The sequence below is a fragment of the Colias croceus genome, chromosome 1, assembly GCF_905220415.1.
Source record: "Colias croceus chromosome 1, ilColCroc2.1".
NCBI lineage: Eukaryota > Metazoa > Arthropoda > Insecta > Lepidoptera > Pieridae > Colias > Colias croceus.
Genome location: NC_059537.1, coordinates 12,823,249 through 13,111,606, shown reverse-complemented (window position 1 = coordinate 13,111,606; position 288,358 = coordinate 12,823,249). Strand labels below are relative to the sequence as shown.

Below are 288,358 nucleotides of genomic sequence, written 5' to 3'. Positions count from 1 at the left end.
AAGTAACTCTGTCTGCCTGTTACTCAATCACGCCTAAACTACTGAACCAATATGCATGAAATTTGGTATGGAGATATTTTGATACCCGAGAAAGGACATAGGCTACTTTTTATCCCGGGAAAATGACGCAATCCCGGAAATCCCACGGGAACGGGAACTATGCGGGTTTTTCTTTGACTGCGAAGGCGAAGCCGCGGTCGGAAACCTAGTATTCTATAAAATTATTCACAATTCATTAATTATTTAAAATTATTGAAATTTTTTACGAAGTATGAATAAGTACATAATTTTCAAACAAACATATTAAGAATAACGCGTTCTAACATTCACACGTATAAGTTCTAACAAGTAAATGATTCCAAATAACAAAGGTCAATAACACCACGCTGAACGATCAATCTTGTCTAAGAAACATTATTATCTAAACGCTAACTCGTGTCATAGTATAAAGAGAAAAGTAAGTTAACTTCGAACAAAATCGCGCCGTTTGTTTTTCGGAGCGCTTGGCCGCGGCCGCGCCCCCGTTCATGTACGTACGCAAGCTTGACGCACGCACACAACGCCACTCGGTTCCTACTCATGGACCTCGAGAGGGCCGCACCATTGCTGTGAGCGGTCGGTGTTTGTTTATACTTTATACAATTATTTAAAATATCAATGTGATAAGTGACAACACTGCGCCTCGCGAGTTTTGGTACTGCTCCTAAACGCCGGGAGTCGGGCTACGTCTCTCTTTATACTATGGTCGTATTAAAAGGAAATGGCCCCTAGCTAGTTTTGATACAAAGGGAACGTAACTTTTAAACAGGTTTTTCGATTCTTTTATTATGTTCTTAGTTAATTTGTTTGCTGTTTATGTTATGTAACGTTGGGAATGATTAGTAGGTATTATTAGCTTATGGCTTATTATGTTGATGAGGGTTTTTTGAAGATTCTGCGAAAGAATTTAACGCTCTAAGAGCAAAAATATATTAAATCATCACTACATAGTATAAAACAAAGTCGATTTCTCTGTCCCTATGTCCCTTTGTATGCTTAAATCTTTAAAACTATGCAACGGATTTTGATGCGTTTTTTTTTTAATTGATAGGATTATTCTCGAGGAAGGTTTTAGTACCTATCTAATTTATTAGGTTTTAGACAAAGCGGGCGAAGCCGTGGGCGGAAAGCTAGTATCTCTTAAATGTTTACAAATTGAATGTTTAACACGCGATTGATATATGACGGCATACCTACAATTATTCTTTAAGTAAGATGAAAGTGACCTTCTTTGTTCAAAGTTTTTTATCTTCGTCAAAAAATTATTAATGATTTAACAGAAAGTAGGATTATATTTGAAACCTCGTAATTAATTATGTATCTTTTTCATTTCAATTAAATTATTTAGACAACTTTTTAGGGTGATACAACTTTTTAGCCGGCTTCAAAAATGAGGAGGTTCTCAATTCGAGAGTATTCTTTTATTAATAAAGTTTTAGTTAAGCGACACAGGATCACTAAATTATCAGTAAATAAGTACTCAGAGTCTAGATAGAAAATGCATATTCTCCTTACAAGGCAAAATATGCCATTTTACTTTGATAAAATGCCGATTTATGAATATAAATTCTTTTAGCTACTAGCAGGATTGGGTTATAAGTCTACCGTGATTGGCAGACAGATGAATGATAAGAGAAATATTACGTTACGCCCAGGTGGATACCATGACGTCTTGTAGCAGTACTATTTCCAGTTTGCGAACGTGATGGCGCTAGACGACCTATATAGCGCTGTCATTTTTCCACACTGGAAGTAACACTGCTTTAAGATATCATAGTACGGGGGCAAGTCTCGCGTGTTATTTAGCCATTTAACTTTGTTTAATGCTAATTCAAGAAATATACTAGTTAGTTTTAAGGTATGATTGGTAACGACAAATTTATGTGAAGTGTATTAGTTTATCGACTGCATATCTGTGTTATGATTAAGATAGTTGCATGGATTTGACATGGTATTCCATCTTTGAATCTTAGATTGGGCGAAGTCATACCAAGTTTGTAATAGTTGCATAAACTATATACGAAATAATGCATACATTTGGAATATGAACAAGCTTTGCTTTGCAGTTAGTCTCGACAAATAAAGTCTATATCCCTCTCTAAGGTCACATCTATTTCTTCCTAAAAACATCTAGATGTTTCCTAAATTAATTTAACAGGTATATCAACGTATATTCTTAGATATTCCAATTCTATAGATGTACATTTTCTGGGTAGAATAATTTTCATACTTTAATATCCTATCTGTTATATATTTAATTCACGAGAAACTTTTAACTATTATTAATAAATATTAATATTGTTTCATTTCAGGCAGCTTGACGTTCTTTTTTTAAATTTAATGTGAAAATCCCTATAGCTACATAGTCAGAAATATCACGTAACCATTGAACTGTTACGAGAATAAATACATCGTACGATACCCAAAATTCGAGTCTGCGAAAGCCAGTTCAAGACTATTGTCGCATTCCGTACCTTATTTGGTGAAAACTGGCTGGCAAGTTTCGTTGCACGAATATGCACGCGCCGAAAGAAACGCTTTGCACAGTGGGCAATTTTTAAAAATAATGGACATTTACTTTTTGTTGAGTGATTGGAAGATTTTGTGGTACGTTGGTTTGAAATACACAAAAATGCAAGTAGTTATATGGGGAATCGTTATTCTGTCTACTTACATTTAAATAACCTAAACAATTTAAAAAGCAAATCGAATCCCACATGTTACATTTACTTACACTCTACACACGCATTATCGAAATTTAGTGCTTCAGATTACTGTAAATGGAAGAAAATATATCTTTTCCGTTTGGCCATAAAATTGACAAACGTACACCAGTGTGCACGAAGGCTCTGAGATAAAGCTTGTTGCTACGTGGATTTGCATGCCCCGATATAGGCTTCAGATTGTAGTATTAATTGTCTAACTTGATGCCTATTTTACATAGTCTGTGTGCTTTTGTGTATTCATGAATTCTGCATACCGAATGTTTACTGCATTTCTTTTTCGGGGATAAAAGATGTTATAAAAGAATTAATTAGTCCTAGAGTAATTTTCCACAGTTAGTCAACAATAGTACAACTACTATATAGATATATTAATATAGGTACCTATTTAGTAGGTGCTCTTATATACTACAGACTACCTCTAATCTGAACTTCTTAAATTACTCGAAGCATGAAATTTGAAATAAACGCTGGATTACTACCGTTAAGGAATTCCATTTAAGGAAATCCATACTAATTTTGCGACCCCGTGTGAAAAGATAACAGACAACAACACATAAAGAATTGATGTGTTTATTTTAGCAATAAAAAGGTAAAAATGCCGAGGATTTCATAACAAACCAATCCGTGTGCAACCAAGCAAGACTACGTTCGCGCTACGTCTCGCCTTTCCTATAAAAAGCTGTTAAAGAAATTTGGTCAGAAATTAGTATGCCGATTTAATCACGATAGTAAATAAACCTTGGGCTTGTAATTTTTATTATTGTCACTAAAAGGATACATAGGTATATGTTCTTTAAAATTACTTTATACAACAAACTTATTCAATACAAACAGTCGAAAGCCTCTGATACTGAAATAAGTACATTAATTCTTGAATCTCAATAGTGTAGAGGTTTTAATAAACAAAACTAGGTACAGTCGCTATCGGTGTCTATCCGTCCCTGTGTAATGGGGCCCTTAGTAGGTGAACACGGCAACATGGACTGTTTTCTATGAGCTATAATTGAAAATATTGAAGATTTTTAGCTCTGAAATTTCGAATATGTATTACAGAACGTATGTGTGATGGGATGACTGTTTCCAAAACACGATTGGAAAAATTTTGCTCGATAAAACAAAATCCTGAAGTTACCTCTAAAATATCATATAAATGCTCATTACAACCGTATTTTACAATAATAATTCGTATAAAATCACAAGTATATAGGCATTTACCTTCTCGATTTCGTGACTGTTTTAGATTTAGAAAATACTAAATATTTTCATTCACTTTTTGATAAAAATGTGAATGGCGCTTACGTTTTTTAGTTTCGAGCACGTTGATTCCATACTAAACGCGGACCCCCTCACCGCTTACCTCAGGCCCGAATAGCTGAATTTTTGCTCACCGCCTAACCCCCCTTAAATCTTTAAAGCTACACCATAGATTTTGATGCGTTTTTTTAAATTGACAGAGTGAGTCAAGAAGAAGGTTTTAGACTTTAATATACCTATTATGTTGTAAAGTTTTAGACAAAGCAGTCTGTGGGCGGAAAGCTTATTTATTAATAAGAATTAGTTTGAAATGCCAGTTCTGTGAGAAGTGATGATAATTCTATGATATCGTCTTGGGGCCGTGTACCATCACGTGTTGAGCCCCATTATAGCCCATTATAGGACCGCTTAAGCACAGTTACAGAGTATCTATTTTTATAGAGCAGGCAAATGAGCTTATTAAATTGCAGACTAGATGACCACCCGGAATGTTGCGTAAAAGTCGTACAGTCGTACTTTAATAGGTACCTAGCTTTCGCCAGGTAAATTTGGATGTTATTAATATTCTAATTTAAATTAGTCAGACATATGCCTATTTCATGATATATTTTTTTTTATTTAGACCTTTTTCTGTAGAAATATAATTTATAGCATTCTACTCAATACTGTCCTTCATTTTGATTATTTTTATTCAATGGATATTCATTGTTATTCCTGTGGAAACCAAATAAAATAGTGTCATCTTTTATTTATTTATTTATTTTATTTGATACACTAATAATCTTGTTGCGAAAATAATATATTTATTTTAATGCATGACTTTTTATTATTCTTTACTAGCTTACCGCCCGCGGCTTCGCCAGCTTTGTCTAAAACCAACAATATATACAACCTTCCTCCAACAACTAATAAATTATATATAAAACCTTCCTCTTGAATAACTCTATCTAATAAAAAAAACCGCATCATAATCTGTTGCGTAGTTTTAAAGATTTAAGCATACAAAGGGACATAGGGACAGAGAAAGCGACTTTGTTTTATACTATGTAGTGATTCGTTTTTGCAATAATTAAGAAACATATATCCAGTCGTTCCTTGAAAATATCTATATTAAACCCTTTAAATTTTAAGGTAATGTCGAGCAGACTAATATCAAGTCCTTAAACTTGAAGTACGTTTTATTCTGGCTCTTGGGAAATTCATTTCTTTATGTTCACAGCGAACTCATACAAAATTTACTGTTTGTGCTTTGTTAGAGAAAACGTTAGAATTTTGTACTTGTTATTATATTTAATAATTAAACGTAATTTTGAAATTATACTTATTTAACCTAAATGAAAATACATATTCGTAAAAATTCAGCTTTATATAAATATTTCGCTCATTCTAGTAATGAATACAAGAATCTTATCAATTCTTTTAATCTTTGTTATCTGAAAATAAAAGATAAGTCGCAACCAAAAAATCGTACGCATTTGTAAAACAGCCTACCACATGCAATTATGCAAAATGCATGTTCGTTAGCCAATAGATACGCATGCCTATATTTCTGCAGATAAAGCCTCAAAGTTAAATGAACATTTTCGACGTTAATTAAACTTAAGCTAATGATCGTCGTGCACTGTAATCAGGATCACATCGCCTGTAGCCTCAGCTTCGTTTGTTTAATACGAGATTATTAATTGTAGAAGTTAAATTAAAATGATGTTTGATCGCTCAGTAATTTTCTTCAGCGGTTGAGTCGAAGCTTCCAATCGGATAATTAAAGCTGGGATAAAGTTGGCGCAAATTTATTTTCTGGTATTTGAATTTGTCTGTTTTAATAATAATTACTACAATATTAGATAAACTGGAGCGGTGCAGTGAAGGGGTCATGAATTTGATACTGTATGGTGAAAAGTTTCAAACCTTTGACAGAACTTACTTGACTGTTAAAAACGAGTGAGTGAAAAATACACCTGTATGTAATATAAGTATGTCTTCTTACTAGACCTCTAATTCTCTGGTGAGCCATAAAAAAACTATAAGAACCAGATACAAAATTGATCGTTGATACGAAAGTGTTCCTAAACCTACTACAAGTTTCTAGAACATTTCTAAAATATCCTTTCTATATTTTTTATCAGAGCGAGTCTCTTCCAAAATGTTCGCAAGTCGTACTTAACGTTATAAAGCGTTTTTCCAGAAAGCAGCTTTCCCTCAATCTTGTATTGATTAAAATCTCAAGACTCCAGGATTATTTTTCGAAGCGACAGATGGAGATTAAAGTCAAACCTGGTATTATTCAAAGTCCAATTTTTATAAAGTCCCATTCGTTACATAGTGTAGTTTGTGGCACCACTCCAGACTTTATCGTCCAGTAAAATGTTAGTGAAGAAAATTATTCTTTTTGTAGCAAAAAAAAGAACAATTATAATAATAAAAATTAAAAACGAAAACCAGATTACATGAATTTATTACTTTGTACATTTAATTTTTTATTAAACTTTTTATTCATCATCATCATCATCATCAGCCCATATACGTTCCCACTGCTGGGACACGGGCCTCCTATGAGGGTACAGGCCATAATCCACCGCGCTGGCCAAGTGCGTGTTGGCGGATGACACATGTCGTCGAACTTTTTAATTCTTCGACATGTCGGTTTCCTCACGATGTTTTCCTTCACCGTTTGAGTAGTGGTGATGTTACAACATGCGCAGATAAATTGAAAAATCAATTTAATTCCTGCGCGCTCGCCTGGTCTCGAACCCCGGACTTATCGATTCGAAGTCCGAGGTCTCACCACTGAGCCACCACTGCTCGACTCAACTTTTTATTATGTCTGTAAAAATAATTAAAATACTGCTCTACCTTGAAAGGCTTTGAGCTTTTTCCAATTAAAATATAACATTATGTCGCTTGTCTGCTCCAGCAACTACAAGTTTTACTACAACACTTCCAATAATTAAAGATCTTACGTTCTACGGACGAACAAGACCTAAGAAGTAATGAAACAAGGTAGTAATTAGATTAAATAACTAAGTCTTACAAATTAGAAGTTGTAACTCGACGTGGAATTCAAAACGTACGAAACTAACCTTGAAAATCGTAACGTACAAACGAAAATATAAAATAAAACAAACATGTCTGAGATTCAAATTGAAACGTTGGCCAGGTATTTCGGTTAGCGAAACTTACGTCACGGTCTCACAGTGGTAATCTGAGGGTCGACGACCTGGCCGATGCAGATGCGTTGGTCGCCGGTTCGTATGTAGTGGTACAACCTCCCACGTGAATGTGGTGCGAGATATAAGTGGTAGCGGGAGCGGAGGCTTTTTTTGTGTTGTCTCTTGATATTAGCTAGAAGGGCTAATAGATGAATAATGAGATGTACATCTTAACACGGACGCGTGGGTGAACAGAAGGTTCACCCTTTAGCATCATGCGCTTGAAGGGGTCCACACTTGACGGGGATCACGAACCTCAGCTGAAGGCTTTTTTATGTGAAAAGCAGGCAAACGAGCATACGAGTCACCTGGTGTTAAGTGAACAATGTCGCTTTCACCCACATCACCAGGAATATGGCGAGTGTGTTGTACGCTCTTTTCTTGATGGTCCCCAAAACGTATCTATGTTGTAGCGATTTTCGAAAAAACTCGTTTGAATTGTGGAATTTTTATCGGTTTGCATATTACTGTGGAAAGATTTGGAAAGATCTGTGGAAAGTTGTTTAAAACAATACTAGACATGGTTATACAATTTGTTCATTGTATGGCCACTTGTAATGGCTTGTATAATAAATAATTATGATATTATATACATATTTTTCTTTATTATATACCTACTGATATTTTTTAACCTATTTGTGATCAACGATCATTATTTGGGTGAGTTTAGAATCGCCTTTTACATAAACTCAATGGACAATTTTGTTTCATTTGTTAATAATTATCATTAAAAAAGATTAGTTGGAGGGAATCGTACCAATTATGAAAAAAAATATTTGTTATAGGTATTTAATATGAACGACAGCATTAATTCAACACTAAATTAATTAAAAAACTGGAAAAAATACAGCCCAAAATATAAATACCTTGTTCAACTTTTTAATATCTACTAAATAAAAGTGATAAATAAATTGTCTTAGGTATAATTTAATATTTTCTAGTATCACAATTTTATAACACTAACCGATGACATCATGTTTGTGAATATTATTATAGTATTTACGCGAAACTAACAGCCATGTTGATGTAGAATTGATTGACGTAACTATATGTGTTAGTCATAAAATATCCGCAATATTAATGTTTTAATATTTGTATGTGTATATTTAGATGTCCTATAAATATAATTCATACTAATAGGACATTTAATTACAAAAAAAAATAGTCGACCGAATCATTTAAATAAATGGTCGAAAGTTGAAGGATAGACTAGGTTCTCGAATTTTACACTTTATACTCATTTCTGAGAAGGCAAACATCATGAGGAAAGTGGTATATGTTGTGGTGATAGGTATTCCAAAATAAAAAGGCTGGCGCGATAGTTTGTCGAAGCCTCACAAGACTTCTGTTTTGGCAGTAGTGAGGTGAAACATATTTTTTTATATTTTATTTTTTGTTTCACGAAATGTGCAAATCGTACATAGGAAAAAATATAAATTATACATACTAGTACAACCGCCATACTTCTCATGACTCACACCATCCCCTATTAAGAAGTCCGCCTACACAATGACTTCTCGATTTAAATCCGACTTGATTTCGTATTTTTTGTTGGTATTTAAATCGGACGCTCGTTATAAGTCAAGTAACGTCGATGGATCAAACGAATTTGTGCAAAGCGTGTACAGTCAATCAAAAAAGGTATTATAGATTAAGCGTACCTATTAGTTAGAGAAAAAAAAACAATATATTTTATTATCTAGTAGTTTTTGAATCAGTCTTTTTTATGTTCTATTTTCTCCAGTAATGAAGCGATAATATTTAGCAATGAGAGGAGGAATGATGTTTCAAGTCACGTGCAAGAAATATAGGTTTTCTCCTTTTATGTCCCATAGATTATTTATAGAACGTATATATGTATAGTTTAAGGTAATTTTTAATTAATTTTAACTGAGAATAATACTGCAGTGCTAGATTAGCTATTTAGATTTTACGATATTTAAAGTAATGAACTTAAATTACCCATCACACACGTTTCTAAAGTAAATACTTGACACAGTGATTGCCATATGAAAAGAAAATGTAAATAAAAATTAAATCTTGAAGTTGCTCTTAACACTCGAGAGCAAGCATTCTTCAACAAAGATTTATTTTGCAGCACGACTTTTATCAAAGACGTAAAATGTTACTACATTTACACTATAAATATTTATTTTATACTATTGAAGTGCTGTAAAGGGCTGGAGCGAAATCTCTTGAATTTTGTTTTCTGTATGTTACGTTGAATTTGAAGAAAGTTTTGAGTTTTGTGTATTCAAAAATTGTGGTATGAATTTGTTTTTTGAAGAGATTTTGTTTTTGAAGAGATTATCAGTTTTTCAGATTATCATCTGCCAAACAAGACTGGAAATCTGGGCTTTATATAAAGGTATAAATAAATATGTATTTTAATAAGTTTATTTTATATTATTATACGCCAATATTTTTGTATCTGACTGTACTTTCAAAGAATTAAAACTGGAGTGTCTTTCACGTTTTTGCATTGAATAAAAAATGACGTAGTACGTCTAGTAATGTTGCGATATGGATCAAAGATCAAAGTATTATATTTATCTCGACCACTGAATAAACTTAAGGTACCATGAAAAGTACTAAAATTTTTATTTTGCTCTCAAAACGAGGTTTATGTGTTCTATGAAAGTACGATACAGCTTAGAGATCCTAGGATTATCTTTACGTGAAGGATTGCAACTATGCTATGTCACGAATACGTTTTTTATAGACTACTAGCGGTCCGCCCCGGCTTCGCCCGTGGTACATGTTTACGTTTTCGAATACGTTTTTTATAGACTACTAGCGGTCCGCCCCGGCTTCGCCCGTGGTACATGTTTACGTTTTCTCTACATAAGATCCATCCACGTACTTCAAGAAATATAATAAAAAAAGATTTATCGAAATCGGTTCAGCCGCGTTCTCGAGTTATGCGCTTACCAACACATTTTGCAATTCATTTTTATATATAAGATTAGCTGGAGCTTGATATCTAGACTCTGTACAATATTTTCCTTACTTTTAGGCTGTGTATAGGTTCACAGTATCTACGAATATGTTCAACATTTTTATGATTATTATTTATCGGGTATTCGTTCTCCAGACGCTATAGTTAAATATTTCGTATTATATATTTTCATGTTTTTGGTTCGGTTAAAGCATTTAAATTCTTTCTTACCTTCGATTTTTATTATTTTAGACCATAGTAAAAGCTTTCTTTTACTTTTTATCTTGCACAAAGTTAAACAGAAGCGGACGTTCCCATGCTCTCCCTATTCCTATTTTCCTGGAATTTGCCCATAATTATTGAGAAAAAAGATGGCGGAAATTCCACTCCTTATCGATCCTTATGGGATCGATTGAGGAAAGATGACACATGTCACTTAGCTACATGAGCACCTAGTGAATGTAACTTGTATATGATTGGTCTTTTTTTTAGTTTTTCCTTAATACTAATTAGGTCCTAGATCTACGGGTTACTCATCAGGGATGATGTTTAGCTCATTAAAACTCAGGCGAAATTGACATTGTAGTAAAACTTGATATAAAAATATAAAAAGTTGTTTTCATTTCTTTAATATTCAATAGGTACCTCAAAGACTTTATAGAAAACACAGTAAACACATTATAACTGATCGCTGCCAAAATTCAAATGTATTCAATTCCCAAGCAACAATGTATAAAATAGACGGAATACGTTTAAGTGAACAACAGGGAAATAGTTGAAATACCAAAGTTTTGCATAACGAATCCGTCTAGACTCGGCCATCGCAACCTTAAGCTTAGTCATGTACAATATGACCTAAGGTTAATAACCGCTTGTAACTCATCTCGATACTGCAAGAGAGATGGAACAAGTTCACGATTCAGCACACGCCATTATGACCCTTATTATAATTTATAGTGTAACGGTGTGTCTAATTTATAATTTTGTGTTAGACGAAAATTGTTTAGATATAATTATATTAGTAATAGTGGGTTGCTGCGGTTAAATTGGTTAAAGAATTTTGAATGGTAGAAAAAACGCCAAGAAAAGTAATAGATACAGAATTTAGATTAAATTATCTCCAACGACTCGTAAGTATAATGTTTAAAAAGAACAGAAGTTAATTTAACTTTGTTTCTATCGAAAGCAAATTAGCATACGTAATTTTTGTTAGGATTTTTTATTATAATTATATACAACGTGCTACCAGTCCCGGTTCCAGTAAAGTTTAAAAGTATCAGCTTAATTATCAAAGAGAGTTACTTCTCTTCCCATTCCATCTACCTGTACTAGGTAGATGGAATAAATATATAGGGTAAAAAGATGATGGTAATATGATTAATTCAAACAATTCTAAAAACTGTCAATTTGTTCCATTCAAAACAGTTGTAAAAACGTATATGAGTAACTAGCGGTCCGCCCCGGCTTCGCCCGTGGTACATATTAACGTTTTCTCTACATAAGAACCATCCTCGTACTTCAAGGAATATAATAAAAAAAGAATTATCGAAATCGGTTCAGCCGTTCTCGAGTTATGGAATTACAACGAAAAGTGGCATTGATTTTTATATATTAGATGAGTATAAAACATACCATACGATTAACTTTATGAGTGAAAGGTCTACAATAATGTAGATCGTAGATTTAACAAGAATCCAGAACAAACAGAAAAAAATACGTTTAACTCGCAGAGACGTCACCAGTACATGATAAAGATAACGGTTGTGGTGAATTAAATAATCACTTTATACGAGTATCTCATTACCATTCATATAATATATTTCTGAGTAAATGACGAATAAAGATCTGGAAAATTCTTATGCGACATCCGCGATGCAATAAGGTCGCATGACTCAGTTAGGGAGGGCCAGAGTCACTACAGCGACGCCCTGTATTGTGCTAGAAAGTTTGATAGATATTGTATACTATGAGTCTATAAACAGGTCCATACAGAGCGAGCATCCTCACGAAGAAATGCCCGAGCAAACGTCCATGCCATGTACACAGTGTGGACGCTGCATGGACTGAGACTGACCGCAATGTGGACGTGGCTTGGATGAGGATAGGACACACGCGCTTTTCTCGGTCGAGCCACGTCTACAATAAACTAGCTGCAATTGCTTCGCGAGGATGCTCGCTATGTGGATACCCACCTTATGAATGGCTCCACAGGTTTAGTTTAACTGCCTCTATTGTCTCTTTTGAGTGGGAGTAGGTGCCGTTACAACAGATAAATGTCAGTCTAGGTCAAATAAAATTTCGGTCTAAAATACGACAGGTGCTGATATTTGGCTACAATGGATGTTGTATGTGCATATTTTTCTTATAATAAAAGGCAAAAGTCCGTCTCTTAACACTCCACCGAATAATTCACCTCCTATTATGGCGACTGCAGATTTTCTTTACTTAAGGAAGATCGATTTTTCGAGAAGAGGATTTTTCTACTACGAGCTACGAGCTCATCTTTGTAGGTTGTTTAAGTGATGCAACTCCTACAAAGGTAAACAACATTCAACTTGTGGTTGATTATGTTGATTATAGTAATTATTATGTAACGGTATTGTAATGTCACGTTAGAGGTAACGTGTAGTTATATTATTATTAGTCATATAGTAGTTACCGACTACGTAAAAATTTTATAGCAAATTATGAACAGGAAAAGTGTGAAATGTTTAGGGGAACTTTTCATACTTTCTTGGTCCTAAATTTCTGATGTGCGTTGATTTTTTTAAAGTGACGCATTTTCCCGTAGTTTTTAGTAGTTAAGCTATTGCATAGCTTCTATAGCGTGCATTGAGCGCGGAGACCGAATCGAGAAATTCCGTAACGAAAAAACCTCACGCTCCCCACTCACACGGGCGGAGGTGTTCCACACGTCGTTTTTTATTTTATAACCATTTAACTGATAGTCATAGTCATTTTATAGACAAAATTGTAGCATTACCCGGTACCCTTGTCGTTACTCGTTACAATGTTGATAATAAATTAATGATTTGATTGAACTTGAAGCGAGATTTCAATGTATTTGTTGCAGAGGCTTATACTATAATAAGGCTGTATGAGTCAGCCGGGGAGGGCCTGAGTCACGACTACGCCGCCCTATATTGTGTTAGAAAGTTTGATAGATATTTTATATAAAGGGATACGGTTAGATGTGTAAGGCACTGGAGTAGTGTGTGCGAAGCTATAGAGAACAACTATTTAGGATGTGATGTAGGACATGGACGTAACTCAGCTGAGGAAAATGGAATAGCTATGGCGTTTTCTTCGGCTAAGCCACGTCCACATAGATCGAACTTGCTGCGCAAATGCTTCACGAGGCTGCTCGCTCTGTGTGGACCCGCCTATTGGGTATCAAGAGAACCAGTGAAATATACTTAAATTTGTCTTAATGTTGCAGTAACACAATTTACATTATACCGAGAAGATGCATTTTCATTATAAAACCGACTTTTTTTCTATTAGGAAACATAGCATAACATTATTGTACATTTATTTCCATGCTTAAGTATAATGTTTACAATTTATATCATTTATGGTAGATAGAATATCTCTCGATGGATCACAGGCGTATAGTAAGTATGCATACAAAATGCGCAAATCATGATTGTCGGTTGATCTCAGCTTAACGGTTTGTCTTGTGTTAAGTAAAGGTGACTGTATTACTTTGTATGCTTTAATGTTTTAGTAATTTCAGTATTGCCCTGAGGGTCTAGACGGTAAATCTCGAGGATTTTTCTTTATCTGTTGAGATGAAAATATTAAGTTAAAATTGATGCTATTTTATTAACATTAAAAGCTATTGGGGGCATTTTGCAATATGTTTACTGTATTTATTTATAATTAAAGCCCTTATTTAGAATTATAAGTACCTAATTGTATATTTTACGTTTTCATTATTTTTGGGCTGAATTGGATGATTTTTTTTTGTTAATTATAATTAAACCCTTTAGTGGTCTATGAGGAAGAATTGTTTATTGTGGAACATACAATTATTGCGTTAATGGACATTTTATTAATTCTATAAAAAGAACTCTGGCTTTTGACAGAGTTGTGTGTTGTCTAGTTTAAGAGTCAGTGTAGTTTTGTAAGGTTTAATGTTTTGGCTAAATAAAGATTTTATTTATTTTTATTTATTTATATTATTTAATGACGTAAAGAAAAAGACCTATTTAATAACTCAGCCCCCGGAATCACAGACACAATAGAAAATCTATTGTGTCGTGGTCAGATCGGGCCGCTCGGGGCTCATTGGGTTAAATAATAAGTCCCATGACGTCTACGATATCATGAAGAAACAACCTCAAAACTCAACATTACTTCTCACATTCCAAAAATAATTCGTAAATGAAAAAAATACCAGTGAATCAATCAAGTACCTTTCTCCCGAGTCTCGTTAAATAAGTGTAGAACAAAAAATGTAGACCGCACATTAGCGGTGCGGTCGAATACATGTTATTGTGTCTCCGTATGGTATCCTGTTACTTGGTCGACCAGATATGTATAAATTCTTTTTAATTCCGCTATATTTTTTAGCTCTATACGTGGTTTTGAACTGTCTTGGATAAGGTCTATAAGCTACTTAAGTCTACGTTCGAATTTATTTAACTGATGCATGTAGTTTAAAGAACACTAAAAATTTCATTAATTCTTGGTAGGTAGGTACCAATGTCACGTAATTATAAACTTGAAAAACTTTTATTATAACATATTACAAAATAAAAAAAAATGATTGTTATATACTCTCAAAATCATTTTAAATTGTGAATGGAATGGAATGCCGTATATTACTCAAGTTTGATGCTGGCTGCTTAAAAAAATAAAAAAAAAGTTGATATCATTAAAAAATTAAGTTTCAACGGTGTAGGTAATTGTTGTGTATGGTGAAATGCACTTTAGTTTATTATTTTCAATCAATCATCACAACTTAAACATAATTATATTCATCAGAGTACAATGTAATGTATATAATTTAAAATTTTCCAATGGGACTGTCTTGTCACTGACTTATTCATCTTGAAGAATCGGTGTGAATTTTTATCATAACTGCGGTTTCATATCTTAATTCTTTGAAATAAAAAGTGGGAATTTATATCGAACAAATTAATTAGATAATATAGTAAAAAATACTGTTTTATAAAAATATAAATTATTATTAATATTTTAATACAGTAATAATTAATAACTAAAAAAAAATATTCAGCAAAAATCCCTCACAAAAATAATAATCTATGAAATAGTATCACCTATGTTGCGTGTTTTCATTTTCATGTCGCGTTAAATTAATTTTAAATTAGTTTAAGCAATCGAAAATCTTGGGGAAATTAATGAAAAGTTTTAATACAAAAAAAGTGTATGAATTGTATTGACCAGAGGGCTTAAAATTAGTAAAATGAGACTGATTATTCATGTAAAGGGAACTGGGAAGCCCAGATGTTTACACAATTCAAGGAAGAGGCCAAGAGGGTTTCCGGTTTCCCTTGATTTAAGAAAAATGCCATATAGTCTTCTTTCTATTTATATCAAAGTTGTCTGGTGCATAATGCCACTTTATACAAACATAACGTGGAAACAATATGAAATAAATAAGGTGCAATGTAACGACAGAAACTTCTCTAAGCAAAATGCTACCTACTCACACGCATTCGTTTGAAATAAATGAAAAAAAAAGGACCAAATAAGTACCATGCCGTAGATGCTGTATTTATTATACAAACTACCTATTAATTTAAAATTACATGGCGATTGAATGTAAATAATTCGTTTGTCGACATCAAATTCGGAGCGACGGACTAATCCAAAAGCCGGCTCATTCCATCTCAAACCAGTGTAACCACTCCATATTCATAAGTAATTACACTTAAATAAGCCAACGGTTCGACTATTTGAATAAACCGTCAAGCCAATATTACGATAACCGGTTATTTCAGTACCGCGATATCTCCTGAATTGGGAGGACGTATTATCAAATGTACGATTCAAATTTGGAAGGTTCGCGAATCGGTGCCACCGCCGGCCGCCATCATGGAATTTCGGCCATGTTTTGCTTAAACGTAACCGTCGTATGAGCAATTAAAATTTGAATTTCGAATCGTTGGGATGGTTTGTCTGTGGTCATCGAGGATTGTGACGTGTTGGTGGGGCGGGGTCGGCGCGCGGGCGGGGTGGAGGGAGCGACGCGGGCAGTCTGCGCCCGTCGCCGCCCGCGCAATGCCGCGCGCTCACTCGCCTGCGCGCGGCTCGAGCGCCACGGCACTACCAAAAGCGCAGTAACTACGAATTTTACAACGCAAACATATTATTTCCCTCGCGTGTATAGGGCCAATTTCGTGTTACTCGCGTTTTTGGTTTTCATTTCGCCACATTTAGTTCGGGTGACCGGTATCGTGTACCCGCCATGTTAAAATAATCGTGCGGCATCTTACAAGTTTTCCGAGCGTTGTACCTACGTCGGATACAGCCTCCTTGTGGTAAGCTATCTTTTATATTTCATTTAATTTAAATGTATTATTTTAATTATTGCTATTGATAGATATATTATATTACTTTAATTAAAGTTCTATAACCAGATCATAATTTAATCTCAATATTTATAATAAAAATTTTGAAATATTTAATGATAAGTCCGTATATATTTTATTTTAATATACATTAACATCATAATAAGCTATTTCAGTAGCAAAAAATAATTTACTTACCAAACCCTCATTACCCTGTTATTTCGTTAAATTGAATAAATATTCAAGTACCCTCCTATTTTTTAATCGTTACAACATCATTATATCAATGAGCGCACATCTCAAGTGTCACTCTGATAATTTAATTTAGAAATTTTATTAACACATTGGCGGGAAAATTTATCGACATCCGAAAAAAAATATTAACACATTGTATTGTTATTAAATTAGTATCTAAGTACGCAAAAAATACGAAGTCGGTCGATTAAATTTGCAAGGAAAAACTAAGATAAAATTTGTTCAAGATCGTTTTACAGATAGCAAGTTAGCCTTTGTTGCATTGTATGTGGTTATTAAGGCTATACAGTATCCGGGTTCGCAGGTTTGACTGCCCACGGGTGTCCTTGACCGCTGTGAACCCGCCAAAATCTTTGCTACGTATGACGCACGCACTTAGATTTAGCCGCTGAATAAAGCCTTTGTTCGCACAACACCTGCTTCGTTCAAAAACCTTTTTCGATACATAATAGAGCGTATTGTCAATTTTAATGGAACTATTGATTTGAGGCGAATTCAAACTTTCTTTTCATCGCTATTCACTAGACTATTGACTAGATTGTCCAGGTGGCGTATTATGTCAATTTTTTATCTGTCAGACCTCGTTCTATGCGCGCACACTTGACAGGTGGTATTTCGTGTATAGTTGCAACATAAAAAGCAATAGTCTGAAGGTCATTTTCTGGGCAACGTCAAAATATAAGCCGTAAAAGGTGCGTGTCATTCGGTTTCAATTTGGGTTGCTCAGTTCAGTATCTGTCACTTCCTTATTGAATGTCAGATGACGTAAAAACTACTTCATAGTTCGGTACTCATAAAATTGATATTTAATTCCTTGGAACCGTAGAACATAAAGAAATATCCAGATTTTCTTACAATCATTAACATATTATATAATTACTAGCTCACCGCCCGCGGCTTCGGCCGCTTTCTCTAAAACGATTTGAGATTTAAACTATCCTATCTCTCAAGTTGGATCGAACTGCACATGGTGTGCGAATTTTATTATAATCGGTTAAGATGTTTAGGAGTCTATTGAGGACAAACATTGTGACACGAGATTTATATATATTAAGATAGTGGGTGTATAATTTTGTAAGGATATAACGACGAATAAATACAATTTCAACCAATTTGACTAATTGGTTAGGATTATAAGGTATATTCAGATGTAAAGATACTGGCTTGACTTACACTAATTGAATGATATTTCTCTAATGAGTTCGCAACACCAATGATGTACATGATACATCTCATTAACATCTAACTATATATATATATATAACTTCATCTCGGTTAAAGTTAATTTGCAAGTAATTAATAAATGTTGGGGACTTATATTAGTAGTTAGAATACCGTATATTCGATTTAAAGTTATTAAGCGATTGGAAAAGTTGTATACTAAAGTTCGCGCGTATCATTAATGAAAATTGAGTGATCGATCTCGTAGTTGTATTCATTAGTTGGATGCTTGTTGGATGCGAACTATGTATGTATATATAGCGTATGTACTATGTATGTATGTATCTCGTATGTACTATGTATGTATGATGCTGTCATTTACCTCGCGTCAGTAAGAGCGACGGAAAAGTCCGGCTGAGCGATTGTAACACAAGCTAAGACATTTGATAGGTTGTCGGCCGGCGATATTAGAAAGTTGGAAATGAATTCCGGTCGACACTTTAATAAGTTGTGAAACTTGAGGCTGTACCCACTGAGCAGATATCACTTATTAATTACTAGCTTTTACACACGGCGTCGCTTCCGTTGGGTGGAGTTTTTGTGGATTAAGTTCTGGTTTAAAATCTCGCTTGTAAAGTGGAATATACACTATTTTTATGGGGATTCTTGTAGGTGCTAAGGCAGGGTACACTATTTGAATGTGCTAATACTGGGCTTAAAAATTGCCTTTAGATTTTCGCAAGTAGGCACGCTATTGCAGAATAGGTATTAATATCGAAGGTGTGTTGCTCATTCATACATTACATTAAGCCCATAAATAATTTATTCGTTTTTATCAGTGTTGTCAAAAAATTACGAAATGTGTCATGATATTTCTCACTTTATGTAAAACCTATCTAAAATCAAAACAATTTTATAACAAGATACGCTTTAAATGTCACTTGTTATTTTAATATTTTATCTTATGAAATTAAATTTTTGTAGTTACGATACTTTCAATAAGGGACGACATTTTGTTTCTCTTCCGTCATAATAAATTTTTCCGCAACTAAGGAATATGGTTTTTTTTGTACGTTTCATATTTTATTTAGGATAAATTTATATTATTAAATCAATACGAGGGATTTCCTATGTATTTAGAATGCATTTACATTTTTATGTGATTTATTCACATTCACTATAATTTATCATATCATTTTTATAACAATCTGTGCATATTTGTCTAATTGATAGGTTATACATAAACTACACTATGTTGTGGGGTTTCAAAGGGTTATCAATGCGCGCGTTGATGTCGTTTATACGGGGGATGTATCAGGAGATGCCTTTCCATGATCGTATTTTATTTTTTTTATTACAATCTATAGATAATTTTATATCAAATATTTTATAAATAATACCATAAATTATTTTAAATTGATCGATTTTTTGAATTATAAGTTTGTGTTTGATTTTAAGTTAAATACCTAAATTTTTATTCGTAGAAAACGAGTAGTTTTAAGTGGCGCTACTAGTACTAATATAATATGGATGTTATAAGGAAAATATAACGAAATATTCCGAGATATACGATCACGTCAATTATATGTAAATGAATAAATATACGTATGTAACAGTGCCATGGTACCTATAGCGATGAACATAGATTTTTGTTTAATACACACTTTGGCATTTTTTGAAGTCTATCTGATCACTTATACCATCTTATACTAAGTATAAGTTAAGTAACTAAAGTTGATATCAAGAAAATGTAATGTAGGTATTAAATAACTCGAAGCAAAGATTAACTACACTGATAGTTCTATTAGTAATCCTATAAAGTTTTTAATGAAGTCAAATAGCTCATTAAACATTTTAAAACCTTATTAGTCTGTAATGTATCATAAAAATATTTAATAATTTCAAACACAATGTTGCTAGCGAAGGAGAAGTTAAATTTGTATGAGATTAAACCTGAGTTTAATTTGAATTAGTTTATCATTTTTACTGCAGTTTATCGTTGCATATAATGCGTATTTGCGGAGTCGTTAAAGCAATTAGAATAACTAAGATATCATTTTGATTTTTGTTAAATTTAAAAGAATAACCACTACTGAAATGTACAAACAAATATACAATAGTTTTGAAATTGATATTTTAGTTTTATGGCATTCAAATGCTTTATAAATATAAATTTATAAAGAATAGAAAAAATTCGATCACGAGGCGGGACTCGAACCCACATCCTTTCGCGCCATTCCGGGGCAGATGCCTGACCAACTCAGCCACTCGAGTCCCGCCTCGTGATCGAATTTTTTCTATTCTTTATAATAGTTTTGCTTATATACTGTGCATAAGTCGAGTAGATCATATAAGTTTGTACCTAATATAAGTAGATAACTAGAGATGTTGAGTGAAAAGTGCCTTCATTTAAATAAAAATTGAACTAGTGTAACTTATTATTAGTAGGTAATAAAAAGTTTTAACTTATACGGAGGTAAATAAAACAAAATGGCTTCTTATTTTTTGTTTTTTTCACAAAAATGAATCAACAAAAGCAAGCAATATGAAAAACATTAAATATTCTAATCATTGTCCGTCAAGCTTGTGATTATCTAAATTTCTCGAGAAGGAAACGTCCCGTTACGCTATTGTTCGTATATTCTTAAGTTTGTGTGTGTATTTACATACTCAGTGACCGTGAACGTGTGTGGGTGTCCGTGTGAAACCGAAAGAATGTCTGGAGTCCGACTCGGTGTACAGTGTCCATCGCTTTGGGTAACTCGGGACGTTATTAATTTTTTTTTGTAAATCCAAAATGATGAGTGGCAAATTGTGGTTTTTAGATTTGGTATACATGTTTTATAGTTTAGGAACATAGTTTAATTGTGCTAAACGTGGTTCGTATTTTAACAAATTATAATACATAAAGTTTCTTTTTTGATTCATTCAATAGTTGTTGGATTTTTTACAAACATAATATGTATCCTCATCAATTTTATAGAAAGCATGATAATTTTGAATTTGATCGTATAATTAAAAACAAGGCACGCTTATTAGGTAAGTGTTCTCTACAGGATTTATAATTATTTTATACATAGAAACAATCCAAATTAAGGTGTTTGGACGAATACTATTTTAATTTTTATACTTTTAGATTGACTCATATTCTACTCGTCTCTGCTTTGTCTACAAACTCTAGGTCACATTAACAAAACACGTATCGTGGAAAACTTGAGAAACAACCTTCAGTCCATTGTCTAATGTCAATGTTCTTGTATTAACAGTATTTTCGTGAGGAATTAGTTCGTACACTCCATTTACATAGCCACGGACCGTGAACCAACATGTGAAAACTGTGCATTGTAACGAAATTCAATTCAAATTGCTTTATTCTTTCTCATTTACATACCTTTGATATTTAATTGCTTTGGATAGGAAAATTTTTATTAAAAATAACCTCATTGTTATGTGGGGTGAGTGGCTTTTAGCGAGTGCTAAAATCGTGTTTTCGTTTTGTTGTGTATCTTAACATTTAAATTTATAAAATGAGAATCATTTTTTTCTGTAGGTTGGGTTAGTCTATAATTCTATAGGTAGGTATATAAGGTTATCTACACTAATATTATAAAGAGGAAAACTTTGTTTGTTTGTTTGATTGTAATGAATAGGCCATAAACTACTGGACCGAATTTAAAAATTCTTTCACCATTCGAAAGCTTCATTATCCACGAGTAATATAGGCTATATATTATCACGCTAAGACCAACAGGAGCGGAGCCACGTGGGTGAAACCGCGCGGCACAGCTAGTGTTTAATAAAACTTATCGATCTTTCTGGGTATACCTTGACTATTATTTTTTCATGGCCAGTCTTTTGGACTTTATTATGAAATAAACAAGTCTACAAATGTATGAATACAAATAATCTACTTTTCATTCATATTTTTAATTTTAAACACAGGGTTACATTTATTTTAAATACGGCATGCAAATGTGTTTAAACTATATATTTTTTAAAGATAACATTTCTTTGACTTGTGACTTAACCTACAATGCTATTCTCTAATATATATAAATCTAGTGTCACAATGTTTGTCCTCAATGGACTCCTAAACCACTTAACCGATTATAATAAAATTCGCACACCATGTGCAGTTCGATCCAACTTGAGAGATAGGATAGTTTAAATCTCAAATCGTTTTAGAGAAAGCGGGCGAAGCCGCGGGCGGTAAGCTAGTATAGTATAAAAATTCAAATGAAAGCAGACAAAGAGCTTGCAATAGTCCGCAAACTTCATAAAAAATGGTTACCACGTTTGTTATACTGCATTAGAAGTATGATCACGATCTGTGGACGGGTACATTGGTATCTGCGACTGAATCAACGGTCGTTCGCACGGTGGAGGATGTAATCGTGACCTTTATTCTCTATGATATAAGGTCCAAATTGACCCCTACCATTTATTTGTAACATTATCGAAATTGCTATAATATAAACCTATAAAATCGTAGCGTGACTAACTAGCCTGTGTAGATTTAAATTTTGGAAATAATTAGTGGGGTGTTTTTTGTTAAAAGTGCGTTAAATTTGATTTACTTACATTAAATTTAAGTGAAATTTTATTATCCTACCAATATTATAATTGCGAAAGTTTGTGAGAATGTGTGTGTGTGTTTGTTACTCTTTCACGCAAATTCTACTGAACCGATTACAATGAAATTTATCACATATATAGAGGGTAACTTGGATTAACACATAGGATAGGTTTTATACCGGAAATCCCATGGGAACGGGAACTATGCGGGTTTTCCTTTGAAAACGCGGGCGAAGCCGCGGGCGGAAATCTAATCTACTATATTATATTAAACAAACAGCTGTAATTCCATTACCATTTAATAGGTAGGTGCTAAGGTTACCAAGTTTAGGGTATTGCAGATGTTAAATTGTCAAAACTGTTTGTTAATTAACGTTTTAATTCTTTTTCGAAATATTGAAATATATAAAATCTTTGAAATATCTTAATGAGGTCAAGCATATATTTTTTGAATTTTGCAATATTCATATAAATTTATTTGAATTTCCTAACATCTGCAAATACTGAGTGACAACATATTATCATGAATACTTTAATAATAATTATACATATAGGTAAATAATAGATACTGAACATAAAGTAACATGAACAAAAAGTATGTAATATATGGTGTGTATTTATTAATTCAAAACGATTGTATTTAAACAATTACCTATCGTAAAATAACAATAATTATTTCATGAAAAATTTACGAAATGTAGTAAAATTTCACTACATTCAATTATGATAACTACGTTAAAAGTGAGTGCTGTCATAACTTTACATTTTAATTGGAGTCAATGATTATTAATAACGAAACTTATCGTATTAAAATTAACAAAAAATACGTTAGTTTTAAAATGTCGGTATATTGCGATATGCAAACCGATGCAATATGAATATCGAAATATTCTTATATTTGCAAATTGCAATATAAATATAAGCAATTCGATCATCCACATACAGATTACATTTCATTTGTATTAAAAATTGAACAATTTTACATCGGGAAAATAATTAAAATTCATATTGACCAAAAGTGTCCTCGCGACGATACTTACAAGGAAACTTAAATTGTACATTTCTCGAGGAAGTCGATATATCCTTTTTAAGAGCCTTCGCAACTACCTGCTTTAACGCCCCATTGTCTTCCATTATTTAAAGAAACCCACTTGAAGTGTCTTGGTTAAATTGTAAGTTGCGAACAAAAGAGCACAATCAAAGCCTCCCTTCAGAGCCTCGAGTGGCCGTAAAATGGAAGAGTATTGTGATTTTTAACGCACAAAGGATTATTGACATGTAATAATATTTGTTTGCTTGTTAGTTGTAACAATGTTGCGTTCCTTCTTGGTATTTTTAATTTAAAGTTTTACGTTTTATACTGAATACTGATTTAGAAGCGTGTATATTTTCTTAGAAGTCTTTGCTTTATGCTTCTTTAATACGCTTTTCTTTAAAACATATAAAAGTAATTTTTTTAGGGGTCTCGAAAAATTATATTGTATTATCTGAAAATCTAAATCTCTCTTTCGTTACAAAAGCTCGATGTTTTGTATTAATATTAATAACTAGCTTTCCGCCTGCGGCCTCGCCCGCGTTTTCAAAGAAAAACCCGCATAGTTCCCGTTTCCGTGGGATTTCCAGGATAAATATATGCCTATGCCTATGTTGCTCAGTGAAGATGCAGCTTTTTAATGGTGAAGATTAGAATTTTTGAAATCGGTCCAGTAGTTTATGCGTGAAAACCATACATACATACATAATTACAAACCTTTCCTCTTTATAATGTTAGTATAGAAATATAGATAATAACATCTCTATTCGAAGCTTATGACTTTTTTGAAGCTTGCAGTTAATTTGTTATATTTTTGCTGGACATAATTTTGAAGATTTCTCAATTACAACGAAATCTCTCCTTTTATTCGAGGTCTAAAGTTATTACAGATTCGTAGAAACATATGCAATCTTGCAAAATCGCGATATACATTTATTTTAAAATATATGTTAATAGGGTCATTAAAATTTTGTCTCCAAACTCGTTCGCCTTGAATTTTAGGATAATGTTGACTGACTAGACTGTGCAACACGCATTTTATGTTTGCTTCGAATCGTATATTTTTAGCAGTATTTACCATTGTTAATATGGATATTGGTTTAGTTATTATAACATTGGAATCCTTTATTAGTATTAGGTATTGTTTATTTGCGTTAATTATTATCTATTTATTTTAGGCTTTAGGCTTTTTCCTGAGCTATAACATACTAATGGGTGATAGCATTTACATTCTCGATTTATAATTATAATGAATCTATTAATAAAGAATCTAAATAAAACCTGGTTTGTTTAGCTAGAAATAAAAAAAAATCTATAGAAGGCAATCCAAATTGAAACGAGCTCATACCCAGAATGTTAATTTAAGCAATCTAATGTCAAATTACAGGTCTCCAAGGCAAAAATCTCTTGAATTTAAATTTTATTTACTCCTTAATGTAAATGAGCTCTTTTGTGGGGTAATTCTGGCGTTTACCTCGTCTAATGACTTGTGACGATGTAAGGCTTCGTAGGCGGTGTAATGTGAGACATTTTGAGTAAGAATGTATGTAACGAAAGAAATTACAAATGTAATCATTAACGTTGCTGACAGTTACGAAGTTTTTTTATTAGATAATGATCGAAATTTGTGTGCCAAATTAGCTAAGAAGATTTAATTAGCAGAAAAGTTATTAACGAACCGTTTCATGTAATTCATAAGTTGGCAATACTTCATTCTTGCGAATTTATAATTCTTGGAATTAGGCACCTATAGCTTAACTTTCATTTGAATAAAATACCTACAATATCAAAAAGTTTTCTTCGACTTATTATAATTTAATATAATATTATTAACAATTTCGTTAACATCAAATTCGTGTAACGTTCCAGAAAATTCCACTGACCATTCGAAAATAACGTGAAATCCGGACCGCAGGTATCTTTATTTCGTCGCAGGTATACGCACCTGCCAAGGGAGCCATTTCGACCATTACAGGGTCCTTCCGAGCGTGTTATCTTTCCCCTCCGACGCCCTGGCGGCTACACCCCGCGGGGGGAGGGGTGGCCCACGCAAACCGGTCGCCAGTCTTTCTCAATCAACAGTGTGGTTTGCACCGCTGGTTTTTGTGTATAAGGTCTTACTAACCCTTTTAAGGTAATTCTCTTTTGGCCTTTTTACGTAGATTTATCGTGTTCAATTTTTAGTTTATTTTGTTTTTGTTCGTGTGTTTTTTGGAGCGATTTGGTTGGTTGGTACGTATATATAGTATATTGTATAATTATATGTTGTGCTTGTGAATACTGTCCGTATCGAAGTTTGTTAGCGATCGTTCAATTTGTTTCACTTTGTTTTTCATCGCATAATTCCACCATTACAAACACTCCCGCGCATCTTTGAGAGCCTTAAGGGCCCTTAGTAGGTGAACACGGCAAAATGGACTGTTTTCTATGAGCTATAATTGAAAATATTAAAGAATTTTCGCTCTGAAATTTCTAATATGTATTACAGAACGTATGTATGACTGTTTCCAAAACACGATAGGAAAAATTTTGCTCGATAAAAAAAAATCCTGAAGTTACCTCTAAAATATCATATAAATGCTCATTACAACCGTATTTTACGATAATAATTCGTATAAAATCACAAGTACATAGGCATTTACCTTCTCGATTTCGTGACTGTTTTAGATTTAGAAAATACTAAATATTTTCATTCACTTTTTGATAAAAATGTGAATGGCGCTTACGTTTTTTAGTTTCGAGCACGTTGATTCCATACTAAACGCGGAACCCCTCACCGCTTACCTCAGACCCGAAAAGCTGAATTTTTGCTCACCGCCTAACCCCCCTTAAGCGCGAATGAATTCAGCCCTATTTAAAAATACAGGTTCTAAAAACTAGTACGTTTGTAATTAATAAATTTTACAATCTTCATTCAGCTGTTTCCGTTGCGCATACACCTGGCAGCATAATGATGCGGACCATTGAAAAATGTTGTCAGAATGCATTAAAAAACAACTAGTCTATATAAAGAGTTGTCTCGACAATGGTATAAAGATATAAACGCTTGCAAAAACGTTAATTCTAGAGAGGAATTCGTTTTTCATAAGGCGATGTTCTGTTCTTCAGAGCGTGACTCGGTTTTTTATGCTCTGAGGCGCTTACTTTATACATAACTTTAGTTGACTATTACATTCGAATGGAAGAGAGGATTTGTGAATGTTTTGCATATTGTAATAATGTATTGTATAATTGTTGGGAAAAAAGATAGAATTGTTTAATAAATTAGTATTGAAGTTAATTTTAATTGACGTTTGAGATGCGTGTTGAATGAATCAATTATTGTTATAGCGCCAATGAATGAGCAGGCGAAGTAATTAAATGGAAAATTAATCTGTTCTGATTGTTACGACGTTTCTTAATTTATCGTTTTCAAGATAGTTTTTCTTCTGGCTTCATATGGATTGTAGTTTTGATTGATAGTCTATATTTTATTTCTTTGGTTAGTATTTACTTTTTATTCATACTTAGTCAGTTTTGTTGAAATCAATTCAATTTAGAATTTGAAAATTTATGATTATTTTGGGAACGAAGTTTTGCTTTCTGTGCAAAAAATTTCACAAGGTTGACCTTTTTGAACCCTAGAAAAATAAAACTGACTTATGGTGTTTCAAAGAAAAGCCGGTTACAATAATTATAACTAGGTTTTTATCCGTCTCTTCTTCTCGCGTCGACTTATATGGGTAAATTCGTTACGAAGACGCTTCATTTACATTTCAAATTCCTAAAGCAAATTTTGTTTAGTATTTGGTTCTTTGTAGTTCGATACGTCGAAAGGTATCAATACTGAATGCAAATAATATAGTGATTTAAATAAACGTGCTTTGATTTTTTGCCCACAGGTGTGTTCTAGCACCTTGTGGTTTAAATCTTTGAACAAAGGCAATATCATAGCAATCATAATTAAATAGTAGAGGCAGGAAGTACCCCTCCTTTTACTGTATATAAATTCTATAGAGAAATAGAAAAGAAAATCATTGATGCGCAGTTCAAAGATGGTTAAAACGCAGTATAGTGATAGAAATTACAAAAAGTTTTCAGGATTTTAATCATGTAGTATTCTCGCAAACTTTGTAGCTTCTAAGCAATAATAACAACCCCTTAATTGTAGGAAAAAATCTAAAGAAACTTCTACTTTATACTATCGTGTTTAAAAGATATATTAAAAAAGTTAAACGTATTTGTACCTACTTAATGTTTCACCGACGCCTGATAACTGGTCTATATTAAATAAGACGTTTCTACTTTCAACATCAATTGCTTTGCCTTTTAAGGCGCTTTCCAACAGACTGTTCTCATTCCTGTTTGTCTAGACTTGTAACTTGTGAAGTAATAGATACAAGTTTGTATTGGCTATTGTCCTGTCGAATACGTGGTTAGTTTCCATAGTTTGTAACACGGTGGACATGAAATTGGATAAATATAGTCTTTAGTTTATGTAATGGTTAAGCTGAGTCTTATGTTGTTTAGATAAATACTTTTCTTGATTTGCGCTTTGAAAAACTCTTTTCATGAACTAAAGAAACTTGTTTTGAAATGTTCGTAGTTCGCCGTATATAAACTATCTGTTTAATTAAATCTGAGTTTAAACTACAGGTGGCAGAACATCTGACGTACTACGTAATGTGTATGCAAATTTTGACTTTACACATAAGATCAGAGAATGCCTCACGATTAGCAATAAACCTACTTTAAAGACTTTAGTAGGTCCTTAAATGGCGCTGTTCGTCTCGTATTAAGTTTATATTGCATCGATCGAGTTGGCCAATTATTTGTTACAGCATCGGTGTGGAAACAGACTTGAATCTGGATTGCATGCACGTAATAAGCATGACTAATCCAAACTAGATAGTCGGATTTCAACGAGTTTTGATACGTGCTTTCGAAAATTGGAAGGTTTTTGGACTTCATATAAAACGTTTGAAATGAAAGGAATAATTTCCATGCGCTTGTCGTAGAATGGGTACCTACCTTGGTTAAATATAGAATTTTAAAAGCGGATCACAGATAAATGAGTAGGTAGGTAATTATTTCGCATGTTTTGGCTTCAAGTAATGTATAAGGTGTGAAAATTAACAGGAAAACTGATATGGTTACTTGTATTTTTAGCTCAAGGTATGGGTTCTTTAAATCTATATTCGGATCTTTGATGAATACAAAATTAAAGTGACTATACAGTAATAAAATACATATAAAGTCAAGTCATGCAAACCTAATGGCATTTTGAAACCTGTGTTATAAGATAATGACTAATTTTATACGCATTTGGAGAATCATCATTTGTAAAGATTTATAAGACGATTTACAATACATATGTATTACCTAGTATTTTATTGTACAATTTCTTAGTAAATTATTGTAAAAACCTGATAACGAATGTAATCAAGTAAAAAAATTGGTAGATTCTATATCTGTGTCAGGAATACAATAAGTATTATAATTAAGAAGTAAATTCGATTAGGAAATTATTATCATTGAAGATATTTATGTAATCATACTAATCCACTGAAATATTACCGAGAAATGTATTTTCCCGTTTGTCATTTATTAGCTTATTGTTATTATTTTGATGTCCAATGTCTTTGTCTCTTTATTTTTCTATAGAAATGATAGCAAGCTTTGTAAAATGTATATATAGTGTTTGTTTTTCTCAAGCATTATAGAGAATAGTTTAATTTTTTGGCTATAATAGAAGACATATTACTACAGGTATAGATAGTGATGCTTGAGTAGCAGTAACTAACTAACTACGTGTAACTAGGTACTATCTCATAGTACTTATTGAAGATAAAACGATAAATAATATCAATTACTAGCTGACTCTGCTAGTCGACCAGATCGTCCTTTATGACCTATTGTCAGACCTACCCAATAAACGAAATCCTTTTCAAATCGGCCAAGCCATTGCCTAGGAGTTTAGTTACAAAGGAAAGAATAATACATATAGATTATATTTAACAAAGGTCCCAGAATAACAGGATATCACGACATACGTTACGCATTTCGTCCTTCGACATGCGTGGAGTGTTTAAAAAAGATACAATTTGAATGCGTTTGTCACCACACAGTTTATTGATATTCAAAGTACGTCACATGAATATGGCGTTTTGTCGGAATTGCCTTGTGCAGACGTGATGCTATCGGTTTGGTTGATTTAATAGATCGTTTAATAATTAAATAATGGGTATGTGGTTAGGTATATCTTATAATACTATAGTAATAAATACGAAAGCTTGAGATGATGTGTGTATGTAATATGTTTTTTACTATTTCACGAAAAAAATACTAGTTGGATTTGGATGAAACTTAACTGTAATATAGGTTAAGTATACAATTATACAAACAGAATAAAAAATGCGCGGCACAGCCAGAGGCTTTATATATAACTAGCTTCCGCCCACGACTTTGTACGTGCATCCCCGTTTTTCCCCGTTCCCGCAAGAATTTCGGGAAATCCTTTCTTAGGGGACGCCTACGTTATGACATCTACCTGCATGCCAAATTTCAGCCCGATACGTGCAGTGGTTTGGGCTGTGCGTTGATAGATCACTATATCAGTCACCTTTGAGTTTTATATATATAGATGTGGGTATTATTATTATTTATTTATTTATCTATGTATAAGGTCGTAAAAGATTATTTTAAAACTTTACGCATAGAACTTTTAACACCATTCTAATTTAAACTTCATCAACATTAAAACAGTACCCACTATTAAAATAATGCAAATAGTACTTTAAATAATGAAGAAAAAGTGTAAAAGTATTATTTTAATATGTGTGTACCGGACCTTAACTCTAACACGCGTAGGTGTATTCCAAAGAGTCGGATGTAAATAACCTATTCATAATGCTTTGGATATTTTTAAGTTAGTAAATATTTAACAAACGTATTTTCATATTGTGTGTATGTGTCTTGGTCATTTTGTACATTATAGTATACATAAGAGGTTTTAATCAAATAACGAGTTATTAAATTTTAATCCTTTTCGTTTCTGTTTCTTTTCTCTGTATTATATTCATAATCTTATTATTTCTTGACTTTTACTTATAAATGCTTCTTAATCTTAAAGCTGATAAAATTAATTATGAAAATACAAGCCAGGAAAATAGAAAAGTGGAAAATTAATGTGATATACGCAAGCGTAACTCGGCTAAGTATAAGGTTCTTGAGGAAATCATGTAAATCTAGATAGAAATAACGGTCCAGCGGCGAACTGTAAAGTGCATAGATACACGTAAATATACGATTTTCTACTTACCTTTTATGTATGAGAATTTCTTAGAGAGGTCTTATATGTATAATGCGTGACGTCATCTTATGGTAATTTGATCTTGGAATTGCCGGAATGGGAACATTCGTGTATTAAGTATATTATAGTTTATTTTCTAATACTTTGCAACGTTATACAAATATATAAATGTATCTAAGTGTTAGTTTGTACTTCTTGAATGATAATATGAAACCAAAATAAGACAGAGGCAATTTTTATGTGGATATAAAAAAATCTATACTATCACAATTTAGTACATTAGCTATCTTTATCTTAGTCTATGGTCGTCTAACAGAACATTTAAAAACACAATTGTCCGAGAATCTAAAAACAACACAATCAATGTCAGAGAAAATTCAACTGTACTTGTGTCCATACTTTCCGGCCAGTCACGGTCATTTGTGAAAACCAAAGTAACAGGACCCCTCATGTTGATGATCTTCTCTTCATGAGTCTATATAATTAGCCGAATGAATGGGGGCTCAAAGTAAAATGGTCGGTAATGTTTGGTTAACAATGTTACCGCGAATGCTTGAGGAATCTTTGCACAACTAATTAACTGTTCGCGATGTCTTATTCAGTGTTATTTTTGAAGCGATGTTATTGTGGTTTGAGGGGTTTGGTTGTGTAGAAAGATAATTAAGGTTGAGTTTTTTTGCTCTTAGTGAAACGTGCTCAATAAGTTTGCTATAAAGTAGGAAACAATCTTTAGGGACTCTTTTGGTTAGGGAATTAATGAGATTAAAAATAAACTGTTTTCAATTTTATTTAAGTTGCTTGTTACGAAGAGTTTAACCATAAATAAAAGAAGTGTTTATTATTGTTTATTAGTTGATAATAGGTACAGGTATTCAAACGTGGGAGTGTAAGGATCGTTACACGCATTTCCAAGTAAAAACTGATATGTCATTTTGTTAAATTAGACTATACTTTAGAGACATCGAAGTTTAATGATCATTAGAATGGACGCGTCACGTTTGTGAACATGTTTCTTAACATTGAGTCATTTTACAATCACGATGAATTCGGTAATGTTGTGCTATGTTTAAAAAATATTATATTCTTTTCTGATACAATTAGTTAGTTTCATTTTAAATAGACACGCCTATATAGGTTCTAGATATCTGTGAACTTCGTATCAACCGCAACTTATTTTTTATTCTTCTCAATGTTAAACCTTCCTTAGACTAGGACACATAATATCTCAAATCAGGTAAATCAGACCAACCGTTCCCAAGTTTTAGCGAGACTAACGAATATTTCTTAAGTAGATTAAACTGCTTTTAACTTACTACTGAATTGCAAACCTTCCATCCTTTACGAAAAGCTTAGTTGAAAACTATCAATAATAGAACATATTCAAACTCCTCACCATATTGAACATAAGTACCTTTACTTATACTTCGATGGTACTTACATAACCTTTATTACAAGGTCTTTATCTCAATATCGGACCCCAAAAAGGATCGAGATCTATCTAATTGCGATCGAGTTCAACAAAAATAAATTACAATGCGCCAAAGCTCTTTTGTGAAGCACCCTTTAATCCTGTGATCTTGGCTCAGAATTAATACGCAAACGAAACTCGAGATTCTTACTGCGTTTTTAATTTGAATTCACGAAGAGTGCGACGTTTTTAATTCCTGAGAATTAGGGTTATTTTGTTATAGGAGCTTTGAGTAACTCTTTTTATGAATTATAATTTGTTAAACGTTGTTGTAGTAAATAGCGTGTTTGTTTTGGTATATTCCAAAATCTACTTGAACTATATGTAAATATGATATTTAAAACTTGTTATAACAAATGATCATTGTCGCATTTATTTCTTACTAGTGGTCCGCCCCGGCTTCGCCCGTGGTACATATTTCGCAATAAAAGGTAGCCTATGTCCTTTCTCGGGTATCAAAATATCTCCATACCAAATTTCATGCAAATTGGTTCAGTAGTTTAGGAGTGATTGAGTAACAGACAGACAGACAGAGTTACTTTCGCATTTATAATATTAGTATGGATTACACAGAAGAAATGTAATAAGAAATGGTGTTGTAATAATTTAACATTTAAGAAAAATATATTAACATCAAATTATCTCAATTTCAGGGTCGAGCTCACTCTGCAAGCTGAAGAAGGCGATCAACTTATAGGTATTGAAGTGTTTAAAATATTAAAATAAATAATATTATAAATATGTTGATATCACAATTGTAGTACAAGGAACAATTGTATTGTAACTTTATAGACATAACAATTTTTATGTAAACACATGTTATCAAACTAGAACTCTTTGTAAAGTATTTAGTTTGTTTAGTTTTTTGTAACGGACAAATTATCGAAATTTAATTTGACAGCATAAATTATAATTGTGTATTCATTTATTACTTCTCATCTTTATTATATGTGCCAATTAATAATAATTAATATCTATTATAATTGTATTTTTCCTTCAGTTTGTTGTTCTTTACATGTTTAAATAAAAATAATGTATAAACAACTATTTCAAGTATCATTTTGTATAAGATCATGAAGATTCTTCTGAATCACAACCATCGAAAAAAAAGAAGATTGAAGAAATAGAAGAGAAGAAAGAAGAAATGTCGTAGATTGGCTAATTGTCTTTGGTTATCTAGCTGTATGAGTATTTTGACATCATAAAGCTAGGTTACCGGAGTTAAGGGCCATCTACTAGCAACTGTTCAAGATATAATATTCTAGAAGAACCCAGAAGAATAGTCAAAGAAGAATACTAAAGGAATTTTACCTTTGGATAGATAGATAAGTGAAAATGTAATTGTATCTATCTATTAATGCAGATTAATTATTCTGTATACCTGTATGTTGTATAAATTCGTATTTCTATGTAATACAAAAAGGTTTATTACGTGTGTTATCGATGTAGGTAATATTGCTGCACCAGGCACCTTATTGTAATTATCAGTTGAATCAATTAGGTACATAAAAGCGTATGAATAGTTCATAAGATATAAAATTGAATTTATTTACTGATTTTCTGAATACAATTTACTATGAACAATGTTTTTGTTGATAATTTTTAATGAAGTGTACAAAAATACTAAGTACTTAGTACATAAAAATGCTTCATTAGCTAAAAAACTTCCAAACTTTTTTAAAACGAAAATAAAAATAGATTTATTTTTTGAAGCAACAATGTGAACTTTGATATTATAATTTATGTGGTCGTTAGTGTGATTCTATGTTAGTTGTAGTTTATTTAAAGTTTTAGCAGTAAAAAATAGACATGTTGCCTGCTTTTACTAGGAGCTTTTACTAATGTACCTACATATATTATGACTTTGTTAAAGTTCTCATAATTGTAGGTACTACTTTTATTTTATATTGTTGCTTAATTTTGCGTATTTCATAGCTTTTGTATCCGATTTTGTATCCGAAAAATGAATTATCAGTTTCGGATAAAAATTGTTGCAAATATTAATAAATTGTTGCAATAATATTGAAAACAACACTTATTTCTTTATTATAAACATTAAATAAAAAAACGTCATCAACAAACGAATACATTTGAACATCAGTTTCCACTACACTACGATTTATGTTTATAATAACTTACATTTGAATAAGAGAAGCTATCTCCCTCAGCACTCCGTGTAATTACTGAAATAATTTAAAACAGCAGTATTTTCTCATTATTCGCTATTATAATTAATTAGTTTTCACTCGGTCTCTGTTGTTAGTCTTATTTATTGTTTGTTTAACGTTACACTGGACAGACGCTTTTGCTGTTTATTTAAATAGATTTGTCTATTGCTTTCACATTTAAACATTTATAGCCTTCATTGATACCTAGGTACCTACCAACCACGGAAAAAAACTTTAAACGGACTAGAATAAAAATGTGGAGCGCCTGGTGGTAGTCGACGATCATCACCTATGAACATACGTAGAAGTAAGATTTCAGTAGATACGTAATGGGGTAAAGATAGTCTGAAGATCGTTGTTTTAGGAAAGCACGAGCAAAACTGAGGGCTGAAGCTACAAACAACTACTAACATTGTATATGTTATTGATGTTAAGTTAACTTTTACATGTCAGTTATTTATTGAGTCTGAAACTAATTTTGTATCTACCTACGCTAGAATAAAGTCAACAAACAAATCTCAATTACGTTACGCAATTCCTATCAAACAAGCTTTATTTTCGATACTATTATTAAATAAACACCAGCACCGTCTCAACGGGTCAAACTAATCATCGAAGTATTCGTTTCATTTCAGAGTACCTACGTAATTGCTATTTTTAATTCCCCAGCGATCCTTATGTAATTGAATTTGTTGGAGCAATCAAGGAGAGGAGAGTCACGGAAATTTTATGTGTTTTCTGACGTCTTGGTCTCTTGCAATGAAGATTTTTAATATGAAATGTTTGGTTTTAGTTATATTTTGTTAATATTTAATTAATTTTTAAAATTACTAGCTTGCCGCCCGCGGCTTCGCCCGCTTTGTCTAAAACCTAATAAATTATATATTCCGTTCGTTACTACAAGAACTATTGTATAACACAAAAGTAATGAACAGTGAATTAATTTTTCACCATACGCCGATGTGAATGTAGCGAAATGGCCAAGCCACATATTTTGACTAAGGTGTAGAGTTTGTGAAGTTAGGCCTTGTAGAGTTAGGGCGTGTAGTGTTAGAAGCTTGGCTCTACATGAGATCTGATAACTTTTTGACAGTGCGAGTCATATGGGCTCGTCTTGGCAACATTTTACATGAAAATGTTTTTGGTGGGATTGTATTTTACGTTAATAGATTAGTTTATTTAGCATTGATGTGGCACACCACATCAATATCACATATTGTAGTATTAGTTAATACTAATACTATGCATATATACTAATGTATATTCCTACTGGTACCTACCTATGACCCTATGTGCTATACTTCTTCATAAATTTGATACGCTCATTAAGTAAAATATAAAATTGTAAATTGTAATTAAGTTTGTGTGTGTTGTTTAGCTAAATAAATTATTTAAAATGACTAGAAATGGTTTTATTTCTATCTTATTTCACATTACCTTCATTTTATCATGAATCCTGTTTGCTACTGTCTTTTAAATTCGATATGTACGAGTCAAGACTTAAATTCATCACTTCAGTGTTAGCATTCTACTGTAAATCATCAAATAAATACTCTACTTTGTATTAGAAAAAAGCGATAAATATATTTAATGTTATTAAATTATTTCCAAGAGGTTTATCGCCTCGTGAAATTTGCAATACATTTCAATATCAAAAGTTAATCGTAGAAATTCACAAGTCGGTTTAACCTTAATCGCTTCTATTAAATAAATTAATACCTCAAGCGTAGCGTTCGCCAAAGATTTCATTCATAAGCATTTCAATCCCGAAAATTAATTTTCATATTAATACATTCTATATTTACATATACATAAAATTACGTTCCTTTGTACGTGGTTTCAGTAGCTATATAGGCATAGCCCGCGGCTTCACAGAATACTTTATGAAATAACTCAAGTTGTCTTTGCTTATCAAGTTATCATAACGAACTTATTAATTCTGCGTATTTCTTGTTACGTATAATTTGCAATGAAATATTTTATGAGTTTGTCTTATATATTGACAGTGTGCATACTTACTGTATTTATGGAGCTTCATGGAGAGGATTCATATATGGAGCGTTGATTCTATGACACGAGGACTCTATGATTTTTTTAAGTATTGTCACAGAATACATACAAAGCTAAACGCTAGTATTGTAGTAGTTATTATATTATCTACACTAATATTATAAAGAGGAACACTTTGTTTGTTTGATTGTAATGAATAGGCTCATAAACTACTGGACCGATTTTAATTTAAAATTCTTTCACCATTCGAAAGCTACATTATCCACGAGTAATATAGGCTATATATCATCATGCTAAGACCAACAGGAGCGGAGTAATGCGGGTGAAACCGCGCGGCACAGCTAGTGAACAATAATTTGACCAATACACTCTAACAAGACTGACCATGTCCATAACTGAAACACCATGTTCTTGTAATTATTGATATTTGAAGCTAAGGTTACAATACATAATTTTCAGTAAATCATATTTATTATCTACTAGATTTCCACACGTGGCTTCGCCCGCGTTTTCAAACCCGCATGGTTCCCGTTCCCGTGGGATTTCCGGGATAAAACCTATCCTATGTGTTAATCCAAGTTACCCTCTATATGTGGGCTAAATTTCAGTGTAATCGGTTCAGTACATTCGCGTGAAAGAGTAACAAACACACACACATCCTCACAAACTTTCGCATTTATAATATTAATAGTAGGATTTGTAAGAAGTAGGATGTCGATAGTCGATACTAGGTACTATCCATATAAGTTTTTACCGTGGTGACGCCCACACATGGCACAGTTAGTCTCAATTCTAGACAAAAATATTCAAAATAGAAGGAATCCCAATCCAACAATGTAATTATTGTGTAATTACGCAAAAAGCTCCAGTCCATTGTGGCTTTAAGGAGTAGATATTACTTACAAGTTTATACCTCTAGGCTCCGGGAGAGAAGAACCTTAACCAAATATTAGCAATTCGTTAAGAAATCCTACGAGTTAAGAGATTTAACTTATTTCTGCGTAAGACGTGGAATTATTCATTCTCAAAACTTTGTACAATTTAATAAAGTAATTCGTTATACACTTACAAATGTTTTTCACAAGCGCCTACTTTAAAAGTTTGAGCAAATATTGTGAAAAGATTATCAATCTCACAACTTCGTAGGCGTTATAAATTTTCTTTCAATCACAAAATAATAAACGATTATAGTTCCTTAAATTGTTAAGTTTTCACCGCAGCAAAGAAAAAGTATGTATTAGGTACGAAAATCTGCAACGTGATCCGTGATACACTTGCAGAGTCACTTACTAATGAAACTAGATTGCAGATGTTTCATTACAACACAGCTTGGAGTGCTCTAGACTGTTGCAAATTACAGTGAAGTTTATGGAGATATACGGCTTAGATTGTTCGCTACGTCGGATAAAATTTTTAATCAATTTGGTTATACTTGAAATGTGTCTGGATAAAAATGCCAAAACTTTAAACTTTAACGATTGAACGAAACATGTCATCATCATCATCATCATTTTATTACGTAATTAGAATATTCAGGTATGAAATTCGCACGATACAGAAGGGGCCGTATCTCCCTGTTTCAGCAAAATATATTAGATTTAGAAACTTTCCCAATTTATTTCACGGAAAGGACAAAAGAAAGAATTCGTTAGATGTTTTTTGGAAATTCAATAACTTATTGGTTGTCCCTTTTAGTATTTACGCCAATTAGGGTGGTCAACGGAAACTGTTCCTTTTGAGCGTTAATTTCAATAATTTTATATAATATATTTAGACTGTTACAAAGTATATTTAAAAAACATAGATAAGCCAGCTTAAGACTGCTTTGTATGATATTTTAACAATGATATTGTAAAACCTCAACGCAATATTGTGGCTATGCAACTTTGCTAATATATATATTTTATTTTAGGTGCAAGAAATATATAATATTGTCTATTTTTTAATTACGAAAGAATATAGGATATAATTATTAAGATGATACATTTTCTTCAGCGATTCTATCCTTCTTTTAAAAAAATAGATTTCGTTATTGGATTTCGTTCAGAAATCTATTCATACCTCTCATCGATTCCATCTAATTATCAAAACCACATTGTCATTTAACCGATTCAAAAGATAAATTCTAAGAAGGAAAAGGAATATAATATATTTTTGTCCCTTCTTAACAATAACAAGGACGAAGTACAAGATCATTCCGAATCTTCAGAGTATTTGAGTATTTGTTCTAATTGGAATATACAATATATGAAATATATGAAATGTGATTGTTATCGGTTCTTGACTTGACTTATGTTCCTGTGTCCCCTAGCTGGGGCAGAGGGCATCCACAGTGCTCCGCCAGGCGTTTTTGTCGAGGGCTTCCCTTTTGATTTCGCTCCAGGTTTTCCCGATTTTCTTGGCTTCGTCTATGACTGTCCGCCGCCAGGTTTGTTTAGGACGACCACGCTTACGCTTTCCTTGGGGGTTCCAGTCTAAGGCTTGCCTTGGAATATGATCACTTTCCCTTCGGAGCGTGTGGCCCATCCAGTTCCACTTGCGGCGTTTAATTTGCTGGTCAATCGCGATCTCACCACAGCGTACCCAAAGCTGGTCATTGGATAACGTCTCGGGCCAGTAGATACCGAGGATTTGACGAAGGCAACGGTTCAGGAAAACCTGGATTTGCGAAGAGATGTTCTTTGTCACCTTCCACGTCTCGCAGGCATACAGCAACACGGTCTTGATAGCAATATAATTTTACAACATGTGTTTATTTTTCCACAGAAAATTTTCTTGTTAAAAACTTAAAAAAGATCACAGTTTTTACTGCACTTCCTATCTCATCAACACAGTTGAACAACTGATCTGCTCATAAAATTTTGGTGTGTTCGAACAAAAATATAAAACGTTATTCGGAAGATTAATGAAAAATTCACTTCAGGTTTATTTGCTCAATCTCAGGCTCAATATCGTTCATGCATGATGCATGCAAGCCACCATAATGCAATTTCCACTATCTCCGGAGACGAGCTTACAAATTGCTATGCAGTATCTTTCATTTCTTATACGATACTATGATATTTTACAACTGAAACTGTCGGTAAGGATATCGGTAGTGATATGGAAAATTATTTATTTACGACTGAAAGGATTTTTCAAATGTTCTTTTCGATTTGAGATGGATTGGAATTTATCTAATTACTAGATTTCCACCCGCGGCTTCGCCCGCGTTTGCAAAGGAAAACCCGCATAGTTCCCGTTCCCGTGGGATTTCCGGGATAAAAACTATCCTATGTGTTAATCCAAGTTACCCTCTATATGTGTGCTAAATTTCATTGTAATCGGTTCAGTAGTTTTTACGTGAAAGAGTTACAAACATCCATACATCCATATATCCATACAAACTTTCGCCTTTATAATATATATTAGATATTAGATTTTGAAAATAGTATTGAACTAGTTTTTTACAATCGATTTCAAATTTATCTTGAACGAATCAACGGTACTGACACGATACATAGTGAACGTGTTAATCCTTAATGTGGATTGATGTGCTTAAAATGATAATAAAATATAATAATCAATTTCTTACTAATAAGCTTTCGTAATACATAGTAGGTTTGTGTTTATACAAATAAGATGTATCTCTCTCCATCCAACAATCTCACCATCATAAATAAAGAAACCCTGCAACTTGTGGTGTAGGTAAGTATTTGCTTTTTAAGGAATATAAGAAAAATCATCAAAACTATATTGATATTCTAAATTCTTATACAGTATAAGTACTGGTACATTCAGTTTTTATTTAAATTCATCAAACTCTTCCTTCCTATTTCCATTTTTTCCATTCTTCCTAATTTAAGCATTTAATTACACAAAACAAATAACATACACCCTATTAATGTCATTTGTTTCGTCATATCGGATAAAAAAAATAATTCCTGTAACGAAAAAACGAATTATTAATTACGTATCAGTCTTGGATGATTTATTAGCAGCTACTTAGAGATCGTTCCCCTATGAGGATAGAAGCAAGCAAATTGCATAGCATTAACATTTTAAAAGCGAATTTGCAATCCGCTTTTCTGCTTTCGTTAAAATGAAGTTCAGTATCGAATCTTGAATAATGTTGAATAGTAATGTTGAAATTTAATAATTTAATTATGGATGACTTTGTATTCCTTTTAAAATGATTGTGTTGACTGATACAGAACAACTGTTTCGGAAAGAAGCATGAACGGAGTGAAGTAAAATTTATAGAGTAGTTAATGTAAATCGATATTTAAATATAAAATAAAATTTTACTCAGCACTCTTTACCACTTTTAATAAGCAATAGCAAAATTTTTCAAAGTAAAAATTCTAAGGCGTTGCTAGTATAATTTTATAGGTGACGCAATTTTTCATATCCCATAAATTATTCATATTATTATCTTATCTTATAATATATATATAAATCTCGTGTCACAATGTTTGTCCTCAATGGACTCCTAAACCACTTAACCGATTATAATAAAATTCGCACACCATATGCAGTTCGATCCAACTTGAGAGATAGGATAGTTTAAATCTCAAATCGTTTTAGAGAAAGAAGGCGAAGCCGCGGGCGGTAAGCTAGTATACTTCGTTCGTTTCAGCCGTGGGACGTCCACTGCTGGACAAAGGCCTCCCTCAAGGATTTCCAGTACGACCGGTCACCGGCGGCCTGCATCCAGCGGCTCCCTGCCACTCGGACCAGGTCGTCCGTCCATCTTGTGGGAGGTCGTCCCACGCTTCGTCGTCCAGTTCGTGGCCTCCATTCCAGAACCTTTCTGCCCCAACGGCCATCGGTTCTACGGGCTATGTGCCCCGCCCATTGCCACTTCAACGTACTAATCCGGCGAGCTATGTCGGTGACTCCGGTTCTCCTACGGATTTCCTCATTTCTGATTCGATCTCGTAGGGAAACTCCGAGCATAGCCCTTTCCATAGCACGTTGGGCGACGCTGAGCTTGTGCACAAGGCCCAGGGTTAGAGGCCACGTCTCTGTTCCGTAGGTCATCACTGGTAACACACACTGCTCGAAGACTTTAGTCTTCAGGCACTGAGGGATTTTGGACGAAAAGATGTTCTTTAACTTCCCGAACGCTGCCCATCCGAGTCGGATTCGACGATTGACCTCCTTCCCGAAGTTGGACCTGCCTAATTGGACGGTTTGTCCTAGGTAGACATATTCGTCAACAACTTCGAGAGTAGAGTTTCCAACAGAGACTGGAGTGGGCACAACATGGACATTCGACATGATTTTCGTCTTGTCCATGTTCATGCTAAGGCCCACTTGTTGTGAAACTCTGTAGAGGTCATCGAGCATTGCATTAAGGTCTTCCATGGATTCTGCCATGACTACGATATCATCGGCAAATCGAAGATGAGAGATGTACTCGCCATTAATATTGATGCCAAGTCCTTTCCATTCCAACAGTTTGAAGGCATCTTCCAAAGCAGCGGTAAAAAGTTTGGGCGAGATCACATCGCCTTGTCTTACACCGCGCTGCAATGGGATTGCCTTTGTACACTGATCTTGTACTCGGACTGACATGGTGGCGTGTTCGTACAAGCTTCTCAATACTTCGATGTACCGATAGTCAATACGGCACCGCTGGAGAGACCTTAACACGGCCCAGGTCTCGATCGAATCGAAGGCTTTTTCATAGTCCACAAACGCTAAGCATAGTGGCAAATTATACTCCTCGGTTTTCTGTATAATTTGCCGCAGCGTGTGGATGTGGTCTATGGTGCTAAAGCCTTTACGGAAACCGGCTTGTTCGGGAGGCTGGAAGTCATCTAACCTGCGTTCGAGACGATTCGTGATAACCCTTGAGAATAGCTTATAAACATGGCTCAAGAGTGATATCGGTCTGTAGTTCTTCAATAGGGTCTTGTCTCCCTTTTTGAAGAACAGAACAACCACACTCCTGCTCCATGCTTCAGGCGTTGTGCCCTCGAGTAAGGCGGAATTAAATAGCCTCTGTAGCATTCTGAGGATTGGTTTTCCACCCGCTCTCAGAAGCTCAGAGGTGATTCCGTCCTCACCCGGCGCCTTGTTGTTCTTAAGCTGTTTCAGAGCTATCCTAATCTCGTACAGGCTGATGTCCGGGATATCTTCGGTGAAATGTCGGGTTAGTCGGGCTCTTGGGTCTTTCGCCGGACTAGAAACAGGCTTGGCAACTGAGGTGTAAAGTTGCCGATAGAACCTCTCGACCTCTCCTAATACCTCTGGCTTGGCCGACACTACTACGCCACGATCTGTCTTCAGCTTCGTCAGCTGGCTCTGCCCAATAGACATATCTCTTGCAAACACTTTCGAGCCTTGGTTTCGCTTAATCGCTTCCTCAATGCTTGAAGCATTAAAGGAGCGAATGTCGTGCCGCAGAGATTTAGATATCCGTCTATTGAGCTGCCTATATGACTTAGCATCTTCAGATGTGCGCAGTGGCATAGAGCGCCGGTCTGCCATTAGTTTCAGAGTTTGGTCCGAGAGTTTTTGCGGATTTACTTTACGGGTTTTAAAGTGGGACCCAACCGCGCGGATAGTTTCTACCAGCCTGTTATTTAGATCGTCCACAGAGACGCTACTGTCGAGGCAAGCGAAGCGATTTTGGAGCTCCAGTTGAAAGCTTTCGGGGTTTTGGATCTGGGCATGGCAAGGGCGGAGCGTAGACTTCATTAGACGTGATCTTTCACGTTTGACATTAATATTCAAGATGCCTCGTACCATTCGGTGATCGCTTCCGGTTTTCACCCTATGGATCACAGAGACATCTTTGAATATTTGTCTCTTCGTGGTCATAATGAAGTCTATCTCATTTTTCGTCCTTCCATCCGGGCTCAGCCAGGTCCACTTCCTGTGATTCGGTTTCTGGAAGAAGGAATTCATCATAAAGAGTCCTTCCTTCTCCAGAAAATCAGCAAGTTTCTGGCCCCTCGGATTACGTTGCCCAAACCCAAATTGCCCCACTCTCAACTCATCATCGCCTCTCTTCCCCAACTTTGCGTTGAAATCTCCCATCACAACATTGAAGTGTGTTTTCGAGGTATGTATGGTATGGAGCTAGTATACTGTATAAATTTAATTGTTAGTACTCAGATCTTTATTATTTACATATCATATTACTTAAGATTGCTAAGTTCTAAGAATGATATAGGCAATATAGGTAAGTAATAGAATATTTTTAATAAAAGGAACTTTATTTTCTAACTCAAAAGTAGCTGACTGAAATATTTTAATCAGCGAAATCTCTCTGGTTAATTCTAACTCTGCTGGAAATAACATGGAAACTCAAAGAGATTTCACTTCGGTTTCGTCACCAAATTTAAACGTGGCACATAACTACCTGCCTTGATAAATCCCAATTCCATGATTTTGAGGTTAGTTTCAAAGAGATATAATCTAAAAACAGATATTCCATGTATTAAGGAAATATATTTTTTAATTGAATAAAATGTGTTTACAATAAAAAAAAAAAAAAAAAATTATTAGCATCTTCAAATCTATATATATAAAAGAAAGTCGTGTTAGTTACTCCACTTATAACTCAAGAACGGCTGAACCGATTTAGCTGAAAATTAGCAGGGAGGTAGTTTAGAGCCAGGAGAAGGATATAGGATACTAAATACGTACCACGGGCGAAGCCGGGGCGGACCACTAGTATACAATAACAATATTGCTCTGCCTTCTGAACTAGGTAATTACCTGTATCTCAGAAGGCAGTGCCTTCTCTTACAAATTCCATATTAAAAAATTTGGCAAGTTAACAAAATAAATTTTAGTGACTAATGATGAAAGAATACAAAGTAAATGATTAATTTGTCTATTATATAAGTAATATCCATGTTAAAAATAGCTGTTCAATAAATAATTAGCCGTATTTTAATATAAAATACATAATATTTTCATTCAAAAAATAAAAAAAAATATCACGTAGTTTATTACAAAAAAAATACGCTCAATTTGGTATAACTACGACAAACTTATAAAAAAAACTGTTTAATAAAGTAGAGTATTATTATTAAGGAATGAGTCCTTGTTTGGATTATGATAGAGTTTGTCTTTAATTTGATATGGATTATATGGAGAATACAAATTTACATAACCCAAGCTAACGTAAACCTTTTCCCTACTTATCTTTCATTTTCCGAGCGTCTTTTATAGAACAAAGAGTTTTATAAAACCTAAGGAATTTCGTTCCTTGTTTATTCAGTTGGTAGATGAGCTAAGAGAATTGCGTGTGTGGAAAAATTAAATATAAAATAGATTATTAGCATTAATTAAATCCTTAAGGTAGTTTTCGCTATGGCATGACATTGATATTGATGACATATAGATAAGAAGGAAGTAATATTTTCATGTAAATGGGTTTGTATCATGAAAAAGTTATCAGGTATCACGTAGAGCAAAAACTCTACAAGCTTAATCTTATCTCTACATGCTCTAAATTAAGAAACTCTACTACCTTACTTACTCTAGTAATAAAAATATGCACTGCAAAAACTATTGTAATTAATTAAAAAACTTTTCACCTTCCCCCAACGTTGTAAAACGACCAAGACACGCGCGTATTTGAATTGAAAATATTCATAAAAGTTTTTTTTTTTTTATAGAATTGGAAAGCAAACGAGCAGACGCAATGGCCGATGTTGTTGGCAGAATGCGTTGCCCATAGACGTCCACAACATATGTTGTGGGTGTTGCCTACCATAGAGGGGAATGGGATGGGATAAAAACGGTCATATGGAAAAAGGTGGAGCTAACCGTGAATTAGGAAGCGGTGTGCTTTTGGCCTTTGAGAAACACGTATGCTTTTTTCTTAAAATTACTCAGGTCGTAGTTCCTCGGAAACACAGTTCATGGCAAATTATTCCAAATTTTACACGTCCGTGGAAGAAAGCTACGGTTGAAACGCACCGTTGTGCTGCGCCAACCATCCAGGTGGTGAGGATGGTATAGGCTTTTGTGGCGGGCTGTGCGATGATGGAATTGAGCGGCCGGAATAAGCTCAAATAGCTCTTCAGAACACTCACCGTGATACAATCGGTAAAATATGGAAAGACACCCTAAGTCCCTTCTTAGCGATAGAGGGTCAAGCCTTTCGGTCAATCTGTGGTCGTTGATGATTCGAGTCGCTCGACGTTGGATGCGGTCAAGTGGAAGAAGTTGGCAGTTCGGGGCTCCAGCCCATAGATGAGAGCAATACCTACTCCAAGTGGGGTCGCACCTGAGCTTTGTATAGTAACATAAGGTGACTTGGCTCGAAGTACTGCCTCGATCTATTGAGCACACCCAACTTTTTAGAAGCCAGTTTTGCTTTTTCTTCCAAATGACCGCGAAATTGGACGTCTTTCGAAACATCAACGCCAAGGATTCCGATGTAGGGTGATATACTTAGGGTAGTGCCCTGAAAGCGGGGTGCACTGCCAAAAGATTTAAAATTTAAAAGTTTCCTTGGAGGATTTTGCATGGCCGGAATAACTGGCATCTCCAGTGCTGTCATCTGCATAGCAATGAATGTTGCTGGTTTGCAACATATCATTGATATGCAGAAGGAACAGCGTAGGAGATAGCACGCAGCCTTGGGGCACACCAGCATTTATCGGCAGAAGTGCGGAGCATGAACCGTCTACAGCGACCTTGATGCTCCTGCCATTGAGAAAGCTAGCGACCCAATCGCACAATCCCCCAGGTAGTCCGTAAGATGGAAGTTTGGAGATAAGTGCCTTGTGCCAAACCCGATCGAAGGCCTTGGCGATAATCATAAAAGTTAAATTTATAATATCACTATAACACAAATTTATAGTAATACAGTAATACTATTTTCACATAAACCACACACTACTACATATACTATTCATAAAAAAATTGGTTGTCTGTAAAGTCGGTTTACTGACGATAGTTGAACGTGACAACGTCTGATTGTGCTTCTTTGTCGCTCGTTCCGCGTTCTCGCTTGCACTTCAAGGCCTTACGGAACGCCTCAGAGCGAGGTAACGCCGCATGAGTCATGTTTTTTCGTGCGTGCAGCCAGCTCTGTCGAATTATAAGACGTTGTCACGTCAAAAAATGTACAGACGTTCATATTCATTTTCAATAAAATGTTTTAATATAGTTTGCTGAACGTTTGCAATAAAAAAATAAAAGAGGCGAGTTGCATTAAACACGAATAAATAAAACAAACGATGTTTTTATTTCTGCCCAGTATTATCGAATGTTGGAACTATTAAATGATTGCTATTATTTTGTTTGCTTTTTCGTTTTTTCAATGTTTAGGACTATTATATTGGTCTATACTATAAACTTTATAGGCTTGTTTAAATGGTGACCACTAAATATAAAAGAAAGTTAATTTTAATTAAACAAATTATAATGAAAATTTACATTAAATGTAGAGTCACATTTCGTTGTAAACTAGGAAATTTTTAAAAAACCAATAACCATATGAGGAGGTTTTTGGGCATGAATTTATCCAAAGAAAGTATATTTATCGTAACGTGATACATAAATACACGATCTTGTAGTGTCTTTCTTAATATCGTGAGTTCCTTTTGTAGAGTTTTTCTGTATCAAGTATTCTAGTTCACTTGAAACATAAAAAATAATAATGTATAAGGATTATTTCAGGTATTAGTGTATATCCCCAATAAAATGAAAAAAAGTGACAAAAACATAGCTCCGCCGTAACAGCTATTCGCTGCCGTGACCAGGATTCGAACCTGGGTTACTACGGCCACAACGTAGGGTCCTAACCACTAGACGATCACGGCTACCGGAGCGGATACCTTTCACAGATAATAAATCGAATGCATTCAACATAAAAATAATGCGCCAAAAATGAATTTACCAACTACCCTATAATTTTATTCGTGGTTGGACTACATCTCAATTTTGCTGGTTAATACGTAAGCCAATAAAAGCAGTGAATGCCGTACTGGTCAGTCAGTAGTTGATGTAATTAGATATGCTCGACTTTTAGTACTTTCACCTACAGTTACTTCACTAAGGCAACGGCCGAGCGACGAAAAGTGCTTCAGTTTCGTTTAGTATTTATTTATTAGAACGGCCAGGATTGGACTAATTAAAGAAATAACCATTTTTTATTAGTGATTGCTTAGATTTTAAAGTTATATTTATGAGATAAACTAAAAAAAATATATCTTCAAAATCTTATTATAGAGCTAGGTAAATAAAATATATGAGTTTATTAAAGATATTTATTAGAGCGCCAGTATACATTATAAATATGTATGTACTTAATTAAATTACAAATTTTTACACATTAATATTACTTTACTTCATTGATTGATGTTTATAGCGAATATAAAATAATATTGTTTATTCAATAAACATAATTTGACATTAATTATCTCTTTGTTATTTTGTACATCGTGTAGATGCCACCAGAGACCACTTTGAAATCTGGACCCTTTTCAAAAATGTGACAACCTTTACAAATTCTATCCCAAATCTGAAATTTATTTCTACATCGAATGATAATTGAAATTGTTTAATTATATTTTGAGTGTATGACAGTATCAATAGCAGATATGCTTGAGTTTAATTAATTACACAAAATAACATTATGTTTGAATTTGTCAATTAAAATATGGAGTGCAAAAAAGGACTCGGGTCAGTTCTAATTTTTAAAACTATCTAACCTTACCATTACGTTACTAACCAGATTTTAGACCCAATAAAATACATAAGTCGCCCGTTTGGTCAAAGGAAATTCTCATGGGAATGAGATGTTTCACCACGATTAAATGTAGCCTTAAAATCGCTCAGTTGGAAGCAAACAAGAACACACACGCACACACACACACACTATCGCATTCATAATATCAGGCAAGATTAGTAAGAATGATTATGTGTATTGCAAGTTAATTCAGTGTAAATATTTACACATGCTCCTGTAAACATTTCTCGACTGCATCAGATGTAACTTTAGTTTATTACAAAGTTTCTCCTCACGGGAATAATGCAATTAATGCAAAGGTTAAACGTGGATCAATGTGTAGATTTATAGTTATAACTAGCTTCCGCCCGCGACTCCGTCCGCGCGGATGTCGGTCTTCGAGTAGATGGTTTATCCATTTTGACTAACTCTGACAATGACATCTTATAAATATTTATTGGACCCAAATACGGATATGCCTTTTTTTTTTTTTTTTTTTTTATAGTGGGGAAATCTTCCAAAGATACCCACGGCCCCCGGGGAAGGAGCCGTGGGTTATGTCGGATTCTATAATAATACGCAACGTTTGATCGCGGTTCTACAGAACAACGTCTATGGATAAAACTGAAAAATTAAGATTAATTTTTTTCTACGTATTTTTCCAGGATAAAAAGTATCCTATTTTACGCCCAGGATAATAAGGTATAATTATACTAAGTTTCATCGAAATCGAACCGTTAGTTTTCACGTGATGCCTTCACATACAGACAGACAGACAGACAGACAGACAGACAGACTGACAGACAGACAGACAAAAATTTTTTGGGTTTGGTATCGATCCAGTAACACCCCCTGGTATTTATTTTTTCAATATTTTCAATGTACAGAATTGACCCTTCTACAGATTTATTATATGTATAGATAACGTTGGTACTTTATGCTAGTTCGAGTGTTAAAATTATCTACTTACATATTATGAAATTATGTTTGCATGCCAGTGTAACTGGCGAATGTGCTGTACTTTCCTTATAGTAAGAACTTGTGAACCACATTTGAGCAAATAAAGATATTTTATTTATTTACTAGCGGTCCGCCCCGGCTTCGCCCGTTGTACATGTTTACGAATTACACATGCTCACACATACATTTAATAAGAAGCATCCTCGTACTTCAAGGAATATAATAAAAAAAGTATTATCGAAATCGGTCCACCCCTTCACGCGTGATGCTGTGACCAAGGAAAACGGGTTTCATTTTTATTATATAGATTTACCTTTTATACAACGTGAGTATAACGTAAAAATCTTGTTTAAAATATTTCTGAATGTATGCTCTACATATTATCACGGTAAAATCTATACTAATATTATAAATGCGAAAGTAACTCTGTCTGTCTGTCTGTTAATCAATCACGCCTTAACTACTGAACCAATTTGCATGAAATTTGATATATAGAGATATTTTGATATGATACCCGAGAAAGGACATGTAAACAGACCGAATGTAAATGCTTTATCAAACGATAACAGTTTTTTGGCTCAGATGTGTAAAACTCAAATCAACAGTTATACAATATAAATGTTTTGTGATCAATTAAAATACACCTTCCTATTTTTACCCCTTCTAAGAAACAAACATTTTGTACTCAAACGTTTTCATATTTAACAGGATTTCTAATTAAGAACACATACCGCAGAATATTATGGTTTCTAATTTATCAGATAAATAATTATTTCAACTAATCTTGGAACTAATTCAATCTATACATATAATAAAATCGTAGGAAAGTCAAAACTGTACATTGAATATTTTTTTAAAAGAATACATAATCCATGATCTATAATCGATATAGAAGCCAAAAACATAGTTTTTAGAATTTTTGTCTGTTTGTCTGTTTGTCGGTTTGTCTGTTTGTCTGTTTGTCTGTATGTTTGTCCGAGCTAATCTCGAAAAGTACCGCATAGATTGACTTCAAATTTTGCATGAATATTACTAACAGGTCGGGTGAGGCTTTTATATACACATTATCATGCTATCACCTCCGGGGGAGGAGCTGTGAACCTTTATTTTTCTAACGTATTCCGTGTATTACACAGCGTACAATCTAAAGACTCATGTTTAAATGTTGTTTTTGGGTAAGCCACGCTATTATCTAGCTTTACACTATAAAAACTACGTCATTTACGTAATTTTGGCAGAGAAACAGTTTAATGAATCTTAGTAGTATAAAGACAAATTTGAAACAGCGCCATCTATGAGACTTCATTAAAATCAAATCAATTTACATATTTAACGCTTCTTGCAAATTTATAATTAAGAATTAAATAATATGATGTTGGTGGGGTTTTTAATTGTACTTATTTATTTAACTTTTTAACCCATGTCTTCCCAGAGTCCACTTCAGGTGCTTATATTTTATGTGAATATACTAAATAAAATTTTACAAGTGAGGGTAGATGTTTATTATTTGATGTCAAACAAGACACCATTAACAGTTAATTGTGACATTTTAAAAAATCCTTCTTGCGTTCCCACAAAAGGTAAAATGTGGCTTTTATATTTATTCTTTATACATAATTAATTATATAGTTAGACTCATGTTTTTAATTAGAATTGAAGTTACGACAAAATAAGAAAATGATGAAATTTTATTTTTATGTATAACTTTTACAAGACTATATTATACGCCCAAAGAAGGTCACTTAAGTTCTTGATAGAATTTTATTTGTTAGTAGCTTTTTAATAAAATAAGGTAAAGTAATCTTTTCATTTTTTTTATTTACAGATTCATACATATAATAAAATCGTAGGAAAGTCAAAACTGTACATTGAATATTTTTTTAAAAGAATACATAATCCATGATCTATAATCGATATAGAAGCCAAAAACATAGTTTTTAGAATTTTTGTCTGTTTGTCTGTTTGTCGGTTTGTCTGTTTGTCTGTTTGTCTGTATGTTTGTCCGAGCTAATCTCGAAAAGTACCGCATAGATTGACTTCAAATTTTGCATGAATATTACTAACAGGTCGGGTGAGGCTTTTATATACACATTATCATGCTATCACCTCCGGGGGAGGAGCTGTGAACCTTTATTTTTCTAACGTATTCCGTGTATTACACAGCGTACAATCTAAAGACTCATGTTTAAATGTTGTTTTTGGGTAAGCCACGCTATTATCTAGCTTTACACTATAAAAACTACGTCATTTACGTAATTTTGGCAGAGAAACAGTTTAATGAATCTTAGTAGTATAAAGACAAATTTGAAACAGCGCCATCTATGAGACTTCATTAAAATCAAATCAATTTACATATTTAACGCTTCTTGCAAATTTATAATTAAGAATTAAATAATATGATGTTGGTGGGGTTTTTAATTGTACTTATTTATTTAACTTTTTAACCCATGTCTTCCCAGAGTCCACTTCAGGTGCTTATATTTTATGTGAATATACTAAATAAAATTTTACAAGTGAGGGTAGATGTTTATTATTTGATGTCAAACAAGACACCATTAACAGTTAATTGTGACATTTTAAAAAATCCTTCTTGCGTTCCCACAAAAGGTAAAATGTGGCTTTTATATTTATTCTTTATACATAATTAATTATATAGTTAGACTCATGTTTTTAATTAGAATTGAAGTTACGACAAAATAAGAAAATGATGAAATTTTATTTTTATGTATAACTTTTACAAGACTATATTATACGCCCAAAGAAGGTCACTTAAGTTCTTGATAGAATTTTATTTGTTAGTAGCTTTTTAATAAAATAAGGTAAAGTAATCTTTTCATTTTTTTTATTTACAGATTCAATGTTCATAAAAAATTAACGATTTGCATGAGGATGTAGTAGAAATAAGTATCCTGGCGCGTGGTCAATTGTTGACTAAAGTTAATTTCCAACGTATGGTACAATCATTGGAAGAATCTTGGGTAATTTTAGAGGATATTTTTCGGGAATGAGAAAAGGGGCAGCCAACCACGTATCAGCGTGCGTACGTGAGAATCTACGTTTTAATACCAAAAAAAATGTTATTTTGAAACGTAAATATTGCACTCACAACTACTGTACAAGTATGATTTTTATTCGTGCTTTACTGTTGTTTTATTATCGTTATGGCTTTCGCGGTACAGATAGTACTGGGATCAGAGTACATATTATTTATCAATTTAATATACGTACCACACCAAGTAAAATATTTACAATCATACCAAATGGATTAACACGGTATGTACATAAGGCGGTCTTATCGCTTACTAGCGATCTCTTCCAGACTGCCCAAGGTAAGAGATAAAGAATTATACTCATGATCCAGCAATTTTCAACTGAAAAAGAAGTTTTTCTGTAATTGGTAGTTGTTTCATTTATTTATTTTAAAAACCTAATTTTACTTTTACATTTGCCCATTTGCATTACATTCAGCTTCCATAAAACTTATAAAAATTTTATGTTTATTTCTGTCTAATATAACTACTCTTTTTTAGATATAAATAACAAAAACAACTTTTTTATTAAAATTTAGTACCTTGGGAAGATATTATCTATGTGTTAATAGAACAATACATAAAGGAAGTTATGTTACGATTTTATACAATGAAAATATGTAAAAAAATATTAGCAGGTGTAATTATTAAATTGATCCTGAACCCAAAACTGTAGTTAATTTTTTTGTCATTTAGTGTTTAATTCATGTCAATTGGTTCATTAATAAAAAAAATTATGATCATTTAAATAATCACGGCGAACATTTGCTAAGGCATTCATGTACAAGGTGTAATCGTTCAGTGTGCACAGGCGATTTTTATATGGCGATAACAATAAACTTTAAACTGATATCGAAAGTACTTAACCTAATAATGGCCGTAATCATTTTTTTTAAATAAATCGAGAAATATCAAAAAAAATATCTTTAAACCCTTACATTAAGTATATATGAAATATGAATATCCCATATACATTTAATATGAAAGATTTTAGCTTTCTTTTTCTTTTTTTGGTTGTCTGCTTTAATTACTTCGCAAATTTGAAGTGGCATTTTCCACGCTTTTCCCGGACATTTTCACGCATTTTCCGGATATTTTCCGGGCATTTTCCGGGCAATTCCTCACGCATTTTCCGGGGATTTTCCAGGCATTTTCCATGCCTTTTCCGGACCATTTCACGCATTTTCCGGATATTTTCACGCATTTTCCGGGGGTTTTCCAGGCATTTTCCACGCTTTTCCCGGATATTTTCCAGACATTTCCCAGACATTTTCCGGAGATTTTCCAGGCACTTTCCACGCTTTTCCCAGACATTTTTACGCATTTTCCGGATATTTTCCGGACATTTTCATGCATTTTCCGGATATTTTCCATATATTTCTCAGGCATTTCCCAGTCATTTTCCAGACATTTCCCTGACATTTCCCGGGAATTTTCCAGGCATTTTCCACGCCTTTTCCGGACATTTTCACGCATTTTTTGAATATTTTCCGGGCATTTTCTGGGCATCTCTCAGGCATTTTCCGGGGATTTTCCAGGCATTTTCCACGCTTTTTCCGGATATTTTCCAGACATTTCCCTGGCATTTTCCGGAGATTTTTCAGGCATTTTCCACGCTTTTCCCAAACATTTTCACGCATTTTCCGGATATTTTCCGCATATTTTCCGGGTATTTCCCGGACATTTTCACACATTTTCCGGGGGATTTCCCAGATATTTTACAGGCATTTTCCGGATATCCCCGGAAAATGCCCCAGATTTCCGGAAAGTACGTAAGTTTTTTAGCTTAGATTAGTAATAAATTCTATTAACAATTCTATGAATTGTTTATGGTAGTACGTGTTTACTAAATAATTGTATGTAAAGTAGTAACTACTATGCAGTCGCTATTCCACGCGGACGAAGTCGCGGGCACAGCTAGTAAATAAATAAATTGAAAGTTATAAACAATTAAACATGCCCAGTATTTTTTCCTATTTCGGAGTTATACCACCGTATTAGGATATTAATCTATAAAATTCGTATCGTATTACGGCGGTATTTTATTTCTTATTTTTTGGGTAAAAAATGACTTACAAATATGAAACAAGCTATTTAAATAGTAGGAAAATGCTATAAACAATACAACATACAAACTTGAACGGCTTATTAATACGAAAAACTTAGTTTATAAAATACTAGCTTATGAATAGTAAATGTTGTGTACTATGTATATTGTAAATGTAATGTAGGAAGAGTCATCTTTCAACATTAACCGTATTAAGCTAAGTCTCTACTACATGACCCATTCTGGAGACCTTAAGATGACTAAGCAAATAATTATAAGTTCTAGAGTGGGGAACAGTTAAGAAAACACCGATTTAGAAATTAATTTTATTCAACACGGACTATATTCTTGAGACCTGATGATGACTAGGGTGGAGAACATCTCACCTACAGAGATATAAAGGATTATTTGACGTAATTCTATAGAACGGCCTCTACCATGTCATGGTGTATCTAATGGTAATGGTGACCAGGCAAATGTACAAAATAGGGGAACGGACAAGAAATCACGTTTTTTTCGACTTGTTATGTATTTTGTGGTTTGTTCGAGGTTAATTTTTTAAATCCCATAGTGTATGGAAATGTTTTGGACCCTTAAAATATACGATAGAACAGCAATTGATCTTTTTTTTTTAAATATTCAAGGCACAGGGAAAGTCTGGTTACTGTTTTATTATAGGTATGTGTTTTCTGATAATATTTTACTGTCAAAAATTATCAACACTGGATATTATTCAATGACGCCTTTCAAAAACAAAACGAATTTACAAACAGATTTTTATTTATTTACATACCTCTTTTTAACTTTCATTTCATTATCTGCACATGTAAATACCTATTACAATCTGGTTTTATTTAACAAAACATTAAATTCGGTGAATTTTAGCGTTATTTTGCAAAAAAAACCGCACGTACAGTCCCCCGTCCGAGTCGAACTGACACCGTCAAATTTCGTCGAAAATATGCAATAGAGGTGAGGTTTTATGTGGGTTTTATTATAAATTCGAGTTTTTTCTTGATAATTTAACGATAATAATGAAAATTGATAAAACAAGCAATACAAATTGTTACAAATATCATAACATATTTTTTGGTATAAATTTCATGTATAAAATATGTATGTAATTTTATGTAGCCGTTTTCCTAACAAAATGCGTTTTATGTTCGAAAAGGGGTTGATTTGTATGTATTTTTTTTATGTTTAGGCCGTTCTAAAATGAAAAGTAAACAATACACTTTGTGAGTATCACATATATTTTTTAAGACGATCGTACCAACAGTTTCCTCAACAAAATTCAATATGTATAAGGTGTTTTTCGGTTTTGAGCATAGTGATCACCTTAAAATATAATATTATCATTATTATATATATATAGAGACTATAAAGAGATAGAAAAGAACAATAAATAAAATAAAATATGACGTTTTATTGATAGGTTCAGTAGAAAAATTCGTCCCAACATAACTATGGGACTTCATCATTGTTCAATATGAAAATATACTAACGTAGAATCTTAGATTACAAAATAAAAGACAGATGGAGCGTTGCCGAACTAAACCGAATAATTTATCGTCATTTTCAATAAAGCTATGTGTGCTGTCATTTCGCCGCTGCACTGTACGTACACGGTGCTTCTGTGTGCGTGTAATGTTGCCAGATATTGAAAAATTTCCCAAATTTTTCCCCGACTACGGAAAAAAGAGGGTTATGTTTTTCGAGTTTATGAATGTATGTATAATATTTCTTTGACACGCCCTGCAGTATAAACCGTTGGACCGATTTTGAGTTGTGAGGTTTCATTGCAATGATCTGAATTATTATGTTAGTGGCGGTAGTGACGTAGGCTATATACATAAATGAGAAGTCAAGTTTTAATTTTTATTTAAATTCTTTTATTACATAAAGTACCTGCCTACTAAAGTTATATATGGACAAAATAATTGTATTCAATTTTTTATTAAATAAATTACATAAAAAAAGTTTCAATATTAACTATAATAATTATATTTTATTTTTATTTTTCATAATATATGAATACGAATAGCGGTAGTTTTTAGTCGAGAATACGGGACATTTTATTTTCATCATATCCATCATGGAGTTCACATAAATTAAATCGCCAGCGAAAACGACTACGACGTTTTTAAGCTTTATAAAAGTAACAAAATAATGTATTATGCTTATTAAAATAATCTAATAATGATCATGAACCTTTAGTGCACTATACAAATAATCACATTCACGATCGAAAAATCCAACAGCATTTACCCTGAAGATCTTTTAACCATTTTACCGTTTTACCAATAAAAATGGCAAATTCATTTTCAAAATACTGGCAACATACGTTGAAGTTTTGTATTCCTTCATATCTGTAAAATTGTTATTCGTATTAAAGAAATAAATCAGCCAAATAATCTACAGAAAACCTGTGAAACGATGTTTTATCTTTTTTTTTGTTTTCGGGAACAAATTTTACAGCGTTTTATTATCACAAGACGGCATTTTTTTCTAAAATTGCAAACCCTTTTTGACGTATTGCATGACACTATATGCGCTATAGCACTGGTGCAGCGACGTATTTGTTTTTGATTTCGTATTTTCTTTGACAAGGGCGACGGGCGGTTGTCATGCTCCATCTGTACTTTATTTTGTAATCTAAGCGTAGAATCTAAAACTTTATTGTGCAGTAAACCAGTTACATAAAATAACCATTTACAAATTACAATACAATTACAATTATAACAATTACAATTACAATTATATGTGGTTCAGCTATCTTTCAAATGAATAATGAAGCTATTTTACCGTTTTTCTTGTTATTTTTGGATCTTTTTGTTATCCGCAGATTCCTACGTCCCAATTTAGGAATGTTCTCGAATATCCTCAGGCTGTATCTATGTTTTTCAAATTTTTATTCGTTAGATTAATTAACAAAACCATTTTAATTAGTATTTTATTAAAAGTTATTTAAAGTCACAACAAACAAATTTAATTACTAAAATTAATAAACCATTTTTTTATTTCTCATTTATATTTTTTATAATAACGTAGCCAACGAATTTAATTTATAAAGCTTTTTAAAATTGTTAATTTATTTGGAAACATGTCAATGATGTTAAACGTGTAATGTTAATTTTCCATTTCTTTAAATTACTTAAATAATATTTATCAGAGAGAACTAATTGAATATTTTGAATGTATCTTTTATAATAATTTATTTAATATGGTTGCTCTTTGATGTTGTTTTAGTCCATGTCTAGTCTTATTAATTTTACGTTCATATCAAATTACTGGCTGTAAATAATTGAATTATTAAATATATTTTTGAAGAAAAATAATGAACACAATTTTAATAAGCTTGCTCGAAAAAATACCTCCAACAAAATTTCTGTTTACATAATATTCTTAAAAACTTATAGGAACATTCGTACACTGGTTAATTTTTAATTTTAGTGGGATACATTTGCAAGTATTATATACTAAATTATTTCTTTTATTCCTCTTCTCTACTTAATTTGTTAGTTTTCAATTAGGAACGAGTTTTTAAAAATAAAAAATAAGCTCCGCCGTAACAGCTATTCGCTGCCGTGACCAGGATTCGAACCTGGGTTACTACGGCCACAACGTAGGGTCCTAACCACTAAAACCAAGTAAGTAATAAAACCAAGTCGTTTTGCGATGGTGTTTAAAAATGTATGTAATATTAGATAGAGTTAAACTCTACCATATAAACTATGATACTACAAATTAATAGCGGCTCTCTATCTATATCTCTATCTCTTTATCCAGGAAAATCCTGTGCACTCTTACAAAACACACCCCTTGAATCAGAAGCCTTCAGATTTACTCATCATGCCTATCATTTCCACCCTTGCGAAAGGTTGTGAACTTTGACTAATCTTGAGGCTTCAAGGGTTTGATCCTAGAGCCATCCATCCCAGGCGTATTATATTTTCCATCATATTTCAGATTCTTTAGGATATCATGTAAATATTTTATTTGGTAAACAAGTTCAGAGAGGAAAATAATGACATACAACATGTGATTTGTCTAAAACCAAATCGAATGAAATTGATTATTATAGGAACATGGGACGACAAATCTTTCGTTACAGTTTATAAATATAATTTATACCTTTTTGTAATTTGTTATGTATAGCAAATGTAAACAATCGAGCAATCGTTGGTTCGTACTTAAAATATTGCACAATTGTTTATACTTATTACTTTAGTAATTGGATTAGCTTTCAACATAATACATATAGATAAGGACTAAAAATGTATATAATTTATTTGTATGGAGTCGTATTGTTTACATTATTTATAAGTCGCCTGGAGTTCTATGTTGTTGCGGACATGCTAGTTTCTTTACTATGTTTTATTTTTCTTTGTCCGCGTAGACATTAAGATACCTATTGATTACTATGAAGAATTAATACGATAACCTTAATAGCTCTACAGATTGGGAAGAAATTTGGAATATAGAAAGAGACTAACCATGTATTAGTTTTAATTTGGCGTATTCTTATATCTGAAGTTAGTAACTAGAATAATCTATACTAATACTAATCTATACTAATATTATTAAGCTGAAGAGTTTGTTTGTTTGTTTGAACGTGCTCAACTCAGGAACTACTGGTCCGAAGTGCAAAATTCCTTCGGTGTTAAATAGCCCATTTATCGAGAAAGGCTATAAACTATATACCTAATATATATCATTACGCTAAGACCAACAGGAGCGGAGCCATGCGGGTGAAACCGCGAATCGCAGCTTGTCTTAATATAATGACGCAAGCGCAAGAGAAGTGAAAGTAATTTGCGATATCTAACACTTTATTTAAGCAAAATTACCACCAGCTCCGATAGCCGTGATCGTCTAGTGGTTAGGACCCTACGTTGTGGCCGTAGTAACCCAGGTTCGAATCCTGGTCACGGCAGCGAATAGCTGCTACGGCGGAGCTTATTTTTTTTAAATACCTAACAAAACAGTAGCTCTATATATTTTAACATTTAAGTAATAATAAAACTATTACGAATACTTAAATTCTTATGACTTACCTACGTCATAAGTAAGTATTCGTAATGGTTAACAATATTTTCCATGCTTTTAAGATAATAAAGATAATAAAGTCCTAAGGATATAAGGGAAGTTATAAGCGATTGTCTTTGAACGGTTAATTTGAATCCGTCTCATGTATCTACCTACAACTACATATATCCTACCTAAAACATGTTAAAAATATATATAACTAGGTTTCCGCCCGCGGCTTCGCCCGCGCAGTCAAAGAAAAACCCGCATAGTTCCCATTCCCGTGGGATTTCCGGGATTGCGTCATTTTCCCGGGATAAAAAGTAGCCTATGTCCTTTCTCGGGTATCAAAATATCTCCATACCAAATTTCATGAAAATTGGTTCAGTAGTTTAGGCGTGATTGAGTAACAGACAGACAGACAGAGTTACTTTCGCATTTATAATATTAGTATGGATTCTCATTACTTTAGCTATTATACTATTGAAGCGATTTTAAATGAAACTCTAGCTTTGCATAAAATTATGTTAAACAATATACCTATATTATTAAATGCTTCTAAATTCATAAGAAATCTATATATATTAAACTCAAAGGTGACTGATATAGTGATCTATCAACGCACAGCCCAAACCACTGGATGTATCGGGCTGAAATTTGGCATGCAGGTAGATGTAAGGACGTAGGCATCCGCTAAGAAAGGATTTCCCGAAATACTTGCGGGAACGGGGAAAACGAGGATGCACGTACAAAGACGTGGGCGGAAGCTAGTATATCATATAATATGTACCAGGTAAATTCTTTGTGCTTATTTAGAATAGGATAGAAATATTACTACTCTACTTATTTAACTCTTATTACTTGTATTATTTACTCACATTTGTCTAAAAGAAAACCTTCTTTTTTATTCTAGATACGGATGCGCTTGACCACAATCTGCCTAATGGAAAGCTAAGATGGTACGCGTTTCCCTAGTAGGTACCGGTTCACTCTTCGCCTCTTTTGTAAATGGTTAAAATCATTCTAATACTTACCTCATTATTAATTTCATAATCGGATAATGCCAAGATAAAGTGCGCATTACAGATAATCTTTAGATTACGTTTTAAATTACATTTCATGAGATATTAATTAAAAATGTAATCGGAAATAACGTTTGTATCAAAGCAGGGAATATTTAATTGATTTGATTATGCTTTTGTACAGGATGAAAATTCTGTCTTTGGCAAGTTTTATATTGGTTCTTTTTGATTGAGAGAATCTTTGAACTTAGTTCATGACATTTGACATCGACAAGATTCAATTGTAAAAACTTTTATTTTATTTATTTAACTAGCTTCCGCCCGCGACTCCGTCCGCGCGGATGTCGGTCTTCGCGTGGATGGTTTATTTCTCCATTTTGAGTAACTCTGACAATGATATCTTATAAATATCTATTGGACCCAAATACGGCTAGGCCTATAATAATACGCAACGTGTGTTCGCGGTTCTACAGAACAACGTCTATGGATAAAACTGAAAAATTAAGATTAATTTTTTTCTACGTATTTTTTCAGGATAAAAAGTATCCTATTTTACGCCCAGGATAATAAGGTATAATTATACCAAGTTTCATCGAAATCGAACCGTTAGTTTTCACGTGAGGCCTGAACATACAGACAGACAGACAAAATTTTTTTTAAACACATATTTGGGTTTGGTATCGATCCAGTAACACCCCCTAGTATTTATTTTTTCAATATTTTCAATGTACAGAATTGACCCTTCTACAGATTTATTATATGTATAGATACTAGGTTTTCGCCGCCCGCGCAGTCAAAGAAAAACCCGCATAGTTCCCGTTCCGGGATTGCGTCATTTTCCCGAGATAAAAAGTAGCCTATGTGTTTTCTCGGGTATCAAAATATCTCCATACCAAATTTCATGAAAATTGGTTCAGTAGTTTAGGCGTGATTGAGTAACAGATAGACAGACAGAGTTACTTTCGCATTTATTATATTAAGTATGGATTAATTGTACCACACCAAAAAAGTACTAGTATACAAGAGGAATAATACCGTGTATAAGGTGACCTAAGTGCTCAGCTATGGTCTCTTCCAGACTGCCAAAGGTTTACCGTAAAAAATGTTTAAGTATGCAATGAAAACTGAAAATATTTACATGTCTGTAACGACCAAGATGTTAAAAATATAACAAATTCTTATCTTTCACTTTATATTCTAACGAGGGTCATTAAAGAAATAAAATGGTTATCTTATTTTGCTGGCGTAGCCCGTAGGCTATGACATAAGTGGAGGGATTATGAAAAATAATATGAATTAAAAATAAATATTGAAGTATTTATTTCTAAAGTTGGCGTATAAACAAAATGATGATTTTTCTTGAGTTTCATTTTACGCGAGCATTATACGTTTAGAAATTAAAGATTTTAACTGGTTTTAAACGCGATTTATTCATTATATATATAAAATTCTTTAATTTCTAAATAAATATATTTTCATGATTGATACATAATATAAATCAAAACAACTTCTCAGTATTTATATTGAGACTATCAATTTATACCAGGATGACTCTACATTTTTTTAACCATGATTGGAAAGGAAAATGTGTTGCTCAAAAATAAAAAGACGTGTGGCACTCAGGGACTGCCGCAGTAAAGCTATTGCATAGCATGCCTTCAAGCCACACCTCCGAGCCCGTCGGAGTGGGGAGCGTGAGGTTTTTTCGTTACGAAATTTCTCGATTCAGTCCCCGCGCTCAAGGCTCGCGATAGAAGCTATGCAATAGCTTAAAAAAATACAAAAGATATGCTCCGCCGTAATAGCTATTAGCTGCCGTGACCAGGATTCGAACCTGGGTTACTACGGCCACAACGTAGGGTCCTAACCACTAGACGATCACGGCTATCGGAGCGGATACCTTTCATAGATAATAAATCAATTGCATTCAACATCATTTTAATCCGACAAAATTAAAATAACCAACTACCTGAATAAATTGTTCTAGATACTGATGAACATTTCTATATAGTCGGGTTATACTTGATGAAGTTGGTTGGCCAAAAAGAACATAAATTGGATCTATTGTGTAACGGCGCTTGCAGTGACCGCAACTAATTCAGATAAAAGTAAAAGGATAGAGCAATTTGGTAAATACAGCATCCGCTCCGGTAGCCGTGATCGTCTAGTGGTTAGGACCCTACGTTGTGGCCGTAGTAACCCAGGTTCGAATCCTGGTCACGGCAGCGAATAGCTGTTACGGCGGAGCATTTTTTTTTATGTGTCCTGACTTTTCTATGAAAATTCAATTCATATCAAACAAGAAGATATATTACTTTTTTCAGTGTGTATCTGTAAGATACAATCAATTGTTATTATTAATCAATCATAATATATTTTACGATTACTTAACTAGCTTTTGCTCGCAACTTCGCGCGCGCAATGAAAACCTGCATAGTTCCCTTTCCCGTGGGATTTTCGTCATCAAAACTATATGTGTACCAAATTTCATGAAAATCATTTCAGCAGTTTTTGCGTGAAGGAGTGTGAACAGACCAACAAAAAAAACATTCAAACTTTCGCATTTATAATATTAGTAGGAAAACGTCTTAGGATAATGTAATAAAATGTAATAAATAAATAAATACAAACACAAATAATGTAATAAACATTAGGGAGAAAACAAAGACTGTTCTCTACGATATATTCATGTAACTGCACTTATGAAATGTCAATGAAGATTAATATTGTTTTCATTACTTTCGTTGTTTGAAAGAGTATTGTAATTAATCGCCCACATATATTATTATTGAATTTTATCTCATGTGTTGAAGCAAAGTAATTATTGGAAAATACACAAAAGACTCCGAAGGGCGAAGGTCAGAAACAATTTGTGGGCCCACGCACGGGTATGTAAGGGATTCAATTTAAGTTATGAATTAGTTGCTTTAATCTTTTAATATATTTTTTTAATATATTTTAATATATGCTTCAATCCTTGGTGAGAACTTATCCCTACACAATAATTTTAAATATGTCATCTGTAAAATGTCATCAACTCCTTTTCCAAATGGTTTTTTAATTCAACAAATAATTTTAACTACGTATTGAAAAATCTAATCTTTATTTATTTTTATATTCAAAAATCAGTGGTTAGTCATTTAATTCAAATTAATACCTTCTATAATATTATCATGGTTGTCTTACTGTTCATTGATGGGATATGATTGATAGCTTCAGAGGTCAAAGGTCAATTCAGTAAACAGACGAGCCACGGCTTGAATCACGAAGCAATATTGTGTAACGTATATTGTATAGAGTAAAGGCTCTCGGAGCTATTGCTTTGAGGTCAATCTCAATATAGAAAGTGATTATTCTGACAGTATAATATATTTACCTATTCATACAATGTAGAATTTATATAAATACAATTTATTCTGAATGAAAAAAATATTTATTTAATACCACTACTCAATAAAAACAAGCACAAACATCTTAACTTGTACAGAGGAACATACTGTTTGCGCTTGTGAAAAAAAAACATTAATTAGTGTGGTCCTTAATTGCATGTGCGCACATATTGCACAGCGCTGATTTTCAGGAGATCGGTGTTACCATTCAAAAGAAGAATCGATTATAATTTACTAGGTTTCCGCCCGTCTAAGAAAAACCCGCATAGTTCCCGATCCCGTGGAATTTCCGGGATTGCGTCATTTTTCCGGGATAAAAAGTAGCCTATGTCCTTTCTCGGGTATCAAAATATCTCCATACCAAATTTCATGAAAATTGGTTTAGTTTAGGCGTGATTGAGTAACAGACAGACAGACAGAGTTACTTTCGCATTTATTACTATTTGGAATATTTACCACTACATATTTAACACTACAAGTATCTGAAAAATGAGTTATTATATCCAAGAGTAACCCATTGTTGTTTCAAAATAAGGATCACGCATGATGCGTCTATTCCATATCTTTAATCCACACACATAGGTACTTTAAAAAGATGCCATGAATCGTCTTTAAATACATAATTCATGACTTTTACGGATTATGAGAGAAATAGGTTTATTTATTCAAGTTTAATACCAAATTGTCTTCCCGTACACGTAACATGTTCAACGTTGTGGGCTTTGGAACATGGCCAAAATTGTACTACATAGGGATATCAATAGGTATTGATTCCCATCGTGTTTATAATGGTACACGATAATAATTCTACATTGAGTAGGTACTTCAGAGTTCAGATAAATTGTTATATCCGAGGCACTGAATGTAAATCTATCTCAGTATAAAATGTATGTCAAAGAGGTATATATTTAATGAAACTACTAATCTACAAAGACTTTTCACTTACAAAAGCGAAGTCTTATTAATTTCGAATCTTTAATGCTCTTCATCTGTTATCATCATCATTTTCAGTCGACATTTGTCAGGCGGCAGGCCTCAGTATGCTCATATAAAACTAAAATAAGGAGAATCATTAACATAACTCTTATTATTAAAAAGAAGTAAATAATATATTTCGCGCATTAGTGTATAATATAGCCATCGCTATTATATTTTCAAGAGTTAGATTTCCTTTCTTTCCAATTACAGATGAAATACAATCCACTACAAAAACTTCTACAACTCTTTCATATCCTCATACAGATTCAAAAGGTAAATTCGAACACGAATAAGAATTAGGTACAAATCAGTATTCACGCAATATTCCAAACTAAATCCCCTGTTACGTATGAGGTGTCACAGAGAGCTCATGAAACCGCAGCAAAGCAGAGATTCAATCAATTTAATCTGTCACTACAACAAGCTTCACCTTTGGAATTAACACTCAGACCACAGATAATAAAATACCATACTAGACTCAGGAATAGAAAGTACGTGATTTCCGTAAAATTAATTAAAATGTTTTTTCGCTAGAGAAGACTGTTTGTTTAGCGTAGCAATTTATAAAAATTCTGTTACTGTAGTTAGAGACTAAAGTATAATATAAATATTCGTAAATAATATAAAAGATAATGATTGAAGGGGCTACTGGGTAGAGAGAATAATTTTGTTGTTAAAATGGTCCAAAACTAATATTTATATTGTAACATTAGAGTAGGGTCGACCTTTTGTTGCTTCATTAACGTTGCAAAACAAAGTGTTTTAGTGTTGTATAAATTAATGATTTAAACATTTTACCGTGTAGCGTTTGTGTAAAATTACTATTGTGTTACAAATTTGCCGACCCTTTTGACGTAGCTTGTATCCTCGGGCGTAGAACGTAGCAAGTCCGTAGCTCTCGTAGAGGGGCAGAAATTAAACACAAAACGTTTAAAGGTAATCTTAAATAGCGCATTAAATCAGAAAGAACACTTTTCCTTGTACTTTGAAGCAATTTTTTAGCAATAAAAGTAAAAATGCTGAAAATGTAGAAACTTTTAAGCTTACAATTCGTCAGTGAACACTTTATTTTTGAAGCGACGATTATAGCATTATCATCCGCTTTGTGGCGTCTTATAATGTAGATTTTCCATCTGAAAGAACTAAAGACTTTGTGACAGTGTGACGAAAATATAACCCGTTCAAATTGCATCATCATTATCTTCGTATTAGATCACACGTGAAAATCAGTCAAGCATTCCATGTCGGTTAATATCAACGCGTGAAAATCGAACGGCGACTCGGCAAGATACACGACTTTTATGAACACATAAAGCGACCCATATTCAAAGGGGTTTGTTTACGTGGAAATGTCCAATGTGAACATACCCTACAGGATTCCTCGCCAGTGTATCCACGACTCCCGAGCGGTGAGGACGTGTTCCAGGAGCAATTTTCTATTCTCAAACGGCGCGAAAACATGAATGTTAACGTATTTTGCTAAATTGTATCTTGTAAACATTTTCACAAATCTATCTATGTTTCGATGTATTTTCACCCTGTAATTATTATACTAAGATATATTTGTTCTTAAAGTGTTTTGAGGCAAAGTTTATTTTTCTTAATGCGTGTCCCAAGTGCTACGAATTACTAAGATGTAAGATTGTTTCCGACATGAACTTCCACAAGCACCCAGAGAGCGGATTATCATATTTTATAAGGTAAATGGTGATATATTTTTAGAAGTACATATATGTTAAATAATGTACGTTATACGTAACAATACTACTAAAATGTAGAGGTCCCTGAATCTCGATAACTCTACAAATGGCACTATAATTTTTATTCTTTAATCAACTAGCGGTCCGCCCCGGCTTCGCCCGTGGTACATATTTACGTTTTCTCTACATAAGAACTATCCTCGTACTTCAAGGAATATAATAAAAAAAGAATTATCGAAATCGGTCCACCCGTTCACGCGTGATGCCGTGACAACGCGGAACGGGTTTCATTTTTATATATTACTAGCGGTCCGCCCCGGCTTCGCCCGTGGTACATATTAACGTTTTCTCTACATAAGAACCATCCTCGTACTTCAAGGAATATAATAAAAAAAGAATTATCGAAATCGGTTCAGCCGTTCTCGAGTTATGGAATTACAACGAAAAGTGGCATTGATTTTTATATATTAGAGAAGAGATATGGATTACAAAATATATTTGTTTGTTTTTCTTCAGTATAAAAGTTCTGTGTTTATTCTAAAGACTACTAAAAGAAAGCTTATGATATAGGCTCTACATAACTGTAAATGATCTAAATAACGCGACGACGACGACGAATATGACTGATACAAAGTGTCATGTAGACAATAGTAATATATTTTAATTCTATATAATTTATGTGATATAAAAGTTTAGGGTCGAGACCCTCATACTCATTAAATTGAGTCTCACAAAATATTAAATTACACTCATAAACTTTATGGACACCTGTAGGATGTGAAGATATATTATGGAATTTTAAGCTTTGTGTTCTTGTTTTAGGTATTTAGGTAGGTATTATAGGTATTTATTTAATATAGTATTTTTACTTTTAATAAAATAATAGAATGCGTAATTAAAATATCAGACGACTATACGTTTATATTTTACGTTACAATTATTCATAAATCGAGTTTCATTTAGCTCTTAGAGCTCATTCTCTGTGATAAATTGTGAAATTGGTTTATGTATGTTAAAATATCTAAAATAACACACCTGTAGGTAATTATGTTCGTTTTGAAATGTAATTGCTTTGACCTAATTAGTGCCAATACAATAGCAGATAAGTAATTTATTCATTACATTCAAAATAGAAATAAAAAAGTTACGTTTCTATTTTAACCAAATTTTAACAAGTGGATAAGAAATTAATTAAAAGACCAGAATTAAGAACAGGATTAGAGCCTATTCTTATCAGTACGTAACACTAAGAATGATATAGAGTTAATATTTAGGTATATACCTAAATTAAAATGATATATTATTACTAGCTGTCCTAGCGAACATTGTTCTGCGTTACTCTTATCACTAAGGGATATGAAAAAAAACACACAAAAGCCTACAAAATTTCATGAGAATCTGTCCAGCCGTTTCGGAGGGGTGGTAACTAAAATTGTGCCACGAGAATTTTATATACTAGAGAAGGTATATCTAATATCTATGGACTTATCTTTGATTTGATTTGATTTGATTTTAATATAAATGCTGCGTTCATAACAATAATTCATCCAGAAAATATTTCAGCTGCGATTGCCATTTATATGTTTCTTCTGAGGCTTACCTACTTCATCTATTGTTGTAATTTACAGAATAATAAATTATTATATAAGTTTATTTATGAAGCCAAACGTTAATTCCTAAGCAAATAAATATCATATTTTACGCTTAAAGCATTGTAATATTCATTTATTTAATAAGGGATGTAGCGAATTTTAGGGATCAAAACAATGGTCTATAAAGCACTTTAATTGTTATGATAAAATGGTCTGAAATCGTTAGGATAACTCAAATTTATTAGCACGCTTTAATTATCTATCTTAATAAAAAGATATTTATTACAACTAGATAATAGTGATAAAAAATTTAATAAGATCCAACACGATGCTTACAATTGCAAATATTTTTGAAGTGAAACTTCTTTAGGCGCGTTGAGAGTAAAATTTCAAGGTCCCGTCATGGCGATACCGTTGCGAAGTCGCAATACCATCACGTCATGGAATAAGGCGACGATTATGGTATCTTTGAATCTTGCCAAAGAAGTTTAACTTCTGTCACGTGTGCTCGGCACATACGCTCTTTTTTGTTTTTGATTTTTTCAATATTTTCGTCAAGTATTCTACTAAATAGTATAAATATGATTTTAGAGATGCATTATTATAGATAAATAGATTAGTATCGTCGTGTGAGAGCAATCGAGCTATTGTTAAATATTAATATACTAGCTTTCCGTTCGCGGCTTCGCCCGCGTTTTCAAAGAAAAACCCGCACAGTTCCCGTTTCTGAGCGATTTTCAGGACACACCTTACACCTATCCTTTGTGTTAATCCAATTTACTCTTTGTGCGAGTTAAATTTCAATGTAATCGGTTCAGTAGTATTTGCGTGAAAGAGTATACATACACATATACTTACATACATCTATCCTCATAAACTTTCGCATTTATAATATTAGTAGGATTGTTTTGATAACATTGAATGAATTTTCAAATGTTTCAGAATCGCTTCAATAGCTCGATTTATTGTTTCAATTAGTTCGTTTCACATTGTTAGAATAAGGTTAAAAATATTTCCCGCTACATGCACTTTTATAGTTTTTATTTTCTAACGTACGTAACGTTAAATTAAATTGACTGTTTTTTTCTATTTATGTGGGTGTAGGTAGAGAAATTTAGTATTTTAAAATACAGTTTTAAGAAGCGACTAAGAAAGTTACTAACTATAAACTTTAAATTTAAATCATACAGAATAGGTAGGCAAATCAGATTATCATTTAATAAACATAGTCATGTACAGATTCAAATGGGATACCTATTGAATATTCAACAAAATATTTGTGACAGAACATTTACAGAATGCAATATATGAAAACCCAGTCTGGGTTCATAGGTTCTATCTCCAATAAACAGATTGTTAGTTACATTTAAATTTTCATCAATAAACATCGACTTAATTGGAACATCCCATATCTCTCAGTTATTAAATATGATAGTGTCAGAAAGCATTACACGACGCATTACCACGCTTTAATGCGGCAACATTGTAAATTGAATTTTAATTTCTGAAATTTATTGTCACATTGAGCTAATTTATTGTACATTCGTGTGAATTTATTTATATATGAAGGTTTCATAAACGGAATAATCGTAAACACAATGTTCTTCACATTGTATTTTAAGTGGTCGTTTTATGTTTAGTAGCATTTTGTTTCATTCTGTTCATCATGTGTCAGAAATTAAAGAGTTGAAATAGTGATCATATAGAATGAATTTGATAAAGTAGTGGTTTTTTACCACTTCAAAGGACCATCAAAGGACGAGTCGGGATTTCATACACGATATATTCGGGACAGTATTAATATAACAATTATTAAGGGTTTATACCGAAGATTAGTAGATACAACTAAAATCGGATAATATTTGCCAGTACACGTCATACTATTCAAATAGTCGGTTTAGTTTCAAACTAAATAATTAATCATATTAATATAAAGGAGCTTATGTACGAAACCCTCAAATTTGATGACCTTTAAAACATAATGTGCTAGATAAATATTATCAAAATAGGTTCTCGACGTATATATCGCATTATTATGATAATTTAATGTTAAGAAAGCCTAAATTATGGCTGTTAAAGGTATAAGATGTCGGTAAAAAATACAATGGTCTTTGATATATTTAATTTTTGTGCAGGACAAATACAATAAATTAAAAACTTGAAAACGAGATCAGTTTAAACATGGATTTAAAAATATTTAATTTCAATGAATACAGCAAAAAAAAAAATAACTGTTTAATAGTTAAACAATTTATCAATAGTTTTTATAATACTCGTACCTTAAACTTGCTACAAAAAATATGATGAAAAGAAAAAAAATACTAAATACATAGTAGAGTTTTAGTTTTTGATAAATACACAAATATAGCGGTCTATCTACCATCAAACATATAAATATTATTAATAGTGTGAAAGACAACAGCCGAAGTTATTTATAATTAAAGTTTACGTTGTTCAAGAAGGCATTAAAATGAATTGTTGCTGTTATTATTTAACTTGAGAGATACTAACTTTTAAACGCTAATACAAAGTGTATTTCTGTTTTATCTTATCTTTTCATATTTTGAAAATAAAGTCTCACTGTCTAGTACGCAAATGCATTACAAGTATGTGTAATTTACTTATTTTTGGGATTATAGCTTTTCATAAATTTTTTGGATAATAGAATAGCCTTCTTTTTTCGCATTTACTTAAACAAGACGTGATAACTGCGTTAAAAACAACCGACTTCAAACTTGCACTTGCAATATTTACAAATACAGACAAAAATGCTTATAAAATAAAAACTACTGGGTCTATCCGAATAAAATTTTTATGGGACCAATTCGACACCATTCCGCATCGAACAAAAAAAGAATCACGTAAATCGGTTCAGAAAACTCGGAGTAATCGGTGTACATACATAAAAAAAACATACCGGCCGAATTGATAACCTCCTCCTTTTTTTTGAAGTCGGTTAAAAATAATGTACTACAAAGCCAGTCGAAAAGAAATATTGCTTATATTTATATTAAAACTAGCTTTCCGACCGCGGCTTCGTCCGCGTTTTCAAAGAAAAATCCGCATATTTCCCGTTCCCGTATGATTTCCGGGATAAAACTTATCCCAAGACCTTAATTCATAGGTTCATTTCTATAGTAAGCTCTTCACGAGAACTCTTATATTATGTGTTAATCCAAGTTACCCTCTATAGGTAGGTATGTGTGCTAAATTTCATTGTAATCGGTTCTGTAGTATTTGCGTGAAAGAGTAACAAACACACATATACATATACAACCTCACAAACTTTCGCATTTATAATATAAGTAGGACATAATGAACTTGTAAAAGTGACAACAATAATAACGGCCAAGAAATCGTCTGATCTTTGTAAGATATCTCCAACTGATTTCGAGTTAGTCCTCCATTATACCATAAACAATAGAAAATGGCTCTTCATAAGAACTGCTTTCGCGAAAGGAGCCAAAGCGACGAAAAACTTCACAAAGACAAATGGTCTAGCGTCTAGAAATATTTATCTTACGTATTTAAGTAACTATATACTAAGTAAGTAGTCGTAGATGTATATGTATGCAATGATATTATTTGATTTTATTTGAGAAAGCAGCATAATAAATATAAATAATAGACAAAAAACAGAAAGGCAATGGCTATTTGCAAACTTTAAAATTTCAAGCTTTATATTTAAAAATTAAACATTTATTTCGTTAACTTAATCATTTACATTATAAGTTAAAGTCGATATACCTTAACTTTGTTTTAATTATCAACACAACATAATATTTTGATCTTCAAAGGCAGCACACTAGCGCACACACGGTTAAATGTCAAATTAAGGACACGATTCAACTATCAAGAGCGAAAAAGAGACAACTGAAATAATTTTCAAAAAATTGGCTAATTAGTCCCATTTTGACGTGCCACTCCCAAACCGCTCATAACCTATCCACACGTTTCACTTAAAATATCATAATACTAGCTGTTGCCCGCGACTTCGTCCGCGATTACGTCGTTTTAGGTCATTCGTCGTTTAAAAAAAATACGTGACACTTTATTTTTGAATGTTCTTAATTGTCTCTTATAAAATTTAACTACATTAAAATTGAAAACTCTGATAAGAAAATCTTAAAATCGGAGAAAATCGAAAATCTGAGGAAAACATGAATGAATGTGATTTAAATTCTACATTACTTAGTATTTCAAATAATAATCTAAATTAAATGTAGATTAACAGTTTGAGCGTACCGTTATAGAATACTAGCGGTCCGCCCCGGCTTCGCCCGTGGTACATATTCACGTTTTCTCTACATAAGAACCATCCTCGTACTTCAAGGAATATAATAAAAAAAGAATTATCGAAATCGGTTCAGCCGTTCTCGAGTTATGGAATTACAACGAAAAGTGGCATTGATTTTTATATATTAGAAGAGAGAAAGAGATATACCTAAGTATTAAATCGAATTTTTTCTATTCTTTATAAATTTATAAAACACGAAGATTTTAAAAATGTAACCAATGAACACAATCAATGTTAGATTAATTGTAATGGTGTCTAGTTTGACTTAAAATAATAAACATCTACTTACCCTCACTTTTAAAAATGCAGTATATTCACACGAAATATAAGCGCACCTTATAGGGAATGGAAGATATGGGTTAAAGAGATAAATAAATAATATGATTATATTTAAATTATTAATTTTCAACAGTGTATTCAGTAGTGTTAACATGTAAATTGATTTGATTTTTACGAAATCTTATAGATGGCGCTGTTTCAAATTTGTCTTTATACTACTAAATTCATTAAACTGTTTCTCTGCCCAAATTACGTAAATGACATAGTTTTTATTTTGTAAAGCTAGATAATAGTATGGCTTACTCGAAACCAACATTTAAACATGAGTCTTTAGATTGTACGCTGTCGTAGTACACGGAATATGTAAGAAAAATAAAGGTTCACAGCTCCTCCCCCGAAGGTGATATCATGATAATATGTTTAAACTATCCTCACCCGACCTCTAAGGAATATTCATGCAAAATTTGAAGTAAATCTATGCAGTACTTTCTGAGATTAGCTCGGTCAAACATACAGACAAACAGACAAACAGATAAACAGACAAACAGACAAACAGACAAAAATTCTAAAAACTGTGTTTTTGGCTTCTATATCGATTATAGATCATGGATTATGTATTCTTTAAAAAAAATATTCAATGTACAGTTTTGACTTTCCTACGATTTTATTATATGTGAAAATTTGAAGTAAATCTATGCAGTACTTTCTGAGATTAGCTCGGTCAAACATACAGACAAACAGACAAACAGATAAACAGACAAACAGACAAACAGACAAAAATTCTAAAAACTGTGTTTTTGGCTTCTATATCGATTATAGATCATGGATTATGTATTCTTTAAAAAAAATATTCAATGTACAGTTTTGACTTTCCTACGATTTTATTATATGTGATTGTATGTACTTACGATAATTTTGTCCCACGAGATCTAATACTGCCTTTATCTTATGAACATTTTCTCGAAGTTATGTTTTCACGATAAACATGGTGGTCGTTATTACAATATTATGAGAAGGTCGCGGGATAAAATTTTGTACATGTTATAAGTAAACAATAGACTTTATATTATTAAAATACTTTCTTTATAAATAAATTTTGAACGAAGATACATTTGTGACTGTTGTACATTACACATACATTGTTGACTTTGAATGTATTATCCATTTGAAAATAATACGTACAAATTAGAACTGCAAAATACTACGAAACAATTACAAAATTCGTAAAATTATTGTTGACTTATACAACGGACGTCAAGGTTGCACAAAATCAGTAATGTAGTGTTGACGAAACAAATAACGAAGCAACTTTCCGTGAGGCGAGATAAAGAGAAAATCCAACAACTTTTTGTGACAGTATGTGAAAATCAAGTGTTCATCCGCTCTGATTGTTTCGTGGAATCTTTATCTACTTTACCTTTAGGATGCTTTTCCACTAGATGTGCTACGTAACTATGCTACGAAAATGTATAACTATATTATGCTATGAAATATGCTATAATTAGATGCATGATCAAGCTGTATTTATGTTAATCATTTTGTATCCTTTTGTATTAGCTTCATAAATTTATGTTAACGCTTGTGTCAGCTACTATTCAGTATTCTGTGCTTTTGTGTTAGCTGTGGTCACCTGTAATTGGTTGTGCATACACCAACTGATATAATTATAAAACTGTATTTAGCTTAAGTACACATGTAACGACATTTTGTGATCCTTAAATAAATATTAAATAAAGAAAATAAAAAAAATAAAATGAAATATGCTATGAAACTATTTTTCCACAAATACTAAGCTATGTAGCGGTGCGAGTAAAATGTGCTATGAAGATACGCAGCTCGATATATGCGATGTATCAATAGTAGGTGCTCTGTACATAACTACACCGATAGCACACATCCATAGCACACACCTATAGCACAGAATACATAATAGTAGCTAAACGCTACAGAACGGACACTCTCCGCCTCCCGCCAAAATTAAACACTTACCTCACCCCGCACGATCAGACATGTTATGGTACCCATTTCCCCGCAAGGACGATACCAACGACGTCTTTAGACGAAACGCAACGAAGATTGACAACATTAATCAAATTGACTTAAAGCAATTTTATTATTTTGGATTTGTGATTATCGTTTTTCGTAGAAAATGGTTAGATATTGTGCTGTTTACGGATGTATTTCATCAGAAAAACGCGAATTTTTTTTTACGCTAGTCACAAATGTGCCAACCATAAAGAGTTTACACACACATTTGCAGTCTCTACAGTGTGACTGTCAAAACTATAATTTTGTATGGAGTGTCCGGGGTGTGCCTATAGCATAGAATACATAATAGTAGCTAAACGCTACAGAACGGACACTCTCCGCCTCCCTCCAAAATTAAACACTTACCTCACCCCGCACGATCAGACATAAAATGGTCCATATTTTTCTACAGGGACGATACGCAACGAAGATTGACAACATTAAGGCGTTAATAGGGGCTAGCGACCTTGGCGACGATTTACTAGGCGGAATCGGGGGACCGGCGCGAATCTATCGTAGTAAAAGTACGTATAAAAATTATTTAAAAAGATATTTGGATATTGAATCAAAATTTAAAACAACCATGCCCTGTGTTTCAATTTCATAAACACACTGTAAAAACACAACAATAATTGACATTATATTGACTTAGCGTTTTGGTTTAAAGTACAAAAATCGACCTCAGTTCATGATTTTTTTCCAAAAAACATGATTGTAAAATAAACAAATTAAAACAACCATGCCCTTTATCATATTCGAAACTTTAATATACATTTTTTTTAGATATGTACGTAAAGAATCTAAGAAGATAAACGGTTATAACTAGAGTTAATTTTCGGTATCAAAAGGAGATTCTACCCGATTCAGGCCTTAATCAAATTGACTTAAAGTAATTTTATTATTTTGGATTTGTGATTATCGTTTTTCGTAGAAAATGGTTAGATATTGTGCTGTTTACGGATGTATTTCATCAGAAAAACGCGAATTTTTTTTACGCTAGTCAAAAATGTGCCAACCATAAAGCGTTAACACACACATTTGCTTTCTCTACAGTGTGACTGTCAAAACGATAATTTTGTATGGAGTGTCCGGGGTGTGCCTATAGCACGCATCCTTCCACATAAAAAAAATCTCTTTTCGCTCTTAGCTATATGGTATGCTTTGTGCATCAATGATTGGTGGATATCAAACGCATCCAGAGCGACGTAGCATAGCACATATCTGGTGGAAAAGCACCCTTGTATTTTTCTCGGGATTTTTCGCAATAGATACGCTAGAAATTAATATTATTAGCTTCTTATAAAACTCTCTTCTTTTACTTGTAATTCCAAGTACTTTATAACTAATGGAAAACTTAAAAGTTTAAACGTTTTCAATAAAAGCTTCTTCGAAAGTTTTAAAGTTTTTAGTAAATACTTTCAGTTCTTGTTCATTGATATGCAACAGATTGATTTATTACAAAGGTATCTTCCTTGGTACTCGTATATTGATATATTTTCTCTTTATTTATTGCGTGTATGTAACTGATTATTATTTATTTTTAAGTTCTTTTAAGTACACTGCTATTAATTCATAGCCTGTAAAATATTATTTTACCGTTTTAATAAAATTCAGAGAATTCTCGTCTTAGCTTTTTCGCTTTTGGTAAACGGGTAAATGCATTAAATATTTTTTCAAGGGTTTTCTTTCCGCAAATAGTATCTGAAAGCTTGCAGCCAAGTAGTTCCTATAAGAAAATAGTGATCAATTCATGACCTACCGATACTTTATATAAATAATACACTTCATACCAATGTTAATAATTCGAAAGAAATTCTGTGTCTGTTACATTTTTATGGTTGAACGAACTTTTATATAAAGACCATTGAACTTAGAAGGGAGAAAAATAGTCATAATTCTTGTCTCGAAAAACAGAAACTATTTGCTTGAAGAGATATATTACGATAGCTTGATTTTGTAGGTAATAAGTAGGCAAGTAAAAGACACAATTGAATAATAGGTAAGAACACGACAGATCGTTCTATTCTGGCTGGTTTTTAATTACGTACACTAAAGCTTATGAAGCTTAAAGACAGTAATAATAAGAGATAAAACCCAGCAATACACACCACCATGTCGTGTAGCATTACTTCCAGCGTGGGAAAGAGATGGCGCTAGACGACATATATAGCGCTGTCATTTTTCCACATTGGATATAATACTGCTTTAAGACGTACGGGGGTAGGGCAATAATAAGAGGATATAATGAAACTGTTATACGGAAACTGTAACATTAATATTTTATGACTCGCAGACGTAAGCAGAATCAAGCTAACAACACCAATATATACAGATCATATTATATCGCCTATATTCTTTCTATGCGAGACAAATATTATTTCCATTAGGGCTGATTTTTCAATCGTTGGTTAAAACTTAAACATCGAATAACGTATTAAACTACCATTTCAAAAATGTATTCTATTTGTCCGTATTTGACAGTTTACAGGTGACATTTTAAAATGTTCGTGTAATATTTTATTGGACGGATAAATTTTAACCAAGGATTGAAAAATCGGCCCTTAATAAGGAATTTTTGTCCAAGAGGACATTGTAAGAGAAACAAATGTTTTTTGAACTAACTATACAATAAAGGGAGGATATGTTTCCTATATTTATCTTTAAATTAGAAGAAATACTTAAGCGAAAACAGATAAAAGGATTTTGTTCGAGGAAGTTATACGGTCGATCAGTCTTTGAGTTTTCTTTAGATGTGTTCTTCAAACCTGATTAAACAAATTGAGATAAGCTGACCGTTTATTGTGTATGGTAACGAAAATTGTGGATTTATTTGAGCAAATTGTATTGTTCATATCTAAATTATTTTATAAATGCTTTTTATCGCATATATTATATCATTTAAAAAATGCTACTTTTTTTTTCGTTTAAAATATTAAAATGAAATGTAAAAACATCGTTAAGCATCATTATTAGCTATTTTATAAAGTATTTCGAAAAAGGACAGCCATTATCTTTTTAAAGTTAAATATTTTATTTATATTTGTGTGAAATATGAACTGAAAACCTTTTCATTTATCGACTATCTAGTATAATTAGATCACTGGGCTTTTCAAAATATCCACGTTATTTTTGTAATAAATGTTTTTCTACACTAATAATATTATAAAGAGGAAAACTTGGTTTGTCTGTTTGTTTGTGTGATTGTAATGAATAGGCTCATAAACTACTGGACCAATTTTAAAAATTCTTTCACCATTCGAAAGCTACATTATCCACAAGTAATATAGGCTATATATTATCACGCTAAGACCAACAGGAGCGGAGCCACGCGGGTGAAACCGCGCGGCATAGCTAGTATTTTATAAAATAAAAATAATTGTTCAGGAAATTTGGAGGCTATTCGAACGGATGAGTTCCACTCGACACTCTTTTGCAATAGCGTTTCAGTTGGAAATACGTTTTTGTTATTGAGTTAACAAAAGCAATTAGTAAATCTGGATTTAATCGTTTAAATACCTTTATAAACGAACCTATAAAATAACAAGCATAATAGATTGTGTAACGTTTTTAATAGAGAAAAGAAACTAGCTCATTTGGAAAATCGTATTATTTTATTGTCGTACTTAATATATTATAATGTAGTATCGTAAACTAAAATATATTGCACGCCTCATAAGCGAAGCGTTGAGGTGGGTACTACTGTCACTTCGCGCAAAACATCTGATTTTTCAAACTTAAAATGTCTTTATGTATCATACATTGCACTTGTAAGATAATACATACACACACATATTAAGAAAAAACACTATTTTTAACATTCATGATATTTTTGATGTCATTTTTGTTATTTAAACTAGTTAAAAAACAGTTTAAAAAAGTTCTGTCTTGGACGTCCGTGTGTCTGTATGTGCGGATCCTTTTTCTTGTTAACACGATAGCGACCGAAATACTTTACTAATCGAGTCTTTTTTTTTCTCTTACGCTTGAGTATGCTCAGGAATAGAACCCTTTCATTTTTCAGGGTCTGATTCGATGTGGTTTAATTGTTATTAAATAAACAAAAAAAATATCGACTTTTTTTTTATAGTGTACTCAAAATTCACCATTATAAACTCGTATGTCGGGTCCCTAAGCATATTTATTATCTGTGCCACAAGGCATCCAGTTTGCCGGCTGAAGGTTTGGTTTCCGACTGAAATCAAACCACAATTGCCTAAGGGCGGCAATCGATGACGTCACAAATCACAATAGAGGCGTTTGCAATAACTGTCATATTTGGTAATGTCAAGTGGGTCATTTGTTTAGTATTGTTCTACCCTTTAGACTGTTTTGAATCTGCAGTTAAGAATGGATTGGGGTGTGGATTTTTCGTTTTAGAGCATTCTTAAATGCTTTACAAATATAATATAATAATTTGAGAACCCTCAAATCAAAAAATTGTATCCTTGTTATCTCTGTTAGCTACCACAATCGAGAGTTTCGTACACGAAATTATTCGGTGTCTCATCAAAATAAAGCTACAAACGGAAAATCAGCTTGATAGTAGTCACATGCAAAAATGGGCGATGTATCCTGAACTATTAGGTACCTACTGTTTAAGATAACGGATATTATTAACAGTATTTATATAATATTATTACTAACTAGCTTCCACCCGCGACTCCGTCCACGCGGAAAAATTAAGAAAAATTAAGATTTATTTTTTTCTACGTATTTTTTCGGGATAAAAAGTATCCTTTTTTATGCCCAGGATAATAAGGTATAATTATATCAAGTTTCATCGAAATCGAACCGTTAGTTTTCACGTGATGCCTGAACATACAGACAGACAGACAGACAGACAGACAAAAATTTTTTTAATCACATATTTGGGCTTGGTATCGATCCAGTAACACGCCGTGCTATTTATCCCACCAAAAACATAAATGTAAAAATTGGAGCCGAGTTCAATCGTTGACTTAATTTGCCAAAAAAAGAAATGAGATCTAAATGTGTGCCAAGTTCTGCAGACAGTCCAGAAATTTATTTACAAAGATGTATTAAGTTCTTAGGTTGACTGAAAACTCAATTGTTTTATTTTCCCTTAGAGAACAATGTTTATTCCAAAATATAACTTTTTTAATTTGAATAATATAATTATTTTCACAAAGCAAACAACTAATGACCTATTGAACCCCATAATTTGATGAGGCTAGTTTTTAGAACCTCACAAAATATAAACAGTATGTAAAACTAGCCTCATCAAATTATGGGGTTCAATAGGTCATTAGTTGTCCTCTTGATATGTACCAAATTTGGTTTATATAACTTAAATAGTTTTCGAGTTATAAGGGGGTGAAAAGTGGCTCGAAATGGTTCGTGTAAATATACACACGGCTGCTGCTCGCCAGTTCTCTTCGCTTGAACTCGGCTTGACACGCTGCCGCGTGTCTAGATAATATAATATATATTAAACGACTGATAAATACATATTCAATTTAAAAGCTTGTGAATTTTATCTAAATTCTGCTTTAATAAATTATACAGTCTACTGTCAGGGTTCTGTAGCTAATTTGCAAAACTATATAATATTCTTGTCGTCTGTCTGTCAATCTTTTAGGATGTTTACGCCTCTAGCTCTAAATAATAAGCAGATGTATTTATAAAATATTATATATAAATTTGAAAAATGTGAAGTGCAAGACACATGAAAATTCGTTCAATTAAAAAATTGATGTTTATTTTATTCTTTTGGCAAACACGAGTATGACAAATAAAAATTTTGCAAATATGGATAAGTAGAGAAAGAATTTCTCCTGCCAACCATCCATACCAAGTTTGTATCCTTACAGCCCATTTATTATTCATGAATGCACATACATAAAATAACAAAATTCTGAATATATTATGTTAAATTTAAAGAAAACCCACATGTAGTTTGCAAATATGCTAAATATTGAAAAAAAAATACCATAAGTGTGTATATTTTCGACTTGTTATTTTTTCTCACAATTTGCATACGAAATGTATAATTGTACTTATCGTAATATACATAGTTATTCGAAAGTTATTTTCTTCAAATTTAGTCATAACAATGACTAATAACAAACTATTAATATTACTACTGCTAATTTCAAAGAGAACTCCGTTCTAACTTCGAGCATGTCTCAAGTGTGAACCATATTATATTCTGTACTCCACTGCACACCAAAATAATTAGCAATGCAGATTAATTACTGAATATTCTCATGCAAGTTCTGTTATTACGTCTTGCGCACCCCTGAAGTTATTGAGTCATGGTGCATTTACACATTCATGTTCGCTATTCGCATCATGACTCGCCAATTTTTTCAGCGAAACATTCGTATAATATTATGTATTACCAACGCGAACAAATGTTCAAACATTCGTCTTCTATTTGTTTATGTCAGAAAAAAAGTGTGCCGAGCACACGTGTCAGAAGTGAAACTTCTTTGGAAAGATTCAAAGAAAAAATCGTGGTCTTACATGACGACATACAACAACATATAACATATAACATATACAACATGTTTTTCTTTCACACCAACTTGCCAAGTTAGGTGTGAAAGGGACAAAAAACAACCAGGCGTCATTCAAGGTCATACCTTCCCGTGACAAGTCAACGTTCATAGTGCAATCTCCAGTGTATTAGATATAAGCTTCTTGATTCACCATGTAATGCTCTGTCTTTAATGTCATTTGTAACTCGTATGTCAAATACAAATAGGTAGCTTTTGTTTTGTTCAAATTATTGCTTTTTTATTCGTGAGCAGTGGGGCGTGAGTGCAAATAAAACGTCAATGTTGAAGTGTCGCCAGTTAAAAAATGATGAATAAAAAAAAATGTGTGCGTGTACTAGAGTACACACGTAAGAAGTGAAACTTAGGGATAAGAAAAAGTTGGCGCGTAACGCAAAAATGTCACGCCTACGGCGTAACGCTAAAATGTCACGCCTACGGCGTAACGCAAAAATGTCACGTCTACGGCGTAACGCAAAAATGTCACGCCTACGGCCGGCGTAACGCAAAAATTACACGCCTACAGCGTAACGCAAAAATGTTACACTAAATTTTTGACCAACCCCGATAAAGAAGTTTCACTTCAAAAATATACCTACATTTTGTTTTTTTTGTGAAGCAGTTGTACGTTGTAAAATATATGTAACTATGTTTTATAATTAACAATGATCAGATTTGTAATGCGAAATGTAATTTAAATTTAATGCCTTTTTTAGTTTTGTAAAATGGCAACTTTCGGGCTTATGACATCAGTAAATTGCAGACAAAGGCTTAATAAAGTTAATTGTAATGTTTTTGATGTTTTAGATACATGGGGTTTAGTGTACAAATTGTTTTATATGCAATCACAGATAAGATCTTTCATTTAATTTTTAATTAAACGTGTAATTAGGATTCCAAACCACGCATAAATACAGTACCTATACAAATGTATAAATGATAAATATCATACACACACATACATAGCGTAAGCTACTATTAAGTATTCTGTGCTTACACTAACGACATTTTATTTTGAAACAATGTAAGGGGATGTCGCCTGTTAAGACATAAAACAGATTCCTGTTTTAACTTTGTACGATAATTATAAAAGTTAGGAAGATAATTCATAAGCTTGTCTTGGAGTTTAAAATATGACTCACAACCATCCGACTCACATGTAATTAGGGAGTAAAAATGTCAGTTATGTTTTAATTGCTTTTACGTAGCGTATAATATGTAGTGCACGTTGCAACATTTATAATTTCAAACTTATGATGGTAACAAGTTTTTATTTGATGTAAAAGTTGGTGATGTTACAACTAATATTGATGTTTTTTTTGTGTACTAAATTTTTTGTTAATAGAACTATTTGTATGAAATTATCGTGAAAGATTTTACTATAAACTTTTATAGTAATTTTAGGAAAACATTTGAATTTTACTCGATTCTATAAATATGATAAGATGTGTAATCTGGTGCTTTTTACACAGATATATTATGTAGTGGCATAAACTTGAAGGATCGAAAAAAATATGAATTGTTAGCATTTATATCCTCCATGTTTAATTCTTAACGTTGAATAGTGTATCCAAACAGCCCCCCTAGCCAAGTGGCTTTCTGTTAGCGTAGCGTTCAATAGAATATACTGCGAATGTATGAGATTGACGTAAGCTGTAGATAGTTTATCTACAGCTTACGTCAATCTCATACATTCGTAGTCTATTCTATTGAACGCTAACAGAAAGCCACTTGGCTAGAGGGGCAGAGCTATTAAATGAAGTTCATCAGAGACATACATTAAGTGGGCGGCTGTTCGCTCTATTTAACGTGGTATAACAGGAGACAGCAATAACAGAGTGAAACTGACAAAGTGCTCCAACTTATGTGTGAAATAGTTCTGTGACGTCACAGCGCACTGTCAAAGTTACGATGTTCAATTATAAAGTTTGAACGCGATGCCGTTAATTGATTTGATAGCTATTGCTTCGAGGCATAGCGTGTCTTAAGGCCCTGTGTCAAGATTGTTTAGGGGGCCTATAGAATACAAGTTTACACAATATATCGAAATATATTTGTGTGACTTTTTTACATTTAAAAGATGTCTTTTTCTGAGCTTTTTATGAAACTTACACGTTAGGGAACCCCTTTTACTGAAAATGCTGATACGTTCCTGCTTCTGTTATAACTACGTTCTTGGTGCTACTTACTTTTATTTTTTTATTGTGAGTATAATATATAAATCATATTTACTGTCACCTTTAAAATAAATATCCGTAACCTAATCAAGAGAAATCGGATGTATCAAAATACACTAGTTATATGCTTCTTCCAGCTTGTTAAAATAAATAAAAATCATACCTACATTTTTACCATATATTAACAACAGAATATGACACAAAACGCATTAAACCTTAATTAATTCATAATCCTACATTCCTAGCGCATTATGGCTTCATGTTTTCACATTAGTTACAAAAGAGCAGTCCGATTACTAAACCAAATTGCGCTCGCGTTCAGTAATCCGAGCAAATCCTGGAACGTTGCTCTGTGAAGAATTTTATTGAAGCATTATGCATTAGCTGTGGTATTAGGTTTTGCAATCCGGTTAGCTTTGCAACATAGGACAGGAATTTATTTTTAAAGTTTCGTGTCTGTTGTTGAAAAAGGACTAGCTGCATCGGTAGACGTTCTTCCATATTGCCTCTTTTTATTTCTCTCCATAAGAACCTTCTTTGTGTCTTAACAAAAACGTTAAAAAAGTTGAACACATTAATTGGCAAATCATTTTTATTATGTTATGAATATTGTCTGAGACATAATATAAGCTTCTTGTCTGAGACTATTCCAAGAGAGTTGGAATTAAAAGACTTGTGTTTGTATGCTAGTCTCGATCGAGATTGACCAACGTGACTGAAATTCTAGAAGAACTATCATTATTGTTGTATAAGTATTTGTTATTTCATTATATCTTCGTAGAGCGGCGAACGGCAGAGGTATTTCTAATATACTTTAGTTTGAAAAAACATTGTCAATCGATTTTTATTGGCATTCCATGCATACATATCGAAATGATATTCATATAGATAATACGAGAAAAATTTATAGTTATACAGTTGTATTATCATCCACAATAATCATCCATAATGCAAAACGTTTTTCTCTCATCTTTCCGAAAAATCTCATTTACGCTATTATTTATTGAAATTATGCGGAATTGTTATTTTCTTGTAAAAAGTTGTTACATCTGCAATAATTTGAGATAGCACAGCTGTAGATGGGACGATTATGAAAACAAACGACACTCTCAGACAATAATCCGACCAGAGATATTGCGTCTGGTTCCCAAATTGTTGCAAAAATATTAATTTTGACATGACTTATAGATTTTTTTAATAAAATTCGTCTTTTTTTTAATTTTAATATGTAAAGAGTCTGCTTTACATATTAAAATTAAAAAAAGACCAAGACGATAGGAGTCATATTTTTACGAGGTCCTGGTAAATTTCCTAAGTAGGTTATTGTAGAGAAGCTATCTTTGATGTTTTACGAAGAAAGGCCGTGTGAAAAAAAGAGACAAAATATTTGTTTTTATTTTTGATGTTTTACGAAGTAAAGGCCGTGTTGTATGTTTTACTTCATACGTGTTTATACCTACGTAGCTAGTTTAATCAAACCTTAGTTTCAGAACTTAATAAAAAAGTTATTTACGAAATTTCCTTTATAAAAAAGTTGTGTAGGTACGAAATCCATTTACCCAGAAGAACTGTCAATCAATGGCTCAAGTTGACCTAAACTTGCGCCACAGGCTTTGGTCAGTCAAATACAGGTATAAAACTAATACCAATTTAGAAAACCAATCCCTTTTATTGTGTACTGAACCATGATACGTTTAAAAAGGTTTAGTTTTTCTCAACGTAAAGAGGGGTAACGTAATATATTAAATTTCAATGTCAAGTCTAATTAAAACTGAATACAATGGTTGATTCTCATATATTATCTATTAGCTGTGCTCCGCGGTTTCTCCCGCGTGCCTCCGCTCTTGTTGGTCTTTGCGTGATGATGTATGAGCTTAGCCGAGCCTTTCTCGATAAATGGGCTATATAACACCGAAAAAATTTTGCATATGGGACCAGTCGATCCTAAGATTAGCGCGTTCAAAAAAAAAACAATCTCTTCAGCTTTAGGTATAATCTTAATATATATAAATCTCGTGTCACAATGTTTGTCCTCAATGGACTCCTAAACCACTTAACCGATTATAATAAAATTCGCACACCATGTGTAGTTCGATCCAACTTGAGAGATAGGATAGGTTTTATCCCGGAAATCCCTCGGGAACGGGAACTATGCGGGTTTTCCTTTGAAAACGCGGGCGAAGCCGCGGGCGGAAAGCTAGTAAGTATTAGTATAGATTTCTATGTCAAATCTAATTAAACTGAATACAATAGTTGTTTCTCATTTATGCGTTTACTATCAGATATTAAGGCTAATCGGCCTAGTATCTAAGCGTTGCGTTATTGTTAATATGCAAATATTTCTAATAAGAACATCATACATACACGTGTTCTAAGCAACTTAAGCCTGTTACCATGAGAAAATTAATTTAATGCTTTAATATACGGTAATCCTCTGACAAATTTAGCTGTCTTCTTGCTTGGTTTTACGCGATTATTATACGTTAAGAAATTAATAGATTTAATGGGTTTAAAACGCGATTTATACACGTAGAGATAACCAATTTATAACCAATTTAGCCGGGAAAAGTGGTTAGTTATTTCATAAACCTAAGTTTATATAATAACTAGCTTACCGCCCGTGGCTTCGCCCGCTTTGACTAAAACCTAATAAATTATATACTAAAACCTTCCTCTTGTATCACTTAACTCAGCCCATCTATTGTGTCGTGGACAGATCGGGCCGCTGGGGGCTCAATGGGTTAAAAAAAATCCGCATCAAAATCCGTTGCGTACAAAGGTACATAGGGACAGAGAAAGTGACTTTGTCTTATACTATGTAGTGATAAAGAAACATGTTTTTAAGTCTTTTAAACACCAATAAACTCGTCACATGCAATACGTAACTGAAAACCTTTTACACAAAAAAATATTCAATTTGAGCGTAAACAGTTACACTATATTCTGTTCAATTCACTGCACTTCGAGTTGGATTAATTAATGCTTTTTGAATGGAGTTTCAAATTAAATTTCACAACAAAGAGCGATTGTGGCGGTATTACGATGAATATGCCAATTTCAATTTGTTTTTGTTTTCAGCCCGTAATGTTGATTGAATAGTTTTAAAATAGATTTGACGTATACAATTAATGTATTGAAAACTAACCGCCCGTGTTTTGATAAAATAACAGCAACAGGTTAGAAAGAGCATTAAATTGTAGGTAATTATCTACACTAATATTTTAAAGAGGAAAACTTTGTTTGTTTGTTTGTTTGATTGTAATGAATAGGCTCATAAACTACTGGAAGGATTTTAAAAATTCTTTCACCATTCGAAAGCTACATTATCCACGAGTGATATAGGATAGGTTTTATCCCGGAAATTCCACGGGAAGCGGGAACGGGCGGAGCCGCCGGCGGAAAGCTAGTCATAAATATTTTTGGATTAGAACTTTCCGTATACAGTGGTTTTACTCGCGTAGTACCTGGATAAAAAATATTTATGGTTCTTGTCCAGATTAAAAACTGTATATGATTAAAATATAATCTAGATATACAATTTGCCGTTTGGAACAAAGATTCAGATAGTTAAGGTAACAATGCTTTTGTACCAAAAAACGAACAACATGAGATAGGGAAAAATAACAAAACAAGTAAATTTTCCCCTAAATTTAATATTTTATGGGAATGAGTAATATGAAGCTAGATAATTATGATTTAACTACTGACAGCTTCCTTAATTAAAGAAGGTACTTATTCATTAGAAGTGGAAATATCGCAATTAAAACTTTCTAACTTTGCCTTCTCTTATATTTTAGTTCTTTCGAAAAAACAAATTCTTGACGGCCATTTCTTAGATAACGAATCAATTATAAGTTTCAATAATTGTTGATTCTTTCCTTTCTTTTTAAAATTCTAGAAAAGAAATACGCCTCCAGTGGAAAATCTTTGACTTACGTCATATGGAAAGAGACACATGTAGATATTTTATACCTATACATTATTAATTTATTGTTACACTAGCTGTGCTCCGCGGTTTCACCCGCTTTGCTCAGCTCCTGTTGGTATTAGCGTGATGATATATAACCTACAGCCTTCCTCGATAAATCGGCCATCAAAAACCAAAATATTTTTTTTAAAATCGGACCATTAGTTCCTGAGATTAACGCGTCCAAACAAACAAACTCTTCAGCTTTATAATATTAACATAGATTGATCGATTGCGTCTTCTGTTTGTACTATACGGAAGAAGGAAGAAAGAAAAGTTAATTCCATCAGAAACACACTCAAAAAGTAACTTTTCGAAAATTTTCCTTGTGTAGATAAATAACATATAACTTTGAAATTTTTCACACAACGTTATTAACCTAATTCCAAACTTACAAAACAGGGAAAAATGGACATAATATTCCAATTTGCAAGTTCCAACCCACAGACTAACGGCTAATAATATACAGATAACAGTATTTTAATTCGGCAATTTCAATTAATAAAGAAATGTGATTGTTCCACTATTATTAAGATTTTAATAATTAATGAGATACAATGTTTGGAACATTGCCCGTGTTAGCAACCAAAATAATTAATGAATATCCCGACAGGCATCTATTGAAAATTAATTTGAAGCAGTTGTTAATATTAAACTCATTTTTAATGTAGTTTAAGGTGTTGGTTTTTAATATAGGTTAAGCATTATAAGGTGCTTGATGTCCTTTCATTGGTGCCCTGGCAGGTTCGTTCTGACTTATCTTCTCGATTTCCCTTGTAATTTTTATTTTTTTCTCTCGAAAGGAACCTGCTTAACAATAACATAAAAAATACGAATAGGTCGAGTAATTCTCGGATTTTACGCAGTAACACATTTGGCGATTAATTTTTTTTTCATTCAATAGATTAGCGGCAGATAGAAATTCATCGATATTTTAAATTTGACAATTTGTTATAATAATTGTGAAGGTTATATATTTTTATAGATAAAGCGATGCATTGAGAACAATATATCCATTCTCATACTTAGTGAAGAATTTGTCAAACTCAAGTTAAAGTTTCGAATCTTGACTTCTTTGTTCGTAAAAGCTAAACGACTTTTCAGTTTAACAAATAAATCAATTTAGTTTGGTGCTTTTTGTTTTATATGTGTAATCCAAGTAATCCCTAGACTCGGATTGATTTGACGGGAAACTGAAATAGTTTAATTTAAAGTTTTGGCGTAGTTCGGGAAAAGCAATTTAGAATATTTGTAGGTTAACCGAATAAACCTTAAGTTTATATTTTACTAGCTGCGCTCTGCGGTTTCACACGCATTACTCTGTTCCTATTGGTTTTAGCGTGATGATACATAGCCTGCCTTCCTCGATAAATGGGCTATCTAACAACGAAAAATTTTTCAAATCGGCCCCGTAGATCAGGATCTCAGGAGATTAGCACGTTCAAACAAACAAACAAACTCTTCAGCTTTATTAGTATAGATAAATAGATCAATAGATAAAAACGAAAATAAAGTATTTAAATAAGCCGAAGTCAAAGTAAACTCCCAATTATCCCTTGACAGGAAATTTCTGAACGTCACCAAAGCTATCAGTTATCAATTTTTATACGCAAAACGGTAAGGGCTGAATTCTCTCAAATTGTCCCTCATAAATACAGAAAATACTCCGTTTGAAGTGGAAATGAAATACGTGTGCTTTGTCAATAGCTTTTACTGAGACAACACGTTATATCTCAGTGGTTGAATTTACTGAGAAAATAGGATGTCACTTTTTGTTTTGTAAGTCGTGTGGATAAGAATGTTAGTGTCTTGGCTGTATTTATAATTGAATACTGAGATTTTATATTGTAAGGTAACATTTTAATATTTCACGGATATGCTGATGGTGTTTATATAGTTAATACTAGCTTTTCGCCCGCGTCTTCACCCGCGTTATCAAAGGAAAACCCGCATAGTTCCCGTTCTCGTGGGATTTCCGGGATAAAACCTATCCTATGTGTTAATCCAAGTTACTCTCTATATGTGTGCTAAATTTCATTATAATCGGTTCAGTAGTTTATGCGTGAAAACTATACATACAAACCTTTCCTCTTTATAATATTAGTTTATGTCGTTATTATTTGTCAATGTCGAATTAATTTTGATGTTTCGTTCCTTAGTTAAGTTATGAGATTCAATACCAATAAAATTATATTGGCTAGGTTTTTATTTTAACATTATTACTTACTATAGCAATATACACAGTCTCATCACATTTTTACCCCACATGGAATTGAAAATTCTCGTTCAGTTACCTAACCAGTCTTTTAACTTATTTATGTACAAAAAGCCAGCGAATTCACAAAGTACCCTGACATGTTCTTTAAGCTGCTTAGGGTTAGAAGGGTTGTTAAAGCCCTTTTATTAAAAAATGACATGTTCAAACTTGATTTTTAAGGAGAGATTTTAAGAAGCTTACATGTCCACGAATGGTTTCGCTCTCTACTTTTACGACGGCTTAGGAATGTCCTTCAGGCTTCATATTTTATTTGGGTATATTTATATGCTTGGGATTCAGGATTACAGTTGTTTCTTAAGTATTAGCAGTCCCGATTTTAAAGAGTTGAATTAAAATGTTTTTATGGAAGTTAGTGTAGCGATTTGAAGATCATAAACCCGATCATAATTTAAGTCACAGTTTTTTATTTCCATTTATTTATTAAACAGTCGCCCTATAACTTGTGAAAATGAAAAAATAACTACTTGTAACATACAAATAAACATATTTCCTCATCGTTCCTTTAGTGCTCAATATAATATGAAAACAGGATAATATCTCCATTGATCGAAAAAACTATTAAAGTGGTTTCATATATCATAAGAAAACAAACGAGCTAAATAAATCTGATGAAAAAAAGCACACATTTTTAAAGTAATCCAAGAACAAATGTATGTCTCTGTAACTTAAAGATTTCGAATCGAATTATTGAATCAGAACTGGAAAATAATATTCTTTATTATAATATTAGGGGTTTTTTTGTTTGTTTGTTTGAACGCACTAATCTAGGGAACTACTGGTCTGATTTGAATAATTCTTTCGGTGTTAAATAGCCCATTTATCGAGGAAGGCTATCATCTCGCTGATCAATAGGAGCGGAAAACCCAAATTTTATGTGTATTTATACATAATTAGGAGAATAGATATCTACCAGGTTGTCTATAGAAATTTGGCCACTAGTATTTTTAATAGTTTTTATCAATGTTATTTGAAAATTATACCTACTGTATTAAAGTTGATAAATAAACTGGCATTTGCCACATTTTATTAATTCTGCGGTGTGTGGTGAAAATAATTGGGCTACCGTTGCAAATTACACACGTGAATGCTTTAATTTCAATTATTATAATCTATTTTCGTTGTTTGAGATCACGTTTAGTTTGTATTGTCTTTTCTGCTTAGTATAAATTAAATGATTCGAATAAAATTGAAGTGTCTACGTGTCACCTATGAGTGTGTAATATAATAATAAAAGTGTTCCAAAAACTTACCGAAAATAACTTTTTGCTCCTTTTTTCTTGTCTGTTCATTTATTAATTCCTATTAGTTCATCAATCATTCATCTATACTAATATTATAAAACTGAAGAGTTTGTTTGTTTGAACGCGCGAACTCAGGAACTACTAGTCCGATTTGAGAAATCTTTCGGTATAGCGCATTTATCGAGGAAGGCTATAGGCCGGTATTATCATCACGCTATGACGAACAAGAGGGGAGCACTGCGGGTAAAACCGCGGGGCACAGCTGGTTATAGTCAGATAAGGCAATAGAGTTAACACATAGACTTGATTAGAAAAACAAAACTGTATTAACCACTTCTTCATAAACAAAGACGCTACAAAGACGCTGGCGCAACTAGTATGATTTCGTAATTTTACAAGTTTCCTGCTTTTAGGCGAGGATACAGGAATGTGCAGAATTCTTTAGAGGATACCTATGTTAGATCGGATGAGTTATCTCAAATCCTATCGAATCTCGTCTCACCAAGGTCTATTCGCTAAATGACAGGGTTTTGGCTCTCCTTTGGGACAGTGCCAACCTTCCTAGCTTAACCAATACAGGGCAATGATTCTGCTTGAAGTTTTAGATATTATATTTAAAGTTTGATTCATTTTCGTCGGATGTACTTTTAAACAAACTGAAATGAAATACCTATGTAGTAGTGGATGATATTTTAAAATAAAATATAAATATTATGACAAAAACTGAGATGTAAAGTTAATTGAAAATAAGTTTTACCTCCCATCCGAGTAATTTTTATTGCAACAACGTATTTTCGACGACACAAAATAAACTTATGGCCTGCGACATTATTTTTCCCACAATCTTTTCCTACCTTGTTTGTCCACACAATACATAAGAAAATTGTTGTTGGGCTTTAATTGCAAACAAACATACTCAAGTGTTTTCCAAACCAACAAGGTCAGCGTATAACGTCATAGAAAGATTTCTATTTACCTAGCCCTTTAACCCTATCCTTAACGAATATGCAAATATTGGAAGAACGTTTTGCGAACATATCATTTTCCGTACATTTTTTCTGAACATAAAAAAGGGAATTCTAAAACCTATCGCTGGTTACAATTCGACTTTTGTGTCCGCAGTTTTGGTTTTACGGAAATGCAGTTTCTAGTCGACGCTTTGTAATAGAATGACTCTCTGTATTTGTGAGGACAGGCTAAATAAAAAGGGGTTTTTAAAGCTGGTAACGACAGTTGATTATGCTCTTGGTTGACCTCGTGTGGTTTTAAATTTCAAAGTTAAATGTCGTGTGTACTGCAACCGAACTGCTCTTGAAAAATCTTCAAGAGTACGATACCTTATTTCGTTCTGTCAAATAAAATGTTCACTTTACTTCTTGTACTGTGTTGCAAGCTTATTGCAAGCATCCAATGGTATTTGTAATTGTATGTATGTATGGTCAATTTGGTAAAACAATACTCGTTTCGAACACTTTATAAGATGCGGGGTATATCAGTTCGTCTACCCTTTTTTTAAATTTCGAAATGCGTATGCTCGTATAATATCAAAAACCGGCCAAGTGCGAGTCGGGCTCGCGCACAAAGGGTTCCGTAGCAGCAAATATAATAAATTACAGTTAAATCAACCTATCTCAAAAACTATAAGAGATACTTTGATCAAACCAAAAATCGTTGAAAGAGTTAATTAGCATGCATCACCTCTATTTTTTTTAGAATTTTATACCCCGTAGTTATAAAAATAGAGGGGGGGGGACATACTTTTTACGACTTTGAGAGCTGATATCTCAAAAACCGTTCACTTTAAGAAAAATGTTTTTTAGAAAACTTTATATCATTTTAAAAGACCTTTCCATTGATACCCCACACGGGTATGTACATCGAAAAAAAAAATTTCATCCCTCAGTTACATGTATGGGGGGCCCCACCCCCAATTCTTTTTTTTTACTATTTAGTGTCATATTTTTGTAGCGGTTCATACAACACATATTCCCATCAAATTTCATCACTGTAGTACTTATAGTTTCCGAGTAAATCGGCTGTGACAGACGGACAGACGGACAGACGGACAGACGGACATGACGAAACTATAAGGGTTCCGTTTTTGCCATTTTGGCTACGGAACCCTAAAAACGATAGTAATTTTTCCAAATTCTTCCAATTTCAAGGGCTCGAATACTCTAAGACGACTTTGCAAAGAGTTTAAATTACAATAAATAATACAGATTAAGGTATTTGGCATATCCGTAGCGTGCGAGAAATATAAACAAGATTGAAAATAGCTTCATTGCATTGCGAGCGGATATTGAAAATAGTCAACTATTTTAACTAACTATTACAATAGATTCATCATTCTCTTATTAAAGTCTGCAGAGAAGGAACATTATTTTTATATCTTTTATGAAACCTAGTGCTCATAGTGTGCTTAGTCATTTGAAGTTTAATTATTTTTTATTGAGTTAATAGAATACGGAAAGAATTAAGGTACAAGTCCGAGACGGGCCGCAGACCGCAAACTGCAACAGCAAACTGCAAGCGACAACACTTGTTTCTATGAACATCTATGAATCGCTGTGCGTTGCGTCTGCAGGCAGCAGTGTCGCCGCGCTTAGAATCAATTTCATAGATGTTCATAGAAACAAGTGGTGTCGCTTGCAGTTTGCTGTTGCAGTTTGCGGTCTGCGGCCCGTCTCGGACTTGTACCTTTAAAAGCAAAGACAGTTCTGCAGACTGTGTTTAAAGAAAATAATAAAATGAAGATTGTCAAATGCTATGCAGTATGCAGCTACGGGTGCGTGCGTATAGGTACCTATTCTTCAATATATTCATATCTCCTTCTATAAAAACAATGTTTTATATTATTATCTATCTATTAGATATGTGTGTTAGAAGGAGCAACTAAAATAAATCATTGATATACAAAGTCAGCGATACAATATCTAAACGCTGTGACATTGGAAACCCTATAGTTAAGATGTATCCTTTCACCTCGATCTTCAGATAATATAAAAACGTTTTAGTTTCAAAGGACCCAAGCCAAATCCAAGTAAGTAGAGATAAACTACGATAACATGGCGCGCCCCTCCAAAATTCAAAACGTTTGAAAGTATTTGTGAAAGTATTTACAATGCACCACCAAGATTCACAAGATTTTGGGGCGCGCCATGTTATCGTAGTTTATCTCTTAATAAATAAATAAATTGCATTGTAAATACTTTCACAAATACTTTCAAACGTTTTGAATTTTGGAGGGGCGCGCCATGTTATCGTAGTTTATCTCTAATGCTCTATAGTGGTATCACTTTGATGTGTGAGATTTTTTACGGGTATCACTACATAGTATAAAACAAAGTCGCTTTCTCTGTCTATATCCCTTTGTATGCTATAATCTTTAAATAATAACCTATAAATAATAATAATAATCGCAACGGATTTTGATGGTTTTAGTATATACCTAATTTATTAAGTTTTAGACAAAGCAGGCGAAGCCGCGGTCGGTAAGCTAATATTATAATAAATGTAATTTATATTATGTAATATAAAAATATTGCTCTTTCTCGATTAGACTTTTGAATCATGACTCTACTGGGACTTTCATTATAAAATGAGATGAAATTTCAAGTAGAAACTTTACCTACTTTTATTTACGAAAAAGAATTGGATCAGGGGCTTGCAATAAGCAAACAGTCTATGTTGATCATTTTACATTAAAAAATCGTCAAATTAAAATTCATCCATTATCTTTTAAATTCATAATTAAAGAAAACGTATTTGACATCGACTCGACTTTTTTAATTTTAAAAAAGTACACCTTAATAGTTTTGCGGAGTTCATTCTGTATTTATAAAGGTAAGTAAATTTGCATTAAATTGAGCGAAATGAAACTCATTGGAAGCTCCGGGGTTTCTGTTTATCAACTTGGTAATTTAATATGTTTAGTTGGCGGTGACGTCATTTTCCTTACCTAATTTGGGCGTCTTAAAACGTTTTTGAATTTTTACACAAATGATAAATATTGTTCTATTTCATAATAATGTCTCTACAAAACTCCGTTTACTTTGGGGTGTAGTTTATGTTGTTAAAATGTTAAAATTTCAAACTTGTTAAAAATATGTTATAAATATATTTAGTGCTAGTGCTAGTAGTTTTTAGGTTAACGAGGTCCTAGAATCAATTAGTTAGAGGGTTAAAACAGACAGCATTTTAATTTCAACGGTAAGGTAGGTACGCTATAAACATTAGATTATTATAGTTAAGGTAATTAAATTAATAAGTTTTGTGAAGTATCAGTTAAACTAAATTATCGTTCTGATACTTATAAATGCTTTGATGAACCATTCTAGATAATATTTACCACTTATACCTCTTTATTTTAATAAAATATTTGAACCCAACCAAAACAACATGACTTTATTCAAAATTATTATTCAAAGACTTTCCATTATGAATGTATTACGTTTTATACAAATTATTGTGTTTAAATATTTATCATAAATACAAATGTTCAATATTAGGACAGCCTCGATGTTAAATTATTGTAATTAATTAGTAGAAAATGTATCTATTCAATTATAGATAAACTACAACTACTACTACTATAAAAACATTACTACTACTACCTACTCTTTGAACTTCAAACTCTTCAACTTTTTGTTGTAGTCAGCTATAATTACAGCTGAGCTTTGACAGTTCCTGTATTTTCCTATAACAGCCATTAATTAACCTTTGATATGATCATTCTTGCATGCATTTCACACTTGACCACACGGTAAAGGCGAACATCCTGTAGGATATTAGTATGCAGTAGAGAACCGCTATAACCTATATTTATATGCATGTCTAGGAAACTTGGCTATTACGCAAAGGGTCAAACATGATAAAATTTTATGGTAGCAAAGGGCACACTACTAAACTGTTTAGCTAGTAAGTTTAAAAGAGGCTCTCCAAATTTATAGGAGAAGGTTCACCAATGTTTTTGTCAACGTTGAATATAAAAAAGTATAAAATGAAGAAGGAGAAAAATATCCGATAAATACCAAATTTTTTTATTAAATGTATTAATTGATATCGAGATTGTCGTTTGAGTATAAGATTATTATAGTGAAGTTTTTGAAGTTGAGTTGATACTACTGAATAATTATTCCACAGAACTCAAAATCAAACATTTATTTATTTAACAAGTATTTGTTTAGAAGAGCTTTGAATTGTCGAAGTACAGAAAAATAAAAAAAAGACGTGTGGCACTCGGGGACTGCCGCGGTAAAGCTATTGCATAGCATTCTTTTAAGCCACACCTCCCGTGCCCGTCGGAGTGGGCAGCGTGAGGTTTTTTCGTTACGGAATTTCTGGCTCGGTCTCCGCGCTCAAGGCCCGCGATAGAAGCTATGTAATAGCTTAATAATTTACCTCCAGAGAAGGTAAAAACTAAAAAGTCAGCTTCTTAGTATTTTCTAGTGTTTGATTTTACGCGAGTATTATACAATTTGAAATTGAAGATTTATTAACGGATTTTAAAGTCTCCCCGTGACCACGCTCGCTGTAAAGTGTTCGAAACGTCGGGAAAATAATATAATGAACGAATCGCGTTTAAAAACCGTTAAAAAATCTTTAATTTCTAAGCTTTTAATAAAAATAATATCATCACTTTCTTTAATGGGATTAAAAATATATATCTTTCAATAGCAGACACAAACGGCGACTTTTACGTTAAGAAAATCGACCAGTGTAACAGGTGGGAAATTCACCTCCCTCTTGACGTAGGACTCAAGGATTACGTAAGAAGTCACGACACTTCACAATTTTCATAACCGCTTCATTGCGCGTTGCTTTGTCAGTTCTATCATTCTTATTCTTTGATCTTTTTAAATTGTGTGTATAATTTATAGACCGGACTCTCAGTGGAGTTTCGTTTGCAAAAATAGCGGACCTAAATCTGACTTCTGATATATATTGTATAGATCCCAGACATCCTATAGACAGATGTTGCCAACCAGTTTTGTGGTCCCCCTCCCCCCACCCCGGTAATTAAATATGGCATACAAAGAAAAAAATAAAAATTTCCAAAACATGCCGTGTGGGGTATCAAATGAAAGAGCTTATTGAGTAGATTGAATCGTAAACAATGGACTATTGTTAATTATTTAAAATAAGAATTTAAAAAATATATTCATGAGTTTTCAATCTAAAGTGGTTTAAAGTTAACTCAAAAATGGAGCATTTTCGTAAATTTTCTAAAAAATCTTAGAGAAGAGTAAGAAATGTTATAGTATGCTATATATTCGTGATCTACTCAATAAGCTCTTTCATTTGATACCACACACGACATGTTTTGGAAATTTTTATTTTTTTCTTTGTATGCCATATTTAATTACCGGGGTGGGGGGAGGGGGACCACAAAACTGGTTAGCAACATCTGTCTATAGGATGTCTGGGATCTATACAATATATATCAGAAGTCAGATTTAGGTCCGCTATTTTTGCAAACGAACATCTCCTTGGAGCCTGCTCTATTAGTGGTATCGATATGAATATACTGTTAATACGGTCTGGTTCCAGAAGGAAATTATATCACATGTTTCATCCAAATGGCAAGCACGTGATAGGAATACCTCAGCGTTTTTTAAATATAATAATGAATGTGGTTAATAAAAGGCGCATAAACTCATGACATTATTGTATTGTCACCGATCCTTGATAAGTGTACAAAGTTTGAATTAAACCAGTCCGTTTACAGTGGGTCAAAATAGAGTCAAAATCGATCGAATCTATAAGTCAAAGCATAGAAAATATTAACAATGAACTTAAATAAAGTAATAACCTAAATATTTGCATAATTTTAAAAGCACGTCCCATATTGCAATGCTTCACTAATAAAATTATTCTCCCAAACTTATGTTTGTAAATAAACAAGCCAACATCAGGGTCTAACTTTACCGAAAGTGAAGGTTTCCCAAACAATATGCGAACTGGCTGTGAGCTTGTAAACGAGCCCGTATTAAACTTTCCGATTTGCCTTTTACATGCGAATCGGTTTTAGTTATATTGTCATTGGTTAAATTGTATCTTATTACTACTACTACCTACTCTTACTATTTCCTACTATTAAAAATGCTAATGCTTTGATCGGTGTTTACTCTTTCACGAAAAAGACGACTGATCCGTTCTGGATACAATTAGCATAGACTTATTAAGAACTAGCTGTTGCCCGCAGCTTCGTCTGCGTGGAAAAGATAAATAAACATGATACAAATTTTCATCCCCTATTTTATCCCCTTGGGGGTAGAATTGATCAAAATCCTTTCTTAGGGGACGCCTCCGTTTTTTTTTTTTTTTTTTTTTTTTTTGTATGGTGTTTCTCAATGTTAGCCAGAAGGGCTTCTACATTTTAACGCGGACGCGGGGGTGAACTGAAGGTTCACCCTGGTAGCGACATGCACAAGGGCGTCCCCCCTTGACGGGGACCACGAACCTCGGCTTGAGCTGTCGCTTGAGTGGAGGAGGCCAGAAGGGCCCTAATCGGACGGGGGGACGCCTCCGTCCTAACATCTATCTGCATGGCAAATTTCAGCCCGATACGTCCAGTAGTTTGGGCTGTGCGTTGATAGATCACTATAACAGTCACCTTTGAGTTTTATATAATATATAGATAAGAATAAGAATAAAATAAATTTTATTAGGAACATCAAATTAAAAAAAAAACACAAACAAAAAAAACTATATAAAAATACACTCTTAAAGATAACAAACATAAAAATTAAAACTAAGAATATAATTTGTGTGGCGACTAGCGACCTAAAGATAAGGCCGCTCGCCCGCTCAGCATACGCTATGCCGATATGGTCAGCATAGCGCTGGTTTCAGGGAACAAAACGCTTAAGTATAAGTGTCTCTCTCTGCTATTAGTTAATTAAACAATTAATTTATAAAATAATTACTTACTATCGAGGAAATGTAGAGCCGTTGGCTGAAACTAGATCATAATAAAATAAGAATAGGGTTGTGTTTAAGTGTTGTGTGTAACATTCAACTCCCAACAGGGAAGTTACCAATCACTCACTAAATATCATGTCATTTTCATTTGCCAAAATCCATTCATATACATTTTGAACTTTTTTTAATTTTTTTTCATCAAATTTCCGATAATTAGTTGACGTACTTGCATTTTCATAAACGAAACTTATCTTTCTTACTTAATCCTGAATCACTTGATAAATGGCATTAGTTAAATCGTAAAAAAATATTTCGAAATTGATTTCCCTTAAAATACAAATGGAATTTATAAATATTTATCAGCCAACTTTTTTTAGAAAAGTTCTCGAAAGAATTGTATTCATCGTCCCATCTCTATTTACATTCCAATACGAAATAAAGTGGTTATCGGAGAAACCGAAAACATTTTCACTCTTATATTTTTAGCGGGTTAATTTTTGCGGCGAAATTGAAAGCAGTCTAATCATCGTATCTTGTTGGTTCAAGCTTCGAAGCCGTTTCTATACATTTTTGGGCGTTTTTTGAAAATAAATTCAACCTAGTTCAACGTTATAAAAAGGTTCTTGTGGAATTCTTTCAGAATAAAGATAGAGAAAAGAGAATAAAATACGAGATTAATCATCTCTTTTGAGTTTTAAATTTTTCAATGATGAAGTGTAGGTAGTCTAAGGTATCTAAGGTATAACTTATTAAGATCGGCTCAGTTTTTGTGTAATAACGGATTACACATTACACCAATACACATTCGCTTATTATGTAAATTTATACATAAATAATATACGCTATAGTTTGTACTTATGTGTATGTTATTTGTGTACGGAGAAGTCAAAGTAATTTGATTGATACTTAGTAAAGCAGAAGAAAAGAAAATTATAAACGAAGACAAAAATTTATACCAAAAATTGGCGGAATTTTTTCCCACATTTTGACATTATTTTAATCGTGTTTAATCACATACTGACGTCGACTTTAATAAATGAGGGTAGAGGCTCAAATTCCTCAGAGCTGGTTCATTTTGCATCGACCTTTGTCTTTGCAATATATTCTGAATTTAAATTGAGAGTCTTCGTATTTCTTATAATTTTGACGGAATAATAAAAAAAACCTTTTTTTGGAGATCGTTTCCAATGTAAATGGAAGAAAAAGTAAGTTATGGATGTTTATTCATTGATTCTCCTGATATTTATTTTATTCATATAGTTACTTACCTCATTTATCTAAAAAAACGCACATTAACTTTACCATAATGATCACGTCATATTATCATAACAAAGTGCGCTCTATACGAATAATAGCAATCAATTAAATTATAATAAAACACCAATTACCTACTTAACTTTTTACCCGAAGAAGTAAAGTCTATAAAACAATTTATTTCCATAAACAATTCCCGCTCAATTATCTGTGGTCCGATTAATGAATCACGCTTTACCATAAATCTTAGCGAAGAAAGCTTTAACAAATTCCAACCTATAATAACTACCGCTAACAATCAACGCTAAAGTAGGTAATTATACAATAGACATAATTGCCTAATGCCTTCCCAAAACCGCAATAATTATTCCTTATTCTAACTTATAAGTTCGCCGCAATATTTATTATAACCTCAAAAGTTTAATAAGAATTTAGTACTGTAGACGTCTCACAAAGGAAATTGAAATTAAGAGATCCACTGAAAAACTTGTTTCCATTTCGAAATTCACGAGTTTAACTTTTACTGGCTTCATCGTTTTGTCCAAGAATTGTAATGATATTTTAGATATTTTGTTAAACTTGTCGAGGAATTGGGTGCGATATTATGTAACATAATAAATATTGCCCGTAGCAATGTAACTTTAGTAAATACCTACTTATTCTTTTCGTATGATTGATAACATGTTCCTACATTTAATACTTTTCCGATATTGTTTGTCTACATTAAAAAAGTGATGCATAAAAAACTTGTAAGGCTCATTGGACTATGTTAAAAAAGTAAACATTTCTTTTGTAGGAACGATCTACATTTTTCACTCGAAAATCTCATAGGTGTTATCCCGTAGGAAACATTTCAAAGAACATAAAACGACATTTCATTTGCATTCTAAATTTGGGTAATTATAGATAAAAAACCCGAATTTTATTTGCATAAATTAACCCATTAAATTCAATTACCCTTTTTAAAAACTTTGTGACGCTGTTAAAAACTGGATGTGAACATTTTATCCCCTTGAGGTTATAAAACTTTTATTTAAACTCAATAATTAATCATTTGTTTTTCTTTGACTAATGATACTTTAAACTCACAATACAGGGTAATAATAATGAAACTGTTATTGCCATAATAAAACGAGTTATAACAGATGTAAGCGTTGGTTCAACAAATAACTGCAATTTGTTTGAGCAACTCAGAATTTATAATTTGTTTGAGCAACTCAGAATTTACAACATTATGTCAACATTTCCATATGAATGGATATAGCTTATCGCGACTTTATGCAAAACGTTGCTGATTAAATTTACAATGTGTTTCAGTAATGTATGAAATTAATACTTTACATGTGACAGTAAGTAATTAAAAGTGTGTTTCGAGCACATGTTTCAGAAGTGACACTTCCTTGGCAAGATTCTAAGTTACCAAAATCGTCGCCTTTATCCAGGACCTGGGGGTATTGCCATGACGCGACACTGAAATATTACTCTCAACGCACATCAATAAGTTTTACTTAAAAAATATTTGAATATACATCACGTCAAGAATGTGATCTTTGTCCAATTTTAAAGATAAAAATGAACATCTATCTTAGTAGAAGGTATTTCATAATTATGGTACATGCAACATACGTAGGTTTAATTTATTTAATGTTCACAGGAAAATGTGAAAAACTAGAGCTAGTGTATCATTAAAATTTAAAATGAAATAAAACATGGAACAACTTTCTCTTGTAAAAAGAAGAGCAAAAAACGCACACAACCGCTCGAAATTTCAAACATACAATTTTTAACTCGTATAAAAGCAATTATATTTCATAATAAAGTTTGAAACACGTTATTCGTACTTTAAAATAAACATATAAACCTGCAAACTTAACACTCTCTAGAGCACTTAATCAATCGCTCAATTCACAACATTACTCAGTTCTAATGAAAAATACACATTAATAGTACAAAAGCTAAAATAAACACTTAATAGTAAACAAAAGCAGTATTGAGATGCTCAATAACCTAGAGTTATGTACATGTTAAGCTGATAAAAATTCCGATTCATATTATATTATATTATATTAAGATGAATTGTCAATATAAAAATTTATAGTTAGCATTTTTCATTTATTTTAGTTATTTTATCATAGTAGGTATAATTTCCTATTGAGTAGTCCAAAATCCAATAGGTACCTACGTGTTGACCTTTATGGAATGTATAGGCTATAATATAGGCTAGGCTATAATATATCTTGTTTTATTTTCTCGAACATACATTTTCCATTCTATTTATATGCATTGCATTCTATTTATATGATTAAAATGCATGCAAATCTGTTCAGCGCTTCGGGCAAGAAAATTGAACAGACAGACAGGTAGTTATTTTCACATTTATAATATTATTATTGCGAATAAAGTGAACACTTAATCCATACTGTTTAAGTAGGTAAAAGTCAAACTTGTTTTGTATTTAATTTCTACAAAATAATATAAAATTACAAATATACTTATTACTGTTAATAAAAATTGCCTACAATAAAACCTACGCTAAAAAATAATTCAAGAAAGTACCAAAAATGGGCATAACTTTATTAAAACCCAAAATATTACCACCAGAGGTTTGTATTTATTCATAAACGAAAAATCTAATATTGTGGGCTTCTGATGGAGCGAGCCCACTCATCTCAATTAGGTACCTTTGACATACAGCCTCTAATAAAAATGTTGGATTAAATTCGCTTGTCACTGAATCCTGAAATATCCTTTGCTTGTTTTTAAGTCAAACGAGCACAAATTGGGCTAATATATAACGTGTGCTTATCTATACTAATATACCTACTAATAATATTAAAAAGCTGAAGAGTTAGTTTGTTTGAACGCGCTATTCTCAGGAACAGCTGGTCCTATTTGAAAAATTATTTCGGTGTTAGATTGCCCATTTATCGAAGAAGGCTATAGGCTATATATCATCTCGCTAAGATCAACAGGAGCGGAGCAATGTAGGTGAAACTGCGGAGCACAGCTAGTGGTTTAATAACGCTTGTAGGTTCGCCTTTTGATTCGGGAAAAGTATGTTGATAATATGTTGTAAAACGGCTTTTTGTGTGTCCAAAGCATTGAGAAAACGTTACAAAGATTATTAAGCAGACTCTATTTTATTTTCAAGCGATTTAAGGAAAAAAAAGACGATATTAATTCGATTCTATTTTGGTTTAGTTCTGACACAATATAATAAAGTTATGTGTAACGGTAACAACAATGTATAAAATGCTTTATATAGTCGTTTGTCTGTTAAAATAAAACAATTCTTTGTTAAAACCCTCTCGATAATTAATTAAAACATTGTTAGGCCCATCTTGTTTACTGTAAAACCGAACCGTTCCTTCTCTGCATATTAATCCAAAATGTTTAGTGTTCGAATAAAATGGGATTGGAATTTATTCAGCCGTTGATTGTTAGGGGTTTATGGAAGCAGCTGTTTTATTTAAATATTCTTATTTATCTGTTTCGATAAGTTAAGAGAAATGAATTTTATTATATTATTTTGTAGTGACAATGGCTTATGATTTAATTGCTTACTAGGAGTGTTCCAATCGCAAATTTGTTTAAGACCTGTAAATGAAAGAAAGAAAATGATTTTGAATTTTTGAATTTTTCGGTAATTTGTATATTTTCCTATTAGTCCCACGTCCACTGGCAGCTAATGTATAGATGCAGATTTCGAGGGTCATCACGCGGCTCGTTGTTTAAGTTTTCCAATGATTTTGAAGAGCTTTTCAGTTCTGTTAGAATATGCCCTGATAATGATTATAAATATTTAATTTGTCAAACTATTCGTAGATCTACTTTTATCATCTCTTACGTGTGAAATGTGTTTTTTCCGCAAGCTTATTTGAAATGTAATTTATTGTTACAATAACCTAGACGTGTGTACTGTGTACTGTGTAGGCTTGAGAGGCTTCACTCGTCATAATTGATCACGTATTTCTGTTGATTTACACGAAACAATGTTCTCGTTGATGTCTGAATAATTTTGAATTTAATTACTTAGGGCTGATTTTTCAATCCTTGGTTAAAACTTATCCGTCCAATAAGGTATTACACGATAATATTAAAATGTCACCTGTTAACTGTCAAATGCAAGTATATAGTTAATTAGAATATAATTTTGAAATGGTAGTTTAACCCGGCGAGAGTGTGGTGAAAAAATGTAACAAGTAGTATGTGGCAGGGTATTAAATACCCGTATATAAATTTGGCTGTAAAACTTGACTCTTATGGAAAATCATTGTCTGAATTATTTATTATTATAAAACGACTATATAATAAAACAGTGAAAATAAAATATTCCAGCCTTTTTAATAATTTTTATTTTTTATTCAACCTTAATCAAATATCTATGAATTTTAAACAAAAAAATTTACGCTTTCAAAAAATCTATGAAAAAAAGAAACTACACAAGTTTGATGAAAACTAACTTTAAATTATCATAGAACTTGAAACAAGTAATAATATAAACTAAAAATATAAAACAAATAATTTTAGGAACATCTTAGGAACTGGAGTCCAAATCAGTACAGTTTTTGCAAAAAAAAGTTGCATGCTCCATACAAATAGCCTTTCCACAGCTGACACATGCGTGTTTTGTCTTCCGGTCTTTTTTATTTGGATAATCTCCGCATCTAACGTATCGACCAGGAACATTTTGAGTTGATGAATGTGGTTCGTTGATCTGAGAAGAGATCCTCTGACGTAAATATGTTGGGATATTCGTTTTGTCTCTTCGCAGTTTGAGGTGTTCGTAAACTATAGCCAGGCAGGCCTAAGTTACGGATGAAATCTGTTCATTTTGGTGTTTTTGTCCGTATTTTCACGAAAAATTATGTTTGCATTGACATTTTTGACCATCCTTTGACTTGTAATGCGGTGCATTGACTTGATGTGTTGAACGGCGGCGTTTTCTCAAAACAGACAGCGGAATATTATCTTCAAGGTCTTCGGAATCGGCACTATTTTCATTTGTCTCAGCTTCATCGTGATCAGAAATTTCTTGTTCAGTGTTAGATTGTAGATCATGTTCACTGCAATGGACAGATTCTTCAGAGCTCGCCTCATCGGAAGTATTTGCTAATGCATCTTCCAACATGGACCAAAGTCGGCTTTCATCACGTTCAAAGTCTATTTTTAATTAAAATCTATATTTTGACTTAAAAAATAAGCTAAAATAGCAGGATAGTTTTTGTCATTAAATATATGCATTAACTATGTGGCAGGGTATCACATGCCCAAACGCAGTTTGCAGGCGTGTTACTCGACTGCACGCTGCCGCGTCACTGCGATCACGCCACTATCCCCACCCGCATCTCTTTCATTCCAGCTACTCAAGACGACAAGAACTTTGAAGGTCATAAACAAAAAATATAAGCAAATAAGTAACATGGTGGGTATGAGATACCCTGCCACACTCTCGCCGGGTTAATACGTTATTCAACGAATAAGTTTTAGCCAAGGATTGAAAAAACAGCCCTTAATCGTGTTTTATAAATAGGTAACTAGGTACGTTAAATTTTAAGCTACTAAATATTCATGAAATAATTGAAAAATATTATTTGTTATAATAAATAATTAATATTGTGAAATACAACATATTGTTATAATCCTGCCTTGTTAAATAAAGGAATTATTATTTATTATTTTGTTTTTTTACGATTAAATACATAATCAATAATTATTAATCATCGAATTAACATACGTAACTGGTGGCATATATGTACACATTTTTATTACCCTTGGTAAATTATGTAGAAGCACTATCATATAATAATTAATAAACAACAATATTAATGTTTTTTTGGCTTCAGGTATTCTATACATCTCAAGGTATTGTGTATAGTTCCTGAATAGAGGCACACTACGCAAATTTCTTGCTAATAGCCTAAAATAAATTGAAGCAATAGGTATGCTGCTATTACAATACGCGATGGAGTGATGACATTCACAGGGTTGCTGGCCACAACTTACTGGCGGCAAAGAGCTATCGACCAAGGTCAGTGGCGTGTATTGGGAGAGGCCAACGTCCAGCAGTGGACAACGAAAGGCTGATGATGTTGATGATGATGATGCCATTACAGTATTATATTATCTGTGGTCTGTTGTATTACTGAAATCATAAAAATGAGAGAATATGTTAATGTTACAAATTGTGAAAGTTATGCAATAAACTTTAATACCTACCGACTGTATTTATAAAAGGCACGTTTCCATACATTGAGTTAGAAATTAAACTTTTTTACGAAGGGAAAGTTTCTTGTTTCCAGTCTGTAAAGTACTTTTCAACCAATTTGTACTTACAAGGAGATCCCTTTTATATTTCGTTGGAGTACTTTTATTTACAATGGCAAACGGTAAAACACTTGTAGGTTTCTAAAGGCAAAAATATATATAATATATTAGTCTACCCCGGCTTCGCCCGTGGTACATATACAGGGTGGATATTTAAGATGGGCCCTGGAAGGGAAGTACTTGAAATACTAATTTGGCTGAAGGGAAACATTCCTTTTTCACCCTGTATAGCCTATAGCATGGATCACATACCATATCCTTTGGATTTGGATTGGAAAAATGCCCATATTCTCCCTCTCCCTAAAAATCCGAATCCTTCGACCTCGTCTGATTTCCGCCCCATTGCTATCCTCCCTTTCCTATCCAAGGTTCTCGAGCGGCTGGTTCAAGAACAACTGAGCATTTTCCTAAATCATCACCAACTCCTAAATCCTTTCCAGTCTGGCTTTCGACCAGGGCACAGCACGACCACTGCCTTAATCAAAATTACTGACGACATCCGACGAGGTTTCGACAACAAAAAGCTCACCATACTCACGCTGATCGATTTCAGTAACGCGTTCAATAGCGTCGATCATGACGTACTGCTGGCAGTGCTCCGCTATCTTAACTTATCCTCCTCGGCTACTGACTGGTTACAAAGCTACTTAGAGGGACGTCGGCAGCGTGTACTAATTGAGGAAGTTTCTTCAACATGGTGCAATGTTTCTGCTGGCGTTCCTCAAGGTGGCGTATTGTCACCCCTCCTTTTTTTCCATTTTTATAAACTCCATTTCCAAGGATGTTGTGTCATCTTACCATATGTATGCGGACGATTTCCAATTATATAATCACGCGTCACTTCTTGAACTGCCTGAAGCGATTTTCCAAGTTAACGCTGACCTCGCAGCAATAGTCAGATGGAACAAAAGTCATGGTTTAAGAGTTAATCCAATTAAAACCAAGGTTATCATATTTGGAAGTAGGCAATTAGTCTCAAAAATTGACTGGACCAATTTACCGAATGTTGTCGTTGATGGTGTTCTCATCCCTTATAGTACTCAGGTAAAAAATCTTGGTCTAACTCTGGATCAAACTTTTTCCTGGGATGAACAAATAAAGCAGGTACAAAAACGGGTTTTTTCTTCTGCCTTTTCCTTACGGCGCTTGCGCAACTTTCTTCCAGTCAAATCCAAAATTACTTTAGCTCAATCCCTTCTCCTTCCTCTCCTTGATTTTTCCGACTCCTGTTATCCTGATATTCGCCAATATCAACTTGACACCCTTGAGAAGCTCCAAAATTTCTGTATCAGATTCATATTCGGTCTTCGTAAATTTGACCATGTTTCTGAATACAGGAAAAGGCTTAAGTGGCTTCCTATCCGTTATCGCCGGGATACCCACCTGCTGCATCTTCTATACTGTATTCTGTTTAGCCCTAAGACGCCTTCTTACTTAAAGGATAATTTCGACTATTTAAGCTCTAGTAATACTCTCTCTCTTCGTTCTTCCAACTTGTTATTGCTTAGCACCCCTTTCCATCATTCTAAATTTTTTAACAATTCTTTCACAGTCCGGGCTATTCAACTATGGAATACTTTACCAGAAAGTATTAGACGTGCTCAAACGCTCAGCTCTTTTAAAGTGTTGCTAAAAGACCACTATTTTTCCTTGCTATAGATTTTATTATTATCATTCTTTTTTTTCCTTACTTTTATTTTGTTTGCTGACGTCATCAAACATTGTTTTTTTTTGTATAAATTTATTGTCTTTGTGCTATAATATATCGTCGCCGTAGAAGAGAAATCGAACAACTAGCATTTTTTCCAAAATCCACTTTTTTGCATTATATTAAAGTTTAAAGTTGGCCGCATCTTTTGACCTTACCCTCGCTTTGAAATCTCGTTTTGTCCGTAAGATATAAAAAAAAGTAGGGTTCTGTAACAAAAATGAACATTCAATAATGGAAGTATAAATTGAGAAGAAAAATTGAATAACTGACTAATAAATGATTAACTTTCAAGATAAACCCATAAGGTGTTAAATAAAATGCATAATGAGCGTTAATCATTTTCGCCTCGCCGCAAATTCTGAGAATGTAAAAAGAAAGATTTGGCAAAAACGAACAATGTACATTATTTAAAAAAAAAACACTATTTTTTACGATCGTACGATCGCTGAAACCACAGATTGTGAAACAGACTTTCAGGAACTAAGGGAGCATGGTGAATCGAAAGAAAACGAACAAGGTAGAGCAAATAAAGAAGGCAGAGTAACATTTTTGGATAATTCTCGTTTTATTTTTAAAAGTTATTTTTGTAATTTTACTCATTAGGTATAGTACTTTCTATGTCAGTATAAAGTTTTTTGATATCTGTAATAGTTATGGAATAATCGCCTGCGCACACTTTACGATTATACCTGATGGAATTCCAGCCATAGTTCTTAAAACCTGTGCGCTTGAACTTGCTCATGTTTTGACACGCCTCTTTCGCCTTTCGTTGACGACTGGAATATTACCGAAATCATGGAAACTTGCCAACGTGCAGCCTGTGCCCAAATAAGGCAGTCGTGCTCTGTAAGACTATGGAACGTGTACTGAACAACCGGCTCCTGGCACACCTAGAAGCGAACGACCTCATCAGTGACCGACAATACGGGTTCCGCCGAAACCGTAGACCGCGGACCTGGGGATCTTCTAGCGTACGCCACCTACATCTGGAGTGAGGCCATCGAGAATCATGGTGAAGCACTTGCTGTCTCCCTTGATATCTCGAAGGCCTTTGATAGGGTTTGGCAAGATAGTCTTATTGGCAAGCTTCCATCCTACGATCTGCCTGCTGATCTCTGCACCTGGATCTCAGATTTTTTAAGAGACCGGTCGCTTCGCTTCTACCCGGTCGTCGGCCGTCGACGGCTGCTCGTCCGACCAAATGGCTATAAATGCCGGAGTACCTCAGGGATCAGTTCTTTCCGCAACACTCTTCCTGCTACACATCAACGATCTGCTGAAACCCGGTATCTATGGGTACGCAAACGATAGCACTGTTGTGGAGAGATATGTATCCAACGCGCGAGCCAGTACGTCACAAACTCAGCCTCTACGGGAGGCGATGGTTGATCGCATGAACTTGTCCTTACAGGCGTTCTCCGACTGGGGCGATGCCAATCTGGTCAAGTTCAATGCGTCTAAGACCCAGGCGTGTCTATTCTCCGCTAAACGGAGTCCATTCCACCTGAGTCCGAATTTCCAAGGTGTGTCCGTGCCGATAACTAGCCACCTCGAGCTTCTTGGTGTCACCTTTTAACGCCTACTCTGAACTTTGGTTCCTTCATAGAAATCAAAAGCCCAAGTAGCCTCAAAAAAGCTTGGAACTCTGGCGAAGGTGAGACAGTATTTCAGCCCGGGACAGTTGCTCAACCTTTATCAAGCATAAGTCCGATCGTGCATGGAATACTGCTCTCATCTCTGGGACGGTTCCGCCAAGTACCAGCTGGAGGCGCTTAGGCGATAGAGAGGCGTGCCAAGAGGCTCATAAACGACGATGACCTAGTGGCAAAAAACTCCAGAGCCTCGGTCATCGCCGCAGAGTGGCCAGCTTATCGGTCTTCTATCGGATACACTTTGGAGAGTACGATGCGGTACCGCACGATCTGCTTCACGATGAATTATCACACTTTCATGTGTTCACTGTTATGTTTTTTTTTTAATTTTTTATTTAATGTATTTTTTTAGTAATTATCAGTCATTCATATACAAAGATTTATTCAATTTTTTACTTTAGATTATCCGAAAAAATTAGACAAATGTTCTTCATATATTTTATTTGCAGAAGAATAATTGAACAATGTTCATTATCATTTCGATTTAAAACTGATTGTCTTTAACTCACACGGACAAAACTGAACAACTAACTTAATAAAGTAGATAACTACATGTAAGTTCCGAAATCTCGTTGGAGCAAAATTAGATAACTTTTAAATTATTTCTTAAATATTAAGGTAACATGATATCGGGTTTACAATAAACTAAAAACATGCATAACTAACCCTTTAATAACATATAAAAAAACCTACAGTAAAAATGTTAACAGTAAAATATTTATTTCGGTTTTTGTGAAAAAAATACACTAAATCAGCTTTTTCTCGTAAAAACAGTTTTGTTAGTTATCTAATTTCTCTTCTACGGCGACGATATTTATGTTTATGTATTCTATTTAAATATAATAATATGTATGTATAGTTTATTACATTATCATATGTATACGTATATATTATGTATTTTATTTATTTGTATTATAATTTATGCATTTATATAGTAGGTAGTTAAACTTTGCGGGAGCGATTTGACTTTTTTAAAAAAGAAATAAAATAAAATTAAAATTAAACTTATTTAATTACTTAACTATAACAAGTGGACGATTTGGAGTCACAAATGTTAATGCCAGAATTACATGCAATGATACAAGCGATACCTTATTGCGAAACAAATGTTTTCCATTATGTGGAATGCTTATGTTAAATTGCAAGAACTTTCCGGTGGTCTTGCTGAGGCCAGCGGAAGGCTATTGCTCAACCTAATACAGAGGGTTGGGGTGGATGCGTAACTCCTCCCTCCTTAAGTGCGAAATTATCGGTTTGTTCATTTTTAATAACTATCCGATGATTTCGCAGACACATTACATTTAATATCTTATAACGAAGTAAGTAAAGTAAAAATAGAATTACAAGTACAAATATTAAAAATAGAGACGTATAGCCTAAAGTAGCACTGAATCTAAAATTTCTTTCACTGTTAACCATTTCACTATCACTGAACACTGATTGCTTTAATATCGTTGACATATATTTAACTTCGTCCAAGTTGATTCCTCGCATATTGAGTACACGTGTACTGGATAATGTTGGAGTTCTATTCACAGGTAATTGCGGCAAAACTATAATTTTTGTTGGTTCTACCGGATCATTCTCAGTGATTACTTGGTGAGGGCGAATCGTTATATTCTGGATCTCGATGCTACATGGTTCGTCGATGGTCATTATGTATGTGCCCACGACAGGATATTTGCTGACATCACCATTGCAAATTTGAGTCAGAGTATTTCTGTATTTTGAGAAAAGTATCCAACTTATAGATGTGATTCTTTGCATTCTCACATTCTCTATATTGATTAGCTGTTGTTCGCAGTGCATTGGGTTTCCTTCAAATTTAAGCAGTTGTTCTATGCAAGTAGTTTCAGGATAAGGCGTTTGATTTCGTTCATCGCATAGAAATTGTTCTCCAGCAGCGAGCGATCGGCACGGTTTTACGATCGGTAAGTATTTCATCCCCTTTGCCAACAGGTAAGGATATTTAGGAAAAATGGAAAGGGTTTTACTATCGGATGCACGGTACATAGGTATAGAGTATAATTTGTAATAGTTATAAGTATAATTATCTGTAATTGGAACCTCCATTATGAACGTAATCTGGTTTTGTTTAATATACGATTTAACATTAATAGTTTCTTCTAGTTTTACTAAGTTTGCCTCACTCGCTTTAAACACTAAATTTTCAGTTTGAGATATAAGAATTAAATGTTGCAACAACTCAGTAGAATTAATAATACTTTGATGTAGTATGGATACTTTACTAAATGCTAGAGCAGTCTCTATTTCTCCTAATTTTATAAAAATAGTACGAAAGTTACTTACAAATAAATTTAAAAGGCTTACAACATAAGTAGTATAAACCCAATGATTATCCTTAGATGCTAATTCCTTAATCATAGATTCTACAATTTTTAAACGCTTATCTAATATTTTAGAATTTTGATTTAAGACTTCAGTAGTATTAATAAAACTATCGAGCATTTTAGATATTAAAGTAATTTTATTTCTAACGATAGTTTGATCGTTTTCAAGTTTAGCTGTAAGTTTATCGTATCTCATTGCGTCACTATAGTCTAAATTTCCGGTTATAATTTTAATTAAGGAACCTAGAGGATTGAGGATTCCTCTCTTGACACGTTTCTGTGGGACTAACTGTTCGTATTTCTGAATCGTTATATCACGAATATATTCAGCGTGATATTTTGCCACTTGAAAATCGTGTAAGTATGAAATATTCTTATTAATTAAACTATCGAATTCACTGTATTTGCTAATAATAAAATTTAAGTCATCATTAATCTTATCTAAATTTAAAACCTTAATTATAGTCCAATAGTCTGTTTGAAGATATGCTTGCCCTTCTTTCACAGGATAAATTCCCGGGTTATGTTGAAGAGGTTGTAGTTGAAGGGCCAGCGCGGACCTCATCACTATCAGCCAACACCACCTGCGGAGGGCGTTTTACATTTATAATAGGGACCTTAGTCTTCCTTTTACCAATCTCTATCGGTACAACGTTCCTTGAACCTTGTCCTATAACCTTAGCTTTATGGAATCGCGGCTTATCCTTGCTTTTTCGCTTATTAACGTCTTTTGCAAATATAATTTTTCCTGATGGGAGACTGATTGGATCTTCACCACCTCTCCTATCCTTTACCTTTTGCTTAGTTTCGATCATTTTCTCTGTTAAATGTTTATATAGAACCTTTAAACGTTTTGCATGGTCCTTAACCAATTGCTGTATATAATGCTGCTCGAAATCAGCGTTAAATAAGCTACCTGAATCCGTGTGACCAAATACGACTTCAAAAGGGGTTAAGCCCGTAACTGAATGAATTGAACTATTATAGGCAATAATTGAATACATCATTACTGATGCTGCATCCATGCATTTCTCTTCGTATTTCGCACATCTATAAATTTCACTAATGGTCGAATGTAAACGCTCAATTAATCCCATTGAATTAGGATTATTAGGTGAGCCGATATGAAGCTCAGCTTATGTAAATTCAAAAATTCTTTCATTAGCTCATTATTAAATTCACTACCGGGATCTGAACTAATCTTTCTAGGAGTGCCGTAAAACGAAAAATACTTCATGAGTGCACGCACTACTTCTGCCGTTGATCTATTGTCTATTGGAATGGCTTGACCTAACTTACTAAATGCGTCGATAATAGTTAAGTAATAATTTCCTTCTATCTGAAAAATATCAATAAATATTTCTTGGAACGGCGCGTCTTGTGTTTGAGTTAATTGTAAAATAGGTTTAAAGGGATTACGATCATACTTCATTTTAGAACACGTTTCACAAGCATTAATAAGGGCTGAAATAGTTTCCTGCATATTGTGCCAAAAATAATTTCTACGTATACTTGCTAGAGTCTCTTTAATACCGCGGTGACACGTTTTACCTTGATGGTGTTTTATTATAATAGCCTTTTGTTCCTTCTCATCTTCTATAAAAACTACACGCTCCGTACATTCAAATAACAGTACTGTATCCTTTCTAAATAATTCTATGACAATGCTAGTAAACTGTTTGCGATGTTCATCATCTTCGAAATAAATGAAATACTTAACTTTCGGTTTAATATACTCTTTTAAAAATTGTTTTACTAGATCCGGGTTATTAGTAGGCAAGAAAACTTCTAAAACCTTTTGTTTTTCACGTGAAAGGTCGTGAACTTGTATTTCGTTCTTAAACCACGTATATACTAAAATTTGATTTGGTTTTGTGTCTATTGCTTCATGTAATATAGGTATACCGGACGATTCTACAATATTAGCTGAATGAACTGTATCCGATTTCGACGTTACAGATGGTGACCTGACTGGGTAGTCACATGTTCTAGGAGAACTCATCGCCGATAGAGTTTCAGAGTCGGGAATAGATATCGTTTCACTAGAATCGCGTTCTGATATAGTAATTGGACTAGAGTCGTTACGCGTTCTTTGCCTATTGTCTCTATCGCCTATATTAACAACCATAGATTCGTTTTCGTTATCGGAATGCGTAGCGTTAACCCTAATTTTAGATAAAGCATCCGCGTTTAAATTTTGCTTCCCATTATCAATCACAAATTTGGAATTAATTTCAGAAATATAAATATGTGGCAATTTCAGATTTGGATCGCAATTTGATTCTACGACTTTTTCTTGGTAGAGGCTTTCGTTTGAAAATTTTTTTTATCAGACGGAAGCACATTAATGTCTTGGGTATCGTCAGTGGGTGTATAAATCTCATTCTCATCGTATTCGTAATTCGTATCATAAGGATTACAGCCATAGTAATTCGTATAGTCGTAAGGATTATAGCTATAGTAATTCGTATAGTCGTAAGGATTGTAGTCATAGTAATAATTGTCATTATACAGTAAGTCGGTTTCGTTCACTCTAAAACCTGGCTGAGTTATATTTTGTGATCGAGGGGGTGCTGTCCTCATGGAAACGTCAGTAGTCTCAAAGTGGTTATTTTGAGGAGGTCTTTGACCAAAATTCTGTGGCGTTATACCAAAAGTTTGAGGAGGCCTAGAACCAAATTGTGGATTTTGATTGAATGAAGGCCTATACCCGAACTGTGGGTTTTTATTAAACGGTTGTTGAGGTGTAAATTTAAAACCAAATTTTGCCTGCTGTGCATTTTGAGGTACATTTGGTATCCCAAAATTAAATCTTTGTTGAGGATTATTTTGTAAAAATTGGGGCACCGTAACGTTAGGCGTTTGCCTCGGCAGCGTTGTATTATTGTGGATACGATTGCGCGATTGGTATTGCTCGTGAAAATTAACTTCTTCTAAAACGATTTCTAAAGCCTGTTCTAATGTACTAGGTGATTTCAGTCTTACAATACGCACCATGCTTTCGGGCAAATTATATAAGAAAACGTTCAGGGCTGTATGATTATAAATCGCAATTTTCGCGCGTTTAATTTCCATATCTACCGATAAATTTACCTTCGATATTAATAATGATCGAATATTCTGTATCCTATTACAAAATTCAAGGTAACTTTCGCCGGATTTAATTTTACAGGACTCGAGAGAGATTTTTATGCAATCCTCACTACGCGGATCACCAAAATGCTGTTCTAGTAATTCCTTTAAAGCGGGCCAAGTATTAATGTCTTCGCGCTCCGATAATAACGCGGCGGCATCGCCTATTAATCTACTAGTTATGGCATGTAAAACGTAAATATTCTGTTCTTCATGCCCTCTAAATTTATTAATTATATATTCACATTTTCGAAAGAATAAATTCAAAATTCTTTTGTCTCCACCAAAAAGAGGAATAAGCTTTAACATATCACTCGGAATTGTTATTACGTTTACGCTTTCCATGTTAAATAAGTACAGAGTAATTAAAGTTCTGAAGTCTTTAACCAATTACAATAATTTCGAATTATAAAAATCACACACACACAGAAATCAATTAAAACACAATATAAAAATTTAAATATAGCACAATAAAAAATTATATGTTATCAAATACTATAAAAATTAAAACTTGAAGTAAAGTGAATCACATATAAAATATAAAATTTATTAATTGAATTACGATCAATTTTGAGATCATTTAAATCAATTAATATTAATATTTCTTTATGCAAAAATTCATTTACTTTTCTTATGTAAGACTTTTATTTAAGTTACACTCTATAGCTAATTAGTCTGTGCAGAGTTTTATGCAAGACAATTCTTAGAATTAAATACGATATTCCTTATTGTATAAGTTATAACTAATTACTGATTTAATAGAATTTCATATTAAAACCAGATCCGTTATAGTGAGAGACGTTCAATCCCAAAATAACAGTTAAAAAATAATTAAAAGTCAAAATTACACTCTCGTGAAAAGGATATAGGAATATATGAGAAAGGATGGCAAAAAGTTTTACTCACCAACCGATCGTCGATCCCATGTCCTCGTCGTGGTCGTTTAACAAATTTATATTTCGGTTCTTTTAGGATAGCACGGCCTTTATAGCAATGTTCTAGGGCTAATTTTGAAGACCTCTAGACATGCAGACCTTATGTGGCTATCCTACCGGCTGCGCCAGTTAAACTTTGCGGGAGCGATTTGACTTTTTTAAAAAAGAAATAAAATAAAATTAAAATTAAACTTATTTAATTACTTAACTATAACAAGTGGACGATTTGGAGTCACAAATGTTAATGCCAGAATTACATGCAATGATACAAGCGATACCTTATTGCGAAACAAATGTTTTCCATTATGTGGAATGCTTATGTTAAATTGCAAGAACTTTCCGGTGGTCTTGCTGAGGCCAGCGGAAGGCTATTGCTCAACCTAATACAGAGGGTTGGGGTGGATGCGTAACTAGGTATTTGTTACTTAAATAATTTTATTTATTTATTAGGTATAATTATTATCATTATTTTTTTTTCTCTTCTTTTTGCACTATCCCATTAACTTCATACATTTCCTTTCCCATCAGGTTGCCTGGTAGAGATTGCTGCTCAGCAATAAGGCCGCCTCTTGTACAAACTATGCCTTTCTTTTGTATTTTAATGTTATTTTGTCCTAATTTTTGTTTGTGCAATAAAGTGTTATAAATAAATAAATAAATATCCAAAGGTGAAAGAATTATTGAAATCGGTCCATTGATCCAGAGATAAGCGTGTTCAAACAAACAAACTTTTAGATTTCTTATATTAGATATGGTAGAGATTTATTGGGACTTTAAGAGTTAAATAGTGTAATGGTTTAACATAATTACGTAATGCGTAAGCATATCGCAAAGAGCAAATAAATCTTCGTATCCCGTGTCTTGGCAGATGTAGGTTAAAGGTTTCTCAAGGACTTTCTTAGGTATAACTCCAGAATATTAACATGCGAATGGTAATTACTAATTATATTGTTTTTAGGTCAAAAGGTTTGGTAATTTTAGGTAATATTAAATTACGAATTGTCGTCTTAAAAATCTGTCCTAAATTCCAAATAAAACCAACGGCCTAATTCGGTCTAATTGCTATTGTTCACTCGAAAATATTCAAATCTTATTAAATTAAGAATACTATTATATATGCTACTAGCGGTCCGCCCCGGCTTCGCCCGTGGTACATATTAACGTTTTCTCTACATAAGAACCATCCTCGTACTTCAAGGAATATAATAAAAAAAGAATTATCGAAATCGGTTCAGCCGTTCTCGAGTTATGGAATTACAACGAAAAGTGGCATTGATTTTTATATATATGCTATATAGGATCGTCATTTGACTATTTAAACTTTTCCAAATTGTGTACATGATACTTTTCGCTCGCGGCTTCGTCCGCGAAGTCAAATATTAAATCCCACAAATGAGATGTACCTAAAACAAAAATCGATCTGTTGCGACGAAAAAAATACACATTCGAACAAACACGTAGTAAATAAGAATGCAAGAATACATGAACTACTTTTTTTTCTTCCTTCATGCCCAATATTTTATTTGTGATAGGTACTTACTGTGTATAACTTTTTATCTTTTTTTATTTTTATTTTAAGTTATTGTAGTCAAATAATTCAGTTAGACAAACATTATATACCGCTGGTCTTACAAAATAACCATTTGCATATTTCTATAACTTTCCGACATGAATAGAGAACATTAAGTATAATAAAATGGCGATTTACGGTCTGAGCTCATAAAAACCGAATTCCTTCAGTCTCAGTAGTGTCTCAAGATTAAGTGCTCGTGAATTTTTTGTGAATATATGTTTGTGTTTGTTTTTGAGAAAATATTATGCAAGAAACTTTGATTCGTTTAAAGTGCAGGTATATAGCTTGTGACTTATTGCTGAATCAATTTTGATGAGTTTTGAGATATGGATAGAGTCAATGCGATACACTTATTATGTTATTTTCTTTTTTTTTATTACAGCGCGCGCTCTCTCTATCTAACCGGCCTGTAAATTTACCCACAGAAATAGAGGAATTTACTCATTGAGATAATATTACTTCGTATGGAGAAGACACCACGAACAAAATCTGTGCGCCATTTTTTTGCTCTAACTAAGTTTTAAAAATTATTATTTAGTTAGGAACTTACCGATGAAAGTAATTCCTTTGCACTTTTCCGTATTATTTGTATTATTTGTGCAATATTAACACACACGAAGGCATATTTGATGCGTTTCACTTTAAAACAAATAAAAAATGAGCGTGCAGTTACGCCATATGGCGTATGTTGAGCGGAACATAAGTGATGTAGGCGGTGTCGTCTCCATATGTATATCTCAATGAATTTAACAGACTCTTTTTGTTCCCAGACGATTACTTTTTTTACGCAATCATTTTATTACTGGCCAGTAACTTTATTAGTCTAAAATAATATTTTTGGTCTGTTTTCAAAACCTGTAAGTGCTCTTTTAAAAAAGCGTGGTTATTCAAAAGAACTAGTGGAAAAATACTGTGCGTTTCATGACCTAATTTCCGAAATGATTAATGACTCTGACTATCTTGACAATTGATGTGGGTTCGATGACTAATTGAAAATATTGTGAGATAGACATTCTATTTTTTAGTATGACCACAGAATACTTAATAGTAGCTAACGCTAGTAATACTAATTCTTTTGTGGTCAACCATGGCATTTAGTTGTTTACTTTTCGATTTCGAACAATTATTAATAGCGTTGTATCTTTTTTGCCGTGACAACGTCTTATAATTCGATAAAGCCGGCTGCACGCACGAAAAAACATGACTCATGCGGCGTTACCTCGCTCTGACTCATCTGAGGCGTTCCATGTAAGGCATAGAGTAATATAATATATTGATGTAAGGCTTGAAGTGCGGCCGAGAGCGCGGAACGAGCGACAAAGAAGCACAATCGGACGTTGTCACGTTCAACTATCGTCAGTAAACTGACTTTACAGACAACCAATTTTTTTTATAGACATCACAGGGTGTTCGCGCCACCTCTGGAATATTGTCCAGAGACATTATTTACATTTTTTATTTATTTACAAAAACACAATTTACAGGCACATAACAAATGTGAAAAAAACGTCTTACTACTAATACGTAAATACGTCATACTTTCTCTACTTACTAATGAATAAATTAATTAATTTACAGATTGATCAATTGATTGAACTTCATAAAAAAAGAAACAGACCAAAAGCTCCGATTGCTTTCCCGCCAAAATGAATGTCCTATATTATGTGTATTTGGTAAACACCGTGGTCCGTGACCGACCAATTATACTCAATATTCAAACCGTGGAAACCTAGCTTAAGCAAACAAGGTAGGAGTATCCATATAATATCTCAAAATGAATCAAAATGTTGATTGGGGTCTAAAATTGAATTTAAACAGTGTCCATGTTTAATTTGGTTCGTATATTGTGGACAAATTAATTATTATACGGATCATGTGTGAAGTTGTGTCCCTATGTAATCACTACATAGTATAAAACAAAGTCGCTTTCTCTGTCCCTATGTCCCTTTGTATGCTTAAATCTTTAAAACTACGCAACGAATTTTGATGCGGTTTTTTTAAATAGATAGAGTGATTCAAGAGGAAGGTTTTAGTATATAATTTATTAGGTTTTAGACAAAGCGGGCGATGCCGCGGGCGGTAAGCTAGTAACTAATAATACATTCGTTTCTCTGATCGATTTTCTTTACCCTGATCATGAGGTCATGAGTGGATAAATTAGTGTCTTAGTATTTCTCCTGATTTAAGATTAATCAAAGTTATTTAGTAGGTCGGTTAAAATAATTTAATATTTGTTGGCTATCAAATAAAGACGACTCAATATTATTAAAAATAATAAATGCAAACGAAACGTTGTACAATATATGTTTTAAGTATAGTTAGTAAATAGTGTAATATTAAGTTCTTATTACATGAATGTTTTCCCCGTTTAAATATCCAAAAATAAAAGTTTAATTTATAACTCTATTTTTAAACTTTTCCAGAATTATTTCGTTGTAAAATAGGATGTCCAAACTTTAGAATTAAATTGGCATACCTCTTCAAGCATTTAATTGAATATTAACTTCGGGTGAAGTTATTTCAGGCTTTAATCTATTTGAATACCAAATTTAAATCAAACTCGTTCAGTAGTTTTTACGCGAAAGACCAAACCATGAACAGAGGTTAATCGTTATACCAATTTGTGAGGTTTAAATTAAATGAAGTAAATAAAAGTAAATAAAATATATAAATATTATAGAAGGAATTTTATGAACTAGTTACAGATTGTAAAGGGATATCTATACTTATATTATAAAGCTGAAGAGTTTGTTTGTTTGTTTGAACGCGCTTATCTCAGGAATTACTGGTCCGATTTGAAAAATTCATTCGGTATTCATATTATATCATCATGCTGAGAGCAATAGGAGTGGAGCAATGCGGGTAAAATCGCGGGGCACAACTAGTGAATTATAATCTGTAAATTGATTCTTGTAGAATTTATTCTACATCTAAGTATTATTTTGTTAAAGCATTTTTTGTTTTAATTTTATTATTGAATTTTCAGTACTTTCTTCAGGTTGTATGAAAGAGATTGCTGCTTTAGCGATTACATGTTTTTATGTTTAATCTGTTTAGGGCCGATTTTTCAATGCTTGGATAAAACTTATTCGTCGAATAATGTATAAAACTACCATTTTAAAAACGTATTCTCACTGTATTCTAATTGCCGGTATTTGACAGTTTACGTGACATTTTAATATTATCGTGTAATACTTTATTGGACGGATAAGTTTTATCCAAGCATTGAAAAATCGGTCCTTATTTAAAAATGTTATTCTTTCTTTTCTGTGTTTCTTATGCAATAGGTCCTACCTACTTAAATGTCACATGACTTGCTTTGATAAAAATATTTCTTCATAACATAATATCATACACTCGAATTCTTTTATACAAATGTCTTATTACTTGAGATTAATGCATGGGTATTTTAAATAAGAGCACATTCACATATAATAATATATGATAACGACAATGCTAACGTCCACACCATTTCGGTCTACTTCAATATCTTTGAGCTGTCTTTTTGAAATGCAAATGATGATTATTACACTATCATATAAAGTGCAAGATGGCTACCAAAGCACATTCATCAAAACGAAAGAATGGCACAAATAGCGTACAAAAATGGTATATTATATACCAAACTATTTTTCCGCCCGCGGCTTCGCCCACGCAGTCAAAGAAAAACCCGCATAGTTCCCGTTCCCGTGGGATTTCCGGGATTGCGTCATTTTCCAGGGATAAAAAGTAGCCTATGTCCTTTCTCGGGTATCAAAATATCTCCATACCAAATTTCATGAAAATTGGTTCAGTAGTTTAGGCGTGATTGAGTAACAGACAGACAGACAGAGTTACTTTCGCATTTATAATATTAAGTATGGATTAATATTATATTATACGAAGTATAATAAGAATATATTGACCGCCTCCTTGGTACAGTGGTTGACGCGTGAGCGTAGCACCGAGGGGTCCTGGAATCGATTCCCGGTGGAGACGAAGAAAAAAAATGTCTCGGTCTGGTAGGACACAGAAGGCTGATCACCTACTTTTCCCTTAAGAAAATCGATCAGTGAAACAGAAATGTATAATGCATCTGCCCCTTACCCCACTAGGGGACATGGGACTTCACTTATAATAAGAATATGTGTGTGCTTATTATTCAAGTTATTAATAATTCAAGTTGTTTTAGTACAGAAGAAATACTATGCTTTGTTTTCTCAGTCAATGTGGGCTTTATTTATAGAGTCAAGTGATGTCCTGAAGATGTTAAAAATTCAAGGAATGGATTTTCGACACGTATTAGGTGAATTAAGTAAACACTTAAGTGTAGGTAAATATTATGTATTGTAAATAAACCATTAAATAATAAAGGTCCAGTAAGCGAGCGACCTTATACCGATAGTCGCTTCTACCAGACAAAGCACAATAGTCATTTGTATTCTACAATGTTTCATTTCTTCACATATTTCCATTTAGAAAATTACATTTATTCACATTATTAATAGTTATCTAGTATTTCCTAGTATTTTATAAAGCTTTTTAGCCGTGCCAATTGGTCCCTGATACATACTTAAGTAGGTATTTGAGTTACATCCCGACTTTCCTAAAATACAATGTAACATTTACAATTAAAGATAAACTGGACACTCGCAGTAACTAGGTCATTAGAGAAAAAGACCCAATTAGTATTGGAAAAGGGACCGGAATTGCGTGACTCAGTCATACAATTAGGGCTGATGAGCTGAGCCTCTGATTACAAGATTATTGGGATAAGTGATAGCCATTAATTATATTGGAGCAATCAGAGAGATATGTAATGAATATTACTAAACTCGAATTGATATTGCGACTTCATTAATTTTATGGGTCAATGCAGAAAAAGACAAATGATAACAACGAACTTGTCTTTCGGTATTGCTATACTTTGTTCTCGTTAAGATGAATTAGACACAGTTAGAGTTTTTAAAGTATTTAATGATAAACTTGGCTAAGTTTCTAATTGTTATAATATATTATTTATGTATTTATTCCTCTATTGTATACCAAAGGTTGTCTGGAAGAAATCGCACTAAGCGGTAAGACCGCCAATTGTACTTAGTGTAAGTTATATTTAATTTTTTGTATTTCTTGTTTTTTATGTTTAAGTACAATAAAGTATTTATAAATAAATAAATACTTATGTATTTGCACTTTCAGCTATCTACACTCGACAGTTTTAATACTAAAATTAAAATATACGCACTCCTGATGCTTGTTTTTGTGTATTAGGAAATGCATCCATAATAACACACGTATGAAATAGCCGAGCGAGGAAATTAAATTCCATAAATAGAAAATAGGAAGTGGGTCTGAAAGCACTTAAGCTGCTGAAAAGCAGCAAATGCATCAATTTTATGTGGTGCGATGAGGCTATACGCAATAAAATATTGGTCAATAATATAGACATATTCCAGTTTTATATGAAAAATAATTTGGTTTTTATATCTCTTGTTAAATGTAAAATACTCCTGTCGCGGTGTTGACCGATTGACCGATTCTCGTGAAATTTTATGAGCATATAGGGAGTGTCTTAGATTCGGACTATTTTTCTTTCCCTTATAAGGGTAAGGCGGAGCAACATTTACCGGGTCTGCTAGTGTCATCTAAAATTATAATATGTATTGCAAACACTACTGCCTCTAATAACCACTTTAGAAATGGATTACGTTAAGGATACGTCAAACTCACTCGCCGATGACGTCATAATACATTACACTGCAGTTTATTTCCCACGGGAATTTGAACCTCAATGTTCTGAATTTAAAAACCAGATTCGTGCTCTGGAGGAATTTTTCTTAGCTTGGAATAGCAATATATATCAACGATGCGCGTCATTCCCAATTTATAATAGAAATTGTGGGGAACTTTATCTAATCGTTCAACGTCTTATAACCAATGATCGATATTAAACGACTTTCTTTAAAAGGTACACGGGATATAAGTAGTATTATGGCTCTTTGTATACCAATGCAAATTTCAAATACTTATAAAATATGTATTATCTTACAAGTGCAATGTATGATACATAAAGACATTTTAAGTTTGAAAAATCAGATGTTTTGCGCGAAGTGACAGTAGTACCCACCTCAACGCTTCGCTTATGAGGCGTGCAATAATTAAGTAATGAGTAAATTGAGTTAAACATCTTATGATATTCAGACTGCAAATACAAAAACAGTTTTTTTTTTAAATATGGTAGAGTTCGGCCGCTAATCTTGAGCAAGCAGGGACGATATCCCTAAGGAATGATCTCATCCAAAGAACCTTAAATCTAGGAATCTACAGCATAGGATAGATAGCGTTGAAATCTCAAATATAAATTTAAATAAGCATTTCAAATCTTGCATTATTTTAAAACTTGCAGTTTTACTCATAACTAAACCCATGGAAGGGTATTTCATGATTTTTGGGTTATTTAATTGGTCTCCGCTACATTAAGGATGCCGAAACTAGATGAATAGAGCCGGGACGAGTAGCTAGTCTAAAAATAACTTCAATAGCGATCCAAAATCACAGATATATTGAATATAAGAAGAATAATGGCAGAACTAAAGTAACTCAAATGGAGATATACGCCATACATCTTCATTAGTACAGCGAAATGCGGTTTTGGTATTTCACAGGCGTTTCGCTAACAAGAAACAATATATCTCATAGTTGTGTATTTAGATTTATATGACGGCGCTTATTAGGTACAATTATGAGCTTGGCTTGTTTTCATTATAATGTCTAATTTGTGCGTGTTTATTGTTTTCGGTAGCAATTAGTGAATTATAAACAAACTGAGTGTTCCGTTACGCGCCATCTTTTTATTAATCCTACCACGTGTGATTCGACGTACCTATATTTTCTCCAGCGGGGTAGGGATACCATTATCGTTTTAACAAGATATAAAATAAGGTCATAAAGACATTTTTGTTTATTAAGGCATAAAATGATTTTGTTGCCAAATATATTTAACTTTTAATTAAAGTATTTGTGTGCCAGATTAAAAGCACAGTTGACAGATATACGTATATTAAAAGCTTTGAAGACTCATAGACCAACAAGAAATAGTATTAAAATAAGCAATATTTCCTAAGTCACGATACATTTCAAGGGATATAGAGCTTCGAAATAGATCAACATTTCATAATTGTTTCCACCGCATAGTTTATACAAACTCCAATACGGTCGAAGTTAGTTAACATTCGACAAGATCCGATTACAGGCAAACTTGTAGTGGCCAGAAATAACAATCTCAATTCTGGACTAGTATTTATTGTATTTAATGCTAGCTAAAACTCCTGGCTTCGTCTTAGTCAATGAGAACAGATTTAGAATATGACGAAGAAAAATTAGTTTGTGTTACATTCCAAAACATGAGCTATCCGCTTGTGAGAGTCTGATTAAAATAGGTTCATGCGTTTGGAAGGAAGACGACACTAGGGGAGACCCTAGTAACATCGATATCAGAAAAAAAGAATTAAGTTTCAAATTAACTATTTGGCGTATTTTACGCAAAATACTGAATGAATGAATGAATTTAAATAGAAACACGATAAAGCAAGTGAGAAATCACTCAATACATTAAATAAAAGCGTTTATTCCAGCTTCTAAAGTGCGAATGTGTATATAGGCAATCTCCTAAAGCGAAGTAATAGAATTTGCTGTAGGCGACCAAATGTACGAGTTAAGCTTTGACTTGGTGTAGGGCGACTGAGATTTACGTTTTATATGGTTTTTGTAGAAAATTATAATATGATTTTTATTGTTATAAGTAAGTGATTTTTGTTTAATTTGGCCATGACATGGAAGGATGTAAGCGGTAGAGCCATAAGGCATATAAAGGTTTATTATAATATTATGTTAGGTACATGCCGTAGATATTATTCTTAATCATATAGAGTTTCTTAGGACGTTCTTCTCTATTGATTAGAACAATGGTGATTCTGTCAATATACTTACATTGAAAACTAAATTAAACTTTTGCACGTGTAGAATAAACTTTTGTAGGAGTGGCACAGATATAATTATCTACAGTTGTTACATAAATTAGTTTTCCTCATTTTTTTTATTTCTTCCTCATAAACAATTTTTGTGACATATTATAAGGAAATTTAGTTTTGACGAACGCAATTTAAAATTAAAGTACGCATTTTCACTCAAAAAATATAATAGAAAAATATAAAAATAAATAGTCCGTCAAAGTACACAAAACATGGACATCCAATTCCCCACTGAACAGGGCGACGCGACGCACCAATACGAAACTATTGATCTCATTGTTGAACTCATAATCGTGTTATTTACTTCGGCGTGACTCGATCTTTACCTCCTTTGGGAAAAAGTAGGGATGGCAAAAAAATATTTTTCAAAAAAAGTAAAATCTGTGTCATTACTATTTTGAATGCTATTTTAAGCGTGATTACTGATGATTGAGTGGTTTTTGATGTAAATTTAATCAAAGTTTTTAATAAAATTAATTATAGGTACTAGGTACATAATAGTATAAACCACCTAACTGTTAAATTCAATTTCTGTTCCCAAGTATTAAAATTTAATTTGAATTTAATAAAATCAACTCAAAGGTTATATTTTAATTTCACTATTAAAATAATTCATTATCTTGAACCAATTCACTTGAAGCAAACAGCGCAGCAAAGAAACGAGCAAATGGACTCACAGGGGATTCATATTACCCATTTAGCAACTTAGTCCCGCTGAATATTTCAAAAACAACAATATAGCTGATTAATTAAGTTCGACGCAGAGCCTAAGACGAATTATTTTAATCCATCCTAAGGTAACATTAAGCCACTCTGCATAACAGTACCCTTGGGTCCAACAAATTAAGAGACCTCCACTTAATCCCATCACTTGTAAATGTCTCTAACCTAATAGATCATTCGAATGTTAACCTTAATACCATATGATAGAGCATATATTGCAATATCACGAGGAAATTCCACCTTAAATTCGCGTGAAATCACGCCTCTCTGTCCCGAGGTGAAAATTTGGTGGTTCATTTGTCTCAATCCCTGGAGATGGGATCGACCTATGGGATAAGGATGGGATTCGATTTTCTCCCGCTATTAGCTTAATAGAAAATCGAGACGAGATTATGAACGAGTTTCTTACTCTTGTGTTGAGAAAATGATTACATATAAGAGTTTTAATTTTGATAAATAATTTACTTATCGAAGAATTTCAGTGTAATTTTGTTGTGAATACTTTGTTTTGACAACGCTTAATGTATTTGAAATGTTTTAATGAAAACTGTTGTCTCTAACAGAGACTCATTTTATCAGTAATAAATTATATTGCGGTTAATTCTACGTTCATAAATGTATTGTTAGGAAACATTTACATTAGAAAATAATATAGTTCTACAATTGAATTTGGACGTAATTATGTGAAGAAGAAGAAAACACTTATACTTGTGAAAAATATAAAACACAAATATATTTTGTTGTTTATGATTATATTGCGCTTGTGTTATTTATATCATATTTAATATTTTCCTTTAAATGTCTTTATATTTTATACTAGCTTTCCTCCCGCTGCTTTGCCCTCGTTTTCAAAGAAGAACCCACATAGTTCCCGTTCCCGCAGGATTTCCGGGATAAAACCTATCCTATGTGTTAATCAAAGGTACCCTCTACATGTGTGCTGAATGTCATTGTAATCAGTCCAGTAGTTTATGCGTAAAAACTATACATACATACATAATTACATACCTTTCCTCTTTATAATATTAGTATAGATTACAACAGCTGTTGTAATCTATACTAAGTACTATATACAGCAATTTATCTAAAACCATTTCTAGAACTGGTAATCGTATTAGGGCCGATTTTTCCATGCTTGGATAAAACTTATTCGTCGAATAATGTATAAAACTACCATTTTAAAAACGTATTTTAATTGCCCGTACTTGACAGTTAACGTGGCATTTTAATATTCTCGTGTAATACTTTATTGGACAGATAAGTTTTATTCAAGCATTGAAAAATCGGCCCTTAAGAGAATTCACTAATCTATAGATCTTCATTAATTCCTATTGTCTCAGAAACTTATTAAGTTCTTAAGCTTTTAAAGTACTTAAAGCAATAATCTTATCAAACGCTATTAGGGTATTGTAAATGGCACTTTTGGATAATTTATTCAGAAGGTATTAAATAGTAATTACTTTTGAAATAAGCAATTAATTAATGAATGTAGGCAACTGAAACACTTAAAAATATTAGCCAACTAGCTGCGCCCCGCGCATTCACCCGCGTGGCTAAGCGACGTGTCTGATTCAATCTCATAATCAATAAACGTTTAAATTTCTCAATATCAGCCAATATTCCGATCACACCCTCCAGGCCGAAAACTAACAATATTACTTGTCTATCATTGCTAAGAAATTGAAAGCAAATCGGGGGACCTAACTCCTAAGTCACGTATCGTTCAATACTTTTACATATGAAATTTGCCCAAAAAGGGACGTCATTTAGGCTTTCCAATCACGTATTCCTTTAGAAAACTTTCTTTAGATTTTAATAAAACGACTGGATTCTCATGTAAATGTATTTGATACAAATAAGAATGCGCAGCATTCAAGAAAGATCGACTGAATTGCTCTTGAAAAATAGTAGAGCCTTCCAGAAATATTTGTTTAGCGGAATTGATATTTTCGTCTTTATTTTGTTGACAGTACCAACTTATTTATGTGTGGCATTTATTACTGACTATGAGATCGATGGCATTAGTTTCTACTTGAATCTTTGGGGAACAATTCAATTCAATGGTAAAGAAAGAACATTGTTATTGTGAAAATTTTTGACATTCGAAAATAATCTTTACTACATTCGCTCGAGGGTCAAAATTCGACCTTCTCTTTTTAACGGCTTTCACCAGAACTTCAAGTACCTTTTGGAATGCAACAAGCATTGGAAAAATCTGCATTGTTATTTGTTATTATAATTTGAATGAATCAATCCAAATCCAATTGTATAGGATGTCTAGTTATTGTAATTTTCATACTATTAGATTTAGGAAAGGTTATATATGGTGCAGGGTAAACTTATTAGAATGTATATTGTACATAAGTGTAAAGAAATATGTAAAGGATAGAGCAATGTTAAAATGTGATTGTTTAATTTTTTCTGACAAAACAAGTTTTCTTTTAAAGTAAAAGTATAATTTATTGTGATAAAAGCATAAATATTATTATTAACACCGTATTCTGAAATCTATTCAAGCGCCTTTTTATAGAGAAAGGAACCTACAAAAAGAAGAAAGCTCTTAATTCATAACGACTGAATAATTTGGCTAACTGTGACATGTCTATGTCTGTGTGTCTACACCAAGAAGCTTATATCTAATACACTGGAGATTTCGGTATGAACATTGACGTGTAACAAGAAAATATTGCCCAGTTCATGTTTTTTATCACTTTCACACCTAACTTGGTATTGCCACTGTTAATACGAAGTTTTCCCAAGGCTACTATGTATGCTGTAATATTCTGTGCAAAAGGTTAGTTTTTGTACATGAGTTTGTTGATAAATTGCCAACAACGTCATTCAGAAGCATTGTTGGATGAGACAATTATTATTTATGCTAAATAAAATAAGTATCTGAACCAATTATTAAAAAGCGATACTCCCTGATTATGGGTAGTCACCATAATAAAATTGTAGCAACTCTCACTTTGTCAATATGGCATGTGTGTCAAAAAAATTGCGTCGCTTCGAATATTTAAGTTAATATTGTTGCTTATTTGATGAATATTTTCCGAATATAAAGAATGCATTGTATTGTGCAAAATTGCAGAAGTGTTTGGACACCAAATTCTGGCATAGAATTTCACAGGCAAGTGTATATTTACGTTGTTTACAATATTCCTCAATACTCCTGCATTTACCTGTTTAGAATCATTTCAATGGCAAAAATTGTCTAATTTAGCATTATTTTAGTAAGCAGTCATGTTAAATTCGTTATTTCCCTAATACTTTATCATTTTTCAACAAGTTTTCAATAAACAGATTTAACAAGTAAGGTAACCATGGTGACGAGTTTTTATGGATAGCGAAGAGAATATATTGTAATAACAATATTATGATGAAAATTTAGAACACCATTTTAAAGATTGTTACTAGTAATGAAACAACACATGACATCGGTATTGCACTCACATGTAGTTATAAGATTGTTCGTTTTTACATTGAAATTTATACTTTTTTAACTTACCTCTTATTTTTTTGTTTTACGTATTTCAGCTTTCCAAAAAGTAAAATAAAAAGAAATATATGTGCCCATCAAGGTTACTGAGGATTACGACCCAGAAAAAAATACCTTTTTAAAAATAAACTTTGTAAAGTTAGCTGAAATTTGTGCAAGGCTGCTATAAACAGTTTTTCTTTGATGATTCTGGCTTGAAATTGACCCGTCGAAGCAACGCGTTTAAAAAGAAGATCTGAGTAGCTAACAATTTGGTAAACAGCATCTGATGCAAAACACAACTTTCCTCTATTTAAAAAGGATGTTAATGCTATATATCGGTTCATATCCAAGCTTTGTAGCCAAAAATTATTTATAACTATCATTCTATACCAATTAAAATTGTATGTACCTACCTATAAAGTATGACCATAATATTATAATATAAATACTGTTAAAATATATGTCGTTATTATTTATAGACCATGATTTTTAGTTTTTTCTATTTTGAAAAATCCTGAATTTACAAACCAGCGTGGTCACTCGACAGAAAGAGACAAAAAACATGACTGACGTCATTGAATGTCATAGTTTCTTGTTTCAAGTTAATGGTCATAGTGCAATCTCCAGTGTATTAGAGGATATAAGCTTCTTGGTCTACACATAGACATAAAATTTGACAATCATCACTTACCTAAGTTTAAATATAAAAATTTCTTAAAAAATACGTAGGTAATACTTTGACCTTTCCGAGCGGACAACGGAAAATTCTGGAAAATGTATAAAGAACGACCAGAATAATGACTGTGAATGCCTTATCGTAATTTAAATTGTACAGAGGTTTTTTTTTATAATCTTTATTTTTTAAAAAGAGGATTTGTTCATAATCTGAACATAATTGTACAGAAGTTATTTAGCATTAAATATTTTCCATTTTAAGTACACTTGGAACATCCCCGCAATGAGATGTCATTTCAGAGTGTACTTATAATTTTTTAAATTTAATTGTACGATGGCTGTTATGAACCGTTCTTGTATAATTTCTATGCAAATGAATTTCAAATGAGCTATTTTATTACTGGTTAAATTAAAGCAGACGTTGTTGAAACATTTATATTATAGTACTTTCAAACGCGTCTTTGCTCGTGGTAGTTGCACGTTCGTTTGTTTTTCTGATAAAATATATACCATACTAGCTTACCACCCGCGGCTTCGCCCGCTTTGTCTAAAACCTAATAAATTATATACCTACTAAAACCTTCCTCTTGAATCACTCTATCTATTAAAAAAACCGTATCAAAATCCCTTGCGTAGTTTTAAAGATTAAAGCATACGATTAAGATTGAAGGGACATAGATAGGGACATAGGGACGGATAAAGCGACTCTTAATTTTATACTATGTAGTGAAGTTCAAATTCGTAAGAGAGTTGGCTGAAAACCCTTTTTTTTTTGTTAAAACAAACATAAATTTCATTAAATCTGATCAACTATTGGAGATATTCTAAGAAGGATATTTCAAACCAAAGCACAAAAAAAATGCTCCACCGTAACAGCTATTCGCTGCCGTGACCAGGATTCGAACCTGGGTTACTACGGCCACAACGTAGGGTCCTAACCACTAGACGATCACGGCTATTGGAGCTTGTGATACTGCGAATAAAAATTGTATTACATTTTTAACAACTAAATAGCGACAAAATGAAATACCCCACTTTCGTAAACACTTACTTTCTAATTGTTAACATTACAATTTCGTCGGGTTATAAATCTTATAACAAAACTGGAGCAATAACGGTTGCATAAGCGATACTTGCCATATAATTGACAATTTAAGCTGTTTATATACCATGCAACAAACGATTTTACTCTCATTAATTATCAATTGTTTTAAGTTATTCATAAAAGAATATTGTGAAAGCTTCGAATTTTTTTCCACGCAGTCTAATATTGATATTTACGTGATAAACTTTGTAGTAACGAATTATTGTCCAGGGATTTTAAATGTATTAGTTGAGCTACAAAGTGGTGATACATTTTGAAATATAATGTAGAGTTTTTATTGTTACTCCACTTTATGAAGAAATCTTTTCATATTATATAAGCTTAGCTGTAATTATTTGTAAGATGTGTATTAAATATTTATTTATTTATTTATTAAAAAGGTTCATCACCAGTTGTTACATATGTATCATTCTCGTTAAATAACAAATTTAACATACGTTATTATTACAAATTTGTTATACTTATGTCTTAAACTTATTACAAAAGCTGCAGAATCATGTTAGTCAAACGAGAAATATATGGGACTCATAATACTACCCTACCACGTACGCCCATTAGTTTTCCCAGTAAAACTTTTCAACTTCACATTAAATTTGCGAACGATACATCAATATCCCAACCGCTTAAACTTTTAGTGCAAGTTTGGACAAAAAACTCGAAATGTGCTCGTGATCGTAAAATCGTTTGAGGGTGGAACTTTACGCGAGGACAGCTATTTAGGTTTTACTTGCCGTTCATGAAGTTTTACAAAGAAATAAATCAATACTTTATGCGAGGACAGGGTTAAATTGATGCTCTTATATTTTGAAGTGATTTTTTTAAGGTATTTTTGATACAGAAGTTTATGAGAAATTGTTATAGTTTCTTTTTGATATCTATATCTCCAGCTTTGGAGCTGACGAGTATAATAATTATGAAATCGTGGAGATGAAAATCTTATACAATTAAAAAAATGTTGTGTGGTATTATGAAACCACGGTAAAAGTGAAACTTTTTTTCACACTATAGACATTTAACTAAAAATTATCGTATGTGTACGATAATTATCGTACGTATCGTGCGTCACGCGAACATGCGCTACACAGACCAAAAAGTTTGAGACGATGAAAACCCTAAAGTAAAATATAAAATATAGAGTCCGAATTTATCAGCACTTCATTCCGTGGCTATATTACTTACGATGTAGCGGCATAGGAATGAATTATAATAAATGTTAAGGAAAAGAAACATTACTAAGATAAAGAAAAAAAAGGTAGGCTTTAGTAATTATCTTTTCGCTCACTGCATCTGTAATTGCGCAGTATACAAGCGCCCTAAATGTTATGGTTCATTGAGTGAACAAAATATTTTTCCAAGCAGTAAACATTTTGCAGCCACCAGTATCTGCTCCGATAGCCGTGATCGTCTAGTGGTTAGGACCCTACGTTGTGGCCGTAGTAACCCAGGTTCGAATCCTGGTCACGGCAGCGAATAGCTGTTACGGCGGAGCATTTTATTTTTGTTATTGCTAACTTATTAGCCTATGTTTCACTTATATTATTACATTCATTATACCCAACTATTATGAAATGTACACTGTACAGTCTAGTCCTGAAATAAAAATAAAAAGTAAAAAATACTCATTTAAAAATTAAACGTGCTTGAGAAAATAATTCTTGTGCAAACATTGATAAACTTATTTACAAGCAACATCATAACTTTCGACCATATTTTTCTACTCCTACTGAACGTGAAACAATTTTGACAAATCTTAAAATTATAAACTTGACCTTGTAAAGACTAGATAATCCAAGAAGATCTCAACTAAACTGTATTATCTTACGCAATAATTACTTACGTGAGCTTAAAGCAAAAGTACATTTTCTTATTCCCAGGTAGGTGATAAATCAAACATAATGATCGTTCCTTCACCTAGAACTTACTGTGAATCCATTACATGCCCTTGCCACTTTGATAAATTGATGTGTATCACAAAAATGGCATTATTACAATGAACTATAAATGGTATGCCAGCAAAAACAGGCGTGGCACTTAATGAAAAGTGACGTATAAAGTGAAAAGTGAAAGATCACATTTCATGCAGGAATATTCGTAAAATGGTAGAGACATATATATTAAAGTCATATTAAAGTTGGTGACGGTTGCTATACCATTAGTGAGACAGGATCTGGTGTACAGCTGTTCTTTCTCTTCACAATCATATCTCCAACTTCATGAAATTCACGTAACAATATTAGAAAAAGGGCTTTCTTCAGGGTTTTTTTCTTGGCACATTTCACGGATTTTTTGTCTGATAAAGTTCATTGAGTCAGTTAGATTTTTTTTCATCTTAAGATTTATAAGTTTTTATCCTTTTCGTTACAAATTCATTTGCATCTACACTTCTATAATATAATAAGAACATAAATGTTTTACTGTGAACTTTGCTGAATTGGGAAAAGTAAGGAAAGTTTCCATTGAATTGTGTCGTAATTTCCAGTTTCCAGACGTGATACAAAAAAGGGACGTTACAAATTATGACAAAAAAATTATATAAGCATGGCGGAACTTAAGCAATTTAAATAAACATTGACTGTAAAGTCTTCTATAAAATTACCGGTCGACGGGTGAGAAATCCGCAAAAAAACACAAGTGCAGCAAAATGTTGTCTAGACAAAGCGATTCCTTCGTAATATCTCGTTATATCTTTGTTCCTTTTCTCCAGAGAATACCCGATTAGAAAACCTTTTAGATACAATAATACGACTATCTTTTAGAATACGCTTTTCGAATTTTATATTCGCTGTTGTTGGTGTGCTTAATATTGCAGTATTGAGTGTATAAATTTCAGATTCTCTCTGTGCAGTGTGGTGGAATAAAATAGGATCTGTTCTTGTTATTCGTTGAAACAAATGTCCTCCAATAGGAGATATTTTTGCTGCCATTGTTTTGGAACGAGTGTCGTAACTCGAACGAATGTATGTAACCTTTTGTATACGAGTTTATATTGTATAATTTATTATGTAAATATTGTATAAGTAGTAATATTAAATGAAAATTATGTTAATATTGTCTTCATTTAATTTATTTTATTAAATGGTACAGATAAATAAAAAAAATCTTAGAAACTAAACGAAATGCATTTTCTCATTCTTTCGCTGGCAGAAAGTTTCATGATTTTAGGTTATTTATTTATTCGACATATCTATACTTTTAACATAAAAATACTGAATGTATTCTATACAGATGCAGGTGTACTTAAATGTTCAAGTCTTTGTTCAGATTTTTTGTTCGTCTCTCAACTCGTTACCACTCTTTAGAAATTGCAGTGATTTACGTGTAATGAGGAATTGATGATTCAGCGCTTTTATAAAACTTTTTGTGCCATATGCAGTGACGCGAATAGTATAGGTCTAAAAGCGACTAATGTCGGTCATTTGTTAACTACATAGTTCTGAGTTTACAAATTCCTGTAAAAAAATATTATATTTTCTTTTATTAATATTAAATATGAATATATAACAAATTTAGCATAACTAATTGTTAGTTCAAACATTGTTTTATTTTATAAGTTTACAAGACTTTGATATTTACGAAGAAACTTTAATAGCCTTTTTCTGAAGACTTAGTTACTTCAGAGCCTTTATAAATATACGCTAAACTAATATCTTTAGAAGCTTCTAGATTTATTGTAATTTTCTTCCAATTATCTTGCCCAATGAAACACAATTATTATAGTCCCTAGAGTTCTGAAGATTGATAGATTAGCCTAGACGGTTTGACATGTAGCACTTATTGTAATTAATAAGTATAATAAAATTAGTGCCATACGTTACCCGTCGGTACGGTACCTACCGCCTGAGTACCTACTTAGGCACCTCTTTGTTAACTATTATCGGTTAAACATATTTAATTGGCCAACCCTATTGTTCTAATATACTCATTTTTGTCAAGATAGACGCCAAAAAATAGATATCGACTTTCGAATTACGCAGTTGATTCGAGAAGATATCCATCATATGCATAAGATACAAAAATACTATATATAATATTATAATTAATAACATATATTTGAGAAATTTTAAGGAATAGACAAAATTCGATCACGAGGCCGGGATTGGAACGCGCGTTTTCGCCATGCCGGGGCAACGCCTAGCCTCTTGGCCACCCTTCCCTTTCTAACTTTAAACAAATTCTAATTTATAAAGCATTGAAATGCTATATTTTAATTAATTAATATAAAATTTCTACTTATTTCAGGTTACAGTGATGCATCGCAATGTACGGTAACTGGAGCGAGGAGGGGGCGGTGGAAGATCGAACTCCAGGGCATCTGGCAGTGCTCATAGCGCTCTATGTGCTAGTTTCTGTTGTTGGTATTATAGGTGAGTTATTGTAATACCTATATAGGGAATATTTTAAGACCTGATGACCGAAGTCCAGCTAAAACTGCTCAACTAATACCTTCAGTACTTACTACAATACTGATAAACTCTAAGGGTATTCGTGTTTCTGGACTTGTGGATCATGTGTCTTCTGAGAAAAAAATATTCTTAATATTATAGTTGCGTTCGTTCACTGATGTAGAGTCAATTACGTTATTTTTTTTGTGACATTTTTTTAAGAATTCATTTTCAAATCGACAAATTAACGTCAATTAAAATCGTAACCAAAGCATTATTTGTAATGGGCAGATGAATGTCTCGTATTAAAAGCTCTTAAGATAAAAATGTTTATCAGACGACTCGTATAACCAAGAAATAAAACAAAAATTTAATTTATTACCCATTTAATTCAAATTCATCACAGAAACTGCCACACAACAGTATATATATCCGAATTTCATATTTTTTTGTTCTATTACATGCCATATTTATTATTCTCTTTTTCGTAGGCAATGTAAGCCTCATGGCAGCCCTAGCGTCAAACGGAGCGAGTCGCCTGCGCACGCCGCAGCTGCTCAGCGCATGCGCGGCAGACCTCCTCGTGTGCGCTGCCAGTGCGCCGCTGGCTGCCACGCGGGCTGCTCACATACAGCACCTGCCGTGCCATGTCACTTATTATATTGAGGTGATTTGAAGTAATAGAAAATTAAATGGAGTAAATGAAAAGAAATAAAGAAAATGTTCGTAATTTCGAGAATTGAAACACCACATTGATTCCCTGGCAGTGGAAAAGTAGGCGGTTGCTTTAATTTTGTCATTTGAAATAAGAAGTCAAATAAATTATAAATAAAAATTTTAATATATCCCAAGGGCTCTACGTGGTGGATCTATGACCCCATGTAAATCTTCCAAATTAGGTACCGGGTAGCTTCTTACAATAATAATAAACTGCTAAATCCCACTTCTGAAACATTACAATATAGCCAGTGTCTATAAAATTAAACCAACTACATATAGCGCTATTTGTTCATAGCAAACTTACTTATAAGTTATATCATAATATGCGCATTACCTTGAGAACTATATGAACATTTCAGCAAAGTGCAAATATATTTCACTTAAAATCACAAACAGACGCTCCCATTATATGAAAATTAACAGTTACCACGAACTTTCAACTTTCTTCAGACAGTATTATAGTTATAAGTTTCAACATATTATAAAATAAGCATAAAGCCAGCTGGAATATAAAGTTTTAAGATTCACTTTACAGTTCTGAGTCCAGAGCGTTTATGTTCCGACGTAATTTCAATGAAATTGAATTAATTTCGCTGAGTAAGGTTAGAAGGATAAAATCTCATTTTAGTAAATAAATGGGACTTTATCATCCATTGTAACATGAAGCTTTCTTTGTTGGTTTGGGTAATTTTTAGCGTAGGTTAGGTATTAGATTTTATGAAGATACTAAAACCTAAAATCTTGTAACACAATATAAAGCACGAGGTTTATGTTCGTTTTTCGTTTATTGTCATCATATTTTATGAGTACCCTCAAATTTATTATCATTTCAAATCTTAATAAATTACTTTACACGAAATGTTCATCAGAGAAGTATTAATATCCGCTGATAATAATTATTGCGAACAATACCATAATAAGGTTTATATAATTCATTGTTAATTAAAGATTACCTACAATTTCCTTGACAGTATTTTCGGAATAAACGCTTACCAGCCTTCTCTATTAAATGTGACTTTGATAATTCAACACAGTATTTTCAGTAAACTTTTGTTACATTATATTGTTTGAAAACTACCTATTACAGCTTATTATTTCTACAGTCATTCCCGGTCGCAGCCAGCACGTTGTCCCTGGTTGCCATGGCAGCGGACCGCTGCGGCGTCGTGCGGCGCGGTCGTGGCACGCTCTGCTCTCGACCATTCCTAGCTGTAGTCTTAGTGTGGATATCTGCGCTCTTATTGGGTAAATACTTTTGTAATATTATATTGGATTATTGATTAGAGATACTATTTTAAAGAAATTATAATAATTATGTTATGACTACAAATTAGCTTAAGGACCTAATGAATTTGTGTATATTTGCAGAATTGACTTCTTTTCTCTGTTGCTACTGATCACAAAGAATAATACAAAAGAATAGTGTCATCATATTTTTTTTCTTTTTGTTCCCAGGTGGAGTTACAGTGATAGCAATATGTCTATCCTGTCCGCCACTAGCTGCAGCGCATGCGGTCATCACATACTGCGTCCCAGTGATCGCCGTCACAAAATGCCACTGGGCAGTGCGGGTCAAACTCACTGCTCTATCGCTGACGGCGCGGGCAGCTCACGGGGAACTGCCCCTTCCTGTACCTCTAATTCGAAGACCGACACATGTCATTATAGTAGCTGGTGTCGGACCTAGAGAACGCCGCGACGCCGTAGATGTCGGCGATGTAAGAGCAAAGAAACTGCAGCCCAGCCTTCTTGGCCCACAACCGCAAACATCGACGTTACGCTCACGACGGCGACTCGGAAACGTGCTGATAGGCATCGCCGCGATATTCGCCGCATGTTGGTGTCCGCACGCAGCGATAGTGATATGCAGTGCGTTCGGGCTGAACGCGCCAATAGTTGTGTGTCAGTATGCGCTGCTGCTCGGTCACGCGCATTCAGCGCTGAACGCAGCGGCGTACTGGGTGCTGAACAGACACGCGCTGACCGCTGCCTGCGCTGCGTGGAGGATGCCGCAGCTGCGGGTCAGGGAGGAGCGTCCATCGTCCACGAACGAGGCAGCCCTGGGCGCATTCCACCCGCGCCTCGCCCGCCCCGCGCCCTCGCCCCGCCCGCCCCCTTCTAGCTTCCTATATTGATATACATTTATCTTCTAAGCTCTTTCGATCTGTGATTCCTGTCTCTCAGTGCCTCGTATAGTCTACGCGCAGGAGCGCCGCTCGTTTCGTCGTTATAAACATGGTTGTTTATGATTTTATGGAGAATAATATCCGTGAAGCAATAAAGTGTATGAAACACTTAAGTTTGTTTTATTGTTCGAATTATAATAGCAATGTAAATGGAGGTAATAATATCGTCCATATAATAGATACATTTGCAGGCGTGAACAACATTATATGTGCAATATTGCCAATATTGACGACAGTATGAGACATATTCCTTTATAGTACATATCAATAGTTTATTGGATATAGATTCAAAGTAACGTCTTTGTAGCAATATGACGAATTTCGTTGAATATAATCAATTACTTGCTTGTTAATTAACGAATTATTTTGGAAATTATATTTATGAAGTGCTCATACTTTTTACATTCAATATGCAAGAAAATTTCAAATATATAATTTTAAAGAGAGCCAAATTCATTTTTATGCAAAGTTTACACAAAACTTTCAGTAAAAAAATATATATTGCTCAAAAACAAAAAGGTTGACATTCAAATAAATCGTAGCAGTTTTAATGAAATTCTGGTTGCAATGTCACCAGCTGTTTCTTAGACAGGATCGGATGCAGGCTGTCACGTAAAGGGCAAGATAAATTTCACTGAAAAGGGTCTAAGGTTACATTAAAAGAACGATTACGGAGGGTCATTGTACCCTCAGTTAGTTACATTTTTGTCCAAGTGCTGAATGAGAAGAAATTTAACGAGGGCCTTTTGTAAAAGCCAATGCTGAAATAAACTTATAAAGAATTGATTTGTAAGGTTAGGTTTGATTAAACGCTTGCCAATAAAGGTTATTTTCTTTAAATCTTCAAGGTTCATAACCTTTTAAAAATTGTATTCACATTTCATAGAATTCTATTTACCTCTTAAAATACAATAATTTTCAACTGGACTACTTGGAAATGTGAAAGAACACTAGCTACGTGCCGGAACTACGTTTTCTACTTAAAAATTACACTTGGTACTCAAATGAAACTATTATCTACATTTATTAACATTTCTAACAATTTCTCATGATTATGAGACACCGATTGGTATAACAATTTAGGCAGATTTATAATTAGATATTTTATTAACTGACAAATAATACAGTTGAATTTAAATTTTAGGTACATAAAACATTATCTATTATTTAATGCATTTTATAAAGTACCTAAGTAACTTCAATATTTTGAAATGACATCAGACAAAAGTGAAGTTGATACCGTTCATTATGGCTTTTGAGCGCGGATCAACAAATGATGGATTTCCGTAATCTATCGCGATGGAAATTTTTGAAAGGATATTTATCACTCGGCGGAAATTTGATGCCACTAAAGGAAACCGATAGGAGATTGGCTTGGCGAACATCGCTGGGAACACGATACTGTATAAATACACAAATATGTTTTTAGCAACGCGGTTATTGGTATAAATGGGTACTTGTTAAATGGAATTGGGCTTATGAAAATACTAGATGTGTCACGCGGTTCCACTCGCGGACATACCCACAAGATCAATTTTTCTATAGCTCATTTGCTTTGCTGTTACGTGCTACCTAAGTACCTATATTACTGTAAAATTTCATCCCAATCCATCTAGTAATACATTGTACTTGTTTGGTTTATAAAAAACTTCTGATCTATGACAGTTGCTTGTTTTATTGTCGAATGACTTTAACATATTATATGAATTCCAAACATATGCATGGTTATTCAAAAATTTTACTACAAATTTAATGCAAGATATATGAAAATTAAATAAATAAGAAAATTAAATATTAGGAGAGTAGCTCCTAGCCAGAATGAACTTAAAGACGAAGTATTAAATAATTTCAAAAAAATGGAAAGGAAAATTATTAATTATTAATTAATTTCAGGAAATTTACCGGATTGAGGAAATAAACATAAACATACATTAGAGATGTAGTAATGTCTAGTAGTCTTATATTATCTATGCGGCTAAAATATAATACCGCTATTCACTAACAGACTTTGCAATAGTTTAATATAAAAAATGTTGCCTAACAGTCCAACGTCAAGCTGAGTGAAAGTACTCCAGTTACCATTACACGACCAAATTTAAACGACCACAGAGCTACTAAAACTGTATGAAATAAACTACCTTCATATTTTATTCTCTTAATACTAAAATAAGATTGCTTTGCTGAATTTTATATCCATAGTATCTGCTCCGGTAGCCGTGATCGTCTAGTGGTTAGGACCCTACGTTGTGGCCGTAGTAACCCAGGTTCGAATCCTGGTCACGGCAGCGAATAGCTGTTACGGCGGAGCATATTTTTTTGCTTTGGTTATTTTTTTCTGATATATTAACATAAATAAAGTAATAAAAGAAATAATTTAAGAAGTGTTTGTAGCATTCAACAGTAAACAATTCCAAAACATTTTATTTATTCTAAGTATATATTTTTTTTAATAAAAAAATGTTTTACTTTAAAAATCTTCGCGAGAATGTAAACAATCTAAATCCAAACAAAGGAGCTTCGTTTTAATTTTAAGGCGCATAATTATAAGCTCTTAAGTTTCACGTTCAAAAGGAAAATTTATAAAGAAATGCACTGTTTAGTTGCAAAATAAACAAGCTACGTATTTTAAAGGCCCCGTTTCCACACAATGGAATTCATAAAAAATGTTATTTTCAAAAGACTTTTACAAAAAGCGCGGAATAGAAATGTTTTGTAACGGGATACCGTTGTTATAACATGGTTTTTGTACGGTATTTTTTATTATTTTCATTAAACAAATACTTACTCAAAAAATAATTTACATTCTATTATCTGATATGATATACAAAAACAAGAAAACACACACACAACCACAAACAAGAGAACTCCCGTTTTAAACAGTCATTTGTTTTTCAGTCAAAAATTTATTTACATTAATTGATTAAACGAATATAATATACATATTATTTTAAATAAAGAAGATTGGGAAATAATTTATTTTTTAATTGTATAAGGAACAATTAAAAAAAATATTATTTCCTGCCAGTGATAATCACGTGCTTAAAGCTTATCCAAGGAGTATTATTATGTCATCAGTCTAATTTATTATCTATATAAATAAATTCTACATAATGACTAATTTCAAACTTTGCACACGCGCTCGTGTTTGTAAACGCTCCTATTGTATTATATTTAATTTATATAATATTGTAGTTAATGATAATTTTGATAAACTTTAACTTGTTCAAAATGTTCACCTCTGTTATCTTAGTTTTATTCGTTTGGACCTATCCAATAAACGCATGTAAGTATTTATCTAAATTAATAACAATTTGGTTTGTAAATAATTTAATTCGAAAATTATAAATGACGTTTTTTAATTGAGGTGTAATATTTATCGCAAAATTTTGTGCCTATTCGCCAATAATATTGTTGTCATAAATTTTATTTAGTAAAATTTTAAAAATTGATTTTAACAGGAAAATCATAATATGATTTTCCTGTGAAAATCGGAAAAGTGATCTATATTATAGAAATAAGAGCAATAATAACACATCACTTTTCCTCATTAATTAATCCTAATTTATTAATGAAGATATCACAAATAAATGATACATTATTAATTAAAATTATGATACAGCAGATGATGCTTTTACAATACATAATATTATTCAACAAGCTCTCCTTAAAAATTATTCAATAAACTTATCTAGTATTAACCTCAAATGTGGAAAATCGATTGGTCAGGAAATAAAAGTTTTGTTAACAACTTTTAAATATTTACATCATTTCTATAAAAAAATAAAGTGAGTAGTAAAATAACGTGTACTAGTGTACACACGTAAGAAGTGAAACTTCTTTATAACCTTACCTATTTAAAAAAAAAATACTTTAAGCAACTTTACAGAAATACGTCGAATCACGCGTGGTAGGGATAAGAAAAAGATGGCGCGTAACAGAAAATTGTCACGCGTAACGAAAAAATGTTACACTAAATTTTTTTCCAACCCCGATAAAGAAGTTTCAATTCAATAATAGTCTGTCTAACCAATACTGGAACTCAGTGTTTATAATTAAAAATTCGTCAGCACAAAGCTTCTCGTACTATTTCAATATAATATTATCTGTTTAAAGTCTTAAATCTTCAATTGTTATTCAATCGAAACCATAAATTTTCCTATATCCCAATTTTAGTGGCACCTGAAAAATGTGAAAAGTTACCGGCACAGAGGTATTGTATCATAGAATGGATGTCGAGAGAGAGGTGGGCTCACACGGAAAGGTAATCTTATAAACAACTAGCGGTCCGCCCCGGCTTCGCCCGTGGTACATTTTTACGTTTTCTCTCCATAAGAACCATCCTCGTACTTCAAGAAATGTAATAAAAAAAGAATTAACGAAATCGGTTCAGTTGTTCTCGAGTTATGCGCTTACCGACACATTTTGCGATTCATTTTTATGTTATATGTAGAATATAGAAGATTGTAGTTTATTATTTCAGTATAAAGTACCGATTTCAAAGAGATCCTTCTATGATAAGTTCATCGTATGTTGTTTGTGGATTCAATAAAAACAATCCCTACTTCTATATAGCAATTTGTATTGATTTGCAATACAAATTGCTATATCCTATAGACAATAAGTAATAATTAGGTTGTATGATAAATGATAATGTCTATCACATGCACAACAATGTTAATAGATACTAATAATTCTTAATATGTTTTCCAAAGAAAACCCCAAAAAACTCCGAAAAGAGACAAGAATTAGGTACCATTAAAACTTACTTTCGCGCGAAAATAATTCTAATGAACTCAATCGAATACCTTAATTCGCTACATTAATAATAATCAGTTCTATAATTTCCAGGTACACCTACAAATGGGACCGCCGAAAATGCTTACTCATCCGCTGGGCGGAGTACTGCGGCCCTCCGCCACCTCTCACTAATAACTTCGAATCGGAACATATTTGCTACTCAGAGTGTGGGGGCTGGGCTTAATCTATACTAATATTATAAGGCTGAAGAGTTTGTTTGTTCGAACGCGCTAATCTCGGGAAATACAGATCCGATTTGAAAAATTCATTCGGTGTTAGATAGCCCATATATCGGAAGGTTTTTATCATTACGCTAAGACTAACAGGAGCGGAGCCACGTGGGTGAAACCACGAAGCGCAGCTAGTAGTTAATATGTTTTAGCTAAAATAAAAAGGCCTCCTTATTATTATGTATTTTCTGACACAAATGTTAAAGCGTAGACGGTAATAGATATTAATATTCTAATTAAATTTATTAAGAATTTAATATTATGTTCCTTGATAATTATATTAATTATTTTTCATAATAAAATGCAGACAATTGTCCGTTATCTTTAATTGTTCATATTAAAACCTTCCTTTTCTCCGCCTTATTGTGTTTTTTGTTTCATTATAAATTTAATTCGCTTAAGGTATTTTGTAAGTAGTCCTACCAAATGCAAAAATGTTAACCTACTTTTTTCTATCGCCTATTTTTTTATCAATAAGAGTGTATTTCAGTCTGAAAGACATTGACACAGATTTTTATTTAGAAAAAATAAATAAGTATACTGAATAATTAAGGAATCTAATAAACTTCGCCGAGCAAGGTGTGGCGGATACACCCCTATTCCACAGATCAATACAAATCAGAGACACCTGATGGTAAGCTTACCATAATATAACATGTACCTATATAATATTTTGCAGAGATAATCAATGTCTCTTGTAAATGTGTTTCTAAAAAAATTGAGGATGGAGGAGGAAGAAAATTCATGACAGGATGAAGAACTACAATAATGGAAAAACAGACTCCAATCAAATCAATATAATATTATGTTTTCATTCTGCATTCGAACTGCAAGGGACTGGAACATACTTCCTGAGTCTGTGTTCTCCGACGAGTACAATATCGGGGTCTTCAAGCATAGAGTGAAGCTCTACCTACCAGGGAAGCGCGTACCATCTTAGACCGCATCTTAGCTTTCCATCAGGCGTGATCTACAATAAAAAAAAATGTAGTGATTGATTCCGTTGACTTAATTGTAAATTCTTTACAGTCTGGTAAATAAAAATGCTACAAAATTATTCGTAGAAGAAAAATTATGTAACTATGTAATTATTAATATTATAAGAAAAATTATTCCAAGTTAGAATATGGATAGTTTCACACAACAAGAAATCCTTTCACAACCAGTTAATAAAAAGTAAAAATTAAAATCTTGACTAAAGCATCTAACGCAAAATGGGCTCTACTTTAATATTATTCGTTTCTTGCTCTATATTATTTTTTCCCTTAATACAAAAGGCTCTATAAACGGCTAATCTACCTGCGTCGCGCCCTAGCAAAACTACACGGCAGTGTCCATTTGACAGGGCGCCGGGACATCCGTTAGTTTTGTACAATGGGCAACAAAGTTGTGACGTTCACTGAACAACAACTAGAGGACTATCAGGTTTGAATTTATTTGTATACTGTTTATTTTATTTTACATACTTTAAATGGGAACTAGGCCTAAATGTTTTGTAAATGTTTGAGACAAACTTAAGTGAATGGATAGACACATCGAGACGTCAATAAATATGGAGAGAATTGAATATACCTATGTATGATGATTATTATTTTGCTATATAGATGACAATATTTATTAAGACAATCTCGACATTACCTATGTACTTAAAATAATATAAAAAATGGGAAATGAAATTTAAACAATTCGGCAAAGTTAGTATTAAAAGGACACTAAGCAGTTTATAGAGTACCTAACTGATGTCCTCCCAAACTGTTTAACAAAATAATAAATTTTGATAAAAATAAACTTAAAATAGAAAACAGATGCACATACAGACTGTCAGTTTCAACAACAAAGTCAAGTCACACCCACCAGTGAAAACTGCTATCAATACAAATAATTTAGTACAATGAAAACAAAGACTACAAATTCCTTTGCGGTGAAACTTTTTCTAAATCGCTTTATGAACTTGAAGTCACAATAATACTTTTTTATCTAGTTTTACACGCTACAAGACAGATATAAACTTTATGTTGCTTTAAGTTCCTTTTAATTCAACAGCATTTTTCTAGTTTTAAGATTAAAAAATTATTTTCAGTATAGCAGTGTTAAATATTAAAAAAAACAATTTGCTGCTAAAGAAAAATAAAGATAGAGTTGAATATTTAAAAACAATTTGCTTTAGGTAATATTTTCAATGCATCTTGAGTTCCCAAAACTAGTTTTTAATTAAAAAAGAGAAATTTTCAAACATATTCTATAAATAAATCAATTTATTTGAAACGAACCCGTTTCTGTTTTGAATGGCGTCTTAGTTACGTCTAAGACAGTCGTAATCTTGAAGCAAATGGGTCAATAGCAGTGACGTCATCGGTCCAACCTAGCCCTAGATATTCGTGATTAGACTGAATACTATTGCCTAATGTTATTTGGGATTTATTACTGTAATAAACACAAAGATATTTTTAGTTATTAGTTACGATGGAATAAAGAATAAAGATGTTAAGTAAAGCTTTGTGCTTCTTACTCAAGTAAGATGCACAAATAACAAAATAATATTATTGGTGTTTGATTTAAATTTGATTGTAAGGTGCAATGAATTGCGGTGTTCCCGAACAACTACGACATTGGGACATTGAAGAAAAGAGCTTATTCATCCAAAAAGGGCCAGCAAAGGGCTAGTGATACTAGTGTGTGTCTATGGGCGGTGGTGACCACTTAACATCAGGCGGCCCACGTGCTTCTTTCCTAGCTCTGACATAAAAAAATGAAATGATGATTACGAATATTATAAATAACTAGCTTCCGCCCGCGACTCCGTCCGCGCGGATGTCGGTCTTCGCGTGGATGGTTAATTTCTCCATTTTGAGTACCTAACTCTGACAATGACATCTTATAAATATCTATTGGACCCAAATACGGCTAGGCTTATAATAATACGCAACATGTGTTCGCGGTTCTACAGAACAACGTCTATGGATAAAACTGAAAAATTAAGATAAATTTTTTTCTACGAATTTTTCCAGGATAAAAAGTATCCTATTTTACGCCCAGGATAATAAGGTATAATTATACCAAGTTTCATCGAAATCGAACCGTTAGTTTTCACGTGATGCCTTCACATACAGACAGACAGACAGACAGACAGACAGACAGACAGACAAAAATTTTTTTAATCACATATTTGGGTTTGGTATCGATCCAGTAACACCCCCTGGTATTTATTTTTTTAATATTTTCAATGTACAGAATTGACCCTTCTACAGATTTATTATATGTATAGATTTATATTTTATATTGATGATTTGTCATGTAAGGACATAGAGTTTCAAGCATAATTTGCTAATGAGCCTTAATATAGAGGTAGTAAAGTTATATTATGTTTTACTTTACGTCAGTTTTATACAACTTTTAGGTACTTAAATATTTATGAAGAAATTATAAAACATTTAAACTTACACAGGACTGTACGTTCTTCACGAGAAAAGAAATACTGAGGTAAGTTGTCTCAACATTATTTTTAATAATCTTTGTGAAAGTTTAAGTCTCTCTAAGTGCAGCATAATTGAGGAACGAACATACCTACTGATATTTGGTCATAAAAAATGATTAGGTATCATAAATTAGTGTATTGTTTACTTTGGATCACACGTAGTTAGAAATAAGCATACTTATATTTATTTATTTTTATTAATTTATAACACTTCATTGTACAAAACAATGTAGGAAATGTGGTACAAATTAATGAGGTACAAAAATTTTGCACAATAGGCGGCCTTATTGCTACACAGCAATCTCTGCCAGGCAACCTGGTAGGAAAGGAAATGTGAGAAGATATATACCTATATTAGATTAATATATTATCTGTGCTTATAATATAATCTCCCTTCAATTAAAAGATTTGTGTATTTGCGTTGAAGTAAAACATTTGCACATCCATTAAATATTTTGGATTAAATAATATCAAATATTCATACACCATATTTAGTTAAAGGCTGCTATTTGCTTCTACAAACCCTCGAACTCCATTTATTTGTATAGATAAAGCTTTAACCAAATGTTTTCATAATTTCATCCATGAAAAACTTGTAGGTACATATATAAAATAATTTATACAATAGGTACGAATATTAAACAGCCTGTTTCAACATCAAAATAGCCTTTTCCATATGAAATAACAAAATGAATATGAACTTACTTTAAAAAGCTCTCAACCCATTTGTAGTATAACAACATGTTACGGAATTTTAGGATTTGGGGACTTACAACATTTTCATCACAATTACGCTTGTGTAATGTGAAAATGGAAAATTCTCGTGTATATAAAGTTATTTTATTTGTATTTATATGATGTACTTGTTATATTTCGTGGAATTGACGACGTCGTTTGCAAGATATGCAGCTCTCATTGATTTAGAATCTCAGACATTATTTTAGCTCCCGGTTTAGTGTTTAGGTTATATTATCGTTGGATATATTGGAGATAGTAGCATCTTTCGCGTTTCGTATTTTATATTTATAGATTCTTTTTACTTTGGCATACTATTTCAGTACGTAAAAACAAAAATACATAACTAATATATTATTTCTTCTAGATCCTTCATCTAACCAGTAAACATTTTATTATTTTCAACATTTTAACATTTGTCTTTTTTTTCCTAATATAATTAAGCAGTATATTATAGGAATAAATTACAAACACAGCACGCGCCACAGCATTATATCACAGTATTACAATATTAATTATATTATGTCTTTTATCAATTTCTACATAATTGGAGTAATCTTTTAAATTCTTGCACAATCTCTGAATATATATATATATATTTTTATTACATAGGTATGTAACTTGATAATATGCCTCCAGGGTATTCAAGAGGTTCAGAGAAGTGAACCCAGAGCTGGTGCCGAAGAGCATGACGGATAATGAAGCTCATACCATTGCTGTTCCAGTCGATCAGATAGAAAAGTTACCAGAATTAAAGGTACTAACCCACTAACTTTTAAAAATGGTTTAATATAGGTATATAAATATAGCATACCTATATCAGCATAAATGAAGTTATCAGCAACCTATACCTATCATAAATAGTTATCAGCATAAATGAAGGTTTAAGTAAATATTTATTTTGAGTAAACTACGCTTAAACTGAAATGATTATTTGATAATAATTTATTTAAATAATAATGTTCACAAACGAATTTGAAATCTTATTTAAATGTGTGTCTATAATTTCCGTAGTTAGTATTAACTTATATTATCTACTAGCGGTCCGCCCCGGCTTCGCCCGTGGTAGGTACATGTTTACGTTTTATTTTATTTTTATTTTTATTTTTTACATAAGATCCATCCTCGTACTTCAAGAAATATAATAAAAAAAGAATTATCGAAATCGGTTCAGCCGTTCTCGAGTTATGCACTTACCAACACATTTTGCGATTCATTTTTATATATAAGATAATCAAACTTACGCACTTACGACTCAAGTCACAAAGCAGTCACAGTGCGGAAAGGTCGCTAGCTATCAGACACAAACTCAAAGATATACCGCGCTTTTCAATAACCTTATTTCTTAGGAAAACCCGTTCAAGCGGCGCATCTGCCAGGTATTCTCTCACGACGGCTCCGGAAATCTTACTTTTGAGGATTTCTTGGATATGATGTCGGTGTTCAGTGAAGCCGCTCCACGGGATATCAAGGCTTGGTTTGTAAAATTGTTTACTTAATATAGAGATAGAGAGTTTTAACACGTTAGCTGCGAAACAGGGCTTGAAACACCCTGTCCGTGTCTCGTCGTTATAGCGGTAGGAAAAAACGTAAACTTCTCTGTCGTGCGGGAGGCATAACTTCCATCTGGTTCAGTGTAGGAAAGTGATATCTATATATCTGAGATGTGCTATTGATTCCTAGTTCAATGGTATACCGACCTTAATACCGGGTTTCTTAGACCTCGTGCCGCACTGAATAAATAAAAATTCTAACACAGTGCGGAACGAGGTTGCGAACACCTCGTACCACCGCGCACCTCGTACCGCACCCTAAGCTAGCTCACGCGGTTAGTGTTGTGCAACGCATTCGAGACTATTTGTGGAACAACTTATTGAAGCGTTTACAAAGAATGACTTGAATATAGATACAGGTAATTTACAAACATCCTAACTACTCGTTATAATAAATATCGTTAATAGAAACGTGAATGTGACATGTTGAGTAACTTTCTTCAAATAGGTTGATAATCATGATTACTATTAGTGTGTTTGTTCATTGAATCAACTAGCGGCAAATCCAAAACACCCGGCAATCGGTGTATGGCTCATCAAAATTTAACTCTTGCCCAAGTCAACAAGCCAACAAACAAGGCACATCATAACTTAAAGGGATCAAAGAAGAGGAGACGTGTAGGATGTTATTAAAAACTCCGCACCTTGTTAACAAGTCGTGAGGCTGACAAAAAAGTAAAGAAAATTCTCACAGAATGCACTGGTTGCAAACAATATTACCTATTGTTTGGCATTTTAATGAAAAACATCCATAAGTTTGATAAATAAATACAATTAAATAAAATCGATATTTCTTTTCCCATCACTAAATTATATGAAAAACTGCTATTGTTCAGTGCGGTATGGGGTACATCAGACCCCACATTTTATTTTACCCCTAGAATCTAAACTTACTAATCTAACCACGGGCGACGGTAGATTTAGGTTAATGAACTCATTGTTAATAATAATCACGACAAAAGCCGCACACTTTGTCTTATTTGGCGCCAAAAAAACGATTTTGGTCTCCTACGGGCGGTGGGGTTTAATATGCCTCGTGCCGCCACAATCTCTGGTATAGGACAAGGTTTAAAACGACCCGTAACGCAGTAATGGAAAGTACAGATATTTCTGTGCCGCAGTGAACGTGTTAAGGATAGTTTGTGGATTATGATGGCACAAGAAATATGTGATGTTGTTATGTTATGAATGTAGGTAAGATACAGATAGATCTATGAACGGAACATGTAATTTCGTTTTAATCGGAACTGCAAATTTTGAATTGCAAGATATACGTTTACAGAATACACACCTATAATTATTTCAATGTTATCGAAAATAAAGACTGTTACCTACAACTACGTGTTAACATGAAATTGACGAGTACCAACTTACGTCCAAATGTCTTTTAAATCTAATTTTAACATAATCTCAATCGCTATAATCATATGAATATTCGTAACTAATACAGTTCACTGATATCTTACCCATTTTACTAAAACTCCATCAGACAGCAATGGGATAATTACAGCAAATGATTTGCAGAAATAGGTACCATTTCTCTTACAATATAACGTCTCATTACGTAACAGGAATGTTATATTGATCACGATATGAGCAATTTCGTTTGCTTTATTGAGTTCGAAACTATATTGCTGTTAGCGTTCAATTTTGTGATGCTGTCAATTTTATCGAGACTCAATGGATGTGTGTGTATAATTCTGTGGAAATACATTTTTTGCTCCTTATTTAATTTTAAGAGATGGTACCTTTATGGCTGTATCATTGGACTGTAATGAATATTATGATGGTTTTTGTAGCGTAATTTTGTAGAAAAACATTTTTTGGTCCCTAATTTTAATACATTCTATGTATCGACTGTCCTTTATTAACCGACTTCAAAAAAAGGAGGAGGTTATCAATTCGGCCGGTATGTTTTTTTTATGTATGTACACCGATTACTCCGAGGTTTCTGAACCGATTTACGTGATTCTTTTTTTGTTCGATGCGGGATGGTGTCGAATTGGTCCCATAAAAATTTTATTCGGATAGGCCCAGTAGTTTTTATTTTATGAGCATTTTTGTCTGTAGGTATTTGTGAATTTTGCAAGTGCAAGTTTGAAGTCGGTTGTTTTTAACGCAGTTAATACTTGTTTTTACAACTATATATTATGTATATTAGACCATAATATGACATAGATACATTATCATTTAATAGTAGATATTAGTAAAAACGACATTTTAAATTACATCTTAACTAGCTATTAAAATAATTCATCATGTAAATCGATTTTACGATGTTCCCGGTACATTTTTCGCGTCTCCTATTTTTTTGTCTAAATTTGTGCACCCCAAAATACCCCTCAAATAGCATTACTTATCACTATTTTTACAATCAAATATCTTCTTTAACATTCCAGGTACGCGTTCCGTATCTATGACCTGGACGATGACACGTACATAGGACGGGAGGACCTTCTAGAAGCGACACAGTTACTTACAAAGGGAGAGCTTCAGCAGCACGAGCGGGAGGAGATCGTGGCTAGCGTGTTGGATGAAGCTGATGTGGACGGTGATGGGAGGCTGTCGTTTATGGACTTCGAACACGTGGTCGTTAGAGCACCGGACTTTCTGTCTACGTTCCATATTAGAGTATAGACTATAGAGGTGATTTTTGTTTGCTTTCTTTTGATGTGCCGTTTTGTTTACTTTCCATATTAGAGTATAGAGTACAGATATAATGGATTTATTGTTGTTGGTAATTGAAAAGTGCCGGTTAGGTATATATTTTTTGAATTTATATTTTTGGTTTTATGGCATTCAAATGCTTTATAAATATAAATTTATAAAGAATAGAAAAAATTCGATCACGAGGCGGGACTCGAACCCGCATCCTTCGCGCCATTCCGGGGCGGATGCCTCACCAACTCAGCCACTCGTGACCCGCCCGAGTGATCGAATTTATTCTATTCTTTCAGTTTTATGTGTCTTAAGGGACACACCGCGCGCCATCTATTGAGATGATGTAACAACGATCTCAACCAATATGAAGCACTTTTCAGTGAATACAATATTGTAACGATGGAACACGACCTTTTTTGTTGAATTTATATTTTTGGTTTTATGGCATTCAAATGCTTTATAAATATAAATTTATAAAGAATAGAAAAAATTCGATCACGAGGCGGGACTCGAACCCGCATCCTTCGCGCCATTCCGGGGCGGATGCCTCCGGGGCGCCTCCGGGGCGGGGCGCCATTAAGACACATAAAACTGAAAGAATGGAATAAATTCGATCACTCGGGCGGGTCACGAGTGGCTGAGTTGGTGAGGCATCCGCCCCGGAATGGCGCGAAGGATGCGGGTTCGAGTCCCGCCTCGTGATCGAATTTTTTCTATTCTTTATAAATTTATATATATTTTTTTTTCAAGCACGTGATATATCTATCTGTATAGTTAAGCGTTTTTTTAATAAATGATTTGTATATTGATATTTATAACTAACCTGAATTATATTATGTAAGTATACATATTTACGAAAAAGAAAAATATATCTACACAAGAATTTAAAACACTGTTTTTATTTTTCATGCTCATTCCTCATTTATTTCCAACAAACCGTAGTTCCTATCAGGGATGTTGCGAACATTCGCATCCGCATCCGCAAATGCGGAACTTCCGCATAAATTTGGACATCTGCATCTGCATCCGCATCCGCATTGATCAGTGCGGATGTTCATGCGGATGTGAAAATCATGCAAGTAGCGACAAGAAAGAAATTGAGCGGGCCCGACGTTTGGCACGTGCCGCTCGCACGTGACAATGACCAATGGGAGTGAAGGAATTAGTGACAAGTTTCGACACGTTTATTGTGGTGCATTTGTTTCTTGTGAATAAATCATTACGTGTTTGTTTGCGCTGTGTGTGGTCTACTTATCGTATAAATATATATTATGTTGTTGTGATACAGTGATCAATGTGTGTAGCGACCTTGCTGTGATATTAGATTCGTCAAGTGAAGACGAGAATACAGAAATGCCAGAATTAGGAAGCATTGAAGCTGTACTTAAAAAGGAATTACATACTTGCTTACCGCACTAAAAAAGAATAAATGTGGGTGAAAATCCTCTAAATTGGTGGAGTGTTCATCGAGAGGAATTTAAGGTACTTATTATCGCCGATAGTACGAAGATTTTAATCCTCTCCACCGGGCAGTGTTCCTAGCGGACAATTATTTAGTAGCGCGGGTTTAATTTACGAACCTTTGCGTAATTGCCTTGAATCAGAAAAGGCGGCAATACTACTGTTTATTGAGTATAATGCTCCTATTTTTAATTTTACTTACTAATATAAGTACCAGTAGGCGTTTAACATAAAAATAAGTACTTCTGTTTGATTTGATTACAATAAAAATTTTAATAATTAAGTTACCATTGTTTTAATTCTTCATTAATAGACTTTATTTACATAATATCTTGAACATCCGCATCCGCATCCGCATCCGCGGATGTCAGCGTACAAAACTCCGCATCCGCATTCGCATCCGCGGATGTGAAAAAATCAGCATCCGCAACATCCCTGGTTCCTATGTATAAACTAAAATGAAATATTACATTTAAGAACAAATTGGATTTATACAACGCTGGTAGACTTCAACACAAGTGTCTTGATGAACCTGATACAAAATAGCAAAGCAATTCCAGACCATCTTTCTGCATAGGTACCAAATTACCAAACTATATTAATATAATATAATAACTATACAACGGTAACTATAATATGCTTTATACACTAGTTATACAGTACAATCTGTGTGGGAGATAAAAAGGTTGCATCTATTATGTAGGTATGTAAAAAGTAAAAACATAAATAAATTGTCATGACGCAAACCTACTTTAGTAGATACACGAAATAGAAACCCACGACATTTACGATTTACGATTCGAGTGCCTAGTGTGTAAAATTAACCTATAATTTACCAAAGCTAATATCATTAAACAAAAACACAGATTTCCGGGACAAATTTGAAAACTAAGCAAAGAAACAGATTGTTATTTTTGCTTTTTGAACAGAATAATTTCTTAATTGCTAACCTACTTAAATTTTAATGATTCAATATTTTCTTAACTTAATAAGTATCGGCAATTCTGCTAGTAGGTAAGTAGGTATGTTGTAACGTACCTAATCTATACATATAATAAATCTGTAGAAGGGTCAATTCCGTACATTGAAAATATTGAAAAAATAAATACCAGGGGGTGTTACTGGATCGATACCAAGCCCAAATATGTGATTAAAAAAATTTTTGTCTGTCTGTCTGTATGTCTGTATGTTCAGGCATCACGTGAAAACTAACGGTTCGATTTCGATGAAACTTGGTATAATTATACCTTATTATCCTGGGCATAAAATAGGATACTTTTTATCCCGGAAAAATACGTAGAAAAAAAATAAATCTTAATTTTTCCGCGCGGACGGAGTCGGGGGCGGAAGCTAGTTATTATTAATGTTCCTAAGGCTAGAGTGACGTTTCAATAAAATATATCTGCATTGCCGTAACTATACTCTAGTATGCTGCTTATATTATGTAGCTTGCCACGCGTTAGCAACAATGTTTTGATAATATATTAATAAAACAATCTCGACTTATTGTTAACACATTAATTATGTAGGTAGGTACCTATAAAACATGAACATAATTAGAACGTTTGTGTAAGTAGGTAACGAGCCTATAGGCTGTTTGTTGTACAAAGTATACGTTCATTATTCTATAAATTGATATCATATTAGTATGTTGATACCCATCGGAAAAATCCTGAAAATTCCAAAAGAAACACATAGGCACAGAATAATAACTAGTAGCTAGATATAGGCTAAGGATATAGGTAACAAAAAACATAAAAAACTTCAGTATGAAATTCACCTTACGTTTTGACATGTGACTTGTGAGATAATGGGATAATAAAGTGTTAATCTTATTTGATTCATAAGAAAAATAGGCAATATTCTGCACAGATCTTTATATACCTACCTAATCTAATTGTATAATAGGTATCATATTATATTTTACGAAGTATTTTTTACGGCTTCGTCTTACAAAAATCGCTTCATAACTTTACGAGTGAGCGCTTGAGATTTAGGTGTAATGTCCACTTTACGGCTTAATATATATAAAAAGCTTAACGTAAATTTAATATCGTTGTAAAACCACAATACTTACCTACTTTATTACTGCATTCTCGTGAAACACTAAGAATTTTCATTACCATCTTAAATATCATCATCTTATATCTAAATAACTATAGACTCGCCAGTGGTAGGTAGGCATGGGCAAAATAAAATAAATTCTTTTCTGGGCCTTAATTTTCAACCTCTGCTCTAATTTATTTACAAAATACAAAAAATAAACAAACAATGGTTGTACATAAGTATGTTCTTGTCATTATAATTATTCATTTTTACATTATTTAATTATTCAATGTCATCCCAATTATTATTACCTATAGTACCTAATATACCCCGACTCAAGCTACCTAGGTAAGTATCACATTTTAATTTTTACGGATGAAGGAGTTAATTTCTGATCTTTCGGATTCTGAATCTGTTCCCCGGACCCCGTGTCTGTCCTGCCAGTGTTCGGCTTACGAGTTATAACTTTGACCCTAATTTTATTGTGAGTAAATCATATTAATATTTTTACGTAGTTAGTACGCAGTACATAATAATAATACTAATTATTGGTTTAATCTTCAATTATGCCACACCAAAGAGCAAATAACGAGTAAGTAACAAGAAACGAAAACATTTTCTTTGAAACTCAACATAAAAAAAATTACTTAAAAGGTAGAAAAGCAAATTGTGGAAGCTGTGAAAAGCTCTCCATCTTTGAAATCATTATTAGAAAACGACAAGTTATTATTGCTCAGATTGATAGTTTTACAAAAATGTGGTGTAGCAATCACGGCTGGTTCAGCCAAAAACATAGCTTTGTAGGTACCTAATTGTCATAGCATTGCCGCAGAAAGTGGAAAGGCCGCTGGCCGCTAGTGCTGACAAAGAAGCTGCACCTCTATACCCAGAAAAACTCAAAACATGAAAGTTTCACTAATTCTTGAGTCACATATTTTATTTGGTGGTAATATCCATTAATAACTCAACTCATTCTTACTGTGAATTAATAAATTTTTTTAACACTTACATTACCTACATTGTGTATTGTAATTTCGTTTTTTTTGTGATCAAATTTATAGATCAGTGCCATCTCGTGTGATTTTTTCAAATCAATTTAAAACGATTAATTGCCATATGAAAAAAAGGAAGAATTAAAAAAATGGCAGCACACATACCATAGACATTTGCTATATTTTAATGTTGGTATTTTAATGTCGGATACACAACAAATTGAGTTTTATCATAGTAACATCATCAATCAGACTATTATAAAAATAAGGAGTATAAAATTAAGAAAGATCTTACTTAGCGTTCTTGAATAAAACAAACCAGTCGATCGACCAAAAAAATTATTTTAAGTGATTAAGATTTCACAATCAACCGTTTACATGAGTGCTGATTTACACAGGGTCAGTAGACAAGTCAGTCGCGGCGCCGCGACTGACTTTAACTGTTTACATAGACTTCAAGCCTCTGTACTGACTTCAAATCTGAACACAGAGTTTTTTTTCGGGTCAGCACTGATTTGCCTCGAATTTGTAGTCAGTTACTGACCCTGTGTAAATCAGCACGAATACCATAAATTATTTTTATGAATTTCGCATGGTATATTGATAATTTGAAATTGAAATAATATTAATTGGACATAAAATTTATAACAGAAACCCACAGTAGAAACCAATTTGTATTTTCAGTGCTGACATTAAGATGCAATGAAATTATAAAGATTAATTGGAAACTCGATAAATTAATAAATATTATAGCAATTTTAATAACAAAATATTTCTAATAGCGTTGTAAAGATATATTTATGAACTTAATTTAAAAAATAAATAGATTCTATTTAATCTGTAATATGTAATATTCTAGTCATGAAAAACGCATGTGTTATCTATGGCATTTCATAGTTAAAAATTGAAGTGAGCTCTGTAACATCGCTTTTGTAATCTCGTTTTCAGCAATATCATGGATAAAATGCTGCTATAATTTAATTGTCTGGAATACGTGCCTCAGTGATATTTATACACACGTGCAGTGGAGAGACAGTTAGATACTTTTTGAAATTATATGATTACTTTGTTTCATTTGACAAATTGCGCTAGACCGCATATATAAAATGGCAGCCCTACCACGTAGAATAATCAAAGAGACACAGCGATTGATGCAAGAACCCGTGCCGGGAATAAGTGCGGTGCCTAGCGAGACTAATGCGCGTTATTTTCACGTAATCGTCACCGGCCCAGAGGACTCACCGTTCGAAGGAGGATTATTCAAATTAGAACTATTCCTGCCAGAAGACTATCCAATGTCAGCGCCTAAGGTTAGGTTTATAACGAAAATATACCACCCGAACATAGACCGGCTGGGTCGCATATGCCTGGATATATTGAAGGATAAGTGGAGCCCAGCACTGCAAATTCGTACCGTTCTCCTTTCCATTCAGGCGTTACTATCGGCGCCTAACCCCGACGACCCCCTCGCAAACGACGTAGCCGAACTTTGGAAAGTTAACGAAAGCGAAGCAATTCGAAACGCCAAGGATTGGACAAGGAGATATGCCATGGATAATTGAGCATACGCCGTCGCAACCAGTGCCTCCCCACACGCGAGAAAAGTGGAAGAAACTAACATAATTATATTATTATCATGATTTAAGAGTGCAAGTTATGTTTACAACCTAGACCAGTAACTTGTGAAGAGACAATTGTGAAAAAAATAAATCGGCTGAGGTAATCGCTGTGACACCGTGGTGTGCTCAGGTTAACCTTTTGCATCTGAACGTAGTCCTCCTCGTCTCGGCACGATTCGACAGCCCATTGTTTCCCCTCACTTGTAGCTTCATTATGATATTAGGTATGCATATTTTTTTACTGTAATGAAATAGCAAATTTAAAGAACATCGGGAGATTATTGTAATGTATATATTCATGGTTATGAAGTTTGGTTAATTTTATACAAAGGATAGTGTGTATCGTCACAAAGTTCATTGCCTTTGCCAGAATCTTATCAATATTAAGTGCTATATAAATGCAACATCATTTCCCTGATCTCTATTGATACTGAATAATTATTAGACAGAGGAAGGAAAATAATTAATTTATTTCAGTAATCAATAATGTTTTATGTTTTCTGTGAATCTTATGTGTACTATTTACTTGTATAAAAGTTATAATTGTATTTATGTAAATTTAATTTGGCTTTGTGAGCAACTTCAAAATACATAATATACAAATGCTAATCCTTATTTTATTTCTGTTATCTTTTATTTATACTGACAATAGTCATAGGTGAAGGTTAGATGAAGATTTGTATTTTATTCAGCGCTGCAGATGTGTCATTTGGTTATTTTTATCCTGAAGATACAAACTGGGTTATTCTATACTAAACAACAATGTAGGAAAAATGTAATGTAATTTAAAAATTCTATTATTAATATGTTAGAAATTGACTTGATTGTTTACAGCAGACAATATTTGATGTGAATTAATAGTAAAATTGAAATTATAATTTTTATTTGAAATTTAATACCAGGCTATTCCATAATAATTATTCACGCTACATCAATATGGTAAACCAATAAGAATTTCGCTTAATTTTTTATTGTACTAAAAACAGTGGTGTGCAATTTGACAGCTAGAAACTAGAAAATAGATTTGTGTTCCCGGAATAACAGAACCATGTAATTTTTCTTAACATTTTTGCCTTCAAGAACTCTGAACATAATATTAGTGTAACTGGATAGCTTAAACATCAAATTAAATGCAAGAAATACTGTTTGTTTTCAGTTTGTAGACATGGAAATGCCAAGCTAACCTACAGATTTATTCAAACTACCTATAAATTTAATCACAATAACATGATGCTGATTTGTGTATGTGTGAAACATTTATTTTAATATCCCTATGTGAATTACATGCATAGACAATAACACGCTCTATGACTTAGAGAAATCAAGTTAGGTTTATCCAATTTTATCATTTCAAAGGCTTCATTAACGCAGCGATTTGAGCTTTGGTTTTATAATAGGAATGGAATATGGTTATAATAACAAATATGAGTGGTAATGAATAGTAAAGGGATTATCTTCAATCAATTAACTTGTCTTTTTTTAGTTAAATAAACTTAACACTAATTGGATGAATGTAAGTAGCCGGTAAGTACTAAGAGAAGGAAATATGAATGCAGAAACAATAATTTCAAGTTATACCTATCTATATTTTGGAACCAATTTTGTCAAAATTGTGATCAACTTTTTGTAATAGGTATGTACTCTTTTCTAATATCCTTTTCAAGCTTTTTGTCTATGATTTATTCCAGATCCAGTTGCCAGACTTTGCCGAGTTATTACTTTTCATTATTTACTAGCATAAATAATTTATTTAAATTGGGGAATTTTATAGACATTTGTACTCAATAATTTTAGTTTATTTACCGGAAGACACTATAGGAAATTATGTGATATTAAATAATGTTGCTGTGAAATCAACTGTGTTGCCAACTTTAAATTGTTTCAATTTGATAAGTTAGGTATAAGAATAGACCTTCGATTCATATTGCTTTAAATAGAATGTTAATTATTAACATATTCACACGGCTATTTGTTTCATAATATAGTATCTAATTATATGGTATAGAATTTCTATCATAATGGCTACCATTGCATGGTTTGTAATCTATATATATAAAACTCAAAGGTGACTGATATAGTGATCTATCAACGCACAGCCCAAACCACTGGACGGATCGGGCTGAAATTTGGCATGCAGGTAGATGTTAGGACGGAGGCGTCCCCTAAGAAAGGATTTTGATCAATTCTACCCCCAAGGAGATAAAATAGAGGATGAACATTTGTATCATGTTTATTTATCTTTTCCACGCAGGCGAAGCTGCGGGCAACAGCTAGTCTGGTATAAAAGTTCTGTTAATGCAAAAATAGAGGTAGAACCGATGTCGAGTTACAGAGATAAGGCTACGTTTCATAGTCGGTGTTTGTAGTGTACGTCGATAATTTGCTAGTTATAAACACGCAACGAAAACATATTTGCCACGCGAACGCGACGTTCTCGCTACGCAGCCGCAGCGTTTTCGCTACGCAGCCGCAGCGTGATTGCGACGCATTTGTTGCGTTGCGCGCCCACCCCGCCCCGAATCAGCTGAAAACCGCTAGTATGATAAGGCCTTATGGTTTAGAAAAGCGTAACAGCAAATTCGTTATTTGATTTGTGATTTACAATTGTGTTAAGAGGAATAACGAAAGTAAGTATAAATGTAAAATTTTACCAAAGTTGAGACGTAAACAGAAATTTGGAAAGCCTTTATGTAAAAACTAAGTTTGAATCAATTTTTTTTAATGAGGGTGCTGATACCCTACCTACATCCTAGAGCAATTCAAGCAATCGCCGATTGTAAAATTTACGAATGAAATTACGAAACGCCATTCGAACTTGATGCTCAACTTTTTGTTAGTTTCCTGATTTAAAAGCGTATGTACAATTAGTCAATTAATGAGCGTATTTCGGTAAAATTTTTACTTATAAGAAATAGCGAATGCTTCTTCGATATATTTTCTAGCACAACAAAATGTTACAGGTAAATGCTCATTAATTGGTGTGAGCAATACACCGAACAAAACATCGAACATTGATAGATAGTGTACCTATATCGACCCATGGGTTTAAGTTATATTAATAGCTACCTAGTTAGATAAATGTACCACTTATTGCCTAAGTATTTATGTGAGAACTAGCTTTCCGCCCGCGTTTTCAAAGAAAAGCCGCATAGTTCCCGTTCCCGTGGGTTTTCCAGGATAAAACCTATCCTATGTGTTAATCCAAGTTACCCTCTACATTATGTGTGCTTAATTTCATTGTAATCGGTTCAGTAGTATTTGCGTGAAAGAGTAACAAACATGAAACACACACACATCCTCACAAACTTTCGCGTTTATAATATTAGTAGTAGGAAGTAGGGTAGTAGGTAGGATAATTTCCTTCATTTATCCATCATTAAACGCAATACTAGCTTACCGTTTTGAAGAATTATAACTAGTATATCTCAGTTTTATGTCATGTGAAATGTTCTGTATTGTAAAAATTTTATAATAGAAATTCAAAACATTTCATATTAACATAAACACAATGGCGGGAAAAAATAAAATACAACCTCAGTTTGTTCAATTTATTCTTAACTTTAATGCAGACTAGAATAATACTCTTAGAAATGAGAACAACAATAGTTTTTCACATGTTATAGTGTACCTACAATATACCAGCTTTTACAATAAAATGCTATTTATTATCTGTTTATTTCAATGTAAATAAATCTTATTCACAACAGCTAGCAATACAAAATTACATGTCAGACTGTATTGTCTATATACTTAGCGGGATTTTAGGTGGGAATAGAAGTGTTCAATTTAAATTATATCAAGTGGTAGGTATTCAATAGAAACAGTATTCTAAAATTAATAAAATAAAACTAAGATATTGGTCGTAAGGGCGAGACTACAATGTTCGACTAATCGGTGTTTTTAGAATGAAAAAAAATGTATCCAAGCATCAGAATATTGAGAATACAAGAAAGCAGGATTTATATTAGGGTTACTTCACGAATTACATCATACACTTTTGAAAATATCATTTCAATAATAATTTTATACATAAATAAACCTTGTCGCGCTAAGCTTAGCTATGAAACACATAGATTATAATATAGTAACGCTATAGCCACACTATAAAATTTACAAAATATGACATATCTTTTGAAACGCTACACGAAATAATGTATTATTAATACTATCCGCTAATCAATTCTTTATTTATCAATGATCACTTGAGATTCATGGTCTCGGTATAGTCGCGGATAACTTTGATACTTTACCATCAGCGAGTATCAAGACCCGTCCGTCCTACATCAGCTATACATTTAAAATCTGAACTTATTTGAACTATGGTGCACGGTGAGGGACTTTAAAAGATAAAATAGTAATGGAATGATGAAAATTTTAAATAACTTATATTAATATGGCAATCGTTTACTTAAATTAACATAAAAAACAACAAAATATTGTTACACAACCAATAATTTTAAATTAAAATTTAAAAAACATAAAAATTCGCGGCAAAAATGGCATCAAATTTGATTAGAGGGAAAACGTAATATAGCATAACTATGACACTTATATTAATAATATCTAAGCAGATATGAGTTTTTCACATTTTATACGTATTAATAAATTAGTAAATGGAATAATATGTATGTATACATTTGTTATGATAATTTTTATAGTTATATTTGCTACCAATAAAGAGATAACCAAGTCAAGAATTTTTACTTTAACTGGGTAATTAAAAAAATTTACCAAAAGAAATTATTTTATAAACAAGTATTTGGGCAAGTAAAAAACGGGCAAGTCCTAGATCAAAATTAACCAATGTGAAATAATTTAATACAATATTGATAGCAAATAATAACCGACTAAATATACAACTTAGATCTAGTCTTAACCACTTAAGCATAAGCGATCCGAAGTAAGACATCACATTGTATAGCCATTGATTTGAGTATTATAGCACAGCTTTAGGACACTAAATCGCTTGCTGGAAATTCACCAAAATGTGTGATTTTTTAAGTAAATATTGTCGAGTCCGTTATAGTCACGCTTTATCAAATACTAGCTGTTCCCCGCGGTTTCACCCGCATTGCTCCACTCCTGTTGGTTTTAGCGTGATGATAAGCTTTTCTCGATAAATGGGCTATCTAACACCGAAAGAATTTTTCGAATCGAACTAGTAGTTCCCGAGATTGGCGCGTTCAAACAAACAAACTCTTCAGCTTTATAATATTAGTATAGATATGATTATTTTTTAGGACTACGAATTGCAAGCCAGATTCAGGTGTCATATAAAATTACAAATGCTTCACCAGTGTTTAGTTTTAAAGCGTCCTCGAAGGACCAATTAGCTCCAGCATTAAATGTACTATGTTTCCGTGATTCGAGTATAGAAATAGCGATTTAATTCCAAATGTATGGATAAGGTGTATTGTGTAGTGTGAGGCACTTCGCGTTATATGAACACGGGGTTCTCTTGGCCGGTGAGCAGTCGGAACATTGATGTAGGCATCGTCTTCATTAGGATCTGGAAGTAGGAATGGTTTATTAAAAAGATTATACTTAAATATTCATTATTAAATTTTCTTTTCACTATACAATGTACCCAACTTTTTCTTAATTCCAGTATTTTTTTTAATTTTTGTATAGCTACCCAAGGTAACGGCACCAGTGGTGGACAAGCATCCAGTAATGGACAAAATAAATTTTAAATTTAAATAATAAGACCAAAATTAACGTTATGTAATTTGGCAATACTTAGAATAAAAGTTTAGTTCATAAGCTATCAAAATACGAAACTTTATCTTATTCGGCCAAAATGTTTGAAGATGGCATAACTTTATGTTTAGTTGCTACGACTCGTTTATCAGAAATCCGTTTTTACTAAGGAAATCCTTAAGGAAGTGAGGACACAATTTTGTTTATAAGAATTTTTGTATAAATCTTAGCAAAATTTGATATTACTTTTATTCATAGTAGTTAAGTGTACGAAATATTACATGATTTTGTATCAAGATAGGTTATGTTGTTTTAATAAAATTCTTCAGTGTCCATAACTGGATTTAATTCTATGGATATATCCATTTATGGACATATGTCGAAAATAAACTTTTTTTAAAGATATTAATTACATGCGCTTTTATGTATTTTCTTTTCTCTCTGATTAATAATATACCTATGACGACCATTTCAAACATAGGGTTCCATTATTGTACAACAATTGTCCATGACTGGATTTGCTTTGGTTCCAATAATGGACATTGATATTTTTTGTTAAAATTACACTCCGGGGCTAATTAGTGATGCAATATTGCAATCAATTCCCTTAATAATGGGGATAAAGTAACAAAAGCCGCTGAAGGATGTGAAGCGCCAAGAATAATTTTGCACAATAAACTATCAGTTAAAAGTCCTCAGGTCTGCTCAATGGGGGCAACAACATAATATCTAGATCTAAACATGAAGAATAATATGTAGCGACACCTCGCTCTGAATCCCGCAAGCGAAATGTTTTCGCTACAGAGCATATATGCAACTTTCTAACATCATTCATAGGGGTCTTAACGGCCGGCCAGTCGAGTAGACTGGTCAAGAATCCTCCCATTTTCGATGGAGGAATTCCACCTTCCTTCCTCCACAAATATATTTTAGAACAATGGGTCATTATGTGCTGTGCGACTCGTTTTCGGCTTCATTCTCTATCTCTGCGTAGAGAAGCGTCATACTTATGCGTGTTATAACGCATCTATCATAGAGAGTTCTCTGATGAACTGTTTGGATTGCTGTCTGCTGCTAAATTCCACCACCATACAGCACACGCGCTTAAATTTCATCCACACCATCTTGACAACAGTTTATAAGAAGCTCTTTGCCTCGTGCTACAATTTGGAATCAATTTATCCATATCGATGGACCGATCAGATTAAGGCTGCTGGCAGATTCAGATAGGCGATTCACTTCATGAGTGTAGCAGTATGCCAGGAAACAGAGAGATATGGCGGAACATCGTGAAGCGGGTAACATCTACCCCCCAAACCTCATGTTGACCACGTTCGCTCTGTCTAGAGTAATACGACGAAGAAGGAGAGGTCCCAAAATGGTGGCATTATGTGTGGCAGTACTTTTTTTAGTTATATTACTCAGCCCTGACGAAAATAGCCACTATTGTTTTTTCTTAACGGTCACAACTCGTATTTAACGATGCATTTATCCAATTTTTGCCTAGAAAATGGAAATTAAAATATTCTAAGTATGCAAAATAATTAATAAATATAATTTTTTATAAATACATCCCAGATTCATTGTATTCCAATCATCATTTTCAAGATTCTATTGATACATATAAGTCTTCTCCAAGTGTAAATAACTGGAAAAACAACATTAGGTACAGTCCATAAATGGGTGTTTATAACTGGATGTTGTCCAAAACTGGGTGTCCATCATTAGAATTTAACTGTCCAACACTGGTGCAAAAAAGTGTTTTTTTAATTTATAAATAACTTCATTATGTATGCATTGTAATCTTTTTTCTAACATTGGTTACGTTAAACTAACATTGAACTAAAGGTATAACTAAACAATATCCAATAAAGTTAAAAAACCTATGAGAAAATTGCAAAAAACTTCTTTTTTTTCCTTAATCTGTACAAGACTGGTGCCGTTACGTCACTTTTTTGTTATTTTTTCCACACTACATTTTTTTTCGTTTTTTTTTCGGCTATTATATCCCACCATACTCATACATCTGAATTATTTGATACTACCACTAGCACAAACTACACCATTTTTTTAAGTTTTCTCTACTACTTACTACATCTCTTTCTTTCATTTAAATTTCTCACCTACAGTTCAGTTATTTATTTATTTATTTAACAGTTTTATGTACTATTACAAATTTTACAAACTATAATATTAAAAGAAAAGGAAACATTCACAGCACATATTTGTATTTTTTTTTTCTATTTTTTAATGATATAAATCATTTATTTTTCCACCATAATTTGATACAAAAATTTAATGACCCAGGTTCCTAATATAGTTAATACTTATTATACGTTAATACTTAAGCATTTTTGCCCATACCTCCCCTACAGAAGTAGCGAGCAAGTTAACAATCCTCTCATGAGGTACGGCGACCACACTTTGTGAGTTGATCTCAATGATGCGGTGTCCGACGCGAACTCCACCACGCTCAGCTATACCGCCGCGGAGGAGACTGCATATCTGTGAATTTATTTATTTAATAAAATTAACTGCGTTAAAAATAATCGACTTCAAAAACGGAAAAGTAAAAAATAAAAAAGATTTGATATTATTGATTACTACATATTATTTACATGTGCCATTTATTAAAAAGGTTTGATGTCGGTGCACGGGCTTAATACTAAGTGCTTAGTGTTTGGCACTGACTTCAAACCTAAACGAACAAAAAAAGAATCACGTAAATCGGTTCAGAAACCTCGGAGTAATCGGTGTACATACAAAAATATACCGGCCGAATTGATAACCTCCTCCTTTTTTTGAAGTCGGTTAAAAATTGCACACTACAGCTAATAATTTTGACAAATTATACACAATTGTACATTAATTAAAACACATATTGCTATAAAAATTTTATAATTCTGGATTTTTGGGTAAAAAAATAGTTTATAGGATAAAAAATAAATGTTTGTAGTTACATTGTTATGTAGGCCTTCTAAGGAAGATTTAGTAAGGAGTGGAAAGTAATAAGAAAGTGTATGTAACTGTCAAGAAAAGTAGATATATAGACAGAGATAAAATAACGTCTATTTTAATTTTTAACTAAGTATACTGTTGATGCAGAAAATTCTGTAAGCACAAAATCAACAATTTGATTTATAGAATGAGCCTGGAATATAAGCCACGTTAGATTAGGCTAAGTTTTGACAAACACACAAAACAATTTGAAACATTATAATACAAATGTACCACTCACCACACCATTCTGAACACTAAAACCGAGCTGATATTTAGTGTCTGGTCGTTTGATCTTCACTTCCACAACAGGAGCACAAGGTACAACGGTCAGTTTCACAACGGTCTGGTTCTTGGAGTTCTTGATGTACGTCTGGCAGGTGGATAGCGGGAGACCGACCAGACTGACTCCATTGATGGCTATTATTTGGTCTCCTGTTGAAAGTTTATGTGTGTAATAAAATATTTATTCTCGTTTGTCGTGTGCGAAAATTTATTAGGTCTTCTGGAAGGTTTTTGTATGCTACTTCATGGATATATGTAAAAGAGCTTCAAATAGAACGTTACTCTTTTGAAGGAATAGTTTTTGAATTGATTAATATACATATTAAGTACTCTATAATTCTGATAAAATCCCAGAAAGTAATCCATAGCCATGAAGGTTTTTATACAACATTAATTCCATAAGCGCGAAAGATAAGAACAATAATTATAAACATAATCCTATCCTATCTTATGCTATCCATGATATTAGGCTTATGCGCTACAATGTCATGATTGGTCAAGTACAATAACAATTTCAAATCGTGATTTTTACTTTTCATATTAAAAGTAAAATTTCTAGGTCGCGTCATGGCAATACCGTCACATCACCGAGTAAGGCGACAATTTTGATATCTTTGAATCTTGCCAAAGAAGTACACACGATATTTTTCATTTTTATATTTAAACTACGTTTCCGCCCGCGGCTTCGCCCGCGCTTTCAAAGAAAAACCCGCATAGTTCCCGTTCCCGTGGGATTTCCAGGATTGCGTCATTTTCCGGGTAAAAAAGTAGCCTATGTCCTTTCTCGGGTATCAAAATATCTCCATACCAAATTTCATGAAAATTGGTTCAGTAGTTTAGGCGTGATTGAGTAACAGACAGACAGAAAGAGTTACTTTCGCATTTATAATATTAGTATGGATTTTGCATCGTTTTCTCTAGTGCATTTTAACTAAACAAACATTTTGACTAATCATTAAGGTTAAAAAAGCCATATTATTATTAATTCTAACCAAAACTCACCAATATTAAGCTGTCCACACCTAGCCGCAGCCCCCGCGGGCGCCAGGTTGGCGATCACAACGGTGGGCAGCATGGACCCCCAGCCCGACTCCACCACCACCACCCCCAGGATCTCCCCCTTGCTCTTCGGCACCACCACCTCTTTCTGTAACTCCTGATCATAAACATTCATGTTTGAGCCGCTATTTATGGTGGGGTGCAGATGAGACTAAGTTAGGCTAAGAACTCACGGAGCGATTTTGTACCCGACTGTCGTGTAGTGAACAACGCTCCGTGATTTCTTGTCTTTGTGCTATTATGAAAATTGAATTCGAAAGAATTGGATTTATTCTTTATCCGATATTAAGATGATTTCTTCGATATTTTTTTATGAAATTTATATTATTAGAATCCAATATTTTGAGCCTTAAGAAAAATTACTCAAGAAAAATATCGTGATAGTCTTCTAAATGTATGAATCTAAATAAAAATGGTACTAAACTGATCGCCATATCCCACTTTTGACGGCCAAAAGAATGATTGTACATACCTTCTTAGCGAACATTTGCAACTCATCTCCAAATATCTCCTGGCTGTTGAGCACTTCCTGATAATCCATTTCCTTGACGAAGCTGTGGTCTTCGATCCCATTGGCTTTAAGGAACTCCATATATGCCACTTGGAAAGCTTGGCCAATAGACTGGGCGATGAATTGAGCCTGAAACGCATTTTTTCCCATAGTAGCTTGTTTTTAGTGAAATGTTTAATCTAACACGTTGTTTCTGTTTTTGAACTGACAATATTTGTGATATTATCTAATGATAATTGCAATAAGCGACACTTAATGTTGTAATTAGGTTCATATCATCAATGTTCCTTAGTAATGTAACCAATTGCACATTATTTATATATCCTAAAATTGAAATTGTATTTATAAAACTAATGACACAAAAAAATTCTATGATATGGTGAGAAATAATACTATGTATATTGTTTTATGACCAAACTAAAAACACAATATTTCATAACACCCATAATAATATAATAATAATAATATATATAAATCTCGTGTCACAATGTTTGTCCTCAATGGACTCCTAAACCACTTAACCGATTATAATAAAATTCGCACACCATGTGCAGTTCGATCCAACTTGAGAGATAGGATAGGTTTTATCCCGGAAATCCCTCGGGAACGGGAACTATGCGGGTTTTTCTTTGAAAACGCGGGCGAAGCCGCGGGCGGAAAGCTAGTATTCTTATATGTCATATATCTGTCTACTATCTTACCTCCTCACTCTCAAAAACGTGGCATATCATTTTGGGCGTACGGTTCAGTTTCGGCTGATCAGAATCACTTTCATGCGGCACGAAGCGTCTCCTGGCCATCAGAACTACCAAGTCTCCAATATCTGCGATGTATGAGATCGTCCGTAGAGCGTGGTCCATCATGATCTCCTTTAGTTCCGTATTCAGGACCATTATCTTTTCCGTTGATATGAATAGATCCACCTCTGTGCTTGGCTGGTTTTCACCCTCGGGGGCCTGGATAGGACATTTTTGTGGTTATTTTCAAGAAATATTTAAGGTAAGATTTGTTATAAAACTTGTCAACTAAAATTTAAAACTTACCAAAGCCTATTTATCCATGGAAAGCAAGTGTAAGAAATAAAATGTTAATAATAGTTTATAGAGTTATAAAAATACACAATAATATTTTTAAAAATTAAATCTAATAAAATAAATATTACTATAAGAGGCTTTCAAGCAGTGTTTTGCTGGTATGCTATTGTATTGGTATTGATAAAACTAATCATGGTCCTATTAAATTAGGTACTTAAATTTATAGAACCCCGACAATTTGCACGTCTTGCACGTATAAATAATTTTTTTCACCACTGATCTGACTAACAACAATAAAAGCCTTAATTAAGCCTAAGTAATAAAAAGCATCGGTAACTTTAAAAAGGTCAAACCTGCCACTTCATCTTTAAAAATAAATTACTAAGAAACCTCATCCTTGCACCCATTATATTAGTAGATATTAATTATTCAGCTTGTGTAATTTCTTATCATACGAATTAAACTATAATAGAATAAGAATTTTATTTTCTTAGATCAATGACCGAAACAACGTATTATGTAATGATCATAAGGTCGTAATAACCTATCGATATCAAACCAAACTATCCCACCTAACCTACGAAACTAAGGGCCGGCGCAGATATGGCGGAGATATTTCCATTTTTCACTGTCAAACTATTATCGACATTGTCCTCATCAAAATACAATTCAAAATCAAATAATAACAATTTATTCGCGAGAAGCATTGAAGCATCACATGCGACAGGTAGCGCGCAGCGTTTTTGGATATTATTTTAACGAGGACAATGTCATTAATAGCTTGACAATTAAAAATGCTCTGCGCCAGCCCTAAAACCACGGACTAAAAACATGTAACCACAGAACCAAACAACCTTGATCTTAGTGACCGCCTCTTCCACCATGTTCTTTTTGGGGCGTCGTTTGCGTCGCCTCGAGTCCTCGTCCACCTCGACCGAGCCCAGGAAGGCGAGGCGGAACACCGCCGCGGGCGCCGCGTACACGCCGCTGTACGGGCCCTCGCACCACTGCGGGCACAAGCCGGCTAACCCCCTCCTCACATACCTTGCCGTGCTTGTCCAGTACGACCAGTGTATGCCAAATGGCAGTTTTTATGCCACGGGCTGTTTGCCACGCTTGGCTAGTAGAGCAATGTATGCCAAAATGGTCGTTTTGTATGCCAAACTTGGCTAGATAGAGCAATGTATGCCAAATAGGCTGATTTGCACGCTTGGATAGTAGAGCAATGTATGCCAAAATGGCCGTTTTGTATGCCAAACTTGGCTAGTAGATAGAGCAATGTATGCCAAAACGGGCTGTTTTGCCACGCTTGGCTAGTAGAGCAATGTGACAAATAGGCTGATTTGCACGCATGGCTAGTAGAGCAATGTATATCAAAGCTGACTGTTTAGTAAGCTTAACTGTTTTTGCCAAACTTGGCTAGAACGAGGAATGTACGCCAATGGCTGATTTTGTATGTTTGGTTTTGAAATAGTTTTGAGTGATAACTAGATTTTAGCCAGACATAATATAATTCAAGCCGGTTTAACCGCATTTCATATTTAGCCACTTTAACTGCGTTTAGGTGTTTATATTTGTTTGCGTGATAGTTGCGGGTGAGTAGCTTGAGAAGCAATGTAATCCAAAACTGGATTTTAGTGTAGATTGTTTTTTTTAGATGACCACTAGTTTTGTTATTCAACCAAAAGCAAACGCTTTTACGGAATGAAATTGGAGAGCAATGAAAAAAGCTCAAATTGCTCTTTTTGAAATTGCGCGTGAAAACTAAAGCTTGGCCAGCAATGTAATTATTTTGCCTCAGGTTTGCATTTATCTGAGTTTGGGCGAAAATATCGAATATATGTAAGTACCTAATCAAAAACTGTTTGCAATTTGGTGCATTGTACTGGAATTATAGCAACCAGTTTGGCATAGATTGCTTGAAGAGGTATATCTGAATCGTTTCTGGACAACACTTTTCCGGTTGCGTCGTTTTGCTTGAAGTTGGGTTTTGAATGGTTGATATATTTGCAGAATACGCGATGAAGAGAAAGCATTCTCAACTGGAAATACGAGAACTTGACTCGTATTTTTTATATTGTGCATTTTGAGTCTTTATTCCGACCAACCGAAAAAAATATTTCGATGTAGTAACATTCTGGATACTTTGCAAATAATGTCAAAAAGCCAATTGGTTCACACAAAAAATTTTGCGCATAAGCAAGCAAAACAACGCGAACACACACAGACAATGATATGTGAGAAGCCGTCGTCGTTATGAAAGCGGACCTCGGAAAATAAACCTTAACAGTATTGAGAGTAGGGTATTATATCGTGCGGCGGAAGCTAGACCGATGTTAGTGCGTCTCCCGTGTTAGATAGGCCACCTAAGCCGGTGTGAATCGGACTAGAACAAGCTACGCTGTGCTATGAAATGGGTGACGGGGACAAACATTCATGATCTTCCCAATCTTTAAGGTTAACCCGGTAAAACATTCCATGCATAATCACGATTGTACGAGCAAGTCTACGGTTTTAGGTCAAACAGCTTCGATGCATCACGGTCAAGCCATACCATACCTTACGGGATGCAAAGCGAGCTAAGCGAATAAGCGACAGTAAAGATATCCAGAGGAGGCTAGCCGGCCAATACGGGATCCGACATCTTCTTGGGTCAGGTCGAGGGGTGAGGAACACTGAAAAAATACTCTAGTGCCAAGTCAATAAGAGCGAAAATAGTTTGGCAGTGGGCTGGCCACACGTGATTTAGCGGTACCTTCTAGAATAATTCGGGGTATTTGGATTGAGGATATCCCACTAGCATTCTCAACACTAATTCTAATGAGCATAAAATTGCGTATAGATAGTAAAGAGATACTAAATATTTTATTGTCACGTCATATGCAATGCACATTATATAATCAGTTCGTTTTTGTTCTTAATATTCTCAAAATGCTGAAGGAAATGTTGTAAAAAAATGAATACTATGTTAGTATACGAATTTCATGCTCGTAACTACGAAAAAATAAGGTAATAAAATATTACCGATTCACACGGGCGTACGTGTACCTATGAGAATGCCAATTGTTACGGGAGTAACATCAGTTACTGCATTTTGTGTTTATTGACAATAATATATAAAATTGTATTTTCATGAAAGTTGTACACGCTCTATAATATTATTTAAGTTTGAATAGTAATGACTATAATCAATACATTTTCATGAATAGAACTTTAAAATGATGCATTTTTATTAAATTAATTACATTTAAATCTTTACTATTCACACTTATGAGTAACCTACTAGGTATTTATTAAATAGCAAACATGTAGTATTCATTATCATGTAAAAAATATTTTGAAAAACATACTCCATATTTTTTTTTTCAATTCCTCATTATAAACAAGGATCCTATGTATATTTATCATAGTTTCCTTAATCGTTATTCTCTACCATTGACGTACAATAAACAAATAGTCACTAGTTGTCCAAAGCAAAACTCTGCCTTGGCGTCTGTTAATCTATTTAGGCAGAGTTTTCTAACGCGCGATACAATAGACTTTGAACATTATTGCAATTAAATAAGTTTTAAATTTGAATGAATAAATGATAGAACGCTTTTTAGATGATAGAAGGCTTTTTGACGAACGTTTAATAGATATTGTGAGTAGTTGTTTCAAGTAAGTCAATGCTCTATACTCGATATCTTTTGATATCGGAACGTGTGTGATCAAATCCCTTTTTTTAAAACTGTTTTTGTAAAAATTTGTTGATTTTATTACCTCTTGTATCCCACTAACCTTAATCCTAGATACAGCTTCTTCAGCCTGCAGCATTCTAGTGGCTTTGGTTGGCTGTCCCTCGCAGGCCAGTTGTGTGGAACCGAGATACCGGGCCCGGAATAATACACCCTCTATGAGGACTGAAGCGATGTCTGGAAAGAGGGGTTGTATTGTTGATCCGCAGTATGTAAGATAGATTCAAGATGGTATATTCAATAATTAATAATTATTATATTCATTGAAGAATAGAATTTGATTCAAATTTGCCTCTTTCTTAATATAAGATTATTTGAATTTTTAGTGCTGTTAAACGAAAAATTAAAATAAAATGACGAATGACGAATCAAGGGACGATATGCTAGGATTTAGAAAAATGCTTAAAGAAATTTTATAATAGGGTAAAAGTAATGTTAGAAAAATTGGTCCCGTATTGAATTCAATATAAAAGGTAAGAATACCAAAATAATTGTATTATTCTGCATTTTGAGTTAGTTATGTATGAACTAACTTACTTATTTTATCAAATTAATCGTTATGCCTCCTCCACATTACTCGTGAAGTTGAACGAGGTTAGACGAATAGAATAATGTGGAGAGGCACTTCGGCTAACTTCGTCCAACTTTACCTCGCCTCGGCCGACTTCCGTTTGTTGTCGGTTTTTGCGCCCGAGTCAAAGGGCACGAAGTTACCTGAAGTTCGTTCTGAATATAAATGTATGCGCTCCTCGCGAAGTTGAACGAGTGTGTAGTGTAGCACCGCGGACTTCAGTCAACTTCGGCCGAGTACTTCGCCGAGGAACTTCGCGAGTAGTGTGGAGGAGGCATTACAGTAATTTTGCATAGTTTTAAGTATTTATAATAAATACTCACCGTTATTAATATATCCACAGATGCGTGTAAATTAGATAAAATGTTAATGAATCGTTCGAAATTGTATTATTAAATTATATAGAATAACTATTTGTTTCTATCGTACATTAATGTTAAAGGAAATTCCGACTCACCTTCTTTATTTTTACTCTTCTTCTTTGCATCTTTATCCTGGGAAATAGATAAAAAAAATTACTATCTAGATAAGATTTTATCGTTACTGTGACAATTTTCTTAAGTTGTAATGGATTTGGCTATTCAATTATGGGTCACATTAAATATGCAAATATATCTGTATGCTAAAATTCATGAAAATTCATATTCTTTCTCATTTATTACTTTAGTAGGGACTTTTTAATTTATTAGTATAATATAAATTAGGATTACCTTCCCATTATGAAGCGTATCTTCGTCTCTCGGATCATTGTTTTCATGCGCGTGCGACTCCCTGTTAGTTCCCGTCGAGCCCACAGATGGCATCACTGTCCGCGATTTTGGTTTGCGCCAGCCCTGGAAACAGGAAAAACATATTAAATTGTATGTTGTAATAAATTATTGTTTGTGACAACCCTGAAAGGTGAAAATTTTATCGATATCAAAATACACGTAACGTACATAATATTATGTTCGTAAAAATGTACAATATATTGTGATAAATATTGAAAATTGTAATTTTACATTTTGGCCCATATGTCTACGGCCCATCGATATAATGTGCGCAATAATAAGTGTTTTAACTTTCTGGGTATATTAGTACAGATTTTTTGACATACTATTACGATTTCTGAGAAAAATCGTTGTATTGTTATTTTTAACGCTTTGGTTACTTGTGATAATATTTAACTTATCTAAATTATATTGAAGACTTATACAGTTTAAAATTAGTGAAGAAAAAAATATAACAATTAGATATACGTGTTGAAAATTTTATTAATTTTAAGTCATTCCTTATTTGTGTCATAATAATGTTTAAAAAGATGTCCAAGGGTATTTATTACAACCCAGTGGCAATTGGTTTATCTTCAATTATACACGAAGTACATTGGTGACTCAGTGATTAGAGCCATGGTGTGTAAAATTAACTTGTTGTTCGCAATTCATATGTATTCAGTTTTTTTTTTTAAGAAAAACATTGTTATGGTTTTATTATGCACATAAATAATTCTTCCAAGCAACTTTAGAATAATATTCTTAAATAGCCGCTCGTACTGGATGGAAAAAAAAATATTAACATATTATGTGACTAATGGGAAACGTATTTTTGATATCGGTCCAGTACCTAGTTTTTGGGCGAAAACATTGTGAAAACATATAGAAGCATATAACTTTACATACCTATTATTTATCTATAATGTGGATTTATAGTTATTATAATGACTCGAAAAGCCATATTAACAATACCCATAAGTTTTCTGGGAACAGAGAAATTCATAACCATGAAAAGAATGACTACAATTGAGTAGGTACAACGCCAATTAGTATCATATTGCGTACTTCCATGATACGACTCAACTATAGGTACCTAGTTAATTGGCCTTTAAGATTTCCGTTAGTAGACCATGTTCTTCGTCTATATAGTTTAAAGTTAATTCATATAGTCAGTAGTTAAGTTTTAAGATATGTAAAATATTAGATGATGTTTTTCAAAAAGTTATACCTTATTTTTCATAAATAGTGGTAAATATTCATTGTATCATCTGCATATTGTATACAATTTTAAACCTTATAATCTTTGATTGTCGAATTAAATTGCTATTATCTTATGCAATCATATCGTTTTAAACCGTTGTCCATAATTAATGTTCGCATTCTAAGCGTGTATTTTTATTTAGGTATTTACTAGCTTTGTGTGGTCGATGCTTTATAACAACAGTTAGGTGTCTAATACAATTTGCGTCATAATTTAGAATAAGAAATATAATTAAAATCTGTCAAGCCGTTTCGGAGCAGTTTGGTGGAACATTGATAATGCTAATAAATATTCAAACAGGTATTAACGAGTTGATTCATCACGTTTTACCATATTATTATCATCTAATGACGGTAATAAACTAATTAATGATAAAGCGACCCTAAATTACCTACTTTTTATCCATATCGCAATTTAAAAAAAACATTGAAATATATTATTAAATCAAAAGGAAAATATAAAATCCTTGTGTCGTATAATAATATATTATATCTACTTAGATTTCACTAAATTTTTCAGTATTTCATTTTAATAATAATGCACAGAAAACTTTATAAATTATAATGCAACCCACATTATTTATTTTAATATGAAAACAATGTTTAACGACATATAAAAACATAAATTACTAATTTACCTTCTTTTTCTTAACACTCTCACTTTTACACGAACCACTATCACTATTCGCACATTCATTTAATTTCGAAGTTTCACATATTTCATTAGAACAATCATTATTAGAGCCAGTGTTTTCTTCAATGTTTACATTATCACTATAAACATTTTTATTTATATCCACTTGTAAATCGTTCATACAATCATTCGATTCACTCTCTAAATGACTTTCACTATCGGAATCTATAGAATGTTCTATACACAACGTCTTTTCTTCATCACTCATGTTTAATTACGCAGTTTTCGATTTTGAAAATGGAATTAGATTTATCGAATTATTGAATACAGACAATAAATATTGGAACACGTTATGATAATACAAGCGGTTCGGCACGGACTGAATGAGTTAACAGATGGCGGCCAAAGATTATGTTAATGTGGTGTGTAGGCGTGACATGCGGCAGGTTCTAGACTTAAATTAATTCAAAACAGTTTTGTAATTGGTTTGGTTTGCGTGTTTGGTGTTTGAATGTTTTTTTTTTTAATTACTATAATTGATAGTGTGATATTTTTTATTCTATTTAAAATTTGCTGAACGGAAAATATTCCAATATTAATAAAGAAGTTACGTATCTAACTTAAAATATACCTCAAAAAAATTTGTTAGTTTTTTTAACGATACAAAAAAATATTTGTAAAATGATTTTTAAATTTATGAGAAACATAAATTTATTTAATCATTATTAAATAAATACATTTAAATAAAACATAGCACCTCTGAGCGGCAACAACCATCAAGGCACATAAACAAAATCCTATGATACATATAATCTATGATGTTTTATTTGAGGGCAAGGTCGTCAGAACATTATCGTCATTGTACCGGACGAATGTGGACATTACTTCACGCGTTGATTCATCGCCTTATTCGATTTATTATTTTATATGCAAATTGAGAGGATTTAATTAACGAATTTGATGTGTTTTTAATTTAAATCGACACTGAGATGTTATATTTGTTTGAATTTGAATGGTAATGGACTATGGAACATAATATTACATTTCCTGTCTTATAAAGTTATAGCTCCAATAAAATATAATGATGTTGATAGAAATTTTTTATTACACCTATGTTTTTAATTAATTAGAAAAAACAATATTTTTAATCGGTTTTAAATTTGAAGTTTTATTGTGATTAAATATATAATTTTACTGCAATATATCTAATTACAAGACGTTTTTGCGAACAAAAATAATTATGTCATAAATAATTAACTCACTTTGTCATCAAAGAATCCTTGATCGTCAGTTCTCTGCTGTCCCAGTAGTCTATCTGTCTCCAAATCAGTGTCTGCTTCGTCTAGAATATATAATATTTTTTTTAATTATGTACTTAAAATGAATAATCAAATATTTGGTCTTTCCACAAAACAATTTAAACACAGTCTAACTTTAAACCAGGGATCTGTCACTTTAATAGTTGTCTATGTGAAATACGAAAAACCAGATTAAAGAGAACCCGTGCTTAAAGTTAACCTGTCTAAAGTTTTCTGTGGTCAGACAGATTATGTCTATATTTTTCCTTAAACGTTTATTTCTACTGTTCTGTAATGAAGCAAATTATAACAAAGACATTAATTTTACTATTTAAGATAAATATATTTCGATAAAAAATCGAGTGAATGACTGATAAAAATTAGACCAATTTCTCTGTACACATTTTAAAATTATATTTTATATGATTGAGATAAATAATGTAATTTGGTTAATCGTATGTGCATCAGAATATTTATTTAAATATAATGTCTAGTCATGTCAATAATTATATTACCTTCATCTCCACTCGCAGGTTTGATTTCTACCGATTCGTTGCTCTGAGCTGATGTTGGTCTTTTCCTGGAAACGCAAATTCGAATATAGAATTTAAAAAAAAGACGTATGGCACTCTGGGACTGCCGCGGTTGCGCTATTGCATGCTATGCCTTCAAGCCACACCTCCGCCCGTCGGAGTGGGGGAGCGTGAGGTTTTTTCGTTACGGGATGTCTCGATTCTGTCCCTGCGCTCAATGCCCGCGATAGAAGCTATGCAATAGCTTAATAAAATTCATATAAAAAGCCGGAAATATATTGCAAGAAAATATTTTAAAATTAGTATATTTACAAATTTAGTATTTTGAAGTGAACGATTAATTAAAATTTACTGTTATATTTTAGAACACACTAATTTTTGCTACTAAAATTTTATGTTACTACTACTTTGTATTGTTGCGTTTCACCGAAATCTCATGACTAGTAAAACACTATTCCTGATTGATTTATTCAATAGACTGACTTACTGACTGCTACGTTACATGTCCACTCACCTGGGATACACGTCATCATGGTGCTGCACGTGCGCATGGTGGTGGTGCGGCGTGTGCGCATGGGGCGACATGGCGTGCGGGCTGTGCGCATGCGGCGTGTGCTGCACGTGCGCATGCGCGTGCGGGGAGAGCGCATGCGCGTGTTCGAGTGGTCGGTGCGGAGCTGGGGCGGGGGGAGGCGGGGCTGAGCTGCACGCTGGAATGCAAAATTAACATTATGATCCGTTATCATAATAATTAATACAGGGTTTATGAAAATTATCGCATAATATCTTGCTGGCTGGTAGCTATAGAAATTACTACTTAAATTATTCCCCGCGGTTATACCCGCATGGCTCTACTCCTGTTGGTCTTAGCGTAATGATATTTGTAACACTAAGGGGGCATAGGCCTTCGGGCTTCCTCGATGAATGGGCTATCTAGCACCGAAAGAATTTTTCAAATCGGCCCAGTAGTTCCTGAGATTAGCGCGTTCACACAAACAAACAAAAAACTCTTCAGCTTTATAATATTAGTAAAGATTAGTATAAATATTTATTTCTATCGATCGCATTGCTGATCTGCACGTAATTTCTATTATATGTAATAGATATATACAGCTTTACTGTATATGTCTAATAGAATTGGATACATTGTACGTAACATAATAAAGGACATTGCCTTGGGAGCAGTCCATCAGTATCATAAACATCACATAAATAAAATGAACATATTGGAAATAGCGGGTTACCTATGAAGAAGCCAATATTTTCAATCATTTATTTATTTATTACAATAATACACTATCTTCAAATTCTTACTCCAAAAAGATTAAAACCGAAATTAAAAATAAATTACTGAACCCAATTGTTATTACTTACCCAATGGATCCAAAGAATGCAAGTCCGCATCAGACAATAAATGTGGGTCTGTGTTAGTCCCGCTATCTACGATTTCCTCTATCTTCATCGGTGAATGCGCCTAAAAAACCACAACACATTATATTAAGAACTTTTTTTATTATATTATTTTAAGTTTTAACACTTACTGGAGATCTTTCTTACAATACTTTTGAAGTATATTTATTAGATAGACTGAGTAAATATAAGGCTTTATCCACAAAATATTAACAGCCCGTTTCAAATCTCACTGATAATGTGTCTTATAGCCTATTTAACACTTTTGAACTCTATTTTCACACACTATTTGTAATTTTATCTGACAGATATACAAAACACGTCTAGAAGCTGTAAAACCGTGTATAAATATTTTTCGTGTGGTTTTGACCGGGCTGAATACGACACTCTTAATTTGTTATCACTTCACAATAATAGAATTGGATACGTCGACTTGGCAATATTTCAGGAGAAAAATAAAGAATGTTGAATGAATAGTTATGTAGCAATCAAAAACTTATACGTTATCAGATTTAGGAAATAAAACGCTAGTTTTTTTACCTTGCTTTCTCCAGGATAAATAAATATATTATCACTTAAATATTTGTAAAAGATAAAATAATTTTTAAATTCAGCCTAGTAGGTAGTTTTAAAAAAGACCTCTTTTACAATTTTTAATTTGGGCCTATAGAATTCAATAAAATTGACAATAAAAATTCTTTCCGATATTAGTTTAGTAAATAATTACCGGTATAGTAATAATCTGGTTATTATTATCACTGTCGGATACGTGTCCTGACGAGAGACCATCTTCAACCACCGGCATGTGCGCGCCCACTACGCGGTTCAGCTCCATTTGTACTGAAATTTTAAAAGATTTGGTAAGACATAAGTTAGTATAAGTATTCCCTTTCCCTGAGGTGATACGGATATAATATAATATTATTCGTCTTCACATATTGTTTTACCCAGTTATACCTTTTTTTTTAAGTTATAAGTATTTTCTGTTATTTAATGTACTGTATCATTTTTTGGGAATAAATGTGTTTCTATTCTATTCTATTCTATAAAATACGGTATTTACATGTTGCCTGTCATGTTTGGGATAGCAGTTTAAAAACATTTAACATGGAAATAAATTTCGGATAACCAATAACATCGATCTCGAATGACATGTGAAGGGATTCTAAATGTTTATGGGTACAGATAAATTGTTTTTATTTTTTATGCGGGTACCTACATCATAGAGCAGTAGCTAGGTCAGCGCACATATTCTAGCTCAGTGAAACCTGTAAAAGCCCGTCCAAAGTCAAGCTTGCTTGCTTATAAAATATTTTATAATGTCACCTTTCATTTCGCTCAGCTCGTTCTCCATAAGCGCAAGCGACAAGTCACTAGGCGTATCACTAGCAGACGACAACGCTAGCGCGTCCCTAACAGCAGGTGACGCACACACGCTGTCGGGCGCGTCGGGCTCGCACGCGTCCACCGCCGCGGAGTGCGACGCGCGGAGTGCCGACATGTCTGGGGCGTTGTAGCGTCCGCGCTGTTGCTGTCGATGTACCCTCAATTATTTAAATTTTTAACATCACCGATTTTTTTATAGAAATTAACAAGCACAAGTAGGGGGCATAGGCCTTTTAAATTTTAGTTGATATATTACATAACTATTGTTGACAAAATTTGTAACACTAATAAGATGCTAATCCAGCTATGTAAAAGTATTAAAATATGAAGCTACGCTAGCTGTACGCACACGGTACAACCGCGTACTGAATTGCTCATTGTTATTCTTCTTTATAACCTAAATTATTTCATTCAAATCCATCCAGTAGATTTTTTATGAAAATAACAAACATTCATCCTCACAAACATTCACCTTTATTAGTAGGATTATAACATACCTGTAGGCCAAGGAAGTTAGTATGGTTGTGCGCGGTGTGCGGTGAGTGCAGCGCGTCAGCGAGCGGCCATTCCACATCGCTGCCTTCTATACCGTTTTCTGAAGGACATTCTTGTGTCTGGCGACGGAGCTCGTAGTCTAGCTCCTGGAAAGTATTGAAAATTTTATAAGTAGTTAATAGAATTTCGTAAGTTGTTGAATGAAATAGAGTTGAAAAATACAAATAATTTTCTTAATTGTACATATTAAAAATGTATAAATTCTCTTTGAGATTTCCTTGGAAGCCTGAATTATGCTGCCCTAGCCTTAAGATATTATCAGTTAGTAGGTTTTATTTCGATTCCTAATTTTTGATGTAACTTATGTTTCCAAAAAATATCGTGCTGACATTAATGAACTACACACAATAAGACAGAAAGAATCAAACTGATATACAAAAGACACTAATAAACAATAATTAATAGTAACATTATGTATAATGAATTTATCACGGGAAGAACATACTTGAAAATTAACAATTTCATCATTGGAATTCTGTTGCTGTGGACATCTAAAGAATTCCTCGAGCACCTTCCTCGTCTCAGAGAACTCGTACAAATAGTCAAATGCTGTTGAGCTTGGTGGAGGGGTTTCATCTCTACTCTCTGTTATAATTCGCTGTAACAAAGGAGAAAATGTCTTTAAATGACTCGAAAAATGAAAAAGACGATTGTCGTAGTAAAATGCGAACCTGAGGAAATCCAGGCCTCGGCGATCTAACATGAGTTTTTTGGGTACCAATGCCATACCGTCTCGGTGATCCTTCATACTCCGCGATCGGCAATTCACCTATTACCCTAGTAACCCTGTTCTTGTCTTCATCCCCAGAAAGCCACACACCAGTGGGGCTGGCATCACTTAGTCTGACGTCATCTCTCGAAGGACTCGAGTCACTGCCATCACTTTCACTCCTATTGTTCATTTCACTATCACCATTTTTCAAATTGTCTAAAGTCCTTTTAACACTCATATCGATTTCGTCATCACTAGCGTCTGGTTCCGTCCTCAAACCTAGAGACACAGAATTCAATATAACTGAAAATAAAAGAAAGAGAAAAAACGATTGTATGAATATGGTTAACGGGAGGAAATAAATGACACAAATCGGTGAACGTGGAGGCTCGACGCAAAAGCTATGAATAAATACGTGAATACAGGAGAAAGTAAAGGTGTGAAGGCAACATAAAATAGTTATGGAAAAGGTTGAGCAGTTAATCGACACATTAAGTTTAATGCTAATTGAGTAAAGACAGCAAGTTTAATAAGCTCTTCGTTCGCAACAATTTTACAAACACAGTCAAAAGCAATATCAATATTACAGCATTTGAAATAATTTTTAAGATCACCTTTCCAGTCGTCATTGTCATCAAAGACCACGACTTCACCATCAGCTACAACTGCTATCGGACTACTCTTAGCGCTAACATCGGCAATCTTATGTGGGTCGAGTATGGGGGAACTGTTTTTGGGTATTCCCATAGTTTGTTCTAGAATTTGATCACCATTCGTGTATGTTGGTGACGTGTGTCTTGATATCATCTTTTTGGGTTCACTGTTTATCCTGTGTAAGGATATCTGGAAATGGGAAATGTGTGTGTTATAGAAAATCGGATATCATTGTTGTTTTAACTATAATGATCAAACAGCATTTATCAATAACTTCTATAACATTATGAAAACATTTAAAGCTGGTGTAAGAAAGACACAATACAAATGGATGGAATAAATTATAGTCCCATCTCCAAATCTCGGTATCTAATATTTTCGTGACACAATGAAAAGTTAGTTAAAAGGCATTCCCACACTGACATAACCCCAATCAAGCCAGTGAATGTTGTCTATTTGCTATTCAAATCTCTAATGACGGTCTGACCCTTATAATTAGGTAAACTTCCAGGCTTCTAATAAAGATAGTATACCTCGTTTGTGATGGTATCTCCGTAGTCGGCAGCATCTTTGCTGATGGATCTTATTTTATTCCTCAAGTTGTGCTTATGCGTGTTGTTGTGACGTAATTTTCTCGCCGCTTTTGTCCGACTCTGGGAGTAAACTTCCCTCCCTCCGGCGATTTCTATTATTCTGGTGTTGAGAGAATTTTTTTTATTAAAGCGAATTAATGAACGTGACATTTAAGGACTTATCGAAATTACGATTAACTATTTATATGAATTGTCTTAACAGGTGATAAGCATACAAAGGAAAAACTTTTTAATAACTGACTTGACCAATTATCATCGTCATCGTCAAAGAGTGGCTGTTTAGAAATTTTATAACTTTTACACTGGAACTGCACTACTAACTTGTCCTTTACTTTCAAACATTAAAATTTTATATCACCTAGAATCCCTAAGCTTGTAGGCACCCTTGGAGTTGACTATGACGGGCTGCACGTCATTTTCCCGATCCTCGTCTGATGACACGTTATTCATGTTGTTGAGCTCCCGACCCTCTATGGCAGTATTCAGTCTGAAATTAATATAAAGGCAAACCTATTAACGAACGGCATAAATGAGAACCATACAACAAACAAAAATAAACAAAGAGATAAACCTTAAATCGGGGTAATGAACAATTTTTTCTTAGTTAATACAACAACATAATGCAATGATAAACTCTATTCATTATGGAATATCTCGACTAGATTATAGAATAATCGAGCTTCTTCAGTATTTTGGACACTGAAATATTTGCCTTCAAATTACGAGTATAATGTAGGAAACTGTAATATAAAACCAGCAAAGTATCTACCGCTGTGCCAGTTTTATGCTAGTCGAAGTGACTGTTTTTATTTAGTAAAGAACAAAGGACAACAAAATTAAACAACCATTTCCTAGAGTTGTTTTTAATCTAAATAATTTTGATTCGGATTCAAACAATGCGTCAAAAAAAAGCAATACGATGAGGTTTTCCAGAATAGCTGATAAAAACCGAAAACCTGTTCATACATTTTCCAATTTCAAAGTAAAATAAAGTCCTAAAAAGCAAACAGTTCAATGTATTCCCGCACCCCAATCCGTTTTAAACAGTAGAGTTTAATCACCCTTTCGCGTGTTGGCTGCAAACCGCTCAGACTTGCCGCCTCACGTAACGACCTAGTTGCGTCTATGTTTCTTCGATTTACGTCTTCAACCTAACCACGAGCTTTACTTCCATCAGCCATGCTAATCTTGGTATTATGCGTCCATTTTACGATGGTTGAATAATATATTACGTCTCGTTAGTGAGGCTCGTCAAATTACATGGTGACGTACATTCCAACTTTGTAATAAATGAAAGGGCTGAATGTTGAAAGAATTGGCCAAATATGTAATGGCATTTGTCCTCTCTCTTAGGTACTCAGAAACTTTTCCTTAATTCATGAGTCCTGAGTAGTCGCGGTTATTTCTAGAACTATATGACATATTGACTTTGACAAATTGCTTCGTGTTAATGCTCTTATAATTGTAGTACTATCACGTACTATAGACATAATTGCAGGAGTGGAAAACGATAACTATTTTTTACAACAACGCAATTATGAAAATGTCACACTCAACTTATATTCTTCTGGTAGTCTCTACATAATATTCTAATTTCCCAGTTAAAGTTGCATTACACTACGTAATACGTAATACTGTCTATTAAGGAGACGCCTGCCTATCAAGACAAAGATCTGGTATTATGCGTTTCTGGCAAGTAAAAGTTATTGTTACATGATTTGTTGTCTATGCATGGGCATTCTCAAATATAAGAAGTAATATTACCTACCTATCGTGGTGGTGCTGCATGTTCTTCGGTCTGCACTTGGGAAAGAGGCGCGTGATGCGATCGCCGTCAGAGCCGGGCGTGGAGTCGCCCGCGGCGGTGCGCACGCCCGCGCTCATGGCGCCTCCGCCCTCACTCCACCGCCTGGAAAGTTTGAATATTATTATAAGCCCATATTTGTTTCTGTTACATTGGTTTCAAAAGTAACAGCAATTTGAATATCAGCTTATATTTGTTACTAATGCAGCGACATAGGTTTCAAAGGTCAGGCTATAAGCTACCACTACTAGCTGGGCTAGCAATACAACAAATTTTACACTATAAACTTTATTTATTTCAGACCCTAGAAAAATGTAGAATTTAATATAATTATAATGTTTTAATAGGATTGTGAAATAGGTTTAAAAAAACCGCATTAGTTAATTGCCATATAACTTTGATTATTTAAGGAGTATTAATAATAAATATTAATTTTATACTTCATATATATTATGAACAAGAAGCAAGAAAGGATTAATTTATTACAGAAATAACAATAACTCCAAATGTAGAGAACCCAAAAACGGACCAATTAAACATAATATGTGTTTGTTTACAAATGCTCTGTTTTTGTGTAAATTTCAGAGTACCAGTAAATTTAACTTACAGAAGCAGAAAAAGAATAGAATATCTATTATATAAATTTAAAAAAACTATCTATATTTGTTATACAAAGGCACGGAAATCTGGTAATAATTTACGTTGCTGATGCAAATCCAGATTATCGATTTAACGACATCCTGACATCGTAATGCGCTGCATTATCATGTGCAGTTATTTGTGTGCATTATAAAGCAGTGTTGCGGTGAATGAGTCATTTAACATAATATATTATTATTATTTTCAATAAGTTTTTAAGCTGAAATTTATATATCACTACATAGTATAAACCAAAGTCGCTTTCTCTGTCCCTATGTCCCTTTGTATGCTTAAATCTTTAAAACTAGGCAACGGATTTTGATGCGTTTTTTTAATAGATAGAGTAATTCAAGAGGAAGGTATTAGCATATAATTTATTAGGTTTTAGACAATGCGGGCGAAGCCGCGGGCGGTAAGCTAGTTTACTATAAGTCAGTAGGTAAGCGCAGTCAATTCACTGCATTAGGATTGTAACGATAATCTCTATAAATTAGTGTTTCATACGTAATGTAACTTTATATTATAGTATGTATAGTCGTAAATTCCTACTTACTCAAAATAGATGTAAAAGTGAAAAGAACAAACGCATATAAATACCTAAGCCGTAAACTATTTTCTGAATCCTTGAGTTTCCACTGTCATGTATAATATTCACTTATTTACTTAAAATACGTACGTATTATAACCTCAGTATTTCCATCATAGAAAATTCTAGACTTATCGATATCCAAGACGCATACATAATTACAAGCAACGTAAGGTACCATTAGTGTCGAGGACGCAGCGCCGCATGGCACCGCTGGTTGCCAAATAGCAGATCGATACATCGGCTACTAGAATGTCTTTTGTGAATTTTATATGTGGAGAATGGAATAAGAATGGTAGCCGAAGATTAGTAAATATGTAGCTGAGAACGAAGTCAATGGCATTGTTGGCTATATATTTATACGAGAGGATTGTAAGCTGAGAACGAACATAAGTTTACTTTAAGGATAAGTTGACTATACCTTAAATATAAGGTTAAATATTGTAATGATAATGTTAGTCATGACGCCTATAGTCCACCAACTTCAGGTCAAATTCTAATACGTAACAATTATTACACATGTTTGTAAATTTTTTGTTGCAATAGGCATTGTAAGTTTCATCGGTAATTATTATTATATGTATTAGTTAGTAGGCTTAATATTAAGTTTAATACATTGTCATCTAACTTGTAACACTTTCTATTCTATTACTACAGTTTTAACCATTCTTAAGGCACTGTAAGCAGACAATGGTGATTGTCAATTCCCTTAAGAGCAAATTTTATCTTTCGTGAAATGCATCTGATGCATTGTCCTCTTGAGACTTTTTATTGCTGTTGAGACATGTAACACTGGCACTTTTTAAAGTATTACATTTTCAAGAACAGTACGGAATTTATATCGTACAATGTACAATATACTCATACCTACGTATAGAGACGAGTGCAGCTAGCTTTTATAAAAGGTTCATAAGTTTTGTTGTTCTCTAGTAGTAAAAATATCGAAACATTAAATGAATACGTAGATTACAATAGAAAATGAATGAAAATTTTATAACAACAAATACAGTCAACATGCTAACACTAACGCTAAATAAGATTTTATGTTAGTTTTCATTTTGAATTGTTTACTAGAGATACGATGGCTTTGGCATCATATAGACGCATGAAGTGCAATTATTACCATTACGCTTCAATAATTCCCGTCATATGGACATTTTAAAAATTAACTGAATAAGTAATTGATAATATTTCATATGTCTCACTCTACTTTTAGCTAAAGTCAACTTAGAGCATTATATTATATATTTTTTTATCTTTTTAGCATCCCCTAGCTAATTTCCTTTCCTACAAACGCGTATACAAAGCCTCAACTCAGACGGCATCTGCACTGAGTGTTATCTATTGAATTTCGCAAATATTTGCGATTCAACAATAAAGGAATATTGAGAATTCGCACCCGTCTCCGCAATACTCACGCTATAGAACCTACATCGGGTTGAATTTAAACAAACACTTATTGCCTGCGACATTACTGTTTCTGTATTTTTCTGTTATCTATGTGTTAAAATGCAAAATTTTATTTATTTCTAAATCTTAAGTGTCAATCTTAAGTGTCAAAGTTTTAATTAATACGTGAAGCAAATAATTATCTCCTTTTTAACTGCGCAGGCGTTCAATTTTGACAAAAACAAAAAAAAAACTGTATAGATAAGTGCAGTGCTGCTTATATTTGTTTTTAGGTTAGTTTTTAGCTTGGTTTTTAGTAATGCATGAAACATACACTACACACACTACCATGCATTTGACACGCACACAAGGATATGTCTCTTTTGTTTAAGGTTTTGTTTAAGGCTACCACTAGTTTAAATAATGCGTCGTCTTCCGCTTTTCTCTTTAATAATAATTAATACGATGGTTTGAGTTGTCAAATAAATCTTTGTGCAAGACGCTTAAAAGATTTATGCTAAGGAAATGTATGATTGTTTAAATTGTTTTCTTAGATCGTTTGTTTCCTTCACAGATTTTTGTGTAGCGTCTCGTAATGTATGCCTTGCTATAAAGTTAAATACAACTGTTGTGTAATTTATTAGAACAAAAAAAAAACATCGTACAATTCAAAATAACAAATTATTTGCTTTCTCAATCTTATAAACGTAAGACATGATGAAAATAATATCAGTAAATGAAAACTTGTTCATAGTAAATACAAATAATTCATTATTATTTCAATCGAATAGTTTATCTTTTAAAATTTTAGTTTACATCACATTTCGTACAATATTTTAACAGTTTCAAACCTAAGGTGATTAAACTTATTATGTAAACTTATTATCTTACCCCTCGAATTTAATAGTAACACAACCTTTCGTTCCAAGCGCCTAATTGACGTAACTTCAATAATTTCCACAGCATTACCTTATTAAAGAACATTACCTCATTATACACTCGTAAAAACCACAAGGATATTATTTTAGAAGCATTTCCATTCACATTAATCACAAACGAAAACAGTTTTATTGAATGGGTTTTCTTTGAAAGAACGCAATCTCAGGACTTATCCTGATTCCTGAAGCGTCCCTCAAAATTGAACTTTAATTTTATAGCAGGAGAAACGATTTTTCTATGAGAAGAGTTAATTGAGTGTCCGAGATGACAAAGCTTTTAAGACTGTCAATTACGAATTTCCCGTAAATTTAATAAGCGTATAAAACTATTCCATATGAAATGGGAAGCGCGAGTTATTCAGCAAATGGAGTCTTAATTATATCCCACCAAAAACATTTTCATGTAAAATGTTGCCAAGACGAGCCCATATGACTCGCACTGTCAAAAAGTTATCAGATCTCATGTAGAGCCAAGCTTCTAACACTACACGCCCTAACTCTACAAGGCCTAACTTCACAAACTCTACACCTTAGTCAAAATATGTGGCTTGGCCATTTCGCTACATTCACATCGGCGCAAGGTGAAAAATTAATTATTAATTCACTGTTCATACAATAGTTCTTGTAGTAACGAACGGCCAAGCCACATATTTTGACTAAGGAATAGAGTTTGTGAAGTTAGGCCTTGTAGAGTTAGGGCGTGTAGTGTTAGAAGCTTGGCTCTACATGAGATCTGATAACTTTTTGACAGTGCGAGTCATATGGGCTCGTCTTGGCAACATTTTACATGAAAATGTTTTTGGTGGGATTTCATTTCTTTTTGTAAGTTGTTTGTAATTTTATAAGTCGCTTAAATTTTTTTTTTTTTTAACAAGGAGTACCTATGCATATATATATCTAGGGGAACCAAGTTTTAGATAATTAGATTAGACCTCTAGCGTCATCAAAATTTAATTTAAAATTACAGGTCTCATACAAACTCCCATCCCCTAGTTTAAGGGGTTGGGGGATGAAAGTTACAAGTTTTATAATTTTTTTGTTGTTTGTGTGCTAATACTAGCTTACATACAAAATTTCAGCTTTCTAGGACATTAGGAAATACCTTAAGAATTTTGATGATCATCAGTGAGTCAGTGACGAAATTAGCGTTTTTTAGATATAAATAAAATCTGAAGTATAAAAGCTAATGTAATTAAAACTTAATATTTTCAATAAGTCCGCTATTGGCAATATATCCCGAAAATTTTGTTGATCTAGCATAATCCAAACCCAAGTTATGAGGGTTCAAAAAAACGTCGAAGCGCTTCGAGAAAAGGTAGGTAGTGCCCGTGCGCTTCGCTTGTTCGCTTGGCTCGTCTTGGCGGGGGCACTACCGTGCCCCCAGATCCGCTGCGAGCTTGATGTACATCCGTGGAATATAAAATATATCGTGGATATACCACGAGTATGAAAGTGACGTCATAATGAAAAATGTGATTGTGACCTGATTATCCAGTGGCATTATTCGAAAATTTGTTTTCTATATATGACTCTAGGTCTCTATATCTAGTAGGTTTAATTTAGAAGTAAGATCCGTATAATTGTGTCATTTGTATTTAGTATAAAAAACTACTATTACCTACAAAATATCTATGGTAGTTATCTTCTTGACAACAGTTGAGTTGAATCTAAACAAGTGAAAGTAACACTATAAAGTATAAAGTATCCGTAAAATCAGCACTTTGGGTTCACAAGTAATAAAACAAAGACATGTAAAAATAAAATATAAATTTTATGTGCTACTACTTCACATCGTAATTAAAACAGAATCGCTTTCTAACATTTGATCTGACACAAAGTCAGAAGCTACGTAGTTAACCTTTGTATACGAAACGCAAAGGTCAATAATAGCTTATTGCCATTTTCTGCCATTTAACTTTACAATATAGGTTAAGGGAAAGATCGCGGTAAATAGCAGTTCCCAAAAAAAAACAGAAAAAGTTCTCATGATTTTTCCATTAAGGTACCTTTATAATTAGGGTCCGCTAATGGTGACAGTTACAAAACGTTTATTCATTATGTTCCACCATAGTAACGGTAATATTGATTAGTATTAACCTTTGTCTAAACCTTGAAATACCAAGGTTACTAAACTAATTAATTCTACAAGTTCTAGTTTGGAACCGATTTTCCTAAAGAAGACATTTCTCGTAGCGATAGAGGTGATTATGAGATCGTCGTAGCAAGTTCTACGATAGTCTACGAAACTGTGCTTTTGAATTCAAGTCTTGGTACTTCAGTCGTAGCTGTTTTAGGTCAGTTGTCGATTTAGCTATAATTATATAAAGAATAAACAGTCTTATTCAAAGTGCAATTTCAATGCTTCTGTTCATAACATATATTATGTACATCAGAATTTTACATACGCGGTCTCAGAATGTCCCTGAGGAGACATTAGCTGTGTCATCTAATATGTGTAGGTATCCGTAATGTTTACGAGATGATTTAATATTGATATTTAATTTTCCTTATTGTCTTGTGATTTCATAGACATGAATGATATTCGATGTGTATTAAACGAACTCACGGATCAATCAACACCCTCCTATTTGAGATAAATGGATAAAATCTCCTCAAGAGGAACGAAATATGAGTAATGTCGGGTTACGAGTAGTCATAGGGATAAGAAAAGTCGAAGATTTTATATGATGCCTCACTTTACTTTCATATTTTATAAAATAAACGTTTATAATATAATATCTACTTCAGAATAGTTGTTCGTTTTAACCCATTGAGCCCCCAGCGGCCCGTTCGGTCCACGACATTTCTATTGTATCTGTGATTCAGGGGGCTGAGTTATGAAAGACACTCAGTGAGAGTCACATTTAAAATTAATTAAAATTGTATTTTCTCCTCCCTTTAACATCACATGTTTCAGGCATCGCCAAATCCAAAGCAATCACACGAACAAAATATTTCAAAGTGTTAAACGTCTGTAACAAATCCTTTTTTCCAAATTAGAAAACCGCTGTTCATGCTATTTCTATATAACCATTTTCTTTCGCCACGGAAACATTTTTCCGCTCCCAGCTGTAATGGGGGTCAGTGGAAGTCTGTCAAAGTTTAAACAAGGGAACCCTTCTAAGGAACTACGCAACATGAAAGCGAAGCACCGCAGTGAATTACAGAACACCACAAAGAATCTCAATTTCGTTAAACTTTTTACACTGTAAATTGTAAACTCCAGTGTTTAAAATTCGCTACTCGAGTAATAAAGCGCGTTTTCCGCTGGGTTTCTCGTGAAGAATTGTATAAAGTTATTTTTCGTGCGTTCATGAACGGAATATCGAAAATTTATAAAAAGGAGATTATAATTTGTGTCATATTTTAAGTACGAAAAATGGTATATATACAAATTACCTCAAGTTTAATGCCATTTTTAATTTTTGAGATACCAAAACTTAGTGCTTATATGTCTTGTTTTTCCTTGTGTTTGATAATTCATAATTATATTACTACTTTACAAATTATGTAATCGGTCTTATCTATTGTCTCCTCATTTAATATGGATACCTTTCTTTTATATCAAATGAAATCGCATTTAAATATATAAACCTAACTGATAATAAAATAAAAAGTTGTTCAAACGTTTACTGTATAAACATAAATGTGCAGTTTAATAAGAATTTTAAATTCAATCTTCTATCGCTATGAGGTATCAACCTTTGTCTGTAAATTTTAAGAATTCGAGCAATTATATTTTTATTCTGAAAGAACTCGGAGTTTTGCACAAGAACTGAAATTTAATATTAAACAACAAGAAAAGGAGACAAGTTAATAAAAAACCTCTTGTTATCTAGGAACACTTTTACATAAAAGGACAGAATATAGATATAATTATCTAGGAACACTTTTACATAAAAGGACAGAATATATACAAGACAAAGGCAGGGGGTTTGACATTTTTTAGTTTATTTAACCAAGATATTTTCAAGATTGCTATAGTTCATAGCTTCCAAAGTTGTGCCACATAAACCAAGACGCGGGCTCAACTGCTATTAAATATGTATGTGTGTTTTAAGATATTTTTTAAGTATGTTTTCATATCATATAGTAACTTCTCTTAGCGCTTTGGTAAGGTACTTTGACATGAACTACGTGACCAATGTCTTTATTATTATAATTGTAGTATAATTTAACTTTAGTTACTGACCTTCGGTTATCATCGTGTCCGATTTATGCCTGAAACAAAAACACAATACCAATTACAATTTTGTCCATCAACGCTTTTATCCAAATAGTTAACATTTTTAAGTCTATCGTAATTCAATTTTAACTATTTTTAAATTAACATGCGTTATTAATATAATAACTAAGTACATAGTTTAATTTTCATGTATTCCATAACTCCGTATGCTTAAATTGTTGAACCATTTGTGGCGAATTTTGGCAACAAAAAAGATTGGTCAACACATAATTTATTATACGACCTATATCTAGGTAGGTTATATAAGTTCTTCATGCGAAATAACACAAAAATTGTATAAAAAATAACAATGAAACGAGCGTATCCACGGGCGGAGTGCTAGTAAAAAACATAAAAGAAAAACAAATTTCGAACGATAAAGTTGATTACAATTCAATACAATGTACAAAAAGCTCTCCATCACAAAAACTATTAAAAACGGATGGCATTTTAAATAACGATTTATGGATTCTATTCAATATGAAAAGAGGGATATAACAATACTTCCAGAGGCTTCCATTCCAAACAACAATGGACAGCAAAGACAATAGGTTTATTCTCACGTACAAACATAGATAATATAAAACGCGCCAATCTCTGTGGTAGGAAAACTACGCTAAGTTATGTAAATATCACGTACGTAAGTTTCGCAAGAGCTTTCAGAACGTTAATGTGTTTTAAATTGGCGGGAATGGCATTTAAAATGGAACACAGAATATAGAAATATATTTTGGCGGGAATGGCATTTAAAAATGGAACACAGAATATAGAAATATAGCTAAAAATTTAAAGGTACTTTAGGTATGTATAGGATATTGCTCCTCTCTTCTTGCAAAGTAAAATTTATGTATTATTAATACTGTTGAAAGGAAAATTATAATAAACTACAAATAAACTATGTATAAAAAATAGTAATCCAAATAGCATAGTCTGAAATTTTGCCGCTGGGTTTTGTTTTCGCATTTCTCGCATGTCAACTATTTTGTATGTCAAAAAGAACCAAAAATAATACACAGGTTTCGAACATCGATTTAATTTCATTTGATGTTTCATACAAATAATATTATTTGAAATATTTCCTTCGCGATAAATCCTACTCGATTCTATTAACTTCCCCTCTTCACAATATACAAATTCGGTTATATATTCCAGTAGGTATAATATAAGCTTCTATAATGAGCTATTTGCGTTTTTTTTGGTTCACTGATCGATTTTAAATGTAGGTATTTATAAATCGCTTTATGCGTATCACTTGAGCAAAAATATTAGATGTAAATTATACATATATAACAAAAACTTTTCTTGGAAATTTAAAGACTCACAGGATTTAAATCGCATTGTACTCATTAGTTAACCAAACATCGGGTTAAATAATGCAATTGATAAAGATCTCATCCTCTTATTTACTGTGATTTTTGAACAATTTGCTTCATCTATGTATTATTTGTACCTTATATTTTCTGTCTAATTAGATTTTCTAAGAAAATAGAAATACAACAGAAGCCTGCTAGGAATAGGGGTCTGATTAAAAATAGGTTGTAGGTAATATTTTTTTTTTATTATACATCTCTGAGGGTGTTATTTCTAGACCAATGACCCTTAAATTAAATTAATACCTAGCACGTACGGATAATCTAATCTGGAATAAACTAGGGTAAGCCCAACAGCTTGTCACTCAAGTGTCGCTACAATGTATGAAATGTAAGGTTTGAAGCAAAATTTTATGTTTTATAACGTTTGCGCAAAAATATCAAGTTATAGTAGGAGTTACAAGTAACATAGTTGCGTACTAGTGATAGTATACCTACAACCTAAGTACACAGATATATAAACTACTAGCTTTCCGCCCGCGGCTTCGCCCGCGTTTTCAAAGAAAAACCCGCATAGTTCCCGTTCCCGAGGGATTTCCGGGATAAAACCTATCCTATCTCTCAAGTTGGATCGAACTGCATATGGTGTGCGAATTTTATTATAATCGGTTAAGTGGTTTAGGAGTTCATTCAGGACAAACATTGTGACATAAGATTTATATATATTAAGACTTATACATATAGTGTCAGTGAATGTTTCATTGCTATGCAGACGACAGTACGGGGGATGCTCTTTATCCCGGCCGTGCAAACACCTCAAAGGAAAGCCTCAATGAGAGTCGAAACAAACTTGTGTCTGAAGTCGTGTCTTCTCTCCAAGAAGTCTCGGATTGGGGCGAACTTAATCTTGTCGAGTTCAATCCCCTAAAGACACAGGTTTGCGCGTTCACCGCTAAAAAGACCCCATTTGTCGTAGAACCTCGGTTTAAGAGTACTCCCCTTAGTATATCGCCGAAAATCGGAATCCTCGGAGTTGAAATCTCGAGTGACGTTCAATTCCGCAGTCATTTGGAAGCGAAGGCTAAATTAGCCTCGAAAAAACTTGGTGTGCTCAGTAGATCGAGACAGTACTTCAAGCCGGCCCACCGACTTCAGCTGTACAAGGCTCAGGTGCGACCGCATATGGAGTACTGTTCTCATCTCTGGGCCGGAGCCCCACAGTATCAACTCCTTCCTCTTGACCGCATCCAACGTCGAGCAGATCGAATTGTCGATGACCGTAGGCTTTCCGATAGGCTCGATCCACTGTCAGTGCGGAGAGACGTTGCGTCTCTCTGTATACTGTACAGAATTTACTATGGGGAGTGCTCTGAGGAATTGTTCCACCTTTTACCAGCCGCACAGTTCCACCACCGGACCTCACGCCGTAAAAACCAGTTCCATCCGCACCATCTGGATGGTTGGCGCTCCACCACTGTCCGCTTCACCCGCAACTTCCTTCCGCGTACGGTGAAACTGTGGAACGATCTGCCACCTGCGGTGTTCCCGAACAACTACGACATTGGGGCCTTCAAGAAAAGAGCGTATTTGTCCATTAAAGGCCGGCAAAGCACCTGTAACACTCCCTGTGTTACAAGTGTTTATGGGCGGTGGTGACCACTTAACATCAGGTGGCCCACCTGCTCCTTTGCTTGCTCTGACATAAAAAAAAAAATAGTGGTTTATATATCTATACATATAATAAATCTGTAGAAGGGTCAATTCTGTACATTGAAAATATTGAAAAAATAAATAGCAGGGGGTGTTACTGGATCGATACCAAACCCAAATATGTGATTAAAAAAATTTTTGTCTGTCTGTCTGTCTGTCTGTATGTTCAGGCATCACGTGAAAACTAACGGTTCGATTTCGATGAAACTTGGTATAATTATACCTTATTATCCTGGGCATAAAATAGGATACTTTTTATCCCGGAAAATTACGTAGAAAAAAATAAATCTTCATTTTTCCGCGCGGACGGAGTCGCGGGCGGAAGCTAGTACGTACATATATCGCGGGTCTCAAACCATAGGGGCGTATCCACAAAACCCCTACTTTTCAGGAGAGACAAAAAACTTAATAACTTTTTTTGTGATTGAGCCACCTTGTTGTGTTTTTGCATGTAGCTATATATTTACACTGCAGTTAATATGGAATGCTTGGTTTTAAGATATTCCCTCTGTAACACTAGTTTTTAGCTGATACGTCTATTTGCCATGACGAATAGACGGCAAAACTCCGTCAAATTTTACCCATAAATGTATGGAATTTATGGACGTAAAACCCTTCTCCTTAAATTATTAATATTTATACTTATATTTATTTTTACCTAGTCGGTGACTCAAAATATTGTAATTTAGGAATGAGAACCCATCGAAATTAACGTTATTTACGCGGTTTTTAAAAATCTTACGCCTGTTTGGCTTGGCATTTATATTGAGAGGCGTTTGAATTCAAAGTAGAGGTATAAACCAGTTTTATTCTACAATCTAGACAAAAAAAACAAATGGACGTAATTACACAATATTTTCTGTGTGAAAATAAAAATAAGCATATAAAAAATTAAATTTATTTATAAATCTGAACATAGTTACTTACCTACTTTAAACGACTAAAGTCACAAACATTTATAACTACGTTAAAAACAACCGACTTCAATATGTAACGGAAGAGTAAAAAATAAAAAAAAGATTTGATGTTATTAATTATTACATACTAGTGGTCCGCCCCGGCTTCGCCCGTGGTAAATATTTCGCAATAAAAGGTAGCCTATGTCCTTTCTCGGGTATCAAAATATCTCCATACCAAATTTCATGCAAATTGGTTCAGTAGTTTAGTCGTGATTGAGTAACAGACAGACAGACAGACAGAGTTACTTTCGCATTTATAATATTAGTATGGATTATTTAGATGTACTATTTACTAAATAGGTTTGATACTAAGTGCTTAGTGCTTGGCACCGAATTCAAAGCTATTGAATAAATAGCACATCTAAATAATATGATGATGATAATTGAAGTCGGTTGTTTTTAACGTAGTTATTTTTAATACTTAATAGTGTTTTTATCAACACGAATCAAACGAGCCCAAACTCGATAAAATTGAGTCAATATATTACTGAGTTCCTATGGCCACCTTCCGATTCCATCATCAAATCAGCTCTATGTCATGATAATGTTTCATCGTTATCCAATTTACATACGTATACAAAATTTCAGCTTAATCGGTTAACGGGAAGTGTATCAAAGTTACTTGCTAGATTTCAATTAAGTCATCGAGATCAGACAAAAATGCTCATAAAATAAAAACTGCTAGGCCTATCCGAATAAATTTTTTATGAGACCAATTCGACACCATAACGCATCAAACAAAAAAGAATCACATAGATCGATCCAGAAGCCTCGGAGTAATCGGTGTACACTTAAAAAATATACCGGCCAAATTGATAACCTAATTTTTACATGATTTGCTGGAGACATTACATTGAAGCATTGAAGCCACCACTGAATTTCGATTTTGTCCTGGGCAGCAATCAGAATAAAGAATCAGGTGTTCCACATTGGTAAGCTTGATGATATAAGTATACAAACATGTTGAGACTTCATTCGCCCCTCTATTTCTCTCGTACTCTGGCCAAAAGTAACAGTAGCCCAGTTTGCTCACTGCATTATGTATTGTGAAATTCATAAAGCCCAATTTCCTTTTATAAAAGATAGGTTTACCCAAAATGTCCATTAGGGACAGTATAATACTGCTTCGATATCAAAGGTACAGAAAAGAAGAGTAGAGTCAACCATTGTCTTTAATTTGTCTTCTTCTTTTCTTCTTTGGCATATTCTTTCCTATTAACATGTTCTTCATTATACTCCTCCTGTTTTTCTTTCTGTTCTTCTTACTACGTAACTGCTCAAACTTATGACACCAACATTGGTCTATCCTCGGCTTGTGAAAATCTTAACCTTATTATTCTCCATGCAATGTTCTTTATAAAATAACTAGCTTACCACCCGCGGCTTCGCCCGTTTTCTCTAAAACGATTTGAAATTTAAACTATCCTGTCTCTCAAGTTGGATCGAACTGCACATGGTGTGCGAATTTTATTATAATCGGTTAAGTGGTTTAGGAGTCCATTGAAACATTGTGACACGAGATTTATATATATTAAAGATATATTTATAGTAAATTCACTAAAGTTATTCCACGCATTAGAATTACATCTACTCGCTTTGGCATCTCACTGCAGAATGATCGTGTTTCCGTGTTGTTGACATGACGATACGTCCACCAACTTGCTCTGTGTCGTCCTCCTAGTGACGAAATCTGGAGACAGCAATACCACAGAATACATAATAGTAGCTAAACGCTACAGAACGGACACTCTCCGCCTCCCGCCAAAATTAAACACTTACCTCACCCCGCACGATCAGACATGTTATGGTACCCATTTCTCCGCAAGGACGATACCAACGACGTCTTTAGACGAAACGCAACGAAGATTGACAACATTAATCAAATTGACTTAAAGCAATTTTATTATTTTGGATTTGTGATTATCGTTTTTCGTAGAAAATGGTTAGATATTGTGCTGTTTACGGATGTATTTCATCAGAAAAACGCGAATTTTTTTTTACGCTAGTCACAAATGTGCCAACCATAAAGAGTTTACACACACATTTGCAGTCTCTACAGTGTGACTGTCAAAACTATAATTTTGTATGGAGTGTCCGGGGTGTGGCAATACTAAAATATGTAGACGTATGTGCATACGTCCGCAGTGATGACTAAATATCCCCAGGAACATGTTGACATTGATGGTCGTATGTGCATACGTCTATATAGCTCGACACAATGATTTCAGGTTAAAATAAAACAAACAGTCGTATGTGCATACGTCTATAAGGCACGTCAAAACTGCCTCAATAAGCAATAATATTGCTCTTACGTCTATTATACGGCTATATGGCCTAACAATAATTGTAGATTGTCTAGCTTACGGCAAATAATATTTTGCATTTTATACAAAAAGTAATCGGTATTAAATTATAAGAAAAATTGAGGTTATGTATTGCTTAAAGTAGAATCCAATGGCATTAAAAACGAAAAATCACATTTTTGCATATACGCCCCTATGGTTTGAGACCCGCGATATATGTGAGTATAAAAGAATTGATCGTGCAGCGAAATTCGTATTCGAATCTTTCGTTCGCCCTTTTTAACGTCTCGATCTTTTTGTTAAAAGCATCGGTTCTTAAGTAAAGCACTATCGCCTTACAATTGAATTGTAGAAATGTTTACAAAGTATTTATTTAAGTCAGAATACCATAGTGCGCATAGTATATTATTTACTTTTTTTGTTAGGCATCGTAGTTTCTTTTCTAACTTTACAAATATAAGTAGGAATATTTGATATTTCTTTTTATAGCATTCAAATGCTTTATTAATAAGATTTTTTTAGAAAATAGAAAACATTCGATCAAGAGGCGAGATTCGAACCCGCGTCGCCCGGGCAAGGCGAAGAACGCGGATCCGAATCCCTTTCATGATCTAACTTTTTTCTATTCTTTACAAATTTATCATTTAAGTAGACATATTTTGTTTACACGAAAACAAAAGCTATACATAAATAGTACATCAACAAATACACATAGGTAATCACAATATCAACCGTCAATTCACGTTAATGTGACGTTATACATCTCATCAGACGTCTGCTCATTCCTTGCATACCCTACAAGTAACACTATAGTAACTCATAAGCTCTAACATCAACAGTCTTTGGCATCTCCATCGCTTTTATAGCCATCTACGTCGACTTCTTCCAACCTTCAGCGGAATTAGCGCTCTAAATAAACTTAACGTCTAGCGCAGGGACGTTATTACATCGCTTTCAGAGAACCAAAGCGTCTGGTTGTGACAGTTTTTCTTAGAGAAAATCAGTTTTCGTAAGTGTACTCGAGTCACTTATGTAACGTATGCTAAAAATGGTTTCATGTAAATAATTGGGTGCTATAATGGTGTGCGTTTAGTTAGGACGAATTTCGTGATACGAGATAGAGTAAATAAGGCTCATTTTGCTGTGATGTGTAACATAATATTTATATTGGTTTAAGTTATATAAGGTCCGAAATAACTGGACCGAATTAATCGTTTTTGGTTGAATGATGGAGAATAATTACTGACAAAAGAGTATCTTAATTGGAGTCGAAACTAGAGCTGTATAGCGTTACGTTATAAGCGTAGACAAACTCGCGAACATCAGTTAGTCAAAAAAAATAAGGTGTTATTAAAAAAATAAAAAATAAATTAATTACTTAGAAAACTTCAAAAGTAACTTGAAGGTTTCGCCTATTATTGTTTGTTGTATACTAGACTTCATATATAATTCATAATTTTATGTGATTGAAATTTTCCAAATCAGTAAATGGAAACGATTTCGATCACAAATACCCTCGAGTTTCCATTTATTCGAACCATTTGCTTTAATTCCCCACGAGAATTCGCTAAAATACCTGTGTCATAAAGATGGTTTAATAATTTTGATTAGTAGCGATTAACTTTGTGTTTCACGTGTTAGTATATATACTTATAGATTTTTTTAATTAAAATAATTTTATTGTAATTATAATAATAGAGTAGATCGTTATAATATAATAGGTAGACGAATTGTAATTCATGAGGAAATAAAAAAACCTATTCCGGTAATAATATAGCCATGATAACTTAAAGACAATATATAGGCTTAGTTCCTTAATTCCTAGTCATCTTTAGTAGATGAACCCGGTTTCTATTTCAGCATATAAAATTATGTATATGGGAATTTACAAATGATTTACTTTCTTCGAATTTTCTTTCGCGTACAAAGACACGAACTTTCGCTTCCACCATTCTTCGATGTTTCTATAAGTTATTTTCTTTGGCACCAGTTCAGTTCTTTTTACCATTAACAAGGATAGATGACTGTATCCTCGGGCCAGTCATTAAGGTCACAAGGTCACAGGTCTTACGTTATATGTCAGGTGAGGAAAGATATAGACGCAGAGAACAATGGTGTTCTTAGTTCTTTGATTGAATTATTTCTGCTATTTACCATCAAATATAATATGAGAAATTCAGCTGAAAGATAACCGATTTTTTTTTACAAAGCAAAACACTATATTCGATTGCATATTATTTATCATAATTAAAAAAATACGCCTAATTTCAGGGTCTAATATTATTAGGACTATCAAAAGGCCCAAGCTTTCAACAATGTTATGAAGTGACACACAAGACGAAATTGAGAACCTTTTCCATGATTTGTCATTTAAAATATGACCCAAAAAGCCACAATTTAAAGAGTTATTTCACTGTTGAATAATTTATAGATATTACATATTCTATATCCATACTAATATTATAAATGCGAAAGTAACTCTGTCTGTCTGTCTGTTACTCAATCACGCCTTAACTAGGTACTGAACCAATTTGCATGAAATTTGGTATAGAGATATTTTGATACCCGAGAAAGGACATAGGATAGGTTTTATCCCGGAAATCCTACGGGAACGGGTTTTTCTTTGGAAACGCAGGCGAAGCTGCGGGCGGAAAGCTAGTAGTTATACAATAAACATGAGAAACGTTATCTTCAACATCGGACATACCTATTTATGTTCTTATTAAATATGTAAGGAGACACATCAAAAGGCAATATTTTCAGAAACATCACAAAGGTACGAATAAACTTGTCAAATAGAAATATAAAGGATAATTGAACGCACAATTTTATGGAACATACGTAGAAATAATATCCCACCAAAAACATTTTCATGTAAAATGTTGCCAAGACGAGCCCATATGACTCGCACTGTCAAAAAGTTATCAGATCTCATGTAGAGCCAAGCTTCTAACACTACACGCCCTAACTCTACAAGGCCTAACTTCACAAACTCTACAACTTAGTCAAAATATGTGGCTTGGCCATTTCGCTACATTCACATCGGCGTAAGGTGAAAAATTAATTCACTGTGCATTACTTTTGTGTTATACAATAGTTCTTGTAGTAACGAACGGCCAAGCCACATATTTTGACTAAGGTGTAGAGTTTGTGAAGTTAGGCCTTGTAGAGTTAGGGCGTGTAGTGTTAGAAACTTCGCTCTACATGAGATCTGATAACTTTTTGACAGTGCGAGTCATATGGGCTCGTCTTGGCAACATTTTACATGAAAATGTTTTTGGTGGGATTTCATTTCTTTTTGTAAGTTGTTTGTAACAAAATTTTATAAGTATGTCGATTAAAGTTTTAATTTTTTTTAACAAGGAGTACCTATACATATATATATCTAGGGGAACCAAGTTTTAGATTATTAGATTAGACCTCTAGCGTCATCAAAATTTAATTTAAAATTACAGGTCTCATACAAACTCCCATCCCCTAGTTTAAGGGGTTGGGGGATGAAAGTTACAAGTTTTATAATTTTTTTGTTGTTTGTGTGCTAATACTAGCTTACATACAAAATTTCAGCTTTCTAGGACATTAGGAAATACCTTAAGAATTTTGATGATCATCAGTGAGTCAGTGACGAAATTAGCGTTTTTTAGATATAAATAAAATCTGAAGTATAAAAGCTAATGTAATTAAAACTTAATATGTTCAATAAGTCCGCTATTGACAATATATCCCGAAAATTTTGTTAATCTAGCATAATCCAAACCCAAGTTATGAGGGTTCAAAAAAACGTCGAAGCGCTTCGAGAAAAGGTAGGTAGTGCCCGTGCTTGTTCGCTTGGCTCGTCTTGGCGGGGGCACTACCGTGCCCCCAGATATTATCTTGACACTATTTTTATATTGCTTGTTATCAAAGTAACTGTATATGAGCAATAACTAGAATGGTTCAGTTTATTTTAATATTGTTTATTACTTGAGCAACTGTAGGTATATTCATAAAAATAAAATAAGTATGTTACATACTCATTATTGTTATCTAATAAGCATGTAACCGTATGTATAGTTAAGTAACTAAACTGTACATAAGTACTGCATGTCCTTATAGTTTAGTTATTTTCTAACGAAATAAATATAAGTAAACTGTTCGATGAACATTGCTTAGATTTTAAACACGCAGACAGAACGAATATTTTGATTACCTAAGCTTTACATTAATCAGCCAAAACTTTTACAATAAACAGACTACAATAATACAATGCACAAAACGAGTTTAAAACGATAACACATTAACAAAGTCCTACACAAATAAACACGTTTAAAACCACCCTTATGTACACCCTAATAACACCAAAGCACTTTTAAACCTCGAAATGTAGCAATAAAAACAATTCCCGATGCATTTTGTACGTGTTAAAAGGTTGTGTTAAGCGTATACATTTTATGTTTATTACATCTGTGACTTTTTAATCTGTGACTTGTAATTATCGAAGCTTTAAGCTTGATTATTTCAAAGGATAATGATTGTTTCGTTTGTTTCTTTACGTAACGTATTTTTTATGACAAAAATTCGAGTTTTCATTAAACAGACTTTTCCTCTACTGTGTGTTTATATATTATTGTTATTGCTCTATTTAGGAAAGACAATTATTTCTGTAAAAACCTTATGGAGTAATTCAAAATAGATTTTCTGCTTCGTGTCCAAAGCGGTGAGCCTATTTTATAAACTATAATAACTCAATATACTACATACAATTATGTATATCCAAATTCTAGATCGAATTCACCCAATAATTCCTTACATCAATTAGCAATAACTACACCATCACGGTCACTACTAAATACCTTTTGAAACGATCCATAATATATTCACATAGGTTTACTTAACCCAAGCTAAGGGGCAATATTTTGATAAAGGCCATATTATGTTAATTGGCCGCCTCCACGCGTTTGCTGAATAAACATTTTAGCGGGAGCTCATGAAGTCATAATTAAAACTAACGATGACATAGCCATTAGTGCACTCTATCTTGGATACCTTGTTAAAATCATATAGTGTAGTAGAATTGAGGAATATCCTACTAGTATTATATACGGGAAAGTTTTTGAGTATGGATGGACGTTACTCTTTCGTGAAAAAACTATTAGACGAAATTGACTGAAACTTTATAGTAGATAATATAGGTTATACATGTACATCGGTTGGACGTTTGTTACTGTTTTGTTAAAAACTACTACGGATTTGACTTTATAGTATAGGTTATTTATCATAATAACACATGAGCTATAAAATTACTTGATTTTGCTCGTGGGTTCGTCCGTGGGTGAAACAGCCTGGCACAGCTATTAGCTAAAAAATAGAATGTGTCATTTAATGTGCAAATACATAAATATATCTTTCCTATACCTTGTGAAGTTCAATCAGTGATAAAATTCTGGGAATAAGTCTGTAAATAGACTGTATGATTATGCGTATTATTATTACACAAAGAACATATCGATTCCCACCAAACATTATATTTAGAACCAAAGGTCAAATAAAATTGCCGTTGAAAAAACAATTTATTTTATTTCATAAAGGCAACTTAACTTTTGAAGAAATTGCTTGTACCTAAGTAAAATTGTTTATTTAATCGAGTTTATAACTTATGTGTTTATAATAAACGTGTCTCAGTCAACAAGTTAATATAAGTTCTCACTATAAACAGGTAAATCTTAATAATTCTACGCATACATTACCAAATTGAATTAATTCAAAGAAAATCATTTAAGCGTTTAATCATAACACACAAACAGGAGAACAAACACTATTTAATTAGAGTAAACATTTCAAACTAACAGCAGAATTCGTTTGAAATGTCAATCTCACCAAACATCTTTAATTAGGCAACTCAAACGATAAACTGTCAGCAATCGAGAACTACTTTAATCAATGTTATATTCAACAGTATTTAGTATCAACAAGAGTATCAAGCAATCAAGATATTAAATTCATACGAAAATCAGTCAGGCATTGGAAACTTTGAAATCTATCGCATTATGAATTCAAAAGCTGTCTCTTACATACGTAATTTCCTTTTTGCTTTGAACAAACGTAAATATTCGATTCCCGAATTTGTTGTTTCGATAGCTGAAGGAAACAGAATTAAGTTTATCTCCGCTTTGACTCAAAGTGGAACAAAACTAGATGGAGAAATGTTATTGGGAATTTTATAACATTTGATTACTGTATTCTCTTTTATTTGCATGATTTCAATGTAAAAGCATATCGTTGTACTAATGTTCGTAAGAAATAGAAATAATTGGTACCAATACGATCGTTATGTCTGAAACGAGACGAACATTTAAACATTTCATGCAAAAATAACAACTGTGAGGGAAGTTCCTTTGTTCTTTTCTTTATTATTTAGATCACATTTATTATTTGAACATTCAACAACGCAACCGTTGTTCACCATTCATTTTTATATTTTATGATAATTTATGTAGCTTATTGTCAATTACAATATTTGTTTTAAATTTCTCAGAAATAGCTACATTATTTGAGACCAAAAGAAACAAATAAAACCCTAATTTTAGTATTTTTCGTCAATGATAATGTACATAGGCATATTTTTTACAATTAATTTTTTGTCTCTATACATATATATATATATGGCATTAATACATGCTCCATAAACACATTGTCTCATAATGAACGAACGCTAATATAACCGTAATTCAATTTTCATGGAACTAACGTCACAAATACCTGAAGCTAAATGCACCGGCAAAAGTAATTGCTGCTCTACTTCCCTTACATAAATCTCGTTAAAAACGTTCCTTGACACTATTTTTCATATTCGTTTAGTGTGTGCTAAAGATTAATATATCTCGGCACTGGGTCGAGTACCCTTATGCCAAGGACGGTGGCGTTCATGCCATTCCGATTTATTAGTTGCCTTGGTTGCAACTACAAAACCCATGTTATCTCCTGACGTTTATTAAATGTTCTTAGAATTTAGTTATGTGGAATACAAGGTCTCATCTCACATTTCAATATGAAGGAGCTTGAATTCGTATGCTCAAACCATGTTGTGGTAGTTATTATTGACATAGCCGTGAGACTTCAATGGTAAATGGGTTTCGATCGATATTAAAGTGGTAATAAGTAATGTGGAAAAATATCTATGCATATTAGAAGCTCTTGGCTCCAAGCTTTTAAAGCATACTGCGAAAGATCCAAGCCATAAATTTAGCGCTGAAAGTGCTATTTAATTTTTTATATTATAACAGGCTTTATGCCAAGCAAAGCTGTTTACAAACTTGTGCACCACCTATATATAAAATCTTGATTATCTATTATCTCCATTATTACAGATACCTATATCTAATAATATATTTGAGACTTTAAACGTAAATGCGAAGAATACTAGATTTCAAGAATTTTAACATTTGTTTTTATTTATTGCAACGATTGCTTATAAAGTATCAAAACCGTTACGTTAAGTTATATAACTTGGCAAGAAATCAACAGTAGGTACAAACTGAACAGTTTTGATGGTTGTAATGGCTGGTTATGAAACAGATAATGCATAATTTATTTATTACATTCTATAACAATATTTCAGACACTTAGAAATACAAACTGCAAACTGAAAATATTCTCATAAAATTATTAAGTTACACAAATACGACTAATACCCCTTACGCAGTCTTTTAACACAAAAATAATCATATAAAACCAATTACAAATAAAATACTTAATACTAAGCATAAGAACGTGAATGCACAAAAATATCGTCACTTACAGCATTTCTCTTTGACCCAAACCATAGAGTAAATAAACAACATATTATACTTTAAAGCAAGTTCTACTTCTCTATTTCCTTACCGCGAAACAAAATCAAACTTTAAATACATGTTAAACTTCGCGAAATTACATCGAAATGTTATTTTCTTACATCAACGATACTGAAATGTTATTTAGGGAAGGAAAATACACGTATTATGAAGTTAGTACATATATCCCCTTGCGCCTGAGGGATCGCGTAGAAGACAACCTTATAAAATATTATCGACTTAACTTCGGAGGCTTTTTCATCACCTAACCTTTCATTTATTAATACTAGTTTATCTTTGGATATATTCTGTGGTTGCTCTTTATGGGTAAATATATAAAGGGAATATTGACTTTTCTATCGTTAGCTATTTTTTTTTTTAGATAAGTTCCTATTTTCCTCTTTATTTTGTTTACAATATTTTCATCTTTAATGTTATCAGAATAGTTTAATGTTTTTCTTTCAAAAAAATGTTTGTATGTTCGACACTCCTTACATAACATATACAACCGCTTCTCACCAGATTCAAAATGGGATACACAATGTAAAAAGTTACATTAAACATGGTCAAGACCGGCCATCGACACTATCTATACATATAATAAATCTGTAGAAGGGTCAATTCTGTACTTTGAAAATATTGAAAAAATAAATAGCAGGGGGTGTTACTGGATCGATACAAAACCCAAATATGTGATTAAAAAATTGGTTGTCTGTAAAGTCGGTTTACTGACGATAATTGAACGTGACAACGTCCGATTGTGCTTCTTTGTCGCTCGTTCCGCGCTCTCGCTCGCACTTCAAGCCTTACATGGAACGCCTCAGATGAGTCAGAGCGAGGTAACGCCGCATGAGTCATGTTTTTTCGTGCGTGCAGCCGGCTTTATCGAATTATAAGACGTTGTCACGTCAAAAAATTTTTGTCTGTGTGTCTGTCTGTATGTGAAGGCATCACGGGAAAACTGACGGTTCGATTTCGATGAAACTTGGTATAATTATACCTTATTATACTGGGCATAAAATAGGATACTTTTATCCTGGGAAAATACGTAGAAAAAAAAATAAATCTTAATTTTTCAGTTTCCTCCATAGACGTTGTTCTGTACAACGGCGAACACACGGTCACATACGGGTCTAATATTAATTTACGCGAAGACCGACATCCGCGCGGACGGAGTCGCGGGCGGAAGCTAGCTTCTTGATACTTAGATTGTACTAAAAATGAAATAAATAAACATTTTACGCTTATTTCCTAACAAAGTAGAGACAAGAAGAATTTCCACACATTTATTTATTACCTTCCAGACATCTCAAAGGGTGAAATAAAAGCACGCGCGTAAATAATTCTCCTTTTATTTAAATAAGAATTCCTTGTCTCAAAATAAAAAGGGTCGCATCCAGCTATTTGCGAGGCGACATTTATTGCGCTAATAAAATACGCAATTTCTTCCGCTTAATTATAAAGACTTTAGATGTACACTTAATTTTTATTTACGACTAAGACGAGTTATGACTTTACGGCCTTTTAGGGTGTATAACCCCTCCGCTATATCTTACGTTTACAATATTCCTAAAAATAACGGTCCGTTCATACAAGCTTTTCGATTTTAGGAACCGTTTACTGATAAACTTCGGGAGGTATGGACAACCGAGTTTGAAGTATTCGTCAAAAAGAGTGTTTTTTTAAAGAACGGTAGGCTAATAATACTGCCTTTATAGTCAGTCTTAGAAATGATTATTTCAGATGGACATGGCTTCAGATTAAACCCCATCCCTTCCATAGGAGTATTATAGTATACATAGTCCACGCAATTATGTTAGTGTGATATATCATTAACTAACAGCCCTTTAAAATACAAAGCAAAAGACAATGAGCCCTATAAAACTGGAATACAGTACGTAATATATGACCTACATGAATCGTAGCGGTCCATACAGTGCAATTGACCTTTTTAAGTGTTAGGTTAGCCTGTGGTTAAATTCAGCTGCGTTGAATGTGCAGTCTGATGTAACTACCCTTTTTACGCCAATGAGAGAAGTTTAAAATGAAACGAAATTACATTATTTACTATGTTTCTGATTTATGATAGTTGTTTTCTATTGATTTTGTTGTAGAGTGAACTATCGCGAGTTTTTTAACGCGCTTAGCTTCACCTGTATGTTTGTACGTTACCGACATTTTAACCCACTTTAAGATTGCAATTATGGAAAAATTACCCCCATATCTACTGAACCTATTGTGAACATTATTTCATCAGGAGAAGGCATTTTCTTCATTAGTGACATGGAATATATTTTAGGATTTTTAGGATTAATGGAATACATTGTAGTTACGCTAGTATATCATGAAAACACAAGAAAACAATGCTATACAAGCACGAATACCAGCTCCTTATTAAGTGCAACTATTTCTTTACTCGTGAACTTCTTCCATATCCAAGTAAACTTGGCTAGCCAATTTCATTGGGAGATTCTTTATAGCTTGTACCATGTAGTTTGTGAAGTTTCCATAATATAGCACACTAGCATTCTGCTCCGGCTTCACCCGCGGTACATATAGAGTTCCTAAAATTAGCAACAAACAAACAAACTCTCAGCTTTAGATTATTATTATAGAAGTAGGTATAGATATTATGTTTATGTTATAATTATTGAGAACCACATTGTTATTTGGAAAATTAACACTGCGGTCACTGGTTTTGGTAACATCGTAAATTTATTGTAAAATATGTTTTACCTGTCGCGGTTCCGTCCGCTCTTTATGTAAAAAAAAAAGACGTGTGGCACTCGGGGACTGCCGCGGTAAAGCTATTGCATAGCATGCCTTCAAGCCACACCTCCGTGCCCGTCGGAGCGGGGGGCGTGAGGTTTTTCGTTACGCAATTTCTGGATTCGGTCCCCGCGCCCAAGGCCCGCGATAGAAGCTATGTAATAGCTTAAAAACCATTTTCTATACATTTATTTTAGCCTATGTTTTGTTTTCACATCATAAAAGCCTTTATCATTCAATGTTGCATTTATATCTATAAATGTTACTTATATACATACGTAATTGTGATATCTGCCTTTATTATTGTTTTATTCAAAGGTTTATTATATTAAAGTTTTCGAAATTACAGTCTTTTTATAATATTAATTTTTATTACAAACTCAAACAAATTTGTCGTCACACGTGAACGATGCAAATCTATACATATAATAAATCTGTAGAAGGGTCAATTCTGTACATTGAAAATATTGAAAAAATAAATAGCAGGGGGTGTTACTGGATCGATACCAAACCCAAATATGTGATTAAAAAAATTTTTGTCTGTCTGTCTGTCTGTATGTTCATGCATCACGTGAAAACTAACTGTTCGATTTCGATGAAACTTGGTATAATTATACCTTATTATCCTGGGCATAAAATAGGATACTTTTTATCCCGGAAAATACGTAGAAAAAAATAAATCTTCATTTTTCCGCGCGGACGGAGTCGCGGGCGGAAGCTAGTATTATAATAAATATGCAGAGGCACGCGTTTATCAGAAACTCGTTAAGAAAAATATTCTATCAAAGGGATTACGATGAGCGAAAATATAAAAGACGGGTCATAACGTAAGCTTGCAAATGTTAGATTAAGGATATACAATATACATATACACAGTTCTGACTAGTTAAGATAGACCTGTTAGTTGTATGAAATCGCATCTTTGTGGTACTCATTTTGTGATACTGTTAGTTTAAATTGAATAAAAAAAAATATAAATTTTAAGGACATGTACACAGTTCAAAGTCATCCATCATTTTCTATTTTACCATTTCCATGCGTTACATTTAACGGTTCGTAAAGGACTATCATGGATCTGTCATCTCGAAAATATAAAATGACAAAATCAATCCTGACATATCTGTATCCAAACACTGCTTTAATGTACCTATCCAATAACAATTATTACAACCAATATTAAAGCATAAACGATAAGCGCACAATTCCAACTCGCACGAGGTCAGACAGAGGACCCTCAAATTAAACTGAACTTATAGCTCCTTGTCACGGTTTAATTGCATCGCCGGAAAAGGCGGCAAATTGGATACTTCTATTGAGTGCTAAGTGGCTGTTGATTGATTATTATTTTGATTTGTTTAATTTTGTTTTAATTGTGTCATATTTCGGAAAGTGCAGTTTTTGGCTTTACAATTAGCTTGTTTCAGCTTGAATTAAGTAACAATTCGAACGACACAATTAATAGATCTGGCAAAAGCCCCATAAAATATAAAGGAAAAACTTAGGAAAAATGAATGAATATCTTTGAATGATGATGATGATGTATAAAAAACTGCGGAAAAATATTCGAGGCAAACGTTACTTGATTCAAAGTACTTGCAAAAAAGTTCCTCTGCATATACTCATCACACTCACAAATTCCCTCATTTACAAAACCTATTGTCCAAAACATAATCCATATTACTAAAACACCTCACAATACAAAGAACAAAAGCGAATCCCCATTAATATTCCCATAAATGTTCTCCAAAAGTTAGAAGAGTTTGCACGCAATCCAATACAGAAACACATATAAATCCACGTAAATAGGGCGTTTATAAATTGCATTCCTCTTCAGCAACTCCATTCCGATGGGGGTGATAAATAAAGCGTTTGAGCGGTTAAGGGTACTTGAAATTTTTACACTATTTCCCCTGGAATATAGATTGAAATTATCCGATGGGATCGTGATGTTTGACCAGGTGTGTATGGGAAAATTTTGCTTTATAAAACTGAATCTTGTAGGTTTTTACGTTTTGTTTTCCTGTAGTGTTTACCTGTAATGATGACCTGTTTGTTGCTCCCTCCACTGTACTACAAATAAGGTAGTATGATTTATTGAAAATTATGAACAGCAAACTCATCAGACCATGATTTCACATATTTATGATCAGAATCTTTGTGTCAATAGAATGTAATTTGATATTAAATAAATTTATGAAACCGGTATAGAAGCTTACTACGCAAATATATGTATTCATGATTGTTTATTTTTCTTTGTTTATCTCTTATTTCTAAAAGTATAGGTACTCTTTGCTGGGTAGTATACATCACAGATAATAAAAATCATAAATCATCTATTAGAAGCATCTAACCTACCCTGAAATCATCAAACATATCAATCACTGAACAGTTTCTGTCACAATCAATTAGAACTAATAACATTATTACCTGTACCTACCTAAACTTTGTTAATATTAATTACTTTTCCCAACATAATAAGGTACAATGGCACTCAAAATCACGGTAGGTACCTAACTATCATTACTTTGGACAACTTTGTCATTCCAACTTACGCAGAGTGAGTTATCCTTAGAGTTATCATTATAACTTTTTAATATTTCGTGAAATTGTTAGTCGAGTTTAATGTATTAAACAATAGAATAAAGATTTCTGCAGAGGGAAATGTCTTCGCCCATGTTTATCACAATAATTTGTAATTGAATGAACTAATAAAAGTATGGAAAGTTACGAGCCAGAATGTTTAAGAGTCTATGTAATATGTACCTACCTAACATCTTTGTAAATCTACATTCTGCAAATAAAGAAATTTGAATTTGAATTTAAATTTGAAATATGATCCTTCCGAAACATGATCGAAACCAATTTAAATTAGATTTATACCAACAAAATACATCCAAGTGGAAAATAAATAAATAATCAACGGAATCGAATTCCCCAATATCGAAATACATGTTAAATCGAGATTAGAGACTTTGTTTTGTAATATCAAAATCAATATTGTCATCCGCTGGGAAACAATCGTCGTGCAATCAGAAATTTAATCTTCCCTGATAGAGAAATCCCGGAAATCTTCAGGATTTAACGGGAGAAAATGAGGTCTTAATACCTTCTTTGGTTTTTATAAAAATTTTATCATTGGAATAAAAATCTTTTGAAGGATGTTTAGATTTTGGTTCTGGGAATTGTCGTTTTTCTATGTACAATAAGGGAAAGAATAAATTCAGGATTAGATAAAGTGGTTCTTTGGTTTTAAGTTTTGTTATTTGACTAGAAATTGTGAAAGTATATATTTAATTAATGTTTTGAGTTGAACACATAATCGTTGATACAATTATAAAATGTTTTGTTATCAATATAACAACTTACAAAGTCTTCACCACTCAAAGTTCAAACTGCCATTCGTATATGTATGCTCTACGCCACTAGTACCTATGTATTATCACAATGTAGATGTCAATGGAAAGCAAATTAATCTTAGCAATTTTAAACACATTATATTATCCATACTAATATTATAAATGCGAAAGTAACTCTGTCTGTCTGTCTGTTACTCAATCACGCCTAAACTACTGAACCAATTTGCATGAAACTTGGTATGGAGATATTTTGATACCTGAGAAAGGACATAGGCTACCTTTTATTGCGAAATATGTACCACGGGCGAAGCCGGGGCGGACCTCTAGTGAATTTATAATATAACAAGCTTGTTATACTAAACAAGAAGCACATTTCTCATATTTCTTAAAAAATGGAGAGATATTCTTTCATGAAGAAACATTTTCAGTTGCTTGTACGTATATGTGTATCCTAATTCCTAACTCAATAGAAAGCTTTTGTTATTTGGTATTCGTTTTTTATGAGCGTAATAAAATATACTATTTATTGCTCGAACCTACTTGTTTTATCCCGTTACGGATATATTGGAAGAGAGAATAGTAAATTGTCCTTTTTGTGGTTTGCAATAGGTAGAAGAATAAATGAATATAAAAGTATTTACTTTTTGATAGCATTACATCATAACTCAGGTTTATAAATCAAAGAAGCCTTTACTTATTTAAAATGTACCTAGTGAAATTGAACAAAATTTATAACCTTCATTTTCGAATTGATCTGCAGCTAGAATTCGTGTGTCATTGTTTGAGAGCATACTCCTCCGAAATGGCTTAACCGATTTTTAGGATATTTTGTAAGTTCGATAGGTCTAAACGGTGAACTATGTTTTGAGATTATTTTTGTGTATAATCAGTTAATCTGAGAATAACTAAACTATATTTAAAAGCGTTAATCCTACTGACAGAAGTCGGAACAACATTTGCCGCGTCAGCTAATTTATACAATAATCATCGTCAGGTACCTAAATACAAGACTATAATAATATACAACTAATTTATTCGAACTCTGACCCATTTCGAGCCATTTATTCCGAGGCATGACGTTTCTGTGGCTTCTAGTTTCCTACATCCATTAATCATATGAATAGCAAAGATGCAAGTAATCATGATTTGCTAAATATAACGGTACGGATAATTTGACTACAAAGTTGTGGGTCATATGGCTTATCAGAATTGAAATGAAAACAGTTTAGGTATTTTAAAAGCCTATATTTTAATGCATTTTGCTTTCTTAAATTAAGATTATAAGTAATTATTTAATTATTTGTTCATAATAGAGCTATCTAGCAGTTTGTGAAAAATCGTGAAACAAACAGTTTTTGCAATAATATTATTAAGCAAAGAAAATAACCTTTTTTAAGATAGACCGCTATGCTAGAACCAATATGTTACCTATATAACCTATTTGACAATAGGATACGTCCTAAACTCGTTGATATTTGCCCAATTTTACTATAATAATAATAAATAGTCTGCAAAATTAAACTCATCATAATTCTACCATGATCCAAATACACAAACATCTTAAACAGGATAAATAAATCCCGTATAGACTGGTTATAAGATATGACTTAGATCAAACGGGACTAAGGGATATCGCTTTGCATTCACCGGTTGAATGATCTTGAAATTTATTCAGGAACCAGTTACTCTACTATATCATGGTATAGTTTCAGATTAGTATTTATAATTTTTGATTTTGTTGGGAATGTTCTTTTGTGTTCTAATTCTACTTTCTTTCAAATTTTGACCAAAAATAAAAAACTTATTGGTCAAAAAGTGACATGTATGCATCCTAACGTATTCATATTGCGAATTTTTTTTTCGCTCCTACATATTTTAAATTGGATTCGATTTTAGCTCTTGGGAAATTACACATTCTTTTCACTATTTCAACACTATTTCACACACGATGGTTGCCATCCACAAAAAATATCAACTATAGGTAGGTACACTAATTTTAATCAGGTAGACTGTTTGTTAAAAAATGTGAATCGTTTTCTATATACGAGTCAGGATATTGAGTCTCCCTAATGAACGGTCTGATCGAAAAACTTCTATCACCGCAAAATCTTTTTGTATTACACTCCAGTATTAAGGGAGAGGGGGGTCTATCAAATCCCTTTCTTATCCCGGGACGCCCGACAATCCCGTTAAGGTAATTTTGTGTTATGCACCCGCAACCAACCGAGACGGGTTGTGAATAGCGCGCCTTAGATACCAATATTTTATAATCTGTACCAAATATTGTTGGTAGGTAGAGTCTCTATTTTCCATTTTTATGCTTGGTTTTTCTTGAATATTATTCTACTGGAAAACGTATTCTAGTTTATTGATATAAAACAATAATGTAATCGCGTTTTAAATTAATTAAACACAATTTCTAGATATTATATAAAACGGAAGGAGTTTAAACGTGAGATCGAGAATCTTTATATAAAATGAAACTATATTATAAACAAATTATTTTTTTCTAATTAAAGTATCAGGATGTGGTGCAGACGGACTTACATAAACGAAGACTAACATTCCTAAAATATATTGCAAGTTATTTCTTGTCCATTTTATTTATTTCGACTACGTAAAGTCTAGACAAATATTTAATCTCCATTTGAGAGCTATCATTTGCATTGCACAGCGAAAGCAAATTTCCAGACTTGACGCTACACGACCATGTGGCATGACTTGAATTATAATTTGAATTTTGAAAATTTGAATTTAATAGAAGAAATATTTAGGAAAAGCAATAATAAAATTAAAATTATGAATAAATATAATTTGTTAAAATTAATCATACTGAACCGATAAATAAAGGTTAATTTTAAATAATAATTTGGTAGAAGCTAAATCAGTTTTGCCATAAGTGCGTGGAATATAATGACTATGCAGTACATAATAAATTAATTATTAATAGATGAAATAATATGTAATTAAATATTTGATTGATTTTAATTATAAAACTGATTATTTTACAATAATTATAACCAAACATAAAGTCGGAGTTTATTCATTGACATTAATTTAGAACAACTATAAAGCAATTATAGTTCAATAATTATTTATATTGAAATAAATTACTTCAGTAATAGTGTACCAACCTACATATTTCATTAAACAAACATGAATTGGAATATTACTAAAATGTTAATTTTATACACGCGTTAGTAAATTTCATATCTCTTTCCTTGTAAATCGTCTAACTCTAACAGCTAAAAATAGGCTACAGATAAAATAATATTTTGGTTCAAGTATTATACTCAGTTACTACCTTCTACAATAAATCAGTATCTCGGTTCAGTACATACTAAATTACAAAATTCCCACAAAATGGATACTAAGATTCAAATAAACGTCATACAACATGGTCGTCTAAAATTATTAGGGAAATCCCTCTACGAGAGCACTAAGCGGCTTGAAATATTTTGGCGATCTTTGCAAGGAGAGCGGACAATTGTTACCTTGGTTACGAACAGCAAAACTCGGCTTAACTTACCTGAAAAGATAATAATTATTAATATAATATTTGTATAAGTTAAAATCAAAATACTAGTACTGTCATTAAAAATAAGAAGTTCAGTTTATAGGTGTATGGATGCTGTGGAATAGCATAAAAATAAGGATCATTCTCATTTGTAGGATATACAGCACACCAGTCGGAACATCACATCATCGTACACAATTAGTAGACCATTCTAGAACCATCGACGATATCTAGAATCCGTTTCTAGAATACCAGTCCAATACAATATGTCGATGTTATATAGAAATACGTCTCTATAACACCAGTCGGTGTCTACAATTTATTGAACTGATGTCTCTCAATTATAAAACCACTGAGCTATTCTTACTAAATAAATATAGCATGCCATTAAAACCAAATTCAAAATAATTTACGAACTAATTCATACCATTCATGAACTAAAATTGTGTAAAAACAAACAATTATTCTCGCATTCTAGGTCGGCAAACTATGAAAATACGCTGGCATGACTGCACATACAAAATGTAATATCAACTTTCAGCAGCTTGATAGTATTTATGATAATTACGTCTATTTAAAGGAACTTTACAATTTGCACAATTTTCATGCACGCGTAACTCGCTAACTACGTAATAGCATTAAAATAGGAATTTTGCGCGGGAATATAAGTTAGAACAAAGGCGGTTGCGACGTGATAACAAGTCGCTATTCATAGACTAGACATAGACTCATAGACATACAGAAAGCGGCTTAACTGTGAACTCTTTGTTGCTGTATTATCTATGGTTCTATTGACGGCTCATGCACTGAGCTATTTTCTATGCAGCCACGGATTAAAGTAATATCGTAGTTTTGTATGAACTTTTAGTTCGTGTAAAATGCAAATGTTAAAAAGTATCGATCGAGACGTGATATGAGACGGTAAAATCAAACAAGCTTATCATATGAGGAAATATTATCGTCAAACTTTTGGAGATTGTTTGAAATCTGTGATGTTTTTCATATAGATTTGTAACGTATCAATTCTAACACGTCTGCATTGAGTTATAAATAAAAGTCATATAACAGTTAAAAGCTGCAGTATATAAGATATACTGTATTTCCTAACCTTTGAACCGAAGCGAGAGCTTATTCTTGAAAAAACAACATAAAAGTTACCTCCAATTTCCATTGCATTATGAATCATGAAATATGTTACATATAAGATATATAAATCATTCTGTAGTGAGAAATATTATTTCATAATTGTGTAACTCAAATACGAATTTAACACACATGACAGTTCATGATAACGTCACTATTTAACGAACCTACCCGCATTTCGGCTACATTTCGTTCTTTATATTATATTACCTACAACCTGAGATAGCTTTGGGTTATAAAATTATTCTTTAAAATCCTTGGAATTGCTAATAACTCAAACTCAAACATTCATTTATTCAATTAGACTACTATTCAGTAGCACTTTCGAATCGTCATTACATAAGTATTTTTAACATTTACCAATAAAATATGCAATATTCGTTATAAAAATGAAACAAGCCATTTCACGGCAACTTTTACCTAATTCTATAATTCGTTTATATTAAAAAAGTTTGAAAATCATAATCAAGTAAAATTTCCTCTCCTGTACTTGTATACCGACTGGCTACTAAACCAATCCAAAATAATATTCTACATATTAGTTTTTAAATTAGATGTATGGAGACAAAGTAACTTATAAATCCCTTATGTTTCCTTCAATGTTAAATTTACGAAAATCCTGAAATACATCATTCTAAATTTCTCCAAGATAATTCTAAAATCCTCGCCCTATTTTTGGCACCTCAAAGAATGTCCAAATATTTATATTAAACCGTTTTCTTTACGTTATCAGTTACTGATCCTGCAAATATTCCTTCGTAGGCGAATAAGTATCAATTTGATACATGATACAACAGTTTGAAGACGGTCGATGTAAATAAGTACTATAGCTTCAATTTATTAAAGAACCAAGTCATGATTTTCTGAAACTTTGTGATAGAAAATTAGCCTTAATACGTTTGGAATACGTGCTATGTTACTATAAATACTTTTATTGACATGCGAAGGCAGATGAAACACAATTTTGGAGTTTCTTAGTGAAATGATTACACTAGAACCTCAGACTCATACAATATTGAAACTATATTATTTACACGGCGGGTATAATTTTGTGAATACAGTGAAAACTTATCACTACATAGTATAAAACAAAGTCGCTTTCTCTGTCCCTATGTCCCTTTGTATGCTTAAATCTTAGCTTAAATCTTTAAAACTACGCAACGGATTTTGATGCGGTTTCTTTAAATAGATAGAGAGATACTTTTTCATCATTCAGCGCAAATAATGTTATCAATACGAAAGGTTATTTAAATAGTACACTATTGGCTTTTTAGAATCTAGTTATCAGACATTGACTAGGTCTTATAGAGAGGTGAATGTCCTGCCACGATCGAGCGATACGCATGGACATTTAGCACGGCATTTGTATGGCTTTTGTCATTTATTCCAAGAAACAGCCAATGATAGTATTAAATTGATAAGTTCTTTACTCTATGGACGTGGGTTTTAAAATGTATTACCTTATTTTGTGAATACTTGGCGCTTGTATATAAAAATTTTTGCATTATAATAGTAATAACTAATAACTCGCCCGCGGCTTTGTTTAAAAACTTGTTTGTTCGCTTTGTCTAATCCCGATAAATGCTCTACTGAAGTCTGAAACCTTCCTAGAGAATCACTATCCATTAAAAAAGACTTTGTTTTATTCTAAGTAGTGATACCGCAAATATTATTGATTAATTGATAATAATTGAAATTTCCATTGATCTATAGTAAAAATAAACGATGAAAAAATATTTTAATAGGTACTTACCCAATTTTTTCACCGTCCATTGACCCATAATAAATCAAAATAAAGGGTTTAACTTGACCTTTTGTAACAAAAACATTCCAACTGTTTATCATCGTTTGTAAATGTGAATAATGTATATTAATTATGGTTTTGCTGGGAGAGTCTAAACGTTCTTAACTTCACGTCTAAATGATTAATGAAATAAACGCGACTGTAGCTGTCTCTTTTCCACCAGTTAATGGTTTCTTATTCATTGAATGATACAATTTCTTATCATTTGTACATAGTAAAATTACATGTACCTACATTTTAATAAATAATACATACACTTTTAATAAATATTTTGCCCTTTCTGCTTTCAAAAGATGTAAACATAAGAAAGAAATAGATAATTTTTTGCTGGTGTAGGTATTGTATGCTAACGGAACATAGTTCGCATAGACTCGATAAGTATCTAAGAGGAAGATTAATATTTACTTTTATCGTTTTGATAGAATACCCTCTAATTTACCTTTAAATAAAAATGTAAATACACCAAACCCCAACATCAAACAATTTCTACTTAAACATATAATGTATATCCAAATGAAATATCTCTAACAATATTTATGCTAAAATCTTTCCTCCAGTATAATTACATGGTACGGTTCAAGCAAGTTCAAGCCATTACCTAAGTAAGGTATTACAGCTTAGCGTAGACTAAGTACATTGCAAGTGGGGCAATTATTGAACCAAGAATAAACAACGTTAAGAAGACAATATTTAATCTGTTATACGCAAATGTTATGGACAATTTAATGATAATAATCACTACATACCTAGTATAATAGTCCCTATGTCCCAAAGTATCTATGCTTAAATTTTTAAAACTACGCAACGGATTTTGAAGTGAAACTTCTTTATCGGGGTTGGAAAAAAATTTAGTGTAAGTAACATTTTTTCGTTACGCGTGACATTTTTCCGTTACGCGCCATCTTTTTCTTATCCCTACTACGCGTGATACAGAAATTATACGTCGAGTATTTCTGTAAAGATGAAACGGTTATCGACCACGCCAACGTTTCGTTTCACTTTAGTTGTGGTAATTATACCATTATCATTGGGCGATCGACGCTGATACAGTGGGTAACCATCGTTGCCTGTGATGGTCTCTGCCATCAATTTTCGTGGATACCTTTTGGTACACTCGCTGTCAACCATGCATGGTGTTTGGTGGTTGATTGTTTCACACGGTCCATGATATCAACGTCACGTCGGTCTGGATCGGTTTCAGGATTAGCAATCCCCGCACACTCATATATTTTATCTGCCCGAATCCTTTCGACTAACCAAATTAAAATGTGTGCATGCTGCAAGCCAGATTGTTGTCATTCGATTGAAAACATCCATCATTGAATAATCCCAAAGATGTGTTCCATTAATGTAACTCATCAGTGATCGGATTTTTTGCTTGAAAACACGTGTGGTGATGTCGTGCCGATCACTTGATATTTGTCCGGGAAGCAACAGTTGAACAATTTCCATCCATTTCATGTAATCCACATATAAATGTAATGAATAAATCTGGCTGACCATAATGACGAACATATTATTATGTCATTGCATCTTGTGCATATTCACTTGGGCTACCTGTGTATGTCGTCGGTAAAATAATCAATAGACCAACATTTTCTGCATCTTCTTCTGTGCTAATTGCATTGCATAAATGGATGCAATCTTCAAAACGCAATTTAGCTTGTTTATATTGTTGACGCAGTCGACGAAATCGCAACAAATAATTGTCAGAATTTTTACATTTTTATAGAATTTTTTCAATAATTAATCGAACTAACCTTCTTGGTTAGTTTCCCCACCAAAAATACCTTATTAATTTCTGAAAACACGCGTAAACACAAACATTTAAGGAATTTTTATGTATCTGCTTTTATTGCACTTTTTAATAATTGATTTAAAAATAAATACAAACAATATTTATTCACCCTTTTTACTTTTTAATTATTTTACACATTTTTGAACGCATGAATTTCAAACATTATTTTCCGTATTTGACAGGATTGACAACTAATGATTGACATTGATACGAAAATCAAAATTTTGGAAAAATATTTATTCGTCTAGTTTTTGATGTTTTTATGATTTATTCTTCTATTCTGGGCGGTGACAAATCCAACGAATCCAAAACCATGAAAATTGGTTCAGCAGATCTCGAGTTATAAGTGTTGGAACATACAGACTTTCTTTTATATATATAGATTATGTTTCAGTCAAAGCAGGCGAAGCCGCGGGCGGAAAGCTTGTACTGTATAAAACATATTGCATCAATTTATTATAATTCTAAATACTAATACGTTAAGTAAGTCTATACGAACATTAATAGTCTACCTATCTAGTATCTATTCATAACGGCTGAACCGACTATAGTCTTACATACGGAGTCGTCTCTCGCCCAAGCGTGCCAGCAACTACGTGCTTATAAAAAAATAAATAAATAGTGCTCATAAATAATTAACAGTAATCTAATTTTATTGAAATATATAAAAAATAATCACAATCAATAAGTTCTATTGTTACATAAATTTGACGTCAAAATAATACATTTGAAAGCAAAACATACACGTACACCAACTTTGTACAGCAACAACTTTATACAAACAGAAATGCCGTAAATCCATACAATTGAGCAGCAAACTGTTTTGCTACAATTCATAAAACCTATTTGAAATAGCAACACTACGCACCCCACGATTCAAGATGCAAGGGTGTCTCCCTCCAGTTAATTATATTATTCGGATGACCCCATACATATGACTCATTCGGTTTTATTTCCTCGTATTATGACGTGTTTATAGATTGTGCTATTTATTCACAGTTTTGTCTAGATGTATCAAATTTTTCTTTGTTGTGAAAAATTAAAGACGGATACAAAGTTACTAAAATGCCTACACACACAATTTTTTTATTAATGGTGAAAAACATCTGTTAATAAAGTTTACAAAAATATGTTAAATGTACAATTTAAATATGCAAATAATGTTTAACATGCACTGAAAGTCGTTGTCTACACAGTTGACAGATATATACTTGTTGTCTATCTGCATGCAAATCAATTTAACATTTTCTGTGATAATTAATTACCTACTAAAAAAATAAATCAAACGCATAATAATTGCTTGTGTAAATAAGTAAAGAAGTCGTTAAACAAGACTATAATTTAAATAGTATTTTAAAGCCAAAGCAACAGAAAAGAACATTTATCGTAGTATACACTCAATAACTGTGATATGTATAAGTTACGTAAACGAACTACAATAAAATATGAGTACTATTCTAATATGCTATTTCGGCATTCGAGCGGTGCCATGCCGGTACATCGAGGTACAGAACATAAGCCCTTAGAGACAGTAATAACGATTCCCATTTCACTGTAAGTCTAGCAACTGTACTAACATTTCCTAGGGCATTGTTACGAAAGTACTGTACCGTGTTTAGCGTACGGTACGAACCGTACTTGATACCGTATTACAACAATAAAGCTCTGTATCTTTAATTGTAATTCATATCTAATCGAGACTTAAAGCAAATAAGACATATTATTAAACAAAAAAACTAATTTAGCATAATAAATTTGTCTTACAAAACAAAAGGTAACATTGTAATAAGAGCTTTCATACTTTCCGAGTTAAGTACCTCAAACAATTGAAGACGTTAAAATGAAGCGTTCATTTTTCTGTTTTACGAAATTAGCCTTCACATTTATAAATTCTGTAAAGCCTTATAAATAATTTCTTTATTTCTCTAACAAGAGTTCTCGATACGAACTTCTAGTAAGTTCCATCATGCTTGAAACAAGAGCTTTCACACTTCCTTATTGCAATATAATTTACTTTGAAATGCTTATACAAAGCAAAATCTGATAAAATATATGCCACCTCCATTATTGTACCTGTTGTAAGAAATCCTGTCCTTCTAACAGGCCAATCCTTTCACACTACACTGCCCTAATTAGAATAAGTTAAGCATAGACTGAGTCATACGTATGTAGTTTAAACTGTAATCTATATATATAAAAATCAATGCCACTTTTCGTTGTAATTCCATAACTCAAGAACGGGCTCACCTATCCAAACCAAATGCTTAGGATTTGGTCGGCATATTTAGTAGATGGTTTATGTGAAGTTTGCACAAAATCGTTCGATTGGTTCCTCATTTGTCACATTTTTTGTAATAAATGAATTCAATAGAAACTTTTTTCACAGAAACTTTTTTGAAGTTTTGTTGACAGGAGTGATTCAAGAGGAAAGTTTTAGTATATAATTTATTATATTTTTGACAAAGCGGGCGAAGCCGCGGGCGGAAAGCTAGTTCAATATATTAAACGATGTATTGCTTCTTTCTTCGCTATGCGTTGAATGAAAAGTATTATGTAATGGCAGAAGAATGGTCCTGTTGAAGTTGAAAAAAAGAAAAAAAACATTGACAAGATCTAATTTTCCACGAATTATAAAGATCATAATAATCCTCTATCTCTAAATCAAAGAATGTATAATACTGACGTCTTATAGTCTGTAACTAAAACTTCTTGAGTTCGAGTAAAGTTGAATAGATTCCAAATGTTAAACAGAGATAAGCCTTGTGAGGCTTAACTTGTCCAGACGAAACTATTGATTTCCCATCAATAAGAAAAACATCAATCTTTATGACCGGAGTTAATAAATAATAACCTTGCCAAGGTACTGGACTACGTGGCTGAAATATTGTTGAACGTCAGACAGGACACGTTTTTAAATTGCGTAACTATTGAGGTACGTAATACCAACTGTATTAATGAAGAAAAAATTTATTCTCAGCGTTTATTACATAGGAATATTTAATAAACGTATCTATTTTAAATATTCTATACACCAAAAGTTAAAACTAAAAGGAAATAAATTAAAGAAATCTAAATAAAAGTCATTCTACTATTACTTTATTTCTACTTGATAAGTTGAAAATAAATCGTGTTGTCACAGAACATCTGACTCATACAATCTCATATCCATAACCATAGTTTTCATGTCACGTGCTAATACCATAGAAACACTCACATGAATGTCCGCGTCGTAAAATTTCGACCCTCAATTTCCCAACCCTATTACCTTGTCTCCGAAATCGATAACGCACACCACAATCGAGATCACGCAAATCGATGCTACATTGCACTTCACTACACGAATTCGATTATTCGATATGGGACGTCACTGCGGTGCAAATTGCGGTCGAGACGTGTGTCCTTGTCAATGTTCCGAATGACACTGCGGGACGCGCCGGTTCCCGCACATGCGCAGAGCATTTGAGGGGATGGATTCGTGAAAAACCTTAGTACCCTACTGTTTTGAAACTATGGAGCTCGATATAACTGAGATTGTTTGCGTGATAAATGGTAAAGTTGTTTGCGAAACGCTGATGTTCGATGAAATAGGAGTATTATGGTTCGGTTGTGTAACTATACGAGCGACTGTTTTAGATACCCGTTCATCAGTCATCGCTCAGTGACACGAACGTACGTACAACCGACCACGCAGTGGGCTTTGGAAAAAGGAAGAAAATAGAGCAGAATTATGCGGCCTAAAATAGTGCGGGTATTTTTTAGAATATCAAAGCGTAGGTTGTCAAAAATATGAATTCTAGATGCTTTTACGGATCTTTTTAGAGGATCAAATATTGGAAGTTGTGAAGTTTTTTCTAAGTAGAATTTTTACATCATACTTTGAACTAAATATTTCAATACGTATCCGTCCTTCAATTCCTGTTACCATAATATAGGAATACACCCTTGGTATCATGCAAAACCCTCTAAGATCCAAACTATGATATCCTTACAATTTATCTTATAACCATAGAGGGTACTTCGCACGCGTGAGAGATGGGCCCTCGAACGCCTCTCGAGGACTCCGTGACGCGATGCCATAAATACTGTAGGTGTACTATATTCCTCTATGAGGAAAACAGTTAGTTTTAAAATTAAACAATCGCAATAAATACACATATACAACTTTGTTATAATATTTTGATGAAAAAAAAAAAGCAACTAAATGACATGACGGTGTATGCTAAAATCTTAGATTACAAGCTAAAATATTATATTATATTGTATACGGAAAATAAAAATAATTGCGCTCTACTCCTAATTTTAAAAGGCGGACCTCTATAATAAATAACTAAGCGTTCCGCGAACATTCTAGTCAAAACAACAAATCAAATCCAATCCATCCAATCAAAACATAGACACAACATCAGTATATTTCCATGGTACATTATACGTATGTATGCTTCAAATCGCACGTAACGAACCGTGATAAAAACCATAGATTATTCAAGCAAAATGAAACAAAGCATACGTAACAACGGAATTGTTAATATAAGCCATGTCAAACAAATCCGCGCGATATTATAACAGCTTAATGCGGGCGCGAACGGGGCAAGCCGTGTTACGTCACATGCGGTAAATATTACTTTTTAATTTGTTGTTTTATATTAAATGATAATTGGATGGAGTATAGAGAATGAAAAGTAACATATATGTTTAGGATTGAAGGCACGAAGTTAGCTTGTAATAATTTAGTAAGGCAACGGTTTAGGGTTAGTTTCGTAGTGTCGTATACTTCACTATAAATAGAGAGGCAGTAGAATGAATTCCAACTTCAACATATACATAATTGCTCTGCTCTATTTTAATTAAAATTAAAATAATATATTCTAGATACATTAATTACCATATACTTGTAAAACACCAGCAACCTCACAGGACAAGATAGATAGCTTACATCATAAGTAACAACATTTGTTCTACGACTTTTGATAATTTGTTAGATTTTATTTTCATACAAAAATAAATCGGCGTCGCGTCGTCCTTTCGATAATGAATAGAACATAGACTTACAAATGTTAGGAGATATTCTTACAAATGTTAGGAGATATTAATTATGGTACCATAAAGGCTTAAAAAATAATTTATTGCGTTATGCCAAAAGTCGTAGAACAAATGTTGTTACTTAACTATCTTGTCCTGCGAGGTTGCTGGTGTTTTACAAGTAACCCTGTATACATAGTAAAAAATGAAAGAAAGAACAAGAAAGAATAATTTTATTTAGTCCAACTCAATCTCACCCGAAACATATGTAAACAGCTTTTCACTCTTCATATTTCCTAATAGTAAATGAGGGATTTCCGAATATTACCCCTGTTTATTACTTTGTAAATGACACAGTCTTCCCAAGTTTTGGTAAAGGCCCGCCGGAAAATATCCTCTTACGTTATTCCTTTTCTAAGCATCCTGTTGTTCGAGCAAACAAACTGTATCAAGAGAATATAAGATACTATGTTTCTGAACAAATATCAGTTTTATGCCACCTCCATGAATCCCGGATAATCACTGTTATTTATTGAATTACTAGATTTCCGCCCGCGGCTTCGCCCGCGTTTGCAAAGGAAAACCCGCATAGTTCCCGTTCCCGTGGGATTTCCGGGATAAAAACTATCCTATGTGTCAATTCAAGTTACCCTTTATATGTGTGCTAAATTTCATTGTAATCGGTTCAGTAGTTTTTACGTGAAAGAGTAACAAACATCCATACATCCATACAAACTTTCGCATTTATAATATTAGTAGGATAAATTGTGTATTAAATTAAATTTCGGGGTATGATTTTATCATTATATAGTTCTGTGATTGAATACATTAATTTATAATATGCGTACAAGACAAATTTAGAAAACTTCCGGATATGTTCTGTTTAGCTTATCTGTCAGTTATTAATAATGTATAAAAATACAAGTGAAAAAGTAAGAGTAAGATAGACTTTATCTACTAATAGTAGTCGTGAAACTGGCCGTATTTACAATTATAATATTGAAATCCTACCACCTAAGTACTAAAGCTTTTTACTAAAAACCAGCGTAACAAAATCATAACTTCCGTTACTCCATTAGGGCTTAAAACGTGAAAACTATTTCGCATTTCCTTTGTAGCCAGGATAGGCGAAGTTACCGCGTTTATAGCGAATTAAACCGGCGCAAATTACTTTTGTATTATTAAACGTAATAAAATGTTTGATATTTACTTCGTAATTGTTGTTTGAGAAGTGTAGAACGGTACTGAAAAGCGTTGATTGGTGAGCGTTATGAATGTAAGATGTTATTCCAGGATATTTATAATTATCGGGTTTAGTTGTTAGTAAAGAAAGTCGTTCGAGATAATATAATGTGCAAGATATATTTCTCATTTTCATAAATCGGAAATAATTAGGTGCAAAGAAGGTGCAAAGTTTCTAAAGCTACCGACATCTATAAATTGTAATGTTTATTAAAATTCATAGATATTAGTTTTGTGATTTTTGTCTACTTACTAGGATAATAGCTACCTATAAGAAGAGCAAAACTGCATCTACCCGGACGTGTCCGGGATGGATTAAAAATAGCATTTTGTAATGAGTTGTGTAGTTGGTATTTACTATGTCACTTTTTTATATGTTTAGAAAGGTGTCCTTTGCATTGTTCCACGAAGATTCCCGTATCATCCAAACAAAACTTTATCACGAAATACTGATGTATTACACACTTTTGTAGGCCAACACACTTTCCTTTGTAAGTTTTCATGCATGTGCCTGGCTTTTAATTAAACTGTCATTTCTATTAGCTTTGTGGAACCGGCGGCGTCGCTCATAGCTTCCTTTGTCGAAGTACTTTTTAAATTAGAATCATTATATGCTGATGCCCGACATTGTCTTTGCGTTTCGAAGTTTCGTTAATGAAATTAGTTAATTATCACAGAATAAATAGCCAAGAATTTGGAATATAAAATTTTTAAACCGATTTGAATGATATTTTATCATGGAATAAAATATTTTGTATACAATTAGAGTGATATTTGAATTTAACATTTCGAAAATACACATACCTAAATAATTTTGATTGCCGAAAACCAGCCATCGAATCTAGCCAGTTTTCTTAATCAGACCTTTATTTTATTTATTTATTTTTATTTATTTATTATACTTCATTGTACAAACATGAATGGACAAAGCAGAAAAAAAGAACAAAATCACAAAAAGGCATCATTTGTACAAAAGGCGGCCTTATTGCTTAACAGCAATCTCTACCAGGCAACCTGGTAGGAAAGGAAATGTAAGAAGGTCGTGGGATAGCGCAAAATAAATGACTATAATTACAATTACACATAACAATTCATTGCAAATAATATAAAATAGACACATATACACACATACTAATGTAAATTTTCATTGATTGTTGTTCAAAAAGCTCTCTAAATTTATTATTACATACCTATAGACTATAGTGCCTATACACTAACTTCATTCGGAAGCTAAGTTGAATGTATTAAATTTGTATTTGTGTAATTTTAGCTTCACAATTAGGACAGGTGACTAATCACACATACAAGTCAATCAATACATTATTCACAAACAAGAACACACACCATTAACAAAAAATAATAATTATATTCAACATTTATATTATTACACGCTTAACCCGAAAGTCCAGCTCTAATCTAATATGTAATTCCCATGACACAGTTAAATCTAAGCCCACTGCAGAAAAGCATACGGAAATAAAGCACAGAATCGATTGTTTTAAGGTCACGCAACAGTTAACGAAACTACGTCACAAAAGCTCTGACTAGCTGGTTAGGAATATAATATTAGAATTGATACTGTTAGGTGAAGGTTGGTTTAAGTTTCCATATTTCTTTATGTTCGAAATATTTAAGGTTGGTTGTGTCGAACGTCAATATTATCAACAATTTTAACACGCTTTTATATATGTACATATTATATGTAACCGACTCCTTTAAGACTCGATTTTACCCACTTATCAAGGATCGATGGCGTTACAATAATTTCATGAGATTGTGTGTATTTTTAGTTTTTATAAACTGTATAAATTATTTTATCAGAATTTATTATTTAACGTTAACAACACGTTGTAGGAATAATTTCACGTAATAATTAATTAAAATTTATGTCACTGTGTAATGTTTACTTAACGTACGAGGCAAATCTATATATATAAAAATCAATGCCACTTTTCGTTGTAATTTCATAACTCAAGAACGGGCTCACCTATCCAAACCAAATGCTTAGGATTTGGTCGGCATATTTAGTAGATGGTTTATGTGAAGTTTGCACAAAATCGGTCGAGCGGTTCCTCATTTGTCACATTTTTTGTAATAAATGAATTCAATAGAAACTTTTTTGAAGTTTTGTTGACAGGACAAGCACGTTGTTATGTCATTCATGCCGTCAGTTCATTTTGGACGTGGTTCGATTAAAGCATATTATCAGCGATAAATTTCTTTGTGTAAGTGTGTTGTAAATAGCTAGCAATTGATTTCGATTTTAAATAAAATATTTTTTTGATTAAATAAATGAATTTGATGTTCCGATTTGTTTATTTTATTTCACTTTATACGTAGCGAAGCACGTACCGGGCCGCTAGTGTGTACATAATTATACATTCAATCACTTCAATTGCACACATTTATGAAAATAAACAATTCATTATATTGTTAAAATAAAATAAAGGAACAAATTTATGTCCTATATTGATTCTTCATTAGCCTAAGACTAAAGTCGCTAAAGGTTCGTATTTTCATAACTTAACTATCTACATAACTATCTAATATTATCTAAAATTCCAATATATAGGTATTGTAATTTACTACAATATTATACAATATACCATCAAAGTGAATCTATGTTATTTTAGCGGATCGGCTCTCAAAGCTCGTCCAGTGTCGCAATCGCTTTGAGCACTGATGATACATGACCGTATTCCGACAAACGGGATTAATGTGTTAAAGCATTTACAATATATATTAAGCATTTATAGTATACTAGTTCAATTTTATTGGTTTTTATTATTGATTATTAAACATCTTTAAATGTGTGTATACAAATTGAGTTTGGTATTGAATTTTACAATATATTTTATCGATCGTTACAATTCTTCCATTTTTATAATTCAAGCTAAAACTTTGGTAATATGAAACTTTAAGTTTGCAAGTTTTACGTATACTGTAGTTAAGTACCTATACTGTAGTGGTTACCATAACAACCATGTAACAACAATCGTACTAAATAGCTAGGCAATTTCTTATATAAGTAGATTATAATATATTCATCATTAGATTTTTTCTTATACATAAAATACTTGAGCGTCAATATCTAAGTATGATTAATTGATGCTCTATCGATTAAATAATTTAACTTAACCGTATAACAGAAGCAATTATGGACGCCTTGATTTACTAAATATATTAGTAGAGCCAAAGAGATTTTATTACAAATTCATAGTACACACTATAATGCGAAAAGACTTTCATCAACCTTTTACTTAGTTAATAAACAAATTTAACTCTACAAAAAAAAAACTATAAACAGTAACGTAAATTCCGCGCGATCACTGAAAATCCAAAAGTGCCGCAAATAATTAAAGTCACAAACACCGAGCACCGTTTAAATGGCTCGTACAAAAAGTTGAGAAATCGGACGCCAAATGAAATTGATTCTTCCGCTAGAAGTGTGATCGGGCCTTTATCGCTTTGAGTTCTTTCTGCAAAGTAAACTCAATCGTAACAATCGATACATTTTTTGTTAGCGCAATGATTTAAGCTACTCAATTGTTCCAAACAGGTGAATCCGAAGTACTTAAAAGGTTCAAAGCTAACGTGCAATTTAATTTCAGATTCTCGATTCTGCCATACACACGTTGCTACTGCTATTGGTAAAGGAAAACATTGTGATGAAAGTGCTACAAAGAATCAAAAACTTTGATAAAAGGCTGAAACGAAAATGTTATGTGGTTGGAGTAATAACGACTATAGCACAGATTACTTAATAGATACGTTAATTATAGTGTCAGTATGACTTACTTGACTTACTTATGTATAGTATAGACTCAGTATAATTGTGATAAATTTGATGATAGATGAATAATGTTTATCAACAAAAAATACCTTTCATTTTCCAGGAAAACGCTTGAAGAAATAACTATTGTTAAATTTTAATTACAAAGAGCTTTTCTTCTATAGGCGAGCAATTTCAACGTTTCTTACCTCGCTATTAAAAATAACCCACTACTTTGATCAAAAAGAAAAAAATCAAAACATTTTAAACACTACTCTTTTCTATCAGGCTCACAATGGCCGACTTCCGACGGTGAAGACCAAGCGCAATAATACTTAGAGAGTACAAAAGAAAATTGTGATTACCAACAGTACATCACAATGAACAGTGGGATTAGCTGTACGTACTGTAGTGCGTCTAACTCGAGGCATTGTTCTTTAATTCTTAAACACAAGTACATGTATAACTAGCCTTCATTAACTGCATTAGACTGGTACGCTTGCAAAGAACCTGAATGAGGGATTTTGAAGACGTAAAATGTTATGTTTACGTAAACAATACGATAAAATTATAGAGCTCTACAAACCTAAAGGTAGACCTCTAGTACCTCCTAGAAGATATATAACACCTTAATACACAAACGATCATAAGGAAAAAGTTACTATTGATAAAATATTAATACAGATTATGTCACCTTAAACAAAGTTTATTTGTTAAAGTGTAACAACTTACAATACAGAGAATGACTTACGTGATATGAACAAAGAACACCAACATAATACAAAAGCAATTCCGCGTTTACATAAAAACTAAATAATTCTTGCAACTACATTGTCTTAATAGTCTTCACTCTTCACATTTTGCAAAGTACCGCAAAATAATTCAGATACCTTCAAAATTCCAAGTAACCACCAGCCAATCACAAAACCGTAAAACTATCTCAGTCCATATTTTCCATCTACCGTCATTTTCAGTGCATAGCCTCGTCCTCGCTTTTAATTTACGAAATGCTTTGTCTGAATATTCTGCCATAATAATGAACGGTTAGAGGTCGGGAAGTCTTTTCAGACGCAGTATAAAGGACCTCAGTATTTTACTGGGATCGTAATGAAACAATTGCACGGCACTCAACAGACACTCATTACGTATTTAATTAGAAAATGTGCGCTGTCAATCCTTTTTTCGCAAGTTTCATTATTTTAAAAGCTTGGTTTCATTTTAATTATTGTTAATATTGAGAACATGTGGAGAAATAACAATAAGAATTGTGAAATATTATATGATTGATCTTCGATTGGGAAGATAAAATATGATTATAAGTATCATGATTTTTAAATACCTCTACAAATAATACGCAATCGTGAAACGTTCGTAATGAATATTGAAAGGAAGAATAATAGGTAAATACAGACTTTATAAAGAAAATAAATTCATCACTTTGAATATTGATTCACGTCATCTGTCGAACGGATTGCAGAGAGTAGTCATCGGTAGACAATCTGTTATGGTTAAATGTAACGAGTTTACACCGTAAAACCAGATTATCCTTAACTTTTATAAGTATCGATTTTTATAAAATCAATTAATAAAACAAGAGGTGAAATAAAAAATAACGTGGTATTTTTCTTCACAACCTCATTTCTACGTGATTTTTACTTTGAAACTTTCAAATATGGATAAAATCTAGATACAGTTTTAACCCACTTGTAAGTCCATGTTCACCGCATACGGTAGGGATAACTACGTGAATCCATACCCGAATAGACATTTATTTGACAGATGAAAATAAATGTTCGCAGAGTGAACATCGTCGGCGTATACCCGATTATGCTGACGTGATGTGAAATTCCAAAGCACATTAGACACTCAGCGTCAAAGAAACCGTAGATGTAGATATGCTTCCCGCGTTTTTCATTTCTGTAGCTTTATGCGTAGAATGCATTAATTTGAGCGAATTTTGTGAATAGAATTTAAGAATTATGCTGTATTTTTTGCGAATATTGAAAATATTTTTTAAAAAGGTACTTAATAAAAAAATTGTAATGTTCTTTTCGTGTTTATTTAGAAATTTTCTCAAGTAGATACTTAAGATACAGTTAACATAACGGTAAATATAATATAATTCATAAACTAAACAAAATCTACAAACCCTGTTTAAATAATACAACATTTGTTAACACAAAGCTCACACACACACATAAGCACACATAAGACTAAGTAGTTCGGTCGCTCCAGTCCTGAGTCAATAAATTTAACGACACGAGTGACCTAAGTTTAAACGACGGTTTAGCCACGTTCAGCCCTGTTACAAGCTTACGCGTGTTATAAATGCTATAAAGTTTTTTACTTTTAATTATTATTAGAGTAAAAGTGAGAATTAAAACATGTTACTGGCACTTTGCACTTGTAATTCACGAACGACTTTTAAATAAAATATTTTTATACTTATTCCATATATAGCAGAAATAGTGTAACACAGCCGTATATATTCTAGGCAGTATAGTCTACCCACATAAATCTAAAAACAGTGCTCTGTTATTTAGATTTCTATATATCTTTTCTTACTTATCTACCTAATATAGTAAAAAATAAGCTTTCTGTCCACCGTTGACAAATTTATATCTATGTGCCTAATTTCAAGCTTATTTCGCAACTAATTGTAGTTTATATTGCATAAATGAACACACAAACAACAATCTCCAAGATATCAATATCCTAGTACATCGTTTAAATTGCATTTTTAATTTGCAACACGAACACCTAGACTGTACAAAGCATGCGGCCAGACAACAAAAGGTATTTGAGGTTTTACAAATAAACGGTTTATGATATACCGACCATTGTTCTTATTGGAGTTTACACCGTACTTTGTGGAAATTTTAGGGCAATTGTTTATCTTGTATAGAAACGTTAATAAATAGAGTTATAAAAAAAACACGCTTTATTTATATTGCATTCTATTGTATTGCTGTGTCTATGCTGTGTATTGTCATCGATCATTGATTAGCGTAGAAAGTTTGAAATAAATCTGTCCATTCAAAGCGGAACAAAATCGAGTGTAGTCTGTTAGATACAAAGTTACAAACATGCAGATGAAACTAATAAAAGCATGTTTAAAATTAAAATCTATACATATAACAAATCTGTAGAAGGGTCAATTCTGTACATTGAAAATATTGAAAAAATGAATACCAGGGGGTGTTACTGGATCGATACCAAACCCAAATATGTGATTAAAAAAATTTTTGTCTGTCTGTCTGTCTGTCTGTCTGTATGTGAAGGCATCACGTGAAAACTAGCGGTTCGATTTCGATGAAACTTGGTATAATTATACCTTATTATCCTGGGCGTAAAATAGAATACTTTTTATCCTGGAAAAATACGTAGAAAAAAATTAATCTTAATTTTTCAGTTTTATCTATAGACGTTGTTCCGTAGAATCGCGAACACACGTTGCGTATTATTATAGGCCTAGCCGTATTTGGGAATTGGGTGCAATAGATATTTATAAGATGTTATTGTCAGAGGTACTCAAAATGGAGAAATAACCATCCACGCGAAGACCGACATCCGCGCGGACGGAGTCGCGGGCGGAAGCTAGTACATAATAACTCTACAATAGAGGAGCATGGAAATTCTTATCACTAAGGCAGATCTTTTCCAGACATCCTAAATAGATACCGTTGTGGTATAATAATTTCAAATTCAAATTCCAGCGCTTGAAACTATAGCATTTTCGTTCTACCAAGTTTATATTGAAAATTCAAACTTTACCTATAATCTGTAGCAGCACGGAAAAGTGTACTTTTGATATGAAATATTAGCCGGCTATTAGGGCTGTCCAAGGGGCTGTCTTATATAAATTTTATATTTAAGTATTTTGAATTTATTTTTTTTACTGTGTTTTGTTTTTTACTGTTTAATTTGCTGCAGTACAGAAGAATTGATCTTTAAACATCATACTGCAATACTATGAACATTGGGCATATTTTTTATGTACCGAATTTCATACTATACCACATGTAGAGTTTTTGAAGATTTCTCTACGTCAACATTCATTTTAAGATATGTTTTAAACTTACGAGTATATAATACAATCTGTCGGCTATTAATATATTTCATTCATAAGCTGTTTAATAACCCGTTGTTTAATAACCTACGTAATATAAGTATACCAAATCAACACTCCATAAACCAACATTTAAATGCAAACAAAATCGTACACCGATACTCAAAAACGAACAAAACAACCTCACACAATATCACAATCCAATCCATTTATACCAAAAACTAAATTTGCCTACAATTATCAGTAGCTAACTAAAAATCCATACATTAATGCAGTCAGCCCTGTAACGTCAGCGGTCTGGCCGGCGCCGCGTCGACATCGATTCACGCGACCTCACTTGTAACTACTAGACCTATGGCTTCGTCTGGATAGCGGGAAATAATGTGTGATCCTTGTTGGACAGTGAGAAACAGTATTTCTAAGATGTTTTACTGCTATAAACTATTAGGTTATTGTGAATGACGAACAAGTGTCGACATCGGTTCACGCGTTCCCGTTGTATCTGGCGGCTTTGTCTGGAAAGCGGAAAATAATGTGTGATTCTTGTTTGTCTTGTCTTGTTATAAGATATTGCTCATATATACTGTTATATGATTTAAACGCTTAAGGGCCATTGTTTCACCCCTTGCTGATGAAGTTGTGCAATCAGCATATATATAATTTTTTACTTTACATAAAGACGGACACGGAACCAGGGTATAATAATTAATATACAATATATTAAATCCGTTATGAGGTAGCTGAAAATACTCGTAAAACTACACTACTACTTGAAAACAACTGTTAGGTAAAGTATCATATTGAAGTGAGGAACTACTTGCTCGTCGATAAGTTATTGTTAAGTTAAGCGAGTAATATGTTAAAGTGTATGCTTCATTGGTTAAGCTGAAGTTAAATACTTGACAGCAGATGGCGTCCAGTGTTCGATAACACTGTGTTGATATTGCCACTTTAACTAAAGCTAACTGGGTTCATGGTGCTTTGAGCTTTTTTGTTATTTAATTATAATTTTTAAATGTTATATATTACGCAATATTGGTCGGAATTTTCGGAAAGTCGGCATTTGGTAATCCAACTACAACGTAAATCAAACCTAAGCCTTCTCTTAAGTGAATTTAAAAATCTTATTAATTTTTAGATATGTAGTTTTCACTATCTACATAATGCAATATTAAATTGCAAGTACAATGTACATTTCATTGTTTTGTGATCGACACCTGACATGTTTTTAATACGTGTGGTTCAGATTTTCTGTAAATTATTTTTGCACGTCGAGTATAGGTACTATAAAAATGAAAAACCTTTGTCACGTCAATCCTGATACATTGTTTTTTTTTAACATAATTTCCAGATTTATGTACCTTCAACATATTTTAAGATGTATTTGTTATAAAATATCATTGAACTGAATAATTATTGTGTTAAACTTTATTATTATTGCCTGAAAAGTGAATAAATATAACTTATTATCATGTCCATTGTCTAATAGTTTAACTGTTGTTTAACTGCTTACTCAATGAAAACAAAAGCCTACTATATTTATTAAAACGGCACACAGTGCGTCCGTATTTAGTTTTATTGCCATAACGGCTACCATATGGCTGGCTAGACAGAAAAGAACAAAGTAATATTCAGAACACAATAGAATACATAAATGGTATTGTAGCAGATTTGGGATATTTCATACATTTGATATGGATTAAGGACAGGCTGTATCTGTATAATCACGTCACAGGTAACTCCTCTGATACGGGTTGACTGATGGATATTTTTGATTAAATAATTTATATATTCAGTACCTAGGTCTGTCTGGTCATTAAATATCATTCATTTTGATGTCTGATTTATCTAAGTGAACTCTACATTTTTTTTTGAGTTGCGATTCAGAAACAAATATTTAATTAACTGACATTTAAACGAAGTATAAAGAACAATAAAAAGCACACAAATAATCATAACAATATAAATAAACAAATAAATACTAAAACAATAATTAGCCAGCTAAATAAATGATCATTAGCTACAACTGTCAATAATGAAACATGAGATTTCTAAACATCTAGGGCTGACCTACATACATACACAATAGCACTCATGTTTCAGTAATGGATAGCCTAAATCCCGAAGTTGGTTTTCAGTAAAATATTCATGTATTAAAAGACGTAAGTAAATATTAGCTAGATCCCAAACTATAAAGTATGCGTAACAAATTCAAACTTGATATTATATATTTAGGCTTCTTTCAAGAGCACTTTTGTATCGGTTTTTAGGCCATTTTTGTTAGTATAGTTTCCATAAATTGAACACTTGAGACCATACTTGAGACGTTCGACGGAATGATTGTAGATCGTAATACTTATTTGATCAACTGCTACTACAGACATTGTCCTTAAAAATTGGTTGGAAGTGGAATTTCTACGTACATAACTTGTTCTTAACAAAGTATTGGGGAACTTTATGAATAGATGTAAATGTCAGTAATCGCTGTCCTAATAATATTCAGAAGGTTGTTTCTTCGTACTATCTACCTTCCAACAAACTATAACCAAAACATAACTAACCAAATTATTCCTACACAGTACCACTCTCTATTGTATGTTTTTTTTATTACTTACCAATAAATCAAACATACGGAACCCGGAACACAAATCACACCTCATGTACTCAATCATCGTCATCAAACAAAGCGATATTTAGCTCAAACAGTGCCATTTAGCGAACGTTAATTAACACGATCGTTTACATAGAGCACGTTCGCAACTTCACGCGCGATTAAGCTGTGTGCTTTCAAACCATGACGTCAGAGCTTGGATGTGTTTATAACGTTTTTAGAGCGACGTGAAGTATAGCTACGTATGTATAACTATATAAGTATATAGGTTCCTTATATACAGGACACATACTGACCAGTATTTTATTAATAAGGATCAAAACCAAAAAATTATTAATAAGGAAGCTTTTTTGTCAATTGTTCACAGAACTTAAAAAAGCATTTTTGTCGCATATTATTAATCAAAATATCAAATTATTAATTAATAGATAACACATCTAATAGGTAAAAAACATTGATTAAAATTACAAAATAGATGTGAAAATAACCGAAAATATTTAACCAAAAATTAATACACACACCTATAACATTTTTGATCCTCTTTAACAATAGAAAATTAAATACAAATAATACAGCATTGAAATGGCGCATTATGTCAAATTATTCATTACTACAATAAAACGTTTAGATTTACGTTGTAACGCTAAATGTACCGTACACAGTCCTATATATAAATCTAGTCCGTCTGTACTCAGAAAGGTAGAAAGCTTTTCTAGGAACGAGGTTTTTAGGTAACGTATCCTTTTGTTTAATAAACATTTCTAAAGTTTTGACAAACGTTAGAAATTAAATAGTTTGTATATTTGCTATAATTATTACATATTTTAATTTAAGTCCCCCGTGGCATCTGTCTGTCTGTTAACGATAAACTCAAAAATTGCTGCAACTATTGAAATTCTGTTTTATATATATAGTGGTTATAGAAGAAGGGTTTAGTATATAATGTTTTGATAACGCCTAGATGTAGCATAAAATAAGTACTTTTAAAGGGATCTTGTTTCACAGTTGGTTGAGATTACTCGATATAGGAACAGCTCATGTCAAAAAAACTAAATAACATAGAAAGTAAATGGACCACTCAGTCCATGTTTGCTTAGATAAGCATTGTTCCCTATGCATTATGCAATGAAATAGGGAACGAGATTGTTAATGACGCGAGAGTTGAACCATTTAACCCTTAACACGGCAAGCCCTGAAATAATGTACCCAGATATGACTTGAATTGATTTTAGTGATAGTTATTGATTAAAAAATACTATAGTAGAGAAAAAAATAAAACAAATTTTCTGTAAGTAGGTTTTTCAGGATGTCCGTTAAAACGGCCTTTGCCAAGAACCCCATCTTCATTGCTGTCTCAAAAAACGGACAACGCTGTCATACAGGTTATAAAATAAGAATGAAAAAAAAATAAATATTCACTTAATATAACACAATTGAAATCAATTTCAAATAGCATTTTATTGTTTTATTGTATCACAGTATTTTCACTATCTTTTATAACAAAAAATTCTTCAATTTTAAATGATAATTGAGCCCTCTCGAGCTCAATCAAACTATTTAGTTGGGTGGAATGTTAAATAACATTTATTATTTTGTGTCAAGCAACCTTTGGTTTCATTTAATACAAATAATAATGGTTTTTTCTAAATGTGAAGTGATATTTGGCCGATGATTAGGACATTTAGTCGAAATGCATGTGGGGGTCGAGGAACTCCCGGTTCTATTGTAGACCCAACAGATTTAACTGATCTTAGATTATATTCGTCATTTTGAACTTAATTAAAAATAATTCTACATATAACTAAAGACTCTAAAGCAAAGAAATCCCATAAAAGTGATATTTTATTAAAGTACGAATCATGGCAACGTCCGTTTCTTGGGACATGCCAAATGGTTCTTAGTTACCTGTATCTACGGCACTGTCCCAAAAAACGGACCAGCTATATTTCGGATGTTTTGTCATAGAATTATTTGAATATTTCATAATCTTTCGAGCAAAAACAACAGTTTATCTCACCTGAAAGTTAAATCAATAGAAATCAAACACGGAAACTATTTCATAAAAGCTATTATTGACCAGAAACACAAACCATCACTAATTCCGGGAATCCCTAAATTCAACAGTCACCTAGCATACGAATCAAATGTTCTCTATAATTGGCATGTAGGAGAAAAATAAAGGATTGTTATTGTACTTTCTCCAACGTAGTCAATTTTCTAGATTTTTTGGAACGTTCAAGATTTACACGGCAATAAGTACATGTACTAAAAAAGTGACAGAAAAGCTTTAAGGGTTAAAGATAATAATAGAAAATAATAAATCAGATATCAAGACAGGACCATAATGTGAAAAATGACATTTCAAAACCAATATGATAATTATACAAGAAAAATTCACTAGAAAAACTAAATACGCGAAACGAAATGGCATTCACTTTACTAATGCGATCCTTATTTATCGAAATATATTATAACATCACAAAGTATCAACTCCCCAGTCACCTGTAAAAGCATAGTTAAAAGTTTCACTGTCGTTGAAGGTGCCACTACACAAACTGTAGATGTGCTGTAACAATTCAAAACAGACCAATATTTCGGAACGTCTTACATAATGAACGGAAAGTGGGACATCGCGACTGGCGCACCACCAGCCCCCACCCCACACTCACACTTGAAGATAGCTTTTGACTGCATTTAAATCTAGCTTTATTATCTTAAACAACTAGGTAGTCTTGGGCTATTTTACGGTACTCATTGCAATGCAATATCCAATACATTACACAATATATACCTTGTAATATCACAATGTAATAGGCAAGTAATCGATATGGACTGATATTTAGACCCGAAAGTGTACCGATACCAGGAATGTATAATTCACATCCGCATTGTCCTGTCTGTTCATTCGCTTTTCTTTACGATATTTTTTTAACGTTTTCAACTATTTATATCTAAATCAAGGATTGTTATGTTCATGAAATGATCAATCATTTCATATGAAATGAGCTAATCTACGATATGGCGACGACATATACAAAACGACAAAAAATGTGTTGCATGACAAAAAAACATTAATTTTAATCAGTTTTTACTTTTTAGTGTTTATTGTTATAGCAGCAACGGAAATACACCATTTGTATCCTTTCTGTACGGTGCCCTTTAAAGTAATCTTTTCCTACCTCACCCACCTACACTTTAATAATAAATACTTACCCATAAGAATCGACCCACATAATTTGATAGCATTATCGTATACACTAGGGGAAGTGGGCCCAAAGGGGGCACCTTACCGGAAAATTAAAAAAAATGAAGTTTGAAAAGAAGTTAAACCATTTATTTTTTTGCAAAAAGTTCCATTACTAAATACTTTTGAATGCTAAGAGGTTAAATTTGTCAAAAGTTAAAGTATATAATAATTATTAACAGATTACTAAAAGCCTACGATTGCCTGCTTTGCCCGAAGGGGTGGCCTAAAGCGGGCTTTCGTTTAGGGCAAAACGGGCAGTAGTTGGGTAAAGTGGGCAGGCCTGGATTTAAACAGCAGATTTCAAAATATACAGCCACAAATAATATATATATATATATATATATAATAAATACAGTAAAAGACAAAAATATTTTATAAGTTTATGTATTTCAAACAGTCACACAATTATTTTTAAATTTATATATGAAACAAAGGAACTTAAAAAAATAAAAGTCTCATATAGTCTCATTACAAAATTAAAAATAAATTTATAATTGTCATTAATGATGAAACAAATTATAAAGGTCGGCATAACATGTGAACGACAAGTATTTAAACAAAATAATTCCTAAAATAATGTACCTAATAGGTAAGTATACAAGTTCCATAAATTCTTGTTTAGACAGCCCGTAAAATAAAGAGTCCACGTATTCCAAAAGCTCCATATCTTGTTCCGTAGAAAAGACAGTAGTTAACCTACCAAGCTCATTACACGAACGATTTAAGATGTCTTTGCAATGTCGTTCTTGGAATCCCATATTTAGTTGCTACTTTTTTGACAGGTTTTCCTAACTCTTGCACTTCTCGCATTGCTTGCTGCATAGTTGAGCGTTGCCATGAGGCTTGTGAAGTTTTACGCTTATATTTACTAACCATATGAAAGGAAAAAGCAAATTAACAAAAGAATGTATGTGTGTGTTATGAATGAAAGAAAGAATGTAAGTGAATTTTAGCGGACGGGGCAAAGCGGGCGCGTGCCCGCTTTACCCTGCCCGCTTTGCCTTTTTCGACATATGAAAGGTTCAGACGAAATTCTAACATCAAAATTTTTAGACACGTGGATTTTTATGCAACTAAAATACGGCCAGATAGCCACTTAATAACTTACAAAATTTGGTTAAAGGATTGTAAACACCAAAATAAAAAGAACACATATTACATACCTTGCAATATTTTTCAAAAATCATCGAAAAACATTTATTTGTTGCAGCTTGTAAATGCGTGCTCGCAAGCGAATCGAACGACTGCCGCGAGGTGGGCTAGGGGTTTGGGGATCGTGCTCACGCGTCGCGCGCGTGCCATTATTTAAAATTCCGATACTATACTGAGTGCCCGCTTTAGGCTCTGTGCCCACTTTAGGCCTCCTTCCCCTATACATCACGATTCACGAGGCAATTTTAAGTTCAGGAGCCGTTCAATTACGTTCAGTTTATGTTAGGATATTGAGCGTGCGAGGGCACTGACCGATCTTGATATAATATCACTAATGAAATTATAATACTACAGCTTTTACACAAACTCCTCTGTTAAATTATTAATTTAACATCGTTTATCAGCGAGAGTCACGTATAACACGACCAAATAAAAATGTAATGAGATTTTTAAGATTTATGTATTTGGGGATTTCAGATTTAATCATTGCTTTTGACACTACTCGATACCCCACATTTGTAATTTTATAAAATTACTCGTCTCAACCCATTTATTATTTAACTAGCTATCCGCCTGCGGCCTCGCCCGCATAGTTCCCGTTCCCGTGGGATTTCCGGGATAAATAGCCTATGTTGCTCAGTGAAGATGCAGCTTTCTAATGGTGAAAGAATTTTTGAAACCGGTCCAGTAGTTTATGCGTGAAAACCATACATACATAATTACAAACCTTTCCTCTTTATAATATTAGTATAGATTAAATAAACAAACAACGACTTTGTTATTAAAATAACATAGCAGATACAAGTTAACTCATTACCGCAGGATTGTAACAAGTGGCGATAAAGAAGTTTTAACTGAAACCTCAAACTTTTTATCAACAAATTTCGTGTCGCTGCGGAACAAATTGGATTCGACTTTTTAAAGTCTCAAGTATGAATGGAATTATGAATAAGTACATTACCTTACATTGTATGTGGTTGTTGTGAGAAATAAGGTTTGTTTATGTTTGTTTGATTTTGATCGTCTCAAGTTGTTCTTATCCTTTTTAAAAATTTAACCATTATAACATCTGCAAGTCAGAACTGAGAAAGATCTATTTCCACGCTCTATGCCTCTATGGCATTCCTTTCAAGTTAGTTTTTTGCGAAAAAAATATGTGTCTGCTTTCATTATTCTTCAAGATCTAATCTATCAATAAAGTACATCAAAATTCGTTTTTTAACCAACTTCAAAAAAAAAGGAGGAGGTTATCAATTCGGCCGGTATGGCCGAAAATGAATTTTTATATAAATGTATATAATTTTTTTTTTATGTATGTACACCGATTACTCCGAGGTTTCTGAACCGATTTACGTGATTTCGATGCGGATCTTTTTTTGTTCGATGCGGGATGGTGTCGAATTGGTCCCATAAAAATTTTATTCGGATAGGCCCAGTAGTTTTTATTTTATGAGCATTTTTTTATATACATATTTGTAAATGTTGCAAGTGCAAGTTTGAAGTCGGTTGTTTTTAACGCAGTTATCACTTATTTTACAACAAAAACGTTCGTTTTGGCTCAAAAACGCAATATACACAATACATATACGTATTAGTAGAATATGATGTAGTCGATAGAAATCCGACATAACCTTTTGTCCCTATGCAACGTTTCCTCACAAAAAAGAGAACTTAAAGAAAATAGAGCAAAAGATTTGATAATAATTAATCAGAGCCTTAATTTTATAAAAAAATAGTCAATCGCTATCTGGAGTTAGTAGGGAAAATCCCTCCTTACAGCTTATATGAAAAATTATAATAAATCTTTATCCCAGTTGAGCTCTTATAAATACAACGTTCCCTTTATTTTTCATATCTTTTGTTTTATAATAAGCAACGTTAATTACATTTAGAAATTAATGACTTTCCAACGGAATTAAAAACTATTAATAATGTTGTTGTTTAACAAAACAATTTTTCACAACAGTTGCGAATATTAATGTTTTATAATTGAAATTCCATCTCTTTTAGTAAGATTGTATTTCCTTCGCAATTAGAAGATCGAGCTTTTAGTCATCAGAGTTAATTGTAACCGTATTTATAAACATATTTGCATGCAAAACCAAGGCAAAATTAAGTTGCATTTAAATTCAAATTTCATATACAATATTAAAACCTCTGAACAAGACAAATAAATTCATACCATAAAAATGCCAAGCAAGCACGGGGAACATTAATTATACGTCTGGACCATTTTGGGGGTACCAAGAAGTCAGGTCATTGAACCAGACGCGAAGTGTCTCATGGCACCCGTTAAGTACAATTAGTCTCGATTCCCCACCGGTTCCTTAAGGCGACTACACCACCGAAACTAGCGCCCCCCCAACATTTTATTTTTTTACTCCTAAACCAGATCAAATTTAAAAAATCTAGCTCGGTACTTTGCTAGTATATTACTTGTAGTATTTTTGGTATTACTTTTCATTATTTTGCATTCGGTAAATTAGGAGAACTTTTGATTACCGCCAAAAGTGGCCACTTTTGGCGGTAATCAAAAGTTCTCTAGAATAATGAACAGTTAGAATAGTGAAAAGTAATACCAAAAATACTACAAGTAATATACTAGCAAAGTACCGAGCTAGATTTTTTAAATTTGATCTGGTTAAGGAGTAAAAAAATAAAATGTTCGGTGGCGCTAGTTTCGGTGGTGTAGGCCTCTTAAAGGTTTTAGTTCTTTGGGAACTTGCAGGGACTTTTCGTAACGTTTTAATAAGTTAATGTTAGTATTTATAAAAGGGTGACTGAGTTGATTCATGAAGATTGTTAATTTAAACTTTTGCAGTAGGTACCTATTGATTTAAAAGATGTTGTATTTTCAAACAAATTGTTATAAATGGCGTACAGATTTCACGTATCGATTTCACTCTTCCTTTTTTAGATATTAAAATTCCTAATTTATAGGAAATAAAAAAAAACAGAAACGACAATTCCAATCTGAATTTTACCTTACAAATTCTAAACAAAACCAAGGAAAACCGCAAACGATTCATGAAAATTCCCGTAAGCCATTCACATCAAAACAACACGTATCCCTTCATCCGAAAAGATCCACGTCCATCAAATTGTTAGCGATAGAGTTGGCCGACATCTCCCAAAACTGGCCGACAACCCTCAAGCTGGCCGACATGTTGCCGACATATGATTTCCCCCGGGCGCTGTGGCCGACAAAAAATCAACGCTTGGCACGTAACGCCGTATTGATTGTACGCCTAAACGAGCTTTTGAACAATGCGGGGTTAACTGTAGGTTTAAATCATGCTGTCACATCTGTATTTGAACAATTGGATGTATGACTCTGAAAGATTCATGAAGGCAATAATGAAAAGCAAAAAATGCGGTGACGTAACAGTCAATACGGTAAATAAACTCTTCAAACAGCTTTATATGAAGTCTGTTTTAGATGAAAATGAAGTTTTTAAAATAAATACATAATACCCATTTGCAATTTTATATTATCTTATCGTTTCGTACGACTACCTACTTAATTTTGAAACACGAACAACAAAACACTTTTGATTTGATTATTTTCAAAGTATTACTTAATAAGATGTCTATATTTTTATTAAGACATACATATAAATAAGAAATTAACAAAACATCTAGCAATTATCCGATCCAATTGTTGTGCATACATTGAACAAGATATCAAAATAACATGCAAAACAGGAGACAAAGGGATACGAAATCTGCATAACTGATCAAATTTAATACCTATCTGGAGTCTGGAGAAATCTTAGTCTTTGAATAATGCTAGGATACCGTTGGTACATTTATTACGTCCAGAAACAGAAGGTAATCTAATAATAGATGCTTTAGATATCTTTTTGTTTGTTTTTTAATGTCTTGTAAATTCAAGTTTTATTGAAGTGAAACTTTTTATCGGGGTTGGAAAAAAATGAATGTAACATTTTTTCGTTACGTGTAACATTTTTCCGTTACGCGCCATCTTTTTCTTATCCCTACCACACATGATTCGACGTATTTCTGTAAAGTTGCATATAGTAAATTATTTTTTGAAAAATAAGGTCATAAAGAAGTTTCACTTGCGTGTGTACACTAGTACACGCACACATTTTTTTTTTACTACCGTTTGGTTTTGACTTACAGTTTTGTACATAGTCATTAAAAATAAACAGACTCTGCACTACTATAATTAATTTGAATCTATGATGTATCCATTATACTTAACAATAACTACAAAAATTTAGAACTTTCACCTATTTAAAACGTCGACTACTTTAGCACAAAACCCACCTAAATACGTCATTTAAATTTACCATCCCATGGCTAAAGCCGCAATAAATCCACATGAACATATCCAACACATCAATACGGATAATTTCAATCAATGTAATCCCTAAACCCTTAAGGAAATCGTTTACTGAGGACCGAGATTTGGCTCAATAAACCCGTGACGCGAATTGATAAGCGCAATTTCAAATTACCAACTTATCTTGTATGTTCTCATTTATTAATTAGAATAAGGCTTGAGGCATAACGATGTATTTATATTACATCGTAATGCCTCAAGCTTTATTTAGAGATCATAACAAATACCGACGGATAGACAAATCGATAGTAGATAGGAGATACTAAAAACTGTATGCACAATAGCGTTGTAATTTCAAATAAACATACCGTGCTCAAATCATTAAATTCAGAAATATCTTAGCTTAGTACGGTATCCTATGTTTACGATTTTACTAGTAAACATTTTATAAGATTAATCTGAATTAAGTGCAGTAAGTAGTAACTACGCCGCGAATTTAAAAGGCGTGAAACGGGATATGCACATTTGGAGCTACGTGCGTCGCAGTAATGCCTATTCCTTTTCCTATATTCCCATAATATGACTGTATAACACGCGAGAGAATAAAATATATTGAAAGCCTGATGATGAGCCTATGTATTTAAAGAGGTCGTTACACGTAATGTGATATAATATCTAGATGCAATACAATGACGCACATAAACACGTGTGAAAACTCTATTTAGCACGTGATAGATAGATGCCCCAAACCCCGCATCAACAGATATCATATAAATAGCTCAGGGCCAGTTCTCGCAATTAATCCCAAACACATACCTCATCTCCATAATTCTAAACAATGTAATATTCCTGGAATTCACTACGTTTGTGGGAAGGCTGTTATTTGATATTAAACCCGCTGATAGCGAGCCATTACGGCGCAAAATTAAATTTGGCAATAGAGCGTTGCAATGGGTTATGGATATGTCAGATAGAACGCGTTTTAGCTCGCGTTAGAGCTTTGTAGTTATGTATAACGGTATATTATCGCTCGGCAAACTTGAACAAAAAGTTGCGTAGTGCTAACTAAGTGTAAGCTTACGCTTGTAAAAAAAGTACTAAAACTTAATGCGCACACTTTTTATTCAAGCAACTTCTTGTCATATTACGTGCCCGCAACTAAAGACAATTCGGCGACATAATATTAGCGCTCTGACGCGCGCTATGTACCTACGCGTTCTATCAGATAAAGCCTTAACATTTGCTGACGAGTTACAATATCGGAGCGGAAAGATAAGACAAAAAGGTAATATGAATCAATTGGTATTGCTAAGCCTGTATTACGTAAATGAATATAAAAAGCTTACCTTATCTAGGAACTTAATGAGAGAACATAATATAGGATTATTTAGAATATACATTATTCTACACAGCTGCATTTAAAATTAGTTCAATTGTTTAGCAATAGTACAGAAAAATAATTGTAAAATATTATTTCACTAGCTTCCGCCCGCGACTCCGTCCGCGCGGAAAAATTAAGATTTTTTTTTCTACGTATTTTAACGGCATAAAAAGTATCCTATTTTACGCCCAGGATAATAAGGTATAATTATACCAAGTTTCATCGAAATCAGAACGTTAGTTTTCACGTGATGCCTTTACATACAGACAGACAGACAGACAAAAATTTTTTTAATCACAGATTTATTATATGTATATAGATTGTTTTTACTTCAAATGTCGTACTGTTATTTACATAACGAGAAAGGTTTTTCGAATAAAAATGTTTCAACCAAAAATATGAAAACATATAGAAGGTGTTGGCGAATACACAAATGTAAAAATAATTCTTCAAAAACGTGAAACACACGCTGATGGAAACTCCAACATTCGACACATTTAAATCAACAATATGCTGAGATTTTTGCTTTATGTACATTGCTTTTGTAAAACAATTCATTTAAATAACACGTATGCAGATAAATACAAACAAAAGCTAAACAAATATATGAACAGAACATGTGCAAATCAAACACTAAAATATAATAATTTAAGTAACTAAATATTTTTTTTATTATTTTTTTATATTGGTCGAAATTCAAGACACAACAATATAATTTTTATAAATTAATATCAGATGATATTTTACAAAAAAAATATATCTAAAATATACCTGACTAGCTGTGCCCTGCGGTTTTACCCGCATTTGAAGACCACACAGAAAGAATTTGCCTTTTTTTTTTGTAAGGTGTTTCTCAATGTTAGCCAGAAGGGCTTCTACATTTTAACGCGGACGCGGGGGTGAACTGAAGGTTCACCCTGGTAGCGACATGCACAAGGGCGTCAAGAATTTGTCAAATCGCACAAGTAGTTCCTGAGATTAGCCCGTTCAAACAAACAACTTTATAATATTAGTATATCTATACTAATATTATAAATTTAAAATTATATAAAAAAAATATAAATAAAATATAAAAATATAAATTATATAAATTTAAAACTTTATAATATTAGTATATCTATACTAATATTATAAAGTTGAACAGTTAGTTCCATCTAGAAGAAGCCCAACTTATATCTATACAATATTTCCCTCTATACAAAGTCAATTTAAAGCATCAAGAACGCAGCCGATCGAGCGGAAATCATACACAATACTTCGGGATAACAGCTTTTTGTTCAAAGTTTTATGAAGTGAACATTATAGAGTCTAATCTTACTTTTGTAATGAAAGAATGAAACTGAATCTTATTTCGCGCTCTGGAATACAATTTCTGATAAAATGATTTTCAGGTTTGTAGTCTAGAACAAGTGGATTATTTTTAAATGTGTTAAAATGTGTTAAAATGTTATTTGGACTTCTTTGTTCTTTTTCAAGAAATAAATTGATTCATATTGAACTATCTAGCTTATTTTAAAATTATATTGCTGAAGATTTGTTTGGTTTGTTGAACGCGGTAATCCAAGGAACACGGGCTGATTGGAAAAATTATTTCAGTGTTAGGTAGCCCATTCATCGAGGAAGGCTTTATATATCAGTAGATTTCCGCCCGCGGCTTCGCCCGCGTTTGCAAAGGAAAACCCGCATAGTTCCCGTTCCCGTGGGATTTCCGGGATAAAAACTATCCTATGTGTAATCCGAGTTACCCTCTATATGTGTGCTAAATTTCATTGTAATCGGTTCAGTAGTTTTTACGTGAAAGAGTAACAAACATCCATACATCCATACAAACTTTCGCATTTATAATATTAGAAGGATTACGCCCTGACCAACAGGAAGGAGAAATGCGGTTAAAAGCGCGGGGCACAACTAGTGTTTTTTTTTTTTACATGAATAAAATTATAATTATAATTCATACATGAATGGACGTTTTTCTTAAAAGAAATAAATAAATACGTTTTTGTGGAACAATTTGAAACACAGAATCCAAATTCGAAACTAACAAAAATGTGGGTAGCTATAAATTGCAGAGTAAGTTCGTCTGTCTGTTGGAAGCCACAGATTGGTTTCGTTTTAAAACGGCATACCCTCTCGAGACGGTTACTTTAACTTTAACTTACATTGTTACATAGACCTTTATGTTATGTTTATGTACATATAGAATTTCAGGTAGTTTTCATTTAAAGTACATAACAGTATTCAAAAACGAACTAAAATAATCAATAGTAAATATTAAAATAGTTTTGAAAATCCAAAAGTGCACGCCTCATAATCTCATCCTTTACAATAAAATTGATTATTTATAAAGAGTACGTGACTATAAATATAAAAATGAAATAAAATAAAACATTTGGAAAAGTAAAGAAAGCGGTACCGTAATAATTGAGCTATTTTTCTTGTGGCCCCACCTAGATGTGAAACTGCGCAGGTTTAAGGGACTGACTACCAACTTATTTTTTTAAACCTTGGCTTATAGTATAAAGAATCGAGTTTATAATGGTGAATTTTGAGTACACTATAAAAAAAAAAAATCGATATTTTTTTTGTTTCATCATCATCATCATCATCATCAGCCCATATACGTTCCCACTGCTGGGACACGGGCCTCCTATAAGGGTACAGGCCATAATCCACCACGCATTATTTTTGTTTATTTAATAACAATTAAACCACATCGAATCAGACCCTGAAAAATGAAAGGGTTCTATTCCTGAGCATACTCAAGCGTAAGAGAAAAAAAAAGACTCGATTAGTAAAGTATTTCGGTCGCTATCGTGTTAACAAGAAAAAGGATCCGCACATACAGACACACGGACGTCCAAGACAGAACTTTTTTAAACTGTTTTTTAACTAGTTTAAATAACAAAAATGACATCAAAAATATAATGAACGTTAAAAATAGTTATAGATTAATAAAGATTAAATATAGTAATATCGTGCAATAGATTTTATAACGATTTTATTATAAGTATGTATAGTAAGAATAATTATTTCCTGCACCAAGGATATTAAATTCATTTAAACACAGGTTTAGTGTAATAGCCGACATTTTCAATATAATTAATTGTTTTCATAGACCATATCGATACAATCTTCTTAACAGTTAGTAGGTGTCGCTATAGTTTAAAAGTTTGTTCAGATACATATTATAGATTTATCAACAGAAACTTTTATACCATGTCAAAGAAAGCGTGCGCTGAAACTAGCAACAAATAAATAGCAATTTAAAAGCGCTGCAATTTTTAATCATCACTTATAGTCACTATAAAATTAGCGTCTCAACATGCCACGGTATATTTCGTACAACATACCTAAGTAAAAGTGCCACACTATAATTTTGTATAAGTGTAATTATAAAAGTTCCACAATGTAGGTATTTTGTATAATATAAGTGTAATTTGTAAATATGTCACACTGTATTTTGTATAATATAAGTGAAATTGTAAAAGTTCCACACTATAATTTGTATTGTAAATTGTAAAGGTGCATTGTTTTGTGTACAATAAATTAAACACATGCCCTTATTGAGCACAGCTGAGGCATTAGTTCAATCGCGTGTGATAAAATGCAAATCCAGCTGATTCATTATGCAAGCCGGCTGTAACCCTTACATATAGTTGTCACTAGAGGTTAATGTATGATTGCTGTAATATTTGTTTCGGATAATTTACTTGTATAAATATCTAGGTCATTATATCTTTTCTTTTGTGTTTCAATTTCAAGTAATTTCTACAGATATTGATTAAAATAGCACCGTAATATTATGTCTACTATTTTACTACTAGATACTATAGTTATTCAAAGGGAACAGCTACGAATGAAAGTACTGTCGTAAATTCCCATTTTATGAAGCCTTCCCGTGGCTTATATTGCAATTTTAAAAATATTACATTACGTACATTTATTTAAATGAATTTAAGAATATTAAAACCATTTGATAGATTACTAAAATTGAACTATGGCATCGCTACGATACGATAAAAGGGCGCGGGGTCGAATCGCGCCCTTTACTCTATTTTTTAATTTAAATAACCAATAGGCATTTTAATCCTATAAAAATTAAAATTCGACGCGAAAACTGCGTATCACGTGTCGCATGACGGTGTGAGTGACAATCGATAAAGCAATAAAGTTAAAAGTGAAACAGACGAGCGGTTCAGCGGCCGGTAATGAGATTATCCACTGAATGAGTATTATCTAGCTGATATAATGGTGATAGGTATACTGTAAAGCTATTTTTTATGAGTAAAGGTAAAGTAGGAGTATGGAAGAATAGTTATACAGTGTGACGCAAAAGTATATAGCATAGTATATAGCATGATTACGTATAGACTTACGAGTGTAATATTATAAACGCTGTGTGAAAGACTGCTATAATAGTTGATGTGTAAAGGTAAGGAGTATGTAAGAATAGTTATACAGTGTAACGCAATCGTACATAGTAGATTACGTATAGACTTACGCGTGTAATAGTCTAAAGGCTGTATGAAAGACTTGATACGCGAACCTACGTCAGACTAAAGTAGCCTTCATAATAATAGCTGAAATCTATACTAATATGTATTACAAAGCTGAAGAGTTTGCTTGTTTGTTTGTTTCAACGCTCTAATCTCAGGAACTACTGGTCCGATTTGAAAAATTATTTCGGTGTTAGATAGCCCATTAACCTAGGAAGCTGGCTATAGGATATATATCATCACGCTACGGCTTACAGGAGTGGAGCCACGGGGGTGAAACCGCGCGGAGCAGCTAGTATATAATATCCATAGTGTATGGGAGACCTAGAATTCACATTGAAACAACAAAGCTTCAAATATAATTGCTCATTTATTATAATAAACATTGATTAAAGCTTATAGCTTATAAACGAAAATAGAATAACACAGGCATTGTTATTTTCAGTATACAAATTACAATCATACTTATAATATCGAAGCAAATCAATATTTAATTTTCCACGTCTATAAATAACGAAACGAGTCTTTTATTGATCCCTTATATTAAATTGGTCTTAGGTAGTTATATTTAAACATAATCTTCATAATATTTTGTAAGCTATTAATAATACTGAACATTAAGGTACACATTATATAAAAGTCTGAAAATTCATACATCGTTGTAATGTATAATAATTTTGATACAGTGAAAAGCGCAAAAATAGTATGTAGGTAATTGTAGAACATTTCATGTTGAAATGCTACATAAAAACTTCAACATAAAAATACTTTTCGTTCCTTTTAATTCCGAAGTCGTACATTTTTACTTACGTAGGTACTACTTTTTATGAAACGATCTCAACGATACAGATACATACGATGTTTAACCGCAATACGCTACTTTTTCTAATAGCTACTAATCCAGCAAATATATACTGAGTGCGGCGTCCTATTTAGGCCGTGTGAGACTACGACGATATACATGAGATAGCGAGTATTTTTTCATCTAAAATACAAAGGAACTTTTTTAGTTATTTCGCTAAAAAAGTAACGTTTGTTGTCGTAATCATATCACTTCTTCTTGTTATACTATATTATATATTCTACCTTTGAGGCATGTGAGGCCAATATGTATATGTATATTTTAAGAAATACATAAGTTACAATCGATTTTTCGATTTTATACAACCTTGTAACAATAATTCAGTTTGAACATACTTAAACCATTTCAAATACTTATTTTATTACTAGCAGGTGTGATCAAGCGCTTTCATATTGATACTAAAAGAAAATATTTACATTTTAAATTCCGCTACCGCTCCCGCTCATCCTATAGCCACACCCTTACTTCCGCATCCATTGCCTCACTCTCTCTGGTATCGACAAGACATCTACAACTTATCTATTCACGGCTCGTTTGCTTTATGTAACATGTATTTGTTTTGCTATATTATCATTCGATCTGAATTAGAGCTATTTACAAAGATTTAGAATATCTCTGCCATTGTAAGAAATAAAACGTACCTACATTTAGGACGGTTTTAAGAACGCATTTCACTTTATATATTGTATGTCCCATCTCATGTATATATGCATATTTATGTAATCCAGACTTTTCTCTTGATACTTTCATTCATATTTTTATTTTGAAAAATGTTTTATTTTTCGTTGAAAAAATAGCTGAAATAACCTTAATACAAGGCTACATCAATGGAATTCATTTCAATGTAAAAGTATTATAATTCCTAAACTTGCTAAAGCTTTTAAAAAGCTTGAATTTTGTAGCTTAAGAATTAATTTCGAACGTGAATGGACACATTATGAATAGTTTCATATTTCCATCTTTATTTTTGATGAAAATGAGGTATCAAAACAGGTGGTTGTGTCTCTCTGAAAAATTAGGTTATAAAGTTACTTCAAAACTACTTCATTAGTTCAAGGGATGATCATCTTCTGATGATAAACTTGTCAATTATTAAGGCTCATGAAGATTAGAAAGCTTTTTTTTTCAGTCTCATTTATTGAAAAAGGTTATGAAACCAATCTTACGATTGGTGGCAAGTTATAACAACATAAAATCAGAAAATTACCAGATTTCGTCTCGTAATTGTCATATTTTATCGAAAACATCGTTCCCATAAATATCATTAGCAATCTTTATTGCAATCTGATGCTTTCTTTACTTCCTTTAATGCCAACTCAACTTACGCAGTAGAAATATAATTTAAATAGCTGTGCCCCGCGGTTTTACCCACATTGCTCCTCTCCTGTTGGTGATATGATATGATGATATATAGCCTTCTTCGATAAATGGGCTATCTAACACCGAAAGAAATTTTCCAATCGGACCAGTAGTTCCTGAGATTAGCGCGTTCAAACAAACAAACTCTTAAGCTTTATAATATTAGTATAGATTTTCGGATGTCTTGGGGTCTATACAATTGTTGCAAAGTTAACTGCATATCAAAATCCGAGTCAACGAGTGAACACTTGCTTTTACATCAAATTAAACAGTGGAGAGTAGTTGCCAACCCAGATTCATTTGGGTTAATTGTTTGGAAGTTTGAGTACGGTTCTAAACGTGGCTTTTTCTATGAGACAATTTGGTTCAGACCGTAGGTAGCTGTCCTCGCGTGATACCCGCATAAAATGTACTCGATTATTTCGGGCACATGCTTTAGTACGACTATCCGGACTATCATGAGTATAATATGCTCCAAAACAGATGTTTGCCGTGAAAGAGTAACAAACAATCACACTCGTGTCAGGTTCTACAAATAAGATGATTGGTGCATAGAATACATAATACATACACAATACATAATATATTTTGTAAGTATAACAAAATTCCAATACAAGGATATCTAACTAATTCTGTCCCTTTGTCAATTTATCGCTTACAAACTTCATTCATGAATCCACAGACCAGGCAATAAACCCAGATAATACTTGAATGTTTAAATAAATTCACAATGAACATTAATTCACCTGAACGTTCGAGCAGTTTCATTAGAGGAGCTATTAGGGTCGCTAGTTTTCCTCGCAGTATCGACATGGCTGGATTTATGGCCAACAAAATTTATCGGGTCTTGGAGACGAAATGCGACGTGCCCGCGCCGCTTTATATTCGAATTGCTTGCTGGCTATTTTGGTTTGGTGTTTTTTGTTTCACGATTGAGGGACTTGAAGAAATATTTGGCAAGATACAAATCGTAAAAAAGGTATACAGGATCAAGAACATTTTTGGCACATTTTTTCTAGTGGCAATTTAAATTGTGAATCCTGATCAATGGTAAAAGAAAACAATTATTTAAGGAAGCAAGAAAGCTGCGTCATTTCACTTCCAGCTATTTAATTATAAAAACTTTGCACCTTTCTCCCCCAATCCTATTAAAAAGTTGAATGACGAAATTCAATTCTGTTACAGTGACTCGATTAATTTTAACTTGCGCGTGTTTTTATAACAGTCGAAGGTAAAATGCATTTTTCCCTTAATAAGACTACGTGTACAAATAATGTGCTGACTATAGTAGATATGTACTAAACAAAATTCTATACCAAACGAGGCATTCGCGTTGATATATCGTATATTATGACGTTTTTAATATGAGATAGCTTGGCGGATAATCTACCTATTGTACTGCAGTAGCCCTGTTGAAGCGTTTGCATTGTGGAAGTTTTAATTATGAAAGCGTTATCTCAATTTACTGGGTATTATAATAGTGTTAGTATTATCTCCCACCAATATTGTGTATTCACGTTTGTAATTTTGCTTTACTAAAATGTATCTTTTTTATTATCTTTTGTTTCTGTACGTTACAAAGGACCTTTATCCATATCCTGATAGATGGAAAACATTTTTGTTTATAATCTATCTGTACAAAGGAATTGATGCATATAAAAAATTACAGCAGGAATTATGAAGTTTCACAAAGAGAGACTCCATTAAAATATAATTATAGTTTGAAGATAGCTGCAGTTTTACCGTGAACCGGGTTTAATATTCATGACCAAGCTTAGAGGCAGGTGGGGTTTTTACAAGAGCACTAGATTCAGGAGCGCTTCCACTGAACTAAGATGAAACTGCTTATAAATAATGTCTATACGTTAACTTCTTCCATTTGCATAGTGTTTGTAGTTGGAGATTAGACTATGGGTGCTTTACGCGTATGTCAGAAGAGTGGTAGATATTAGCACAGACTAATAATAATATACTACGTATACAACAGACGGTTCACTCCATACAAAAAAAGTTGCACTATGAATTTGCGCAATTAAAGCGCCAGTGGGGAAAAAACGTACTACATGTTCGATTATATCTCTTGGTCTTTTGCTTTTAACACACTAGATGGCACGTTAAACACAGACTTGAAGTTCTTTTCCTTCCAGAGCCACTAGATGGCACTAATGTAAATATATGTACACGTACCTTTTATTTTCAAGTCTGTGGCGTCAAGTGTCAATCAACATAATAATAAAAATAAATACCTACCTACCTACTCGGATTTTTATATAAACAAAGTAAACTGACTTATTTAGTCACAGAGTACATTAATATGACTGGTATTTAGTTCAGTTTATTTACGAGATTCTGTCAAAACCAAAACGAGAAGCTTTGTTTGTTTTCGTTTTTAATTGTTGACTAATATTTTAAAAATAAGTGCTAAATATGGTTTATGGATGGACTGTGAGGTTATGTAGAATCTACAGGCAGAAAATAAGCTTTATATGGTAAACTGATATTTTCTCAGAACATAAATTTTTACAAACATGATTTTTAATGATTGGTTTATGGATTTGTAACCCAATATAAGATTGTTTTATTACAGACTTATTGCTTACGTTCGCAATAACAAATTTGTTCAAGAGAGGAGAAGAATTAATCCATCCCAAATGTAAATAATAATACGATTCTCCACAAAAACATTGTAGACACAAGAAAGGGATTTCTACATTTGCTACTAAGAAGGATATGGGATCATGAAGGATTTCATCTGTTTTAATACCAGTAAAATGGAATGAGCGCCGTGGCCGTGACTGTGTTTGGTACATAAAGAATGACAAACATTCAACTTGAAATTATGAGTGCATTACGGGCAAGGGCACAATAAGTTGCCCTTTGACTAAGATGTTCTTAATTTTAAGGAACACGAAAATGGATGGCTAGAATAGGTATAATCGCATACATAGTATTTATTTCTAGTCTGTTGTATAAATAATCAAAGACTACAAAAATATAATGAACTATGTCTTTAATATTAATTCTACAGTTTACAGTGTACTGTGTAGTGTGTAATCTATTGTATGTGTGCGTCTAGAATATATAGTCCTGTTGTTCTACAGTTTAAGCAGTTCAATACAAGCTTACAGTCGAGTCAAGTGTTTCACTAACCACCAACCATTGCATGGCAACCCTGCCAGTTTTGTAAATTGTAGTCTACCTAACCTGACTGTTGGTTTTGATTTGTATCACACAAAAAATACTATACCAAATTTCAAGAAATAAGAATTAAATATTTCATTAAATTTTACTACTATACAGGAGCTTATACATGAAACATGACCAAAGCAGGGCTTTGGAGAAAGTGTGTATGGACAAACACACTAACACACAAAAACCACAATACATATGGTGCGGACAACTGCATGAAAAGCATGCAGTAAGAGACATTAAATAAATAAATAAATAAAACACATTTATTGTCAAGATCACAACACGAGATACATTTATAAACAAAAAGAAATAAAAAGAAAAATAATTAAATAAAAATAATCTTATTCCTAAGAACTGTAATGTGGCAGTGAGTGACCTGATAAATGGAGCCAACTCAGTATATGATGGCAATGTGATTAATACCTTACCACCACTGATTTTCAGTGACCCCAAGTGACTATTGGAGTTTCAGTCTAGAATTGTATATAATGATAATTTAACATGAGTATATTATGTGAAAGATATATTTCTATTAATATGATAGATACTAATAAATAAATACATCAGTTAAAACATGTAATATAGGTAGCTGGTAGATATAATATCAGTATGTAATTATGTATATACTTAATGTAAATAAATAAAATGAAATTATGTATATACCGGAAATGTATGAAATCAAGGAATTGTATACAAATCCTAGTGGTTTAAGGACGCTGTCACAAATCTGCGTTACTCAAATTTAGGTATCTAACGTCGCCACGTGGTTCGCGGGAACATCACGCTCACGTAAACATAGCGCATTCCATTTTATAGACCATCTTCATACTTGATATTATTTTTAATTTATTACGAATTTTAAAAATTCATTTTTATACTTTTATTAGTAACTAGGTAGGTACAATTATTGTGATAAGTATGTTAGTAACTAACTTTAAAAAAGTGTGTGTTTTACAAAACCTCTAGGAATTGTATGCAATATCTAGAAGCTTTTTAAGAAATGTTTAAAATATGTACTTTTTTAAGAATTATCATACATATTATTATGTTACCGGCAATGTATTAAATCCGGCATTGTATACAATTCTTAGAAAATATGTATGTATGTTATATGTATGTTATTCCGAGTTACGGTCCGAATTAAATAAATTAGATTCGTCACATTACCTAGGAAATCTGAACTTTTCCTAAGGAGCAAACACATATTTTGCAAATGTGGATGGTTTTTGGGGAAGCTATTACCCGAGGTCAAAACTAAAATCCAAGATGGCGCCGACGAAAATTTTACATCTTTTCGTCATGGGTGTCATTTTCATGGTTTTTGGGGTAGCTATTAATCAATATGAGGTCAAAACTAAAATCCAAGATGGCTCCGACGAAAAATTTGACATTTTTTCGTCATGGGTGTCATTTTCATGGTTTTTGGGGTAGCTATTAACGAATATGAGGTCAAAACTATAATCCAAGATGGCGTTGATGAAAATTTGACTTTTTTTCGTGATGGGTGTCATTTTCATGGTTTTTGGGGTAGCTATTAACGAATATGAGGTCAAAACTAAAATCCAAGATGGCGCCGACTAAAAATTTACATCTTTTCGTCATGGGTGTCATTTTCATGGTTTTTGGGGTAGCTATTAAACAATATGAGGTCAAAATTAAAATCCAAGATGGCGCCGACGAAAATTTTACATGTTTTCGTCATGGGTGTCTTTTTCAAGGTTTTTGGGGTAGCTATTAAACAATATGAGGTCAAAATTAAAATCCAAGATGGCGCCGACGAAAATTTTACATGTTTTCGTCATGGGTGTCTTTTTCAAGGTTTTTGGGGTAGCTATTAACCAATATGAGGTCAGAACTAAAATCCAAGATGGCGCCAACGACGATTCCTAAACATTTATTTCAATGCTCTTTAAGATTATTTCTCTCTCTCTCTCTCGTAGTATATAAGAATTCGACTATACAGGGTGCCCCACTATCGGTATACTAAGTGCTAAGGGACTTGTAGTTTTGCAAACCCTAATCACGTAAAAATACCTAAACAACAAAATTACATCAAAAAAAATTTGCTAAATTTTTCCTGAAAATCCATGTTTTCTTCTCTAACTTCGTGCAGCCGGCATATACCGTTTCGCTAATGTGATTATTTTGTCTACGAAAACATAATTAAACGATAGCTCACGTGCGGGTGACAAAGTTGGGCGGGTTGCATTTACGGGGTGTACACAAAGAGTTTTATGAATTAATCTAATTGAAAAAAAAGATACACCTGGCATTTTATAAGTATTTTTTACGTACTTAGCGTATGCAAAGCTATAACCTATACAGAGTGTGAGTGGGACAGTCTTAAAAATAATTTTAAAGAGATACATCATTTAAAGAGACACACCTAAAACCACAAAAATGACACCCATGACGAAAATATGTCAAATTTTTCGTCGGCGCCATCTTGGATTTTAGTTTTGACCTCATATTGGTTAATAGCTACCCCAAAAACCATGAAAATGACACCCATGACGAAAAGATGTAAAATTTTCGTCAGCGCCATTTTGGATTTCAGTTTTGACCTCATATTCGTTAATAGCTACCCCAAAAACCATGAAAATGACACCCATGACGAAAAGATGTAAAAGTTTCGTCGGCGCCATCTTGGATTATAATGTTGACCTCATATTCGTTAATAGATACCCCAATAACCATGAAAATGACACCCATGACGAAAATATGTAAAATTTTCGTCGGCGCCATCTTGGATTTTAATTTTGACCTCATATTGTTTAATAGCTACCCCAAAAACCATGAAAATGACACCCATGACGAAAAGATGTAAATTTTTTGTCGGCGCCATTTTGGATTTAAGTTTTGTCAAATTGCTTTACCCCACCAATCCGTTCAACAACCCATAAAAAAGGGGATCTCAGTCAACGTAATTTTTAAAACATAATTTTAAATTACAAATAATTTGAATATGAAACTTATACAGTTTACTCTTACTTATAAAGTATCAAATATTTCAAATCACAAAAACGACAGTGCACGCACAATAATCTTTTTCTTATTCGTTTTTATTTTTGGGACGAGGAGCGATACACCCGTCCTTCCAAGAGCGCTTCTGAGCGCGGTCTGACGACCCGCGAGAGCAAAATGTATGAAGAAATCGACAAGTATTTTTAATTTAGCTAATAATTGAAATAAAATTTTGATTTAGATACAAAAAAATTATCATAATCTATAAAGGACTATATATCCCTCAATAATGTATAGGTAAGGAGATAGATTAGGCTTTTACTTTTCTTAAAATGGTACCGTTTTAGACCCCATTTTTTTGCATTTTATGCGATTATTGTGATTTGTGCTGGGAAAATCGTATTTCAGCGACAATTTTGTATAACGTCGTACAATTTTTATAAGATGAACGTAGAGCTGAATATATTATCTTTAAATTAAGATATTACTATGTTCTCACGTGTAATTGCTTTAAGTTAAAATGGTACCGAAAAACAGCGTGTTTTTGTAAAAATCCGTAATAGCACCCTTAAGATCCGAATATAAGTCGAAATGCAACGGCGTGATAATAGAATGAGACCAATTTTATAATAAACTAGCAGTCCGCCCCGGCTAATAACAATATGTTCATATTATCTTACTAATTAACATTTCTTAAATCAACTTATATTCAATCAAATCAAATTTTCATTTGGTAAGTAATCAGTCCCCTCGTCCTGCTGACCCCGTGTACATGTCGCAGTCGGATTGTATAATCCGCCGTATTACAAACGGCCGGCATTTTGTAATATGCCGAAATTCGTCTTTTTCAAAAATTCTACAAAAAGACGGTCGCGAGCCGACGGAGCCCCACGAAGTGGGGCTCCTATTTCTGTATAGTTTTAAAAAACACGAACCTAACCTAACCCACCCCCTTATCCAAACCAAAAAATTCTGATTACGAATTTTTGGCATATTACAAAATGCCGGCCGTTTGTAATTCGGCGGATTATACAATCCGATTGCGACATACATACCCCTCGTCCCGCGTACCTTCCAATATCTTAGATGTTTTACATTTCCGATTGTTAGTTAGGAAATGTATAGATTTCCTAGGAAATGTGTACTATAAAATGATTTATTTCACACATTTCCGTGCGATTTTAGGAATTACATACATTTCCTAGGAATTTTATACAATGACAGATTACATACATTTCCGTTAACATATACAATGTTTATAATAATTAAGTATAATGATAAATAGGCAGAAAATAAATGTCTATATAATGTTATGTTATATTATAACCAGTAAATAAAATAAATATTTAATTAAAGTTTATGTGTAAACTGTAATTCGATACAAATGCACTAAGGGTTAGAACAGGATTTTAAAATATGTTTCCGGTATTGGAAACGAAAATTATTAATATTTGTCAAACTGGTTAATGGTGGTGGAATGTTGTTCCAACACAGTGGCATTGTATCGAAAGCTACCCTTGAAAGCTGCTGAGTGGTGCTTGGGTATGGACAGCTGTTTACAGTTTGCAGACCTGGCTAGGTAGTTTAAGGCACTTCGTTCACCTACCCATAAGAAGCTACAGCAAATGTGATGCTTCCTTGTGGATTATGTATATCTACAGATCACCCATATTTGGCAATCTCGCTTCACCTAATGGCCTTGTCTGTTCAAGCCGAAATGAATTAATTACCTACTGCAAAAATTAAATAATTTAGATTACCTGGAAAGGACAAGGAAAATAAACTTTAAACAAGTGTTCGACCGATTATTACCAAGTAGGTAGGTAAATAAATTAATGACAAGACAAGGTAATCAATTAATGCTAATAATTTCCTAAAGAAAACATTTTTTTCAAAATTTTCACATAATAGGTACTTAACTAGGTACTAGACTCAAAAGTTTATGATAAGTCAATGAATGATAAATAGAATATGTTTAAGTAAAATGAAGTAGTTTATTTTACAATAAATTAATCTTATAAATTACCAACTTTCATTCTGCGGCTTCAACCGTGTGCCTTATTCAATCCCTGTTCCTACCCCTTGAATCCTATTTATGCAACAAAATTGAGATGTCCTTTTTCAACGTAGGTATGTACATATATCGAAATTTCCGTCAAAATCGGTTCAGACGCGTGCGGGAATACCTATTTTCTCGTGGTCCCACTATTTTTAACCGACTTCAAAAAAAAGGAGGAGGTTATCAATTCGGCCGGTATATTTTTTTTTTTTTTTTTTTATGTATGTACACCGATTACTCCGAGGTTCCTGAACCGATTTACGTGATTCTTTTTTTGTTCGATGCGGGATGGTGTCGAATTGGTCCCATAAAAATTTTATTCGGCTAGGCCTAGTAGTTTTTATTTTATGAGCATTTTTGTGTCCTACTATGACGGAGTAACTTTCGTATTTATCTACAAAACAGAAATTATTTGATTGTTTGTTTGTTTGTATTGGATAGGATCCGAAACTACTGGACTGATTTGAAAAATTCTTTCATCATTCGAAGCAAAAATTATACCTACCTGATGAACATAGGCTACTTTTTATAACGGGACAAGTGATAACTGCGTTAAAAACAACCGACTTCAAACTTGCACTTGCAAAATTTACAAATACCTACAGACAAAAATGCTCATAAAATAAAAACTACTGGGCCTATCCGAATAAAATTTTTATGGGACCAATTCGACACCATCCCGCATCGAACAAAAAAAGAATCACGTAAATCGGTTCAGAAACCTCGGAGTAATCGGTGTACATACATAAAAAAAAAAATATACCGGCCGAATTGATAACCTCCTCCTTTTTTTTGAAGTCGGTTAAAAATACTTCATTCTTATGGGAATCGATGTCGAAATATTTAATTTTAGGCGCATAAAGAAAAAAAACGCAAAGGATCATTCAAAACCTTTTCTACGGTTTGAATCTCAAAACTTTTTGGTTCATACTTCATATTATAAAGGTAATCTGATAGGATTATTTAGAAAATAAAACAAGATGACGTAGGTAGGTATTTAACTTTAGTTTCGATTTATTATCAATAATGATGATTTCTTGATATTCTTAACGACGCGGTTGGCGCAGTTGTAAAGTAACTGCCTACTGAGCCGACGGTCCCGGGTTCGATCCCCGGTCAGGGCAAATATTTGTGTGATGTACTTGATTATTTGTTTTTGGGTCTGGGTGTTATCTATATATGTATTTATAAAATATTATATTATTTGTATACGTAGTATATTATTATTAGTCTGTGATATTATATTTATCGTCGTCTAGTACCCACAACATAAGCCTTAATTGAGATTACTGTGGGACTAGGTCGATTTGTGTAATATTGTCCTTTAATATTTATTTATAATTTATATATAATTAAATGTGACTAGAAATAATATACTTACTACGGTTTAAGTATAGGTTGTATCGTAGTATATTATTATTAGTCTGTGGTTGTATATTATTTTGTAATGAGATCTTGCAATCAAATATTCACACAATCTCGCAAGTTTTCCGACAATTCATTTTTCGTATGAAAATTATCAATACACTAGGTACCTACCTAATATAGGCCGCTACAGGAACGCAGTTTGTAATAATTAATAACGGCTTTAGCCCATTTACAATATTTTTATAGGTGGCAAAGGCAATGAGACTATGTATTAAAAACGTAGTATATTATTATTAGTCTGTGGTCTGTGATAACATTATTATTAGTCTGTGTTAAAAACGTGAAAAGTAACGTAAAAAGTCTGTAGTGCCATCTATTATTCGTTTAGCATCGCCAAATCGGAGGAGAATAACTTGTTTATAGTAGTTTCATGAGATGGCGTTGTTTTGAATATAAACTTTTCTGTAAAATTAGTTAAAATCGAGCGAAAATGAAATTAAATAGGTAGGTTCCATTTACAAAAGTATGTAAAAAATTATAAAAAGCAATGAAATTGCAATTAAATCTAATTTTATTTTTTGCTGGTTAAAATGATACACTTAGCGGCATCTATTGGTAGTCGGATGGCATTAATCCAGTTTTGTATGTAATGAACCAGACATGATATTAGGGTTAAGTTCCTGCACTCGAATTAATGTGTGTCTCCGTATTATGTGGCTGTTACATTAGGTTATTTACGTATTGTGTTCTTTGAGTTCTGACTTATATTAGTTTCATCAAAATGAAAAGATAGATATTTATTTTTTTATCTATACATATAATAAATCTGTAGAAGGGTCAATTCTGTACATTGAAAATATTGAAAAAATAAATAGCAGGGAGTGTTACTGGATCGATACCAAACCCAAATATGTGATTAAAAAAATTTTTGTCTGTCTGTCTGTCTGTCTGTCTGTCTGTCTGTCTGTCTGTCTGTCTGTATGTGAAGGCATCACGTGAAAACTAGCGGTTCGATTTCGATGAAACTTGGTATAATTATACCTTATTATCCTGGGCGTAAAATAGGATACTTTTTATCCTGGAAAAATACGTAGAAAAAATTAATCTTAATTTTTCAGTTTTATCCATAGACGTTGTTCGGTAGAACCGCGAACACACGTTGCGTATTATTATAGGCCTAGCCGTATTTGGGAATTGGGTCCAATAGATATTTATAAGATGTTATTGACAGAGGTACTCAAAATGGAGAAATAACCATCCACGCGAAGACCGACATCCGCGCGGACGGAGTCGCGGGCGGAAGCTAGTAAAAAATAAAACTGCAACTATATCCGAAAAAACAGATTTCAAAATACTTTTAAGTTTTATGTCAACACAAAATTCATGCATGCCTGCCGTTATTTTTACTCCAGTGATTTATAAAAGCGTGATCCTTCTATACAGAGGACTTGTATATAAAAAATATTCCTCCCTCGAACATAATCCGGGTGTATGAAAGTTCTGTGATAATATGGACATTGAAATGTTTATATGTCACCGATGCTTGATATTTTCTTGAAAAGCAGACTGAAATTTAAATTTGGGAAATAGAAAATATCAATAAAAAAAAATACTAAGACCAAATATCGAAGAATGAACATTATGGTAAGATAAACAGAAGGTGTTTGTAATTTTGTGCTTAAACCTCCTGATAGATTGAAGGCGATTACTATGTGGTTTATGATAAAAGGTGAAAGATGACGCCACACATTTTAGTAAATAAAAATCAATTACATTTTTTTTATCATATAACTCTCGAATTTTAGGCTTAAATCGAACAAAGGAAATAATCAGAAAAAGAGAAACAAGGGCAAACCTACCCGCATACATACATTCTAACAAAATGGAAACCTATTGCCTTCGCTCAGTATCTACATTATGAAAAGGTATTAGCAGTTTTAGTCTTTCCGAAACTCACACTTCATGTCTAGACGAACTATAAAAGTCCGCCCATCCTTTCCCAACTTATTTAGTATAACCCTTTATTATCTAGGTCAAGCAAGGAAACCCGAAGCTTATCTAGACACCAGTCCCTTTATATTAACGGTCATATTATTGTTTCTTTACAACCCAATGACGCTCTTAGAGGCATTAGGAGATAAGAATTTCAAGTGAAAAGTCGCTTAGCTCAGAATGGTGTTTTAGCATAAATATTGCTTAATCTTTTTTATCACCTTCGAAGACAAGCATTTTGAGCAGAATGGGAAAACTTTCGATTAGAAAGTGAATAATGTATGCGGAAGATTGCAGAAATATATACAGGACAAGGTGTGTTCCCTATTGAACTCCTGGAATCGAAAATATATAATACACGTGTTATGTATACGTAGGGTAGGTAGGGTTCTTAACGCAATCGAAGTCTATGTAAATTCTTGAAAGTCTACCATCAATTTAATAAAAGGGGTTTGTCCGTCTTATTTATCAGGGAGTATATCTTTTTAAAAGTCAGTAAATCCGAGACCGGCATCGTATTTGCAAGGTCATCGGTTCTACCCTCACCAGAAATTTATGTGATACTTTAGTTCCGTTGTATTCATTTTGTTACTCTATAGAATTAATGATTACTTCTTCAAATAATAATTACAATAGGTTCAATTGTTAATGGGTAATGGGGCGATTACATGTCAAAAATTGTCAGTTCAGTTATCAGTTCATAATAATAAATCACAAAACTCTCCCCATTTTTAACCGACTTCAAAAAAAAGGAGGAGGTTATCAATTCGGCCGGTATATATTTTTTTTTTTTTTTTTTTGTGTTCCGTGTCAGGCAAATATAATAAATAAAAAATGTTCATTTAAAAATTGAAACCTGATAAGGCTGTTAACTTAATGACTGCGTGGTGCGCATCATTTTGTATTTTTATTAAAGGATTCATATTGAAAACACCATATCGTTAATGAAAAAAATATTTGAACAAGATTAAAAATTTGAAACGACGACGAATCCTTAACGAAAGTTACTTTTTAAGGATATAGAAGAACATTTCAAAAATCCTGTTTGAACACGTTAAAAGGTAGACGATCGGCAGCAGTCTAATCTGCTTGAAGTTATTTAGGAGAATGATAAGAACAATATAATTAATAATGATATTCAACAGCGCAATTAAAACGGTAGTATTGTTGCTCCTCAAAAGGGGAAACAATCGCGAACGTGACAATCTCATTCAACGCATGACGTATAAAATTATAATTCACAGAGCACCTTCTCAAGTGATTAAGAGTCAGTAAATAACTCGAACGCCGAAAAGTTGGCGAAGACGCGACTGATTTATTGCACGAGCTTCTTTAATGCTTAGTTATCCGATAACATGCTTTGTTCGAACCGATTCTGAATTTACGGTCTTGGCTTGAATATGTGAGAATACTTGGGGACCTCGCCTGTTGTTTTAAAGTAATCAACTTTTGTAACTTTAAATAAGTCTTGTAAGAAGAATGACATTGGAGACGCTCAAATCAAAATTTGGTAAAATTTCCAATTCAGAGTTCCTTTGTAACAAAGAAACTTCAATAGATACATAAATTAAGACAGATAACAGAATTAGTAAAAGCCACTTCCTCCCCTCCGAGCTATCGTTAGCAATATCGCAATTGACAGAGAAGTAAACGAACGGCTGAATAGAGTGAATACGACCATACAATTACAATTTTCTCGCTTTTCACAACCGTCGCTTTCATCGAAACAAATTAGCTGAAAATTCACTCCATTGAAGTGACTTTCAACGAGATGAAATTCCTAGCAAGCAAATTAAACCCGACCTTCACTAGATTTGAAACAAGCACTTGTGGAGCAAAAAACTGCTGAGAGGCCGATACAATCTCTTATTATTTAGGGCTCAAATCTCAAGTGTGGATCCATCGACTTGGAAAATTTTAAGGACGGCTTTAATTTTATCATTAAAGAAAACAAATGAGCAAACAAGTGATAACTGCGTTAAAAACAACCGACTTCAAACTTGCACTTGCAAAATTTACAAATACCTACAGACAAAAATGCTCATAAAATAAAAACTACTGGGCCTATCCGAATAAAATTTTTATGGGACCAATTCGACACCATCCCGCATCGAATAAAAAAAGAATCACGTAAATCGGTTCAGAAACCTCGGAGTAATCGGTGTACATACATAAAAAAAAAAAAATATACCGGCCGAATTGATAACCTCCTCCTTTTTTTTGAAGTCGGTTAACAAAGCTTTAATAAGTAGTAACGGCCTTGAAAGGCGCTTTCCATGTTTTAATTTTAGCTCTGGTAACTTTTCCCAGACCATTTAATTTATGAATGACATGTTTCTTTAAATTGCCAAACCACCGATACCCAAAAAATTTAGCCAAAACATAGCGACACAATTATGACAGACAGACAAATTAAAAACAATTATTCCCAAGTCAATAAACAGCATCGAGATCAAAATTGCGCAGTTGTCAACTCCGTGTTACCATGTACCTCTATAAGGTTTTATGGCCGTTCGACACAATATGAGTCTATGTGATTTACGTTCTTGGGGAAACAGGCGCTGAATACTTATGATTTTAATGAGTTTACAAATTACGGGGAATGAGAGCTCATGGCTGTCTTTATTGAGTTTCCTGACGTATTGTTTGTCATTTGGGTTACCTGTGTTTAATAGACTAGCTTGTATCAAATGAATTAAGTTTCACGATAATGTGATTTTCAAGAATTAAATTTAACAGAACATACTCTCTATTTGATAGTAATTATTAATAGGTTATTAGAAGCATATTCCAATGTTAGCATATTAATAAAATGAATAGAAATACTTTTGTTATAATTGCTCATTAAAAAAAACTGGAATATTAATTTAAAACCTCCATACAGTTGTCAAAATTATATGCAAATTGCACTTTTAAATAGGAATAAAGAATTAAAATGTTTGACTGAAAATGTTTATACACCGTACAATACTTGCCAGTCTAAATGGCCGCTATTTTAGGCATTCATAATTTATTAAACGCACCCAGTAGGGTACGGAGTGGCAAAAAATATAAAATTTTCTATTTAAAACTGGGTATGAAGCTATCTTGGGAAGGCAGCACGGGAATCCGATTTAACCTCACGCTCCGTGGGATTCGCAGCTAAACAATGTGCCAATCCGGGAATAGAGCTCAAAGAGCGGTTACTATGTGGGTTAAGGATTTTCTGGATTTTTGTATTAATTATATGCTGTTCTATGAGTAATAAAAGTCCTTATTTGTGTGTTGTATCTACTGATGAGTGGTGACTCGGTTGAATTTTGAGTTCGACTCAAATCAAAAACGAAAAAAACAATTTTAAATTAATCAAGCGAATACTCACGCGATTCTCCAATTAGTGAATATAAATAAACATCTGGAAACTTACCTGTGAACAAAAATAAATCACATAAGTAATTAGGTACATCAAATAATGTCACGGCACGGCATTACGACGTGCCTAGCATACTGGATTATGATTATAATTTTACAGGAAGAAGTCTAATTTGCTCAGGTGAAGTTTTTGAATAGAATAATGCGTAGGAGACAAAAAAAAAATTGTGTCAATTTACTACATGGCTAAGTTCGCCCTTTGGGAGATTGGAACCTCGACAAAAAGGTATAAAATCGACTCCTGGGACTAGTAAATGGAAAGTAAGGGTCATCATGTTTGACAATGAATGTGCTTTATTAGTATCCAGAGGGACATTAGTAATACCTTATTAAGATTAAGAATAACGACCTATTTTCCAGATATATAGATAAAACCATATGGTGTCATAATATAAAGTCGTGTATTAACTAAAAAATTGATAATAATTCACTTTTAGTTTGTATTGTATTTATTAAATTAAATATTTTAAACAATAAAGCTTAACTTTAATAATATCCTTGTACAGAACGTGTTATAACTTATTCAAACGCTACCTGAATTTATAATTCACAATGTTATGCAGTAATAAATGTATTAATAAACAGTGAATTTAACACTATTCTAATAAAGCTTTATTACTCGCCTCGCCTTACTTGATTGTTTATGGATTAGATTTCAAATCCAAGTGATTTTAAATTAAAGTAAATAATTTATTACAAAGAAGATTAGACAAATAAGATATGGTATTGTTAAATATAGTTGTAGTAAAAGTATTGTTTTAAATCACAAGCACAATGTTTATACCATATTTTCCTTACACAATGCAATAAATTACATAAACATGAATTTTTCATAGAGATTTTCTTTTAACAGCCGCCCAATAAAACGCTGAATAAAAACCGAAAAAAATACGGGCAATGAAACCAATATGCCATAAACAAAACAACGGAGAACACACCGGCATGGCAATTAAACGTAGGTACTGATACAATCAGCACGTGAAATGGCTTGCAAATGACAGCTGGGGTGACGAAGGAATTAGTGGACTGGATACCGCATTTAATAAAACGACTTCTTTCTTTCTTGTTCTCTATTAGTGTAATTTAACGTTTTTAAAAAATGCTGTCTTTTTCGCTTCAGCTAGAAGCCGCATTTTAGTAAAATTATACACACTCGTGATACTAATAGTATAATTAAAAGCCTTTTTAATGAATTAATCTATACATATAATAAATCTGTAGAAGGGTATATTCTGTACATTGAAAATATTGAAAAAATAACTAGCAGGGGGTGTTACTGGATCGATACCAAACCCAAATATGTGATTAAAAAAATTTTTGTCTGTCTGTCTGTCTGTCTGTCTGTCTGTCTGTCTGTATGTGAAGACATCACGTGAAAACTACCGGTTCGATTTCGATGAAACTTGGTATAATTATACCTTATTATCCTGGGCGTAAAATAGGATACTTTTTATCCTGGAAAAATACGTAGAAAAAAAATTAATCTCAATTTTTCAGTTATCCATAGACGTTGTTCTGTAGTAGGTACCGCGAACACACGTTGCGTATTATTATAGACCTAGCCGTATTTGGGTCCAATAGATATTTATAATATGTCATTGTCCGAGTTACTCAAAATGGAGAAATAAACCATCCACGCAAAGACCGACATCCGCGCGGATGGAGTCGCGGGCGGAAGCTAGTGGTTTATAATAAGGTCCAGGAAAGTCGATCGTACTAACCCTCTGACATGATTACACAAGCTCTATCTAGTTAACTAAATCTTTGTAAAACTGGTCAATACTTGCATATAACTTTTACCCACTCATTACATTATGTTCAGAAATAAAAAGTTTTACGCTCACCTTTCCGTTAGGAAATTGCTCATACATTGAGTTGTCAATCAGTATTGTAGTATTTAAAAACTATTATATAACTAACTAGATAATTAAATTCATGGCAATAACGATTTGGAACTTAACGAGTTATGTGTATTAAACATAAATACATAACAATAGCTATAATAGATTAAAAGAAATCATAAGACACGCTTCTATTGACTCCAATGAAGTAAAAAAAAAATATAAAACATAAACATTGATGCAGGTTGAAACGTTAATGGCCAGAGCTTCGAAATGGGGACTAATTAGCATAGGACAGCTACAAACGGAGATTGAACGATATCCTGCTACACCATATTGACCTGTGGTATGAATCCATGACTTCTTTTTAACCGACTTCAAAAAAGGAGGAGGTTATCAATTCGGCCGGTATGTTTTTTTTATGTATGTACAGCGATTACTCCGAGGTTTCTGAACCGATTTACGTGATTCTTTTTTTATTCGATGCGGGATGGTGTCGAATTGGTCCCATAAAAATTTTATTCGGATAGGCCCAGTAGTTTTTATTTTATGAGCATTTTTGTCCGTATTTGTAAATGTTGCAAGTGCAAGTTTGAAGTCGCTTGTTTTTAACGCAGTTATGACTTGTTAATATAGGTATAGATTTATCGTATAAATATTTTACAATATCAACTAGTGGTAAATGGAAACAATGTTGTCACGATTCAAAAAAGTTTCTAGAAGAAGCCTAATTAGTTTGCCTTCAGAAGACGAACTTAGATATTGTACTGACTTACTCAAGAATGTGTGAACAGTGGTTCGTGACGCCACATCTATATTAATGTTTCGACAAGAGACGAGGCGAATACCGAACACCAATGTGTTAATGCACCATGAAGCGAAACGCATAGCCAATGGTAGTGACGACAATACATCAGGACAATTACAACCGGAGATTGCGCCAGATCTTGTGTCCAGACCGCAGAGGTGCTAACCACATTCGACGTTTGGCTCGAACTACTCACTAATATGTGAACGGTGGTTCGAAACTCTACTATTAAGTTTTCATCGAGTGACGAGGCTATGGACGAGGCGAATAGTAAACACGAATGTGTAAATTCACCATGAAGCGAAAAGCATAGCCATAGGTAACGCTACTACAACTGGACGATTAGGTATAACCGGAGATTGCGCCAGATCCTGTGTCCAGGCATTGACCACATTCGACGTTTGGCTGACCTAATGAGATTCTATTTTGAGTTACAAGCTGGCTATCCAATCATGCGAAGACATTGTGTCATTTTGATTCAAAAGTCTGTAAGTACCAAGGTAAGTACATTCTTATATTACCTACCGAGTCTGATTTATATGACGAGAAAGTTACGGGCGGGCATGTTACGACTTACGGGTACTTATCTTATTAGATACAAAGGTAAATAATAACAAAAACAAAACTACGAAAGAAGAAGTATACGTCTCTACATTCTGTCATAATACGCTAATATTTTTAATTCGTTTACCTAAATATTCTCCAAGACGTGCAATATATGTAAGTAGAACAATACAATAGTCACTATGTACTCCATATACTAAGAGCCGATCATATTATCTATACGATAAAGCCCGCTAACGTGCTACATACCTAATACCTTAATATATACCTAACAAGTGTAGGATACAACTATTGCAGTTAACCAGTAAATACATAATTGCATATCCGAAGGTGTAACTTCGCCACAAAGTTGTTCAGCGCCTACAGCTTAAGTGGAGCTACGAATTCAAATTGGACAACAAGTTAGTCTTATAATTAGAGATGTGATTAATTATTTTCAAGGTATTACATAAATTATGTGTTCGTTACACTGTAATACTTTCAAATACACTTTAAAATTTGTATTAATTTAAGTTATTAAAAAAACTAAAACTGAAATAAGCTTGTCTATTTTTATGACGACGAACAACTGATGAATGCAGTCTTGCAATTATTAAAATGCCAACATTTGTATATAATTAGCAGCTCTTTTATTAGAACTTTGTACAAAATTCATAGAAACATTTTCTACAAAATGTTTTAAATATTACGATGTTATTAAATATTTCATCGTTTTAGAGCTGTATATACATAAATTATTTTTTTTAAGCTATTGCATAGCTTCTATCGCGGGCCTTGAGTGCGGGGACCGAATCGAGAAATTCCGTAACGAAAAAACCTCACGCTCCCCACTGCGACGGGCGGAGGTGTGGTTTGAAGGCATGCTATGCAATAGCTTTACCGCGGCAGTCCCCGAGTGCCACACGTCGTTTTTTTATTTGTGTCGTAATATTTTTCAGTACTCTTACGTTAAATACAATCATAAATGTATTCTCAACACGGAAGCATTAAAAATACACAAAAGGAATACATAAATAAGCCAAAAATAAAGCAAACAATGAAAATCTTAACAAATATCATCCTTAACAAACTCCATCTCCATCTAATTTAAAATTTGTCGATTGATTTAGAGACTGAGAGCTACAAAATAAGTGAGATTCAATATTGGATAGAAACAAAAGTAAATGATAAAGTAACGAAAATTAGATTCAAAGGCTCTTTGTTGATGGCTTTGACAAAATGAGCTCAGATTGTCTCTCGGCTCCTAGTACGAAAAGTTATCGACATTAACCTTTTTCTGGGACATTATATAGATTTGGTACATTACATAGATTGTGTAGGTGTACATTTTTGATTTCTTCTATTACGTTATCATTCTCTATAAACTATTTAATACTAAATCATTAGTGTAAGTACAAGGCATCATGTTCTTTTATTAACATGCTTGAATATTTATTGATAAGTACTAGAAACTATTAAAAATGCAGTCTACTATAAGAACCCAGTTTAAACATATTACCTACAACATTTTAAAAGTAATCACAACGTAATATTTTAAGTCCCGACTCTCAACTCTCAAGTCTACTTCAATTTAGTAAATCTCTGGAACAACAAACGTAATTTAATTGCTATTTTCTCCAAGCACGGATGTAATTAATTTTTAATCACAGTTGAATTAGAATACATTTTATTAACTTCAAGTTTATTTCATTGTATACCTATTATTAGGTATTATCTAAAACCTGATCAAAATATAAAATCAGCGCAAAAATAATGATGTTCCACGGACAGACCCTTCTCTAAAACGCAATCTTCGATCTTGTATTCTCCAGCTAAATTAACACCGGAGAATTTCAAGCATTCCGACCGTCCGCCCTACGCTTTTAGCATTCGCTTGAGAATAGAAATATTTCAATAAACCTCAACCTTTCCTCTAGTGCATTAGCAACCCTCGCTCATTACCGACACCTTCTATCAAAGATAGCTGTCATAAATGAATTTGGACGTCCCAGCTTCAACCATTTCTTGGAAATGCACTACGCAATTTTACTTTAAGTCTGAGAAATTGTGAAGAATTGCAATAGGTCGACATAATATCATTTTTGCCCTTTTACTTTGCATCAGATGCTACCCACATCTCTTACATTAATACGGTTTGTAAGGCATTCCGGACAAAATCAGGGCAAGTAATAGTCACTGAGTCATACGTCTCGTAGAAATTATATTAATGTTATTGTTTTCGAAATAATTGGAAGAACTCACAATTTAAAGAGCATCTTTATCTTTTTCCGTATTCAGTAGTTAAAAAGGACGAACCGAAAAGCATACTTATAAAGATATTGCTTCTAAGCGTCCTATCTGATTTATAAAATAAAAACTTTTGAAATACAGGTTTGAGTGAGTATTCCGTTTTAGGTATACATGTCTATGGATGATTAAAAGCTCTTTAAAAGCGTGGAAAGGCCTTCGTATATACATTATGCCGAAATGCCTGCAGGTACACAACAAAGGTGTGTTAATAAAGTGTTAAAATTTTCTCCTGCGTAATTGGATCAACGAAAAAGCTTTCCCAGCGTAAAAATGTGGAAAACATGTCAGCTGGGGTTTGTCTCAGGAATAATTTCATTCTCATTATTGACGTAGAATATTTCATTTGTTTTCATTTATTGTGATACTGTATTAGATATCTATTAAATTGTTGTTAAGTAAAAGCAGAGATGAATACATAACTGTATGGTTTAATACATATTATACTCATTGAAATATACAGATACTAGCGGTCCGCCCCGGCTTCGCCCGTGGTACATATTAACGTTTTCTCTACATAAGAACCATCCTCGTACTTCAAGGAATATAATAAAAAAAGAATTATCGAAATCGGTTCAGCCGTTCTCGAGTTATGGAATTACAACGAAAAGTGGCATTGATTTTTATATATTAGATATACAGAGAATAGAAACAGAGGAAAATAAATCAAAATTGAATTCTTTCCTCATGCTTTTATTGGCTTCCTATTCTAACCATTGTTTAGCAACATTTATGAAAAACGGAACATCATCCGTTATTTAAATTATATACTGGAAGTATTTACAAAGTAAATGTATATATAATGAAGCTAAAATAAATTCATCAGTTCTGGCTCTTAACCCTCAATAGATTTAATATCTAATAAAAATGAATGGCGAAAATGATTATTACAATTTTGCCAAAATGGCACTTAGACAAATTGCTCTCGAAAGATCTTTAAAATTGCTATGAAGCTGTAATGAAGGTCGCAGACCCTTTTAATAGCGTATAAGAACTGAGTGGGGCGTCCAAAGAAAATGCTCTAATTATGTAACAATAGCAAAAGATATTTAAAAATGTGTCAATATTTGCCTTGAAGGCAAAAAGGTACAAACTCAACAACATCAGACGTTCATTAGGACTAAATGCTCAACTGACCTAAATAGATTACCCAAAGATTACCCTAACAAAATTGTTCTGTTTGCCAAGGCCACCAATGTCTAAGGTCTAATGTATTAACTATGCATACATCTTATACTCTGTCGAGTCTATTGAACTATTTATTTATTTAAAGTCTTTATCTTTTAATGATTTGAAAGACCGTACACCTAATTTTTATTCCAAATATGAATACCTACTTAAAATTTTATGTGGATTAGTTTAATTATTACGAAGGAAGCTTATTCGTGTCGGTAAATCAATAATTTCTAAACAACAACAAATTACCAAAGTAAGTAATCAATTTAATTATTTATCTGACCAAAGATTATACGAACTTTGTAGAGAATTCTTCAGATATTTCGGTGTGGAATGTTTTCAGATAATACCCGAATTATTAGCAATATGTTAACATCTTTAGAAATGCTTATATAATTTAGATCTTGGGGCTTTTGTAAAGTTTACTACCGCCCAAATACGTCATGGACCATGGTATTTCGTTCGCCACTGATTTGGTTATTTTTAAATTTAGTACCAATTTTCTTTTGATTTTTTTATCATTTATTTTGATATGAAAGTAAATGATACGATTAGAAAGAAAAAAAAATATTGTCAGTTTTACATTAAAAATTTAAAAGTTTTTATTATAAAAAGGTCAACTAAAAATGTGTTTTTATTAAGCTTACTCCATCATAAGCAATGAGTTCGTCTAAATACCTACAAAACTCATTCCATCTTAAAGCTATATCTATTTTGAACGGTAGCCGAGCGTCCGCTTAATCATTCAAGAGAAATAGGTTCTTTCGACGCCCACCTAATTGCTGGCCAAATATTGTATCCACTGAACCTAAATTTGTTATTGCTCGGAAATAGAATTTCCTTTATTCACCAGTCAGCGTTTGTATTGAATCTAATCGATATTAGCGAGTGATTGCTTTCTTGGATAAGTTTCAATGTCGTTTATGTCTGCTAGAAAATTTCCAGCTTGAGGTGTGTAGTAGGCGCAAAAGTATTTATCACACGGCATCACGTGTGAACGGCTGAACCGATTTCGATAATTCTTTTTGTATTATATTCCTTGAAGTACGACGATGGTTCTTATGTAGAGAAAACATAAATATGTGCCACGAGCGAAGCCGTGGCGGACCGCTAGTAACTAATATATTATCATGTAAGTTTAATAATGAACATCTACATTAATCTATTATTAGAATTCAATCTTTTTTCCCTAACCAGAGTTTCATTCATTTATCATTTATGATTGAAGTAAAATCGTGTTATTTTCTTTAGAAAAACATGGTGTTTTTTATTTAATTATGATAAACACGAGGTGTCCGACCTTTACCTGGATTTGCATTGCGGTTCATACACTTTCGTGAAACCGACCTCACGTCATTTATAACCCTCAAAGGTACATTTATTATTTATTGATTTTTTTACATTATTTTATGCATGAACTTGACCGCGGTAATCAGTTTGGAGTAAAATACCTAAAAACATATAAGGCTCTAATTTTTCATCGTGTAACGTTAACACAACCGTCCGCGTCGTGCTTCTCAATTTTTGAGGATATTTTATGTATAAAATATACAGAAAAGCATTATTTTTATCTTTGATTATAATGAAAAATGAAATGTATTATTCTAGACATACAAAACAACAGTTTCAATAAAAGTTTTTTTGAATAACATCAAAATAATTAAGTATCTAGTAGTACAGAATCGTTTTTATACAAAAGAAATAGCTACAAACTTATCAAAATATCCATACACTAGATTTCTCGAGTAAATATTCACTAAGGTCAAGTAGCTTGTACTATGTATTCCAGGAAAAAGGGTTCAGAATGAACATCATTTTCTTTGAAATAATCGTAAAATAGTATAAATATCAGATTTCGCTCATGACATAAAATTTCACTCATATTTATTTTATTATCAACAACAAAAATTATACTTTGTAAATATTGAATAATTTAAAAAAATCACCTCAAAATAAACATATTTCCAAATTAAATAAATTCAACCTACTTAGGGATCCTTAAAAGAAAATTTCCTTTCAATAAGGGGTCTTAAATGTCCACTGGAATATGATTTGCAGCAAATGAAGCATGATTTTTCGCCCATTAGCTGTGTAAGTTGGCGAAATTTAGACCCAAAACATATTATACAAGGAATTTTGATACTTACATCAATCGTATTTATGTGTCAGAGGTAGTTACTAAACTGCTTCGAAAAACCTGAAATAAAATAAAATTCATTAATAATGAAACTGTAATGATAATAAAATAAAATGCTTGGTATTCATGAATTTAAAAGTTTGTATTATATTATTATGATATTTTACTTCATATACCTATGAATTAAAAAAAAGTCTTGCTACTATGTCTACTAAATCTATTTGATGACCCACTACTATCACAAGGATAGTTGGTATATATCTTTTCCTAGTGACATAACTTAATTAACCCATTGAGCCCCGAGCGGCCCGATCGGACCACGACACAATAGATTTTCTATTGTCTGTGATTCCGGGGGCTGAGTTATTAATCGTGAAAAACTGTTACTAATCTAAAATTAAATAAAACAAAAAGAAAACGCTGTTCTTGTTTCCAGAGAATGAACTTCTAGTAACAAATGACATTACATTCCCTGCACGTGTAACAATGTTAAGCGGTCAAGGATACTAGAATATTCTTGTACCAATTTCTAAACGCATTTTTCGTCAAATAAAATACAGTTAAGAATCTCTTACATGAACCTTTAATAGTATCTACACAAAACTGTTTTGTGTGGTTGAACGCTCTAATCTCAAGAACTACGGGTTCAATTTGAATAATTATTTGCAGTGTTAGCCTTCCTCGATAAATATAGCCAGGTCACATAAATGGGCTATATTTATCAGGAAGGCAAATTGTACATAAAACTGATAAATTAACAAGCAGTTTAATTCAACGCTACAGGATACAGTATTCAGAGACCACTGTAGTTTATTTCCAAAGCTAAGAAAAGATAGTGCTCATTGATTGGTTATGTAAATTCAGAGCTCTCTATGGATTTAAGTTTTATACGAATATCCAGCGGCATACGGTCAATTAGATCATTTCACAGAGAACAGGCATTTCTTGCGCTCATAGTTAATCGTTTTCTTTTGACATGTAATTGTACTAATTTATAAGTATATCACAAATTATAATATGAATAGATAGTTGTCCAAACAGTACGTAGCACTCTGCTACGCCACGTTTATCTTCGTTTATTAAAACTCATTTTGTATATATTGCACATTAAAATTTTACAACGCAGGTGAAATATTAAAACTGTAATAAACCGTTTGTACAGTACCTCTTGACGTTTGTTTATTGTCGCAATAAACCCTTTGGGCGTTGAGGAAAAATCACCAGCGCATTTTATTTTTCTCTTTAAACAAAACTTCGCTTTTGTTCAGGCTCTTTTAAATTACTTTTATTTTTATAACGCTTTGACCTAATTTACTGTAGCTACTCTGTGGTAGCTACTAAAGATACCTTTAAGAAAGATGAGGTACCTATGTACCTTTTTAGAGGATATCATGGCATATATTTTGAAGTTATATTACTGCATCAGAAACACTACTACTTACAACTTAATATATTGTAGCTATTATTCAAGGTAAATCATTATTTTTCGTATACACCAAAATCACGCAACATTTAACCAAAATTTTACCAACACGTCTAATATAAAATTTTACACAACTTTAATAACTTTTGTTTAACCGAAATTAAGTCACAAACAGTAATTGCAAAGACGAGACACGCCAGTGGACTACAAAATGTGAAAAATAGGTCTCTATCTAGGTCGCGATAATTTTTCCTCTTGACCTATTTGAGATGGACTGCCATTTTATCACTTGAAATCACTTGCATAATGCTTTGCAACAGATTTTAAACTCTGCTGTTGATTAAAAACTCGAAACAGTTATTATTTATTTATTTATTTACTCTTTATTGTACAACAGTCTTATATAATAAAAGTACAACAAAACCATTCAAAATGTACGGCGGCCTTATGGCTCTAAGCCACCTCTGCCAGGCAACCTTCAATTATTAGTAGAGTTTAACAGGTTTTAAACGAATCTGTTCAGTATATTATTTAAAATGTGTGAATTTCTTTACTCGCGTAAAAATAGGTAAGAACAAACAACAACAAATATAAATGTACCATTTTTATTGACTTTCCAGACTTATATTTGCCCATTTATCCATATTTATGAAGCAAATATGTAGGTATATGTAAGTAAATGTTTTCTGTATAACAGGTCTTGAGTATCTAACAAAAAATAAACATAAAAATATATTATGATTGGTGGAAAACTGTACAGCAAAATCTACAAGAGCCTTTTAAAGACAATTAATAACTTTAAAACAAGTAAAAAGCTCGAAGGCATAATTAAAAAAGACAAGATCAAATCAAAATAATGAGCATGGCGGAATCAAGCACCGTATCTAATAAAGAGCTCAATAGTGGATAATCCGTGACGGTGAGAGTAAAACTTCGGATATTAATCCATGGAGCGGCATTATACGATGCTATGGACAAAGCGAGTACAAGCCATAAGCGTTGTAAGCCTCTCCATGCCTCTCATAAAACTGCAGCTGGTAATGTGGGCTTAAGTCTTGATTATGAAACCTTTCAGCGGCTTATCGCTGCGGAATGGAGTTCTCTGTAATTGTAGCTGCGCTTTAGGATCATTTAACACCGAACAGGAATGAGTAATAACTAATAAGCGCGGATTTTAGTAGGTACTTGTTGCTTTGCTTTAATTTGCTTGTTTATGGAAAGTTGGATTACGCTACGCAGCTATTTGTTGTTACACTTCAAGTTCTGGAAGATGTTTATATTTATCGTATTTGATGTATATTGTTAAGAGAAAAAATGCAATTTTCGTTAATAAAGAAGACCAGTAATGTACGCAATAAAAATACTTACTTAGGAAACTTTTATTTTCCTTATTTCTGCAGTAATATAATCATATATCATATTTTTTGCCGCTAGAAATAGATACTGACAATATTCTTCCCACACAAGCGAGTGCCCATAGATAGAATTCTCGTCCCACCTAAGATAAAGTGGCTCCTTACCTAGATCCACGCAGTAACTTGAATGGTTCACCGATTCACATTTATACATTTTAAATTCCGCTGTTATTTCGTTCCGTGAAAGGAAAAGCGTAATCCTAAATACTTTAACCTTTTTATATTTGTTAACGTTGCGGGTCACATGAAAGGCTTGCTATTGTGCATTGCTTTAAATATTTTCAAGAAATACACGCGATATCGTCAAAGCTTACATATAATATCTTGGTTATCAAACAAACCTTCATCCTTTTATTTTTTTGCGACATTTAACATATTTGGTTCTAGTGCACGTGATAAATAGAAGCAATATTTTGGATCGTAATCATGACTGGTCGAAAATATCTAAAGTATCACGGTTGAAACAGGTTCAGACATCAGATTCGCCTGCTATATTTTCTGTACATAGCTATATTGTCATTTTTCTACTTAACTTTTAACGAAAAGAGCCGCATGGTCATACATTAGTTGCGGGTATTCGCGCCTATTTCAATGCCTAGCAGGGTCAGAATATCGTCGTAAAACGAGTTAACCAAGTCAAGTAACTCAATCCCAACGCACCGCTTGATACCAGCTATGATCGGATTAACCGCTACCGGCCCAGATTCGCTGCTAATACCCAGAATTATGAATATTCTCTTTATGAGGTCTTCATTAGGAAATAATTGGACAATTTTGTCACTAACTAATCAATATTCATAGAACAGCGAATATTACAGAAGATTATCCTTCGTTTAATCTTCCGATGGAACTTAATGGAACCCTTTTAAATCTGTGAGGGTTAGCCAAATTCGATCAAAATGGTGAAGTATAATTTGATCAATATAAAATCCGAGCCGAAACCCCTGATTCCTCTTAAAATTAATAATATCCCACTTGTGAATTTATACTATTTTTATGATTACTTTGGTTGTATAAATTTATAAAGAATAGAAAAAATTCGATCACGAGGCAGGACTCGAACCCGCATCCTTTCGCGCCAATCCGGGGCGGATGCCTGACCAACTCAGCCACTCGTGACCCGCCAGAGCAATCGAATTTATTCTATTCTTTCAGTTTTATGTGTCTAAGGGACACACCGAGCGCCATCTACTACTACTTTGATGTTTTATTTAAATTTAGGGCCAACAATTTAACAAGTTAAAACTCAAGTTCTTTCAGAAAGTTCAGACGCATTAGCAACAAACAATTCACAATAACTAAACTACAAGTGTTCTAGTTAATCCTGAATGCACTAAATCTAAAGCTAAATAAACATGTTAATACAATTTAGGCGTGAACTGAATGCAGTAAGACGAAGTTTCAGGTGCGAAGTTGGGAAGGCAGCGTGATCTCTGGAGCATACAAGTCTTAGTCAGTTGAAACAACTTGGTCGTGCAGTGTAATAAAACTTTCACATGGTACAGATAATATTGTCAATTTATTTCAGCTGTTTGTGTTCAGGATACCTATAGCCAATTTCACAATTTAATGTTCTGTTTAGTCAGTTGATACGACTAATAAATATGTCAAAGTACTACTTTATCAATATAACCATCTATTCATTATATTAAATATCTTAAATTATTAGCTTAATTAGAACTTCCATGTTAAGTAGTTACTTAAGTAAGTTTACTTGATCTACAAAACTTAGTTTAATACTTCTGCACCTAATCTCAAAGATAAAAGGTTTAAAAGCTTTGAACTCAGCAAACACTGCAGTGTAAACATTTTATACCAAAATAGGCAAAGTTTCCATACCATAGCGTATATTGTTATGGAAAACACAGCGAACTACTGAATACTAACTTCCAAGTTCCAACTTTCCCCCAGACAAAACTTTACTTATGCTAATATTCGCATTGTAGGTGCAAAAAAACGAGACAAGAAAAACTCCCAAAAATACCTACTAAGTACACACTTATCGTGCAAAAAACTATTTTCCCGACGTATTGAACAATATTTAGTTCACCTATATTGACTCAATATGAAAGTCGAAGTCATACAAACTTCAGTAAACTCCACTCTCTAAAACAATATGTTTTCTAATTGGATTCCAACAGTGTGGAACTTATATCTTAGGTGCACTGAGTTTCGAGTAAATTAGTCCATTAATCTGTTATTGCACGCTGCTTTTACTTGCTCTAGCTGGTGTTAGATTATTAAATGTGATGCACTAAATTGATTTAATTTAGTTGATTGCTTTCTTAGCATTGAACAAATATTATACTCAATGTTAACCAAAACTAAACGTCGATCATAGCACGAATGTTCCAGAATGGACACTATTTCCATTTCTTTAGGCTTATGTAATTCAAGTAATCAAAAAATGTATTCAATAATTTTAAAGATGTGATCTACATAAAGAAGCGTTCTACTTCATTATCACGGAAAACATATCCATAACAATAAAATAAACAGAATGCTTACGTTTATTTTATACCAACAATAAAAGGTACAATACTGTTTCTTTGCCTATAAAATGGACGTAATCGAATTGGTATTCCTGACTTCATTGGGGAGACTTATTACATTAATTATAAAAACCAATAGTACTGGAGGAAAGTTTACCCCAATCAGCAAGCGGGATATTGGTTTCTTGAGCAAATATTGCCCAGCATAAAGTATTGCACTGACCACGTTGCTTATCGTCTAGTCTAGACGGAACGTGAGTCAAATATTATATCGAGGTTGGAATTGAAAACTAATCGATTTTTTAGAGGAAAGGGCGTTCTAAGAACTGAGGGAATAAAAAATAAGAAGGGCGTTAGAGTTATTTTATTTGTTGTCGTAACACTCGCTCGCTCGCTAATTTTCTACATTTTAGATGATTGAAGTGGATATATTTCTATAATTTGGATATTTTGATATATCTCCACTTCAAATATTTAATTTGGATATACTGAGATAACTTTCGGAAAATACAGAAAAAAAATATCTACAATATCCACGGAGATATTAAATAGGTATCGAAAATGAATCGCATTTCGTGAATACAGCTCATAAACCTAAACTCAAATGATTGATTTACTTGTAAGTATCTGAATAGACAATTTCTTACAACTTTGCTTATCAAAAGAACAAAGTAAATACTAGCTGTAATAAACCAAACCGTATTTTTTAATTAATCATTAACTTTGGCGATGTACGTCGTGCTTTCGTTGAAATTTATTGGAGCTTGGAATTTTATAATTAAAAGAAATTAAGTGAACGCCTGCACGTCCAACTTTAACTTGTATTTACCCCTTTTAAAACCGATGACTACGTAATAACTTGGCTCGTACATTTTCTACTAAAACTTTATATAAGTAGGTTAACGTTAAATTATAGCGCTTTTATGTTTCGTTTATATGGAAAAGAAATGTTCATGTATTAACGTTAAAACTACGGCTTGTATTTTTGCAATACTGGAGTTGGGTCAGGTCAGTGTAAGGATGCATGCATACTTCATTCCATTAATCAACTGAGCTGCGTTCGTTCGTACATTTTTTACAATATTGTATTTCGCCGTATATGGTCTTATTATAGTATTAAATGATGCAATGTGGACAAGCAATATATCAATCGAATTGACCCTGTACCGAATTAACGAGCAAACGGAGCGTAAGTTGCTTTCTCCAAACCAGTCCTTCGGAGACGCAAGACAACTACGTAAGTTATAGGAATATCAACTCAGGCCCGGAATCACAGACACAATAGAAAATCTATTGTGTCGTGGACCGATCGGACCGCTCGGGGCTCAATGGGTTAAAGTATTGAAAAAAGCGGTAAAGCGGATTTAAGTTAGAAAAAATTCCGGAATATTTTTCGGCTGAATAAAAATCACATCGCCGAAGGAAATATTGACTGTTTCTGAGAAAGCCGACATATTTACAAGAATTGGTTTTGAGAATAATAAGTATTAATAAGTTGATCATCAGTTTTTTTTTTGCAGGTTATATTACAGTTTCCGTAGCTATATGTTTAGAATTTGATATTTGGCCTGCGGCATTTGTGGCTACCGTACGTGGTCTTGAATGCCAAGATACCTTGAAAAGCTGCGGCCACGTGACCTTAGCAATGTTATGATATACACTACTATCATGTCCAAAAGCAATTTCGAAAGTTTATAATTATTAATCTAGTTCTAATATAGTTTACGAACAATTCGCTCGCGGCATCGTCCCCTTTTTAAACTTAGCAAATTATATTATACTCTTCATCGAGATCGAGATGTAACTATGTAAGATCATATTAAAAAAAAACGGCATCAAAATCCGTTGGTGGTTAAGTATTTAATCATTCATAGGGAAAAACAGGCAGAGGACAGCGACTTTATTTTAAATGCTATGTAGTGAAGCTCAAATATGAAAAATATATCCGGATCCAAAACATGATGATGATGACATGATCCAAAAAGAAATGATTTCACATATTACGAAGTCAAATCAAATTTATTTCTTCATTAATCCTCAACAGGCTTTTAAACGGCAGTGCCAAAAATACCTCGATAAACACAAATAGTTTTCAATAAACGGATTGTATCGCGAACATATCTGTCGCGTCAATCATCTATAATCGATTCACACAACACTCAACGGCGAATATAATTCCATAATCGAATGCTCCAGAAGCGATCGCACTCGGATATACGTGAGCTGATACCTCTTGATGTTATATTTAAAATGGAATATATTTCATACAACTCGGCCCAATACATAAGCAGAATTGTATTCCGCCCTAACGTTAATAATTGTATAAATAGCAACAGCTTGGCCATTGTAACAAGTGCCTAGGTAACAACAGAAAGCTTTCTCTTATACCAAGTCGTTTTAATAGTCATCATAAACGGGAACCAATACTGCAACTACTTACCTATATGAACGGTTCTATTAATTAACATATTCTTTAAAAAACTATTTATTTGAATAACATTAATTGTTGTCCCTAAATTCAGTGATTGAATAATCCAAGCCTATTACTTCAATTCATACTACTACTTTTATATTTTTATTGGCATCATAAATCTAGACGGTAGTAGAACGCAACCGTAACATAGAACTACATTTGCCTGAAGCATTCATATACACTCGAGTACACACATTTGGCATAACTTGAACTAAAACCAAGAAACCAGACAATCATCTCGCCGCACCCGTTTCGCGAAAGTGGAGCTAAACTTATATGGAACATTTGAATGGAATCACCGAATACGTTGGTCTTAGCTAAGCTTTGCGGGAAACAAGTTTTTGCACTTGCGAAAGAATGATCAATAATCTCCGAGGTCAAATGAATACAAACCAGGAGGGTGCTTAATGTTTTATTTCAGTTTTCTGAGGATATTATTAAGGACAACGTTTTCTCAGGATTATGCAACTTCTGCGATTACGTTCTAATTAAACTATTAAATATCTCAGAGCTAACCAGTTCAAATGTTTCAAGATTCGCTTTGTTTTCTTTCCATTGCAATTTTGGACCTTACTATCTTTATTTTAGTGGCGATACTTCATCGATGTGATTCGTGACGTCCTAAGATTCAGTAGCATTTCCTCTGTGCAAAACAAAATTCCTGTTCTCTGATCCTGCAAAGTTTACGTACGTGCATACGCATTGCTGAAACCCAGATCCAAAGTTGGAGTTTATACCGTTGCCTGAATAAGTAACGTTAGAATTTTCTCCTTACGTAGTTTAAAGTTTTTTAGTACTTTTAAGAAGCGGGAAGTTGGTGTTTAGCGTTTCTATTAGGGCGAACATGTGAAAGTACCAAGACCAAGTAGAAAATACCAAGACCACATAATCTTGAATTATGTTTAA

General features: G+C 33.0%; 5 protein-coding genes, 1 long non-coding RNA gene and 7 other non-coding genes across 23 annotated transcripts; 8 read left to right on the top strand and 5 right to left on the bottom strand.

The window, feature by feature from the left end:
- Nucleotides 1–47,372: 47,372 nt before the first annotated feature.
- Trnah-gug lies at nucleotides 47,373–47,444 on the bottom strand. Its single transcript has one exon. It is a non-coding gene; the product is annotated as a tRNA-His (tRNA).
- Nucleotides 47,445–59,252: 11,808 nt separating this feature from the next.
- On the top strand, nucleotides 59,253–59,324 carry Trnah-gug. Its single transcript has one exon. It is a non-coding gene; the product is annotated as a tRNA-His (tRNA).
- A 2,927-nt stretch (nucleotides 59,325–62,251) lies between these two features.
- On the bottom strand, nucleotides 62,252–62,323 carry Trnah-gug. The gene has a single exon. It is a non-coding gene; the product is annotated as a tRNA-His (tRNA).
- Nucleotides 62,324–62,591: 268 nt separating this feature from the next.
- Trnah-gug lies at nucleotides 62,592–62,663 on the top strand. Its single transcript has one exon. It is a non-coding gene; the product is annotated as a tRNA-His (tRNA).
- A 3,395-nt stretch (nucleotides 62,664–66,058) lies between these two features.
- On the top strand, nucleotides 66,059–139,134 carry LOC123693758 (galanin receptor type 3). The gene is made up of 5 exons (XM_045638968.1): nucleotides 66,059–66,505; nucleotides 135,976–136,100; nucleotides 136,610–136,785; nucleotides 137,942–138,083; nucleotides 138,294–139,134. The coding sequence occupies exons 2-5, from the start codon at nucleotides 135,995–135,997 to the stop codon at nucleotides 138,971–138,973; spliced, it is 1,104 nt and encodes a 367-aa protein (XP_045494924.1). The 5' UTR covers nucleotides 66,059–66,505; nucleotides 135,976–135,994; the 3' UTR covers nucleotides 138,974–139,134.
- Nucleotides 114,387–115,661, bottom strand: LOC123705992. The gene has a single exon (XM_045655116.1). It carries the CDS (start codon nucleotides 115,578–115,580, stop codon nucleotides 114,387–114,389), a length of 1,194 nt encoding a protein of 397 aa, XP_045511072.1. The 5' UTR covers nucleotides 115,581–115,661.
- Trnah-gug lies at nucleotides 131,516–131,587 on the bottom strand. The gene has a single exon. It is a non-coding gene; the product is annotated as a tRNA-His (tRNA).
- Trnah-gug lies at nucleotides 133,131–133,202 on the top strand. Its single transcript has one exon. It is a non-coding gene; the product is annotated as a tRNA-His (tRNA).
- Nucleotides 139,135–141,237: 2,103 nt separating the features above from the next.
- Nucleotides 141,238–141,309, top strand: Trnah-gug. The gene has a single exon. It is a non-coding gene; the product is annotated as a tRNA-His (tRNA).
- Nucleotides 141,310–145,326: 4,017 nt separating this feature from the next.
- Nucleotides 145,327–152,566, top strand: LOC123696205 (calcium and integrin-binding family member 3-like). The gene is made up of 5 exons (XM_045642268.1): nucleotides 145,327–145,476; nucleotides 147,497–147,531; nucleotides 148,901–149,018; nucleotides 149,611–149,738; nucleotides 152,214–152,566. The coding sequence occupies exons 1-5, from the start codon at nucleotides 145,426–145,428 to the stop codon at nucleotides 152,449–152,451; spliced, it is 570 nt and encodes a 189-aa protein (XP_045498224.1). The 5' UTR covers nucleotides 145,327–145,425; the 3' UTR covers nucleotides 152,452–152,566.
- A 5,293-nt stretch (nucleotides 152,567–157,859) lies between these two features.
- Nucleotides 157,860–159,202, top strand: LOC123694732 (ubiquitin-conjugating enzyme E2 N). The gene has a single exon (XM_045640233.1). The coding sequence runs from the start codon at nucleotides 158,081–158,083 to the stop codon at nucleotides 158,534–158,536; it is 456 nt and encodes a 151-aa protein (XP_045496189.1). The 5' UTR covers nucleotides 157,860–158,080; the 3' UTR covers nucleotides 158,537–159,202.
- Nucleotides 159,203–162,127: 2,925 nt separating this feature from the next.
- LOC123696491 lies at nucleotides 162,128–225,732 on the bottom strand. Of its 11 annotated transcripts, none has more exons than XM_045642687.1 (27): nucleotides 225,547–225,732; nucleotides 193,823–193,851; nucleotides 186,043–186,183; nucleotides 184,633–184,761; nucleotides 184,215–184,374; nucleotides 183,642–183,870; nucleotides 182,987–183,330; nucleotides 182,761–182,913; nucleotides 182,258–182,401; nucleotides 181,701–181,905; nucleotides 181,102–181,214; nucleotides 180,339–180,438; nucleotides 179,479–179,674; nucleotides 178,947–179,011; nucleotides 178,396–178,475; nucleotides 175,198–175,320; nucleotides 174,945–174,981; nucleotides 173,960–174,093; nucleotides 172,739–172,867; nucleotides 171,034–171,186; nucleotides 170,189–170,194; nucleotides 169,847–170,101; nucleotides 169,107–169,274; nucleotides 168,578–168,731; nucleotides 167,532–167,725; nucleotides 166,658–166,798; nucleotides 162,128–164,102 (listed from the first exon to the last, which is right to left on the bottom strand). In XM_045642687.1, exons 3-27 carry the CDS (start codon nucleotides 186,156–186,158, stop codon nucleotides 164,031–164,033), a joined length of 3,600 nt encoding a protein of 1,199 aa, XP_045498643.1. In that variant the 5' UTR covers nucleotides 186,159–186,183; nucleotides 193,823–193,851; nucleotides 225,547–225,732; the 3' UTR covers nucleotides 162,128–164,030. The 11 variants fall into 11 exon arrangements, with proteins under 11 accessions (XP_045498643.1, XP_045498668.1, XP_045498676.1 ...); XM_045642712.1 differs by having other exon boundaries at nucleotides 168,578–168,722; XM_045642720.1 differs by having other exon boundaries at nucleotides 173,960–174,081.
- A 32,398-nt stretch (nucleotides 225,733–258,130) lies between these two features.
- Nucleotides 258,131–258,980, top strand: LOC123696522. Its single transcript, XR_006752091.1, has 2 exons — nucleotides 258,131–258,340; nucleotides 258,439–258,980. It is a non-coding gene; the product is annotated as an uncharacterized LOC123696522 (long non-coding RNA).
- The last annotated feature ends 29,378 nt before the right edge of the window (nucleotides 258,981–288,358 follow it).

What these genes read in the sequence shown, in the direction of transcription:
- LOC123693758 (XM_045638968.1), top strand. Translation starts at nt 135,995, where the DNA reads ATGTACGGTAACTGGAGCGAGGAGGGGGCGGTGGAAGATCGAACTCCA. An exon ending in ATGTCACTTATTATATTGAG is followed by an intron (nt 136,786 to 137,941) that starts GTGATTTGAAGT and finishes TTATTTCTACAG; the next exon opens with TCATTCCCGGTCGCAGCCAG. An exon ending in GATATCTGCGCTCTTATTGG is followed by an intron (nt 138,084 to 138,293) that starts GTAAATACTTTT and finishes TTTTGTTCCCAG; the next exon opens with GTGGAGTTACAGTGATAGCA.
- LOC123696491 (XM_045642687.1), bottom strand. Translation starts at nt 186,158, where the DNA reads ATGAGCGCGGGCGTGCGCACCGCCGCGGGCGACTCCACGCCCGGCTCT. An exon ending in CGAGCTGAGCGAAATGAAAG is followed by an intron (nt 181,215 to 181,700) that starts GTGACATTATAA and finishes TTAAAATTTCAG; the next exon opens with TACAAATGGAGCTGAACCGC. An exon ending in GCATTCTTTGGATCCATTGG is followed by an intron (nt 179,675 to 180,338) that starts GTAAGTAATAAC and finishes TTTGCATTCCAG; the next exon opens with CGTGCAGCTCAGCCCCGCCT.
- LOC123694732 (XM_045640233.1), top strand. Translation starts at nt 158,081, where the DNA reads ATGGCAGCCCTACCACGTAGAATAATCAAAGAGACACAGCGATTGATG.
- LOC123696205 (XM_045642268.1), top strand. Translation starts at nt 145,426, where the DNA reads ATGGGCAACAAAGTTGTGACGTTCACTGAACAACAACTAGAGGACTAT. An exon ending in AACAACTAGAGGACTATCAG is followed by an intron (nt 145,477 to 147,496) that starts GTTTGAATTTAT and finishes AAACTTACACAG; the next exon opens with GACTGTACGTTCTTCACGAG. An exon ending in CCACGGGATATCAAGGCTTG is followed by an intron (nt 149,739 to 152,213) that starts GTTTGTAAAATT and finishes TTAACATTCCAG; the next exon opens with GTACGCGTTCCGTATCTATG.
- LOC123705992 (XM_045655116.1), bottom strand. Translation starts at nt 115,580, where the DNA reads ATGGAAAGCGTAAACGTAATAACAATTCCGAGTGATATGTTAAAGCTT.